This window comes from Stegostoma tigrinum, chromosome 31 (genome assembly GCF_030684315.1).
Source record: "Stegostoma tigrinum isolate sSteTig4 chromosome 31, sSteTig4.hap1, whole genome shotgun sequence".
Classification (NCBI taxonomy): Eukaryota; Metazoa; Chordata; class Chondrichthyes; order Orectolobiformes; family Stegostomatidae; genus Stegostoma; species Stegostoma tigrinum.
In genome coordinates, this window is record NC_081384.1 from 10123269 (window position 1) to 10411626 (window position 288358).

At 42.6% G+C, this 288358-nt stretch overlaps 4 protein-coding genes across 13 annotated transcripts; 2 read left to right on the forward strand and 2 right to left on the reverse strand.

The window, feature by feature from the left end:
• Positions 1-71522: 71522 nt before the first annotated feature.
• tbx21 (T-box transcription factor 21) lies at positions 71523-116946 on the forward strand. The gene is made up of 6 exons (XM_048561002.2): positions 71523-72228; positions 94358-94512; positions 104346-104467; positions 105404-105562; positions 108738-108799; positions 114712-116946. The coding sequence occupies exons 1-6, from the start codon at positions 71699-71701 to the stop codon at positions 115415-115417; spliced, it is 1734 nt and encodes a 577-aa protein (XP_048416959.1). The 5' UTR covers positions 71523-71698; the 3' UTR covers positions 115418-116946.
• Positions 116947-117041: 95 nt separating this feature from the next.
• On the reverse strand, positions 117042-221071 carry osbpl7 (oxysterol binding protein-like 7). Of its 9 annotated transcripts, XM_059638883.1 has the most exons (26): positions 218696-218784; positions 204260-204349; positions 192687-192910; positions 190510-190632; positions 186690-186743; positions 186467-186580; positions 183356-183526; positions 181766-181898; positions 180031-180134; positions 178210-178293; positions 174157-174307; positions 168837-168973; positions 168043-168150; positions 165293-165418; positions 164962-165058; positions 159405-159667; positions 158948-159085; positions 155396-155459; positions 153354-153462; positions 152537-152681; positions 150738-150882; positions 146282-146408; positions 139616-139738; positions 138192-138296; positions 124828-124958; positions 117042-119127 (listed from the first exon to the last, which is right to left on the reverse strand). In XM_059638883.1, the coding sequence occupies exons 3-25, from the start codon at positions 192783-192785 to the stop codon at positions 124901-124903; spliced, it is 2778 nt and encodes a 925-aa protein (XP_059494866.1). In that variant the 5' UTR covers positions 192786-192910; positions 204260-204349; positions 218696-218784; the 3' UTR covers positions 117042-119127; positions 124828-124900. The 9 variants fall into 9 exon arrangements, with proteins under 9 accessions (XP_059494866.1, XP_059494868.1, XP_059494864.1 ...); XM_059638885.1 differs by lacking the exons at positions 204260-204349; positions 218696-218784 and adding an exon at positions 220520-221071 and having other exon boundaries at positions 153384-153462; XM_059638881.1 differs by lacking the exons at positions 204260-204349; positions 218696-218784 and adding an exon at positions 220520-221071.
• A 7399-nt stretch (positions 221072-228470) lies between these two features.
• Positions 228471-240744, reverse strand: mrpl10 (mitochondrial ribosomal protein L10). Its single transcript, XM_048560799.2, has 5 exons — positions 240686-240744; positions 238543-238712; positions 235649-235813; positions 234694-234838; positions 228471-232514 (listed from the first exon to the last, which is right to left on the reverse strand). Exons 1-5 carry the CDS (start codon positions 240720-240722, stop codon positions 232252-232254), a joined length of 780 nt encoding a protein of 259 aa, XP_048416756.1. The 5' UTR covers positions 240723-240744; the 3' UTR covers positions 228471-232251.
• Positions 240745-250334: 9590 nt separating this feature from the next.
• On the forward strand, positions 250335-278006 carry LOC125466128 (interleukin-6-like). Of its 2 annotated transcripts, none has more exons than XM_048560311.1 (5): positions 250335-250454; positions 268605-268777; positions 272623-272730; positions 274296-274448; positions 276103-278006. In XM_048560311.1, the coding sequence occupies exons 2-5, from the start codon at positions 268613-268615 to the stop codon at positions 276268-276270; spliced, it is 594 nt and encodes a 197-aa protein (XP_048416268.1). In that variant the 5' UTR covers positions 250335-250454; positions 268605-268612; the 3' UTR covers positions 276271-278006. The 2 variants fall into 2 exon arrangements, with proteins under 2 accessions (XP_048416268.1, XP_048416267.1); XM_048560310.2 differs by lacking the exon at positions 250335-250454 and adding an exon at positions 266466-268272.
• The last annotated feature ends 10352 nt before the right edge of the window (positions 278007-288358 follow it).

The window sequence follows — 288358 nt, forward strand, 5'->3', positions numbered from 1 at the left end:
ATGTTGATGAATGGATCACAATCTTAGGCAGCAAACAAAACGAAACGGGTGAGAGACCTTCCAGATTAGCACCAATCTTCTTACAGCTATTAGAGCAATGGCTTGGTTACAGGATAGCAAGGCCCAAAGCTTAGGCAGGTCCATAAGCTCAATATGGGAGAATAGCCATTGTAACCAGGCTGAAATGTAAAAGTAGCTCCAATCATTCACCTTACAAGCTGAGGGATGCCCATGGCTTAATCCTTGTGCCTCTCTTGGAGAGGCAATGGCCTAGTGGTATTATCACTGGACTGTTAATCCAGAGAGCCAGATAACGTTCTGAGAACCTGGGTGTGAATCCTGCCGCGGCAGATGGTGGAATTTGAATTCAATAAAATATCTGGAATTAAGAACCTAATGATGACAATAAATCCATTGTCCGTTGTCGGACAAACCCCATTCGGTTCAATAATGTCCTTTGGTGGGCGGGGGAAGAGAAACTGCCATCCTTACCTGGTCTGGTCTACATGTGACTCCAGGCCCGCAGCGATGTGGTTGACTGTGGACAATTAGGGATGGGCAATAAATGCCACCTAGCCAGCAATGCCCTGATTATCCCATTAATGAATAAAGTAAAAGAAACTAAAGGCAGATTCAAATAACTGCACAGAGGCTGGTTACCCATCAAATAACTGCACAGATACCCATCACCAAGCCACCTTTTACTTACATGTGCACAGTACATGGGCTCTGACCAGCCGGCTCAAAGCCAGTGCCTTGATTAAGGAGACCTTCTGAATCTCCTGTGTATGGCTGTCAGCCAGAGCTCCCTGATTGGCTGAGGTTAACAACCCAAATCAAGAATCTCATAGTCAATGAGATCCTGGCCATGGTTCCAAGCAGTACACAGACGTAACAAGAAAAAAAAACTGTAGAATGATGGAAATGGAATCAGGAACAATGGTTTCAGCTTTGCTTTTATTCCCAAACCTGTGTTATAAATATCTGGTACTGAAATCTGGCATATCAACAATCATGCAACCAGTGTCTGATTCACTAATGTCCTTTAAGGAAGGAAATCAGCCATCCTTACGCAGTCTGGCAGACATATAACTCCAGACCCACAACAATGTGCTGACTCAACTGCTGTCTGGGCAAATAGGAATGTACAATAATTGCTGGACCAACCAGCAATGCCCACACTTCCATGAACAAATTTTAAAAAGACGCAAACCTCATCCTGGAGTACCAAGATATGATTGTAGTATAAACAATTAGTGCAATGTTGTATAGAAGAATAATTACATTTCAGAGGCTCAATATCAGCAAAATTTTAGTAGTGAGGTTTCCAATCAAATAAATCAAGATAAATAGCCAAATAATTGAAAGCATGCAGAATGAAATCTTGGTCTGTGATATAAAAATGTTAATATGTTTGCATGAAGATCTTTCATCCACTATTAAATAAACCTGTTAACTCGTTTACATTTAACAGTTTATTGCTCCTATTAAATATAGCAGACTGCAGGAGTGTCATGTGGACATATAAACACATTCACACCACTGCTGCAAGCACAGTCGAGATGTACGCATTAAGAGCGAAAATCCTCAAAGTGGGTCACATATTTTAAAGCAAGCTGAATGAATCTCACTCCAATGAATGAGATCTGACAGGTCCTGATCATGTCTGAGAAATTGTTCAGATTTTACAGCTTTGACAGCAATTGAGCTGGAAATTTGAGAATGTGATTCAGTAACTTCATCCAAGCATGGAGAACAATATCAGTTACTGCATTCAGTGTCCAGCATCATGGCAGGATTTGATATCTTATTTCCAGCCCCGTTCTAGTTATTGAAAAAGCACTGCACTATGAGCTTTAAAACGCACTTTATTTTGAAACATTTTTCTCCTGCCCCGGCACATGTACGTTAACACAAACCTGACTTGTATTCCCTCGAATATTGAAGATGGAATGTGATCTGATCATAGTGTTGAAGAAGTGACAGAGATATGCAATGGAGTAGATGTGGAGAATTATTTCTGTTAAGTGGAGATGTCAAAAGCAAAAAGGCAAAATGTTTAAAGTTGAGCTAGGACACTGAAGAGTGAAACCAAAGAGCACCTTTTCGTTACAAAAATAGGGTAGTAAAAATCAGGGAGGAGGAAATTACTACACATGCTGGAACCTGTTACGAAAACAAAAAATGCGGGAGATTTCAGCAGGCCAGGCAGCATCCATCAGGGCTGATGAAGAGTCATTTAGGCTCAAAACATTAGTTTGTTTTCTCTCGATGGATGCTGCCCGATCCGGTGTGATCCCTGGCATTTTTTGTTTTGTGTAAAAATCAGGACTTCTCTCCCCTAAAAGAACATGGTTGTTGAGAAAATTGGAACCTTCAAGAGTGAGGGAGATGAGATTTTGTCAGGTGCCAAAGGATATGGAGCAAAGGCAGGTAAATGGAGTTGATAGAGTAGGCTCAAGGGGCTGAATGTCCTCCTCCTGTCTGTAATGCTCCTATTACACCCACAAACACACTAGATGTTCCATTCTAGCTGATGAAGTGCCCTGAAAGTAATGCCTATTAAACAAAGACTGTCCTAATCTGTGTGTGTCAAGAGGCCTTCTCTCCACCATCTGCCCAGACAGATTGATTAAGAATTGACGTGATGCGGAAGTGACATTTCACAGCCTCTGGGCAGCGTGCTTGCAACAACAAAAAAATAATGATTCTACTTCATCTGGAGTGACTGGTCTGGAGATAGAATGGTGACAGCTTCGAAACTCTCAAACATCTCAGCATATGACAGGTTACGAACTCAGAGTGCATTGACAGGTCATGGCCCAGACAATTTCAAAAGCAGCGTCCAACCGAAGCATTTACTGTCAATAAAAATTAGAGGAATTTGCTGCTAATTAAGGAACAAAAGAAGGTCAGAAGTGAACAGTTTGGAAAAAGGACATTTTGGATATTTGTAGATGAAGGCTGAGTATTCTTTGGGATGCTTTATATAAAAAATGTTGTGAAGGTCCTTCAATGTGTAAATCGGAGGTGATAAATATTTGGACAATATGTGCAGCAAGCTAATGATTATAAACAGTAAAGGTTCTACAAGGTTAGGTGGCACCTAACACCCTAGGCACAAAAGAGGCAAATTACTTGGCTTTCACATCCTTGACAGTTTAGGGTATATTTTGACTTTATGCAAAATCTTAACCAGCAACTCATGTTATATCTCTCCTGGTTTCTGTCTTCACACTGGCATTACTACAAATTTTCACATTCATTCATTACTCAGAGTTGCTTATACAGGATATAATTTAAGAGGTTGAAGGCAACGGGAAATTTGAAATGTAATTAGCAATGAGAAGATTGTCACAAGCTTCAGAAGGATGATATAGGCACATTGCAAATGGACAGATACATGATACGGAAATGTATTTAATATAGAGAAGTGCTAAATGACTCATTTCCAGAAGAAGAGTGGGGAGAAACAGTACAAACTAAATACCACAATTTCCAAACCTGAACTGGAACAGGGACAGTTAGAATGGCCTAAGCATTTTAAGAAGTTTCAAAGTTCCAGGATAAATTGAAAAGGTTGCTTAATGTTTAACAGAATGTATGTTTAATAATTTTATGCTTAATAGAAACATAAAATGCAAACAAGTTGTGCTAAACCTTCATAAAACACTGGTTAGATGGAATATTGTGTTCAGTTCTGAGCACCGTTCTTTGGAAAGAACATCAAAGCAAAGAGTTCGGGCAAGGGTGGAGGGAAGAGCATTTTAAGGATGACAACCTGTAGGTAGTGAAGTGCCACAAGAACTGTACTGGGAGCAAAATTCCTTACAATGTATGTTTTAATAACTTGGACGAGGAAAGTGAATGTACTACAGTCAAGTTTACAGATGACACAAAAATAAGGGGGAAGGCAAGTGGTAGGGACAGTGCAGAGTCTCAGTAGGGATGAAGACAGGTTGAGTGTGTGGGTAAAGAATTTGACAGATGGAACATAATGTGGGAACATGTGAGGTTATGCACTTTGGCTGGAAGAGTGGAGAAGCTGAATGTTAGTTAAATGGAGAAAAACTGCAGCAATCTGCAACACAGAGGCATTTGGGAGGCCTCATGCATAAATCACAAAAAGTTAGCATCCAAGTTCAACAGGTAATGGGGAAGGTGAAAGGAATGTTTTTATTTCAAAGGGAATGGTATATAAAAATAAAAAAAGTCTTTCCAAATTGATAAAAAGTATTATTTAGATCACACATACAATACTGTAAACTGTTTTGGTCCCGTTCAGTAAGGAAGGTGGCACTGGAGGCTCCTGGGAAGGCTCACAAGATTGATCCTGGTTCTGGAGGATTTTGTTGATGAGCGGTTGTGTAATTTGAGCCTGTGCTTATTGAAGTTTTTTTAAAAAAGGGAGGTGACCTTATTGAAACAAAAGATTCTTGGGCACTTGGCAAGGTAATTGTTGTTTCCCTTTGTGGAAGAGTCTAGAACCAGAGGGCTTCATTTGTTCACACACAGTGAGGGCATAGCTGGCAGAATCAGCATTTAATGCCCACCCCGAAGAATCAATCACATTGTGTGGGTCTGGAGGCACATGTAGGCCAGACCAGGTAAGGATGGTAATTTCCTTCCCTAAAGGATATTTGGTGTTTCCTAACAATTGACTCATTGGTCATCATTAGATTCTTAATTTCAGATTTTTATTGAATTATTGAACATTGCCTAGGTCCCTGAATTAACAGTCTGGCAATAATACCACTAGATATTACCAGTTAGGACACAGATGAGGAGGGATTTTTTTCTCTCAGAGAGTGACAAATCTCAGGAATTCTTTGCCCCATAATTTTTCATTCCCTTACTGATTAAGAAGTTGTCACCCAGGTAACCTTCTAAATCCCAGAGAATAGAATTTGGGGAAGATAAGAAGTCATATATAGGTAAGAATATTAAATTGAAAACATTACCAGCTTCTGTTGCAGCATTTTGAAGACAAGGAAGGAAAAATCAGTAAAAAAAATTTTGTATTTTTATTCACAGAGAAATGAGTATTTTAAAACAATAGTATTTAGAGTTTTGGAAGAAACTGCCTTCATTTTAACTGCCCACTAAAGCTTGTGGTCTGAGGATTAGAAGCTTAAATACTAATAAAACATCACCACTGCAGATGCGATGCAGGCACACTAACAGTCACTCAAGTGTATGTTACAAGTCCAAAGAACTCAAAGACAGAGGTGGTATAAATAGCATACAGTGTACATGTGGTTTTGTTAAAGAGAAAACTTAGAACTAAACAATTGTCCATAGTGTCACTAAATTGTTTCATCCAAATTATCAGTGGTCAAAAAGAAGGCAGCCATATCAATGAACTGCGTCATATTAGAGTAATCAAGGTCTTGAAATCAACTGTTGTATTTTGTTTGAGGATAGAATATCCGATTTCTTTCATGAGCAAGAGAATTAATGTTTAGCCTATTCCTATTTTATGACCAATACACCAGCCCTGACATCAGGAACAACAGCCATGTGGAAGTTAGTGATCATTTGTGAGTAGAGAGTTAGCTGGTTACTGGCCTGTAATTTGCATTTGGGAGAGGGCAGATTCTTGGTCATTTCATTGGATGCAGGACAGTTAGTGGGGGCTCTGAAGGAAGATCTGATTCCCTGCACTTCCCCTCCCTCTGACTTTCTCCCTTCTCTCCTGAAGGAGCAGTAGCTGCAATCATTTGCCTCGGTTCATCTGGCAGCAAACCCCTCCTCTAAGTTTCAGATGCCCCAAGCCTCGACTAGTCCAATGTTTCCGTAATTAGCCTCTCATTTTCCATCCTCCATAAACATAAACTCATTCAAACCTCTGTTACTCAGGTTGCCTGCACTGAATTTCATTCACTCAACATACCAAGTAACCTACATTGGCCTCTAGGAAAACAGTGCCTCAATTCTCACACATTATTGATTTTCATTGTTCTACAAGCCTTCTCAAGAGCAATTAACAATAGGCAATAAATACTGATCCAGCCAGTGAGGCTCACATCCAATGAGTGAAGCTTTTTAACCACAGCTCAGCCATGCACACCCCAATCTCCGTGCTCTAAGTCCCTCTCCTCTCTTTAGAGTCTGACCTACCCTCTTGCTGCTCTATGTGGCTCAGTAGAAAAATTGGTTGATAGAAAGCTTGTGAAATGTCTCAGGGCTTTGAGATTCAGGAGGGTGTAGGTGTTCTTTCAGCCATCAGCCCAAATAGGGCTGAGCAATGGATTTTTTTTCACACAGAGCAGTCCATTCTAAGGAAGTGGGAAAAGTCACTGTTCATCACCATCCCACTACACCTGAGAAGTTAGTGTTGGGCATTCTTCATGAACTGGGGCACTTTGGTGCTGGGGCTCTGACAGTGCCGTCAGATGAGTCGTCCTGGGACGGTACTGCAGCTAAGATGATGGAATGATGATATCTCTCCAAGACAGGGTGTTGTATGGCTTAGAGAGAAACATTTGAAGGTGATTGTTCTTAAAATTAATATTGCTGGGGGATACCATCTCCTCCAGAAAGCAATTGAGGCCAAAATATTGTATAATTTCAAGCGCAATTTGGACACAACACTTGGGGCAGGACAGATCAAACAATATGGGGGTAAAGCAAGAACAAACTATTGGATTGGATGATCAGCCAAGATTGAAACATATAGTGGAGAAAGCACAAAGAGCCAAATCGCCTAATCCTACTATTTTGTCAACGTTTCTAAAGAATTCCAATCTGTACTGAGACTAGCTGGGGCTCAAGAAGGAGGCAGATTAAAATAGATGCCAGGCTGAGAAAGCCAGTGACTGATCAGTCTTTGATTTCTTTTGATCACTCTTATGCTGTTAGCAGAAGAGGGTTAATGCACTGAAGAGCCCAGAACAGAAGATGCCAAGTATTGCATCTCTAGGAGGAGATAAACTTGAGGTAAATGCCAAAAGAAACACAAGTAGATCCTGAGAATAGTGAATTGATATGAAAGGTATGTGTTGCCCAAAAAGGGTGACAGGCACTGACACAAAAAGTAACTTTCAAAGAGGAATTGGATGGCTCATTGAGGAGGGAAAAAAAATTACAGGATAGTGAGGAAAGAGCATGGGAATGGGGCAATTGGATTTTGCATTCAAAGTATGATGGACCAAACAGCTTCCTCTTCCTACACTGGGGTACATTTGAGAAATTGATGTCAGTGCTGTTATTTTAGTGCAGAAATCAGTCTGAATTTGTTGTGTGAATGTAAACAATCAGTCCCAAGATATCACTGATACCAGTGTTCAGTCTCATCAGTACACTGAAAAATCCATAGCTGCAGGTGTTCACTTTTCAGAATAAAATGTGTTAGCCTGACCTATTTTTAACATTTGATCTCCAAGCAGGGATTGAGTTTCTGAGGGGGACTGCACTGTCTATCCTCTACCTTATCAGTCATTGGAAACATGAGAAGGTTCAGCTTCAGCAGTTTATTTTCAGAGCACCTTTAACTCTCACTGCACAGGCTTCTGGAACTCCAGCAGCTAGAGAGCTGTGCTTCTTTACCCCCTCAGGTGATTTCCTCTCTCCCACCTACTGTCCTGTAGACCACAATCTTGTTGTTATTGTGACAGCCTGTGATTTGAAGGCAGGCAGGACTTGCAACCTGTAGGCCTTACAGCTAAATATCTGCTTTATACCACAATACAAGGAAAAAGGCAATCTATTTAGAGGTGGTATATAAAAAAAATGAGGTGCAACAAGCTGAACTGTTGCATCAAATCAATCCTAGTCACATACAACTAAGATTGTCTGAGGAATTACACAGTTGCTCTATTCTGGCTAAGAATGCAACTCATTCTCACTGGGATACCATTCCATGCCCACCCTCAATTACTGCCACAAGTAGCCTGCCATCACATGAGCCCACAAGGCACCTCAGCCTCAGCCTATTCATCAATTAGTTGCTCATATGTTGTGCCAATGGGCACACAAATAGCCACATCTATCTGTCAAAGTAGCTTTTAAAGCCATAGTCCACAATCAGACAGCTCAGAGTCCCTCCCTGAACTGATGGCACTCTGAATCTTCCCTTTATATCTGTCAGCCAGGACTTCCTGATTGGCCCAGGTTAACAACCTCAATCCAGGATCCCATAGTCAATAAAATCCACCTGGTTCCAATCACTACACTGATGAAGCAAGAGTTCTCATTGCAGAAGCAATTTTCCGTTCCCTGGAGATGGTGAAAGAGGTGGCAACAATGGGGTACATTTACTGTGGAGGGAAGATCATTTATTTTCCACCATCTTGGCAATTAGCTGCTGGGCAAGGTCCATGGGGACTTGCTATACTTGCAAATAGTTTACCGACCAAATGGCCAAAGTCTGGCCATTTTAAAGGCTTCAGCTTGTCACCTTCCTGATCACTTGCCTCCCTAGCTGGCAAGAGGGGTAGCTAGTTTCCTAACTGGAAACCATGACGCCAGTGTCGAGGCCTATGATAGGGTGAGAAACTTGGCAACAATCTGCCTATCAGCTCAGAACACAGAAAGTGATGGAGGGCGAGAGGCTGGACGGTAATGGGCATGGGTCAACAAAGGTGATCAGGGTTGAAGTCTGTCTTGTGAATGAAAGCAGGAGATGGGTTGATTGTGAAAGAAATATGGAAACATAGAAAATAGGGACGAGAGTAGGCCATTTTGCCCTATGAGCATGCTCTACCGTTCAATATGGTCATGGCTGATTATTCAACTCAGTCCCCTGTTCCTGCTTTCTCCCTAAACCTTTTGATCTCTTTAACTCTAAAAAGTGTATCTAACATTTTCTTGAAGGCATTTTTGCCCCGAGTGCTTTCCGTGGCAGAGGTCTCCACAGGCTCAGCTCTGTCTGGCTGAAGCGTTCTCCTTATCTCAGTCCTAAATGGCCTACCCTGTATTCTTAGACTGTGATGGAAAGGGAGGAGGCCTGTCTGAGGGAAGAAGGCAGGTAAACCAGGGAAGAAGAGGCAGCATGTTTAACTGCAAGCCAGAGCCCAAGGGAAGTTCCTCTTTGCAGGGAGTGAACTGCTGTTCAATTGCACTAAGTTATCACCCTCCGGTTCACCTTGGCCATTAGATTCCCCACATTGCTCATGCATAGACACATAAGGAGTGGACAACAGTGAAATTGTGATAAAAGCTGAGCCACCCCTGTGTAGGAGGGACACGCACTTCAGTGCCCTGAACATCTCCTATAGAATGGAAGATTCTGTCCAAGGCCTAGTTCTGTTGTAGCCTAACTGATGAAGTTTCATTGCTTCAAACAGGCAATAATTCCATTATCATCGTACTGTGCACCTACCAGGAGGTAGAAGACAAATTTAATAGATTTTGGTCTTCCATCATCTACTAATTCCAGATAGAAGCAAAAAGAATCACAGACGCTGTAAATCAGTAGCGAAAACAAAGTTGCTGGAAAAGCTCAGCAGATCGGGCAGCATCTGCGAAGGGAAAAACAGAGTTAAAGTTTTGGGTTCGGCGACCCTTCTTCACGTTAACCATGTTTTTCCCTTCACAGATGCTGCCAGATCTGCTGAGCTTTTCCAGCAATTTTGTTTTTGCTCGGATCTAGTAATTCCAGTTCCATGTTGAAAGAAAGAAGGGCGTTTTCAAATGAGAGTCTAAAAAGGGATCTGAAAGATGAAGAGGCAATATTTATTTTCAGTGGAATCTGAAGAACTCAACTGAAAATGTTAATTTTTTGACACTACATTTTACAACATTTTCTGATCATGGATGTTACAGTTTTTGCCATTTAAAAAGGAATTGTTCTGTGCTCAATTTGTTTTTAAAGCTATTCCTTATTTATTTAAAATTATTCATTTTAGTTTCTATCTATGTATAAGATCCACCATCAGAGATCCTTTGGATCAAGGAATGGGAAATACAGGGAATCACAGAAAAGTTCCAAGTAACAAACTCCATCTGTCAAATGGGAGGCTTTGACCTACACAGCAAGTGTGATCCTTTCCAAACAGGTTCAGGACAAGCCATAGTTACTGTTGAGCAACCTCTGCAACTGGATTCTCTGTATGAATTTATGCTCTTGTGGAGAGATGCGAACAATATTGCACATTACAGAAGAGTATACCCTCTACAAATTGAGCTTCTTTTATTCATTCAAGACATCTGTCCATGTCTGGATTGGTCAACATTTATTGCCTTTTGCCGGGTGTCCACGTTCTTGAACTGCCACAGTCTATTTGGTGCAGGTACCCCCATAATGCTGTTAGAGTGGAAATGTGAGAATTTTGATCACAGTGACATGAATACTATGGCACGGTGGCTCAGTGGTTAGCACTGCTGCCTCACTGCACCAGGGACCCAGGTTTGATTGCACCCTCCAGTGACTGTGTGGAGTTTGCAAATTCTCCCCATGTCTGTGTGGGTTTCTTTGGGTGCTCTGGTTATCCCCAGCAGTGCAAAGATGTACAGTTTAGGTGGATTGGCCATGGTAAATTGCCCATTGTGTCCAGGGGTGCGCATCTGGATGGATTATGGGAATTACAGGGTAAGGGTAGGGATACATTGAAGTGGGATGCTCTTTGGTGGGTCAGTGTGCACTCGGGCTGAATGGCCTGCTTCCACACTGTAGGGAATTCTATGGAAACAACAGAGGTATGTTTCCAAGTGATGATATTCAATGACTTGCAGGGTATCTTGCAAGAGGTGGTGGGCCCAGCTATCCGCTGCCCTCGTCCTTCTAGATGGTGGGGGTCATTGGTTTGCAAAATGATTCTAAAGAACGTTGGTGAAACTCTGAATTACATCTTGCAGATGGTGTGCACAGCTGCTAGCGCAATGGTGGTGAAGTGATTGGATACTTATTGATGTGCTAAGTGGACTGCTTTATTCTATATGGTGTCAATCTTCTTGAGAGTTGTTGGAACTGCGGTCATCCAGGCAGTGCAGAATATTCTATCACATTCCATGCTTGTAGATGGTGGACAGTATTTTGGGACTCAGGAAGTGAGTTATTGACTGCAGGATTCCTAGCCTGTGACCTGGTCTTGTAGTTGTAATGTTTACATAGCTAGTCCAGTTCAATTTGCTGTCAAAAACACTCACAGATATTGGTGGTAGGGAATTCAGCGATGGTGATACATTTGTTTGTCAAGAGGTGATAGTTAAATTTTCTCCTATTGGAGATGGTTATTTCCGGGCACTTGTGTCACGGATGTTACTTGTCAGCCCAGGTCTTGCTGTGTTTGGACATGGACTGCCTCAGAATCTCAAGAGACGTGAATAGTGCTGACTGTTGTGCGGTCATCAGCAAAATATGTCACAGACAAATCAGCTTAAACTCAGCAAATAAAGAGGAGATCACTTATCTCTGGGAATTTGCATTCATTAAGGAATGATGATGTATATTTTAATTAGTAATTCCAATGGTGACAGATTCTCCCAGTGGTAGCCGACAGAAAATGATTTATGGTTGTTATCCAAATTCCTTATTGTGAGCAAAGGTTTTGAACCTGTCTTTATTGACCACACTCCCGTCATAGAGCCATAGAGTCTTGCAGCATGGAAGCAGATCCAACAGTGCAACTAGTCCATGCCTACTGTAATCCCAAATTAAACCAGTTCCACCTGCCTGCACTTGGCCCACACCTCTCCAAGCTTTTCCCTATCAGGCTGGTAAGATTGTGAATATAAGATTGTATATGCCATTTGCCCTGCTCTCTGACAAAGGCATTTTACTTTGTTAAGTCCCTCCACATTTACAGCACAGGCTCAAGATTCTTTCTTTATTTCCCAAGAATAGCTCCTCGTTTCTCCCCTCTCTACAGAGCACTGTTGTCAGTATCTCCTGCATTGAATGTTCTTCCCAGTATCTTCAAATGCTCCATTGGTGCTTCTACAAATTCCTTCTTTCTCTCTCAACCTAAAAAGTGCTGCTTCTGATTTGCCAGGCTCATAGAGATGTATAGCATGGAAACAAACCCTGTGGTCCAACTCGTCCTTTCCAACCAGATATCCTAAATTAATCTTGTCCCATTTTCTAGCATTTGGCCCCTATCCCTCTAAACCCTTCCTATTTACGTACCCATCCAGATGCCTTTTAAATGTTGTAATTGTACCAGCCTCCACCACTTCCCCTGCCAGTACATTCCACCCTCTGCATGAGAAAGTTGCCCCTTATGTCTTTTTTAAATCCTTCCTCTCTCACCTGTACCCTGTGGCCTCTAGCTTTGAACTTACCAACCCTGGGGAAAAGACCTTGTATACTCACCCAATCCTCTTGACCTGAGATTACTCCTCAGCCTTCGATGCTCCAGGAAAATAGCCGCAGGCTTTTCAGCCTGTCCCTATAGTTCAAACCCTCCAACCCTGGCAACATCCTTCTAAATCTTTTCTGAACCCCTTTCCAGTTTCACACCACCTTTCCTATAGCAGGGAGACCAGAAATGCATGATGCTGTCTGGGCGTGAGTGATTCAGCTATGAAGAGAGACCAGATACGCTGGGGTTGTTTTCCTTAAAGCATAGAAGAGTGAAGGAGGATCTGATGGAAACATACAAAATTGTGGGGGGTATAAACAGATATCCTACAGATAGGAAGTGCTTTTCCCCTTCAATCACCAGGGGACTTAAATTTAAGGTAAGAGGCAGGAGGTTTGGAGGAGTTTTGTGGAAAATGTTTTTTATTTGTGGGGTTTGAGGGTATCCGGAGCTCACTGACTAAAAGAATGGTAGAGGTGGGAACCCTAACAACATTTAAGAAGTATTTTGGATGATCACGTGAAATGATGTAGCAAGCAAGAGTACAGGCCAAGCACTGGAAGAATAGATCAGAGAAGATACATGCATAAGGACTAGTGCAGCCATGATGAATGAAAGGCCTCTTTCCATGCTGTAAACCTCTATGACTCTAAGCTTTGTCAAGTGTGTTGTTGTCTTTCATTCTTCTGACAATCTCTAGTAACCAACCAATTATTCTATCTCATTCCCTGTCAAGTGAATGAGACTGTTCACAAACTAAATGTCGTAGTTGACACTGAGATGAACTGCCAATCATGGAGCTACATGGTCACAATGATCTATTTCCATAATATCTCCTGACATTGTAGCTGCCTCAGCTAATTTGTCACTTGAACCCTCGTCCAGGCTTTTTAAAAATCTTCAAAATTTACTATTCTAATGTCTGGTTGGTCAGCCTTCCATTTTCCACTTCAGTAAGCAGAAGGTCATCCAAAAGAGCTGCCTGATTCTCAACTTGTACCAATTTGAATTTACCTGTCATTTCCTGTGCTCTCTAACCTACATTGACTGTCATTTAAGTAAAGGCTAAATTCCCATCTTTGTTCTCATGCCTGTTCAAGACCTTGCCCTTCTCCAATCTCTGTAATCTTTTTCAGCTCCATAGCCCTCTGAGATACCTGCCTTTGCTTGTTTCTCGATCTTGCTCAATTTTTGTCATTCTACATTGGTGGCTAAAACTAGGTAGTGTGTAATGGTAGACTATGTGCTATGTGCTATTTTCCCTGGAGCGTCGGAGGCTGAGGGATGACCTCAAGTCAGGAGGACTGGGTGAGTATACAAGGTCTTTTTCCCAGGGTTGGTAAGTTCAAATCTAGAGGGCACAGGTTACAGGTGAGAGGGCAAGGATTTAAAAAAGACATTAGGGGCAACTTTTTGACACAGAGTGGAATGTACTGGCAGGGGAAGTGGTGGAGGCTGGTACAATTACAACATTTAAAAGGCATCTGGATGGGTACGTAAATAGGAAGGGTTCAGAGGGATAGGGGCCAAATGCTAGAAAATGGGACTAGTTTAATTTAGGATACCTGGGTGGCATGGATGAGTTGGACCAAAGAGTTTGTTTCTATGCTGTACATCTCTATGAGTAGGGTTGGGGGTTAGGACGTGGGAGAGTCCAGGCCCTAAAATTACTGAACTCGGTATTGCGACTAGAGGGCTGCGAGCCCCTAAGTGGAAAATGAGGTGTTGTTCCCCAGCATTTATCCTAGCTCCCAACCCCACACACCAGGCCTTGTTATCACATAGCCTGCCATTACACACTACCCATTGTTAGCCACTAACTGTCTCCATTAACAAAGATCTCTCCTAACCAGATCATTCTTCACTCCCTTGTCTGTCCCACAGTTCTTTTCTCTCTTTGGGCTCTCTCCCAGCCTATTGTTTCCTCCTTCCCCTTTTCCCCATCTTCTGCATTTCATAGAACTATAGAATCCTTACAGTTTGGAACAAGCCCTTCAGCCCAACAAGTCCGCACTGTCCCACAGAGCATCCTATCTAGACCCTTCCCCCTATAACCCACCTATTCTACACATCCATGAACACTATGCACAATTTTGCCTGGCCAATCCGCCTAGCCTGCAAAGCTTTGGATTGTGGGAGGAAACCAGAGCACCCAGAGGAAACCTACATGAACACAGGGAGAATGTACAAACTCCACACAGACAGACACTCAAGGGTAGAATCGAACCCAGATCCCTGGTGCTGGGAGGTAGCAGTGCTAACCATTGAGCCACCGTGGCGCCCACAACCAACATTTTCCTAGCTATCATCAGTTCTGTGAAAGGGTCACTCGACTCAAAACCTTACCCTGATTTCTCTCCACAGATGCTGCCAGACCTGCTGAGCTTTTCCAGCAACTTCTGTTTTTGATTTACAGCATCCGCTGTTAGTCTGGTTTTTATTTAGTTGACGAGAGCACACTGCTAAACTGGGATAACCGCTGCTCCTTCACCTTGTATTAGAATCTGTTGTCCTAAGGCGATGACCAGCTGTCTCTGTGCCAGTGTGTACCGGCTGGTGGCACCTCTGCACATTACACATGCAAAAATAAATAAGATGACAATATGTCGCATTGACTGGCCTCTCTGAGCTATCACAGAAGCAGCACAGGACCGGACTGTCAGAGAGACAGACAGCCAGCCACCACTCAGTGTTCCTGTGAGACCAGTTATCCTTTGTCAGACCAATTCCAAAACAGCATCGTGACATCGTACAAAACCCTCTGCTCCAAATAATTAATTTGGTGGAACTATGACAAGAAACTGCACAGATTATTTAATCTGAATTTTTCTTTAAGCGATCTGCAATGACTAGGAAGGTGTTGAGGGGGCAGTGAGAATGGGGTTGGAAAAGTCTCGCCAGCCCGGGTGCTTATTTGGCTGCAAAGCACAATGAGGTTGGTAGAAAGCAGTACATAAACATAAATCTTTCATTCTTTGGGCTTTGCCTTTTTCAGTGTTTAGAGATGGTTTCACAGTCTAATCACATTCATCAGTAGTGGTTACTAACTGCAGAAATTTCAGCTTCTTCTGCATGAGCTACATAAAGCTCGGTGCCACTGAAGGGGCAATCTCATTCCTGGCTTGCGGATGGGCTATGTGCTTGAAGTTCCTTGGCACTCCTCTTCCCCGCACTATCATAACATCAAAGCAGATTGAGGAGTGACCTCAGTCGCATTATAGACTTGGGTCCACATAGAAGATATGGAATTGGAGCAGAAGTGGCCCTTTGAGCCTATTCCACCATTCGATAAGATCACGGTCGATCTGTTTGTGTTTCAAATTCCATATTCCCAACTTTCCCACCACCCCCCCCAACCTTTATCCCTTATCTAGTAAGTATCCATCCATTCTGAGGCAGAGTCATAGTGAATTTAAAATGTTAACTCTTGCTTCTCTCTCCATACCTGTTCCCTGCTGAGTTTGTCCAGCATTTTCTATCTGTATTTAAGTATCCATCTATCTCCATCTTAAAAATATTTAATGACCTCTCCCTCCACAGCCTTCTGAGGTAGAGAGTTTAAAAGTTGTGCTACCCTCAGAGAGAAATAGGTTCTCCTCATTTCTGTCTTAAAAGGCTGACCGTTGATTTTAATATGGTGGCTACATTTAAAGCAAAGTACTTCAGATGCTGGAGATCTGAAATGAAAACAGAAAGTTCTGGAGAAACTCAGCAGTTCTGGCAGCATCTGTGAAGAGAGAAACAGTGGTAATATTTTGAGTCTGCTTTGGAATTGAGTCATGTTTGGACTTGAGATGTTAACTCTGTTTCTCTCTCCACAGATGTTGCCAGACCTGCTGAGTTTCTCCAGAACTTTATTTACTTTTGGTTTTGAAACAGTGGCCCCGAGGTCTGGATTGACCCGCATCAACTTTGTAAAGACTTCAGGATCTTATATACTTCAATCAAAAACAATGCCTGAGGAATTTGCCCTCCTTTTAACATGATAGCTTTTGTAAGCACCCCTCTCCTCCACCCTCCTGAAGTTGTCAACTTAGACAGTAGTAAAGCTAGCAGTCCCCCAGGATGGTCCTCAGCAATTCCCCAACTATGCTTTCCAGCCCTTTCCCCAAATCTGTTGGTTCTCCCGCTGATCAAGAATGTATCCCAGCCTTAAACATATACAAGGATTCTGCCCCTACTGCTCTCTATGGTAAGGAGTTTCAAAGACTCATAACCCTCAGAAAGAAGAAATTCCTACTCATCTCATCTTCCATTGCCACCCCTTAATTCTGAGACTCTGCACGCTGGTCCCAGACTTTCTAATGAGGGGGAGCATCCTTTCAGTGTTTAAGAACAGAAGAACAGGAGCAGGAGTAGGCCATCTGGCCCATCAAGCCTGGTCCGCCATTCAATAAGATCATGCTCCTGTCAAGCTCCTTAAGAATCATGTATTTCTCAATGAGATCACCTCTCAATCTCCTAAACCCCAAGGAGAAGAGTCCCAACATATTTAACCTTTAATCATAAGACAATCAATCTACAATGGGGATCATCCTAGTGGACTTCCTCTACACTATCTCCAGTGAAATGATATCTTTCCTTAACTGCCCATAGCACATCAGATGTGGTCTCACCAGCACCTTGTATAGTTGAGCTTTCTCTGTTTCATGCACAAGTTGCCCCAAGCTTCATTTTTCAGCAGTTTATTTTTTGTTCTCCTTTATGAAATGACCAACTTCACATTTTCCCACATTATTGTCCATTTGCCAACTGATTGACTACTTCCTTAAACTGTATCACTCTTCTACCTATTAAGCAGATGTTTGAATTTATTTTCTAAAGTTATGGTCTCTCTAGAGATCAAATCTGGAGATTGAACCCTCTGACTGAGAGATGAGCGTGCTAACACTGAACAAGTGCTGACACCTGTAGCTAAGACAGTGTTGTTCAGGAGAGCGAAATTGAGAGGTTGATGAAATATTTTCAGATTTAATTGTAACAGACAGGGAAGTAATAGCTAAAAGAGCAGCTCCCCATTTCTGAAGAAGGGTCCCAACCCTAAACGTCATCTTTCCTGCTCCTCTGATGCTACCTGGCCTGCTGTGTTCCTCCAACTTCACACTGTGTTATCTCTGACTCCAGCATTGGCAGTTCATATTATCTCCCGAGCTCCCCATCCACTTTTTTGAAGCTTTGTGGTCATCACTGAGGCCTGTAGGATGTTCGCAAGGCTGACATAAAGGCCCTGGGAGACACGAGCTGATAGCAAGGCAAAATGGCAACGTCTCCTATTGGCTAACATGCCCTATCCTGATGGCCAGTGGCTACACCAGTTTATCACCAGGTACCAACACATAACACGCCAGCCCACAGAGCCACTTCAGGTGCAACACTTGAAGTGGAATCTGTTTCTCATTGATTCAGCCAACACTAAGAGTTTTTTTTCTCATCATTTGTGGGCTGTGGGCATCACTGGCTGGCCAGCATTTTTTATTACCAGTCCCTGGTTGCCCCTGAGAAGGCAGTAACGAGCTGCTTTCTTGAATCACCACTGTCCTTGTGCTTAGCTAATTCCAGGATTTTGATCCAGCGATAGTGAAGAAATGGTAGTATATTTCCAAGTCAGGATGGTGAGCGGCACCATCTTCTGGTTCACTATAAGAACCTACCTCAATCCCAGTGGATATGATTTGTCCCATGTCTCATTATCTTACATGCCAGGAAGATGCCAAAGACAACATCATTGATGTACAGTCCTGCAGGTGGCATCGTTTAGCCTGTCCTTCAGCAAAGTGTCCACTGAAAAGCATCAATCATTGCATCACACAAGCTGATTTTTCAGTGGGGTTTCACTGTTATTGTCTTCCAGCCCGTGGGTTTTGTGAGGTTAAGGATAATTCCACGGCCTGAAGAATTGGGGCAGCATGTTGGCTCAGGGGTCAGCACTGCTGCCTCACAGCACCAGGGACCTGGTTCGATTCCACCCTTAGCTGATTGTCTGTGTGGCATTTGTACATTCTCCCCATGTCTGTGTGGGTTTCCTCTGCATACTCCAGTTTCCTCCCACAGTCCAAAGATGTGCAGACTAGGTGGATTGGCCATGCTAAATTGCCCATAGTGTCCGGGAATGTGTAGATTAGGGTGGGTTATAGGTGGATCAGTCTGGATGGGATGTTCTGTGGGTCAGTGTGGACTTGTTGGGCCAAAGGGCCTGTTTCCACACAGTAGAGATTCTCTGAATAGGTCTGGCAGCCACAGTGTCCAACAAAATATGCTTTCATTACCAGATCTCACCATTTGCTCTGAGCATGATGCTCCTTGTTACAGTTCAGGGACAACTTGTTCTGGCAATTTCAAGGCTGCAAGATTTAAGGTTTGTAAAGTGTTCTCACAGTTCCTACATTGAATTATAGAATGGGTACAGCACAGAAAGAAGTCATTTGTCCCTTCATGTTTATGCTAGCTCTCTGTAAGATCAGCTCAGTTACCCCCAATTCCCAATCTTTTCCCCACAGCGCTGCTATTCTTTTCTCTTCTGGTTGTCAATTTCCTTTTGAAGGGGAGGTTTGAATCTGCCTCCACCACGTTCACAGGCAGTGCATTCTGACTCCAACCACTTGCATTTTTTCCTCTCTCTCATCTCATTTGGTTTCTTTGCCATTCCCCTTCGACCAGTTTCCTCTAACCCAACGTCCCCACCATCTGATTTCTTGCTGCCTACTCCATCCAAACCCGCTTGACATTTGGATAAAGAGCAAATACAGATGCTGGAAATCTGAAACAAAGACATACATTTCCAGAAAAATTCAGCACAGTTTGGCAGCATTTGGGGAGACAGAAACAGAGTTAATGTTTCAAGTCCACTGTGACTCTAACTGAGAAATGTTTGTGACTGCTTTTGCCATTATATTGCCCATGAGTGGCATTGTCAACTTGTCAGTGTTTGTTTGGGAATACGGTGGTTTTAGAAAGATGGAGCAGGCTAGGGGGTTGCTGGTAGAATAGCCATGGTTCTGAGGAAGAGTCATACTAGGCTTGAAACATTAACTCTGCTTTCTCTCCACAGGTGCTGCCAGACCTGCTGGGTTTTTCCAACAATTTCTGTTTTTGTATCGCTCAACATCTGAAATAGGTTTATCAAATCTGCTGTATGTCTTCTTTAGTCTCATGCAAACAGACCCAGTTTCTCTAATCTGTCAATTTATATATTTTTTTAAAAGAACAAGAGCCTAAGCGCCTGTTTAACCAATTTCTCAACCTGTCCTGCTGCTTTAATTAATTTGTACAGGTCTGCAGCCACAGGAAACATCTGTCTATTTTGACCATCCATGGGCTTGCTGGATACACTAAGCAGGAGCGAGAATCGACATTTATATTCAAACTTAAGGTTGAAGCATGAAACTTTTAAACATCCTCGCTTGTACAGTTTCAACCACTTATAGACACAGCCACAACCACTAGTGAAACAACGCTGGCCAGTTAAAAATACACAAGGCCATGTGGTTTAACCAGCTGCCACTCAAGAAGCAAGGACTGCAGTTACACTTGACCATGGCAATCAGTTCAATGGTGTGCAGTAACTAAATGTGTACTATTGGAGATAATGTGTCGAGCTAAAAGTGAAGACGAACCGTATTTAACATCAAAGGGGGACCTCTGTATTTGTTCCATTGTACCTAGGGCGTGCAGCTAAGCCCTGGGGACACCGACGACTAAACCAGAACAGTTGTGAATTCCATCAAAGAGTTTACACTTCAGTCTGATATATTTGTTCACTTTTTGCTCTGCAGAAATTATATTCCTGTGAAAAGTTCATTCCTTTGGATCTATTGGATATCTTGGTTATAGATCTATTGTCATATTTTTGATACAAATGGCAATCAGATATTTCAAATGTACAGGGCTAAAAGACTGAATCTTACATTTTTTTGGCTAAACGTGAGTCGTGTCAAGTTTTTTAGTGAAGTCTTTTGCCATGTGGCCCAGAGAATTTTCACAACCATACTTTCCTAAACTCATTCTGTCAACTATCTGCCCCACCTCATGCTGGCCCACTCACCTGATTCTAGCCTCAACTTATCACTCACCATTCCCAAAACAATTCGCCTCTCGGCCAATATTGACATCTCGAGCTCTTTCCGTCCTTAAAAAACCACCATGCACCCAGACAAACATTTACAATTCGGTGTTGCCTCTTGCTGGCAAATTAACAGCACAGCAGCCACGCTGTGCACAGCACATAGCTGACACTCCCTCACGTATACAACCTCGTTCTCTTATCATAGCCGCTGTTTATTCACTAGGCCAAATGTTTTACCATTTTTAGCTCCATTCCATCGAAACACCATCTTTAAATCACTGGTACTCCAATGGAGACCTGCATCTTGTCGTTGTGCAGTAAGGGAACATCACAGACAGGCAAGCAATCAGATAACTCCAACCATGAGCTTTTATTTATAGGCAGCAAAAAGGGAGCATAAATAAAACCAGTAGAGGCTGCAGTTTGCAACCATAATACAAACCAGATACTAGCATCATGACCAATGACTCCTCCATAGTCCATGTTGGTCTGCAGTAGCCAGCTCTCATTGGGACCCTTGGTCAGATGGGCCAATAGGTCAAGGAGTGGCATATGGAGTTTAATTTAGATAAATGTGAGCTGCTGCATTTTGGTAAGGCAAATCAGGACAGGACTTATGTAGTTAATGGTAGGGCCCTGGGGTGTGTGGTCAAAGAAAGAGACCCTGGGGTGCAGGTACATAGTTTCTTGAAAATGGAGTTGCGGGTAGACAGAGAGGTGAAGGCGTTTGGCACACTTGCACTCATTGGTCAGGTGGACATTAAGCATATACTTCGCCAACTTTAGGTACATTTACGTCATTGGATAAGCATATGGACGTACATGGAATAGTATAGGTTAGATGGGCTTGAGATCGGTATGACAGGTCGGCACAACATCGAGGGCTGAAGGGCCTGTACTGTGCTGTAGTGTTCTATGTTCTATGTTCATAGGAGTTGGGAGTCATGTTGCGGCTGTACAGGATATTGGTGAGGCCACTTTTGGAATACTGTATTCAATCTGGCCTCGCTGCTATAGGAAAGATGTTGTCAAACTTGAAAGGGTTCAGAAAAGATTTACATGGGTGTTGCTGGGACTGGACGATTTGAGCTGTAGAGAGAGTTTGAAAAGGCTGGGTTTTTTTTCCTGGCATGTCAGAGGGTGACCTTACAGGTGTTTATAAAGTCATTGAGTGGCATGGGAATAGACAAGGTCTTCTCAACAGGGTGGGGGAGTCCAAAACTAAAGGACATAGGTTTAAGGTGAGAGGGGAAAGATTTAAAAATGACCTAAGGGGCAACTTTTTCACGCAGAGAGGGTGTTGCATGTATAGAGTGAGCTGCCGGAGGAAGTGGTGGAGGCTGGTACAATTACAAAATTTAAAAGGCATCTGGATGGGTACATGAATAGGAAGAGTTTTGAGGAATATGGGAAAAATGCTGGCAAATGGGATCAGATCAGTTTGGGATATCTGGTTGGCGCTGACAAGTTAGGCTAAAGCGTCTGTCTCTGTGCAGAATAACTGTATAGCTCTATGATTCTGTGACTGTAACTGGGTGTCGATCAGCTCCTATTGGTTTGTAGTTCCCAATTCAGCTGAGCTCTGTCAAGGACAAGTAGAGCTCCCTCTTCCTCGTCAATGTCCTCACCCACCTGTTTGGCAGGCTGCTTCCACTCCCCCACTTTCCTAGCATCCATCACATAGCCTTGATGGCTTCTCCAATTGTGTGGAGCTCAGGACACCAGGATGGCGCAGCATACTCTGCCCAGTCTGTACAGGAGGGTCCACTGCCACCTTCCCCCCCATGCCCAGTCTGAGCAGTGGAATCACATCTTCAGCAGCTCTACCATGGCCCTGAGCGAAGTGTGGGCACCAGTCTGATAAAGGCTAAATGGCCAATACATGATTTCAAAAAGGGAGTACCTACTGCACTCCCACCTCCTTCCCAATCCAGGCCAACATCAATTCGCTCAACTTTTCATTGCGTTCAGTGGAGTCCATCATTATATTTTCATGACCGACAATAAACTGATGTTCCCCTCCTTTCACAGCACCCTTGGAAGTTTCACAAATGATGCTCTTGGCCTCTTTTTAAGTCATTGCTGTTAACTTCTGCATCTTTGAGATGCCAATGTGAAACTTGCAAGCGCTAGTGGGATTGGTGCAATTCTCCTTTGACCAGCATTCAAAACGTAAGCCACTCCACAAACTATTGAATAAAATATGACAATTGTAATGGAGGTGGAGTTTATGAATGCTGACTTCAAGTATTTGCACTTCAATGTCCCATCCTTTGGCCCATCATTCTGACACTGACTCCACCCCATCATTTTCCAGTTGCATTTTGCATATAGGAAATGACAAATAATGCCAGGGTACTCAGCTCATGGTGGACACCATCAACACAGCTCTGATCCAAGTGCCCCTTCAGAGCTTCCATGTCCCCTTTTGATGGTCACCCTGGTCTTTTACTGCACCCCTACAAAGTCCACATTGGTGGTCACTCCCACAGCTTACCATGCCCTTTGATGCCGTTCTGCCTACCCCTAAACACCTTGAATTTCCCCTGTCACTATCCTCCTCCTCACTCCTAGAAATGCCTCTGCCATCCTGCCCAGCTTTGAGTCATCCCTTTTTTGGCAGAGATCCCCGCAGTTGCTCCTACAGGCTCCCATCCTCAATGATCCATGGATGGTCATCCCTGACTGTATTCACCTCAGACTTCCAACCAACTTCAATGAACAGCCCCTAGACCAGGCAACAGTTTCCTTTCCTAAAGGACGTGAGCTTTCCCCTAATAATTAACAATGGTTTCACAGTCATCTTAATTTCAGTTCTTTTTTAAATAGAATTCAAATTCCACCTTGGTATCATTCAAACCCAGATCTCCAGAATATTACCCGGGTGTCTGGGTCAATAGTCTATCAATGATACCACTGGGCCATTGTAGCTCTGTCAACTCCTTCAGCATGCCAACATATGAACCTCCTATAGAGGAACATGGAGGTTTAGAAGCTCATCACCATGGGAGCCCTGGGCCTTCACAGGCTCAGTTTCATCCCCACAGTCAGGCCCTAGAAATCCCAAATCAAAAGGGATAGACCCTTCATTTTTTCTTTGGATATAATCCATACTCTTTTGAAGTCTATTCCTTATGGTCCAGTGGATATCTCAATCACACTTTGATCATTATTATTTTGAATAAAATGAATGGCTATTAGGCATTCCAAATGTGCAGAGTGAAGTTTCCAGCCATAAACCAAAAGGGTAACAATTTCCATCTAAAAGTTGTCCACATGGCCATAAAATGTAGGATCGAAAAGGGGCCATTCTGCCCACCAAGTCTGCTCTGTCATTCAGGAAGCTTATGGTTGATCTGATAATCCTTAGCTTCACTTTCCTACCTTTTCCTCATAATTGTTTATTTGCTTTGTAACGATTATGACTTATGACTTGGGAGACTTGCAATTGCCACAATATTCTGGGGCCACAAAATAACTAAAAATGGTTTGTGTCATAGATTCATAGAGTGGTGCAGCATGGAAACAGACCCTTCCGTCCAAGCTAACAAGGTATAGAGTTGGGTGAATGCAGCAGGCCAAGCAGTATCAGAGGAGCAGGAAGGCTGACATTTCAGGTCGAGGCCCGAAACATCAGCTTTCCTGCTCCTCTGATGCTGCTTGGCCAGCTGTGTTCATCCAGCTCTACACCTTGTTATCCCAGATTCTCCAGCATTGGCAGTTCCTACTATCTCCTTCTGTCCAACTTGTCCAAGCTGACCAGTTATCCTAAATTAATCTAGATCTAATTGTCAGCATTTGGCCCATATCCCTCTAAATCCTTCCTACGTGCTATGTGCTCCCTTTCCTCATGGTTATCAGGCCACACCACACCAGAATATATAAATGTGCACAATCATCAAGTGAGAATATATTAGCCTGGCTGGAATCTCATTCACCATTTGATAATCCACTGACACCTAGAGTCTGTGACCCATTGGCAGAATGGATCTGGTAGGGGTAATGACGAAAGATGCTGATGGAAGAGCCTCTGATGAAAAAGGTAGCACCACAACAGGGCAGTTATTTTCTAATAGAAAATTTTAAAAACTTAAAGAATTGTAAATGCTGTAAATCAGAAATAAAAACAAGAGTTGTTGGAAAAGCTCAGCAGATCTGGCAGCATCTGTGAAAAGAAATCAAAGTTAACATTTTGGGTCCGGTGACCCTTCCTTAGAACAGAGGAAGGGTCACCGGAACCAAAATGTTAGCTCTGATTTCTCTTCATAGATGCAGCTACATCTGCTGAGCTTTTCCAGCAACTTCTGTTTTTGTTTCTAATATAAGTTGACAAACTCAAATTCAACACAATATACTACACATTTTTGCCAGTGAAGAATGTCAAGCTTAATAGGGCAATACAATCTGTTGGTCAGTATGTTCTATGTCGCTCATGCAATCAGCCATGGTATCATGGCACCTCCTCACCACCCCTCCCCACTCCAGCCTACACAGATACCACATTGTTCTGGTAAATTACAATGATTGGCAGTTTTCCACTTAGCACAGCTAGAAAACAAAATGAAAATTGGCAAATAAGAATGGATTGGGATTTCTGTGTAAAAATATTCAGCTGGAGAAGCAGAAAATTACCTTGTGTAAATTAATCATCTTTGATTGGCAACAATCACTGTGATTATGAGTGTTAGGAGTATTAGGAGAATGCTGATGTGTACAATGGGATAGTGGAATATGTCAGTAATAATACCACTCAGCAGTAGCTCCACTGTGAGTAGCATTTAATCTCATTGGATTTTAGGAGAAGATTCCCAAATTTAACAGAGTTTATACAAGCCTTTGCATTACTCAATGTTGTTTCAGTTAGGATCCAATTATTCTTTCCATGCCTTCCTCTTTCTGGCAGTGCGTCATGAGGGGATACTAGAAAGTTGCAGGTTCAATCCTCACAGGGTTACTAACACATATTCTTATTTGGCCGAAGTTGAGCAATTGGTTTCAGGATGGTTGTGACGTGTAGTTTGGGAAAAATATTATGAAAACATAGGAGGAATAGGCAGGTTGTATTCTATTTAATCCAGAGACCCTTAAACATGCATGAATTTATTGTAACACATTGTGGAGCTGGATTAACACAGTGTAGAGATGGATGAACACAGCAGGCCAGGCAGCGTCAGGGGAGCAGGAAAGCCGACATTTCGGGTTGGGACCCTTCTTCAGAAATGGGGTTGGGGGTGTGGGGTGGGTGGGGGTAAGGGAGCTCTGAAATAAATAGAGACAGGAGGGGCATTTATTTCAGTGCTCCCTTCCACCTCCTCCATTTCTGAAGAAGAGTCCTGACCCAAAACATCAGTTTTCCTGCTCCTCTGATGCTGCCTGGCCTGCTGTGTTCCTTCAGCTCCACACTGTGTTATGTCTGACTCCAGCATCGGCAGTTCATATGATCTCTAAATTTATTGTAAGATGTAAAAGCGTGATTGTGGGGAAGTTTTTCATCCGGGGAATGTTCACTAGGCTGATCCCAGATGTGGAGGGACTATCTTATGAGGAAAGGTTAACAGGTTAGGTCTGTACTCATTGGAATTTAGCACAATGAGAGGTGAGCCTCAAACGTAAAAAGACCTTTGGCTTACGTAACAGTTTAAATTCTCAGAAATTGCTTCCCCTGGTGGGAGAGTCTGTGTCCAGAGGGGATAGCCTTAAATAAAGGGTCATCATTTAAGACATAGATGAAGACAAATTTCTTCTCTCAGAGGACAGTGTATCCGGAATTCTTTATCACAGAGGGCTGGAACAAAATAAGAAATTCCTGGGGAAAACTCAGCAGCGTTTGTGGAGAGTAAGTAGAGTTAGCATTTTGGATCCAGTGACTCTTCTTCAGAATCAAACCTGCAGAGCATTCCCCAGCAGTTTCTAACTTCATTGCTGTTCTGGCTGAGTAGTTAAATATATTTTAGGTTGAGATGGGTAGATTTTTAATCAAATTGAGCATTACAGGAATAAGGCAGGAAAGTGGAGTAGAGGATTAACAGATCATACGTGATCTTAATTATTGGTGGAGCAGATCAGTGGGCTGAATGGGCTACTTCCACTTCTATGTCTATGATCTTCACCAACCTTGACTTGGAAATATATGGCTGTTCTTTTGTGATCACTGGGTCAAATCCCTGTACATTGCACCTGAACAGTACTTTGCACGTATGTGCACCAAATGGATTGCAACAGTTAAGAAGGTGAGTCACCATTAATTTCTCAAGGACAATTAGGAACAGAAAACAGATGGATGCATTACTATTGATGTTCATGCTTGGATTTCAAATCCCTTCTGAATATCAACGACATCTTCCATGTTTTGCCTCAACATTCCTTTATTTTGGAAGAGTTCAGGTTATTATTTCTAATTTATTCTTACGATCTGTAATGCTGGACTTTTGATTTCTTTATTTTTCTAATCCTTTCCCTAAGGACCTGGACTAAAGAATGTGTACCTAGGTACCTTGTACATAAGATGGCACAATAAGTGGTCACTTGTAAATTTTTCACTGTACTCATGTGAGTACGTGACAATAAAACTAATTCAATTACATTACATTACATTACAAGTTATTTTTGCCAATCTCACAAACCAATTGGGATAAATTCCTTGATAACAAGGTGAGGAGCTGGATGAACACAGCAGACCAAACAGCATCAGAGGAGCAGGAAAGCTAACATTTCAGGTCTGGGCCCTTCTTCAGAAATGAGGCAGGGAGGGTGGTGGGGGGGGGAGGAGGCTCTGAAATAAATAGAGTGGGGGGGGTGGGGCTGAGGAAGGTAGGTGAGATGGTGATAGGTGAGTGCAGGTAAGCATAAGGAATCAAGGGCTATGGGGAGAGTGCATGGAAGTGGAGTTGAAATGCCCATCAGCCATGATTAAATGGTGGAGTGGACTCGATGGGCCGAATGGCCTTACTTCCACTCCTATGCCTTATGGTCTTATAGTGGGGATTGGTCAGTGAGATAGGACAAGTGGATAGCTAAGAGAGAAGACGGAAAGGTCAGGGAGGCAGGGATGAGAGGGGCTTTCCTTTCCTGCTCCTCTGATGCTGCCTGGCCTGCTGTGTCCCTCCAGCTACATGCTGTGTTATCTCAGACTCCAGCATCGGCAGTTCCTTCTACCTCTGGGCTACATTACTTGTTCTCTCAAATGAATTACTGGGCATGGGAAAGCTCATTCCAGTTTGAACTTCACAATTATTAGCAGATTGGGCTTTGCTTGATCCATATGCAGGGCGGCACGGTGGCTCAGTGGTTAGCACTGCAGCCTCACAGCGCCAGGGACCTGGGTTCGATTCCCACCTCGGTGAGTGTCTGTTTGGAATTTGCACATTCTCCCCGTGTCTGCATGGGTTTCCTCCAGTGCTCCAGTTTCCTCCCACAGTCCAAAGATGTGCAGGCTAGGTGGATTGGCCATGCTAAATTGCCCATAGTGTTCAGGGGTGTGTGGGTTATAGGCAGATGGGTCTGGGTGGGATGCTTCAAGGGGCAGTATGGACTTGTTGGGCCAAAGGGCCTGTTTCCACACTGTAGGGAATCTAACTATATAATCGAATGCATCCATTCATTCCCTAGACAATTAAACACATCTTTATAAAAAGAAAAAGTGCTGTAGAAACTCAGCAGGTCTGGTAACATCTGTGGAGAGAGAAATAGAGTTAATATTTTGATGCTAATATGACCCTTCTCTGAGCTCTGAACAATAACACTACTTCACATGTGCTACCAAACTGATTGAGTTTCACCAGTATTTTCAGTTTTTATTTTAGGTTTCCAGCATAGGCAGGATTTTTGTTTTTATTTGGATTCATCTTGCTTATACTTCATAATGCAATCGTTCCTGAAATGTAAAATGTAGTACTGTCACTGCACCATAAATGCCCCAAGTTAAGCATGTGCTAATAGAATTGCTTGTAGCATCCGGACTGCCTCTTGGGGAGACAGAATTATTTATTGACTCATTATACAAGGTTAACAATGTAAGGATCAGGGAAGGGCAGAGGTTACTTTAAGAAAAGCAAACAGAGCCAAAGCAAGCTAATCTTCTCTTGCCAGACAGGCCATGTTTGCAGCTTGTTAACACCTCTCTAAGATGGTAATTAGTTCATTTCACAGTTCGAGCTATGCTGTCTGACTGTGTGGAGCTGCATGATTTGTGTGTGTGTGTGTGTGTGTGTGTGTGTGTGTGTGTGTGTCCCCTTTGAGTGAATGATAAAGAATTTGAGAAACTTGACATTAAATGCAGAAAGGCCCATCAACACAAGGACTCTGTTACTGAGAAGGAAGGAAGAGAAAATTTTTGCTTTGCCTTTTAAAATCAAAGGAGGGGCTTTATGTATCGAGCAGCTGCCTAGACTGAATAGACTGCCCAGTCCTCCCTCTCCTCTGACTACATTCAGTGGTGGGTAGAAGTGGCACAAAAGTTATTATCCACTGGGCAGCGAGGGAGGGTAAATGGGCTCCAGTTGTCCCTCCTGGTCCCCATGCAATAATGGTCCCTCCTCGAGAGGGTAGGATCGGCTTACATTGCCACCTTAGTCAATACAGTTGGTGGCACTTGCTGGCAAGTGTCACACGTGAAGCCTGGTGACTCAGACAATGTAGTGCTGCTTGAAGACTTGAGCATCTATGAAAGAATGAACAAGTAGAGTTGGGCAGGGAGGACGGAGCTCTGAAAGGAACAGCTACTTTAGAAAGCAATAGGCTCAGTAGCTAGCAGATGGATCTTCGCGATGCCAATCTGTGAAGCGCCTTGGGACATGTTTTGTATTTCAGCTGCTACAGAAGAGGAAGCCGCTGTTGTTGGATTTACACAAAGTAACGGAAAGGCAAAGGGACAAACTCAGATTCTAGATCATAGGATCATTGAATCAAAGAATCCCTGCAGTGTGAAGGCTGGCCATTCGGCCCATTAATTCCATAACAACCTCCAAAGAGCACCCACCCAGACCCACTCCCTACCCTATCCATTCCCCATGGCCAATCCACCTAACCTGCACATCATTGGACTGTGGGAGGAAACCAGAGTTCCTGAAGGAAATCCATGCAGACACGGGGAGAATATGCAAGCTCCAGACAGACAGTTGCCCGAGGCTGGAATCAAACCTGAGTCCCTGGCAATGCAAGGCAGCAATGCTAAACCTTAAGGACCCTGTAAAGTCTTGAACTCTTTACCTCCATCCGAAAATCGTGTCCGCATATATTGGATTAGAAGCCATTGAAAGATGGTTACATCTTGAATTTATACCCTTTTGTTATACAGTAATAATGGCACTCATGGATTACATCATCCCTCTTGTTGATACAAACTTCTTTCAAGATCCCTGCGACAGAGGATTGTGAATTAAGGGCAGGATGATGCATTTGTAACAAGTAAAGCTTATTTGAAACATAAATCAAACTGAAGCTATTTTATCTGGTTCATCCAGGAATTCTGTTGAAGATAACGCCCCAAGAATTACCATTAACGACGTTGAGTTTGAAAATATCTTAATTTCATATAGTTCTTTGTAAATACATTGTCAACACACTGCCTGTTCAGGAGACTAGTCACCAGACTGAATACTGATTTGCTTTACACAACAAATTCTCCTTTCAAAACATACGTTTCCATTCAATAATGAGGCCCTTTCCAAGACAATGAGCAGATTTAACGAGCACCCTTTCTATTAAGACCCAAATAGCCCAATCTCATGAAACGAGAAGCCAAATACCAATGCTTACAAGTCTCAGTATAGATACAGAACAATAGATTAGGCTTCTTTGTTGTTAAAACAGGGTGTCAATGTGGCTCAGTGGTTAGCACTGCTGCCTCACTGCACCAGGTAGCCAAGTTTGGTTTCAGCCTGTGTGGAGTTTACACACACTCTCACTGTGTCTACGTGGGTTTCGTTTGGGTGCTCCAGTTTCCTCCCACAATCTAAAGATGTGAAGTTTAGGTGGATAAGCCATGGGAAATGCAGTGTTAGAGGGATGGGGTTGAGTCTGGGTGGGATGCTCTTTGGAGGGGCAGTGTGGACTTGAAAAGCCAAATGGCCCACTTCCACACCGCAGGGATTCTAACTATGAGCTCTTTGTAGACATGCAATGCCTAATTTTGCTGTTTACCCCCAGTTTTTTTCAGCCTGCATCCTGTAATTTACCTGCCATAAAGACCTTTTTAAAAGTTCACTTAATTTACTAGAACTGCTTTTACAGTGGGGATTGGATAGGACAGCATATTGATTATATTTGGGTTGTGTTCAGCTACTTTCAAATTTCACCAATTCTCTCATTCCGCCATGAAGGCCCATTTCTTCAAATGCCCCATTCTTAAATTCTGAGATTTCTTCCACTGAATTCAGCATTTTCGCTCTCCTTCCTCAAAGACATCTTTTCAAACTTGCTCTTTGAACTATCAGTTTGTTGTCCATTCCGCCTTTGTTTCTATATCACATTTTGGCTGTTTTCTGCCCCGGAACGTTTTTACCCTATCAAGGGTGTTGGATAATTGCAGCTTGTCGTTGTTGCATTATCAGCAACCAATCTCTCTGATGAAGGGTCTAGGCCTGAAACGTCAGCTTTTGTGCTCCTGAGATGCTGCTTGGCCTGCTGTGTTCATCCAGCCTCACATTTTATTATCCTAGAGCTGCTGTAAGACTTGACTTCAGCACCCCTGCTTAGTGATGAACCAAGAAAATCTATTGGCATTCTCATAACATTAGCTGTACTGCAGTTCAGACAACCCCTAGAACCAAACAGTCTTCCATCACTCCTCAGGCTCCCACATGTGGAAAGGCCATTTGACTGTGCTTTCGGAAAAACGGCCTGTAATAAAGAGTTGTATTTTTCGGAGACAGGGTGTGAAATTTGGGGAAAGTAACATAAAACAAAGGACTATGGATGCAAGAGATCTGAAACAAAAACAGAAGTTGCTGGTGAAACTCAGCAAGTGAGGCAGCATCTGTGGAGAGAGAAAGAAACTAATGTTTTGTTTCCATTGACTCTGATGAAGTCCCTGGACTTGAAACATTAACTCTAGTTTCTTCCAACAGATGCTGCCAGACCTGCTGAATTTCACCAGCAATTTCTGTTTTTGTTGGGACGAATAACATCTGATTGAAAAAGAAGATTTGCATCAAGAGATTTTGATATTTCGTGACAAGAGTCCATTCACTCACCCCATTTTAACTGCATGAAGAGAGTTGTCTGCCTCTAAGTCAGAATCTTTGGATTCAAGTTCCACCCTAGAAACTGATGGTCAAAGAATGTGTATTAATAACATTGCCAATAAGTTGACAATCAACTTGTAAATTCTTCTACCAAGTTCAATAGTAAGAGTGATAAAGATCCCCAGTCTGCCCTGTCCTTTTCTGATGAAGGGTCTAGGCCCGAAACGTCAGCTTTTGTGCTTCTAAGATGCTGCTTGGCCTGCTGTGTTCATCCAGCCTCACATTTTATTATCTCAGATTCTCCAGCATCAGCAGCTCTTATTAGCCCTGCTGTTTTTTGGTTCACTCATGGGATGTGTGATGTGGGATTTGCTGCCATCCCTTGTGGCCGTTGGATACAACTGAGTGGCTCCCTAGGCCATTTCAGATATAATTAAAAGTCAAGCACTTTGCTATGAGTCTGGAGTCGCATGGAAACCAGACCAGGCAAAGACAGCAGTTTCCTTCCCTCAAAGGCATTCATGAACCAGATGCCGATTTTATGACAGTCAACTATGATTTCATAGTTGTCATCAGTTGATTACTACCACATTTATAAAGAATTCAAATTCCACTTTCTGATATGGTAGGATTCAAGCTCAAAATGTTGCCTGGGTCTCCCAAATTATTAGCCGAATAACATTAACACCAGGCCATCACTTGCCCTATGCAATGGTAAAAGCATTGGAGTTTCCACCATCACTATTCATTACACCAGATTACAACGTGCATGTAAAAGTGCAAGTTGTAACAGTAATGCAGACTGAAGGCAGGCCACTTAACTAAGTCAGCTAGATATCTGACATGGATCTGGTTAATGCTGACAGCATAGCATTGGATCCTCTTCTGGTCAGAGTGTGGATGCATGTGCCTGTCCCAGTGTGTGCATGTGCCTGCCTCTGTGTGTGCATGTGCCTGCCCCTGTGTGTGCATGTGCCTGCCCCTGTGTGTGCATGCACTTGTCCCTGTGCGTGAATGTGCTTGTCCCTGTTTGTGCTTGCGTATGGATGCGCTTGTCCCTGTGTGTGCACGTGCCTGTCCCAGTGTGTGCACATGCTTGTCCCAGTGTGTGCACGTGCTTGTCCCAGTGTGTACACGTGCTTGTCCCAGTGTGTGCATGTGCCTGTCCCAGTGTGTGCACATGCTTGTCCCAGTGTGTGCACGTGCCTGTCCCAGTGTGTGCATGTGCCTGTCCCAGTGTGTGCACATGCTTGTCCCTGTGCGTGAATGCGCTTGTCCCCATGTGTGCATGTGCTTGTGCTTGTGTATGGATGTGCTTGTCACTGTGTGTGCACGTGCTTGTCCCTGTGTGTACATGTGTGCACATGCAGGTTTGTGTTTGTATTATTTATGTGTGCGCACATATGTGCATGCCTTATGTGTGTGTGTGTGTGTGCTTATGCGTTATGTGTGCGCATTATGCGTGTATGTATGTTTGCACATATATGGGTGTGTGCATGTGAGAGTGTGTGTCTGTGTGTGCGTGTGTGTGCATGTGAACGTGTGTGTGTGTGTGTGTGTGTGTGTGTGTGTGTGTGTGTGTACATACAGGTGCAAACCTATCATTTCTTGCTTAAAAGGACTGTCGGGCAAGTGACCACCTACTAAGACTGGTAATTAATAAGTTGCGGGGTACTCACCCTGTGTCAAGTGAGTAGCCCCCACAGGAGGACAGCGAAAACCTGCACAAACTCAAGAGTCAAGTAGTCTGCCTCTTCGTGGTTTATATTTAGACTGTCATAATTCCATTCTGCTGCTTGGCAAGAGAGGCGAGGGGAGCAGCTGCTGAGGATAGGGTTATCGCGCCACATCTGAAATGCCTTGACAGTGCAGACTGTTCGACTGCAGGGGGACGAGGCAGGATCGCACATTTAACACATGATAGAGGAGGCCAGATGGGATGGGAGGCAGATTCCTTTACACATCCTCTCTTGGCTCATTTTCAGAAGTAGCAGCAAACCAGCTACAAAGAATCTCCACAGCCCCCACCCCACACTTCCAGCCAGCCTCCACAATTATTCTCCTTTTCAAAAAAGGAAAGCCTACATCTACATCGCTTGCATATTCAAATACATACACGTAGACACAAAACTGAGAAGTTTTTTTGACCAGGATTAGGGGGATTCATTTAAGGCTTTTTAAACTACTGCATATCTTGTATAGCTCTGACCCACTGCTAGATTTGTCAACTAGCCGAGGAGAATGAACTGTATCCAGGGGCTTGAGACTTTCCACAAGCAAAAGTGACTGGAGGGAGTGGAATGCAATGTCTAACAGTAATAATATTTGATTTGCTTCATAAGGCAATTTTTTGGCTCAGTTGAAAGTAGTGTTTCTTTATTGGTTGCATTTATTCAAAGCAAAACATACAAGTGTCTCAGTTGATGACAATGGAGTAACTCATTTTTGTTGAACAATACAGCACAGAAGGAGCAATAGATATTGGTATTTCTGAAATAAAAGCAGAAAATTCTGGAAAAGCTGACTGGGACTGGCAGCTTTTGTCAGAGAAACAACATAAAATATCATAGGGCATAGGATCATACTCAGACAAAATTTCAGCCTGAGACATTTATTGAGATATTTGGACTCATTACTCATCTGTTTTTCTAACCAGCAGGTTCCACATTTCAAACTTAAAGAAGTTGGGGGCATTGGGAAGATTTAACAAGTGTATTTCTAAGTTTAGAGATAGGCAGCTGAACTCAAGGCTGCCAATGCTAAGGGATATATTTGGAAAATTCCCAAAGAGCAATAATTAAAGGAACACAAAGATCTTGGAATGGGTTGCAGAGATAGGGGTGGGTGGACTATGGTGCATTTAGAAACAAGGATGAGGAAACAATTGAGATTGGGATTGTTGGAGGCTGGGATTGGAGGAAGATGGGATTGGAGATGGTTAGAATTGATGGAGGTTGGGATTGGAGGTGGTTAGAATTGGAGGAGGTTGGAAATGGAGGTGGTTGAGCCACTGATTTGGGACTACTAAACATCGGTGTGCTACAGCAATCCCAACTCTGAGCCAGGTTGGGGCCAGTTCACTGTAAGCAGTCTGTGGACGATTATTAGCAAAGTGATTTCATTAAGGAATACTTTTAGGTTCCAATGTGTGTACTAAGTTTGATTTCTAGCTTCTGTGTAAGCAGATCACTTCTGCCTGATCCCAGGTCAATGTGATAGGCTCAAGGCAGGAAATGCAGAGCAGGAGCAAGGATTGTTCACACATGTGATCCCGCCTTCACCACTGCAGCCATACCTGATCACTGTGCTTGATCTCAAGCCACTATCCACCCCCTGGACATTTTAGAAATGAAAAAGACTCACCTGACCTTCTCCATTACTTTTCCCATTTTCAAAACTTTAGCTTAACCTTGGCCTGTAGGTGAAGTTGCCCAAGTATTTTTGAGTTTTATTTTGTCTCTTTCCTGGGCTGGGTCAGCAGGTGTCATGTATTCATAATTGCCATAACGAAATTTGTGGTGAGCCACCTTTTTGAAAAGCTGTAATTCAATTAGTGTAGGGTCCCAACAGTCTTGCTAGAAATGGAGTTCAATGGTTTTGACCCAGCACCACTGAAGGAATGGCAATGTATATCCAAGATGGTGAGTAGGCCGGAGGGGAACGGGCAAGTGGCGGCATTTCCCTTGAATCAGTTTTCCCCTGTCCTTCTGAGTGGTAGCTGTCACAGGTTTGGAAAGTGTTTTTGAATGAGCCTCAGGGAGTTGCAGTATGTGCATCTTGTAGATGGTGTTCACTGTTGGAAGTCAGAGGGTCACTCATTGGCCCTCCAAAAGATGGAGACTGCCCGCTATCCAGATAGCTAGCCCACTCCCTGCCTTTTAATTATCCCTCCATGTCAGTTCACTGTGCGTGGAGTTGGCACCTGGAACTAAACTCCATGCTGGACTCCTGCCCTACCCCACTGGACAAAAATTGGGCCCAAAGATTCAGATTTGGCTCCCCTCATCATATCTTTCTTTGCCAAAATGTGTTTGATAGCAGCACACTGAAACATCTCGGGACATTTTGTTAATTGGAAATGCTGTTCAAATGAAAGTAGTTGTTGTTGTAATCAGGGTACATTTGTGAAATTGGGCGAAGTGAGGCCTTGTAAAAGCCCAATTGGGTTTCTCTGGTGTTCCTATAACCTCAACGGATTCCTGCCCACTGAAAACTAACATCAGGAAGCCCAACTGAGCCCAATCCCAGCATTTCACCCAGATTTAATTTAACAGCTTCACAAAATGGCATATTAACAGCAAAACATGACAAAATGAAGTGAAAGGACAAAGCAACTCTAAACATGGAGACCACAACATCAGCTTATCTGCCACTTTTGTATATTTGGTTCTCTGCTGCTAGACATTGTATTCAAATGTAAGTGAGTTTCCTGCCTTTGCGTGAAAGATAGGGGGAATAGTCACTTCCCCTTCAAATATCTTTTCTAGATGTTTAATTCAAAACATTTCAAATGTAAAAGATTTGTATCACACCTTTACTTTCACAGTCCCCTCCCCAGTTTCTCCTCTCCTCATGCTCCAACTGGGCAGCCTTTTATGTCTACGAACAGATTCCTGGAGTGAAAAGAGAGAAGGAAGCAATTCGTTGCTAGTTGCATAGACCTTGGGTTTTAAGGTTGTCTACTTATTTAGGTGTCAATCTTGGCTGATTTTTATCTCTGAATTTGCATGTAATTCACTGCACTGTACTATTGGAAGTGATGTATTTGGACAAGACAATAAACTGAGTGCCTTTCCTCCCAGGTCCTAACACTGTTTTGTGAAGCTGGGGAGTTCTGATCCCTCAAGGAACATTAACTGACGTTTTGTTATGTTGCTGCTCTGGTAAATCAATTTTGGCTGATATTTCTCCCACACATGAAAGTTAACCAATTCAAATCTTACAGTGATCTTATAGTGACACCATTGTTTTAACTTCAGATTTAAAAAGAAAACTGAACTCAAGGGAATAGAATTCATACTGAAATTCTCTAGATGAATACTCCAACAACATAACCACTGCTCTACCGCACCCATGTCTCTTTGCTCACTTCCCTTTAAGTTTTAATTTTCTTCTTGCTTTTGCTATCTCTGCTATCTCCTGCAAGCTTGAAAAGTTTCTGAGCTGCTTTAATTCTGGTCTCATGCAGCCCCAATTTTAAGCCTTCCATAACTGGCAGCTGTGCCTTCAGTTATCCAATCCTAAAGCCCTGCCATTCCCTCCTGAAATCCCTCTGCCTCCTCACCCAACCTTTTCCTCTTTAATACACATCCTTAAAACCTATCTCTGACCAAAAGCTTCTTAGTAGTAGCTCGCTCACATGTCTCAACATCTTTTTATTATCTTGGAATTCTCCAGCATCTGCAGTTCCCATTATCTTTATTATCTTGGAATTCTCCAGCATCTGCAGTTCCCATTATCCAACCAGCCCAGCTCTTCCCCCCCACCCACTGCATCCCAAAACCAGTCCAACCTGTCTCTGCCTCCCTAACCTGTTCTTCCTCTCACACATCCCTTCCTCCCACCCCAAGCCGCACCCCCATCTACCTACTAACCTCATCCCACCTCCTTGACCTGTCTGTCTTCCCTGGACTGACCTATCCCCTCCCTACCTCCCCACTTATACTCTCTCCACCTATCTTCTTTACTCTCCATCTTCGGTCCGCCTCCCACTCTCTCCCTATTCATTCCAGTTCCCACTCCCCATCCCCCTCTCTGATGAAGGGTCTAGGCCTGAAACGTCAGCTTTTGTGCTCCTGAGATGCTGCTTGGCCTGCTGTGTTCATCCAGCCTCACATTTTATTATCTTGGAATTCTCCAGCATCTGCAGTTCCCATTATCTCTCAACATCTTTGTTTTGTTTGACAACGCTCAAGTGACTGAAGTGACTTGGGACAATTTATAACATCAAAAACACTATATAAATGAAAGCTGTTGCTAATGCCATTGATATGTGATGTTCAGCAGCACTGGGGCTAACTTCAAATGGGCAACCTTAGTTCACAGAGAAAAGCGATTCATCCTTTGTCAACAAAAGCATCAAGAGATACAGCTTAGAGGGAATGTTACTTCCGACCTCTGGACTTGTTTTCCTCTTCAAGCCACATGCTGACTTGAAACATATCACCTGTCCTTCACTGTCACTAGATCAAAATCCAGGCCCCTGCTCCTGATGGACTGCAGCAGTTCAAGAAGCCAGTTCAATACCATCCTCTCAAGTGCAACTAATGATAAATGCTGACCTGGCTCGAGGTATCCATATCCCATGGAAGAATCAAAAAAAGGAGAAACCTAGCTTTCTAGGAAGATGACAGATGCAGAAGCATTCAAAAACCCTATGGGCTCCTCAGATCCACTTGCAGCACTACAAATTAAATAGTACATTATTAAAATAGGAGTAAATCATACACAGATCGTTGATAGTGGCAGGGCAAGCTGTTCAACATCTTTTGGATCTTTAGTATCATAAATAGAGGTATTGAATGTAATAGCAAGGACATTATAATTAATGTTTTGACACCACTGGTTGGACACCACTGTACTTTAGGAATTGTGAAAGGGCTTTGTAGAGGAGATTTACTACAATGGTACCAAAGTAGGATAGCTTTGAAGTCATCCATATATCCCATGATTAAATAGTCTGTCACAGTCACAGTCAAATTATCTGTGTGATTATTAGCCCACTGAGGACAGTGACATTTGTGTTACTAAAATGCAACAAGAATTTAACATGTTTACACTGATACATGATCAAAACATGACAATATAAAGTGGGGTCAGTTCGCTCAGTTGGCTGGATAGCTGGTTTGTGAGGCTAATGGCATGGGTTCAGTTTCTTCGCTGGCTGAGTTTACCATAAAGGATTCTCCTCCCTAACCTCTCTCCTCACCTAAGGCATAGTGACTCTCAAGTTAAACTACCACTAGTTACCTCTCTTGAGTGGGACTATGGCAACTTTACCTTCACAACAACAGAACAGGCAACTTATGTTTCAACCCAAAATCTTTTGAATTATGTAGAATAAGTCACCATTGAAAATTTATTCCATGCAGTGTGGCAAAAAAGAGATGATTTCGGCCTTTTGGACTAGTTTCAGGGTAGCATTCTCTTAGTAACAGGTGTCAAGTCTTGTTAGTTGACACATTGAATACAAGAGTAGGGAAGCTATGATGGACTTACATATACTCTTATTTAGATCACAGCTGGAGTGCTATTTGCTGTTCTGTTTACCAACTATAGGAAAGAATTGATTGCATGAGACAGAATGCAGAGGAGATTCACCAGGATGTTGTGTGAAGAGAGATTAGATAGACTAGGTTTTTTTTCAGAGCAGCAAAGGCTGAGTGAGAACATTATTGAGGTGTATAAAATTGTGACAGGCTGGGATAAGATTAATAGGCAGAAACCCATTAGTAGAGAGGTCAATAACCAGGGGGCGTAAATTTCATGTAAAGGGCAGGAGGTATGGGAATTCAATTTCTGGGTGTGGGAATTTCTGGAACTCATTGCCTTGAAAGAATGGTAGAGACAGGAACTCTCATGACATTTACAAATATCTTATCCCCAAGGTGGGGGAATCCAAAACTGGAGGGCATAGGTGTAAGGTGAGAGCAGAAAGATTTAAAAGAGAGCAAAGAGGCAACGTTTTCACACAGTGAGAGGGTGGTAATTGTATGGAATGAGCTGCCAGAGGAAATGGTGGAGGCTGTACAATTACAACGTTTAAAAGACATCTGAATAGGTATGTGAAGAAGGAAGGACTGAGAGAGTTATGGGCCAAATGCTGTTAAATTAATTTAGGATATCTGGTCAGCATGGTTGATTTGGACTTAAAGATCTGTTTCTGTGCTGTTTATTCCATGACTCTAAGTATTTAGATGATCACTCAAAGCACCTTGGCTTATGTGGCTATCAATGAAGTGAGAGAAAGTAGGACTAAAGTAGATTGGCACCTGATGACCGGAGTGTAAATGATGGACCAAAGGGCCTTTTTCTATGCTGTAAAACCCTATGGTTGTACAACTGTTTGACTTGTTAGTGATGAGCTCTAACACTTTGGTGAAGTTGCATATCAAAGTGTGAAGAACTGACTTGCTCTGTCCACATAAAATTAATTAGGGTCCAGAACTGGATGCATTGCATCTAAAGATCCTGAGTGAAGTGGAAGGGAAAATTGCAGAGACACTGGCCAGAATTTTCAGTCTTCTTTAGATTCAGTGGTGGTACATGCCAGAGGACTGGACAGATGAAAACGTTACATGGGTTACCCATATTGACAAAAGAGTGTAGCGATACGCTAAGCAAATATAAATCAGCCAGTTTAAACTTAGGAGTGAGGAAGCTTTGAGAAGAAGTCATTCAAGGCAAAACTAATACTCATTTGATGTGATATCCAAGATATCCTGAGCGTCTGTTACTTTATGGAACACGTTGTAGCTTGTATGGGAATGTAAATAGCTCCTTGTAATTATTTAGTAAATATTTCAATGTTGCATTTGGATGGAGACATCTAGGAGTGCAAAGTTCAAACGAAAAATGTAATGTTTCTATTGTACTTTCTAAATGTCTGATCTGAACTGTTTTTTAATGTTTTTGAAAATAAAGTAATTTTTTTCAAAAAGAAAGAAAATCTCTTGGCCAATTGCAAGTTAATTAAGGAAAGCCAACACAAATTTGTTAAAGGCAAGTTATGGTGAACTAACTAGCTGGAGTTTTTAATGAGGTAACATGGTAACGTGAGGTTAATGCTGTTGATGTGTTGTCAGGCACTCGATAAAGTACCACATACAGTAACAAACTTGTTTGCAGAGTTAGAGATCATGAAATAAACGAACAGAAAGGGATAGAAAATTGGTTGAGTGATGGAAAACACAGAGTCGTGGTTAATAGACAGTTTTCAAATTGAGAATGGTTTATAGTGAACTACTCGAGAGTTTGGTGTTAAGCTCTTCCTAAAATATCTTAATGAACTGGACCTTGGTATACAGGTTGGTGGAATGGATAGACAAAGGACAGATGAAATTTATTGAAATAATTGAAAAGTGAGATGTGATTGGTGGAATAAAGCTTTGTAATATTGCAGCTGGCTAAATTAGAATGCGATAAAGTAAAAAATCTAGAAGCAAAACTAGTCTTAATAATAATGACCATGAAACTATTGTCAATTGTTATAAACAGCCATCGTGTTCACCTTTGAAGAAAGTATCTTCCATTCTTACCTAGACTGGCCAACATATTAAAGGAAGGGTATTATTATGCTGGAGAGGAGTCAGAAGAGATTTACCAGGATGTTGCCAGGTCTGGAAGGTTTGCGTTACAAAGAAAGACTGGGACTTTTTTCACTGGAGTGTATGAGGTTGAGAGGCAACTTATAATAGTTTATAAAATAAGGAGGGGTATAGGTAGAGCTAACTGTAGTTGTCTTGTCCTAGGATGAGAGGAGATAGATTTTAAAAAGTCATGAGGGACAAATTTTTTACACAGACAGTGGTTCGTGTGTGAAATGAACTTCCTGAGGATGTGGTGGATGCCGGTAAAAATACAATGTTTAAAACCCATTTGGTTAAGTACAAGAATAGGAAAGGTTTGGAGGGATATGGGCCAGGAGCAGCTAGGTGGGACTAGTTTAGGTTGTGACCATGGTCAGCATGGACTGGTTGGACTGAAGCATCTGCCTCTGTACTGTATGACTCTGTGTGCCTCCGGATCCACTGCAGTGTGATTCATTCTTAACAGCCGTCTGAAATGGCTTAGCACCGAGTCAGTTCAAGGGAATTAGGGATGGGCAACAAATGATAGCTTTTGTGCTCCTGAGATGCTGCTTGGCCTGCTGTGTTCATCCAGCTTCACACTTTGTGATCTTAAATGATACAACTTGCTAGCCTTGTCCACAGTCCATGAAAGATTACATTTTTAAAAAGGGAACAATCTTAAGGGGATGCAAGAGCAGAAGGACCTGGAGTATAAGTACAAAAATCATTGAAGACAGGTTGAGAGTGTATTTAATAAATAACACAGAATCTGAGCCTTTATTAACATGAACATAGAATACAACAACCAGGGAGCAATGTTAAACTTGTATAAAATGCTGGTTCACCTTCATCCAGAGTATCCGATCTTGTTCTGGGTCTGTACTTTAGGAATGTTGCAAATACATTGGCGAGAGAGTAGAAAATATTCAGAAGAATGGCTCCAGGAAAGAGGAATACAATTATGCAGCTAGATTGGAGAAGCTGGGATGGTTTACCATGGAGCAGAGAAGGTTGAGAGATGAATTGATAGAGGAATTGAAAATCAGGATGGGTGATGAAAAGATAGATTATCTTTGAGAATAGGAGGGCACAGATATAAAGCAATGGGCATCAGAAGCAATAGCACCATGCAGAGGAACTTTGTCACACAGGGAGCCATTACGATCTGAGAGTCAGGTGGAAGCAGATTCGAGAAGAAATTGGGCTGTTATCTAAAAAGAAGGAATTGCAGGGCTAGGAGAGGGGACGGAGTGGCATTTTGTGAATTGCTTCTCAAGACAGCCAGGATGAACACAGTGGGCTGAATGGCCTCCATCTGTGCTGTAACCATTTCGTAACTCTGTGCAATGATATTGAAGCTACCCTGTTTGGGTGACTGTCAACATATTTACTGCTGCCATTAAAACAGAACACTCACCAGTTGCATCAGTGCTTTTGTGAGATGCGGTGATTCACGGATCTGCCACTTGACTCAGCTCTTACTCTACAGCAACACATACACCAGGCCAGGTCAAAACAGGAAGTCACCCGCAGGCTGCAAGCCTTCACTGTGAAACCTGGTGTTGCTAAAACATGAGATGCCACTACTCAGCTTTCTAGCAAAATAGATCTGCAAAATGTCAGTAAAAATGCAAACTGTAAGGCAATTATCTACACGTGCAATGAGAAAGGATTTATTTTAGTATCAATCTCGCGAGCATTGGCAAAGTCATTAATAATGGTCACGTGCAGAGGTTATTTGCTGCAGCACTAGTTCTCAACCTGACGTAAAATGAAATAGAGAACAGAAAATCTGCACAGATTACTTAGAGATTCATCAAAGATCCTCCGCAGTTGTAAATAGTCTGTTGTGAATTTTTCACATTTAATTTCATTCATGAATTCTGTAATCACCTCACATCTACATACAGAAAGAACATGCATTTACATATCCACTATCACAGGCTAAGGACATCTGAAAGAGCTTTAGAGCCAACAAAGTTCTTTTAAATTGTAGTTATCAGTGTAACATAGGAAACACAGAGCTAATTTGCACAGCAAACTCCCCCAAACAGCAACATACTTACAACCAATTTAGCTGTTTTAGCAATGTTGATTGAAAGATAATAATAGACTAGGATAATGAAGAGAGTTCTACTGTTTCCCTTAAAACAAAACCTACCATGAATTTTTTTTTAACATCCATTTGGTTTAACATCTCAATCGAAAGGCCACAGCTCCAATTGTGCAGTCTTCTCTTAACACTGCACAGGAGAATCAGCCATAATTTTATCCTTCATGCAGTAGAATGAGGCTCAAACCTAGAACCTTTTGACTTCGAGAAGAAGGGTCCAGGCCCGAAATGTCAGCCTTCCTGCTCCTCTGACGCTACTTGGCCTGCTGTGTTCATCCAACTCTACACCGTGTTATCCCTACTATTCTATCTGTTGTGTCAGTGCCCTGAGCCACAGCCCAACCCCAGAGCCACAGCCCTAGACCAGATTCACACCAACACGGCTGACTCTTAAGTGGCCTGTGAAATGGCCCAACCAAATGACAACTTGCTACCACCTACTCAAGGGCAACTAGGGGGGTGGTGGCCTAGCCAATACCCTCCACAGTCCGTGAATAAGTTCTTAAAACAAATTTAGAAGCAAAACAAACAGCCAAATTGCAGTGATAGTAGGGACTGCCGATGCTGGAGAATCTGAGATAACAAGGTGTAGAGCTCGATGAACACAGCAGGCCATGCAGCATCAGAGGAGCAGGAAAACTGACATTTCGGGCCTAGATCCTTCTTCAGAAATGGGGGAGGGGAAGGGCGTTCTGAAATCAATAGGGAGAGGTGGGAGGCAGTTAGAAGATGGATAAAGGAGAAGATGGGGTGAGACGAGACAGACAGGTCAAAGAGGCAGGGGTGGAGACACTCACCATTACTGGCTCCACCCCCACCACTTTGACCTGTCTGTCTCCTCTCCACCTATCTTCTCCTTTATCCATCTTCTATGTGCCTCCCCCTCTCTTTCTATTAATTTCAGAACCCCCTTCCCCTCCCCCATTTCTGAAGAAGAGTCTAGGCCTGAAACGTCAGCTTTCCTGCTCCCCTGATGTTGCTTGGCCTGTATGTTCATTCAGCTCTACACCTTAACCAAATTGCAGTGGCATTTACAGAGATCTGAGGACAACTAAGTGCAGAAGATACAAAGCTTCTCTTGGAAGGCCGAAAGAGGAAAAGCAACATCGTAGGAATTTAATCAAACAGCTTTTCAAGTAGAAATTTGCAACTAATACCACAGAAATTGGCTTAAATTAGATCTTGAAAGTGTAAGGACTGCTTTACATAGAAAAATCTTCTGCTGTTCTGAGGAGGTCACTAATGCGGTCAGAAAGATATCAGTTTTCACCATCTTAGTTACTAGTGCAAACTGTAACATATATTTTTCTTAAGAAAGTAGAATGCATTTTGCAATAAGTTACTTGAATTTAGCAGGACATTCAGAAACGAAAATCATTTATTTTTAAAGACAGAAACAGGGAGAATCATCCCTTTGATTTCGTTAAGCAGGACTACTACACGTTGAAGCATTTTCCTCTAAAAATATACTTTAATAACATTGTGACATTAATTGAATTTTGCTGAGGGAAGAAAAGAGACAGACTGCTGGATATTTTTGTATGGAGTTCATCAGGACAAATGCACAATTTCCACATTTTGGAATTTGGTTTGAAATTTTGTCCGAAATTTGTCATTCTTGTATTTGTCCTGATGAGTGCAAGATAAAAATCATCAGCAAAATGTCTCTCTTTAGAGCAAAATTTGACTTCACATAAAGTGCAATATTGACCAGTTACTTGAAATGCATTTCATGGGGTGCTTTGGTCTCTACATTATGAAACAACATGTGGAGAAATACTATAGCTAATGACTTTATGAATACAGTTGTCAACTCACTATTACCTCAAGGAATCAGAGTCTCAGGATGACTGCACTTGCACTTTCCAACTCTTAATTAGCCAAGACACTACCATTGCAATAAAGAAAAATTACATTTTAAAAACTGAATAGGTGATTTCTGACTAGCTTTTAACTCCTGTCCAAGAACCAAACCATAAACATAATGCAGTGAATGACTGATCCAGTAAATAGTTCATGAGATAACAAGGTGTAGAGCTGGATGAACACAGCAGGTCAAGCAGCATCAGAGGAGCAGGAAGGCTGACGTTTCGGACCTAGATCCTTCTTCAGAAATGGAGTTTAATAAAAGCTTCTTTTACCCAGAGGGTGGTTTAAAAGCAGAACTCGTTATCACTGGATTAGTATTGATACAATCAAAAGAAAATGTGATGTACACATGAGAGAGAATGACGGCAGGCACATTGATGGGGTTAGATGAATTAGTGTGGGAGGAAGTTCACTTCGAGCATGAATACCACGTGGCCTGAATGGGCCTCTTTCTCTGCGGTAAATGCCACCCAATATGATACAACATTGGGGATGGGCTGTGCCATGGTGAAGATCTCCTGTGCATTTGCTCAATGTGAATGAATCTACCCTGCACTAATTGAAAATTGGCACCAAGGATGAGACTCAAGGTCATTTTATCAGCCACGTGAATGAAGAAGCTAATCATTGGATGCAGAGGTGGAAAAATATGTCAGCGCTTGTTCACTGTAAAAGCCAGAATTAACTAAATCGAACTGTTGTGGCATACTATTCGAGAAAATTTCACCCAGAATTCTTACCCTCAATAGTTCAAATTTTTATGTGTATTGGTCACAGACAAAAGCTAAACAATTGACTCCTATGAGCCATACTGGACTTAAAATTTTACCTGTTCCTCTCCTCACAGATGCTGCCAGACCTGCTGAATTTCTCCAGCTGTTTCTGTTTTTGTTTCAGATTTTCAGCATTCTCTGTATTTTGCCTTAGAATAACACTTAGGCATATGAACAATTGACCAATAAACCTGCTAAAAATTGATTTCCTAGCCTTGCAGTTGAAAATTTTAATTTGGTTGAGGTCATGGAGGACTGCCAGTGCTTGTGTAATGATAGTCCAGTGAGGGGTGGACCCTTTGGGAATGGAGAAGATAGGGTCGGTGAAAGCAATGTTCTTTTAGAATGCATGAGCTGGCAGATTGAGAACCAAAAGGAAGCTCAGAGCTGATAGATAATCACAAGATGAATCTTGCCAATGTATCAGGTGGTAATCATAGAACCCCTACAGTGTGGAAGCAGGCCATTTGGCCCATCAAGTCCACACTGACCCTCTGAACAGCATCCCACCTCGACCCACCCCCCACCTTTCCCCACAACCTCACATTTCTCATGGGTAGTCCACCTAACCTTCACATTCATGGATATTATGGGCAATTTAGCATAGCTAATCCACCTAACCTACACATCTTTGGACTGTGGGAAGAAACCAGAGCACTTGAAGGAAACCCACACAGACACAGGGAGAATGCACAAACTCCACACAGACAGTCACTTGAAGGTGGAATCGAACCCGGGTCCCTGGTGCTGTGAGGCTGCAGTGCTAACCACTGAGCCACCATGCCACCCCGATATTTGTGTGTGAATTAAACAAAAATGTGAGACAGCAGGTGTGAAGATAATTTATATGAGAGGGAGATGGTATATTTCAAATATCGCATGTTAATTCTGAAATTGAAGTTAGACTTTACATGTGTACATCCAACACTAACCTGGCTCACCTCCCATTGCCCAAACTCCTTACCCTTGAACTCATCTGAAACTGATGCCAACATTTTAACCCACGGCAAATCACTTTCCCGCATTCACACTGATTCTCCATCCAGCATCAAATCCTCATTTTTGTGATCAACTTTTTCCATGGCCTGCCTTTCTCTTTCACCATCCTCATCCCTATATCTTTCTTTGGAACATGCCTGTGATGGTCTTTTGGTACATCTCCAATGTTCTTTAGCACTTCCTTGGTGACCATGCTCTCAGCTGTGTCAGCTGTAAACTGTGAATCTTTAAAATATCTGTTCAAGGGATGTGGGTGTCACAAGTAGGCCAGCATTTATTGCCCATTTCTAACTGACCATTGGGAAGTTAAGAGTTAACCATCTTACTGTGGGTCTGGAGTCACATTAGGCCAGACTATGTAAGGATGGCAGATTTACTTCCCAAGAGGACAACAGTGCGCCAGATGGGTTTTTACAACAATGACTATATGGTCATCATTAACGAGCTTTGTACTTCTATTGATTTTGCATTTCACAATCTGCCGTGGTGAGAGTAAAATCCATGAACCCAGAACAATTAACTGTAGTTCTAGATTACCAGCCAATGACATTACCACTTTAACCAAGATTTTGGTAACCTGTCTAATTGTTTCCTAATGTGGCCTGGTTTCAGATCCCATCTACTAAACTCCTCTGAAGGTGCTTGGGGCACTTTATTACCTTAAGTTCGCTATGTAAATACAAATCCTTGTGATCATTGTTGCTGTCTTCCGTTGACCCCAGTCCATCGCGTAAAGTACCTGAATTGTTTATTTCTGGAAACAAACAGCCCTGCAGATCCCAGGAAATATACAGCAGTGAATCTGCAGTTGGTAGAAAGGGACGACTTGTGAGGGTGTGGTGCCCTGCTTCAACTGTTTACATTGATGAAGGAACACACGACAACCAATGGCAGCACAGCTAGGAACTGTAAAAATAAACAGTACAGAAACATTTGCATCTGAAATGAAACATGCCCCACAGAGACTCTACGCAGTGGTTCAAAAACTAGACTGATGCACAGATGGTCTTTTGAATAGTGCCGTTTAGCTGAGTAACTTCCTGACCAGTAGGTTTGATAAACTCTTGATTGACAGTAACAGCAAAGCAGGAAGTAAAGCATTTCTCTTGCAGATGTTTTAAACAGGAGTGCAACTTGCAGCACCTACAGTGGTGTTAATGCTATTTGCAATGAGAAATCTAACCGGAGCCATTTAAAAAAGTTACACTTGCCTTCAGGGCAAAAACATTTCTCTTGAAATTGATTGTACAGTGATGAAGGACCCTTGTGGAAGAATGTAAGGTATTGATGCTGGGGGAGCAAGGTGAATTCATGCTTAGAGATAATGGGAACTGCAGATGCTGGAGAATCCGAGATAACAAAGTGTGGAGCTGGATGAACACAGCAGGCCAAGCAGCATCTCAGGAGCACAAAAGCTGACGTTTCGGGCCTAGACCCTTCAGGGATTTGATGATCTTCAGACTCCCTTTGGTTATTAGCTGCAGGTTCCCATCCATTAGTCAGTTCCCCGCAAAATATATCCATTCTAAATCCAGAACTCTGTGGGCTCATGAAAAGAAGGAAATAGGAAATTTCGAAGAATAAGGGAGGTTTCGAAGAAACCTATAAAATCCTAACAGAACCAATCAGCATAAATGCAGGAATGATGTTCCCAACAACAAAGGTGTCCAGAATCAGGGGTCATCGTCTAAGGTTAACAGGTGGGCCATTTAGAACTGAGATGAGAAAAAGCATTTTCAGTCAGACAGTGGCGAAACTGTGGAATTCTCTGACACAGAAAGCAATTGAGACCAAAATGTTAATCATATTCCTGTGGGTCTGGAGTCACATTAGGTCAGACGCGGTATGGATGGCAGATTTACTGCTGAAAATATTTACTGTTTTAAAGAAGAAATTAGATATAGTTCTTGAGGCTAAAGGGATAAAAGGCTGTGGAAAGAAAGTGGGAACAAGTTGAATAATCAACCATGATTATATTGGATGGTGGACCAGGCTCAAAGGGCTGAATGGCCTACTCCCACATTTTTTTTATGTTTCTATTAATATTGCCTTAAAAATAATGATGAATTCCACATGTCAAAAGAATCCACATGCAAGAAAGAAAACAAAGGCATATTATCATCTATTATTGGGATGGTTTTAACCTGGAAACTCATATTAAAAAAAGGATTGGATGCGATGATAGTTTTGCACTCTGACCAACTTTGATCTCCATTGAAGTAGCACAGGCAATATACAGAATTAACACTGCATCTGATATAATCATCCCACAGCCACAAAGCAAGGTTTCCCCCAAAAAAGTCTAAGTGCACCAGTTCCCCTAGAGAAATAAGGGTGTTGGTCTTCCTTAGCAGCACTCATCCCATGAATTACTCAGAGGCTGGATAGAACGTGCAACTTGCTACTTTAGAATTAGTTAGATGAAGGACATGAATGCAATTAAACAAAAGTGAAGAAAGGAATAGGTGGGTGTGCTGATTGGGTCCCTACTCTTTGCTGCTAATCAGGCCAACGTTTTCAATGAAATGTCTCTTCTTGGATGCCAGCAAACAGTTCTAATTGGAAATTAAGTTGCTGGTCACAGATTAGTACACCCTGAAAGACCTGTATTGTGTTTTTTTCTACTTTGGTTCTTCTAGGCTGTACAAACCAACTCCCTTCCCCTCCCTCAACCCAATCCTCTCTCATCTTAATGTTGGAATTTGTCTTGGGATCAGCTGAGGAATCAGCGTGGACATGACTGTTTGGAATTGCAAATTGAGCGGTAGCATTCCGCAAACTTTGCAGATAATGTAACCTCCAGAATAAACATTTAAGGCTTTCACTTGAGTTCCATGTAGGATGTTGATTTGTTGACCAAAGGAGACACCTTGCTGGGAAAGTTACAATTTTGCCTACAGAAGCAACTCAAAAGAGCACAGCATGCACTCAGAGGCTAAAATTTAGGCGAGGAAAGAATTTCCCTTGGATCTCTTGAATAAAAGAAAAAGTAGTGATGAGTTTCACACGTCAAAGAGCCCATATGCAAGAAGGAGAACAAAGGCATTTGTATTGATGATTCACAGATCCTCCACTATCAGCTGAACAGCCAAAGTGTCAAGTTTAAATGTCCAGAGAGAAACATTTTTTACTTGTGTAAATATAGGCCATGGTAGCTCTCCCAGCATTACAGCCACTCCAGTTCCCAAATTTCCTGCACATCTCCCAGATTTATTCCAGATATGAAGTGAGACTGACTGCCCTTAATATCAAGGTATTTTCTGGCTGAGTTTAGCATCTCAGAGCCCTAGCAAAACTGGCAATCAGGAGGAAATTGCTTCACTTGTTGAAGTTACACTTTGCACAACGGAAGGTGGCTTTGGTTGATAGAGTTCAATCATCTCAGTCCCAGGACATCGCTGCTGGTGTACCTCAGAATAATGATCTAGATCCCAAGCATCTTGAGCTACTTTGTTAATTAACTTCCTACTATCATAAACCAAGAAGTAGGGATTTTTGCAGATGATTGCACAATGTTCGACACCATTTGCAATTGATCAGATACTGAAGGCCTTTGTGTCAAAATACAGTAAGTCCTGGACAACGTTCAGGTTTGGACTGGTTTGTGGTGGGGAATCATAGAATTATAGCATTCCCACAATGCAGAAAGAGGCTTTTTGACAATCAAGTCTATATTGACCCTCTGAACAGCATCCCATTCGCACCAAGCCCCCTATGCTATCCCAGTGTATACCATGTCTAATCCACCTAAGTTGCTTATCTATGGACATTACAGGGCAATTTAGCATGGTCAATCCACATAACCTGCCCATTTTTCAACTACGGGAGGAAACCAGAGCACCCAGAGGCAACCCATCCCGTGCTGGGATCAAACCTGGTACTGTGAGGTTGCAGTGTTAACCACTGCGCCACCATGCACAAAACGTTCAGGTTAAATTAATGCCTGGCAATGGACATATATTTAAGCCCTCCTTTCTTGACAATTGAACCTATTAGTAGTGTGTTAGTGATTTTAAAAAAATCAAACTCCCATAAAAAAATCTTTAGCATTTGAAAAAACCCAGAAGTGTTGGAGTAATGTCTTCATTTTTCTACACAATTCTAACACTTCAGGGTTTTTACAAACATTAAAGTTTTTATGGGAAGTTATCACTAACACACTGCTAATAGGTTCAATTGTCAAGAAAGGAAGGTTTAAATATATTAGATCATAACATCGTGAAAAGAATATGCAAGTGTAAAGTTGTTTGTTCCTTGAAAATACACATTTCTGCTGAAACCAGAAGTCAGGTTATTTATCACAGAATAACAACAGAAATTTCTGGAAGTACTCAGCAGACCAAACATCAATGTGAAGTGAGAGGAGGAGAGTTGACCTCAGCTTAATCTTTAACCTTCTGTTAAAATGATTGGGGTGGAGATGCAATTGCAGCATTGTTACCAAGATAGAAATCCAGCTATGCAGCATATAGTCCTGGCAAAATGGGATTAAATCACATTGTGGCAAATATTGATATTTGAAGTGCACTTTGAAATCTGGAATTAAATGCTAATTAAATAGTGACCATGAAATAATTGTCATAAAAACATATTCCCCTTAGGGAAACTAATCTGGCAATTACTTAGTCTCTCCTATATGCAATTCTAGACTCTGGTCTATAAAGCCATTCAGCTCAAGGGGAATCAGGACTGGGTGGCAAATGCTGGCCTTACCAACAATAGCTACATCGTAAGCAGGAGTAATAAAAGGAACTTAAAAATTATTTAGCAGCTTTCACAGTTTCAGAAGAGCCCCATGAACTTTACAGTCAATTCATTTTTTGAAGATTAGTCACTGTAATACAGAAAATACAATGGCCAATTTGTAAGAGTCTCAAAACAAAGTAATAACCATCAGATAAATTAATTCAATGGTGTTGATTGAGGGATAAGTATGGGCTAAGAGAGTCAAGGAAATCTCCCTTGTTCTTCTGCAAATGGTTTATGGAATCTTTTGCATCCTTCTGCTGAGGAAAATGGGCCTTAGTTTAATGTCTCAGCAAAAGGACAGTGCTGCCGACAGTGCTGTATTGAAGTGTTAACTGTAATGTTACTGTGTAATGTTAACATGTATGTTCAGATCTGAGGAGTAGAGCTAAAGTTCACAAGATTCTGACTCGGTGACAGAAGTACTACAACTGAGTTTTAACACACGCTTGTTTGTACAGGTGTGATCTGCAGCCCAGTAGCCTGAAAAAAGCCATGGCATCGGTCCTGGAAAATGCTACCACTTGAGATCGTATGACAGTGTCATGCGATTGCCAGAATCACAATACTACTGTCAGAATCAAGTGCTTACAAGCTCCAGGAAGCCTGCCAGCAGCCAGGAAAAGCCAGCAAAAAAAAAGACCATCCTGACTGCCAGTCTTATAAACAATCCTGTGCACTTAACTTCATGTTGCTTGTGGCAGCACAAGGCCCCTGAGTTACTATTATGTTAAACCTGGTCGAAACGCAAGTACTGCGTACCTTTGAGAATTCCTGAAATAGATGCCATGTCTGCATGCTGTTTAAACATTCTTTACATTACCCATGCTAACACAACTTGATAAAAGGTGAAGAGAATTTGCAAAATAATATATAACAGTCTCAGAATGTCCAAAGCTTTTGCAGTCAATGGTTTACCTTGTGATGTACTGCATAGGCAGATATGACAGTCAAACACAAACTTTATGTGAATGATGCTTGAGAAAAGGATGTTGGCCCGTGCGACTGAAGATTTCTCTACTGTGCTCCAAATTGTGTTGTGAATTTGTCAATGCTCACACGAAATGGCAGATGGTTCAATGCTTCATCAGCAAGGCAGCACTTTCAGCAGTGCGGCACTTCCTTGGCACTGCCCCGAATTGGCACCTTGTGCTTAAGAATCTAATCTAAGCTAACGATTTGGTGCAGTATTGAAGTGAAGCAGAAGTAAGAGCAATACTACCGAGCCAATTGAGATGTTCAAAAACATCTACACCACAGAACGACAGACGGTGACAGACTGCCACGCATGATTATCTTTACACACATCTCTACAGCTTGCCCCTGCTCTGTTCCAATGCAAACAAATAATCACCCCCTGTACCCTCTCCACCCTTTATAACTAAAGCCCTGTGTAAGGAAACCATAAAACTTTTGTAACTTTCCAGGAAGAACAATTCCTCTGGCTACAATAGCTATATTGCAAAGATGTTTAGAATGGTTTGTTCAGCTTGATGTTTGCAGTCATAAAGTCATAGAGTCCTACAGCACGGCAACCGGCCCTTCGGCCAAATTGATCCATGCTGACCAAAATGTCCATCCGTGTTAATCCCATTTCTCTGCACTTGGCCCATATCCTTCTAAACCTTTCTTATCCATGTATTCGTCTAAATGCCTTTTAAATGCTATTAATATACCTGCCTCAACCACTTCCACTGGACGCTCATTCCAAATGCGTACCATTCACTGTTGCCTCTCAGGTTCCCATTTATTCTTTCCCCTCTTACCTTAAACTTATGCCCTTCAATCTTCAATTTGCCAATCCTGGGAAAAATGACTGTGTGCATTTACCTTATCCATGTCTCTCCTGATCTTATACTCTTCTGTAAGATCCCCTTTCAGTCTCCTACACTCTAAAGAAACAAGTTCTAGCTTGTCCAACCTCTCTCTGTAATTCAGTCCCTTGAGTCCTGGCAACATCTTTGTAAATTTCGAAGGGTCGAATAGCCTCCTCCTACTCCTATCTTCTATGTTTCTACATTATCCATGTTAAACTTCATCTGCCATTTCTTACCCCATTTCCCCAGCTGATCAAGATCCTGCTGCAATTTCTGGTAACCTCCCTCACTGTCCAAAACACCACCTATTTCATTTCAACTGCAAACTTACTAATCATGCCTTGAACATTCTCTTCCAAATCATTGATATAGATATCAAACAGCAATGGGCCCAGCACTGACCCCTGAGGCACACCATGAGTCACAGGCCTCCAGGCTGAAAAGCATCCTTCCGCTATTACTCTCTGCTTCCTATCATCAAGGCAACTGTGTAACCAATCTGCCTGCTTTCCCTGGATCCCATGCGATCTAACCTTCCAGTACAACCTACCATGTGGAACCTTATCAAAGGCCATACTGAAATCCATGTAAACTATGTCCACCACCCTGCCCTCATCAACCTTACTGGTCACATTATCAAAGAACTCTAACAAATTTGTGAGGCATGATCTCCCACACACGAAGCCAGACTGACTATTCCCAATAAAACCCTATTCTCTCTCTAGTTATTATTTCTCCTTTAATATGCCTAAATCTCTTTGGATTCACCCTAATCTCAGCCAAAGCTATTTTGTGCCTCCTTTTCACCCTCCCGATTTCCTTCTTCAGTAAACTCCCATAGACCTTACGTGTCTCCAGGGATTCCCTTGATCTCAGCTGCCTGTACCTGAGTCGTGCCTCCTTTTTTTCTGCTCAAAGCCTCAATATCTTTGTCTTCCAGAGTTCCCTACTCCTGCCAATCATGCCTTCACCCCAACAGGAACATATAGACCTCGAACTCTAAATATCATACTTTTAAAGGCCTCCAATTTGCCTGAGGTTGCATTGCCTGCAAACTACTCCAATCAGCCCCTGTCTAATTCCATCAAAATTCACCTTTGGTCCAATTTCGAACTTGAACCTGGATATTCATAACTCCATCAGAATATTCACAATGTTACAGACATAATGAAACAGAGAAACCTTTCACAAAACATCTCAGTGTTGCAGTATGTGGTGACAAGAGGATTTCTTGCCCCTGACTGTCCCTTCTATCCAGTTTCCAAGGCCTCACTCTCTTACACACACTCTAAGGAATGTCATAGGAGCTACTCTTTGCTCATGTACAGGATATCTTGTTTATTTTGATTCTGTCAGCTCATTAATGTTATCAGGGTCCCTGAAGACTATGCACAATCCTAAGGAAAAACATTTGATTCTGCATTAATTACCAGAGTCATTTTTGTTTTAAAATAATGGGCTTGAAACTAGAGCACTTCAGCTAGAAGCAAAAATGTTGTTTTTTAGAAATGAACAGCATTAATTTTACACTCTCCAAGTATGATCTGATAGTCATATTTATAAGTAATTTCAAACCTGCAATACAATTGCATTCAAAGCAAAGATTAAGGTGAGAATTTTAACTCCCAGGCAGGAAAGAGACCTGGCAAGCATTGACTCATCTGGGACCAGCAATGGGAGGCCCAGCGAATTTTAACAGACAGAGCTTATTAACATGCCGCTGGCCAATTTCCTGACTGAGAATATTGGAAAGCTGTTTAGAATTGGGCAGCCCACAATTGGGAAAACCAGGCCCAAGTTAAATGTGTGGATAGAGAAAGGAATGGGAGATTCAGGGGTGGTCCATGATTCAATCAGGGACAGCTTACACTCCCATTGTGGTGCCTGTGGGAAGACTCTAGGCCTCAGAAGGAAAGTTTTAGACTTAGTTAAGATTATTTTATCAGGATTCTACACAGATGGATGTAATGCCTTAGTTTCCAATATTTATGTTGTACCAAATCTAAATACATTTTGACAAGAAGTTTTGTAAATGTTAATACTGTGGATTATGTTATTCTTTCATGGGATATGGAACTAGCAATTGTTTCCATCTCTATAAAGTCATTTGAGAGGACAATCAAGAGTCAAACACATTGCTTTGGATCTGGAGTCATATGTCGGCCAGACCAGGTAAGGATGGCAGATTTCCTTAAGGAAAAGAATTTAGTGAACCAGGTGATAACATTCTCAACTGAATCAACATTTTTTAAAAATTCCAGATTTTATTGAATTCAAATTTCATCATCTTCAATGGTGGCACACAACCCCCTGTGCCCAGAGGTTTAACCATGGGCTCTAGATTACCACGTCAATTGTATTACCATTACGTTACCACTGCCTCAGTAACCTAGAAGAAGGCCATTCTGCCCCTCAGACTGCCCACCAGTCAATAAGATCATGGCTGATTATTTTGTGCGTCAAACTCCACGTTCCCATCTGTTCACCAATTGCCCTTGATTCCCTAGCCAAACAAGAAATCTATCTACCTCTGTCTAAAAAGTAATCAATAATCCCGTCTCCACTGCCTTCTGAGGCAGAGTGTTCCACTGAACTGCATGAGCAAATTGAAATGAAAAAAATGAGAAGAATCTAGAATCAATTGAATTTAAAGGATAATCATTCTAGAAAATCTAAACACAATATCTTTAAACTGTTTCTATTCATTTTCCGCCTATAGAGGTTGATGTGGTGCTCCATTATTCAATTTGTTCAGTACAGTATGTGCAACAAGCTCTTAAGATACTTAAACTATAGTTTACTGCCAATTTAAAATAGAATGATTTCCCTGTGATTTGTGCATAGGTCTATGTGAACAGCTTGTGTTCCTTTGAGAAATGGCCCCGACAGAACTTTTAAGATAAGAAGAGAAATTGATAGGCTGGTACAAAGAGAATGTCACCATTTGTGGGGATTGACGCCAAACAATGGTTTACTTAAACCTAAAGAGAACACAGGAGAAATCGCTTTGCACGGAGAATGGTCAGAATGTGGGACTCGCTAGCACAAGAAGAAGGCAAAGCAAATAATGTGGTGAAGAGAGTTGAAGAAGATTCATGAGGAGCATCAATATAGGCACGGAGCAGTTGAGCCAAATGGCATTTTATATAATTTTATGTAAATATTTTGAATGGACAAAGATGCTTTCCAACAACTGCAGGACTCAAATAAATACCAGACTGTTCAGTGGAAGCAATTGGGACTTTGACTATCATGTGAAACATTCACACAGGAGTCAAATTCCACTGAAGTGAGTGCAAATGCAAAGTGATGTAGAAGAGACTGAGCCAAGCCTGAATTGTTTGCTCCTTATACTAGTGCTTCTATCAAATTTTATTTTTGCACTGAATTTAATTCCAAAGAATTTTTTTTTACTATCGTTAATTAATCACTTCTTAGCCAACAGATGGGGTGTTTGCTATTCATTAAATCACAACAGTTAGACATAATAGTGATATTTGCATTAATATAGCGCTTTATCAGGTCAAAAAGTTGAAATATCTCAAAACACTTCACACAATGAATTGCTTTTTAGGGTGCTGTATCATTTGTCATCCTTCTGTCATATCAACAATCTCATTTTGTTCAATTGTCCATTCAGTCCCATCAATGTTTTCAGTATTTTAGAATGGGCGTGCAGTAAAGAGTTCAAATGAGATATTCCTGTAAAGCATTTAATATGAAAATTGACATATTCCCATCAACTGGCCTTAAGCATCTGGAAATGGTTCCTTAAATTAAATATTAAGTCTGTATAAAGGAATAATAATTCTTACTGAAATATATGTCATTTGATACATATTTACAGAGAAATGAAGTGCATAAATTCTCTTTGTTTTTCTGCTTTCCAGAGTTCAGTGTACCATCCAGTTAAAATACTTCCAACCTTTAAAGAATTTTCCTGTGTTACATTGGCAAGACCAAATTTATTGTCCAGACCTCGTTGCCCTGAAAAGGTAGCGCTAGTCCCTCTCCCTGATACGTGGGAATTTCATGATCAGTAATCAGCTGAACATTCGCCATTTTGAGTGCTGAAAGTTTACATCTCGATTCTCCCCATTCTTGTCTCTTACCCTTGTCCTCATTATGATGAAAGGACTGGCGTTAATATCCTGCTCCTCTGATGCTGCTTGGCCTGCTGTGTTCATCCAGCTCCACACCTTGTTACCTCGGCATTAATATCCTGCTGCTCAAAACCTTAGGCCATCCCAAGCTGCTTTACAGCTGGTTAAGTGTTTTATTAGTGTTGTAACCATTGTAATGTGGGACACATAGCAGCTAATTTGTAAGTAGTAACACTCTGCAAAAAGAAAGGCTATGAGTAAATTAGTGTTGTTTTTTTTAAAGGGAAGGTCTGCCCAATTAAATGCCACTCGTTTACAGTACCCATCTGAAGATCTAGGATCATTGCCAGATCCCAGGTCATAGATGAGTGATTTTGGGGAGGGGAGCGAGCTAGACCAACAGCAGTACTTTCACTGGATTCCTTTTCTTTTTGATGCCAATCCCTTGATCAAGCAAAGAGTGCCCTTAGAAAAGAGCACTGTACATTTGTTTGGTGAGTTCTTCACCCAACAGCTGGGTGAATACTACTGGCAGTGGGATGAGGCCCTTTAATGAGGCATTATTTATCCAATAAGCACTTTACTTGATAACAGTGTGGGAAGATCGACCATAGGCCTTCTTATCTGAGGCCTAATGAGGATGGAAGTGGGACGGCAGTGCGATTCCTTCCTGTCAATTTCCTGCCTGAATAAATGCCCCCTACCACCGCACTCACTGAGGAGAGAGGGAGGCAATAAAATGCCATCATTGACAGTGATTTATTGATGAGCATTGTCTAGAAATTTCAGGAAGACTCCTTTACTCTTCTTTGAATAATGCCATTTTGAGTTTTTGATGTCCATGTGAGAAGACAGAATAGGTTTCAGTTTGACATCTCATTGAATGACAGCCTCTCTGATAGTACAGCACCACCTCAGCACTACACTGAAGTAACAGCCTAAAGCCTCTGGAATGGAACCTGACAATCTCTGCCACAAGAGGCAAGTGTGCTAGTAGCCAAGAGAAACACCATCGAGTGATAGAGCGATACAGCAAGGAAACAGATCCTCTGGTCTAACTCATCCTTACTGACCAGATATCCTAAACTGATCTAGTCCCATTTGCCGGCATTTGGCCCATATCCCTCTAAATCCTTCCTACTCATGTACCCATCCAGATGCCTTTTGATTGTTGTAATTGATTCGGCCTCCACCACTTCCTCTGACAGTTCATTCCAAACGCTCACCACTCTCTGCATGAAAAAGGTTGCCACTTAGATCTGTTTTAAATCTTTCCTCTCTCACCTTAAACCTCTGCCCTCTAGTTGTGGACTCCCTCATCCCAGGGAAGACCTTGCCTAGTTACCCTATCCATGCCCTCATGATTTTATAAACTTTTTTAAGGTCACCCCTAAGCCTCCGACACACTATGGAAAATATTCTATCCAACCTATTCAACATCTCCCTGTAGCTCAACCCGCCAACACTGGCAACATGCTTGAAATCTCTTCTGAACCCTTTCAAGTTTTACAACATCCTTCCTATAGCAGGGCGCACAGTTTTCCAATAGTGCCCTCACCAATATCCTGTACAGGCACAACTTGATCCCACAACTCCTATGCTGAATGCACTGACTAATAAATGCAAGTATACCAGACATCTTCTTCTCTATCCTATCTACCTGTGTCTCTACTTTTAAGGAACTATGAACCTGCAATCCAAGGTCACTTCGTTCAGCAACACACCCCAGGACCTTATTATAAGTATATAAGTCCTGCCCTGATTTGCATTTCCAAAATGCAACATCTCACATTTTATTTAAATTAAACCCCATCTGCCCATCCTTGGCACATCATCCCCTCTGATCAAGATCCTATTGATCTCTGAGGTAACCTTCTTTGCTGTCCAGTAAACCTCCAATTTTGGTGTCATCTGCAAACTTACTAACCATATCTCCTGTGTTCACATCTAAATCATTTGTATAAATGAAGAAAAGCAGTGATCCTTGTGGCACACTTCTGGTTGCAGGCCTCGAGTCTGAAAAGCATCCCTCCACTACAACCCTCTGTCTTTTACTGTCAAGCCAGTTCTATATCCAAATGACTAGTTTTCCCTGTATTATATGTGATCTAACATTGCCAACCAGTCTACTGTGAGGAACCTTGTTGAAAGCTTTACTGAAGTCCATATAGATCACGTCCATTGCTCTACCCTCATCAATCCTCTTTGTTACTTCTTCAAAAAACTCAATCAAGTTCATGATACATGATTTCCCATTCACAAAGCCATGTTGACTAACCCTAATCAGTCCTTGCCTTTCCAAATACCCGTAAATCCTATCCCACAGGATTCCCTCAAACAACTTGCCCACCACGGATATCAGGTTCACCAAGACTATAGTTCCCTGGCTTTTTCTTACCACCTTTCTTAAATAGTGGTATCATATTGGCCAACATTCAGCCTTCTGGCACCTCACCTGTGGCTATCAATGATAGAAATATATCAGCAAGGGGGCCAGCAATTTTTTTCCGAGCTTCCCACAGAGTTTGTGCAAAGAAGATCTACGAGGATGTTGCCAGGACTAGTAGGCCTGAGTATGTAAGGCAAGGTTGGCCAGGATAGGACTTTATTCCTTCGAGCGTAGGAGAATGAGGGATCACGTTATTGAGGTGTATAAAGTCATGAGGAGTGCAGATATGATGAATGCATATAGTCTTTTTTCCCAAAGAAGGGGAATTGAAAACTAGAGGGCGTAGGTTTAAGGTGAGAGGGGATTTATTTAAGAAGGACCTGAGAGGCAACTTCTTCACACAGAGAGTGATGCGTATCTGGAACGAGCTGCCAGAGAAAATGGTTGAGGCAGGTACAATTGCAACATTAAAAATCATTTGTGTAGGTGCACTGATGGGAATGGTTTAGAGGGATATGGACCAAATGCGGGCAATTGGAATTAGCTTTGTGGGCATTGTGGTCAGCACAGACCAGTTTGGGCCAAAGGGCCTGTATCTATGCTGTATTACTCTATGACAGTATGTTTCTATGACCTGATTAGGTCCCACAGATTTATCCAGCTTTATGCATTTTAGGACATCTAGCACCTTCTCCTCTGTAATATGGACATTTTGATATCACTATTTATTTCCCCATGTTCTCTATTTTCTGTATCCTTCTCCACGGTAAACACTGATGCAAAGTACTCATTTAATATCTCCCCATCTCCTGTGGTTCCACACATAAGTGGTCTTGCTGATCTTTAAGGGGCCCTATTCTCTTCCTAGTTACCCTTTTGTCCTTAGCGTATCTGTACAATCCCTTTGGATTCTCCTCAACCTATTTGCCAAAGCTATCTCATGTCCCCTTTTTGCCCTCCTGATTTCCCTTTTAAGTATACACCTACTGCTTTTATACTCTTCTCAGGAATCACTCGATTTCTGCTCCCCATACCTGACTTATGCTTCCTTCTTATTCTTGACCAAAACCTCAGTTTCTCTAGCCATCCAGCACTCCCTAAACCTACCAGCCTTGCCTTTCACCCTTAGAGGAACATACTGTCTCTGAACTCATTTTTTGAAGCCTTCCCATTTTTCAGCCGTCCCTTTACCTGTGAACATCCACACCCAATCCACTTTTGGAAGCGCTTGCCTAATACTGTTAAAATTGGACTTCCTCCAATTTAGAACTTTAACTTTTAGATCCGGTCTATCCTCTTCCATCACTATTTTAAAACTAATAGAATTATGGTCACAGGCCCCAAAGTGCTCCCCCACTGACACCTCAGTCACCTGCCCTGCCTTATTTCCCAACAGTAGGTCACGTTTTGCACCTTCTCTTGTAGGTACATCCATGTACTGAATCAGAAGGTTTTCTTGTACGCACTTAATAAATTCATCTCCACCCAAGTTAAATTTGCCTACTATAACCACCTTGTTATTCTTATAGATAACTGAAATCTCCTTACAAATTTGTCCCTCAATTCCCCGTTGACTACTGGGGGGTCTGGAGTACAATCCCTATAAGGTGATCATCTCTTTCTAATTTCTCAGCTCCATATAACTTGCCTGGACACATTTCCAGGAATATTCTCCCTATACACAGACATAATGTTCTCCATAATCAAAAACTCCACTCCCCCTCCTCTCTTACCCCGCCCCACCTTCTATCTTTCCTATAGCACCTACACCCTGGCACATTAAGCTATCCATCCCTGAGCCATGTCTTTGCAATTGCTATGATATCTCAGTTCCTTGATCCTAACTTTGCCCCAAGTTCATCTGCCTTACCAGTTAGGCCTCTTGCTTTGAGATAAATGCGGTTTAATTTATCAGTCCTACCTCGTTCTCTACTTTGTCCCTGCATGCCTCGTCTATTTGACTTCCTGCTTTTCCCAATTGTATCGCTCTTAGACAGATCACTTTCCTCACTATCTCCACTTACCAGTTTAAATCTTCCGGAGCAGCTCTAGCTAATCTCCCGGCCAGTACAGTAGTCTCCTTCCAATCTATCTTTCTTATACAGATCATTTTTACCCAGTACAAATTCCAATGATCCAGAAATGTGAATCCTTCTCCCTGTACCAGCTCCTCAGCCATGCATTCATCTGCTCTATGCTCCTACTCCTACCCTCACCAGTTCATGGCACCAGAAGTAATCTAGATATTACTATCCTCAAGGACCTAGTTTTAAAATTCCTGCTTAACCTCCTATATTGTCCCCTTGGAATCTTGTCCTTTTTGCTTCCTATGTCATTAGTTCCAGCATGTACAATGACTTCCTGCTGGCCCTGCTCCCCTTTGAGAATATTCTGCACCCTCCCCTAGATATTTTTGATCCTGGTTCCAGGGAAGCAAGACACCATTCTGATGTCTTACTGACGACTGCAGAATCATCTGTCTGTGCCTCTGACTAGAGAGGTCCCTATCACAAGCGATCGCAAGAAACCTGGCATACCCCTCGTTACATTAGAGCCAGTCTCAGTACCAGAAACCTGGCTGTCAGTGCTACATTCTCCTGGATCCATCACCCCCTACATTTTCCAAAACAGCATACTTGTTTGAGATGGGGATAGCCATTGGAGACTCCTGCACTACCTACTTCCCTCTCTTACCTTTCCTGGAGGTCACTCATCTACCTGACTGTAACATGAGTTTATCTCCCTTCCTGAACTGTATTCCATCGTACCCCCAGATCCTGTAAAATCCTAATTTCCTCTAAATGCCACTCTAACCAATCCATGCAGTCTGATTGAATTAGCAACCATACACACTCCCTGCAGACAGTAACAAGGAAACTCTCCCTAATCTCCCACATCCAAAAGGAAGAACACGTCACTCTACTAAAGGTCAGCTTTGCACCATATGAATCTGCAGACCCAGAAAATGACAGTCTTACCGCTCTAAAAGCACTGCTGTAGGCTAGCTTAGCACCTATGTTTTCATATTATTAAAATTTAATCAAGATCTCATTAACAACATATAATTTTTAAAATGTTCCAAGAAAAACTTACTATATTGTTTCCAGTGCAAATTATTTCCCCAGACATTAATAGCTTGAAACTCCTCCATCCACAGTAAATCCTCCTCATATGAAATACGAATTTTTATCATATCAAATTTGACCTTCCCTATCTACAAAGACAGGAAAATTAATCATATTATCCTCATGAACCTGTGGCTCTGAATTTTCCTCACATTGTGTTGTTCATAAGCACCAAATTTGAGTATCACTCTAAATTTCAAGTGTATTTATAGCCATTATTTTTACATGAAACAGATATACCTCCTTGTAACCTATCCAGGCCCATCCATCAGAATCTTTAAGCAGTATTCAAATTGTTCTATCAAGCCTACTCAAAACAAATCACATTAGTGTTTGTTTTTAAAATGTGATGAAGGTTATTTAAATTGAAGCTATTGTAAACCTTCTGCCATTCTTTAAAACCTGACTAAATGGTGATTGTTTAATAACACTCCATGAAAAAATATAGGATGTTTGTTAAACGTACTTTATAGAAGAACAAGTTGTTGTTGTCATAAACATGGTATCTCCTTTCGATAGATCTAAACAGTACTGAGATTTGTAATAACAGTACAAAAAATGGTATATTAAACTGTGCATAGCATGAAGAGGAAAATTACAACTTATTAGAAATTAAAACACAGAACAACCTGAAAGTGCCTGCTAGGTCTGTCAATATCTGTTAAGGCAGTGAATGTATGTTGGTGGTTAGAAGTGTAGACATAATCAAATGTGGCAAAGACAGTTGGTGAAAACTTTCTCAGGTGCTTCTAGGCCCATTGTGCATTTCTAGCATTTTTTGATCTACTTAAATTACTTTGAATTTAAAGATATCTAGAAACCATATTTCGCTGAATGATACATTCATTGTGAAGAATGCTAATGGAAAATGCATCTTGAATTCATAACATGGCTCTAATATCAACCTAAAACAGACTTGTGTTTTCATCATGTAATTTCAGAAATGCTTTTGGTAATTAATAGAAACATGGAAACTTAGAAGATCGGAACTGGAGAAAATATTCGACCTCTCGAGCTGCTCTAGCATTCAATATTCTTTAAAGTTTACTTGCATGTGTCTCCACATCTCAGCGGCTATAATATTGTATCCTGCACGCTGTTCTGTTACCCTGGTGCACTTGAATAGTATGATTTGCCCGCAAAGCATGTAGAACAACACTTTGCACTGTACTTTGGTACATATGACAGTAACAGGGCAAACCAAAATCAAATCAAGTTAATTCAAAATATGATCATCAAGTTCAATACCATAATTCCGCCTTCCCCATTTCTTTGATTCCTTTAGCCCCCAAGATCTGTATCCACCTTCTACTTGAAAACACATAATGTTTTGGCCTCAACCCCTTTCAGTAATAGTGAATTCCACAGGCTAATCACTCTGTCGGTGAAGAAATTTCTCCTCATCTCATTCCTCTAAAGTTTACACCTTATCTTGAAACAATGGCCCCTGGTTCTGGACTCCCCCACCATCGGGAACATCCTTCCTGTATCTAACTGTCTTAGTCCTGTTAGAGTTTTATAGGTTTTTATGAGATCGCCCTTCATTCTTCTAATCGGTAGCTCTTAAGCTTTTGACAACGGAGACCAGTACAAAATGCCATCAATAGCTGCTGATTTGATTCTGCAGGAATATAGCAAAGTATGTTAAGGGGTTGATTGTATTTATATTATATTTTCTAGCCACTACACTTATGACAGAAAGCAATCATCCTTCAGTTTGAGAGTGCAGTGTTTGTGGGGTTCAGTGCCTGGTGAGTATAAATGCAAATGTCATGATTTAACAGAATTATCTGCCATCGAACTTCTGTGAATGTCAAACCGCTTCAAAGTCATGCAAAGATTGAAATCAAACCGAAGGCATTAACTTTCTGTTTCATTATTGGGGTATTTCAAGACTGTACATACATAACCAATCCAAAGCTTACCCCACCCCTACTTGAAATTTCTGTACAATACCACTTTAACATTTCCCTTCTCTCTGTTTATCTTTTATCACTCTTTACTTTATTCTCTATTTCATTCTTTCTCCTTTACTTTCTCAGCTCATTCCTACACTTTGACAATCTGAACTAGAATTAATCTTTTGAAAATTGACAGACAAATGCCATGTCTTTTACTGTCATGAGGGGAGAGAGAGAACAACAGAAAGGAAGAAAAAAAAACTATTGTTAACCCTTAAATATTCATCTATAACCTTAATTACTGTACAATACAGCAGATTTCAAATCAGCAACTATGAAACAGTTATAAAGACGTGGTAATTGACTAGATGAGATATATATAGAAATGAAAGGAACCACACAACCTTCGCGCCATCTGTACCAGTCTCTGAGTCAACTTCGATTTTTAAAAAATCAGATTGATTCTGCCAATCTGCAGATTACAGTATCAATCTAAACTTGAACTGAAGAGATTCATGTTATTTGAGAGGGAAACTGCAGCAGAATTTGAAGTGAAAGGCACATGTCACAGTTTTCTTTAACATAATAAACACCTCAAAATATTTATGGAACTCACTGTTTCCAATAACTGAAACAATTACACACATTACATGATGAAATAAAATCAAATTATTTGCCATTAAAGCAAAAATTATTTGCAAGTATGCCAGTTTTGATGGGAAACAGATAAAAATTTCAGTTGTGAATTTTCGACGTCTTTAAGAGGTGAAATGTACCCTTTTTGTGGTATAATCGGAGAATCTAACAATGAGAATTATTCCTACACAATTTATTAAAAATGAGACTCTCAGAAGGGTTTGAGTCCAAAACTAAGTGTACAGTTCAGCTCAGTATGAAAATGCCTCTTCAAAAAGAATAAGTTTCCTCTGGGATTAAGTTTCTGCTAGTGGAATATATTATTCAAAAACCTGTACAGCATTATTATCAAACTATGATTTCAATTCAACACTATTAGAGATTTACAGTCATGCAATTTCTATTTAACTGGTGATCCGGGTTGATTAAAAAAATCCATGAACTTCTGTAATCATCACAAAACATACAGTCATGACTAATCACAATAAAACTGATTAACACTTGAAATACTAACGGTCCTGAGATATTGAGTGTAAAATTCTGCCATAAGTTTGCTGTAACACTCAGGTAATAGGCCTTACTTATTGTATATCCTTACTTATTGTAAATAGTTTCTCATATTAGCTTAAAAATAAACAGAAGCTTTACACCTTTAGTTTGGATAAAGAAGAATGCTTTAAAAATGGAATATTCCCTACTTTCTCTTTGGAGATTTTGATTGATTTACTTTTTATTCATTAATTGGATTTGAACATGACCGGTGAAACCTGCAATTATTGTGTAGCCCAAATTGTCCTTGAGTAGATGATGCTCAACTATCCTCTTTATCACTTCTATCCCTGTAATGTATGTACATCCAGAGAATGGTGGGGATAGTAAATCACAGGTTCTGACCCAGGAACTTTGAAGGAGTGGCAAATTAGTTCTCAGACAGAATGCTGTGTCACTTGAAGGGTAACTTAGAGGTGGATATTGCAATGCAACTTCTGCTTAGCTGATAGAAGTTGCAGGTTTAGAGGTGTTGCTGAGTGAGGGTTACACAGTTGCTGCAGAGTACTGTGTAGTGGTGAAAGGAACCTTCTTAAGATGACAAATAAGATCAAGATCAAGCAGACTGCATTGCCCCAGGTAGTGCAGTGCTCCGTTGGTGTTGTTGAAGCTGCACTCATCCAGGCAATTCAAGAGTATCTTATTACATTCCTGACTTGTGCATTGTAGATGGTGGGCAGGATTTGGGAAGTTACAAAGTGAAGTGCTTTTCACAGAGTTCCCAACCCGTAGTCTGTTATTGTAGCCACAGTATTTATGTGGCTGATGCAGCTAGGTTTCTGCTCAATAGTGTGTCCTGGATATTGATAGTGGGTGAGTCTACAATGATTATGTTGTTTAATTCCAAAGGAACGTGGTTAGATTCTCTCCTGCTCAATCTATTCTGCAGCATGTATAGTATTTTATGTTAGTATTATAGATACATTATTTTCAACATGCCTCCACCAGCCTTCCTCTTCTTCTACAGCCTGGAGTTATCAATTTTGTCCTAATAAATAGTTGTTGTAATTCACCTCTTCCTTCCTGCAGTAACATGTGTGTTGATCCTTAGTTTCTCAGTAATGAATATGGATCATAATGTGTGGAGGAGAAAGTCTTTATCTATCGGTGCACTTAGCCACTATGATTAATGGTGATACTTTCCACTATGACTAATGCTCAAGTTTAATATTATCTTGTTTGACAGAAAAGGGAAAGAAGAATTTTAGTTGCAATGGTGGTGGAGAGTCACAGAAAAACGACCCACCCGTACTTTGTAACATAAGAAACGAATTAAAAACTTCAGAGTAACAATGTGGCCATTGAATAATTGGAACTTAAGTAATTGCATGGACTTTTCTTCTTAAGTGGTAGTTATACATACTACCTGCACTGATGAAGTTAAAAAAAAGAACTCTGAAGAATCCAAAGAGTAAGGGGTTAAATACTCCATTTCCAATGGATTGAGGAAGACGATTTACCCAATGGAAACATGGAGATAGTTTGTGTTAAATAAGCATGTAACGTCTTCTAAGTAATACATCCAATGATAGTATATGATAACATGATAATGACATAATACATTTAATTTAAAAAGCAAAAGTGACAATTAAGTAGATTAATGAGGGCATTGCTTTCCCATCAGTTACCTCAGTAGATCTTCTGCGAGATTCAATCATCAGCCAGTTCACAGAGAGATTGCACCCTTTCACAGCTCAGTTCTGTGAGGTTTAACTCACCAAAAACTCCCTGACTCCCATTTGTTCTCCTTTTCTATTCCAGCCCCCTCTTTGTCCATTTCACCCTTTGCTATGTGAACTGCCTTGTCCCACCCATTGGGAGCACTGAAGGTGTTTGATTTCAGTCTCAGGTACTTACCAGTTGCAGGTGTCACCTCTTTTGGTCCTTTTAAGATAGATCCTTGCAAATGCAAGTGGTGCTGGAACAAGTTGCATGATGATAAAAAGCCCCTCTCCCAATCTCAGGACATGATCAAATATTTTACAGCCAATGAAGCACTTCTGAAGTACTGCAGTAAGGGAGGAACCAGCCACTTTGTGTACAGCAAGATTCCACAAACTGCTGTTTTAGCTGGTGGTGGTGGACAAGTTTTTTTTTACAAAGACAGCGAAAGGAACGCTAGGCATTCATCTCTCACATAGGTCCTTTGCACCCGCATGAGAAGGCAGCAGTGCCCACTGCCAGCTTTTCTTGGGGTCATGAAATCAGGGCATGCACTTGCCACCAAATTCAGTTGCCAATTTGTACATAGAAAGCTTTCACCGATAAATAATCAGGTCAGCCTTGGTATGGGGCGTTCGGGGTGGGGGATGTGGAGAATAAGTGTTAGGCAGGACGCAATGCAGTTCTTTCAACAGTCCCACTGATTGCCCACCCCCACCTGAGAGAGCAAACGCTCTGTCTGAAAGTTAGTACTTCCGACGGCGCGACACATTTCTGGAGCGTCAGCCTAAAGTTTGTGTCCCGATTATGAATCCACAGGGTACGGCGATCGAGCTACTAAATTTAATACAATATACTGGAAAGTATCGTCAAGTAATCATCAGCTAAGAAAGCTCCAGAGGTTCAAAAATCGGCGATTACTCGTTGCATTTATCAGTTTTCAAAGATGTGCATCTTCTTCTCTGTCTTGAGGGGAACAGATTAAACACATGGGTAATGCAACCAGCCTGGCATTCAACAAGCAAGCTCTTTATTGTTGAAAATATTGCTTACTACAAACATAATAGGTTGAAGTACGTGTTACAGCAGGCTGTAGTGGTAATATTCTTGATTTGCATAACAACCTTTACTAACTCTGGTCACTTTTAGAACACATTGAATGCATTTGCCAAGGATTTCCGGCGATGCAGAATATACAATAAATTATGCATTTTTGAATAATGAACGGAAAGTGAAGTGGATGTGGAAGTGAATATTTACCTGCGGCCGCTTGTAACGAAGTGTTATATCTCTGATATAGTAAATATACGGAGTCGCCAACTGGTATTTTATACAAAAACAGATGTTGACACATTTAGATGTAGAATGGGTGGGTCTCTTTATTTAAAAAAAACTACACCTATTTAATTGTATCGAATAAATTAACCCACATGTTTACACGGCACCAGTTACTTCTTAGGAGATAGATGGTCATATGAAGCATTCTATTTATCCATGTATTTCAATTTCGCTCCAGTGGTCTTTTATTTAAGTTGTGTTTCAATCACGAATTTGTTCATTCATAAGGTACTCGAAAGCACCACCAATTAACCGAGCTGATTTAGGGTGAACCGAAAGGAACTCGATTGTAAAGATAATGGAGAGAGGGAGGTAGATATCCTAACTGGGAGAGTTCATAAGCAAGGCTTGCATAAACCACCCCTTACACTATTATCGTTATATTTGGTGTGAGGTCCATGGACAATGAAGAGGAAGGATCTTGTATTATCAGATCTTGGAGGTAGAGATGTTCCTGAGGATCATACAGTTTGCTTCGAATTTTTAAAAAAAGTGTCCGATTAAATCTGGCACCTACATCGCAAATCGAACCGTAGCCAATTAGCTTCTTATCAATGTACAAAAATATCATTCGCTTGATAAAAATTACCTTTTTGTACGCCCTGCAAATATTCCAAATCGGCATATTATATCACCCTCATGTTAAAGTAAGAAGGCAGCTTGATAATGTACGTGCAACATCGGAGATGAAAATACATTTTAAAATCTAATCTACAACAATATTTATATTATTGCCCTTTTAGTTATACTAACTAATGTATAACATATCGATAGGGTATGCTGCTGTGAGCTGCATTTTATAAAAAGTCTGTAGCTATTTAGTTAAATTCGCTTTTAATTATTGTCCTTTGCTGTTTTAAACTAAAGGCTAAACGTTATCAACGTGTTTTCTTAATTTCATAGATATGTTCTTTGGCTCAGACCACTAGTTATTTAAATAATGATGTATAAATTTATAACAAAGCAAAGAACTGCGGATGCTGTCATTTATAAATTTAGAAATTGCCCAGCTAATCAGGTCCTCTTCCTAACAACTGCGGCCTGGCAGCATCTTTACAGAGAGAAATCGTCACATCCAGTGCCCCTTCTTCAGAATTCATGTCCGCCACCAAAACACAGCAAGACGGCAGGGACATAACATTCTCGCTGGGAATGTTACTGGATTTTTCGCTTCCCATATTCGCTGCCACCTCTATTTCAAGAGAGCAAGAGAAAAATCATGTCCTTTCTCGCCATCAAAGTGAATTGGAAAGAAAAGCTCGGGTTTCACCTTAAGTTAGTTTTTCTTTCAGGTAGTGCTTTTTAAAGGTTAAGACTTTCGATGGAGACGGCTATTAGTGTATGTTCCACTCCTTATGTGTACAGCGATTATCGTTTAGCTTAAAATTAACATATAGAAGTTTCTTATTCGCATAAACCTGCCCTCCCAGTGTAAGGTAAATGTGGTTATAATAGGATGTCGTTGGTGAGTTGCACTGGACAAAACTGCTGCGAATTGATGTGAAAGAAGTCAAATTCCAAACTGAGTATTTGCGAGCGACCCGATTAACTGTTGTGTGTGCATGTGTGTGTTTGTTTTTCTAAATTCTCTCCCCTTGTCCTGTTCGTCCCCACTCCGAACTCCTGGAAACGGTGAGACTCGGGTCTCTTTTTCGTCTTATTTCTTGCAACGACCCTTTGATAGGGATCTGATTGATTTTTCGTAGTTGAGTTTTTTTTTCATTCCACTGGCTCACGTACGCAACCAAGAGTTGGCATTTTCCAAATTAATTCGACACGTTTCGTGATAGTTGAAATCAGGGAGCGGAGAATGCTGAAGATCAAAGCCAGCGAGAGCAGTAAAATAACCATGCAAATCCAAGTGGATGAAACAATTTCAGCGTTTGGGAAATTACGAATGCCACTGAAAAACCAGCAGAAGACGGAAATGACAAGGGAAGATTCGACCTAAACTAAACAGTGCATATTTCACAGAATACTCAGTTGGCAGTAAAACTATTCACAGGAAATTTCCGGCCTGGTGTGAAAAGTTGCCCGTCTCGAAATTGTATTAGAGATAGTATTTTCTTAACAAGAAATCGTACTTCCAATGCAAAAAAGAGGCCATTCCGTCCGTTTTAACACCACTGGTACCTTCGAGGATTATTAAAAAATAAATCTAATGCAACACAGTATGACACACCTCCGGGGATAGGTGAGACTAGAAGCTGGACTTTCTAGCCCTGCGTCAGCTGGACGCCTCGAAAGGTTTTCGCTTTGATTTTGAAAAGCTGCCCAATTTAATCTTGAACCCCCGCCTTCTTGTCCCCATAACTTTATAACGCAGCCCTTACATCACCCCCCCCCCTTTTTAAGTGAAAACACAGTCCCTAGAAAAGGCAGTAGATGTTGGACGCAGTTCCCCTTCTTCCCGCTCCGCTGTTACTGCGAATATTGCTGTCTGATATATTAATTGAAAGGTTCATTTATAAATTCAGTGTCTACCCCCACCACCAACCAACCCCAACACACCTCCCCCCCACAACATCCTCTCTCTCTCTCTCTCTCCGCTCCTGAGCTTCTCTCACCCCCTCACCCCCATCCTCCTCCTGGGCTCAGGGGAGGGAGTGTTTGGACAAATCAGAGTTCACTATGCAAATACACACCATGAACCAATGAGATGCAGGCTGGTGTTGCCTATTAATAAGAACGGAGCCAATCGGAGTAGAAAGGCCCTGAGGCTACAGACTGTAATATTTAACGACAGCTGGTACCTGGGAGGCTGGTAGACCAGAGATTTAGCACCAGAATGGACATTATTACATTTTAGCAGCAGCCGCCAAGTTTGACCACTATCTGGGTCCTTGTTTAAAACGAAAGTTTACATTTTTTTTTCTTTAATTCTCTCTCTCTGGACAGTCCATGGGAGGATCGACTCCAAACTCCGGCTCCAGTTTCCCCATCAGCATGTTGAACCAGCCAGAGTCCAGCGAGAACTTCAGCAAAGATCCCGAGAGGAATACCAAACCCATGCAAGATTTCCCGGAGCTGAGATATGGGATGCAGGACCGGTTCTACCTCGCGGCTGACCAGTGCCAGAGCAGCCCGGAGTCTGTCCCTCTCCCGTACCCGAGCCAGCACATCTCGGCGGCTGGCATCTCCGTGGGCAATGCCAGCAGATACCTGAGCCCAACATTACCCAACTGCCCTTACCCTGCCACCAGACCGCAGGTCCCCGGAGCGCCGAGCTACTCAGCCCCCGGACCCGAGGTCTATTCAGCGGGAACCGACTCCTTCTCGGCCCCGTACCCTCACTCCTTTCAGCGGACATCCATCTACAGCGTCCCGGGCTTGCAAGCAGCCGGTAAAGTGCAGATTCTCCTCTGCAATTACCAGCTTTGGGCTAAATTTCATAAACACCAGACCGAGATGATCATCACCAAGCAGGGCAGGTGAGTCCTTTAGATGTGAGTTGCTGTTTTTCACTCAACAATGTTGGAAAAAGCAGTGCTGAGTTAGCGAGTCAGAATTCGAAGCGAACTGGTCGAATCCAAACTGTTGGCTTCAGGCGGCAGCACATCAAATCTCGTCCATTTCGTGCAGATTTCACGCTTAAAAAGGGGGAGCACGTCAGGCCAAACCTGAACCACCCTCACTGATATCTCTCTCTCTCTCTCTCTCTCTCTCTCTCAGTCTCTGTCTCCCTCATTCCGAACGCTTGCTTCATTTCATGCCTGAGGTTAACTTCTTCAGACCAAACCTCTGGGTTTCAGGATTACACTGTACGCATGTGGTTTGCAAACTCGAAACGCAGTCTCTCTCTTTTTCTCGCTTGCATATTCAAGATTATAAATTCTGCAACAGATAATAAAACCAACAAATAAAATGGAAGACTTGCTCGCTGGGACCTGTCACCTCCTCCCTCACAGAAACCGGGGTGGGGGGGGGGAGGTGGGCACGCATTGTTTGATTGTTTCCCAAGTCGTTTTATTTTGACGAGCAAATACCGTTTCACTGTCTTTCCTCACTTCCCCATTATTCATAAACTGGGTTCCTTTCAGACGATATCTTTGCCCCATTCACAGATCAGCACGCCCTGTCAATTTCGTGAAGCCCGCGAGAATGGCACTTTCACTCCGGACTGTCCAGCTGTCGGGACATCTCCGGGGAAGGTGAACTCAGGTTGATCCTTTGGGGCAGAACTGACCCTCCCTGGGCTCTCCACACTTGCGCGCACAGCTCATGACTTTTCGACAACAGACCCCTGAGCGTCAGGAGTTTGGCGATGAACTTCCAGGCGGTCTGGGCTCACACGTTTTCCGATTCAGGCTGTTTTGCTTTTGGTGAAGTCAAATAGATTTCAGCAGCAGAGAAATTCCATCGGGACTCTTCAAAAACGGCAGCCCAATCCCTAGGTTAGAAATGGCTAGATGAGACTTTTAGCTAAGAGAGTATTTCACATTTGACATCTAATCTAACCCAGGCTGCGGGGATGTTCCGTGAGATTACAATTTAGCTTCTTGGCCACAGAACAGTGTAACTCTTAAGAATTCAGAAATTTTTAAAACATTCAAACAGCGTTTGAAGTCGCCACCGTCCCTCATAACCCCCAATCCCAGTATTTGCTAACAAAGTGTTTTCTCTGGCTTTTGCCAGTGACGGAAAGGATTAATAAAAACCAAAAGAACTGCGATGCTGTAAATCAGAAACAAAAGCAAAATTGCTGGAAAAGCTCAGCAGGTCTGGCAGCGTCTGTGGAGGAGAAAACAGAGTTAGCGTTCCGGGTCCGGTGACCCTTCCTCAGTTCTAACCCGAAACGTTAAGGCGGAAAGGGTTAATGGCTGGGGAGCGGGAATGGATATATCAAGTTTTAAGATGCGCCCCTTTTCTGTCTCTCCCTGCGGTTGAAATCCACTGAATGATGAGCTCAGAAGATAGACCTGCTCCCTTCGAATTTGAAACACGTTTTTAATGTAAAAACCAAACCGCCCGACGGCGCAGGTGGCTTCTCATTCTGTTTCCTAACGCGATCGGCTTTGATAAAGTGCAGCTTGAATCTAGCTGAGGAGCCGACCTGAAGTCGCACCTGTCACTCAGTTTTTCAGAAACACCCAATTTCCTGTAATCGAGGATGACTCCTTTTAAAGACACAATTTTCAAGTACTGTCCAGAGGAGTCTACTCTTCATGGACTGGGGATGTTCAAAGCTTGTGTAACATTCTCTCAAACCGGGGACAGGTCAAATGGCGCTGTCAATCTCTTGTTTATTTCAGCAACTTGCCTTGATGACTGACTCGGTTTGAGGTTTATACATTTTAATTTGCTCCTTAATCACCCTGAACCTGCTGCTGCTCCTGTGTGTGTGTGTGTGGGTCAGTGTGTGTGTTTGTGTGTGGGTTTGTGTGTGTGTGTTTGTGCGTGCGTGTGGGTAGGTTTGTGTGTGTGTGTTTTTGTGTGTGAGGTTGTGTGTGTGTATGCACATGTTCCTGTACCACAGCCAATCTGTTAGTGTATGCGGTCCGCATAGAGGTTTGAGATTCACTGCTCCACTTCGTTGACACTATTAAACTATTTAACCCATTATGCACTGGACAAAAAATAATTAGGACCATATATCCCTTTTGTTTTTCTTTCTAAGATGTGACAGTTTATGGAAATTTCAAATTCAGGGCGGACTCTGATTATCTTCTTTACCTTTTGCAATCCCAACGATCTGCACAGTACATTGTTAATGGTACCATAAACTAGGATAGATCTATAAGATCATAAAAATAATGCTAACTATATACAAATGCAAATTTACCACACCATTAGTGATTCATTTTCTATCAAACCTCTTTCCCGTTCTGCTTCCCCATCCCTTGATATGTATGCGACTTCCTGCAAACATCTTGAATCAATTCGCCCTGCAAGGGAGGCTGCCTGGACCTAGCACATTGTAACAAGGGAAGGAGATAGATCTCTGTCCACCTCTCGCTTGACAAGCCCACATTACATTCCGAACAATGAGTTGGATTCAGCAGAAGTAGAAGCTCCTCATCCTAACTGGAGGAGTGTCACAATATTTTTAGCTGTTGTGTTTCTCGGCTGGTTTACTCCCATCAGCAAAGCCCAAGGTCTTAGACCCTATTAGCCTGTCTCAGGTCAGTACCTAATCAACTAGAGACCTAGTCCTAGTATGGAATTTGCATGCATTTTTTTTACCAGAAACTAACTGTAAAATTCGACACCAGTATCCTATATCCAATTTTTTTTCGGAGAAGGGCAAAGGTACATTAAAATAAATATTGCTGCGTCTTTAAGAATTCAGATACCAACGCAAATAGGAAAGAACTAGCATTGGTATAACACTCCTCACGCCCTCAGAGCGTCAGCAGAAATGCTTTGCAAGCCCAGGAAGTCCTGTTAAAGTGTGGTAACCGGTGTCATAGGAAATGGGAGCTGAGATCGTTGCAAAAAGAGACAATCATCACAGTTCTGCTCTTTACACAGAGAAAAGAGCACGTCCCTTTTTTTGGAGGGGGTTGGGTTGGGCTTGAATTCGGAATGTGCAGAATGCATAATGTAAAGATTTCAAAGATACCCAACGACATGCTCTTTCTTCAATTCAATTTCAGGGTTTTTTTACAGTTTAATTAACTTGCTGGTTTTTTTAGAATTACAGTCAATTTATGAATCTCAGTTTGAGAGAAAGTGTGCATACATGTGAGTACTTCCGAGTCACTGCATTCGAAGTGAGCACTGTCGTTTATGATGAGGTATTCACTTCTTTCATTTTCTTACATATTTTTTCTTGTAGAATTGACGAGGTCGATTCTGGCGATCTTAATAGCCGAACCAAACGCAAAGAAATTAACAACAAAAAGTACCGCCCTCCCCCTATGTAATTCTGTGCAAAGGTTACACTTAGTAACAACAATTTAAACAGTTTGGGCTTTTCTGCGATATATACATTTTCAGTTCTCGAAAGTTATTTTCTCGACATAATATTTTCTCTCCCTTCTAGATTTTCTGCACTGTACTTTTTTTGTTTCTGCCTCCCCCTCGTCCGCCCCCCCCCCCCATTTTCATTCCATCCCCCCTTTTTGTCTGCGTGGTTTATTCTCTGTTTGAAGGTTATATCTATCCCTATGGCCCACTGTGCCACCGTTTTATATGTATCTGTATTTATATGCTCATATCTGCACATTCTTCCCTTACAAAATTTGTTTCCTCCCCCTCTCTTTCTGGCTCACTACTTCTCCCCTGTTTCCTTTATGTTTTTTTTCTGCCGTGCGTTTTTTTCGTCACGAGTACGATTCTGGCCAACATCTCCCGCACCCGACTCTATTTGACTCTGTGTTGCCCTCCTCCTTAAATTCACCTGCTTGTGCTAAGTTATACAATCCTGGAAGTTCTTGAAGAGCCAGTCTGTGTTTTTAAGATAGTTTCAGCAGGTTCTATTGGCCTTGTGTATTTGTACCTAACCTGCGTAGTCGCTTTTATCTCCATTTTACGGAAATGAATATTAAAAACCACAAGTCAAACTTTGTTTGCATCTTCTTCCCAGTGTTAGAGACTTTTCCGTGCGTAGCACCGTTTTCTAGAGTCTGGCTCTTTGCGGTGACCCATTGACAATAGTACCTCCGGCTGGCGAAAGGACGGGGCCTGAATTTTGGAGAGGCAGCGGGCAGGGCCCCCAGTCAGAGAAGGCATCGAATAATATCTAAAAAGCGACTCCCCTCTCCCCCTTGCACTGTCTTCGTCAGAATAGTTCAATGTGAAATGAGTAACCAGGAGGTGATTCATCAAACTGAAATCTTTTTTTTAAATGTGTAGGAGTTTATTTTAATTCTCTCCTCTTCAAAGAAATGGCCTTCCTTTCTTTCGCCCACTTCATTCATACCCAGGCTAAAGGAAAAAAATACTATTGTACACAGCATTCTATTTCAAAATAAGTCACTCACTACCCTCAAGTGAGATTTCTTCTTTAAAAAAATCATTATTTTCAGGGGATTGCACCCTAGTGCAATTTTGCAAACTTTTAAAAAAAATTTCGAACCTGCAGTGTCTGGTCTTAGTGGATTCAAAACAATTTTTAAAATGGGTCTGGTTCTTGGTTCCTATTTTGATGCCCTTAATGTTGCCTAAAGCCATCGGAACTGATGGAATTATTGTTTATTTCAGCACCAACCCTTAGTACATTGGGCTATACATCTTTCCTTCACGTCTAATAAAGCCTGACAATTTTTAATCAACCTGCGTTGGCATTAGATGCATGGCCAAGACCATCCTATCCTGATGTAGTACCTGAACCTAAGATCTTTTAGCTCAGAGAGAGGGACAATGCCATTATACCAGAAGAGCTCTAATTAATTTAGTATAAACCAACCATTTAAAGTCTAACCTGCTAACTTAGACGTCGATAAATTATTTTATTGCTCCACTGAGAATGTGATGCACTTATACCAAAATACTAAATGAAGGTTGCAATAAAAAACAGAGAAGCTGAACAGGTCTGGCAAACTTGAAATGTTAACTCCATTTCTGTCTCCACAGATGCTGCCAGACCTGTTGAGTTCTCCAGCACCTTGTGTTTATAAATCAGATTTCCAGTATCCCGAGTGTTTTGTTTTTATTTCACTGAAGGCACTTTTGAATGCCTAATGCCATACACCTGGAAACCAATCTTACACTATGTCACTGGAAACTTAACAAATTAAAACTCCATCCATTCAATTATTTTATGTTAACTAGGAAATCCATCCTTCTCCCTGTAACTAGTAGTTAAGCCACAGGCTTGTAAAGAGTCAACCATTGGCAGTAATCTTTGTAAATGAACTTGAAACTATCCTGTATGTTTCATAGATTACTAATTTCTAGTGTTCATATCACTTCAGTGCCTAATGGTAATATTTTAAAGCATTACAAATTCCTCAGCAAACATAGCAAGCCAAATTTTCTATTATAGATAGCCGGCTCTGAAATATCTTTCCATCCTACCTATCCTAGTGAGTGTTGATCCAAACAGCCACAGCCTTCCCTTGAGCAATACAGATATGGCTGGTTATCAATGCTGTTTCTTGAACTTTGCTGTGCACAAAATCGAAATGAGATTCACCAATTTAACAACAGCAATGAAAGCTAAATAAACTAGATGTATGTGAAAGACTTTGGAATGTTTCTGAACAACATCATAGGCCACTGTGTAAATACCAAATACTTTTCAGCCATATCAAAATTAATTGTCAATTAGGATTGCATAGATTTACAGTACAGAAACTGAACATTCAACCCTGAAGATCTATTTCTTAGATGAGTTTCCTTCTATTTTTTTTTAATTTCATGCTTAGAATGGTCTCTTTTTTCCCTTTGATGCCCAGTATTGAAATGGTTCAATTGGAGCTGGCTATCTCCCAGCAAGGTATCCAAACGGCCAACCTTAATACATCATGTCTAGACAGTGGATGTTAACAGGTCCTCAGCCAACAGTCACACATGCACTTTCCAGGTGGGGTCACTGGATGGTGATCAGGAGCTTTGGCCAATTATATTTTTCCCATCCCTATATGAAAGGTACTGAGGTCATGTGTGGCATTACAACCCTTCAGATGATCTGAACAAAGATCAGTAATTAAACCTGAGACAAAGTTTGATGGGCCTTAGATTATAAAACTCATGCAGGAAGGATTGGAATGATAAATTGCAACAATGACTCGGAGACTTAGCAGACTGTATGATCAAATGCGATGGCCCATTATTAAGATCCAGAATGTGTCACTTTTGTATTATCCCATAGGATTCCCTGCAACCTGCATATATATTTTTCAGTAAATAATAGCTGGTGTATGCAAGTTTTTCTTAACTCTGCCCACTTTAACAGTGCAAAATGCAGTAAAACATTTGCCCATAATGCCTTCGGTTTATGTTTAGAGAAATATTTTGTATTACATTAAACCAAAGTGAATTACACTGGTAGGACTGCATCGAAGTAAAAATCTTAGAGTAACAACAGAATCTTTCAGAAAAGCAATCTTTCTGTAGTCTTTCTTGGCTACAGGATGTCCACAAGTAGGCTACCTTGAATTCAAGAGCAGTCATTGTTTCAATTGGAATATGGCTCTCGTAGATAGCAATGTAGCAATCATCAAATAATCTTTCTTTTGTGATATTGGTTGAGGCATTGATCAGGAAACCAGGAAGACCTCTCATTCTGTTCGTTAATTTGACATAAGTACAGAGTAAAACTGTGAGTTTTTAAAAAATTGCATGTATCACCATTTCTGAATGAGTGGAAAATACATTGTGTTTCCAGAACTAGTTTGCCTGCAGGTTACTTGTATACAATCTTAATTTACAGTTAATCTATGAACTTTAAACCAGCATTGTCTTCCACAATTAGAAGGTATTTCCTACCCTACTGTTGATCTATCATGGCCTAGATATGTGCAGCATTCAGGGAAACAATCTTTTGAATCTTTGATAAATTCATTATATTAAAATATTTTGAAGGGGTAGCTAACTATCAGGCCAGCCTATTTAAATATTTCTAAAGTATCATTGAGGTCTTTATATGTTACTTACTTGATGTTACTGAAGGTTTACAGCAAGTTTATCATCATAACCTCTTGGTCTCTCTAATGTTCAAGTATGTTACAGACATTGAGCAGCTTTAATTATTTATCTCTCAATTAATTATACTTTTCATATGAGACTGTTGTACTATCTGGTTTTTTGATAGACCTGTTATTTAGTGTGCTTGATATGGCCATGTGTGTTCCTGCATGTTGAATATACGTAAGGAGTTGTTTACAGTAATTTCTAGATAAGTGCCTACTTAATTTGATCAGAACCTATGTCCCAATATAGCTTAAACAGAACAGATGAATGCAGTGGGAGATTTTGTAATCAAATTAAGTACATTGACAGGAAATACTTAGCATTCAAATAGAACACCTAATAGGGGATTATAACATATCAAACAGTTTTCAATTTCTAAATGTTTAAGCTATCTTTTAGCTGTGTTTGGCTATCATTTGTTTTGTTCTTTCATTTTGATTTCCAGGATGTAGCATTCTCCTCCCCACCCCTGTTTAGCTCTGCTTACCAGGGCTAGACTCTATGTGTTTGTGAATGAGCGTATGTGAATGAGATCATATGCTACTGCGTTTTCCTGAAGTACTGTCTGTTGTTTATTTTTCAGTGCTCGGTGTTAAGAGTTTATCTCCTTTGGCCTGTGCACAGTTCTTGCCAGCTCCGTAGTAGCACGTGTTAGTGTTGTTCTGGGAGTAGCTGAACTCTGCGTTACCCCAGTGCTGTCAGGAGACATGTTTATAAACCTGTTCAATGAGCCAGGGCATTGTCGGCCCTGCAGCTAGATGAGACTTAGCTTCTTAGAAGCAACATTTCCTCCAACCGCATTAAATATGAAATAAAGCCCACTTAGGAGGGCAGGATTTCAAATGGCAATGTCCAAATATTGTATCTCTCAACATCTGGTAATGGTGCTTCTTAAGAACCACAATTTTCACAGTAATTCACAAGAGTCTAGGCAGGAGCAGTGTTCTATATTTATTCACACGGTGTAGAAAAATTGATATGTGCGCTTGTATAATGGAAGGGAATTTCTAAATGTAAATGAGTTCTGCAATCTAATCTGCGTAATTTTACTAATTGTTTTGTAGTTTACCCCAAAGCCAATTAGTGTAACCAACATTAGCAAATATTCCTTATCTGAGCAATACTAGAACAGTTCACAATCTTCAAGAGCATGTTATACAGTCTGTAAAGCTGCATTTCATCAGTTGGCTTTAGAGAATGCCCAGGAGTTAAGCTGCCACCCAGAAACATAACTTCTAAATCTGACCACGTGCCTCAAGCCAAACCTTCTTATGTTAAGTCTGTGAATGATAAATACATTGTACATTGTTGGCCAACGAATATTCCCTTTTTTTATAGAAGGTGCTAATCTGTTGTCCACACTCTCCAAGAATTATGTTCAAATGGTCATTCTTCATGTAGGGTCCTGAATGTCAATTATGCATCAACTAATTGACCGGGACCAGGAAGTGGGGGAATTAAAGATGAGCCTCATCCTTACTTCCCAATTAATTTCCACTGTGTCACAGGAATTAGTGTTGGGGCCTCACTCTTTATAATTTAAAGTGACTTGGGTGGAGGAACAGAAGGTCTTGTTGCTAAATTGACTGATGACTCAAAGATGGGTTGGAAAGTAAGTGGTAAAGAGTCTACAAAAAGGTGTAGAATCGTAGAACCTGTATAATACAGAAGGAGGTCATTTGGACTATCAAGTCCACACCAACCCTCCTAAGAGCATTCCACCTACACCCCTACTGTGTCCTCACATTTACCAGGGCTAATCCACCCAGCCTACACATCCCTGAGTATCACAGACCATCCATCTAACCTGCACACCTTTGGACTGTGGGAGGAAACCCATGCAGACATGAGGAGAACGTGCAAACTCCACACAGACAGTCGCCCAAGGATGGAATCAAATCAAGGTCCCTGGTGCTGTGAGGCAGGAGTGCTAACCACTGGGCTACTGTGCTGGTTAAATGAATGAGCAGAGATGTGGCAAGTAGAGTACAATACGGGAAAATGTGAATTTGTCCATTTTGACGAAGAAAAACAAAGCACATTATCTGAATGGTGAGAAAATGCAGAGCTCTGAGATGCAAAGCAACCTGGGTGTCCTTGCCCTTGAACTGCAAAAATTAATTTGCAGACACATCAGGTAATTAGGAAAGCTGATAGAATGTAATCATTTATTGTGTTAATGTAATATGCCTGGACTTTCAGGAGTCATTTGATAGGCGATACATAAAAGGTTAATTCACAAGGTTAGATCATATGGGATATGGGGTAATTTATTATCTGGGATAGGTGACTGGCGGATGGACAGAATGCAGAGAGTCAGGATAAATGGGTTTCTTTCTGGATGGCAAGGAATAACAAGTGGGGTGCCACAGGGTCCGGTCCTTGGACCCCAGCTATTTACAATCTACACTAATTACTCGGCTAGAAGGTTCTATAACCAAATTTGCGGACAACTCAAAAATAAATGGGACAGTAGATTGCAATGAGGAAATAAGATCCTTACAAATGGATATAGATAGGTTAGGAGAGTGGGCCAAAATGTGACAGATGGAGTTTAACATGGATAAGTGTGAGGTTTGCATTTTAGTCGGAAAATTGGGAAGGCGATCTATAATCTAAATGGGGAGGACTTCAGGCTGCTCCAGTGCAGAGGGAGCTGTGTGTCCTAGTTCATGAGTCACAGAAAATGAACAAGCAGGTACAGCAGGTAACAAAGGAAGTGAATGGAATGTTGGCTTTTATGGCTAAAGGAATGGCATATAAAGTAAGGAAGTATTGTTGCAACCATGCAAAGCATTGGTGAGACTGCACCTAGAATACTGTGCACAGTTTTGGTCCCCTTACTTGAGGAAAGATGTGGTGGAATTGGGGGCAGTCCAGAGGAGGTTCACTAGATTGATCCCAGAGATAAGGCGTTTGTCATATAAAGAGAGATCAAACAGTTTAGGTTTATACTCTCTGTAGTTTAGAAGAATGAGGGGAGATCAAATCGAGGTCTTCAAGAAGATTAAAGATATAGATAAAATAGACATGGAGCAGATGCTTCCTCTTGTGGGGCATTCTTGGATGAGGGGTCATAGTCTTAAGATAAGGGGTAGCAAATTTAAAACAGAATTGAGGAGTCACTACTTCTCCCAAAGTGTTGTGAATCTGTGGAATTCGCAATCCCAAAGTGCAGTGGATTCTAGGACAGTGAGTAAATTTAAGGAAGAGTTAGACTGATTTTTAATTGTAATGGTTGAAAGGTTATGGGGAGAAGGCAAGAAAATGGGTGAGGAGCAGATCAGCCATGATTGAATGGCAGAGTAGACTTTAATGGGCCGAATGGCCCTATTCTGCCCCTATGTCTTGTGAACTTATGAACTCATGAACAAAAGTAGTGAAGTTATTCTTCACTTATGCAGGGTTTTGACGAGATTTCATCTGGAGTACTGCGTACACAGTTGATCACCTTATTTAAGGAAGGTTGTAAATGCATTGGAAGCAATACAGAAAAAAATTACTAATCTAATACCTGGAATGGGTAAGTTGCCTTATGATGAAAGGTTTGACACACTAGGTTTATATCTGCTGGATCTTAGAAAAGTAATAGAACATACAATATCCTGACTTGACTGGGTGAATGGGAGAATCTAGAAATAAGGAATCTAGTGAATTCCACAGATACACAATACTTTGGGAGAAGTAGTGACTCCTCAATTCTGTTTTAAATTTGCTACCCCTTATCTTAAGACTATGACCCCTCATCCTAGAATGCCCCACAAGAGAAAGCATCTGCTCCATGTTTTATCTGTACCTTTAATTATCTTGAAGACCTCAATTTGATCTCCCCTCATTCTTCTAAATTCCAGACAGTATAGGCTTAAACTGTTTAAAAAATAAAACAGCCCCATTTAAAATAATTGAGACAAAAGGCTTTCTTACAAATGGCCTTGAGTCTTTGGAACTCTCTTCCAGAAATTGGAGTGGAAACAGAGTCCTTGAATATTTTTAAGGCAGAAGGGAATAAAATTTTAGTAAGGATAGTGTGAAAGATTATCAGGAGTAGGTGGGAATACCAGATTTGAGGGAACAATTAGATTAAGGATGATCTTAATAAAAAAGCAGTATGGGCTCGAGGGGCTGAATGGCCTATTCCTGCTCCTCATCTGTATGTTCATAAACACAGCAAAACTAATGTAACCCAATGTTACTGACTTGTCCAGATTAAGGGTATTGGGGCCAATATCCACCAAACCTTCCAGAGCATCAGAACAAAGGTAAAAGTTATATCAAATCCACTCTGCCCCTGCTGCACACTATCAATCCAGCCAACAGAGCTAAAGGCCACCTTAGTCCTAAATGACACAGCAGCATTAAGGTACAAATAATAACCCTTGACTTGCTGAAAAATGCAATGTTTACAAATGGATCGAATGGTAAGTGTGCCATCCAGGATGGTAGGGAGCCAAGAAAGACCCATTTTCAATTCCAATCTGAATTGAGTTGACTGATTGCAGGTAAATGTCAACATGAGTGCTTCATCTGGCTTTGACCTAAGATTAAGGAGGTTAATAGTCCACCAGGTTTTCCACCCCTGAATAATCTCTGGTGACCATACCACTGTCCATCCCAAACATGATGTGAAAGTTAAGATTGGATCTGTCCAGTCTTATAGAACATAGAATAATACAGCACAGAACAGGCCCTTCAGCCCTCGATGTTGCACCGACCTGTGAACTAATCTAAGCCCCTCCCCCTACACTATCCCATCATTATCCATGTGCTTGTCCAAGGACTGTTTAAATGCCCCTAGTGTGGCTGAGTTAACTACATCGGCAGGCAGGGCGTTCCATGCCCTTACCACTCTCTGAGTAAAGAACCTGCCTCTGACATCTGTCTTGAATCTATCACCCCTCAATTTTTAGCTATGCCCCCGTGTACAAGCTGAAGTCATCATCCTCATAGCCTTCATTGGCTATCCACTAACAAATAGTTGAAATAGAAGGAGAAATAGTAAGGTTTGCGGTGTTGGAAGAGAGCAGGACAGACCAGTATCATAATACAGTACTGTACTAACCATGTTAACCAGGCCATCCAACCTCAAAACTTCTTATTCCTCCATGCCTGTATTTACACACAGCTCTTTTCAAAACTGCAGACGTCAGCAAATCTACCAAAATCCTAAATACAGATAAGAGATTGAACAACGACTTGCATATTCTGCAAACAAAACTTATAAGTAAGAAGGTGTTACAACGCGAAAAAATTGTCCTGCTAAAGCACTAGGCAGTTAGCATATTTGTACCTAATGGTTGTAGAAAATGCTTCATTATATCAGGACATTTCTTAATTCACTTTGTTTGGGTTATATCATCGTTAAAATAACAAACAAAGGAATATTACACAAATAGTCAAATGCAAATTTCACAAATAGTAATTTCTGTGACACAGATTTCCTACACCAGTCTCAACTAACAAAACTGTTGGGTTCTGAAAAAATGCCATTGATGTGAAATGTCACCCTATGGTAGTTCAAAATTATCACTGATTGTTTGAAACTATCACCATTTCAAAATCCTTCCATAAACTAATCGGTCCCTATCTCTATAAACTGTGCCAACCTGATTAAATCTCTGCACTCCCCCAATTCTGATCTCTTGGTGCATCCCTGATTTTAATCACTTCACCAGTTTCAACCGTGCCTTTAGTCGACTAGTTCCTAAGCTCTGGAATTCCAACACTAAACCACTCCACCCCTCGACATCTCTCCTTACCTTTATGATGCTACTTAAAACCAACCATTTAATTAAACTTTGGTTTCCTGTCTTAGTATCAGAAGCTCAGTATCAGATCTTTTATCATGGTCTTTGTATCAGTTCACTACATAACTGTACAAATACATGTTGTTGTTGCTCCCCCACTTCATACATTGCCTTAAAGGACGATTATGGTACAAGAGTTTTATTCGTATCATTATAGTTTCAGAATTACTTGTAGATTTTTCCAAAAAGTACATCATTCATACATTTGTATGAATACATTATACAGCATTTCAATTTCAATCTTACAGAATTTGCAATAAAATTTAATTTTTACAGGTATTCAAGACACAACAGTATTCATATAAACCTAACTTTCACTCTTGTGATTAATGGAATGACTGTCCAATAATCCAACCCCCAATCAATGTGATAGCACTTTCAGATTTACTTCACAGGCAAAAAAAGTGTGCTTAGATAGTTCTGCAGATTCTAGTTTGGTATGGGAAAAGTTGACCAGTTGTTCTATAGTTGAACCATTAAAACACACAGGATTCATGAGGGGCTTGGCAGGCTAAATGCTAAGAGGATGTTTCCCCTCATGGGAGAGTCTAGGAGAAGACCACACTGTGGTCTATTTTAAAATTGAGATAAGGAGGAATTTCTTCTCTCAGATGATCAAAGATGAATCTTTGGAACACCGTTCCATAGAGCCCTTGTGTATATTTAAAGCTAAGATAGATTCTCGATCAATAGGGGAGTCAAGGGTTGTGGGGAATGGGCAGGAAAGCGGAATGGAAGTGTGTCAGATCAGCCATGATCCTAATGATAACTAAGTAGGCTTATTGGGCCAAATGGCCTGTTTCCACACTGTTGGGATTCTATGAAGAAATAGGCCATTTGGCCCAATAAGTCCACACTGCCCCTGCAAAAAGCATCCCACCCAGACCCAACCCCCTACCCTTCCCCCTGTAATTCCCATGTCTAATCCACCTAATTTACACAGCCCTGGATACAATAGGCAAATTAGCATGGTAACTCCACCTAACCTGCTTATCTTTGGACCGGAGCACCTGGAGGAAGCCCACACAGAAGGGGGAGAATTTGCAAACTCCACACAGGCAGCTGCCCGAGGATGGAATCGAACCTAGGTCCCTGGTACTGTGAGGTAGCAGTGCTAACCACTGAACCACTGTGCCACCATGCCAGCCTTGTGGCCTTATGGTTTAATAGTGGATGGTTCTTTGCACAGTGCTAACAGAGATAACTATTTTGTGACCTCTTTTGCTTAACATCTTCCTAAATGATCTGGTGCTCGAAGTCACAGTTGCAAGGGCTAGACATTTGGATGGTACACATTGAATAAAGCTGGTCAACTGAAATATCCAGTAGGATATGCTGTAAGATTTGAATGTACTAGAGAATTATGGGGACCGCATAGATTAGATTTAGTATAGAGAAATTTAAACTGCTTCACAAAAACACACAAGGGACTGTCATTTAAGTTGAAAGAAAATATAGTGTATGGAAAGTGAATACAGAACTGCCTGTCCTGATAGATAATGAATTGAAACTACTGCAACAATGCTCGCTTGCACTGAGTAAAGAAAATCCTGTTTTTGGGAAAATTTTAAAGATCAACACACACGGTGTAACGAAAATAGTGAAATAATCCTGACACATTCCATATCATTGATACAACTAAACTTTAACCTTTAGAATAATTGACGGTTTTGCCACCCTTAATAATAGTGATTAATCACTAAGATTAGTTAAAAGCTCAGTTATTTCATTTAACTACTGGAAAATAAACTAGACAGACGATGACAACTTTTTGTGTATCAATTCCTATATTACTAACTGCAATTGCTTATGTATGAGGTTGTACTACACAATGTTACAATTAATGGCTAATAAGTCAGAGCATTTGTCCAGAAAATAAAGTTTTTGAGAACATAATGTTTAATTACCTGCAATTTAATGGAGTTAAAAGAAATTCCAGTTGGAAAGTAACATGTATGGCAAGTGTTGAATTCATGAATCTGTGTAGAGAGTTGTGCGCCTGTATTCTTTATCAACAGAATTCAGTTTCACCTTTGCTCCAATAGCTGATACTCATATTTAAACAGAAAATAGAGTCGGTAGATTATTGAACTGTAATGTTTAGTGTTTCTTTGGCTAACCTTTTAATTCATTTCTTTTTGTTTCTTTTTTGGCTTCATCAATTTTCGCCTGAAAGATTTTAATTTATAAATATGTCAGTTATTTTGTAACATTCAGAGGTTAAATTGGTTTAGTCAGCACAATGAATTTTTGACTTGCAGGCCCATGTGCCTCTGTTTCTCATTCGGAGATAAATTTATAAAAAAACTTTCAAAAGCGTTTGATATTTACATTCACAGATGTGCTAATAATCATTGATCTTGTTTGTCTAGTCCCAAAACATAAATATGTTCTCATCAGCAATATCTGGGAAGCCAGTCTAAACTCAATGGCATTCATTTCAGACAGCTTGTTCTAAGCTATATAATTTACACATTCAGCATTTTATGTTCTATGTGTACACTGCAACTGCTGACCTGAACAATGCAGAGGCACTTAACATTTAACTTTCAGTCTCATTTCTACCCAACTTGATATCTGTATATTGCAAATTAGTCATAATTCTCACATCAATAAAATAATTTCACAACCTCCTTTATGCCAGTTTAAATGACTTTTTCTATATGAACACTGTGCATCCACAGTGCCTGATTAAAGTTCTTATTAACGCAGGTTAAATATTTCACAAGAATTGGATAAATACACTCCGTTACAACTACTTCTATTTACTTTCCTCTTTCAACAAGAACAGTGGGCAATAACAAGAGGTGGTGTAGAGCAAAAATTTTCATCAGAGCAAATATCTTCAGTTTCAGTAAACAAAAATATGCAATCTGCTCCCCAGTTTGGCCTTGTGTCAAGTTAGTGCATATAATTTACATACATTCCTATCGTCATGTTCATAACTCAGCCTTGCCTTTTCATATCTCTTTCCCCGAAAATGCCACCGATCTCGAAGGGTGCTTTCCTCTAATGCCATACTCTTGCTTATGTCCATCACTTCTCCCCATCGTAGCACGGTGACTCACTAGGTTTTGGAATCCCCTCTCTAAACCTCTCCACTTCTCCCTCATTCACATTCCTTAAACCCTTTGACCAATTGTTTGGCCGTCCCTTCTAATGTCTCCTCTATTTGAAATCTGGTAAGGCTCCTGTGAATTACACTGGGGAGATATTTTGAAAAAAAGTAAGGTGTTATATGGCTGTAATATTGTTGGAGCACCAGTGAATGGAGACGCAGAGTGCTTTTGGTCATTACAGTGTTCCTTGTTTCAGCATATTCCAACTTGATCATACATTGTCATCATGAGAGGTTGGCTCAGAATCCACGGATCAATTAGTGCCCGCCCTGATGTCAGGAAAGAAACGTTCGTAGAAAGGGAAATGGTTCCAACAGATTTAGTACAATAATATTGTCCTGTGTTCAGAAGGTGCACATATTTTACATGCATGTGTTGTAGCAATGAGAATGTTCTTAGGCACTGGCATCTTTACAAAGTATTCAACAATATATTGCCGGGCAGGCATTCACACACTGTCATTAAACAAGGTGCTTGCATCTGTGTAGCACCTTTCATAAGTTCAGGGCAACCAAAAATGCTTCTCTGTCAATGTTATTTTCTGAAATATAATCATATAATCATGTATTTTTGGGAAATGTGGCAGAAAATTTGTTTATAGCAAGATCCCAGAAGTAGTAACAAGATAATGACTTGATAATCCCTTTAAGTGACAGTGATTTGAAGGATAAATATTGGCTAGACAGTAGGGAAAATTTCTCTGCTATTCTTTGAAATATCATCATGGGATAGAGAGCTGGCAGGGTCACATTTAATTGATAAAAACCAATATAACTGTGGATGTTCGAAATCAGAAACTAAAACAGAAATCGCTGGTAAAGCTCAGCAGGCTTTTTGAGTTCTGAGGTAGGGTCACTGGGCCCAAAAGGATAACTCTGATTTCTCTCCACAGATGCTGCCAGACCTGCTGAGTGTTTCTGTTTTTGTCAGTTTAATAGCTTGTCTGATGGATGGTACTCCCAAAAGTGCAGCACTCCCTCAGTGTATTATATAGAAGACAGAACAGAGTGGTGAGCGTTAACATAGGCAATACAGGATTTTGTTCTGGTGTCTTTAAGTTTGATGATTGGACTTCCTGTTGCTGCAGCAATGATGTTAACCATTTTTTTACTGCATTTCTGAAATTTCATGAGCTCCTGTGCTTTGTTAGATTCATGCACTTTTTTTTCCCTGCAAGGTATCTGGGAATACTGTTAAATATATTTTTCCTGGAATCATTCAGATTGGGAAGGTATAATAGGGAGATGGACTGAGGGGTGTGCAGGTAATAAATGGTATAGAATTTTGACGCAGATACCTCTGTCTGATAGGATATAAACAAATGGAGAGTGAAGATGCCTAGGAAAGGTAGTTTGCTTCTGCCAATAGGTTTAAGTATTGAGTGATAATGGGAACTGGGCTCTCTGATGAAGGGTCTAGGCCCGAAACGTCAGCTTTTGTGCTCCTGAGATGCTGCTTGGCCTGCTGTGTTCATCCAGCTCCGCACTTTGTTATCTTAGGTTTAAGTATTGACTCTGATTAACAGTGTTTAAATATTTAGATGGCATTTAAGATCACAGTTTGGTCAACCAAATCCCATCAACTGAATGACATACCCATCTGTAGTGGCATTTAATCTATTCAGGAGACTGCAGTAGTTTTTCAACGCATTAAAAGCAGCAGAAAATGAAATGCTCCAGCACCATCTGTGTCCACCCTCGAGTGACTGTCCGTGTGGAGTTTGCACATTCTCCTCGTATCTGCGTGGGTTTCCTCCGGATGCTCCAGTTTCCTTCCACAGTCTGAAGATGTGCAGATTAGGTGGATTGGCCAAAATAAAATTGTCCGTGGTGTTCAGGGATGTGTGGATTAGGTGTGGACTTGCTGAGCCAAAGGGCCTGTTTCCAAGGATTCTGTGATTCTATGATTCACCTACTGTACTAATAGGAATAAATGATCACAATTACAGTTGAAAGAGTTCTTCAATGTATGTAACAATGGCCAAAGATGTTTTGACTTCACTGCATGATTTTTAGATTTGGAAACCAAAAGCTTTTTAGCAGTAAACTCATTTTATGTGATTAATCCGTACGCTTATGTACAGTCATATCTTATTACCTTTTCACTATATTTCTGCATCACTGTGAACTGATGGGCACTTTGCTGACTTATAAGGTTAGACACTTCCAAAACTAAAGCAAATTCAGTTTGTGAAGCTGTGTTTAGTAGCAAGTGATCCAATGGGTCTTGGTTTCCTTGGGTAGCTCAGGGACATTGTGACACAAGCTGAAATATTGTGCTCGCCAGCTCTGAAACAGTTGTGGTTGCAAGCAAGTGAGCAGCTTGATGACAGCTTTAACTCCTCATATATCTCTTTCAAACAGTGGCTGCAACCTAAATGACAACATTGAGATTTAGGTCCTGCAGCAGTAAAAATGGCCCACTGATAGAATCAATGACACCTCATCAGAATCCTTGCTATCCCACATTCTTCCTGTCCCTTTCTTTCCCACACTTTCCAGTTTACTCTCTGCCTCTATCCATAAGACCTTATCAATTAGGAACAGGAGTAGGCCATTCGTCCCCTCAAGTCTGTTCTTCCATTCAATAGGATCATGGCAGATCCAACATTCCTCATGTCCACTTTCTTGCATTTTGCCTGTAGCCCTTGATTCTCCTCCTGATCAAGAATGTAATTCAGCCTTAAATATACACTCTGTCCCCACAGCTCTCTGTGGCAAGGAGTTCCAAAACTCACAGCCCTTTGAGAGAAGGAGTTTGTTCTTACCCTGCTTTTAAATTTGTCATCCTCCTACCCACTTCCCCCCTTATTCTGAGATTATGTCTTCTGCTTCTAGATTCTCCCATATGGGGAATCTCAGCATTGAACCTGTCAAGTCCCTTAAGAATTCTAGATGTTTCAATGAGATTGCCTCTCACAGACAGCAAAGTGATTATTAATGTTGAATCATGCAGTTTGTGATAAATATTGGCCGGCAACTGGCCCGAAGTCCCCTGAAATGAAAACAAAGCACCCAAGAGACTAAACCAATCATGCAGCATCTGTGGACAGAGAAACATAGTTAATGCTTTGGAGGCCAAGAAGAGTCATATTGAACTTGAAACATTAACCCTGTTTCTCTCTCCACAGGTGCTACTGGACCTGCTGAGCCTCTCCATCACTTTCTGTTACCGTTTCAGATCTCCAGCCTCCACAACACTTCGCTTTTACAGAATTATCCTGCTGTTTTTCAATTAATTAATACAAAAGGGCCTCAGCCTACTTTCCAACCTCGAATCTTACGCTCAATTTTCTATTGAGGAGCTGGAACCTATGAGATGTACAAGTGTTACTGAGTCATAGAAATCACTCAGGATCTACCAGTTAGTACTCAACTCAAGATAGTTTAATGTTGACAGAGTCCATGCCTATTAGATTGTTGGTGTCTCAAAATTCCACATGATATGCCTGTGACAAATAAGGAAACTGTTTTAATGAATCATTAGGTGTCCATTTTATTACAAGCCTCCCCATATGATTGTTAGTCAACTGTGACAGAACCTCAAAGCCGATCCACACCACCCCCACCACCAACACCACCAACCCCCCCCCCCCCCCCCCAACCCCCCACGCTTGAGATTTTACATCTTTTACATCATCGTACAACTTGGTTTCATTTCAAATCGACACTCTCGTCAGAAACCAGTAATGGAACTTGGCTGTTGTATTTTCTTTCTCCGCTCGAGTGGTTTTTACTGAAAATGTTTCACTCGTGATCCACTTGCTTTCCTGTACATAGCAGAGCGAGTAAGTCAGAAAAAGCCTGGAGTCAATGAACCTTAGCCAGTTTCCTCACTCAGTTTCTTATTCTGATTACTTGGTTTTGTCATTTTCTAAAAATAAGTTTATATTTAGTTTACATTAATTGACAATTGATCCAAATGTCAAAAAGATATCCAATGCATGTCACATGTTTCAAGGAGGAATTTTCAAATTTGTAAAAATTGCTGAAATCAGGCGCAAGACTGGGATATAATGCGTCCCCAGTTATCTGTTGCTGGTCACTGGATAAATGTTAACTGAATCAGATTTGGATGAACCTTTTAAAACTAAAGGCACCTGTTCTCATCTACTATACAGAATCATCCTGGCTCTTAACATGCGTTTTTGCCTAGTTTCTTGCCCATCTCCCCTTATGCCCTCTGCCACCTGCTCATCAATGGCACCCACCCCAGTTCCTTTGCTTCTATTCCCATTAAACTCACTGACCGCTCAACTTCCTCTCCTGCCCTCCCACATTAGCCAAGACTGTAACCCTTTAAGTGTTGTCCCTCTCTCCTTTTAAGTCAGTTGCCATCACCACCCTCCCCATTCCTCAAAAAAAAATTTGTACCCACAATCATTCCAAACTCCCATTCCACCTCCCATTCCTCTCCGAAGTCCTTGATAATGTCATGACCTTTCAAATACCCATCTTTCGCAGAACCCTATGTCTGAATCCGTCCAAACAGGTTTCCACCACAGTACTGAAACATTTCTCACCATGTGATTGTGACCTTTCCTGCTCTACTGTCTTCCGTCCTCCCTCATTGACCAACACCTGAAGACCTGATTCCATGCTTATTAACCTGTTCCTAGCCAAAGCACCATGTGTGATGTCTTTTCCTCATGCCTTCACACTCCAGCGTCTAGTGTTGTCTCCAGATATTGAGTGCCCTTTATTTCTCAGTTCCATATAACTCAATTTAATATCTTAGAATCATACAGGACAGAAGAGGCCCTACACTCCATTGAGTACAAATTGACTAAAAGTTACCTAAATCTACACCTGCCAGCACTTGGCCCATGGCCTTGAATGTTATGACTTTTCAAATACTCACCTTTTTAAGTGGGTATCCAACCCAACTATCCTCCCAGGAATTGCAATCCAGATGCTCAACCCTTTCTGGTTGAAAAAGATTTTTCTCAATTCCCCGCTGAATCACTTGCCTTTCACCTGATAAGCATACCCCTTGCTACTGATCCTCACTCTAAGGGCAACGGCTGTTGTCTATCCTTCCCTCGATCTTATTTCCCTCGATCAGGTTCCTGCTCAGCCTTCCATGCTGTTAAGAAAACAGACTGTGCTTCCCCAGCCTCTCTTCAAAGCTAAAGTACTCCACCCCAGGCACCATCATGGTGAATCTCCTCTGCACCCTCTCCAGCGCAATAATTTCCTTTCTATAGTATGGTGACTGGAACTGCCCACAGTACTGCAGCTGTGACCTAACCAAAGTCCTGTACAGCTCTAACATGATCTCCCTGCTCTTTCAATCTATGCCACAGCTGATAAAGGCACTTCTTAACTACACTATTAACCTGTCCTGCCACCTCAAGGATCTGTAGACATGCAGCCCTAGATCCCTCTGTTCCTCTTATGTAAGTCTGTCATAGTTTAATTCAAAATGCTCTGTAATAATTATGGGAATGTTTATTATATTGATTGTGTGATATAAATATAGACTGGTATTGCTTTATCCAAGGACTGCTACTAGTTTTCCAGTTAATTTTATATAGATTTTATTTTCTTATCAGGCTTACTGTCAATTCAGTTTCATAATAAATTATTGGTTGCAGCATTAAAAAAGAAACAGCTTGACTTTCTTTAGTTTAATGTTTTCCCATTATTGACCCTTTCCTTCGTGAATGAAATGATTTAGTCGACCCTAGAACGTCCCAAATTGCTTTAAGAGAAACAGTATAGCTGTTATTGTAATTTTTGAAACGTAGTAGCCGATCTGCATACAGCTAGATCCAAATAATATATAAATATATGTGTATAATGGACCAGCAATTTATGATATCAGTTGAGGGACTTTCTTTGGTCAGGAAACCAAGCTGTTATGTATCTGATTAGTCATTGCGCCCATCTCTGGCATTGACAATCGCAGTGAGAAGTACAGAGTTAAAAATAGAGGCTATTCCCTCAACAATGTGACTGTAGACTGAGTGGCAGGAAGATCATTATTTTGTTGGACATTATTTTATTCTCTTTTAAATGTGCAGAGTATTGACCTTTCTTGCTCCCCTCTTTTTCCAGGCGGATGTTTCCTTTCCTGAGTTTTAACATCACGGGGCTGGATCCTTCTGCTCATTATAATATTTATGTGGACGTTGTTCTGGCAGATCAGCATCACTGGAGGTACCAGGGAGGAAAGTGGGTGCAGTGTGGCAAAGCAGAAGGCAACATGCAAGGTTAGTGCACCAGAGGCAACAGGCATGAACACCCATGGGTGCTATGCCAGAATAGACAGCACTGTCTTTTTACAAGGAATGGGTGTTATGTATGCTGTGGTCCAAAACATGTAATTTCCTGGCACGCAATACACATTTTGTGCTGGAAACTAATCTCAGGAGGTGATGCAAAATGGGGTGCTTCGGGTCACCCATCATTACATGCAGCCATATAGTTCCAGTGCAGTCAATGGCACTGCACATCAGGCTCTGTATATAACAGGCAGCTGATCAGATATCACTCATTTTGAGGCACTGTCCATGATAATTTGTAGATGACAGAATTTAGACAATACAGCTGCTACTAGATTTTGTGCAGGGACACAGATACATTTATAATTCTGCAGTCTTGCTCAGCAAGGTGGATACAGTTTTGCTTCAGTGGTTTCACTTAATGTTCTTTAAGATATTTGCGTTAATACACTGGGGGATAAAACAAATTCATACCACCACACTTTAATGTTAAGGCCAATGGGCAATGTTGAAAATTAATGTTATCAGATACCTGAGGCGTATGCTGATGATGCAATATTGCTTCACTGAGCACTGGCCAACATTTAGCGATGTCATTGAGAAGCTTGCTTGTTCCAAACAGTTTTGAAAATTAAGCTATATCCTATTACTACAGCCATTTATTGGAGATGCAATACTTTGCGTTTGCGGATGCCTATTGGCAGTGGATGAGTTTTTTTGTTAGAAATAACTGAATGCTTTGAATTGACCTGAAGATATGAAAACCACAACGAAATCCTTTTTTTCACCAAATTGATGGAAAGTCAAAATAATTCTTTGCCCAAGGACTGAATGCTGTTTAATTACGAGAGATATCAGAAACCCAGGTAACTCCCATTTGAATATAGCTGCAAAAAGACTCATGTTGCCAAACCTTGCCATCTTACACTAAAGGACAAACATCATTGTAAATCAGAGGCTGTTGCAATTGACATGAAATTTGGTATTTTTGCATTCGGCCTGATATGTCCAGGTCAAAAGGTTTTGACACTATACCTCTTTCTCCTGACATTGAAGTTCTTGACCACCAAGAGACTGCAGAGGATCTGAAGGAAAAGAAGTTTCAATGGTTAGGGCCTCAGTGGCTGACGTCTTGCCAGTCAATGTTGGAGTGAAGGGAGATATGGGCAAGCAAGAGGCTTCTCCAGCGCTTTAACTCTAAATCAACATCCAGCACCTCTTGGGTTTGTCTATGATGACTTCCACATTCAAACAGCCAATTGGTAATCAGTCCAAGGTTCAATGTCAAGTATAGACATCTGACCAAAGCCATAAAGGAGAGAGAGAAAAAGCGTTCCCACTTTGTGCTAAGGAAAGGGAGAAAATAATTCGAAAGCAAATGGAAACGAAACCCACTGTGGAATAAAAGTTCCCATTGCATTTTCGGCCTTTCATTGTGTTATTCTGTGAAGGAGTCAGAAACTAGCGAAAGCCCCTCACGCAGAACATCCACGTCATCAGGACCGACCTGTCTTTGGCAAATGCATAGATCTATATTCCACATTCCGTCTGATTGCATTTCATTCATATCCACTGTGTGGTATGTCAATTGTTGGGTACAACTTCCCTTGTCAGTTTAAACATTAATTGATGCCAAGTGCATCAATAATTTGGAACTGTTCCAAATAGCACAATATCCACTGACATCAGTTATAATGATTGCATAGAGGAGATGTGTGTTGGAAAGCTGTGATGGTGGATATTTCTTAGTGATTTCTGTTCTCTCTTCTGGGTCTTACTGGGCTGCAGTTTTACATGCTCAGCTTGCTGTATCATAGCAAAGAGCTAGTGCTTACAGCACTGTGAGCCTTGAGAGCACAGGACAACCACTGGGGGTATATTCATTCATGGATGTGGGCATCACTGGCTGTGCCAGCATTCATTGTGCATCCCGAATTGCCCTGGACAAAGTGGTGGTGAGATACTTTCTTGAATCACTTCAGTCCTTGGGAAGCAAATTGCTGGATTTTGACCCAGCGACATCGAAGGGACAGTGATATAGCTCCAGGTGAGAAGGAAACTAGCAGGTGGTGGTGTGCCCCTGTATCCATTACCCTCACCATTCCAGTGGTCATGACTTTGGGATGTGGTGTAAAAGGAGTCTTGGTGAGTTGCTGTGGTTGATCTTGTACTCGGCATACACTGCTACCACTGTGTGACTGTCGTGAAGGGAGTAACTGTTGATGCTATTAAAGCCTAAAGCTTATCAAACAGGCCCCTTCGTCCTAGATGATGTCAAGCTTCCTGAGTATTGTTGGACCTGCACCCAGGCAACTGAAGGCTATTCAATCACACTCCTGACCTGTACTTTGTGGGTGGTGGATAATCATTGAGGAAATAGGAGATCAGTTCCTTGCAGCAGGATTCCTAGCTTCTGACCTGCTGTTGTAGCTAGAGTATTTATATGACTAGTCCAGCTCAGTGCCTAGTCAGTGGTATTCTCAGCATGTTGATAGTGGGGAACACAGTGATGGCAATACTGCTGAATGCCAAGCTGCAGTGTTAGATTCTTGCTCACTGCAGACAGAAGATGTCGTTCTCAAGAGCCAGACAAATACGCCCATTCTAAAAGGGTTGTTATTTGAAGGGTCAGGAATCTTGGACTTTGCTGCGTCATGGCTGAGAGGTGTCTAACCTTTGACCAATCAGAAGCTGAATATTAAAGTTTCCTGATAGGTATGAGGGGTAGAAAACATGTGCATTTACATAGCATGTTACATAATAAAGTGCTTTTGAAGTATGGTCACTGTTGTGGTAGCCAATTTTCACACAGCAAGGTCTCATAGACTGTAATGTGAGAATGTGTGGGTGACCTCAATGATATTGGTTGAGGGATAGATATTAGCCAGGTCATCAGGGATAATCCTCATGTTGTTTTTTGAAACAGTCTCATGGGTTCTGCCAAATCCTGCTGTGTAAATGTGATTAGACATTTTATCCAAAATGTAGTAACTCCAGCTGTGCAGCACTCTGGAGTGTCATTCTAGGGTTTTCTATTTAAGACAAACCTTTTTTGGCTCACAGTGTTACAAAAATACATCGCATGCAACTGTTACTGATGCTGAATTTCCACCCCAGAGCGGAGAGAATGTGGAGGTGAGGTGAACGTGGGAGTTAATAGAAGAAGGTTCCTTCCTGCTCTCCCTAACCCTGCGTCACAAAATCAAAAGAGAACTCTTGCACAGGCCCTTCAGTCTGCCAAGCCTGTGCCGATCGTCATGCCCTGGCTAAACTAGGAAATAAACCTTCTGCCCTTATTTAGTCCATGTCCCTCTATTCGATCCATATTCATGTAGCCATCCAGATGCCTCTTAAGTGACTTCAGTGTGCCTGATTCCACCATCTCCCCTGGCAGTGTAGTCCAGGTTCCTACCACTCTCTGCATGAAAAACTTTCTTTGCGCACCTCCCATAAAGTTTTGCCCTCTCACCTTGAACCTGTTCCCCATTGTATTTGAAACTTCATCCCTGGGAGAAAGCCTCTGAGTATCCACCCTATCTATGCCTCTCATAATTTTGTAAACCTCCAAGAGGTCTCCTCTCAGCCACCTCCTTTCCTGTGAAAACAATCCTAGTCTTTTTAACCTTTTCTCATAGCCATACTTGGGATGGGCACGAAATGCTGGAAAGCCAGCAACGCACACATCTCACAAAATGAATAGGAAAAAAAATGCCCTCGAGACCAGGCAACGTTCTGGTGAACCTTCACTGCATTTTTGCCAGAATTTCCATGTCCTTCTGGTAATGTGGTGACCAAAGCTGCATACAATATTTCAAATACAGCCCAACAGGGGGTTTTATATAGCTGCAATATGTTTTGCCAACTCTTGTACTCCATGCCCAGCCAATGAAGGCAAACATGCCGTATATTAGATAACAAAGTGTGGAGCTGGATGAACACAGCAGGCCAAGCAGCATCACAGGAGCACAAAGGCTGACGTTTCGGTCCTAGACCCCTTTGTGCTCCTAAAATGCTGCTTGGCCTGCTGTGTTCATCCAGCTCCACACTTTGTTATCTCGGATCCTCCAGCATCTGCAGTTTCCATTATCTCCAAACATGCCATAATCCTTCTTAATCACTTTAGCTACCTGTGTTGCCACTTTCAGGGAACTGTGGACCTGCACGCCCAGATCCATCCGTATGTTAATGTTCTGAAGGCTTCTGCCATTTACAGTATAATTCATACCTAAATGTTATCCTCCAAAATGCATCACTTTGCATTTGTCTGGAATAAACTCCATCTGCCATTTCTGTGCCCAAGTTGCCAATCCATCTATATCCTCTTGTATCCTTTCACAATCGTCGGCACTGTCAGCAACTCCACTAATCTTTGTGTTATCTGGAAACCTACCAATAAGACCACCCACATTTCCCCAGATCATTTATATATAAAATAAACAACAGAGGATCCTAGACATATCCCCGTGGAACACCACTAGTTACCGGTCTCCATTCTGAAAAACACCTTCCTACTGCTACTGTCTGTTTTCTATGACCAAGCCAATTTTGTATCTATCTAGCCAGCCCACCATGAATCCCATGTGATTTTAGTTTTTGTACTTTTGATGGCTTGCATTATCCATAACGGGCTTTGCTTCTAAATATCCAATTGGCTACGTGGGTGATTTACTGGTGGCAGATAACTATAAAAAAAAGTCATGGTGATTTGGTGATGGGAAGTATCTGTTCTGTTGTGCGTAAGAGAATTTCTGAATATAAAAAGGGAAAAGAAAGCCCTAAAGCTGACTTCATCTTGTTGTCTTGGCCTCAATATCATGAATGACTTTAGCTAATTAAAACGAAACCTGTCAATCTCCATTTCGAATTGACCGCTCCCTTCCCTCTCTGATGGTGGAGAATTCTGGTTTTCTACCACTATTTACGCAAAGAAGTGTTTTCAGACATCGCCTTTTAAACGGCCCAACTCTAATTACAATTACTTATTATGGAGATAACGGCCTATCATTTTCAATGTTACAATTCAGCCATTGAAACGGCAGAGAGGGGAATTTGTGTAATATCTGTTCCTGGTGATTCTGTTCTCTTCTGAAATCTATTTTATAAAGAGCAGGGAAATGATCAAGACCTTCCTAAATTATACGTTCTGTATAATCTGGCCTCTAAACGTGATGAAGTAGTAGGGGTGCAGTTATAGTACAACTTCTGTATCAACACGAAGCAGTTTTGGGATCAAAGTGGCAGTCATTTTGGGTGGCACCGTTCCAGCCATTGACCACAGCCGCATGACACAGCCATCATCAGCAGTTCACCAATATAAAGAGAGAGATAACTAAATCCAATCTCAAATCATCCTTTCAATTCAATAACAGGAACAGTGGAATAAAAGCGAAATACTGCAAACGCTGGAGATTTAAAATAAAAACAGTGTCGGAAAACTCAGCAGGTCTAACAGCGTCTGTGGGGACAGAAAAGTAGTTAATGCTTTGAGACCAATGCTTCACCTTTGGAATTGGATTGTGGATTGTTTGCTGGATGTGTGACAGAATAACTGTCAGAGAGTCTCCTCTGGACATCAGTGGTGCTTGATTTAAATTATCAGTAGCTCTGCAGCTCAAAATGCAATGCCTTCTGAAACAATGTGCTGAGGCTGGTATCCCATCACGTCACCCTTCATTGACATGTGCACAGTACAAGGTGACTGACCAGCCTGCTCAGAGTCAGTGGACTTTCTGAATCTCTTGTTTACGTCTGTCAGCCAGGGCTCCCTAATTGGCCCAGGTTAACCATCCCAATCAGGGATCTCATAGTCAATGAGATCCACCTGGCACTCATTCCATTCACTACACTAGGCAACAGACACTGTTTCCCGGGATCAGGGACTGTACCAGATAGACTGACAATGGTATAAAGCTGATTGCAGATTCATTATTTCACACAATAGAAGCAAGCCATTTACTCTTCTCTGACCTATTTTCCAAAAGCAGTTTCCAATTAATTTCATTTCCCATGCCCTTGTCCTGGATACTTCTAATATTTTATGACTTCCCTTTCCACATCCCGTAGGTCCTATTGACACTTTCTGTTTCCATTCTGACCAATTTACTGCGCAAAAACAGAAGTTGCTGGAAAAGTTCACCAGGTCTGGCAGCATCTATGCAGACAAATCAGAGTTAACGTTTCAGGTCCGGTGACCCTTCCCTCAGAACTGTGCTGAAGAATTTCTGAAGAAGGGCCCCGACGCAAAATGTCAAGCCTTCCTGCTCCTCTGATGCTGCTTGGCCCACTGTGTTCATACAGCTTCACACCGTGTTATCTTTGATTTTGTTGCAGGTTTACGGCATCTGCAGTTCTTTTGGTTTTTACTTACTGCACAAAATGGTTTTCCTGATTTCTCCATTGATCTATGGTGGTGATAGTCAAATCCTGCTTAGTGAAAACAGCATACTTAATTCACTATTTGTCAAAACTCTTCACTATTTTGAAACTGAAAGAACTGCAGATGCAGTAACTCAGGAAAAAAAGACAGAAGTTGCTGGAAAAGCTCAGCAGGTCTGCAGCATCTGTGAAGAGAAAATCAGAGTTAACATTTCTGGTCGGGTTCCGAAACATTGAGTCTGATTTTATTTCCTCGTAGATGCTCCAGACCAGCTGAGCTTTTCTCGCAACTTCTGTTTTTGTTCTTTGCCATTTTGAATCACTGTCGGATTCCTTTGTTCTGGTGAAACAGCTCCAGTTTTCCCGCATAATCAAAGCCTCCCATTGCTGGTATCATTTCAATGATTTTTTTTCTACATCTTCCCATGACGTTAGCAAGACTCCTAAATTTAGGAGGCTCAAGAAGAAATTGGGCGACTAGTTGAAGGTAGCTCTTTGCAGGGCATCAGAGAAAGGAAAGGAGAGAAGGACCAATCGAAAATCACTATTAAAGACCTGGAACAAACTTGATAGATGGACTGAATTGTCACTTACTGTGCCATGCCATTCTGTGGTTTTGATCAAAAAATGGATTCTTGCAAGAATTTTAATCGTTTTTAATCATCTTCATACTTTGGATTACAACGATTGCGAGGATTTGCAATGTTTTTAATCATCTTCGTACTTTGTTTCTTTTATTTGTAAAACCTTGGATAACGTTAGTGTTTCTTGTCCTATTGCTAGAATCCAATTGAACAGTTTTGCCATAGCTTCATCTACTTAACAATATGCATAAGCCTCCCTATTCATCTTCACAGTCTGGCATCGAGGTTGACTGCTGGCAACAGTAGTGTTATAAAATGCAATTTAAGATCACATTGCCTCATCTTAATGACTTGTTAATGGCTACATTAACAGCCAGTCTTTAAGGCACCCGTTCATCTGTACATTAACAAGCAAGTAGAACATATTAGCTTCAGGACATTTCTTTGAGGGCGTGGGTGGTGTCACGGACATAGGTGGGGAACATATTAGCTAATTGTTTCAGTGAGTAGATATGTCCTGGTTTGATTTACAACTGTTAAGCCATTAAACAAGTTAACAGCACCCATAATTCTGGAAAATTGAGACCAATGGTCTACTCAGACAGTTTGGCAATTTGCTGCTTTTGAATGTGCAAGGCTTTTCCAATTCCCAAACTGAAAGGCTCCCCACCAAAACTCACTACATTTCCAAAATTAGTTTTAAGATACACTGAGGAGGCTAGTATTGCAGAATCATACGGTTCATGCAAGACAAATTGTCCGGCAGCAACGAAATGGTCATACTTCATATACAAGCAGAATTCCAAACTCCATGCCCAGAAAATTTGAAAGAAAACAAACCCATAGATCAGGAATATTACATTGCCAGGACTTCAGCAGCTAGAATGCCAGAGCTTATGGGACTGTGCATTGCCTGGGGCTAGGAGACTTTCTTCCTAACACACAGGCACTTGTTAATGTTGTTCCAATAGAGGACAGAATAAGCCAGTCTGTTAAAAAGTAAATAAATGGATCCACCCCAATTTATTGCAGTGTAACTGGGGTTCTCTGTTCCCGCAGACATTTAGACAAGCAATTTCTATGACTCATGAATTTTCCGACAGTGATCCGCTGTTTCGGTAACCATTGCGCTGTAATATTTTCCAGCCAAACCTTTATATTATATTCATCTAGTATTACAGCAGCTGTTTTCTTACACATTATGCACTAGATTCCTAATGCCTTCATCAGCTGACATTCCTGTGATTTAACACCTTCAGTATTACACTGACCTGATGTGTAGTCTCCAGATACCAAGGCTTTAGGAAACTTACCTATCAGGGGAATGCACAAAACCTGTTTTTTTAATTCCAATCAGAAATGGAATGTCCTTTGGATGGACATTTCTATCCTTAAGCCAGGCGTGCTGTAGAAAATTATTGCGTTTCTGATTTTAGCCCCTACTGAGATACAATACATACCCAGGGAAAGGTAATCAAGAACTTTTTGCCTGCATGGGCGCTCTTCCTAACGGCCTTGGATAGCAGTTAAACCATTGTGGGTAAGTTCCTTTTTCGACAACATCCATTTCGCAAAAAGAAATTATTAGAATATCAGTTGGATTAATCCGTTCTAAATGTCGGGGAAATGCTCAGCAACATTCCAGCCATGCCTTTTTCTGAGGTAAACTTACATATGAGGGTGCGTGACCGACCTGTGCCTGGGTCTCTGAGGAGCCCATTTGGAGGCACTAGAGGGGAACCTCAGACCAGGACTCAACCATTCAATTTGTTCTGTTGCACGTGTCAGAGCATGAAACACTATTTGTTTATTTCCTGGCGCAGCGAGTCCTTAAGCCAAAAAGAAAATGCAAGGATTGTTCTAGTCAGTGTTCTCTCTTGGGCTACATATTCAGCAGAAGCAGATGTCAAGCTGTCAGCTTTAGTTAAGTAGCTAGCACATTTGTTTCTGAGCTTAGAAGCTAAGTGGGCTCAAGGCCCTCATGTAGGCATTAACTCCGAGCCAATACTCCTCCAATGGGAACATTGCATTGTCAGAGGTGTTTGTCACTCAGAAAGAGAGAGTTTCGAACTGATGTCCCCCTTTTGCCCTTTCTGCTTGGTGTAAAAGCTCCAGTGACATATTTGAAGAAGAGCAGGGTGGTTTTGCCTGGTGTAAGAGCTTCCAACCACCACTTGGAACAGAATAGTAGCCTGACGTAGTCATTGTCACTTTGCCGTTTATGTTATGCGCAAGTGGCTGCTGTGTTTTTTTACATTTCAACAGCAACCACACATCACAAATTGTTTATTAGCTTGTGGAATTTAATAAACAAATTTTGAGTGCTTGGTAGCACAGTGTTGCCTCATGATGACTGGTTCAGCTGCAGACCAGAAGTAAATTAGGTGGGACTTTCTAAACCTCAAGAGCATAGTGTCCCTTTTTAAAAAAACAGTTCAGGCTTGTAGCCAACAGTGTGAAAAACCAGACAGGAGCCTCTTAGCAAGATAGAGAGTAACTCATCCTAAAAGGTCAATACACCATTTTTATGTTGCTTCTTTGGGAAACCTAAATTCAGTTTTGCATTAATCAACACCTCATTTACACACGTCCTAATCAAATGACAAGTAAAATTGCAATAACGCATTGCAAAAATTTATCACCAGATGCATTAATTCACCTTTAATGTGAGTAGATGCCCGTTAACTTTTTATCATGCTAAATCCTCTTTCTTAGAAACACTAGTGACTCATTTAAAATTCTGTTAAGTGCAGCATGCAGTTCAGTCATGAGTCATTCATCCCTCATGGAATTAGTTTGAAAATGTCCTTGCATTCGTTAAAAGACTGATTTTGTGATCTGGACACAAACGTTCCATTGCAGGCAATCGGACGTACATCCACCCAGACTCGCCGAACACAGGAGCACACTGGATGCGCCAAGAAATCTCCTTTGGGAAACTCAAGTTGACCAACAATAAAGGAGCATCTAACAATGTAACTCAGGTAAGGAAATCCATTCTAACAATTAACTGCACTTTCATTAAGAGGGGGAGTGTCTGGATCCAAATTCATGTTCTTCCACTTCTACCGACATTTCCCCTGCTGGATGTGGTCTGCCTTGAATTTTTGGATTCGGCTCCTAATGGACCTCAGGAAGAGTTTTTGATCCAAAAGTGTTTATGTTTGTCTAGCATAGACTTGATGATGGGCTGAAGTGTCTTCCTTTTTGTGCCTTAATCTTCTATGGCTATCTCCAGAATCACGATCTCCAATTCCCACTTCACCAGCTCCTAACATTGGATATTTCTCTCCCCTTTTCTCTTTGTGTATGCCCAGATTTGGGAATGGACAATCAGCCAACACCAGAGGCCTGAGAGGGCCTTAGACAGAGGAATGAAATGTTCCCTGACAGCTTGTAAGAAAGGATTTCTTTTAAAAGCTTGGATATAGGCTCACAGAGAGAAATTTCATCTCGTAGCGCCTTATTTTTTGGTCATGTAATGTGGTCAATATCGGGGCTAAAACTCCCACCTGGGTTGTTGAAGTGAATAGGGTCCCAAATGGAAATGGGCAAGAATGTCCCACTTATATTCTTCTTCAACACCCCCACCCTAGCACCTCCCCTCCACAACTCTTTTCCTAGTATGTATCTGTGGGTCATCTCAGTGCCATGCCAGCCAAAATTCACCAGTCCACTCACCAACTGGTACTGTCCTCCAATGAGGGCAGAGGTCAACTTTTGCTTGGAAGTCAGGTGACTGTAGAATGGCCACATGAAGCAATCGCGTCGCTGAGGCGTCATTCTTTTCGAGGCGTGGTTCCATCGGTGCTGGGTGCGATCTAATGAGAATCAGGGGGAGTTCACTGCATTCGGGCTTCAACTTTTACCAGGAGCTTCCAGGTCACCCAGCTTCACTGCCTCCTGCCTTTCTGTTGCAGATGATTGTGTTGCAATCCCTACACAAGTATCAGCCACGGCTGCACATTGTGGAAGTGAAGGAGGATGGCACTGAAGACCCATACCTCACAACGAAAATGCAAGCCTTCACATTCCCTGAAACACAGTTCATTGCAGTCACTGCCTACCAGAATGCAGACGTAAGTTGACCTGGGTAGAAGTTTCAAGTCTGTCGTTTAATACTGTCAGCTAAGATTACTGAGGAGGGTTATAAGAGCTAGGGAGTGGAATGCATTGTTATGTTCCTAATGGCAATTAGGATAATATGTCCAGATCAAAACAAAACACTGTGTACATTAGAATGAAAACAAAAACTGTTGGAGAAACTTAGCAGGTCTTACAGCATCTCTGCAGAGAGAAGCAGAGTTAACATTTTGAGTCCAATACGATTCTTCTTTGCAACTGAAGAAACTCAAAATGTTAACTCTGCGTGGAATTATTTCCAGCTAATGTACGACTCGGGCCTTAGTGAGAATGTTGGGAAGAAGGGTGATATCAGCAGTAAGAAGATTCTCAATACCATGAGCAAAATGTTTGATTCTCCAGCTCAGTGTGGAATGGTGAGAGGAGAATGAGTGGTGAGTGGTGTTATGATAGGGCATAGCTGAATCCCTCTGATACTTAAACTAAAACACAAGCCCCAATCAGCTACGGCAGAATTATGGGTTCCCCTCTAATAATTACACCTGAAACAGAGAAGCTCATAATCCCTTGCCGTTGAAACAATCGTTAAAAGAAAGCAAGTCCCTGATCTCCACTTCACAAGTAACAATTTATTTATTTAACCCAACAATGAACAAACCAACAGAATTACTAACAAAATAAGTAACTTCCCCCTAGACTATTAACTACTTCCTAACTGGTCTAAAATCAATTGGGTGGCACGGTGGCTCAGCGGTTAGCACTGTTGCCTCACAGCGCCAGTGACCCCAGTTCATTGCGTGACTGTCTGTATGGAGTTTGCACATTCTCCCTGTGTCTGTGTGAGTTTCCTCCAGGTGCTCTGCTTTCCTCCCACGTTCCAACGATGTGCAGATTAGGAGGATTGGCCACAATAAGTTGCCCCATAGTGTCCAGGGATATTTAAGTTAGGTGGGTTAGACATGGAAAATGCAGAGGTCTGGGTTGCTCTTCAGAGGGACAGTGTGGACATTATGGGCTGAATGGCCTGTTTCCACATTTAAGGGCCGCTATGGAATGCTGTTTAAATAAAGACAAGAGTCACTAATGTAAACCCAATTAATAAGAAGCAATAAATTATAACATAATCACTCCAAGTTCTCATAGACTGTCTTCTGGAATATTCTGTCATCTCCATTCACTTCACAAACATCTTTCTTCCACTAATTCTGCTGTCAGGGATGTTTTATCTCTATAATTTTTTCAATGAGGACTTTGAGCTAAAATACCGTGGTACCTTTGATTAATTAGACAGGCTTTCTCTGAGAATTGAATGGTGCTACCTCAGGCAGCTAGAAGATGACTCTCTTTCAGATGGCAGTTGGCTCTCCCCAATTTTCCAAATACTCTCAGCTTATATACCTGCAATGACATCACTGAATTCTTATAATATGATTGGTTTCAGGTTGTCAACACCATCAGATTTAAATTCAATTGGCTTTCTGTATCTAGGTGCTTTGTTTAAATTAATTGGCTGATTTCAAACTCATTGCCACAACATCAAAACCAGATTGCTGTTTTGCCTGCTTCCTGTGAGGCTTTTTTGACAGAGACAGCAAGAACTGCCGATGCTGGAGTCAGAGAGAATGCAGTGTAGAGCTGGATGAACACAGCAGGCCAGGCAGCATCAGAGGGGCAGGAAAGTTGATGTTTCGGGTCAGGACCCTTCTTAAGATACACCTGTTTCACTGTTTGAGGCTCTCTGTATGGGAAACTTCAGCTGCTACTCACAGACAATTTTTATTTTTAATTTTTAAGTTACAGTCAAAACACAAATCATTTAAAAGCACCACATATTTAAGCTTCCTGCCTTCCACTTCATAATTACTCTGTTCAACTTCATAACAGTGCCCTCTATGGATTTATTAACATCTCATCATTAACTAATCGCACATCATTTAATCACAGTTTTCCATTTTCCCACTTGCCAAATAGAAGCTGCATGATGACAATTTCTACCACAAAAGGCAAGGCAGTTACCTGGTGACTCCAGTTCACCACAGGATCCTCTTGGCATCCATCTTGGACACCAATCCCCAGCATCTCAGGGCACACTCCATGGGCAATGACCACGCCCATCCCCCATCCATGGAGGTTGGCATTGGACATGGACGAGCCTCAACGCACCCTAATGGCCTATCTCTGAACCAATACAGTTCTCCAATGCTGCGCACTGGAGTGTATCATGACCTTGGAGCATTACTGCCAGCACTCTTTGTGTACAGGCTCAGGCAGCGATCCCATGGATTGGATTTGGCTGCATCTCAGGCCCTCAATTGCTCTTTTCATGCGCATTTAATTTGCAATTACCTGGATGCTCACAGCCTTACCTTGCCTTTTTGCACTTTGCTGTCCCATCCAAAGCTTAAAGACGCACACCTGGCTTCTGTGTTGCCTTTCCTTTTAGCAGAGACACAAAGCCAGGCAGTCTGTCCCGGTTGTTAAGCAGTGTTCAGTCTTTTGTTGGTGGTGGTGGGAATGGGTTTGCAGATGTGTTGCTGTACAGCACCATGCTTCATTAATCTCATACCTATGCCATGTGTCAGCCACATACACACCAAACACACTGGGCATGCACCTGTCAAATGGCCGTGTCTCGAAGTCTAAGGAGATTAGTGCTCTGTAAAGTCAAGGCAAATGCCCTTCAGTGTGGAAGTGCCAGCACATTATAGCAAGGACAGCTTTCAATGTCAGCCCAAGGGCTTGTATACAGTCAGTCAGCCATTTGGGGTGGTCAGTCTCTGGGGTTTCTGTGCCTCTTCTTCAGAGACCAGAATATGAAGGGTCATTTCAGACTTGAAATGTTTACTCTGTTTCTCTGTCCACAAATGCTGCCAGACCTGCTGAGTTTCTCCAGTATTCTCTGTGTTAACTCACTGAGCATTCCTTCACGATGGTGAACTCCATTGAGGCTCAGGCCAAATTGTGCTGAATGGGTTAAGGAGACGTTACAACCTATTTAAGCCTTGGAGTGGAAATTCAACAAATAAGCAAATTATTGAAAAAATATATTTTCCATTACACTGAAGTACTCAGCGAGGTAGCCCCCAGTAAAGCTGGAGCAGACAGGCAATATTTGCAAGTGTAAGGGGAAAGATACCTGTGTGTAACTGTTATGGAATATTTTCTTTCCAGATCACACAACTTAAAATAGACCACAATCCTTTTGCTAAAGGCTTCCGAGACAATTTTGACTCGTAAGTATTTTTATTATTATTAATATCTTCATAAGCTCAAGGTTATCATTTTTCAAGGTTATACTGAGTGGAATTGAAGGGGCAGTTTGTAACCTCTGGCAGAAACAGGGATGGGGACAATTAAAATTGCACTGGTTACTAGTCCACTGGCAGAAAATAGGCAACAACTATTCCCAATATTAACTGGAAGGAACAGGCAGTAACCTGGCTGAGCCTTTCTCATGTATGTATTCGGAGGTCCATTAGAAAATAATTATTTTCAGAGTCACAATGAACGTTGGGCAGACTGAGCCACATTGCATTTCCAGTCCAGCCAAACCCAGCAGATAAGAAGTCTTTCCCCCCAACAACTCCAAAATCGCCAACTGCACCTCTCTGGGTCCTGTAATGCTTCCCAGCCCAGCACTGCCTGTCCCAAACTGCACAAGCAGCTCCTCAACCACACCCTTAGCATATTCCCAATAGCCACTGAGCACCCCATTCCCTTGGGTTTTCCGGTGGCATGGAGCTCTCACTCCCACTATTCTCAGGCAGGAAGTGACACTGCACTGTGCTGTTTTAATGGAAGACTGTGAGTTATACTGCTTAGCTTCCAAACTTTTGCTTAAATCTCCCTCACATCCTGCTCATTCTGAATGCACCTTGAATTAAAACCAAGCGGCATCTCAGGTCATTGAGATTGATAATAGCCTTGGATTCATTCACTAGACGTAGGTAGAGTTACTGCAGGAGGTTAATACCTAAACCAGGAGAACTCACCAATGCAATGCTCCCTGGAGACCAGCCCATCCCAAAGGAATTGTCTTGCTGGGTTATAGAACATAGAAAAGTACAGCACAGTACAGGCCCTTCAGCCCACAATGTTGTGCCGTGGAATAATCCTCATCCAAAATTAAAATAACCTAACCTACACTCACCTCAATTCACTGCTGTCCATGTGCATGTCCAGCAGTCCCTGGAATGTCACTAATGACTCTGCTTTCACGACTACCACTGGCAAATTATTCCATGCGCTCACAACTCTCTGGGTGAAGAACCTCCCTCTGGCGTCTCCTCTATACTTTCCTCCTAACACCTTAAAACTATGACCCCTCGTGGCAGTCATTCCGGCCCTGGGGAAAAGTCTCTGGCTATCGACTCCAACCATGCCTCTCATTACCTTGTACACCTCGATCAGGTCACTTCTCTTCCTCCTTCTCTCCAAAGAGAAAAGTCCAAGCTCAGTCAACCTCTCCAGTCCAGGCAGCATCCTGGTAAACCTCCTTTGCACCCTCTCCAAAGCCTCCACATATTTCCTGTAATAGGGCGACCAGAACTGGACACAATATTTCAAGTGTGGTCTCACCAGGGTTTTGTTGAGCTGCAGCAAAACCTCGCAGCTCTTAAACTCGATCCCCCTGTTAATGAAAGTCAAAACACCATATGCTTTCTGAACAAGCTTATCCACTTGGGCAGCAACTTTGAGGGAGCTATGCACTTGAATACCAAGATCCCGCTGTTCCTCCACACTGCCGAGAACACTGCCTTTAATCCTATATTCAGCATTTAAGTTTGACCTTCCAAAATGCATCACTTCGCATTTATCCAGGTTGAACTCCATCTGCCATTTCTCAGCCCAGCTCTGTATACTGTCAATGACTCGCTGAAGCCTGCAATAGCCCTCGATACTATCAACGGCACCTCCAACCTTTGTGTCATCAGCAAACATACTAACCCACCCCTCAACCTCCTCATCCAAGTCATTTATAAAAACTACAAAGAGCAGAGGCCCTAGAACAGAGCTCTTTGCTTTGCTTCAATTGCACACAACACTGATAAGACCACACCTGGAATATGGTGTGCAGTTCTGGTTCTGCAGGACGATGTACTTGCCTCAGAAGTACTGCAATAGAAATTCATGAAACTGAGTCCTGGGAAAGCGAGACCTTTTGGGAAACAGACATTGTGGAGATGGGACCTGTATTCTTAGTTTATAAGATCAAGTAACTTACAAATTAAGTTAATGGATACAAAGTACAGAAAGAAAGTTTGCCCAAGTGATGGGCCCTAAAGCCACAATGTACAGTCCCAGATTAAAAGGAATAAATGCCAGATTGAGAGGAACATCTTCACTCAGAGGGCAATGCATCTTTGGAATTCTTTATCCCAGAAACTGGGTGGTGTGGTGGCTAGTGCCTCCTTCTGCTCCTATTTTTCTGTGTTATTATGTTCATAAAAGTCACCTGGATGTAACTACATCAGCACTTCTCCTTGCTTTATCATAACGGAGCTTTCTGTAATTTTTGGATTTTAAATAATAAGTGAAAATGTCATTTTGTTTATAAGAAACGCATCACCAATAACATTCTCAACTATTTGTCGTAATATGCACTCAAGTAACTACTGTGAGTAGCGATCATCAATCAGCATTGATCAAGGCAAAGCATTTCCTTTATTTGAAAATTACACTGTGCTCTTAACCAAGCTTACTACATACACTTATCTTTAAAAAAAATTTTGAAAAATCGTAATTTTGGGAATTTGCTTTTTGGGACAATGGAATGTCAGTGGCAAATTTGTAGTCGAGATGGAAATGAGAAGGAATAATTTCAGGGTATCATTATTCTGCATACATTTTGCCAACGAGAGATTGGATATTGGGACATTAAATATATTCAAGACTGAGTTCGACAGATTTTTATTTTAGAAGCAAATCAACAGATATTGAGTCAGGTAGGTATGCAGAGTTAAAGTCACTGCCAGATAGCAATAATCTTTGAAATGTCAGAAAACAATGGAGGGATTGGAAGATCTGCTCCTACTCTTGTTTATCATCATTTTATGGTCATTTACATTGAAATTCCTTACTTACAATAAACTGAGCATTGGTCATAGCCCAATGGCATTTATATCTCCACCAAAAGGATATTGCAAGAGATATGTTAAGCCTGTTGACACTGACGCTGTCAACTGGGAAACAGTTGTCAATAGCCATCCACATTGAAACATGGATAACACAATGTGGAGCTGGAGAAACACAGCAGGCCAGGCACACCAGAGGAACAGGAAAATTGATGTTTCCGGTCAGGACCTTTCTTCAGAAAACCAACAGGAAACAGCAACCTTCCAGTTAATGTGCAGGTACAAAGGAAGAAGTCACGCTCCCAGCAACTGACCTGGTCTTCTGAGCATCTGGAGTGAGTGGCATATGGGAAAGCAGCATCAACTCCATTTCACTTTTCAATTAAGATAATAAAGTGTGAAGCTGGATGAGCACAGCAGGCCAAGCAGCATCTCAGGAGCACAAAAAGCCTCAGAGATAATGGGAACTGCAGATGCTGGAGAATTCCAAGATAATAAAATGTGAGGCTGGATGAACACAGCAGGCCAAGCAGCATCTCAGGAGCACAAAAGCTGACGTTTCGGGCCTAGACCCTCTGATGAAGGGTCTAGGCCCGAAACGTCAGCTTTTGTGCTCCTGAGATGCTGCTTGGCCTGCTGTGTTCATCCAGCCTCACATTTTATTATCTTAGCACAAAAAGCCTGCTGTGTTCATCCAGCTTCACACTTTATTATCTTGGATTCCCCAGCGTCTGCAGTTCCCATTATTCTCTCACTTTTCATTTGTTAGGTATGCCATATTGCAGTAAGACAACAATATTTCCCTCCCAAGGTTGGACATTCCAGAACCTTCTTCTGGAAATTCCTACTTATACCTAAGAATTTAGTAGAATTCTTTCACCATTTGTTTGGAAAGTACTAGCAATGTATTTTCAGAAAATCATTGTCCGATTACCTAATCATTCATTTAGTGGACAGAGTGCACACATTTATGCCTAAAAACCTTTGATCAGTGCTGTGAGAAGTTCTTAGCAAGGATACAGTAACTCTAATGGGAGTGCACAGTAAATTCGTACAATGATATTTTGACTGAGTTAAAGAGATTAAGAAGGAAAGACTGCACAAACTGATATTCCTTACTGTAGAGACGGTTAACAATTGACTTGATTTGATTTTTTTCAAGATATAAGAGGACTAGACAGGCTAGTTGAAGAGAAACTGTTAATGCTGTTGGGTGACTGTATAATGAGAGGCTGTAATCTAAACATTGGAGCTAGGTCTTTGAGGAGTAAAATCAGGAAACTGATCTCCCAGACAAATGGTGATAGATGTCTGGAACCCTGCTAAATGAGAAATTTACACCTGATCAATAGGCCAAGCAGCATCTCAGGAGCGCAAAAGCTGACGTTTCGGGCCTAGACCCTTCATCAGAAAGGGGGATGGGGAGAGGGTTCTGGAATAGGGAGAGAGGGGGAGGCGGACCGAAGATGGAGAGAAAAGAAGATAGGTGGAGAGGAGAGTATAGGTGGGGAGGTAGGGAGGGGATAGGTCAGTCCAGGGAAGACGGACAGGTCAAGGTGGTGGGATGAAGTTAGTAGGTAGCTGGGGGTGCAGCTTGGTGTGGGAGGAAGGGATGGGTGAGAGGAAGAACAGGTTAGGGAGGCAGAGACAGGCTGGGCTGGTTGTGTGATGCAGTGGGGGGAGGGAACGAGCTGGGCTGGTTTTGGGATGCGGTGGGGGAAGGGGATGAGCTGGGCTGGTTGTGTGATGCAGTGGGGGGAGGGGAGATTTTGAAGCTGGTGAAGTCCACATTGATACCATTGGGCTGCAGGGTTCTCAAGCGGAATATGAGTTGCTGTTCCTGCAACCTTCTGTTGTCTCCACCACTCAAGACATTTTTCCATCCCCACCCCTGTCTGCCTTCCAGAGAGACCACACTCTCCATGACTCCCTTGTCCGCTCCACACTCCCCTCCAACCCCACCACACCTGGCACCTTCCCCTGCAACCGCAGGAAGTGCTACACTTGCCCCCACACCTCCTCCCTCACCCCCATCCCAGGCCCCAAGATGACTTTCCACATTAAGCAGATGTTCACCTGCACATCTGCCAATGTGGTATACTGTATCCACTATACCTGGTGTGGCTCCCTCTACATTGGGGAAACCAAGCGGAGGCTTGGGAACCGCTTTGCAGAACACCTCCGCTCAGTTCGCAATAAACAACTGCACTTCCCAGTCGTGAACCATTTTAAACCCCCTCCCATTCATTCGATGACATGTCCATCATGGGCCTCCTGCAGTGCCACAATGATGCCACCCGAAGGTTGCAGGGACAGCAACTCATATTCCGCTTGGGAACCCTGCAGCCCAATGTTATCAATGTGGACTTCACCAGCTTCAAAATCTCCCCTTCCCCCAGCGCATCCCAAAACCAGCCCGGTTCGTCCCCTCCCCCCACTGCAACCCAAAACCAGCCCAGCTCGTCCCCTCCCCCACTACATCCCAAAACCAGCCCAGCTCGTCCCCTCCCCCACTACATCCCAAAACCAGCCCAGCTCGTCCCCGCCTCCCTAACCTGTTCTTCCTCTCACCCATCCCTTCCGCCCACCTCAAGCCGCACCTCCATTTCCTACCTACGAACCTCATCCCACCTCCTCGAACTGTCTGTCTTCCCTGGACTGACCTATCCCCTCCCTACCTCCCCACCTATACTCTCCTCTCCACCTTTCTTCTTTTCCTCTCCCTCTTTGATCTGTCTCCCCCTCTCTCCCTATTTATTCCAGAAATCTCTCCCCAACCCTCTCTCTGATGAAGGGTCTAGGCCTGAAACGTCAGCTTTTGTGCTCCTGAGATGCTGCTTGGCCTGCTGTGTTTATCCAGCTTCACACTTTGTTATCTTGGATTCTCCAGCATCTGCAGTTCCCATTATTTCTGAGATCATTAGGTTTTTGTTATTCAAAGGTATTGTGGGATATAAGGCAAAGATGGGGTTGAATTGGGTTGTGGCTCAGCCATAACTTCATAACTCTGAATGGGTTTCTCCTATTCCTACCCTCCTATGAAACCCTCCCCCTTCAATTGTTTCTTTCAGAATGTATGGTAATTCCGAAGGAGACCGACTAACTCCCTCTCCACCGGACCAGCCCAACTGCCAGCAGCTGGTTCCAGGGACACGCTACCAGCCGTTCCTACATGACCAGTACATGAATGCCTTGCCACAGGGTCGGTACTACAATGGCGATCGGACTGTGTCTCACACATCGAAACATAGAGAAGACATCACAAACCCTCACCGATGGTTTATGTCACCAGTACAACAGCCCACTGCCAACAGACTGGATTTCAGCTCCTATGATCCAGAATACACTGGGAATGCCTTTATGACTTACAGTATGAAAGGTTTTCCTCCTCTTCAAGCAACCCCCCATCCTCTGGGCTACTACCAGGACCATCCGTTTAGCTCAGGAAATGCATGGGGCGCAAGGGGACCCTCGCAATTTCACCACAACAAGCCTGGCTCTACGTTGACCTGGTACAGACCAGTGACCGATGCCCGACCAACGCTGGTTAACATCGAGGACAAAAGCAAAGAAACAGAGGACTCATCTTGGCTGGAGCCTCATTCCGTAAAGTCGGCGGATTCTTCAGATTCAGGATTGTACGAGGCCGATTGCAAACGGAGGAAAGTGTCTCCTTATACCTCGAGCACTGAGAACTCTCCCCCCAATCAGAACGGTGAAAAGTATGAGAAGGAAAACGGAAGTGATACAGGATACTATAGCTTTTATGCCAACTGAGTCACTCCTGGGGCAATGTTGGACAAACCCAGCTTGCACAACATGCCAAATGATACAAACCGACTCTACATCGAGCCCCAGGACTGGTCATCACCCCACAGAGGGAAGGGATGGCAGCCCTTTTACTGATCTTGCTGTTCGAGAAAGTTCCCTTAACAGTGTTGGCCTTCAGAGGGATAGCGAAAATGTTCTAGCCCTGCTGGAGGGTGGGAATTCAATTTTTATCAAATTTGTCTTTTTTACACAGAAGGTATCTGCAATATTTTGAGGTGTATGAAGTGTTTGTACTGAGGGGCAAGTATGTTAGTTAATATGTGACATAAGTGGGGTTATCTGAAAATAAAAACACTTCATTCAAGCACAATTATCAATGACCGATGAACTTTTCACATTCCGGTTGTCTTGCGATGTTCTATCTGCTGCAGGATCCCACCCCTGTTTCTTAGGATTGTAATATACAGAGGGAGAAAATTATAATTTGAAACTGGGGACATTTGAATTCCTTTTGAACCAATTAAGTGGCTGTCAAGAGGCAGCCCAAATATGATTGTTTCTCTTTTTTTTTAACATGTTTCAAGATATGCAGATGTGATTTTATAAGATAAAATTAAATAAAATTTTCATTGCACTGTTAGTCAAAGTTCAACTCATGTTATTGAGGAAAACTGGCTCTCCTAGCATAGCAACACACCATAATGTTGTTGTAAGTTGCCCAGGGCCATAACTAAGCTTTTAATTATTTTTTTAATGAAATGTGTTGATAAGTTAACTGTGCAGAAAATAAATAGCTGTGTTCAAGATCTTCTGCAATACTGGCTTTTAAATGTACTTTAAAACAAATCTGTTAACACTCATCTTTTGCTTTACCTTGATGTTTACTCTTATCCTGCTGGTTTCTTTCTCTGATCTCTCATTCCCTTAATCACCATCTCCCCTTGCGCTATCCTTGCAGGGGTATGGTCCCATGGCTTCAGTGTCTCAGCTAAATCTCCATTCTTTCCAAGTAAATCTGGTTATTAATAATTGTAGTGGGCAGCATTGCCAATGTGTCTTATCTTCACCTAATGCTCATTTTGGCAAAACATCTTGAGTGAGAATCGAGGATATCTTTCACCCTCCAAACCTACAGGAGATCAATGCTGCAGCCCTGACCTGCAGCCTAAACTGAGATTAGTTAACTCAAATTTAATTCCAGCAGTATAATTAGCAACTGAGCCATTGGGAAGGGACAAGCTATTCTGTATTAGCACAATGCCCATATGTAAATATATATATTATGTAATTATTTGAGACCAATTGTAAATTAACTCATTTATATAATCCTGAGAGATCACCCAAATGCCAACATTGAAACTGAATGCAAAAGTGACTTAAAAATCAAACTGTACAACAAATAAATTGTGTATATATTAAAAGAAAACATTTCTGCTATTGTGTCAATGTTAAGTGTAGAATTACTTCTTAACTATGAAGTTTTATTCTTGAAGACTTAATTTATTCAAAAACCATTGGTGTACATTACTGGTTTTGTACAGGTTAATGTATATGTTTAATAAATAGAAAATAAATACACAATGGTTGTAGCTATTTCATTTTGTAATAAAAAAAATAATATCATGTCAAACTTTCCATTGTTGAAATTGATTTTTTAAGTGAAACAGTGGCTGTGACCAGGATTTTTAATGATGTTTGAAGGGTAGATCTATTAATGTGGATTGAAGAGTTTTACCATAAAGTACACCATGTAAGGCTCTACTGTTAAAATGTTACTGTGTGCAATTCATCTTGCCTTTTTAAGGCGATAAAGATTAACTGAATAACTTAAAATGCAAGTAAGGGGTCATCCATTTAAGATGGAGGTGTGCAGAAATGTTTACTCACAGAGGACTGAGAGTCTTTGGAGCTCTTTTTCTCAAAAGACCTGGCAAGCATGTTCACATTACTAGGGCACATATGCTGTATATGGACACACTGGAGATCAATCCCTCACCATTGCCAACTAGCACATTCTGAGGCTGATTGCTGTCATGCAATTTGTAGATTGGCAGCTACTTGTAAAAGCCTGAAATGTACCCAAGATCTGAAATTTAAGGGGGAAATGATTGATAACATTATTTTTCCTAAGTGAAGAACTGTTTAGCATATCTCAACCTTAAAGGTAAATCAATGTTTTATATGAGATGCGTTTTGTGAAAGGAGATATTTATTCCCCTTCAAGTCTTCATTGGAATGTAAGTCTCAGAAATGGTTGCAACGGCAAACATCATTGATTTGTTACCACCTGGTTCACCGATGTTCTTTAGCGAATGAGATCTGCTGTGCCTACATGGCTTGGCCGATATGTGACTCCAGACTGACAGTAGTATGACTGATTCTGAACTGCCTTCTGCAGTGGCCAAGTAAGTCACTGAATTTAAGGGTAATTATGGCTGAAGGGCAATCTTGGCCTTGCCAGTGACATCGACATCCTCTAAAAAAATAAATAAAAACCTTCCCTTCCCTCACCGTATATTTAACTCATGCTTCACACTTTGCTATGTATTCTGTCCCCATACGCCCACAGTGTCCAGGGATGTGCAGGCTGGGTATATTAGCACTCAGTGGGCTGAACGGACTGCTTCCACACTGTTGGGATTCTATGATTTTCTATCGTGAGATATCACCTTTCCCATTTTCAGTACTCAAATCACCAGACCAGTTCATTTTTGCATGTTCCAACAATAATGGTCCACATTACCTTGTTATATAATGGCAAGACCCCGCATCAACAGTACATTGAGGTGCTAATCTGAGCCATCAATACTAGCAGTGCGTTAGCTACCAGAGCAGGAGAAAAAGTTGAGAAGGACTGGATGGAAAGTCTAAAGTTGCATTGTTCCAATGGGATGGGATGTGAAGCATAAACATTAAGGATGCCATCAAATGGCATGGCTCTTGTGGTGCAGTGGTAGGTCCCTATTGCTGAGCCAGGAGGCTTTGGCTCAAGTTCTACCTGCTCCACAGGCGTGAACAGGTTCATTAGAAATATCTAGATAGCTAACATATCAATAGTTAAATTTGTAGAAGAGGTCATTTTTGATTTTTGTTCATTCTCAACAATAAATGTTTCAATTATTGAGAGAAAAAGAAGAAAAAAATCCCCCAAATACATTCGAGATTTATTCAGAACTTAAATTTCACCAAATGCAGTGGCCACAGGATTTCAACACGTCTCTAGAGTATTAGCCAGGACCTTTGGATTATTATGGCACGACCACCGTTTACTCTGAAAGTCACAGGATTAACATTGAGGTTAGTTAACCCAGCATAGACTGAATTTCAGATCTTGCTGGTCTGGCCAACCTTAAACGTTTTCATCCTTGTAATCTGCTGGCAATGTACCTGATGGGCCATTTCAAAAGTTACTACGAAGATTGTGCAACCATGAAAACTGAACGCATCACTGAACACAGAATGCTACGTCATGTAGTTTTAACGTGCATCATCCTTAGAGCCACCTTATCTTTTCCCAGGAGGCCTTTTAGCATCAGTTTTTGTAAAGTACTTCACGTTGGAATTTCTACAAGTGCACGGGTATCGAAACTTCATGGGTAAAGTCAGAACATTGCCTGAGTTCAGCAGAGAGGAGTAGTTAATGTCGCCCTTTTTCTAACCTCGCACCGCAGACATTTCAGGCCAGCAGTTACTCTTCTGTGCAGATGAATCAAAATCTTTCACGACAAAAGAAAAGACTATCAATCAATGTCCATAATGTTGCACATTGCAGCTAAATACAAGTCTGCTGTGAGGAACTATATCATTGGCTTCACTGACTCCTTTTTTTTGCAAAAATACACTTTATTCATAAAAAAAAATTCTTTATGTACACATACGGTTATTTAAAGCAGTTCAGATCTATAAAGTTTTTGCATACAAAGAAGAAAACAAACATTGAGGTTTGACTTTCTCGATAGTTACATCTAATCGAGTGAAGGCATTTCTTCACTATGCTGGGTTTTAGAAACTATTTGCATGTATCTGAGGCTTCGGGAGTGTCTATTAACTGATTCAGAACCCCCACCTTGAACGTTGGCAGAAAGCCCTTAAAGCACGGTGGCTCAGTGATTAACGCTGCTGCCTCACAGAGCCTGGGTTCAATTCCCGTCTCGGGTGACTGTCTGTGTGGAGTTTGCACGTTCTCCCTGTGTCTATGTGGGTTTCCTCCGGGTGCTCCGGTTTCCTCCCACAGCCCAAAGATGTGCAGGTTGGGTGGATTGGCCATGCTAAATTGCCCATAGAGTTCAGGGGTGTGTGGGTTATAGGGGGATGGGTCTGGGTGGGATGCTTCAAGGGGCAGTGTGGACTTGTTGGGCCGATGGGCCTGTTTCTACGCTGTAGGGAATCTAATATCTAATATACTTTCTCCACTAATTGACTCTTTCTGTTACCACTTCTAAAAAATCTCCCAAAAGCTAATTAAACATAATTTTCCCTTTAGAAATCTATGTTGTTTCTTCCCAAACAATTCACCTTTTCCCACTGAGTTCTAATTCCATCGCAAATAATTCTTTCTCGCAGCTTCCCCACCAGTGAAGTTAAACTGACTGGTCAGTGATTGCTGGGAAAATCCTTATCACCTTTATTGACAAATGCACAATGTCAGCAGGTCTTTATTCATCTAGCATCTCCCCTGAGTCTCGGGAAGATTGAATGGTTATGGCCGATGCCCATGTAACCTCCACTCCCATTTTCTTCAATATCTTGTGGTACTTTAAATACTGACAATCTATCCAACACCTTTTCCTTAGCCATAATGAATTCTCAAGTGTTTGAGGTTCTTCCTTTGTATCAAAAGGGTGGGTAGTAGCTGCCACATAGGTAAGACAGATGTAAACTACTAATTTAATACCTCATCCATGCTGCTTGCTTCAGGTGCATATCCACTTTTTGGTGCCTAATCAGCTCTATCCTCGTTTTATCGATCTATTACTATTGCTGTGCTGATAGAAGGTTTTGGGATACCCTTTGTGTTGATTGCCAACCTTTACTCATAATCCCCTTCTGATTCTCTAATGAGGTTTTTCACCTTCCCTCCGAACTTACCACATTCCTCTACGATTTCAACTCTATTTTCCACCTGCCATCTATCTTAAGCATAGCTTCATCTTCATTTTAATTTTATCTCATTTTTCAGCCAAGATGTTCCATTTTCCCTCCTTGCCTGTTTTGTGGGATCATACCTTCATTGTACCGGAACGATCTCCTCTTTGAAAGTAGACCACTTTTTAGCAAAAGTTTTACAAGATGACTTTTTGTTAGAGTCTATCTGGCCTAGCTCCATCTTCCTCCCATTGAAGTCAGCTCGACCTCAGTTATTGTTCTTCCTGTGGATTGTCCACTGGCCTTTTCTCTTATCACCCTAAACCTTACATAGAACATTACAGCACAGTACAGGCCCTTCAGCCCTTGGCGTTGTGCCGACCTGTCATTCCGATTCTGAAGCCCATCTAACCTACACTATTCCATGTACGTCCATATGCTTGTCCAACGACGACTTAAATGTACCTAAAGTTGGCGAATCTACTACCGTTGCAGGCAAAGCATTCCATTCCCTTACTACTCTCTGAGTAAAGAAACTACCTCTGACATCTGTCCTATATCTTTCACCCCTCAATTTAAAGCTATGCCTCCTCCTGCTCCATCCTAGGAAAAAGGCTCTCCCTATCCACCCTATCAAACCCTCTGATTATTTTATATGGCTCAACTAAGTCACCTCTCAACCTTCTTCTTTCTGATGAAAACAGCCTCAAGTCCCTCAGCCTTTCCTCATAAGACCTCCCCTCCATACCAGGCAACATCCTAGTAAATCTCCTCTGCACCCCTTCCAAAGCTTAATAATAAAATGATCCTAAATGTTCCACACTGCTACTTGATCTACTTGGCCCACCTCATTCTCAAGAGTCAAATCTGACAGTGTCTCCTTTCCAGTTGAACTGGAGATGTATTGCTGTAGGAAATTCTCTGAAGCACAATTTAGGAATAGAAACCAAAAGAACTGTGGATGCCGTAATTCAGGAACAAAAACAAAATTGCTGGAGAGGCTCAGCAGGTCTGGCAGCATCTGTGAAGGGAAAAAATCAGAGTTAATGTTTTGGGTCCGGTGACACTTCCTCAGAACAGAGGAAGGGTTACCAGACCCAAAACGTTAACTCTGTTTTCTCCTTCACAGATGCTGCCAGACCTGCTGAGTCTCTCCAGCAATTTTGTTTTTGTTCACAGTTTAGGAACATTTGTCACCTCCATCCTTAATACTGCCAGTATCCCTTCCTTCATCTGGGTAGTTAGAACTGCCAGTTATCTATGTTCTATGATGTTGGCACCTCTCTGTAATTTCTCTGTAGATTTGTTCCTTTTCATCCTTCGTAATAGTTGACAGTCTGTAGATTACACCGAACAATGTCATTGCACAGTGTTTGCTCCTTAGGTCCTGCCAGTTTGATGTTGTCCTTGACCATTCAGCCCATTGAATCTGCTCCACCATTCAACAATGCATAACATGTTTCTCAACCTCAATGTCCTGCTTTCTCCCTGTAACCTTTACATGGCAATCTGTAGCTGTAACTCCACAACCTTATTTAAGGTACTCCGTGTATTCACATATATTCTCAGTAACACTGAATTAGACTGTATTACTTTCTCCCTTACATTGACTTCACCTATTGGGCTTCCTATTCTCTTTACTACTGCTGTCTGCTCCTCCCAAGTGTTTTGTGCACCCTGATGTTCATCTCTTACATTGTCTCTTGGTCCCCACACCTCTACTGAGTTAAAGTTCTCCCAACAGCACAAACTAAATGCCCTCTAAGGAACTCAGTTGCAGCGCTGTTCAGATACAATCTGAAATACAGGTGCTATCTTGCTTAGAGCCAGTCCCAGGAATGTAAGGTTCCCCTCCGAAAAGGTAGATGGTCACCAGTTTCATGGCTACAGAGTCAAGGGAGCAGAAGGTGGTTCCTGGCACAAGAAGAGATTGGGGTGGGCATGAGGGAGTGATAGTCGACTTATTAGAAGAAGATGCAAATTTAGGGTTTGCACACCCCATTGTTTCAGACAAGTCTTGGATTAGCGAGCCAGGAAAGGAGAGAAGGAGCGGTGGCAATTGACTGAGTGGTGTCAGTTTTGGCGTGTAAGAAATTGGCGAATGGAGAGGATATAGGGAAAGGTTAGGGGTTTTGGGGGCCTGGCATTTTAGTTAATTAGCAAGAAGAAGTTGGGAGTTATCTTTGGATTTCAGGTGAACTGGGAAAAGTGAGACGTTTTAGCAGATGAGAGTTGGACCAGTAACATCAAGGTGGTGGTCGGGAGGCTGTGGGGTGTGGTCAAGGCACATCCACCAGTGAATGGCTAGATATATTTTTTACTAATGCTCATCATGACACGTGACTCATTGGAAAGGCCAATATTTATGACTCATCCCTAATTGCCCCCAACTAAAAGCAATGTTGAGCCCTTTCTTGAACAGTTACAGTTTGTGTCACCTGCAGTTCTGTAGCGGAGGCATTTGACCAGCACCAGTGAAAGGGCAGTGAGACAATCCCAAATCAGGATGACGTGTCACTCAGAGGACTCTTGGAGGTGATCTCGTTTCCATGTGTTTCCATTCAAGGCAAGAAAGACCTTGCAGAGATAATGGGAACTGCAGATGCTGGAGAATTCCAAGATAATAAAATGTGAGGCTGGATGAACACAGCAGGCCAAGCAGCATCTCAGGAGCACAAAAGCTGACGTTTCGGGCCTAGACCCTTCATCAGAGAGGGGAATGGGGTGAGGGTTCTGGAATAAATAGGGAGAGAGGGGGAGGCGGACCGAAGATGGAGAGAAAAGAAGATAGGTGGAGAGAGTATAGGTGGGGAGGTAGGGAGGAGATAGGTCAGTCCAGGGAAGACGGACAGGTCAAGGTGGTGGGATGAGGTTAGTAGGTAGATGGGGGTGCCTTGCAGATCAGCTTGTTTGCTGCTTGGAAGGAAGAGAGGACATCGCTGAGCAGCAATGGCTATAATCTCATATCAATAACATAAGAGAGATAATCCAGGGCTAGCGTTACAAATGCAAAATTCATCAAGCAACTGCTCTTCTGCTCCAGGGAGAAACCAGAAGGGTTTTTTCAAATACACAAGCAAGTGTTAATTTGTAGACACAATTAAAGAAAACAATCTTGTTTCTATATCACAGCCTTCATGATCTCAGGACATCCTAAAGTTTTGCAACCAACCAAATAATTGCCATGTAGATGAGACATTTGACACATGCTGTTGTAATACAGGAAGTCTGGCAGCTAAATTTCTTGGGTTCAACACATTTGAGTGCGACTCTTTGATCATGGAAGAAGCAGCTTTAGCAAGGAAATTGGAGAAAGATCAAAAAAGAGCTAATAATGGTAATAGATGAAAGATAAAGTTATTCATAGTTATGTCATGTAGAATACGTTCATAGTTTTTCAGATGACCACAAATGCATATCATTTTCGACCAGGTCTTGCCATGCCCTGGGGTTTGTGAAGTATTTCATCCAGCGTACCAAAACCAGTATTTTACCTTCAACTTTCAAACCACTCAAAAACTTTGTACCCAGCATGCCTCTGTGTGACCGAACTCTCCACTGAGTTCCTGTTCCGAATGAACAGCTTCTCAATGGGAATACAGATCTTGAGATTCGACCAGCCTCAATCAGTTCATTTCCTTTTTATTAGTGAAAAAATACAATGCACATAGCTTCTGCTTTTCTATCTTTGAAGGTCATCTTCACAACACTTCAGAAAAGATTAATGTTAAGCAAGCTGTTCCAGGGAGATTGGCAGAGTTTGCCATTTAATGTTTTGGTTGAAAGACAAACTTGCACTGAACCAACAAGAGACTGCCAAATAAGAGCATGGCAAAGACAGGTTAGAGTCTTGGCTTTCAAAAGAGAATCTTCTGAAGAGGAAACAACTTGCAGGGTAGAGAGAAAAGGCAGATGGCATTAAGAACTTTGTTCTTATGAGAGCTGCCACTTAAACAATAGGTTCAATGACTCCCAGCTGAGCTGTGACTCTCCTCAGAGAAGGAATTGCAAACATTCTGGAATCCTGTCATGAAAGATCTTCACTTATCTCTCCTTCTCTAATTTGGTCCAATATATCAACTTCTTTAACCATCCAGGAGAAGCACATTGCAGATTTTTTTTTCCTTTATTCATTTGTTCACAGGAGGAGGGTGTCACTTGGCTAGGTCAGCATTTATTGCCCATTCTTAAATGCCCAGGGGGCACTTATGAGTCAACCACATTGTTGTGGGTCTGGAGTCATGTGTAGTCACTAGTGAACCAGATGGCTTTTTCCAACAATCAGCCATGGAATCATAGTCATCATTAGATACTTAATTCCAGATACTTACTGAATGCAAATTTCACCATATGCCATGGCAAGATTCGAAACCAGGTGCCCAGAACATTACTTGGATCTCTGGATTAAAAGTCCAGTGATAATACCACTAGGCCATCACCTCCCCCTGTGCTGGAATCTGTACTGAAAACAAAAAATACTAGAAATTACAAGACAGGTAGCATTCACAGAGAGACAGCAAGCCAACATTTCGAGTCTAGACGACTCTTCATCAGAGCTTTATTTATCCCATTGGTTACCTGTCCTGATACATTTTTCAGCTGAGGAGAAATGTTCAACAAAAGTAACAAACGTTGAAAGGTCCCTGTGTTTTTTCTCCAGGATCTCATACAGCAGAATCCTGCAGATTGATCTCCAACTCCTGGAGACTCCAGACAGAAGCGAGGGTTGGAAACACAGCCCCCTGCGCCCATGGTAACTCTTTACAAGAGCAACTCGCCTGGTCCCATTCCTAATGCCTTTTCCCACCGCCCTGGGAATTATCATCCAATTCCCTTTAGAAAGGCTATGCCCATCACCCCTTCCCAAGCCATAAATTCCAGATTAATTTCTGAGAAGGAAAGGGCAAACAAAATGCTGGTGAGGGTCCATCGATGAATAAAGACAGAAAATCTGAAGTGAGGTCTAGAAAGAGATATTAACATTAATTACATTGACAGCCAGGGAGCATATAATAAGAGATAGGAAAGCATTAGTAGAAAAAATAGATAAAGAGGAACAGTGTAATTAAGATTTCAAGGGATATAAAATAAAGGCATAAAATATTTTACAGGCAGACAAATAAGAAAGGAAGATTGTGGCAGAAATAGAAGAACAAAGGGACAAACAGGATAATATCATAGGGAACGATAGAGAGGTGGCAGAAATATAAAGTAATCCTTTCTTTTTGCAATTAGCCAGGAGGTAACAGGTAAACTGACATTGTTTTTCTTATTAATTAAGGAGAAATGTATCCAAAAAGGTGATGTTTTGAGTAAACTAAGCAAATTGAAGGACAATGAAGTTTTTTGTCCAGATGGGTTGCATCCACACATTTTAACAGTGTCTAGTGAAGCGGTGATGTAGTAATGTCCTTACTTCTGAGCCAGGTAACTGGGATTCAGGTCCCAGATGATCCCAAACATGTGTAATAATGTGCCTTAACAGGTTGGTTAAAAATGTGTAGAAATTACACATTTTGATAACCATTCTTATGATCCAATGGAAGAATCTAGAGAACAAAACAACTAAGTCCTTACCACAATCATTTAATTATTTGTTAGAATAGAAATGGACTGACACAGAGCTAATGTAATTCTTGTATTGAAGTAGGGGCACTGAACAGGTTCAGAAGGTTGAAACCAAAGAGTTGAATATCAGACCTAAGAAAAATGACAGGATCTTACGAAATGTGTGGTGACCTCATTGAAACATATCAGATACTTAAAGGGCTTGACAGGAAAATGCTGAGAGGATGTTTCCCCTCATGGGAGAGTCTAGGAGCAGATAGCATGATCTGAGAGGAGGAGGAATTTCTTCTCTCAGAGGGCTCAGAGTCTTTGAAACGCCTTGCCACAGAGAGCTGTTGGGGCATAGTTTTAGGCTAAGGGGCAGGAGATTTAGAGGGGAAAACATTTTTACTCAGCTGGTGGTGAGAATCTGGAATACTCTGCCTGGGAAGGTAATGGAGGCTGGAAACCTTACAAACTTTAAAAATATATTTGGTCAAGTACTTCAAAAATCATAACATTCAGGATATGGGACAAGAGCAGGAAATTGACATGAGCGTCCTTTTAGTGGCAGTTATGTCAGTGCAGACTGGATGGGTTGAAGTGCCTTTTCTGAGCTGAATGACTCTAAGAGTCTATCAGCTGTGGGGGCACAGTCCTTTTGTATATTTAATGCCCAGAGAGATAAACTTTTGATCAGTCTGGGTATCAAGGGTTGCAGGGAAAACCCAAGTAAGTGGAGGAATATCGGATCAGCCATGATCCTACTGAATGGCAGTGCAGTGCTGAGAGGCTAAACAGCCTAGAACTGTTTCTATTTCTAAGATAATAAAGTGTGAAGCTGGATGAACACAGCAGGCCAAGCAGCATCTCAGGAGCACAAAAGCTGACGTTTCAGGCCTAGACCCTTCATCAGAGAGGGGGATGGGGTGAGGGTTCTGGAATAAATAGGGAGAGAGGGGGAGGCGGACCGAAGATGGAGAGAAAAGAAGATAGGTGGGGAGGAGAGTATAAGTGGGGAGGTAGGGAGGGGATAGGTCAGTCCAGGGAAGACGGACAGGTCAAGGAGGCGGGATGAGGTTAGTAGGTAGGAAATGGAGGTGCGGCTTGGGGTGGGAGGAAGGGATGGGTGAGAGGAAGAACAGGTTAGGGAGGCAGAGACAGGCTGGGCTGGTTTTGGGATGCAGTGGGGGGAGGGGAAGAGCTGGGCTGGTTGTGTGATGAAGTGAGGAGAGGGGAGATTTTGAAGCTGGTGAAGTCCACTGATACCATTGGGCTGCAGGGTTCTCAAGCGGAATATAGGTTGCAGGAACAGCAACTCTCGGGTGGCATCATTGTGGCACTGCAGGAGGCCCATGATGGACATGTCGTCTAAAGAATGGGAGGGGGAGTTGAAATGGTTCGCGACTGGGAGGTGCAGTTGTTTATTGCGTGGTTCGCAATAAACAACTGCACCTCCCAGTCGTGAACCATTTCAACTCCTCCTCCCATTCTTTAGACGACATGTCCATCATGGGCCTCCTGCAGTGCCACAATGATGCCACCCGAAGGTTGCAGGAACAGCAACTCATATTCCGCTTGAGAACCCTGCAGCCCAATGGTATCAATGTGGACTTCACCAGCTTCAAAATCTCCCCTTCCCCCAACGCATCCCAAAACCAGCCCAGTTCGTCCCCTCCCGCCACTGCATCTCACAACCAGGCCAGCTCTTCCCCTCCCCCCACTGCATCCCAAAACCAGTCCAACCTGTCTCTGCCTCCCTAACCTGTTCTTCCTCTCACCCATCCCTTCCTCCCACCTCAAGCCGCACCTCCATTTCCTACCTACTAACCTCATCCCGCCTCCTCGACCTGTCCGTCTTCCCTGGACTGACCTATCCCCTCCCCACCTATACTCTCCTCTCCACCTATCTTCTTTTCCCTCCATCTTTGGTCCGCCTCCCCCCCCCTCCCTATTTATTCCAGAACCCTCTCCCCATTCCCCTTCCCGAAGAAGGGTCTAGGCCCGAAACGTCAGCTTTTGTGCTTCTGAGATGCTGCTTGGCCTGCTGTGTTCATCCAGCTTCACACTTTGTTATCTTGGATTCTCCAGCATGTGCAGTTCCCATTATCTCTGTTTCTATTTCTTAGTGCCTTGTGTATAAATTCTGTCCAATAACACTCTTGTGCAGTACCGATGTTAAAAAGCATGATACCAATTCAATCATGAGCGTCACATCTCTGGGGTTTGTCTCTCTACAACTCATTAAAAATTAGATCCAAAACATACAGCTGCTGGGTAGTTCACCCCACGTAATGTATTTTTTAAAGGTTAGTTGGTTAGCATTAAACGAGAAGAATGCAATAAACCCAAGCTCTGAAACACTGGTGTTGTTTAAATGTGTTCTTTGTAGAGCCACAGCACCACCTACTGTTAAAAATTTATCAGATCAACTTACTTTAAAAAAAAGTACTAACGAAACCATTCCATAACGTTGGAACTGCAACTGCTTTGTTCAAAATAGATATATAATTTAAAATATATAATATAATTTAAAATTCCGATACCCAGAGCAATGCTGCGGTACCAGGATGCAAGAAATACGTTAAATGTTGCCCTGCCATTTCCATCTTGCTATCATAAGTTTATCTCTAATACACTGATCACTTCCGGCCTGAAATCCTGGAAGCAGGATTGGATTGCAAGCAACTGACAAAACCTCTCCTCCTTCACTTCTCGTACATCATTACTGCATCAATTTACTCATCGGTCCAGGGAACCCTGCCAAGTCAAGAAACTGATGAGAGGAAAGGGTCATCAATGAAATGGTCACAAAAGATGTTTTTTGAAGATGTGCAATCTATGTTCCCCAACAACACCTTTGTTTTCCAAGAAAGGTGACTACAGCTTTGTAAAAGCGTGCTCTGCATCATGCCTCACAATACAAGATGTGATAGAATGAGCACAAGCACTAGTAATCAGAAGGACGAGGGGGTCAGTTAGCTGGTTTGTGTTACAGAGTGATGCCTACAGTGTGGGTTCAATTCCTTTACTGGATGTGACAACTATGAAGGACTCTCCTTCTCAACCTCTCCCTTCAGCTTAAATCACCACTAATTGACTCACTCTCTCCTGAGACTGCAGTCCAATGGCACTCTTGTGATGCAGTAGGTGGCTGTCGCCAGCTCTCGTAGACCAGGTTTTCTAATTTTTGTTTGAGCTTTTAAGATTCAGAAGCTGCTGGAGTCTTGATGAAATAGAAGCTATTTTTCCCCTTCTCTCGGTTATAGCTAGAAGCTGGGGCCTCTCTTCCCGCCACAGGCACTGCCCGTGAGAAAATCTGTTTTCTGAATTGGACTTTTTGCCAAGGTGTGTGTGTTTATGGGATGTTACTATATTGGAGCAGTTAATTCGTAATAGTTACTATTTATATTGTTGTTACTTGCTAGTAGAGTTGTTATTCCAAGTTCTGCTTTCTTTTGTTGTATCTTAACCCTAGTATTTGAATACATTCAGCACAACACAATGTCAAATGGTTTAACTAGTTTGTATCTGAAAGACACTTGACATTTGGCTTTAAAAAATTAGTAGTAGTTAGAGGCTAGGTTACGTTCTTAAAATATTTTGACATGGTCTGGTCTGGTCTGCTCCCTAACACCAAACATCATCCCAACTTTGAACTGTGTTGGAACTACCCACCCCCTACCCTGGCATTGTGATGTACTTACACCACATGACCTGTAGCTGGTTCTTGGAAGCAGCTCACCACCACCTTCAAGTGCAATTAGGGATGGACAACTAGGGATAAATAATAAATGGTACCCCAGCCAGCAATGCCCACAATGTGAACAAATACTAAGAAAAAATCCAACTGAACAGCAAAACAGGTTGGAGGTACCCAATGGAATTTTCCTGGCTCTGTGTTTTGTAAATCGATTAACAGAGGTGCATTTTGTCTAAAAGCAGATTTAAGGTGCTAAATGATCTACTTTGGTCCCAAGTATTGCCCGTTAGAAATAGGTGCATATTACAACAGCAAGAATCAGCCACAATGAGTAGCTTCCTCAATTATATGCACTTTGTGGGCCCATTATCATCAAGAATCCCAGCATTGAGACAGAAGGTGGCTATTCAGTCTGTTGACTTCGTGCTGGCCCTCCCCAGGGGCAGTGTGGTCACTTCAGGGAGGTCTACCTGTGCCTAAAGATCAAACTGGGAGGTAAACAGTACGATTGATATATTTTTAGAATATAACTTCTTGTAATTTAGGGTTCTTGAAGTGTGAATTAGTGAAAAACATGTTTTTCTAAGTAATTTGTATTTCTGTAGTCTTTTGTTGATTTATTTTAAAACAACTTTTGTACAAGGTTTTACATCCAAAACAAGATAATCCAGCTCCAATTTAGAAAGTTAGGAGCAAATATTTAGGCTTAAGGGAAATGCCCGAGTCTTAGAGAGAGATGCTTTTGTTTGGTTTGACACTGAGTTTTGATTAGTCTTGTGAAATCCTTGGATGAAGATGCTTGTATAGACCAGCGCTCATGAGACAGATACAGTAATGTTAAAGAGTTAGTGTCGGTCACAAAACAAAAGTGTTGGGATAAAACCCTGATGAGGTTACCTAAAAAGTGAGCATGTTTAAGCTCAGCTGTAAAATAGCTCCAAGAAGAAGCAATGTGCAGCTTCAGTTACTACTTTAGTTGCAGGAAGTATTACAAACAGGGACTCTGGCGCAAGTACTGCAAGGAGTAGTGCTTTTGGGTTTGGTTTGAGTATTGTCTCGGCTTGAAATTAATGGGAGTTATATTTTTTCTATGTTGAAAATCCTTGAATTTTTATTTCAAGCGAATAATTTGTTGTTCTGTTTTTCTATTTTACCCTCATGTCAGTAAACTTTGTTTCGGTGTTAAAAGCAAAATCTGCAGCATTATGCACATATATCGCAGTGACAGAAATCCTTGCCAAACCAAAACAAATCAAAACGTGATCTATCAAGCCAGGTTTCTACCTCAGATCCAGGTCAGGTCCAGTAATAACATCAGGTGGGATCATTTCAGAACTAGTTACAGTGTGTGTTCAGAGTAGTAAGCTAAAGAACGGAGAATGAAAGCTTAGCAAACACATCATTGAATTGCTCCCTCCCCCCAAATATTTCACACATCTACAGGGTAAAGGGGAAGAAAAAAACAAACAAGAAAATACTTTTAAATTTGAGGCAGAATCATGTATTTAATAATTTTTTTTTGAAGGTGCCAAGTACATGGTTTCAATAAGTTATTAAACATCTTGTCAGATAATGCTCAAATGAAGATTTGCAATCAATCATCGTTTACCAAACTATACAAAGATTTTCCAAAATTCATAAGTTAGACAGAGTGAATTACATCTCTTTGCCATAAACTCCAGACTTGCTTAAAACATTTCAAAATAAGCTCTACTAGTTGTTTCCATGCCTGGATCAGTCCAGTTATCACATTCTTGAGACTCAACATACTGCATCAGTGAACTTGGTAAAAATGCCAGTCAAAAGTATATTCTAGTGATTCTGTACTTGCTTTTTAAAAAAAAAGCAGAGATTACTGCAAACAGCAAGTGTCTGATTTACACCGCCACCTGTACAAATGGGTTTGGAAAACCAAGAGAAATGCAACAGGAAAACCGTGATGATGTTTTTTGAAATTCTTCGTGATAAAGTCAGAAATCACACGACACCAGGTTATGGTCCAACAGGTTTATTTGAAAGCACAAGCTTTTTAAACATTGCTCCTTTGATACCTGACGAAGGAGCAGTGCTCCAAAAGCTTATGCTTTCAAATAAACTTGGGCCATAATCCAGTATCATGTGACTTTTGTCCGACACTGACACCTACCTTCACATCATTGTCTGGGGTGGGGGGGGTCAGCGGTTTACGGCACAGCAGTGATAACTGAATACTTGCCTCTAAGCAGAACTGCCCCTCAGTCACTATTATTGATCCCCGTTCAGAAAGCGTGTGTGGGGGAGGTAGTGGCTTCTTGAAAATGCTCCTTATAGCAAGCAGTTTTTTTTTTCAGTGATATGGTCACTCTGGAGATTGATTAGAGTGCAGGAGCTATGCTGACTGAGTTAACAAAACCTGTCCATCACATAAATTATACTCCAGTTTATTAATTTATGACACTGTGCAGAATCTGTAGAAGATCCGATTTCACAGAGTCCAATGTTTCTTACACATTCACTGTTTTCTTGCATGAAGATAAAAAAAGTAAATGTAAATTGCTGGAAAAAAAAGACTGCTTCCATAAAGGGAAACACAATTTGAATCTCCTCGCTGGAAAACTAGGAGTTCCCTGAATCAGGGAAATTGATCATCAAATTCCATTCTGTAACTCGCTGTCCCATACAATGAAGTCCCTGACCAGAAAATCAAACAAAAGTTACTCTTCTTTGCAACTGTGACAGGAAATCTCGTTGCAGGGTAACTCTTCGTCCCAGTGATGTTAGAAAATCAAAGCTTTATCACCCCAGTCCCCGCATATATAATATTAAGGTAACAAGTATGAGTTGATAAGGTTGGTAATACAGTGAAATGATAGTGATCCCAGTCCTGCTGGGACCATAGAATGGTCACTTTTGAAAGCTAATATTTTATAATTGAGAAATATAGTTTGTAATGTTAGAGACCCACTGTTTTAGCCTGTTGTCATTAGTGGGTGTGGGTAGGTCTGTGGGCAGAGGTCAGAAAGATCTGGGGGACCTGTGTGTATCGCTATTTGTTTCTTTCAAAAATAACGCGCACAGGGAAGACTTCTGCAGTGCAAAGATTACTCAGTTTATTGGAGTGGTGAACCAACAGGTTCTTTGCATGTCATATTTGACTGAATTTTCACAGCAAATCCACTGAATCTGACATTAAGCCTAAAGAAAAGATTTCTAACTACTGCAGTGAGCAAGGCACAGAAACAAGTCATTTAAATACTTCCCTGCAAAGACATTATTGTGGGAAATGTAGCATTGAAAAACGTGTCCAAAACCAAATCTGCTTTCCATATAAATTTGATAAGTGTCTCAATGGCGAAAGCTTATATCTTCCCCAATCTCTAACATTACAAGCGCTCTGGTTGGAGGGGGTAGATTGCTAATGGCTTTTGTGGAGAAGGGCAACAAAACAAATCCTAATATCTTTGTAGACTAGGAAAAGCAGGACTTTAAAAAAAAAGACATCCTATTTGGCCAGGATGTTAAAGCAGCCTAAAGTTTAGACAAATTTTTCTTCTTTGGTAGTGTATACAGCTTCATTTTAAGTAGTTCTGTGTCATGGTCACCTGATCAGAAGTCTTAGATCCAGCTAAGTTATTATTATTATTCTCATTAACAGGAAAGTCATTAACTTTTGTCAATAGTAGGGGCAAGTATGCAATGATATCAACGGAAATCATCTTAAAGAATGGATATTGAAGATCAAACTATTGAAGAACACAGCAGGCCAAGCAGCGTCAGAGCAACAGGAAAGCTGATGTTTCAGGCCTATTTTCTGAAGAAGGGTCTAGGCCTGAAACGTCAGCCTTCCTGCTCTATAGCGTAGGTGAGATGGGCTTCAGATTGTTGCACCGACCTGTGAAACCATCGAGGACCAAAGGGCCCGTACTGTGCTGTAATGTTCAATGTTCTACGTTCTCTGATGCTGCTTGACCTGCTGTGTTCATCCAGCTCTACACCTCGTTATCTCAGATTCTCCAGCATCTGCAGTTCCTACTATCTCTATTGAAGAACTAAAGAGGTTGTGACCAATGTCAATGGCAGGGGGAAAATAAAAATAAAATTGAGCGATCTGTAAAATTCACTGCTAACTTGGTTCTGCTGGCTTTGTACAACCCCGACTACTATTTACCCCATTAGATTTCTTGGGAGGGAGAAAGCAAACCCAGATCAATGACTGCTAAATGGTAGAGTCAGTGCACATTTAAAAGAGGAGGTGGTAAATTTTCTGTATTCTGAGGGTGCTCACTAGTTGCATTCAGTTTAACCCATTGGAAGACTGATTCAGTTCAGGTAACTAATAGCCTTGATCATTTGTGAAAGGATTAAATCAAATGGATTTCCATCATTCAAACTCAGTCAATGATCTTAGATACCATCCACAAAGAAAGTCAATCTTCAGTGAGGGAGAATTTTTCTCCTGTCAAAAACTGGCAAACAGTCAAGAAATAACAGTGAATGTCTGCTTTTCACCAATGTTAAGGGTTATTTTTTTTTAAACATCCACTTCCATTTTCAAGTCCTGAATGATTATTCGTTTTGGTCTGTACACCACAAATCTCAGTTGACAAAGTGGGCAGATTTGATTTTGGTAACTTTAATGAATCTCACTGGTTTATAAAGCAATTCACGTCTCAAAATATTGCAGATGTTAAGGGAATAGAAAATGGATTTCAATAATTAGTTCAGGAATTATTCATTGATTGACATCGTACCTCAGTAAATAACAAGTGGAAGACCCTGTATTCTGCCTGCCTGCAGACAAAACATCCCACTTTACAGGTATAAATACCAGCTTTATACAGCATTAGAAAGATCAGACAGCAATTAGGCCAACACAATGGTAAAAATGAGTGACAAACATTTCTACACCCTGTTAACAGTTTTGGAAAGACATTCACTGTGCTCAGGCTGGACACTAAAGTCTGCTGATAGGGACAGACAAATTTGCGCAAAAATAAAAAAAACTTTCACAACCATGACCGAAAGGCAATGCAAATCAGCCAATGTTCATTTAGTTTTATCTCCTTTTCTATTCCCCCATTACCCTTGGCTCGCCTGAAAGCAAGAAGAGTGAAGGGACATCAACCTTCACCACTAGCCCCTCAAATAGGTAAAGTGAAATTTTGGGTGGGAGCTTTTTCCTTCTCATTTCAGCTCCTGATCAAAAATTCTGTTAAGTGAGCAGCAAAATGATACTTTCTTCATTCATCTTATGATGCTCAAGGTTGACCAATAAGCACTGATGAAAAAGATAGAGAGAAAGTAGGGAAAAAGATTCTTTCCTTTTTAAGAATTGAGTGGAATGTCTGGGATTATTTGCTGCAATGGCCTGGTATGCTCACGCTTAAAGCCAAGAACAAACTTTGATACCATTGCCAAAACCCTCCCCTCCCATCCTTTTCGTCACACAGGGATAGGATCTTGGAGGCAAAAGGCAGACCTGCAAACCCAGCCAAGTGAACAATGCTCACCTGCAGGCCATAGTCAGTCAGCATCTCCAGAACGAGTTACCATGAGATGGCGCGCACAATGTGCTGAAGAGACAGGCATTCTGCAATGGCACCCGAGAGGATGGATCAAGGAGCAATCCACAGCAGGAATCCAGTCGATTCCATTCCAAGAAGAGAGAGGATGACCAAAGCACCCTGCCAAATATGCTGGCTAAGGGGTAGTATTTTTCTTTTTCCAACAAAACATGAAAGATTAAAACATATTCAAGATAAACAAATTCATAAATTGTAATGCAAGATATTTTTAACGTGCCTAAACTGACTGCAAGAATTGCATGTGCTTAAAGCCACAGAAATGACCCCATGAAAAATAAAATGGTAACTGTTTAAAAGCATCTTCCTGTTCAATAAATGATAGAGATATGAGCACTAGTTTCCAGCAATTAATAGGATATTGATGTATTGTTAACAGTAAATGTTCACTCAATATATTGGGAAGTATTTTAGATGTGGAAGACCTTGATGTAACACACAAGACTGGTTTAGAATAGTCAATTTCACAGGGCCTATTACCATTTACCCTGTGTGTGCTATAAATGCCTTCTACCCTGATCTTGGTGAAGAAAAGCTTAGAGTTTTGCCAATCTAATCAGCAGATTGATGTCCATTGTGGCCTTACCCAATATCCACATTTAATCAGACAGCATCAAGATTGTGAGAGAACTTTCACATGGGTCCTGCTAAATTTCAACCAGGGCGTCCCAGGTAGCACTGATATTTAGATTTTGAGCAAGCTATCTATTCTGGTGATGTTTTGAGAGTGTCTGTCGCTTGCTATCCCTCTCTCTACTGGCCTTTCCTAATGTTAAGGCCAGAAAACTATCATTGCACACCAGAATCTTCATAGCCACACATGAACTTCTCTGTGGAGGAGGAATTCCTGATCATTGGGAGCCAGAGCAAAATGTTAAGCCACTTGGGAATGTTGCCACATCAAAGATTGCAACAATTTAGCAAGCACCTACACTGTAATATACTCATTCATAGGTCTCTAGAAGCTGTGCTGTGCTATAACCTGATTGGAAAACATGTTAGCAGAGTTAGGGGACATTAGACATGTCTTAGAGGATGAAACCACAGAGACTTACAGGTTCCAAACCCTTTCTCAGGAAGTAAACCACGACTAATGGCAGCACCAGTCATGGCTGTGGAGTTACCACTGATTCCAAAAACTGCAGAGTGCCATTAGCCCCACTCGTCTGTACAACTCAGCAATTAAACTTCTTAGGATGGCCACCCAGCCACCAACCAAGTTGGTGCTATGAAAGCCGGGCACAGAGGATGAAACTCGTGCCAACAATTGCACAGGGTTAGCTGAGAAATTCACCGTAACTGAAGCATCCTTCAAGACATACTTTGTTTTAATTATATTCCCTTTACCCTCATTCTTTGCTTTGACGCCTTCCTTGAACGTGGCTCTGCAGTGCTGGCAACATATTGTGGACTGACGAGGGACTATTTTTGTAACTTTGATGTATGCCACATTAGTGCATCACAAGATGTCCAAGTGTGTCAAACACATGCCTAAAGGTTAGCCTAGAAATCAAATCTAGTCAATACACCTTGCTGCTCAGTATCAAACGCTGGTACCCTCTGGAGCCATCATGGTTTATCAGGCAATAGAATTGTATCTATAATTCCCATCCTTTTGAGTTTTCACTGCTTTCCGATTCTTCCCTTTTGCTCAGTATATCCAGATTAAGCACTGCCCCCAAGTGTGCTCTGAGACACCTCTCTATGTAAAAAAAAATGGCTAATGTAAATTGTTGCTGGAATGATCCTTTTTTTAAAAAAAAAAATCAATGAGTGAGAAAGATTGGGAGCCTTCTAAAAAGTGTTATCCCATTTCAATGCTTTCCCTACCTTTTAAAAGGAATTTCAAATAACATTTTCTGTTCAAGTATTTTGAAAAATTGAAAATAATCATTAATAAAGCACACATAATTAACTTTAATAAGTCCCATTTTTGTAATAGAAAACTAGTGCCTTGCAGCTGATGTGACTTTGATTGCTTGACACTTTCCAACGTCTTCATTCACATAAAAGTGCAAACTCCTCTGACAGAAACAAAAAGTGATCCTTTAAAACAGAACGACAACACTGAACAGCCGAAGGCTCACTTTGAAAGTTGTATAGTGCACCATTTGAAATTCACCTGTCTACAGGGATGGGAGATGAATAGGAAGAGGAAGCAGGTTCACTGCCCAAATGTTCAAGTGTATTGTCAGCATTAAGAGAGTGGGGAGACTGTAAAAGCTCCTCTTGTGAGACTAAAAGCTGTTTCCACATTCCAGACTAAACCTCAACCCAATTTAAAAAAATGGGAGAGAGCTGGCTTCAAGCAAAGACCTTTTGAAAGGCAGTGAGTAAACCAGATCTTCCAAAGTAGAGGCATTAATTGCAAAGTGAAAATTTCTCTCTTCCAAGAGCAGCAATAAATATGAAGTCATCTCTTCCAAAAAAAAAGTTTGTGCTTTTCTTAGAAACTAAAATCAGTCATAAAGAGAAGAATTGGTATAACATCAGACTACTTTACATGGAATATGAAAGGTGGAGTTTTCAAAGAAAAAGATGTCACTGTAGTTCAGACAAGGACAGATGTGCACAGGATACAATTGAGACAGGCGTCATGTAGCAATTGCAAGCAAACTTGCATTGTTTCTCTAAATAATGCACTGTTTGAGATAACTGGAGGCGATACACCTACTCTACTTGCTTTGCTATAAGGTGGAAACAGAGCATTTTCCACACCCGGCACATTGTTCTTTGCCTCAGACAGTGTGTCCTGCTCAACTGTGCTCTCTTCATATAAAACTTAAGGCACCTACTGAGAGGTATTTCAGAGAAGCAGGTTCTAGGGCAGAAGCACAAAGAGGCGCAGAAACCTCAGATGTACAGTTTGTAGCCACATTCTCACCACAGCACCGGATTGTCCAGCTTTGAGAATCCAGGATCTTTCCTCAGCTCCCAGTAGGTTCCATTGCTCACCCAGGATTCTTTGCCGCTGCTATCGACTGTTTTTCTGGAAGGGAGACATAGCACCGTTTCTTTAGGATCACCTTAGCACCCAACAGCAACTTGCAAGCTGTTTGACGTGGTTCATGTGGTAGCATGTGCGCCTCGGAGTCAGAAGGCAATGGGTTCAAGCCTGAACAGAGGCGGGTTCAACAATGCTGTAGCCCCCATCACGGGAGGTGAGGGACTGAGGAGGCAATTTGCCCCATATCAAAACCCCATTCTTTTCAGGCCATCCCTGATCCACACAGGCTGCCCAGTCAACTGAATGCCTAAGGGAGTTCCAGTTCTTGTAACAATGACCTCTGACCTGCATGGTGCAATCTGGAGCTTTGAATACAGATGCTGGCACCTCCAACTTTCTACCCATCACATGGTTGGCCAGGAATCTCTCCCACTCCCCATCATTTAGAATCAACAAATGATGGGGTTCCTACAGTGCAAGCAGAGGCCATTCAGCCCATTGAGTCTGCATTGACCCTTGGAAGAGCATACCACCCAGAACTACACTCCATCTTCTCCTGTAACCCTGCATTTACCAATGGCTAAGTCAACCTACTAGAGACTACGGGCAATTTAGCATGGCCAACCCACCCTAACCTGCACATCTTTGGACAATGGGAGAAACCAGAGAATCCGGAGGAAACCCAAGGAGACACAGGCAGTAAGTGCAAATTCCACACAGACAAACAGTCACCCAAGGCTGGAACTGAACCCTGCTCCCTGGTGCTAACCACTGCATCACCATGCCACCCCATTGTCTTGGTTGGTAGGATATACAAGTTGACTGTTAACTTTGTACCCACCTTGGTCACAGAGTCTCGGAGTGGGACTTGACCCCAGATTTTCTGGTTTAGAGGCAGGAATGCCATCCACGTGCAATCCAGGGCCACGAGCATCAAAACCAAGGCCCACGCACACAGTGCAGCATGGAGGGGCTACCTCACAAGTGAGTAGGTAAAAGGAAAGAGGACGGAAGGAGGTGCAGAATGGGTCAGGACAGAGTGCAGAGGGAGCAATTCAATGCTAATACTCGTCAGACTGTTCCTGAAAATGTATTGCAAACTGTGGGAGGTACCCAAGGGAAACAGCTGTAAAACCCACACTTTTGTCTCAGTTTAAAAATCCTGGAAACCTCCCTCAAACAAGAAACAAATTCTCCATTGCAGAAGTAAACACATGCTGACACTGTTGGACTAACTCCCTTCTGCAGTCCCAGTTTCAAAGACCTTCTGCTCCAGTGCTCATGTCTTGGTGCAGCATCAACAGTTTGTGAAGTTGCACACCCTCTGCAAAGACTGACCCCCATAGCTCCTCCCAACTTACGTAAAGAAGCGTGACAAGTAAGTCATGTTGTTCTCCTCCATGATCCTCCTCCTGTCTCTTTGGAGCTGCTCAATTCTTTGCTTGTGAACTTCTGCTGCCTCAGTATTCCCCTCCTCCAGGTACCTGCGCAAATTATGATACAGCATTCAGGAAGTATTTCCAGATGATAACAAAGAGTCGCTGGATAATATAGTATAGAATTTCATTCACAAGAGAGAAATGATACTGAAGCTGCATTGTCTCGTGCTCATCAATAAGAAAAACAAACAATGAGTGGAGTCACCTTGCCAACCATTTGGTTCCCTTTTTTCTTTTGTATAAATTGTCGTCATCATTTGAAAATTTAACACACTTATATTGGTCCTAATGCGTACAAGATAAAAAGATCCAGCCATGTACTTCTTTCAGCAATAATCAAACGCTGAGCTGGGGGCACAGATATTTAAGGCAATTGGCAAAAGAAAGGTCAGGGAGGAGATGAGGAGAACCATATTCCTTACAATGATTAGGAGTGCACTGCCTACAAATGGTGGTGGAATCAGATTCCTGGAGTAGTTTTTTAATAAAAAGAGTAAATTCCTCAAGTGGAAATATTCGTAAAGCCCGAGAGAAGTAGCAGGGAATTTGGTCTTTACACTGAAACGATGGACCAAATGGCTACATCCTATACTCCCATCATTCCAAGGGAAACTGGAGTCAAATCAGGGAGGCGATGGCCTAGTGATATTATTGCTAGACTATTAATTCAGAAACTCTGTTAACGTTCTGGGGCTCTGGGTTCGAATCCCACCAGGGCTAGAATTAAGCACCTCCCATGAAACTATTGTTTATCGTCGGGAGGAGGGAGATGGGGGGGGGGGGGGGGCAAAACAAACAAGGATCTGGCTCACTAATATCTTTCAGGAAACTGCCATCCTTACCTAGCTTGGTACTCCATATCCACAGCAAGGTGGTTGACTCTCAACCACCCTCTGAAACACTCAAGCAAGCTATGAAGTCTCATCAAAAATGAAACCGCTTGACCTAGACAGCGGAGCAAAACAGCCCTGTTGACCTTGCAATATCCTCCACACTAATATCTAGGGGGCTAGTGCCAAAATTGGGAGTTCTATCTCACAGACTAGTCAACTACAGCCTGACAGTCATACTCTCAGAATCAAACCTTACAAACAATGTCCCAGACAACACTACAACCTTCCCTGGATATGTCCTGTCCCACCAGCAGGACAGAGCCAGCAGAGGTGACAGCACAGTGGTAAACTGTTGGGAGGGAGTTGTTCTGCGAGTCTTCAACATTGACTCTTGACAGCCTGAAGTCTCATGGCTTCAGGTTAAGCATGGGCAAGGAAACATCCTGCTAATTACCACGTACCGACCCCGCTCTGCTGATGAATCGGTACTCCTCCACGTCAACCAACACCTGGAGGAAACAAAGACTGTGACAAGAGCACAAAATGTACTCTGGGCAAGGGATTTCAATGTTTACCATCATCAAGTGTGGCTGATAGCACTGCTACTGACTGAACTAGTCAGGTTCAAAAGGACACGGCGGCGAGACTGGGTCTGCAGCTGGTGGTGAGGGAACCAGCAAGTGGGAAAAACATACCTGATCTCATTCTCACTAATCTGCCAACAACGGTATTGCTAAGAGTTGCCATCACATTGAGAATACCCTCCATCATGTTATGTGGCATGCTATCACCATGCAAAATGGGACAGACTTCAGACAGATCTAACAACTCAAGGCGACATCTGTGAGGCATTGTTGGCCCTCAACAGTAGTAGAATTGTACTCCAGCACCACCTGTAACCTCATGGCCTGGCATATACCTTACTCAACCATCACAATTAAGCCAGGGGATCAACCCTAGATCAGTGCACAGGAGGGAATGCCAGGACCAGGACCCAGCACCAGGTATACCTGAAAATGAGGTGTCAACCTAGTGAAGCTACCAAACAGATATAAGCAGTAAGTGATAGACAGAGCTAAGCAATCCCAGAACTAACAGATCAAACCCAAGCCCTGCAGTACTGCCACATCCAGTTATGAATGATGGTAGATAACTAAACAACTCACTGGAGAAGGAGGTTCCACAAATATCCATATCATCAGTGCAGAAGATAAGCTGAAGCACTTACGGTAACCATCAACCAAAAGTGGCGAGTGGATGGTTGATCTCTGCCTCCTCCAGTGGTCCCCAGTCTCTCAGCTGTCAGTCTTCAGTCAATTCCATTCTCTATGTTGGAGGCACTGGACACCTCAAAGGCTTATGGGCCCTGAATGTTCCAGCAATACTAGTGAAGACTTGTGCTCCAGAACTTGCTGCTCCCTTAGCCAAGCTGTACCAGTGCAACACTAGCATCAACCTGACAATGTAGAAGATTGTCTAGGTATGCCCTGTCCATAAAAAGCAGAACAAATCCAACCCGACTAATTACCATCCCATCAATTTACACTCCAACAGCGTGATCCCCGGCTTAATTGTAATGGCTGAGTGAGGTAAATGCCAGACCATGAGGTTACAGATAGTGCTAGAGTACTATTCTACCACTGTTGAGGGCCAACAGTGCCTCATTGATGTCCAAATTGATGGAGGGTGTCATCAAGAGTGTTCTCAAGCAACACCCGCTCAGTGACGCCCAGTTCGGATTCTGCTAGAGCCACTCAGATCCTGACCTCATTACAGCCTTGGTTCAAACATGGACAAAAGAGTTGAATTCCGGAGATGAGGGGAGAGTGACAGCCCTTGACATCAAGGCTGCATTCAACCAAGTGTGGCATCAAGGTGCTCTAACAAAACTGGAATCAATGGGTATCAGGGGGCAAACTCTCCATTGGGTTGCAGACATACCTGACATTTAAGAAGACGGTTGTGGTGATTGGAGGTCAGTCATCTCAGCTCCAGGACATCTCTGCAGCGGTTCCTCTAATCAACCTGTTCAGAGATGTTATTACACCTTTGGGTCAAGTGGGACTTGAACCCAGGCCTTCTGGCTCAGATGTAGGGATACTGCCATTGTGCCAGAAAGGTCTTAGTCCTTCAGGGTAGTGACCTTGGCCTAACCTCTTTCAGCTGCTTCATCAATGACCAGCTTTTCCTCCTAAGTACAGGACTGGGGATGCTGCCTAATGATTACACAATGTCCAGCATTATTTAAGACTCTTTAAACTCTGAAGTAGTCCATGCCAAAACACAGCAAAATCTGGACAGTATCCAGGCTTGGGCTGACAAGTGGCAAGTGCCATTCACATCACACAAATGCCAGGCAATGACCATAGAGAATCTAACCTTAACAATGAATGGTACTACCACGTCTTAATCCCCCACTGTCAACCTGCTCGGGGTCACCAATGACCACAAACTGAACTGCAGCAGTAATATGAGTATAAGTTCCTGCATTTTGTGGGCTCCGGAAGAGTTCCAATGGTCCGAACAGTGGTTAACGTAACCCCAGTCTTTAAAAAAGGAGGGAGAGAGAAACTGGGGAATTACGGGTCAGTTAGCCTGACATTGGTGGTGGGGAAAATGCTGGAGTCAATTACTAAGGATGCAAGAACCGAGCATTTGGAAAGCGGTGACAGACTTGGTCACAGTCAGCAAGGATTCACTAAAGGGAAATCATGGCTGGCAAATCTGCTGGAACTTTGAGGTCGTGACCAGTAAAATCGGGCAAGGGTGAATCAGATGATGTTGCGTATCTGGACTTTCAGAGCGGCATTTGGGGTACGAGAGAGTTCAGTGCTGGGACCCCAGCTGTTCACCACGTACATTAACAATTGGGATGTAGGAACTGAATGCCCTAATTCCAAATGTGCAGATGACACTGTGCCGGGTGGCAGTGTGTGCTGTGAGGAGGATGCTAAGAGGGTGCAGGGCAACTTGGACAGACTGGCTGAGTGGGCAAGCGCTTGGGAAATACAATACAACATGGATAAATGTGAGATTATCCACTTTGGTCACAAAAACAGGCAGGCAGATCATTATCTGAATGGGGACAGTTCAGGAAAAGGTGAGGTGCAACAAGACCGGAATACGATGGTCGAATAGTTACTGAAGGTTGGGACATGCAGGTGCAGCAGGCTGTGAGGAAAGTTAATGGCGTGCTGGCTCTCACAGCGAGAGGGTTTGAGTATTGGAGTAAGGATGTCTTGCTGCAGTTATACACGGTCTCAGTGAGGCCGCCGCTCGAACACTGTGTGTAGTTTTGGTCTCCGAGTCTAAGGAAGGACATTCCTGCTATTGAGGGAGTCCAGCAAAGGTTCATCAGACTGATTCCCAGGAGTGGCAGCACTGACATGTGAGGAAAGACTGAATCGACTGGGCTTGCACTCGCTGGAAATTAGAAGAATGAGGCAGGTGGGGGGAATCTCATAGAAAAATAGAATCTGACAGGACTGAACACACTAGCTGCAGAACGTTCCTAATATTGGGGGAAGTTCAGAAGTAGGGGTCACAGTCTAAGAATAAGGAATAAGCCATTCAGGACTGAGATGAGGAAGAACTTCTTCACTCAGAGTTGTGAACCTGTGGAATTCTCTCCCACAGGAAGCTGCTGGGGACAGTTTATTAGATATATTCAAGAGGGAGCTGGACATGGCCCTTGCAGCTAAAGGGATCAAGGGGTATGGAGAGAAAGCAGGAGTGGGAGACTGAAATTGCATCAGTCATGACCACATTGAATGGTGGTGCAGGCTTGAAGGGCCAAATGGCCTACTCCTGAACGTATTTTCTATGTTTCTATAACAGCAGGTTAGAGGCTCGAGTAACTCTCCTCCCAACGCCAGAGCCTATCTACAACTTGCAAGGCATAAGCCAGCAACGGTTCTGTATTCTCTCCATTTGCCCGGATGACTGCAACTCCAACAATACTCAACAAGCTTAATATCATCCAAGGAAAAGCAGCTTGCTTGAGTGGCAACCCATCCACAAACATTTCACTCTCTCCATCAGCAACTCTCGGTCGTAGCAATGTGTGCCATGCAAAAGACGCATTGCAGAAGTTCTCCAAAGCTCCTTAGACAGCACCTTTCGAACCCGTGACCCACTTCCATCAGAAGAACAAGGGCAGCACGTATACAAGACTACTACCATCTAAGGACATTGACAGTTTAACCCTGTAGACTTTGATGGTTCAAGACGGCAGCTCATTACCTCAAGGACAACTGGAAATGCGCAATAAACAGTGGCCCAGTCAACATGACAATGAATCAACAAGCAAATTCTAGGATTCAGTGGAGAAATCGGAAACCCAAATTCAGCGAGCTCGATTGAAAATGTGGTGTTGAAGTTTCCTTCTGTTGCCAAAGTGCAAAGAAGTGTCTTTCAAAAGTTAAAAAAAAATCAGTGAATCAAAATACTACAGCAAAGAAACACAGCCAATTGTCAAGTGACCGCAAAAATACTGAAAGAATCGATAAAAATAACAGTCATTTTTAGTGAGAAGGCAGCAATACAATCATTTATTTGTAGAAGGCAAGCAGATGGACAAAAGACACCAGGAGAGTTAAATAAAACTGGCCTTACAATAACACAACAGAGATCTTGACACTCCCCACGTCTTACGTTTAACTGCCAACAGTAAGGGTGGGTGCGTTTCCAAGTCAGCCAGAAACAGCTGATAGCTGCAACATTATCGCCTCCCTATCTTAAAGAATCAATGAGCAGGTTCTCACCACGAGCAAGTGTCATCCTCATTCCAAGGGACCATCTCACACAAAGATGATCTGCAATCATGGTCAAGATAAACAAGTGGAGCGAAGAATATACCCAGCAATGCACAATGCAACAGGGATGAAAATTTGTTATTTTGTTTTGCAGAGGCAGATCTTTCAGATAGCCACTTCTACCGAGTCTGCTGAACGGGAGCAGAAGCATGACAACTTATGTTAGAGTCTAGTGGTGTTTGTACTTTTACAGATGGGCTGGCTGTAAAGGGTTTAAACCACTGGCCCCCAAATTGACTTGCAACTTGGAACATATTTAGTGGGGCCCAGAAACCACGCGGTGTGATGTCAGCATGTGAAATTACTGAGGCACGAGCACTCCCATTTTGTGCACATTTTTTGTTTGACCCACAACAGCAACCAACAAGTGCAAACTAATTTTGTGTCTGTGTATCAACATCGTCAGGCAGAAGTATCTAAGATTAAATTTAGATTATCTTTGGAGAGTCAGGATATTACTCAGTTGAACATTTTATGACCAACTAAGATATTAATGGATTTGAAGTTTATATGACAATTTTTTTTTTTTTTTTTAAGTTATTCGCTCTCAGGATGAGCGCAACACTGGCTGGCCAGCATTTATTGCCCTTCCCTAATTGCCCAGAGGGCAGTTAAGAGACAACCACATTGCTGTGGGTCTGGAGTCACATGTAGGCCAGACCAAGTAAGGACGGGATTTTCTTTCCCTAAAGGACATGAGTGACGCAGATGGATTTTTCCAACTATTGACAATGGGTCTCATGGTCATCACTACACTTTAATTTCCCCACCACCAAACAAGATTTTTACTGAATTCAAATTCCACCATCTGCTGCAGCAGGATTCGAACCCAGGTCTCTGGAATATCTGTCCAGCAATATTACCATTAGGCCTTCGTCTCCCCTTAGCAATGACTGTATTCATTCCAGCACTGATGACGGGTTTATTCAAAGCAGCCCTACCTCTGGTCAGGCCGCAGGCGTGTGTCAGTCAAGGGCAGGACGTGCTTAAGATCAGGAGTCAATTCATTAAGTTCTCGAGCAAATGTGGTGAAGCCATAATAACTTTCATGATCTTTAGGTATAGCATCTGAAAGATGGAGAAAAACAAACCCAAAAATTTCCTTTAGAAATATGTCAGGGTACAATACTGCATGCTGCTTGTGAGCAAACTGTTGAAAAGTAACGAAACAACTATGTTGTAAAAATCACAACTGCACCGACACAACCTAAAGCTCGGTAAATCTAAAAAATCTGATGGAATTTATATATATTTATTTCCGAAATCCCAAGCAAGGCACAATGTTTGACTCAAAATAGAAAACGATGGAAATAAACAGCATAATGGAGTTACCCGTAATGAAGAAAAGGCAGTTCAATGTTTAACTGATGTAACGGCAAGATTGGTCAAGGCTGTTTCATTCCATCATTTCACTGCTGTGGGTTGCATCTTCAGTAAAGGTGGTGGCGGTATAGTGGTCAGGACTTGGAATTCCTGAATCAAAAACTACTCTGGGGACACGGCTGGTGGAACTGAAGATGATGTTAGAGGGTAGAAGACTGGAGACCATCGGTGTGTGCAAGGTCCACTGTTCCTCACAGTTTATATAAATGAGATGGATGTGAATAAAGGAGGTAAGTTTGGAGATGACAGTAAAATTGGAGGTGTAGTGGACAGCAAAGACGACTATCTCAGAGTACAACAGGCCCTTGATCAGATGGGCCAACAGGCAAAGGAGTGGCAGACGGGGTTTAATTTAGCTAAATGTGAGGTGTTGCATTTTGGAAAGGTAAATCAAGGGAGGACTTGTACAGTTAATGGTAGGGCCCTGGGGAGTATCGCTGAACAAAGAGACCTCAGGTGCAGGGGCATTAATGCCTTGAAAGTGGAGTTGCAGGTAGACAGACTGGTGAAGGAGGCATTGGCTATGCTTGCCTCCATTGGCCAGTGCATTGAGCATAGGAGTTGGGAGGCCATGTTGCGCTATACAGAACATTGGTACTGAATACAACTCTGGTTGCCCTGATATAGGAAAGATATGGTTAAAGTTGAAAGGGCTCAGAAAAGATAATGCACGGATATTGCCAGGTTCGGAGGGTTTCAGCTAAAGGGACGAGGCTGAAAAGGCTGGGGCGCTGGAGTATAAGGGGTGACATGTAGAGGTTTGTAAACATCATGGGAGCATGGATAAAGTGACTAGCCAAAGTCTTTTTTCTCCAGGATAGGGAAGTTCAAAACTAAAGGGCATAGGTTTAAGGTGAGAGGGGAGAGAATTTTAAAGGGACCAGAGAGGCAATTTTTCACATGGAGATGATGCACATATGGAATGAACTGCCAGAAGCATTGGTGGAGGCTAATATAATTACAACATTTAAAAGGCATCTGGATGGGTACATGAACATGAAGGGCCTAACAGGGATATGGGCCAAATGCTGGCAAATGGGACTAGGTCAGTTTAGAGTACCTGACTAGTGCTGAAAGAGTTGGACCAAAGTGTGTGTTTCTGTACTACATGACATTATGACTCTTAAACATTTTAAAAATATGTCATTGAAAACTAGCGTGGGTTTGTAAGGGGAAGGAAATCTGTCATTCTTGTCTTGTCTGACCTAAATGGATCAGAAAGCCACATCATTCAAGAGCAATGATAATGGGAACTGCAGATGCTGGAGAATCCAAGATAATAAAAGGAGAGGCGGGATGAACACAGCAGGCCAAGCAGCATCTCAGGAGCACAAACGCTCACGTTTCGGGCCTAGACCCTTCATCAGGAAGGGGAGTGGGGTGAGGGCTCTGGAATAAATAGGGAGAGAGGGGGAGGCGGACCGAAGATGGAGAGAAAAGAAGATAGGTGGCGAGGAGAGTATAGGTGGGGAGGTAGGGAGGGGATAGGTCAGTCCAGGGAAGACAGACAGGTCAAGGAGGTGGGATGAGGTTAGTATGTAGGAAATGGAGGTGCGGCTTGGGGTGGGAGGAAGGGATGGGTGAGAGGAAGAACAGGTTAGGGAAGCAGAGACAGGTTGGACTGGTTTTGGGATGCAGTGGGTGGAGGGGAAGAGCTGGGCTGGTTGTGTGGTGCAGTGGGGGGAGGGGACAAACTGGGCTGGTTTAGGGATGCGGTGGGGGAAGGGGAGATTTTGAAGCTGGTGAAGTCCACATTGATACCATTGGGCCCCAAGATGACTTTCCATATTAAGCAGAGTGTGGCTTCCTCTACGTTGGGGAAACCAAGCGGAGGCTTGGGGACCGCTTTGCAGAACACCTCCGCTCGGTTCGCAATAAACAACTGCACATCCCAGTCGCAAACCATTTCAACTCCCCCTCCCATTCTTTAGATGACATGTCCATCATGGACTACCTGCAGTGCCACAATGATGCCACCCGAAGGTTGCAGGAACAGCAACTCATATTCCGCCTGGGAACCCTGCAGCCCAATGGTATCAATGTGGACTTCACCAGCTTCAAAATCTGCCCCACCACCACATCCCAAAACCAGCCCAGTTCGTCCCCTCCCCCCACTGCACCACACAACCAGCCCAGCTCTTCCCCTCCACCCACTGCATCCCAAAACCAGTCCAACCTGTCTCTGCTTCCCTAACCTGTTCTTCCTCTCACCCATCTCTTCCTCCCATCCCAAGCCGCACCTCCATTTCCTACCTACTAACCTCATCCCACCTCCTTGACCTGTCCGTCTTCCCTGGACTGACCTATCCCCTCCCTACCTCCCCCCCGATACTCTCCTCTCCACCTATCTTCTTTTCCCTCCATCTTCGGTCCTCCTCCCCCTCTCTCCCTATTTATTCCAGAACCCTCTCCCCATCCCCCTCTCTGATGAAGGGTCTAGGCCTGAAACGTCAGCTTTTGTGCTCCTGAGATGCTGCTGGGCCTGCTGTGTTCATCCAGCCTCACATTTTATTATCTCATTCAAGAGCAAATTGGGTAACACGTGCTGGCCTTACCAACAACATCTGCATTCTATGCAAGATTACATTTTTTTAAACGTCTCAGTCCGCAAGATCGCCTCTTCTGTCCTTTTAAGATGTGGTTTAAAACCTTCTTGTTTTGGTAAATGTTTATAGACTCTCAGATGTCTACAGAACAGGAGGCCACTCAGCCCTTCATACTCTTAGCAGTCAGTCAAAGACCTGACCAATTCCATTTTCCAGCTCTGGGCCCGTAGCTTTGGCATGGATAGCACAACAGGAGAGTGTCTAAACACTGCTTAAACGAGTTTCTGACCAACCACCATCCCAGGCAGATAGTTCAAGATTCACACCACACAATGGGTGAGAACATTTCTCAACACCCATCTTAGCCCCTACCTTTACCTTAAATCTATACCCACGGGTTGTTGACCCCTCTACTAAATGGGAGAACTGCCTCTAAATCACCTTATCTATGCTCGTCATACTCTTCTCTACCTCTGTCAAGTCCCCTCTCAATCTTTGCTGCTCCAAGGAAAACAATCCCAGCCTATCCAATCATTCCTCATGGATCAGACATGCAACCCAGGCAGCATCCTGGTAAATCTCCTCTCTAGAGCAAACACATTCTTCCTATACCATGGGGACCCGAACTGCAGGTCAGTCGCGGCTTAACCAGTATTTTATTTCATCATTGCCATAGGACTCCTCTCTGACAGGCACAACTGGTGATGGTTTAATTTGAGGGTCAGCACACCTCAGGGTGAGGGGAAGAGGTTGAGAAGGACAGTCTTTCACAGTATCCTCAGCTGCTGCTGGAATTGAACCCACACTGTTAGTATCACTCTGCATCACAAACCAGCCAAATAACTTCCCTACTGTTTCTTGGTTAATAAAGGCAAGTATCCCAAATACCTTCTTAACCACCTCTTCTTCCTGCCTTGTTGCTTTCAGGGATTGTGAGTTCATATAACAAGGTATCGCTGACCTTCAGTATTTTACAAGGTTCTACCACTCAGTATGTAACCTTCTGCTTTGTTAACCCTCTTCAAAGGCTCGCTTTTAAAGATCTGAACAAAAAACGTTGGCCGAGTTAAATCAAATTGCTGTCAGCCCTTTCTAGAAGGTGCACACGATATCATGGTACCAAGTAAAGCAGGAGATTTCCCTTTCATGGTCTGGCTATAGTTTTGGCTCAACTAACACCTAAAACAGCTTACCGGGTCATTACCATGTCGACGTTTGCAGGCATTTGCTGTAAGCGAATTAGCTGCTGCGTTTCCCCTACATCAAAAAAGTGACTGAACTTCTACGTTTCAGCAATGGCTGTCAAGAACTGAGAAACCTTCTGAGATTGTGTCAGGTGCTATACAAATGCAAGACATACTCTCTTTCATTAGCAATCACTCATCAGGACGATTTGCGGAGAACAAGAGTTGCATACAATGCTAGATACGAAACAGCCCAGGGTAGGAGGCAATGTAACATTTCTTACGTGGTTTCCAGATGCATTTCGCCGACTGTGGCCCACCACAGGAAAGCCCCTCATGCCATTTGCCAAACAGTTGATGGATGACCTTTCCACTCTGATCCATCACACAGCCGTGAACCTCATTCACATTCGAATTCCAGTATTTGGTCTGAAAGATTTAAAAAAAAGGAGAGAGAAAGTGTAGCATATGGGGTTGAATCTGTTAAGAGATAATATACGCAATGAAATAACTGACATCCAACATGCTATTGAGGCTGCAAGAGAGGAGTGAAAGAACTGTGCTAGAGGATAGTCGCCACTATTCTGTACAGATGTATATAAATAAAAAATGTTTACTGGAGTTCCATCCAAACAGGGACACACTACCATGTACACTCCCCCAACCGCCGCCCCCCCCCGGCCCGGTTTCTACCCCTCATTTGTATCTATTGTCAAATGCACTGTTCATCCATTTCTCAATCTTCCAGCCCCAATCAACTCCAACCAATCCACAATCAGTATGTTCTACATACTCAATGCCTTCTGTGCAGAGTAGTTTAATCCAAATTGCCGAGCAGACTTTGGCAGAGTTTACATCTTTGCCCTCTGGGTAGAGTTTGGATTGAACAGGAAAGCAAAGGGAGAGGGGACATGAGTTAAACAAGGCTAAGTCGCATTTGGAGGTCTCAGTTCTGTTTCAATACTGCTCCCTTAGCCACCCTAGTCCACACAGTAGCATTACACACATTCTGGCAGCAGTATCATGACAAGACATTTAGCTGTCCCAGTTTAGATATACAGTTTATTTTTCCAAAGGAAAAAGTGGTTCAAATAAATCCACTGTAGAATACAATGCAGTGCGGCTGCTCAGTCCATTATTCTTACGTTGGCTTGAGATAACAGCAAATCAACTTGCCTCAGTCCCTTGTTCTTTGTCCAGAACCCTGAAAATTTTGCCTCTAAGGATTTATGCAACTTCTGCTTGAAAGTCATCATTGAATAGACTTCCATTACATTTATCTTTCTAACTCATTCACAGGATGTGGCATCACTGGCTAGATCAGCATTTATTGCACCTTCCTTAATACCCTAGAGGGTAGGTAAGACTCAACCATATTGCAGTGCCTCTGGAATCACAGGAAGATCTGACTGGGTAAAGGTGGAAGATTTCCCTCCTACATTGAGTGAATCAAATGACAATTCATAGTAGTTACCTGCTCACCATTAAAATAGCTTTTTATTCCACATTTTTGAAAACTAAATTCTAGTTCCACCAAATTTCAAGACTTAAATTCATATCCTGGACAACATTAGCTGGAGTTCTTAATTACTAGTCTGGTGACATTACCACTTTGCCACAATGTTCAGACAGCACATTGCAAATTACAATCTGCTAAGACAGAAAACTCATCCTACCGTCTAATTCATTTGTCAATTACCTTAAATTTTTGTTCTCATAAACTCTGCCATTGGATCTCCTGATTCATTATCAGTATCTGTCAACATACTGAGCACCTCTATTAAATCTCCTCTTAACTTTCTCTCTCCTTAGAGATCAAGCTCAACTTCACGATACAACTGAAGTCCCACATCCCTAGTATTATTCAACGAAGTCTGCACTGTAATCTCGCCCAAGCCTTGATACCCTTCCCAAAGTGTGGTGCCCAGAATTGGATACAATATTTTGCCCCTTCAGCAAATGCTACTAAATTATGAGCAATGGGCGAAAAGAAAGACATTTACATTACATAGGTGGACCTTGCAGATAGCTCCAGCTGAACTGCCCAATGCCAGATGGACAAGGACCTCATGGGCAAACTCACCTTACAAAATGTCAACCTGCAATGACAGACACTGTTCGTTATGCTGGTGATTGTCACTTCTCCATAATGTTCTATCCATCGCTGCCCACTCAGGATGTTGTGGATGCAGGACGTGATCTTATTCCACTGATAGTGATCGCCAAACCTGGGAATATCACAGGAACACATTGGAGTTAAATCAGTTACAAAACATGTCACTTATATTTGACGCCTAAATGGACTAGAAGTGAAAGGTTAATGGTGCAAATGGGAATATGGGGCAATAAGACCTAACATGATTTGGGGTGGCATGGTGGTTCAGTGGTCAGTACTGCAGCCTCACAGCGCCAGGGACCTGGGTTCGATTCCCGCCTCGGGCGACTGTCTGTGTGGAGTTTTGCACATTCTCCCCGTGTCTGCGTGGGTTTCCTCCGGGTGCTCCAGTTTCCTCCCACAGTCCAAAGATGTGCAGGTTAGGTGGATTGGCCATGCTAAAATTGCCCGTGGTGTTCAGGGGTGTGAGTGTTATCGGGAGATGGGTCTCGGTGCGATGCTCCAAGGGACGGCGTGGACTCGTTGGGCCGAAGGGCCTGTTTCCACACTGTAGGGAATATAATCTAACGCAGCGAGGGTCAAGCTCAAAAAGAATCAAGTGGTCTACACCTGTTTCTAATTTTTGTTTGTTTGCAAACATTCCTTGAGGCAATGCATTCCAGATCATAACCACTCTCTGCATACAAAAACATTTCTGGTTTCTGGTTAATTTTCCAATCACTGCCAATTTGTGTCTTCCAATTACTGACCCTTTGGCTTTTAGAAATAGCTTGTCCTCCCTTACCCTGAAACCGCTTCTGAATCAGCTACGTACTTTGGCAGGCTGACATTCACCATTCCAACAGGCACAATCTCCAGGGACTTCCCCCAAAACTTATTCTTCCATCTCACATCTGAAAGCAGAAAGGAAACAAAATCATTTGTTTAACTCATCACCACATTCAGATACAACCCAAAGCTTCTCAGATTACGGATTTAATCTAGATATTCTCTAAATCAATCTGTTCGGACAGATGTTCTTATACACATCTGAAGCAGGTGGGACTTGAACCCAGACCTCCTGGCTCAGAGACACTACAATTGCACCAGAGGTATCCCATGGAATTATTGGCATCAATAAATATCTTGTGAAACTCAGAACACAGAAGGCCAGATAATACCACTGTAATTCATTTGGTCAGCCCCGAATCATGAGCTCAATCTTGGGCAAAAAATCAGTGTTACACTAATTGTGATAAAGTAGATGGTGGATCATGGAACAGAAATGGAGGTCAAAGCAGGAAGAGGGAGAGAGAAAGATTTAAGCCAAAATATCAACAAAAGAAAGGTCCTGCTCAATCATTCAGCTTAACAAGTAACTTCGTACCAGTGGTCTGACCTGGAATACATACATAAGGCATCATTGACCAATCTATTTGTCTTACAGTTGGGGAATTTTTCCCTAATCCAGTTGAAACGTAGCACGAAAGAAATAAAGTTAGTACAGAGACTGCACCGGTTCCCCACTGCTCACTGCTGCCCCACCTCATCCAACATAATTGCAGGAAAAGTCTGTAGCTTCAGAGAGGTTATTGCAGGTGACTCAGGAAAATAGGCATTTTACAATTCATTCAGGTGGTGTGGGTGTTGCTGGCTAGGGGTGGAGGCTGTAGGGTTTGAAGTCACATGTAGGCCAGATGGGTAAGAACAGCAGATCTCCTTTCAAAAAAAGGAGACTTGTGAACCAGATGGGTTTTTACAACAAATCTACAGTGATCACCATTACAGTTGCTTTTAATTCCAGATTTTGATTGTATTCAGATTTTGCCATCGGCCATGGTGAGATTTGAACCCATGACCCTGGATCATTAACCAGGATTACTGGTTCTGGATTACTAGTCCAGTGCCATAACTACACGTCCCTTACAGGGTATGGGCTGCACCTTTGAACAGAAAATATACAGTCAATTCAAAACTGAACTAGGTAAAACTGTCCACTGCTTGTTACCTCCTGGGTCAGGGTTGGACATGACGGAGCAGGAAGTAGACATTAAATTGAACAGTGAACCCTCAACAGTCACAATCCAAGTGGTGACTCATTTATAATTTATATGATATTGAGGAACGGAGAGGTTGAAGGGCCAATGAAAGTACGGGCTATAAATCACCTGATAATCGAATGATAACATGTATCTGTCCAAGACATACTACTGCACAATTATTATTCATTATTTCATATTTGAAGTGTTCTGGGGCACTTGTCTTAAAGGCTTATGCCTGTCCAGCAGAAGAGCAGGTTTGTGCCACATTTACAAGTCTTAGACAAGTACCAGTCCAGAATTAAAGACAGGCCCAGACCGCTCAACTACAATGCCACGTGCAGCCATTAAGTCTATAGCCTGCAGGACAAAACGGAAGAGTGCAGGGGGTAAGTCATTCCATAGCTGAGGATTTGAGAAGAAATAAACTGCAGGAGGCGGCCGCCCCTGGGAATATTCCCATCAGTGACGAGAGCCGTTCTGCAGCTTTGATCAACACACTTTTTCCCCCCTCAGTAAACCTACCCCTATCTCAAGTGAAATAACTTGATCAGTTATACTCAATTTCAGTGTTCTGAATCTCCAGACGTATGCTTTTAACAGACAGCAAAGCTATTTATTTCTGAGCCCCACAGATGCACCAGCAATACACTTGTATATTTCACCACAGTTAGCTCTCCAGCAACACGTAAACAAGTTTCATTGATCTTAAATAGCGACTTGCTTTTTGCCCTTGCAATGTTTTTAGGTTTAACTTCTGTAACTGCCCAGTTAAGTCCGTCACCACCCACTGCCAAAAGAAACTAACCTTGCCAAAAGAGGAAGTTTTCTGATTCAGCATGACAGACAGACACAGGAGGATGGTGGCTTACCTGGAATGAAAAATACAATAAACTGGGACAGACAGCATGATCTGGGTGTCAGCAGACATCACAATTCTTCACCACATGCCCCTGCCTCAATGAACCGTATCTCTGAATCTCAGCTGGCAGTCTTTATGACAGTCTCTCGCCTCAGCATAGATACCTTGAGAGCAAAAGAGCACCCAATTCTATTCTGGGCAGGATTGCAACTCTGTTTGTGCTGAACAGTGACAGTCACTCAGACTCAACCAGGGCGTAACATTCCCCTTGAAAGCAGAGTGTAACTTCCCATATACAGCAACGGCTGACAGCAGTCAGCTGGGTATTAACTGGAAGGAGAGAACCTTCTAAAGCAGGTGAGCAATCTGAAACAGGGAGTCAGTTTTCCACTCCACAGGAGCTGCCTAACCTGCCGAGGGAGTTTCCAGCAGCTGCTGTTCATGTCTTAACACAGCTGTTAAAGTCTCTCAAAGTGTTGTAGAGACTAGGAACATTTCAAATGTAGTGACTGCTATACAAACACACACCATGGCTACTCAGCGGCAACAATTCCCCACAATTAACAACACAGTGCATTACCAGTTATGCTGATGTACCATGCCTTTGAATGAGAACGATATTGCTCTCTCTCATGGGTTTTAAAACATTCACAAACCAGATGTGACCCCGGAAGAATAGGTTCCTGAAAGGCTGCATTTCTAACAATACAACATTACCCCCAGTGCTGTTCAGGAATCTAATCCTCTGGCCCAGAGAGGCGCATGCTACCTGATGCAGTATAAACTGTCACACAAATCGGCAAGGTCAGTAAAGATTGAACATTTACAGTTGGCAGCCTAATATGTGCAGGTGGGCAAATGGCATTTCTTGCCAACCAGAAAGTGATGGGGACCTGGGTGCTTTGCAGGAGCTATATGGAGCCTCGGGTGACATGTAGACTATAACATGGCCAGATGATGAAAACGCAGCATGTTCAAAGTTGCACAACAATAAATTATGAGCCACTGCTGGCCCAAACAAAAAAAAACATTGTGCACCACGTCTGAAGACCTCACAGTACTTTATAGCCAATGAAGTAGCTCTGAATTATTGTCACTGTTCGAAATGTGGAAAGCAGGGCAGCCAATTTGCACACAGCAAATGCGCACAAACTGCAAATGTGATTTGCTTTTCTTAAAAAAAAAGGGTGAAACAGCTCTACATTGTTACAACTGAAGTCAGGCAAATGTTCTGTACTGCAGCTGATTCTAATTCTCAAAACATAGGAAGTAGAAAATGCTGCTGCTCCTGATTGGTATTACTTCCTGAGCAGCACAGTGAGCAAATCCACATCAAAAGCACTGCTGTGATTTAAAAAGGCTGCCTTCTCAATGTCAGAGATGGGGATAAATGCTGGCTTAGCCAGCCATCTAACAAATGAATAAATTATATCAAAACTCCCGTTACTAACTCAAAGAAGTTCATCAATGCCAATAAACACAGCTTTCCAAGCACAGCAAGTGTAGTTACCGCACAAGCCCAGGTACCAAAAACATTAAACAGCTCCCATGAAGTGCATGATCCCACACTGTACAATGTTAAAGACATGATTCGTCTAATGACAACAACAATATCGTACCAAATTGTTCCAAATTAATGGAGAAAATTAAGCTGAGTGGTTGCACCCATTAGGAACTAGCGTTTATTTAAAAGAAAACAATGAAAATAAATTAAAAATTTGACTGAAGTTCATAGTAAAACGACAATGGACAACGTGAAACACCAAATATTTTATCTTTGGACATAACAGATCAAAAATCACACTTCTGCACACTTTTCATCTGTGAAAGCCTTGCTATTTCAAAACATTTGACATCAATATTTCTCCATTAAAAATTCCTATAGTCTAAGCTTTGGTGACGCATATTTGTCAACTTATTGTTAAAAGTCTGATCATTTTCTTTGAATATCTTCAGGATCCAGCGCCCGACAGCTGGAAACAATAGGTTCAATCTAAGGGAGTCTTGGTCTTAGTCTTGAGCTTATTACATTGTTTGGATATGCCAAGAGCAATCACAGTGGGAAGGAGCAGGTATTACTGCGTGCACTGGAGCCAGACAGATTTCAGCAGTCTCTAGTCTGCTGCTGATCAGTGGGTCATCCTCATGGCATAGCAGCCATTGGGAAAAGGGTAAAGGATACGCTGCTCAGCTTGGGAGGAAAGGCAGGCATGGGGAAGGAAAATAAACCAAACAACTCCTACTTGGCTTTGAAATCCTCCCGATGAAAAATCCCAATGCGGGTGTGATCAGCCTTGCATAAAGGTTGTATCATCTTCCAAAGTCAAATTGCTCACGATGGCACACATCCCACCCACTCCCTTCAATGGGGGAGATGGCCCAGTGGTATTTTCTTTGGGCTGTTAATCCAGTGACACGGGTAATGTTCTGGGCACTCGGGTTCGAATCTCACCACAGCAGATAGTGGAATTCAAACTCCACAAAAATTTGGAATTAAGAGTCTGACCAGGACCATGAAACCATTGTCGATTGTCAGAAAAGCCTATCTGGTTCATTAATGCCCTTTACGGAAGGAAGCTGCCATCCTTACCTGGCCTGGACTACACATGGCTCTCAAACCATAGCAGTGTGGTTCACTCTTAACTGCCCTCTTGGCAATTAGGGATGGGCAATAAACACTAGCCTAGACAGTGATGACTTCATCTCTGGAGTGAAGGGGCAGCGCTACATCTCAGCGGTTAGCACTGCTGCCTCACAGTGTCAGGGAGCCGATTCCACCTTCGGGGTGGCTGTCTGTGTGGGGTTTGCACATTCTCCCCATGTCTGCGTGGGTTTCCTCCAGGTGTTCTGATTTCCTCCCATGGTCCGAAGGTGCACAGGTTAGGTGGACTGGCCAGGCTAAATTACCCAGTGTCCAGGGTGGGAATCGTGGGGATGGGGTTAGGGAGTGGGTCGGGGTTGGATGCTCGGAGAGTCGGTGTGACTCAAAAGGGGCCGAGCAGCCTGCATCCACACAGTCGTGATTCAACGAATCTATGATAAATAGCATGTTTGCTCCCCTCACCACTGACACACGCTGGAAGCAGCGTGCTTCATTTCCCAGAAGTACTTAAGCCACTTGGCAAGTCTCCGTTCAACCCTTCAACCTCACACCCAAAAAGGCCGCAGACCGACGGGAAACACTACCGCTGATAAGTTCCACTGACAGCCAAGAAACAACCTGCCTTGGAACCACCTCGCTGTTCCTTCACTGTCATTGGGTCAAAGTCCTCGAACTTCCTCCTCAACTGCACATCTTTCCAAAGGCAATGAGGGAGGGTCAATATACTGGGGCAGCACACAACATCTACTTCAATGAATGAACTTCAAACGAAGAAACGCACACAAAGCAGATGGTCACCCAGCTACAGTGCCTTGAGATTTTAACTGGAGCTGGACCTCATCACCTCAAGGGGGAGGTGAGAAAATTAAGAATGGATCAGTAGAGATAATAAATACCTGTTCTCCAATAAACCGGAAACCCTTATCTTCTCTTATACATTCATACGTTTCACCGAGGACAGGGTTGAATGGCTTGCTCCTCGCTCTGTAATAAGCTGAAGCATAGCCTGACACAGCAAAGGCAGCGATGTAAATCTGCGGGGAAACAACGATGATGACAGTCATTAAACCCATGAGAGCCTGGGAGAGAAAACCCTCAAGATTACCATGAAACCTTGACCATTCCCCATCCGTCCCTCACAGAGGTCAGATTTGCGGTCTGGGCAGCTTAGGCAGTATGGTGACCTCCCGACTGGCTGCAAACCTGGAAATAACTCTCATCCCACGAATGAATGTGTTTTTTTTTTAAAATGGCCACGTCTCTTCTGGGAGTAAGGAGTGGGTTTCTCTCATTTGAAGAAGTACCAGCACTCACTCAGCTAATTAGTATCATGGAACAGGTTGGCCAGCTTACCATACGTTCAAAGGGATCTGATGTCCTGCTAGCTGTGTCCAACAGCTCACTGAATTCAAGCTCCTCACAGAGTCGCTGCAGTGTGTTCAGCGGTTCGTTTAGCTGGACCGGCATGGAGACCTTAGACAAGTCTTTCCCAATGTTGTTCTTCAGGATGTTCCATAGGCTGACGTGGTTCAGATTCGGGCCTGGAGCTGGCAGACACGTCCTGCGCTGTGTCCCATCCACAGACCTGCAGCTTGTAGGGTCTTTTGTTTTATCGTCTTCAACAAGAAACAGTGAGCTTTAATCTGCTTTCTCATGCCTCAGCTTTCAAACTCTCAATTCATTAACAGAGAAAACAAATCAGAAGCTCATAACGTTCAAGGGTTCCCCAATCGGAAATCCTCCATAACAGCTCCTCCCTCCCAGTCACAGTAACATCCCCAGAACTAGAGCTCTGTGCATTCCTCCAGTTCTGGGTCTCTCGCATATCCCCACTGCTTTTGCTCCATGGTTAGTGACCTCAGGCCCTATCGCATTAATTTCATCCCTAAACCTCTCCCTTAAAACGGCTCCTTAAAACCCATCCCTCTGACAGAAATGTTTCAGGACCTGTCCCACAATTACCATATCTGCCAGCGTCAAGTCTAGCTTGAGAAATGCCCTGATGTGGCACCTCGGCATGGCAAAGATTCTGAGGGGACTTGACCATGTTAATGTGGAAAAGATGTTTCCTCTTGTGAGACAGCCTAGAACTGAGGGCCACTGTTTAAAAATAAGGAGGCACCCATTTAAGAAAAAGAGGACTTTTTTTTCCTCCAAGGGTTGAGTGCCTTTGAAATTCCTTCCTCAAAAGGCAGCAAATGCAGAAGTTTTAAAGATTTTTAGCGCAGAGTGGACAGATTTTTGATGCTCACAAGGGGATGAAAGATAATCAGGGTCTGCAGGAACACAGAGTTTGAATTATTACAACGAAACAGAACCTTTGGTCCAACTCGTCCGTGCCAACCAGATATTCTAAATTAAATTAGTCCCATTTGCAGCATTTGGCCTATATCCCCTTAAACCCTTCCTATTCATCTACCTGTCCAGATGTCTTTTAAATGTTGTAATTGTAACGGCCTCCATCATTCCCTCTGGCAGCTCAATCCATTCACGGACCACCCTGTGTTTGAAAATGCTGCCTGTCAGGTCCCTTTTAAATCTTTCCCCTCTCACTTGAAATCTATGCCGTCTAGCTTCAGATTCCACTACTCTCAGGAAAAGACTTTGGCTATTCACTCTATCCATAGTCATTTTTTTTTAAACTAAGTCTCGACAAACGTCACCCCATCAGCCTCCGACACTCCAGGGAAAATAGCCCTAACCTATTCAGCCTCTCGCTGTAGCTCAAACCGTCCGAACCTGGTAACATCCTTGTAAATCTTTTCTGAACCCTTTCAAGTTTCACAACATCCTTCCTATAGCAGGGAGGCCAGAATTGAACGTAGTATTCCATATAGAGGTGAAAATCAGAATTAGTTATGGTCTTATTGAATAGCTAAAGGGAATTGAGAGGCCTTATCTTGTTTGGCTGTGATATGAAATTGCAAGTTGTCGGTGGAAGCTCTCTCTGGTGAGTTGCAGTTTTCTTAGATATTTAGGGAAATAGAATGAGCCAGACTTGGGTGTGTTGGCTTTTCACTTGACTTCATGTTTATCTTATTTATAACCACTCAAAATCAACATGGCAAAAACTCAAGGCCCTGGGTAATTTTCAACCCTCATTCTGTGGGCAACACCCAGTTTCTCATAGATTGGAAATTCATAATTTCCAAAGAATGAAACTGAAATGACAAAACAAAAACTGCATGTAATCAGAGCCACAATTCTAAACTAGAGAGAAGATCTTTAGGAATTCGCATTCCTGGCACAGACTTTCACATTACTGACTTATTAACCTAGAATTATTTCTTCTTTCAAAAAAAATGGGCACCGAAGGATAACTTTAGGGCGAAAAAAATGTCAAATATAGCACCCCTGCTACAGCTGCAAATCAGAAAATAAATTTTGCCAAAAGGTCAAGAGCTTGGACAAAGACGTTGAGTTTTAAAAAGACAGCTGGAGAGAAACACAGCAAATAGGAGCAAGTAGGAGGCCATTCAGCCCTCAAGCCTGCTGTCATTCAACTAGATTGCAGCTGATCTGCTCTCACCATTTTCCAGCACTTTTCTCATATCCTTTGATATATTTACTATCTAGAAATCTCTATCTCTGCCTTGAGATATGCTCCAACAACTGAGCCTACATCTTACTTCATAGTCTCAGGCCGTGCTCCCAGTTCCGGATCTGCCCACTCTCCTGCCTCACACTTCTCATATTTACCTTGTCAATCCCTTTGAGAATATTCTTTAAATGAGATAATCTGTTACTCTTCTAAATTCTGGAGAACATAGGCCCAGTCTTGACAATCTATGCTCAGAATTATCCCTCCGTCCTAGGCATCAGTCTAGAGAACCTGTACCGAATTCCCTCTGTAGCAATGTATCCTTCTTGAGGTAAGGAGATCAACTGTACACAATACTCCAGTTGTGATCTCACCCAAGGCTCAACACAGTTGAAGCTAAAGTTTTTTACGCCTGTATTTATATTCACTTGCAATCATAGCCAATGCACTATTTGCCTTTCCAATTACTCGCTATATCCGCTGTTAACTGTCAAAGACTTACAAACAAGGACACTATGGACCCTGTGCAAAGTGACACTTCCCAATCTCTCAACAAAGAACAGAATGGCAGGAAAATGCAAAAAGTTCATATCTTTCTACCTTACATTTCATCTGCGATGACGTTGCCTGACAGGCTAGCACTTAAAAGCCAGTACATAGATGAAGTCACAGCACTGACGGCGAGGTGAGGGAAGCGGGGTTGTTAAACAAGAGGCCTGAGTTGGAGAAACAGAGTTACGAGGCAGACTGTTGAGCTAATAGATAGCCAGGCTCAACTTGGGCCAGAAATCATCATGGAATCAGTGGGAAGTGAACTGTCAAGCCAGTACCTTCAGCCAACAGAGGGTTGAGGCAGGTGACAGTGAGGCAGAGCCGGGTATATGTTTAAACTCACTTTCTTTTAAAGGGACTTAAACTTGCTTTTCATCCACAAATCAACCATTTGCAGGCACACGACCGGAAAATAGCTTCAGTTTGCACCAAGGATGTAGGGAGCAATCCACAAATTACAGAAGAGTTCAAGTTTGAGAATATCAAATCTCAACATTACCACTAGGGGGCAATGCTCAACAAGGTACAGCTACTTTCCAGCGGAGGAACACATCAGACATGTAAACAATGTGCACACTTACTCTGTGAGGGTCAGAGACGGAACCAAGGTGATGGAATTAGTAAAGGAACAGGCTCTCTTTCCGTACAATGCTAGGCAACCAGCTGGAAATCAGTGAGAAAAACAGAAATTACTGGAAATGCTCAGGTCTGCCAGCACCTGTGGAGAGAAATCAGAATTAATGTATCAGGCCCAGCAAGCCTTCCTCTGAACTGGACCCAAAACATTAACTCTGATTTCTCTCCACAGATGCTGCCACACCTTCACATTCCAGGCACCCAGGCCGGGATTTCCCAAATCCACCTCCCACTTCCCCCTAGGATAAGGGCAGGGCATGCATCAGCTGCCCTAATTTCTTTCATAAGATGAGATGGGACGGTCTCAGTTTCTAACCAGGGTCAACAGCAGAAAACAATGTGCTTTCTCCAGCAAGGCTAGACACCTTGCTCAGGAAACAAATGTTACAAAATGTCAAGAGGACCTATGCCAGGACTGAAAAACTCCGATACCCCACACCTTCATGAGACAATTTTCAGTTTTCTAAAACTCTCGTGCAACGATACTTATCTCAACTCCTCTTATCTTAGCAACGCAGGAGGTTTTAGCTGCTCATTTCTTTCCCCTCCTCAGTTTTACAAGAAGCGTTTTACAGAAAAGCATCAACTTAATTTGCTGCTCTGCCCAGTCTGCTTCAACTTATAGTTTATTTTGCTCCTTTCCAATCCTAGTGTTAAGTCTAGAAAACCTTCTCTATTGCCTTGTGTTCTCTTTAGAGCAGAGAAAGTCAATGGGATTCATCGTAACCATAGGTTTAAGGTGAGAGGGGAAATGATTTAAAAGGGGCCTCAAGGGTAACTTTTTCCACTCAGGGGGTGGTGCATGTATGAAACAAGCTGCCACAGGAAGTGGTGGAACCTGGAACAATGATAAGATTTAAAAGGCAGCTGGATGGGTATATGAATAGGAAGGGTTTACAGAGATACTGGCCAAATGCTGGCAAATGGGACTAGGTAAGGTTCCTATGTCTGGTCAGCATGGACGAGTTGGACTGAAGGGTCTGTTCCTGTGCTGTACATCACTATGACTCTACAAGAAATGCCCACAACTAAGACCATTGATGGGAAGAAAGCATTTTCCACTGGGAAGGGGTCAGTAACCAAAGGACACGGATTTGAGATAAGGGACAGCCTTCTGTAATGCAAGATGATGATTTTGCATTGTGGTGGTCCAGTGGTAAGCATCACCAGATCTGGCTCAGCAACCTCAATCTGGTAAAAGGTGTCTCTGCTGCATAAATGTTGTAAAAGGGAGGGTTGCATGTGCACCACACAGAAGGTATTTATGCAGATAGTCAGCACCCTTCAGATGACATTGACACATCCGTGCACACATCAATGAGTGTATGCCAACGGAATTAGTACATTCCATGGCAATATTGTTGGCACTTCTTCACTAATCATGTCTCAAAGTAGAAAATGAAATAACCTCCCCCCTAATATTTCAACTTCTCACTTTGTTCATGTCATTTTTCCTGCAGGTGCTGGACTGAGAAGTTTGTATCAGCTACAGATCTTCCAGTTCAGACTGGGTTTGGCAGCCTGACTGAAGGCAACATGGGCAAATACTTCTCCCAAGCCCCGACAATTACTGCAATGGCTATGATTTGTGCAGGATCGACTGAGGCTACGAAGATGGAGATCAGAATCCTAAGGACAAATAACGCAGACAGAGAGGTTGGGCTGAGTGAATCAGTAACAAGAGGTCATGGAAGCATTTAAACAAAAAGATGTTTGAAATTCAACAATGGAGGGACAAGTGAAGTCAATCAAGGACAGGCGTGCAGTATTTTGTGCTGGGGAACAAGAGAAAAGGAGAACAAAATAATAGAAAACAAAAGGAAAGAATAGCAGCTTCAGCCTCACATCGAGGCACGTAATTCTGAATGAGTTGAACTAAATGCGGGGCAAGACAGAGTCAAGCAAGCAGAAAACTGAAGTCTTGGGGTAGGGGTGAAGGCGGTATGGGTGAATGTTTTGGAGAGAAGGGGACAGTGGTAACTGCAGAGAATGAGAAGTTTTAAAGGAAGACAGTGTGAAGGCCAAGTTAGAAACAAAATCCAGGAAAGGATTGGGGTCAAGGACATAGCATATCTAGCAGCAGAAAAGAAAGATCTCAGGATATTGTTAATGTGGTTGTATGTAATGACACAAAATGCAAGCTGCAGACAGCTGCTCACGTTACTGATTTAACAAACCAACCGGTCAGTTCCTGAATGGATGCTTCCACAGTGTCTAGATTCTCCTCAGAGTTGCTGTTAGTAATTTCACTGGTAGTGGAGTCATCGTCATCTGACATCTGTAACAAAAGCAAAGTGACTTGGATTTAATGCGCATTTAAAAAGCGAATGGCAATGAACTCATTTTGAGCTTGCTTCTTCCTCACCCCGCTGTCACAGACCCTGGTCAACGTAACCCTGTTTAGACCACACCTACTTCATTCTTGGCAGATGCTACTTCTTGTGCAATCAAAGAACTAGGCTGAAATCTCTTGATCCCTTATGTTACCAAATTAAATCTCCAACTCAGTTACCTCGTTGTCAGAAGAGCACGCTGACAGCAACACATCCTCAGCATCAAAGAACTCAACATGCGACTCAGACAGTGATGCGTTGCTGTCTAAGGACAGCTGTTGAGCCAGCGATCTGTTACAAGGCACCTAAATATAAACATTTTGAAAAAAGAAAAAACATCAGCTTAACACATTCAGAGGCACTCTTAATCCTTACGGTATTTTATAAACAGTTCTCAAGAATCATAGCCTTTCCCACAGCCCTCAATACATTTTTCTTTAAAAAAAATCCATTCATGGGATGTGCGCATCACTGGCCAGGCCAGCATTTATTGCCCAGCCTAATTGCCCAGAGGGCAATTCAGAGTCAACCAGATTGCTGTGGGTCTGGAATCACGTGTAGGCCAGACCAGGTAAGGATGGCAGTTTCATTCCCTAAAGGGCATTAGTGAATCAGATAGATTTTTCTGACAAACAACAATGCTTTCATAGTAATCATTAACAAATTCAAATTTCACCATCTGCTGTGGTAGGATTCATATCCGGGTCCCCGGAGCATCACCTGGGTCCCTGTTAATAGTCCAGTGACAACAGACCGAGACCATCACCTCCCCCGGTCTTGTCAGAGCAACATCAACAAGTTACATGAGGCACTAGAAGAAATTGCAGAGTGGAATTAAGAAGGATGACACCAGAAACGGACAGGCATTGATGGACTGAGGACTAATAGGCTGGGTCTCTTTTCGCTTCAAGAAAGTAAACTGAAGGGTGACCCAACTGAGATATCTAAAATAAGGAAAGATTTTGATCCAGAAAGAATGTTTCCTCTTGTGAGGAGGAGCACAACCAGGAGGTCATCAATATAAAAGATAGTTATCAACAAATCCATCAGGGAAATCAGAAGATAGGTCTTTCTCCAAGTAGTGGAGAGTAAGTGGAACTTGCTACCACAAGGAATTGGTTGTAGAACAGAGTCAAGATACGCATATGGAGCAACTAGACCAAAACAGGAAGCAGGAACAAGGTGGTGATTTTAATGCTTGTGAACCTAAATGAGAAAAGTGGGTGGAAGCTCAGATAGAGTATAAACAAGACCCTGGGCTACCCGGTTCGTTTCTGATCCTCATGTTGTTGCACATCCTTTGAGCAAGTCTTCCAAAGCTAAGATAACATGTTTTTACCACTACTCCAGTTCTGCTGCACAAGATAACAAGCTCAATATTTATTTTTGCTTCAACAGCGTATTCCAGTTTGTACAGAATCATCGAGAACAAAAGCAGCCAATTGTACTTGAGCTGGGTCTGTGGAAGCATTCCAACGCCCATAGTCTCAACAACTTTCCATTTCAAATCAATACCCAACTGCCTTCTGAAGATGACTAAATAACACCTGGGAACGAGGGGAGGATTTTTTTTTAAATGCAGCAAGTTCTGTTGATTTGGCACATGCCAGGATGTGTAAGTACAGATAATTCTAAATAATAACATTCAGAAGAAAGTTGGATGTGCTCTTTGAAATGGAATAAATCTGAAGGGATATGATTAAAGAGCAGGTAAGTTGGAAATGCTGATGATTCTCAGAGCTCCCCAAGCACAGCAAATTGAGTGGCCTCTTCCTGCGCTACGTGGCCCAATCAACTCCTATGCAGAGGGAAATAGGAGAATATCATGGAAACTCCCTATTTTCAGGCAGATATTGCAAGATTCTCAGTCCAGCAACACAAGGGCTCTATGTCAGAATACCCCCTTTGCATGCCAAATACATTGGCACCTTATTTTCAAAACGCATTGTTATTTGACTTAAGCCAAATTGTATTAAACAGGGTAACTTGAGCAAGCATTTCCAAAACACCAGGACATCTAAAAAATCTTACTAACTTCAATTCGATACAGTAAACAATATGAAATCAGCTGAATCTTGATCTGTAGATAAAAGACTGCACCATAACTATCAAAAGCAGCAGCAATTAACAACTTCTTTTGGAAAATGTGTGCTGGACTTGCAAGTAAATTTCCTAGATATCACACAGACTAATCCTTATAACCCAATAGACTGCTTCTCTGCTGGTTATTCACACCTGATGCTGGATATCCACGTATCAGTTGTACCAAGGAGAATCGTGCAGGTCAGTGAATCAGTTAGGAAAGTGAGGAGTGAGAATTCAATCATCAGTTTAAACACAGATTTTTCATTAAACTTGCAGCTCCAGGGGTGCAGCCCTAAGATGGAAATCTCCAATCTCTGTGTAGCGCCTTCCTGTTAATGAAGCCACCTGGTCACAAACTAGCGAATGATGACCAACAACACTGTTTCAATGGCTATACTAGCCTAGAAACCAGCAAGTTTACACAAACAAAAATAAGGACAAATGAATAAAAAGGTCCTTGCCGGTGTGTACATTCCAAACAAGCCTCCTTGCACCTTCTCAATCCAACTCCATCAATATATCCTATTAATAAACTCCCTTTGGGTACCTACCTAGCTGCCTCTTGAAAGCAGCACATGTGGCAGAAAGGAGTGGGATTAATGGGTCAGCACAACATTGTGGGCCGAAGGGCCCGTACTGTGCTGAACTGTTTTATTAACAGGATTAGATGAAAACAGCACCATCGCTAGAGGTGTATGTTGACGATCAATGAACATACCATTGTAAAAATGCTCTAAATCATGCATCCCTATTGATGTAAATGGACCTAGCTGTTTGCCAATGAAATTGATTAGAAACAAACTGAATACAAGATCGAGTGCTCAGTAGGAGGATTCTGGTTTACCTCTTCAGCTTTGACAGGAGTCAGTGGATCAGTCACTACATCTGTAAAGCTGGACAGGCACTGGATTCGGTGCAGACGATTTCGGAGATCAGCATTCTGAGACATGACCTAGAGACATTCCACAGGTTAATCTCACTGAAGTAAATACAGCCTTGCTCAAATAAGATACACCTTGGGTTTGCGGGATAGAGTCAAACTCTAATGCTCATTTCTTCATACACTATTGTCCAGAACTGAACTGCTTCGGTGACTAATCATATTTTTGAAATTTAAAAAAATTTCCAATTAGTCTCAAGAGAGTTTCACTTCAAGACAGAGTTTACAATAGCGTTTTAAATTACCCGAAGCTTATGTTGCAGAGTGGAGTTAGTGCTGGAGGGCTTTCAACCTGTTAGTCAAACTTGCATGGCACAAGTTTCCGAAGAAAACATCAGAAATTGCTGGAAATGCTTCGCAGGGCAGGCAGGCTCTATGGAGCGAGTGACAGGGTTAATGTTTCAGGTTGGAAGATTCATACTCCACCTGAAACATTAAATCCATTTCTCTCTCCATAGATGCTGACAGACATGCCAATTCAGATGCAGATTGAGCAGTAACTTTCAGAAGAGATGAAGTTGGATATGTACCCGAAATGGAGAAATCCGTACAGATGGTAGTCAATGAGGAAGTGAGATGGAAGATTCAGAATCTGCAGGTAATTTGCTTTTATTACAGATAGGAGCATACACGGGTATGCGTAGCATGGTAGTACAGCAGGAAGCTGAGTAAAATGGGCAGAATAAAGATATTCTCACCTCAGATAAGGTGTTCTTTAGGTGTGTAATCTGAATGGTTGGTGCAGTAGTCTCCAGTTCCTTCTCCCGCCAGATCTGCTTCAATTTCTCCCTCTCGATCGCGAGGGTGTTGAAGAGGGACTTCAAACCTGAATGAACTGGAAGAAAAAGGGGAAAAGAAAAGGTGACGCAGTTCACAGGGGCGCTCAGTCTTTTTAAAGCGAGCACATCCTTTTAATTTCTCATTCCTTTCCTCCCCCATGTCACACTCACCAAACAGACTGCACGGTGCAGATGCATAGTGAGGGGTGGGGTCTGGCTATTTCACTGTTGCACTCAATGGTCAAACTGTGTGTGCGTGTGTGTTCAGCATCATATTACAACGGCGACAATTGCGTAAGGCCCTAAGCAGTGTTCAAGACAGCATGACTATCTTCTGTTCTAAGGATTTCCCCCAAGCTGCTCAGTCAAGATGGAGAACTCAATTTAGAGAATGGCTTACAAGGGGAATGCAACAGCAGACGGCAGTATAGTGGTAGCGTCATAAGAGCTCAAGGGCCAGGCTAATCCTCGGAGATTATGGTTCTTGTCCTGCCCACTACAGCTGGTGAGATTGAAATTCTTATGGCCTTTGCTTCACTACATGGTCTGCTGATAGGAGAGACACTGCATTCCATTGCTATTCCTGCCACAAACGGTCAACTCAAACTCAGTGACATAGCCCACACTTTTCAACAGGATAAGAATTAAACCTCATGGGAAAAGTTTAAACCACACATTAAAATAATGCACTGTGAGGCTGGATGAACACAGCAGGCCAAGCAGCATCTCAGGAGCACAAAAGCTGACGTTTCGGGCCTAGACCCTTCATCAGAGAGGGGGATGGGGGGAGGGAACTGGAATAAATAGGGAGAGAGGGGGAGGCGGACCGAAGATGGAGAGCAAAGAAGATAGGTGGAGAGGGTGTAGGTGGGGAGGTAGGGAGGGGATAGGTCAGTCCAGGGAAGACGGACAGGTCAAGGAGGTGGGATGAGGTTAGTAGGTAGCTGGGGGTGCGGCTGGGGGTGGGAGGAAGGGATGGGTGAGAGGAAGAACCGGTTAGGGAGGCAGAGACAGGTTGGACTGGTTTTGGGATGCAGTGGGTGGGGGGGAAGAGCTGGGCTGGTTGTGTGGTGCAGTGGGGGGAGGGGATGAACTGGGCTGGTTTAGGGATGCAGTGGGGGAAGGGGAGATTTTGAAACTGGTGAAGTCCACATTGATACCATATGGCTGCAGGGTTCCCAGGCGGAATATGAGTTGCTGTTCCTGCAACCTTCGGGTGGCATCATTGTGGCAGTGCAGGAGGCCCATGATGGACATGTCATCAAGAGAATGGGAGGGGGAGTGGAAATGGTTTGCGACTGGGAGGTGCAGTTGTTTGTTGCGAACTGAGCGGAGGTGTTCTGCAAAGCGGTCCCCAAGCCTCCGCTTGGTTTCCCCAATGTAGAGAAAGCCGCACCGGGTACAGTGGATGCAGTATACCACATTGGCAGATGCCGGGTGTGGTGGGGTTGGAGGGCAGTGTGGAGCGAACAAGGGAGTCACGGAGAGAGTGGTCTCTCCGGAAAGCAGACAGGGGTGGGGATGGAAAAATGTCTTGGGTGGTGGGGTCGGATTGTAAATGGCGGAAGTGTCGGAGGATAATGCGTTGTATCCGGAGGTTGGTAGGGTGGTGTGTGAGAATGAGGGGGATCCTCTTGGGGCGGTTGTGGCGGGGGCGGGGTGTGAGGGATGTGTCGCGGGAAATGCGGGAGACGCGGTCAAGGGCGTTCTCAATCACCGTGGGGAGGAAGTTGCGGTCCTTAAAGAACTTGGACATCTGGGATGTGCGGGAGTGGAATGTCTTATCGTGGGTTTGCCCCAAGAGGATCCCCCTCGTTCTCACACACCACCCTACCAACCTCCGGATACAACGCATTATCCTCCGACACTTCCGCCATTTACAATCCGACCCCACCACCCAAGACATTTTTCCATCCCCACCCCTGTCTGCTTTCCGGAGAGACCACTCTCTCCGTGACTCCCTTGTTCGCTCCACACTGCCCTCCAACCCCACCACACCCGGCACCTTCCCCTGCAACCGCAGGAAATGCTACACTTGTCCCCACACCTCCTCCCTCACCCCCATCCCAGGCCCCAAGATGACATTCCACATTAAGCAGAGGTTCACCTGCACATCTGCCAATGTGGTATACTGCATCCACTGTACCCGGTGCGGCTTTCTCTACATTGGGGAAACCAAGCGGAGGCTTGGGGACCGCTTTGCAGAACACCTCCGCTCAGTTCGCAACAAACAACTGCACCTCCCAGTCGCAAACCATTTCCACTCCCCCTCCCATTCTCTTGATGACATGTCCATCATGGGCCTCCTGCACTGCCACAATGATGCCACCCGAAGGTTGCAGGAACAGCAACTCATATTCCGCCTGGGAACCCTGCAGCCATATGGTATCAATGTGGACTTCACCAGTTTCAAAATCTCCCCTTCCCCCACTGCATCCCTAAACCAGCCCAGTTCATCCCCTCCCCCCACTGCACCACACAACCAGCCCAGCTCTTCCCCCCCACCCACTGCATCCCAAAACCAGTCCAACCTGTCTCTGCCTCCCTAACCGGTTCTTCCTCTCACCCATCCCTTCCTCCCACCCCCAGCCGCACCCCCAGCTACCTACTAACCTCATCCCACCTCCTTGACCTGTCCGTCTTCCCTGGACTGACCTATCCCCTCCCTACCTCCCCACCTACACCCTCTCCACCTATCTTCTTTGCTCTCCATCTTCGGTCCGCCTCCCCCTCTCTCCCTATTTATTCCAGTTCCCTCCCCCCATCCCCCTCTCTGATGAAGGGTCTAGGCCCGAAACGTCAGCTTTTGTGCTCCTGAGATGCTGCTTGGCCTGCTGTGTTCATCCAGCCTCACATTTTATTATCTTGGAATCTCCAGCATCTGCAGTTCCCATTATCTCTTAAAATAATGCAGTTCTGTTCGCAAAGTCAAATAGAACAGGGAAATGATTTGTGCTTTGCTGTTGTGTCTCCTTTGACTGGCTTTTGGTATTTTTGCCAGTTTCAAAACAATGCTGTTGCTGATTAAAGATTTAAAAGAGAAATCCAAATTCCTCTTTCAAACAATTGAATGTCACAAGATCTCATTCAAAACTGTTGTGTATAAAGGAATTAGACAAAGCAAGCATGATTAACTTTATAATATGCATACAACTTCATTTGTTCTGCACTCTGATTCACTTCTTGCTTGTCCCTCTGACCCCTCCAATAATTCTTCTTTCAGACTTATTCATTTTAGGGCCCACCTTTAAGTATTTCGTCCTGTGGAGAACTGCCTCAGCTCCAACTACTCTGAGGTGAACCTTTCACTTTCTCTCTACTCTGGAGGGGTCAGTTCCTTAATGAAGTTGGTGCTCGATTCTGTTCATACTGCAACTCTAACTTACTGCTATTTACTTGAACCAACTCTCTGAGGTACAAATCAATTTAAACAGCAATGTGAAAAAGAAAACCTATCCCCGCAAACGACTTGATCAATTGAAACCAGACAGCTCCAACCATCTCCATGACGACATAGCCTGCACTGGACTACCCTCAAACTGATCTTATTTGTTATCTCTCATTTGCAATTTCTCCAAATAAAGAAGCCCATTCTTCCACACCTAGCATTCCCCTCAACCCACCAAGTACTTATGTTTCTCTCTTCTATTCTATCTTCTTTACACAGATATGTAAGTTTCTAAACAGTTTTTAAAAAATGCATTCTTACAAACTCTAAAACTGAATGTGTTAATTACCATCACAACAACAACACTCCTAGCTCCCCAGAATTAACTATTATGTCTGAAATATTAACATGGGCCATGAACTCGACATTTGCAGCAACACCCATTTCTCAAGGGGATGTTCATCATTTACTATTACATGGAATTTTCATTTCGTTTCTTAAAGGCAAGATAGCTACACATTTAGGACAGTGTCCTGACTTGGAAAGATATTGCCATGTATTTCCTCGATAGTTGTTGGGTCATTTCCTGGAATTCGCTCCCCAAGGGCATTACAGCACATGGGCTGCAGTGGTTCAAGGCAGCAGCTCACCAACACCTTCTCAAGGGCAACTAGAGACGGGCAATAACCGCTGGCCCAGTCAGTGGCAGCCACATCCCGTAAGTGAATTTAATAAAGGGAAAAATAAAGCACAGAATGCGGAAGAAACTCAAGTTTTTGGGCATCTGTGGAGAAAGTGGGGGGGGGGGGGGGGAGAACGAAAAAAAAACTTGTTTGACAAAGCAGAGTTGCTTTAGCCTGCAAGTGCATTGTGATAACGCCCAGTATGATTGAATGGGCAGTGTTGGTATAACGAGTAAGTGACCAAGAGTAAAGTCAGAACCAGAATTGTGACATCAGGAAGCAAGGCTGTTGAGCCTTGTATATCTATGATGCAAACTGTCATATATTGAAGACTTCAACCAGTTACAACTGCCAGTTGGCATCAACAAGTGTTCCAACAGCCACACTTGGCTGCTAAAAAGACAGTCCTGTGTCCACCCTATTCCTTACTCAACTGAGTTTGCGTTTTGCACCTGTGAAGAGCTATGCTTTGTAACAAAAAGAGCTGTAAGCTCAAACCACCCTCAAGCTTGTTCCACAATTTAGCTGGATCATGGTCCATCTGTACCTCACCTCCATTTACCCACTTTTATTACATCTACCCTTTAATAAAAAATATACCAACGCCAGCCTTGAGCGTTTCAACTGTCTTCCGGGGCAAAGAATTGCAGATAATCTGAGAAGTACAGACAGACCATCCCACAGAGACGTCAGAAAGCATTTTTACACAATGTTTGGGATACGCTTCCAGAAGTAGTGGCGCTGAATCAGTTGTTAATTTTAAAATCGGAGATAGATAATCTTTGTTAATCCAGAGTATTAATGACACAGATCGGTTATGGTCTCAGTGAATGGTTGAGCCAAGCTCAAAAGGGCTGAATGACCTAGTCCTGTTCCTATCTCTTTTTCCACTACTTCGTGTGAACTGGTTCTGCACTTTCCTGTCAATGGTCAAAACGCTGACTTTACAAATACACTACCAAATTCTGGTTGCCTCTAACAAAGCAAATAGTTTATCCGTATCAAAAGCATTCCATTATTTTGATTGCAGAACTTCAATTATCCTTCAACACTTTAAATTGAAGAGAATACTGTATTTCAACCTATTTTCACTGTTTATTAACTTTAATCTCAGCAACAGACTGAGGAATCCTGAGGGCTAAGCAGTACGGCGCTCCCTCAATGTTACCTTTCTGCGATACAGAACAGAAATCCTGCTGTAGCTGAAAATAATCTTCTTTGATGGTCATGGGAACGGAGACACTTTTCCAGTCCAAGCAGTCAGGCAAACTGGGCGTGGAGACATGCAACTTTGCAGAACGCATGACATCAGCGGTGGTCTAGAGTGAAAAAGATTGTTAAAACATAATGTAAACAGCCAGTCATCATTTGGGAAAAATGAAGAAAATCTAACCTGCCAGCCTGGAGAAGAGGCTCACAGACATTAATATTCTTCTCAGGAAATACAGCTGTCCCATGCTGTAATTATGGGCCATGGAATGTACAATGCATGCTTTCCAATGCAGAGGATGGATTTAAAAATAAATTCTTTCCCCCATCACCCCATAATAACAATGTGAATAACATTACAATTGGTTATTAAGTCTGTTGTTTTCTTCATTAAAGATTTCTCTGTTAAACCTGCAAGCATAGTTTCCATCCTCTTGTTAGCATTCATGCCTCATGCTCTGCTTGATAATAGGCACTTACTGCTTTATGAAAATTGCTGGCACATCACACGAAGCAATAGACAACTCTCAATTGCCAACAGCAGTATGCAACAAGTCCAGTCCCAGGCTTCAGTGGCTGTACAAATTTCTATACAAAACATATGGACCTTGACTAGAATCAACAACCTTTTCACAGCTTGGAAATTACTTGTGTTGCTACCTGCTTCCAAGCCCACTCTAATTTTCTCTCCCGAAGATGGTGTCTCTTAGCTACTTGTCTGCCAGAGATTCTCCAGTACCTTTTCCAAGTCACCATTCTTCATGTCACAACCAGGCCAACTGTTGACTTCACCTGATGTACAGGTGAGCGTGCATCCTCAGGAGTCAATGGAAAGCAGTCAGGGCCAGGCATCGTGTCTCATTTCCCCGCATCTCTAATTCAGGAATACTGTGGCAATAAGTTTCTAAATGTTGCAAACCCAGGTTGGCCATCAAGCCTGGCCTTTCGGGTTCGTACAGTTTATGGGAGATGGTGGCAGCATAGCAAAAGTTACCAAAATGAGTAATCCAGAGGTGTAGGTTAATGCTCTGGGAGTAGCGGTTCAAACTTCACCACAGCAGCCAGTGAGACCTGAACTCAAATAATGCAATCTTAAAACAAAAGCTATTGTTTTGTGCTTCACAATCAGCATACCTTTAAGGGACACATTCGTCATATCATCAATGCATCTTGGCACGTGACCCAAGGGTATAAAAGATCTCATACTCCATCTTACCAAGAATCACTTTGAAGCATGTTTGTGACTTGATAATTTAATTTTAGCCCAGACACACGAGTCTCAAGAATATAATGTTTGTATGTAATAGTTAATTGTAATGATTGAAAAATCCAGCAGTCAACACCACGATGTCCACATCCAGTTTCTTATGGTACAGGAGGCAAGATAGAGGACCGATCCATCAGATAAAATACCCTGCTGGAGGCAGGCTTGGTCACGGTGACCACAAGAGTGGCCAATTGTTGTTTAACATTAAACAAAAAAAAAGTCCTTTAGGAAGGACATCTGGTCTATATGTGACTCCTGACCCACAATAATGCAGTTGCTTTTTAACTGCCTCAAAATGGCCAGGCAAGTCACTGCATTCGGGCAATTATGGATAATAAACAAATGCCAATTCTGTCCAGAGCAGCACATTTCCTTCTCTGAAGGACATTAAGCAAATTAGATTTTTCTCTTTACAGCAGTTGATGGTAGTCTCAGCAATAAACCAAACTTTCGACTGCACATTTATTTATTGATTTTACTTTCCACCACCATTCATTACGGTCATTAAACCCACTCCCCGGAGCACGAGGTTGGAATTCTGGATTGGTAGTCCAGTGGCACTGTCCCTATACCACCATCTCCTTCCCCCTAATCCTACATTCTAGCAGTTTAGTTTTCAAAACAGGAATTTTTGCTAACTTTTGTAAGGCAACCTTGAGTCCTCCAACAGTGCTTCACATTCAATGAGTTACTTCTAAAGTCCAGCTGCTCTTATGATGTCGGTAACAAAAAGGGGCCAGTTTTGCCAGAAGCAAGGTTCTGCAAACAGCTGGTTGCCAGATAATCTGTTCAAATGGCATGATTAATGCCAGCAACATCAATAAGAAGAATTTCCCTATTTTCCATCAAAATACCTCCCTAACATAGCTTGTGCACACCTACCCTGAGTAGACTTGGCCTTGCTGTAATACCTCATCAGAAAGATGTCTCCCTCCATCAATGCTGGTCTCCCTCTGTACTGCACTCAAGTGTTAGCGTACATTATGTGCTCAAGTTATGGGGTGGGGGGGGGGGGGGGGGGGCGGTGAGCCTGTAGCTCTGATTTGGAGCTTAAGCATCAGCACTTTGGTCATGTTGGCTGACATCCTGTTGCTGAATTCCTTATTTAAAAAGAAGGTTTCACTAAAGAGTGATTCTACAGGTTTACCCTCATGGGAGTTGCACATTACTGCAATCAGCATAAAGCAGCCATTGAGAGACCACATTCAGATGACCATTCCCCCCTTCAAGATTAAACATGTGGGTTGCAGTCAAGCCAAGAGTCATTGTCCCATATTGTCTGCATAAAAGACTTTTGCATAGTATTTTAATAAAGGCCATTTAAGAAAAGACAAAATAAACAGATTAATTCCAGCAACAGCTGAGAAATCTCAAAAAGGACATGTTCATAATTCTGTTCTTAATAACACACAGGGTGAATTCATGCCTACATTCCTTGGAAACAATGCGATATTCTGAACTTAATTTATTCAAAATGCAATAATACATGAATCAAACAGTTGAGTCAGGATAGATTTACAATGATTTTAAGTTAGGCATTGATGTGAAAAAACCCTTTTCAGCTATCAATTTCAAACGCCCCTTCTGTTTTGAACTGCGTAGTTTTTAAATCGAACCGCACTCAAGATCAATGGCCAAAGAAAACAAGTGAATCTCCCTAATTTTCCTCCTCTTTCTGAAGTCAGAGCTTCAACTGGAATGATTCCAAATACTGAGTGCATATTGGTTCTGGTAACCTCCAGTGTAATGCCGAGGAAGTGCTGATAGTCAAAAGATCCTTCAGATGTGAAGTGCCCTGTAAAGCTCTGGGCCAGTATTTAAAGTTTGTTAGTCCTGATTTGGTGCATAGTCGCACTCATATTCAATTCAAAGCGTTTTCGGTTCAAGTGCCACACGACACTGGAACACAAAACCCACATAAGTGCAACAGTGTGGTACTGAGGGAGTGCTACACTGACAGGAGGTGTTGCCTTTCAAATAAGGCAATAAATTACGGCCTGGATGTACTTTTAAAAACATTAATGCAAAGACCTGGTGGAAGTTTTTGAAGACAGTTAGGGCATCTCTCAACGTCCTGGTCAATATTTAAGCTTGAGTCAAGTCTCGATCCGACTTGGAAAAGATCGAAGAGCCGAGTAACCCGGGCCGATATTCCTCTGGAGGTTAACAGAATGAAACGTGATCTCACTGAAACATAGGCCATTCTGAAGAGGTTTGACAGGTCCAGCAGAAAGGTAATTTCCCCTTGCTGGGGAATTGGGAACATGCAGCGGGATGGAGGGGTGGCAGTAGGTGGGGAGGGGGCGAGTACTGGAAGTACAACCTCAGGGTAAAGAAGGGCATAAGATCACTTTGGGCCAAGATGAGGAGTAATTTCTTCACTGAAAAAGAGAGATTGGACCTCACCAAATATGAGCTTCTACTGATTTGGGGCAAGATTGTTTTCACTTATTCCTCTACTCCCAAGCCCCAGGATCATGAAACTGAAGGATACTGATAACTGAAAATGCTGTGAGAACTAGGGCTCTTATGCTGGGGCAATACAGTGTCCCAATCTCTGGACCAGAAAACCTGGGCTCAAGTCACAGCTGCTCCAGCACAGATTCAGTAATTCTGCATTAACTTAGAGCCTGGAGAGAAAACTGCCACTAAAATGAGGGAACACCAGACTTAAAGTTTAGACGACTTTCTAAACAGAGTGGAATTGTCTTTACTTTGAGTAGAAATGCTAAACAAATATGTTACCTTGGTCTCATCTTTTGCAAAACTTTGGGTGCACCATATTTTGGAGGACCGTTTTTCCTTTTTTGGCTTGTCAGTGAGGAAACCCTGTAGCAATTCAAAAGGCAAAAATACATTTTAAAAAATGGCAAATGCAGCAGATCTACATCAAGTAGAACAACAGCCTTAAATTCAAAAAGACACTCAGTTTGGGAATTCCATTACACACTAACTTTAGGAGCTGCGGCTAAAATTAACAATTTGTGTCCCAAATTAATTTGTAACACGATGTCAGCCATTGCAACTCGTCAGAGAAAAAAAAAACAAGGAGTGGTATCTAACACACCCTATCACAGATGGGATTCCTGGAATATGCTGTCTTCTTAGAAATAAAGAGATAACAAGGTGTAGAGCCGGAAGAACGCAGCAGGCCAAGCAGCAGGGGAGCAGGAAGGCTGGCGTTTTGGGCCTAGACCCTTCTTTTTTTTGAAGGGGCTAGGCCCGAAATGTCAGCCTTCCTGCTCCTGTGATGCTGTGTTCATCCAGCTCTACACCTTGTTATCTCAGATTCTTCAGCATCTGCAGTTCCTGCCATTCTTAGAAATAAAGTTTTTTTTTATTCCCTCCTCCCCCTCACTCTCTCCCATTTCCTTAAATCAATGCTGTTGCTTTATAGGCAAGAGACACACTCTGGTATTTAGTTGTTATTGATCAGTGAATGCAAATACTTCCAGGAAAGGAGCAGTTTTGCAGTGTTCAGGAGCCAGTCATCTTACTGATTGCTCTTGGACTCCAAGACAGGGCCAACAGACCTTACTAGTCTAAAAGACTCAAAAGCTGGTGGGAACAAGGGGTTTCGGAATCTCAAAGTTACAAAAACCTTGCAAAGTTGCAACCTCCCTCCAAAGTAGCTGCCACTTTTCTGCTCAAGTTACAAGAGATCGGAATCTTCTGGGCAACAATTCACTGTAAACTTCCATCATCGGTGTCTATCCCCACCTTTTATTGCATGTAAACAGCACAGGCATGGCTATACATGGCTTCAGATCTTTTCTGTGCTATATCATTCCTTAAAAAACCATCCAATTCAATCTACTTAAAATTTAAGTTTTCTTTACATTGATTATTCAGAAGAGCGTGTAGCAAATTTCCCAGATTTGCAATCAAACTGTAGGCACACTAACAAAAGGAAGTACTGTCTTTCACTCAGAGAAACAGAAACAAGTAATAATTCTGAGAGATAAGTGCTCCCTTGATGATCGATTATAATTGGAGCAGTGGATTACAAAACAAGCTGTCTGCTTTTAATTTCAATGCAATTAATCCCAACTCTCTTTCATTCAGTAGCCAATTTAAAATCCCTCATTTCTGATTTACGTAACTTACAGTCATAACTAACCTGAATTTAAGACTGAAGTGAGTTGCTGCGTCTTCAGCCTTAACATCTACCGCCTTCTCCTGATGCACACAAAATGAGAATAGCTGGTTTTTCAAATGTCATGTCGCCCACATTTTGCAGGGCAACTGGGAATGGCCAATAAACGCTGGCCCAGCAAGAGATGCCCACATCTCACAAACAAATCATTAAAATAAATTGCTCTGGTTCCTTTCTATCAACACCTGTTTTATGGTGACCTACGGTCCTCCATTCTTCCTGCACCCAACTCTTCCTGTGGTGCTCATTCACAGCTGCCAGATTTTTGCTACCAAACGAACACTCCTCTTTAAACAGTTTCAGCAAGCCAACTGTGGTAGGCATCACAGTTCCAGTCCTGCCCTCGTCTGTGAATATACCCTCCGCAAACTGGAGGAGCTCATGGCTGTGCAATATCATTTGTCTCATACCTGAGCGTCTCCGAAGACGGGGGCTGAGTGAACTCTGTCCACCAACTCCAGCCTCTGCAGCAGTTTATTCAACTCTCCCAGGTTCGACTGACATTCACTGAGATCTAAAAGATTCGAGAATACACAAGATTTGTAAACTAGGTGGAAATGCTGTGAATGAGAACTTATCTCCAAGGCTCGCATTGAAAGCCCAAGGAATCAAAATGCTTTTCTTCGCAGAACATTGGTTCCTGTTTTGAGATCTGATATCAGTCAGACAAATGCTTTCCTTTTGCTTTTCCTTTCAGCTCAGACTTCTCTCCCTTTCCCGAAGGCACTAAACGATGGTCAAGTAGGTTTGAGGGGGCTAGCATTCATTTGGAAGTGGTTTAATTCTCATTTTCAAATCCTTCCATGTCCTCACACCTTGTTATCACTAACCCACTCCAGCACCAGGACTCAGGTGTCCTGAACTCATTTAATTCTGTTCCTATGAATATTCCCAATCACTGGTAGCTAGCCCAGGAAACAGGCTCCAAGGTTCTGGAATTCCCACTTAAGACACTGCCTCTCTGTCTGTCTGTCTCCCTCTTTCTCTCTCTCTCTTCAAGGTCACCCCTAGTTCTTCTGGTCATCAGCTCCAAATAATGCATCATACAGCTCACTGAATTTTGCCTCCTAACATTCGTGTTAAGAACCTGCTAATGTTTTATTCCATGTAAGTTGTGATGCACAAATACTGTCAATTTTCTCAAGCGAGTCCAAATGAAATCAGGTTATTTGGTAACATCAAAATAGGTACGTTTCTGCACTCACCATGAGTACACTTTCTAATAAGGAAACAGGGACAGAGATGAGGAGCAGGGAACTGAACCCATTTTGCTTCTACAAGAGACTGAGGCTGGGGCCAGCTCATACTTAATGCACTCAGTTAGAGCTGAGAGCTTAATCCTGTGATTGAGGGGCACTGAAGGAGGAAGAAGCATTTCTCTGAGCTTATGAACCAATTGCTGGTCTTCTTTGGGAATCAATGCCAAAAGAGGTGCAGAATTTATTTAGACAGAAAAGATATTCAGAGGTATCTGCTGCCAATTACAATGTAGATCGTCTACAAAGAACACTGGGCATGTGAACAGGTTGATATCAACGAAGAGAACTGGAGGCCTTGTGGGCCAGAAACTCCAGGTTCTTAACTCGGTGCTGGATGGCCACAGTAAGCTCATTATTTTTCTTAATTCATTCACAGGGTGAGGGCGTTGCTGGCTGTGCAGCATTTATTGCCCTTCTCTAATTGCCCAGAGGGCAGTTAAGAGTCAACCATATTGCTGTGGGTCTGGAGTTACATGTAAGCCAGGCCAAGGAAGGATGGCAGTTTCCTTCCCCAAAAGAATATTACTGAACCAGATGGGTTTTTACAACAATCTACAATGGTTTCACGGTCATCATTAGACTCCAAATTCAAATTCCACCATCTGCTGAGGCAGGATTCAAATCCAGGTCCTCAAAACGTTATCTGGGTCTCTGGATTTACAGTCCAGCGATAATACCACGAGGCCATCGCCTCCCTTAGCAGCAATCGTGTTGATTATTAAGCTGGCAATCATTCCAATAAACCCACAGAGACTGGGACAGTCTCCTGGTCAGCCAGCTTGTGCTAGCTGAAGTACAATGGCTTCCCACATTAAACAATGCCATACACGTTATTGCCATGGGCAAACATCATCATTGGCAGACACACTTACACTCTCAAAATTACCTTTAACACAGTGATCCCATTCTTCAGACTGCTGTAACCATGGTAACGACATTGTCTGTCCACTTACAGGCACCGAAGGAAGCTGATCATTGTCTTTGATGATATCCTCGCTGAAGGGGTCTCTTTTCTGTGCCTAAACAATTAAGATGATATTGGCTCCACAGAAACACAGCACTAACAACAGGCAAGACTTCAATATTTTTAACAAGTGGGTTGCATCACTGGCCCAGATTCTGACACAATCGCACGGCTCTGAATCATTGGACCAGCAGTTGTTGTTAGCTGTTACCTCACCTAGTTCAAGGTCTGAGGTTCGGTGTAGATTTGTTGGGTCGACCGGCCTGTTTTCACACTGTAGGGAACCTATGGTTCTATGGTGATCTAAGTGCGATAGTGGAATTCTGGCAGTGACGGGTGAAAGCCAATAGAATACACATTATCCAAACCCAATCGTCTCATGGAGGACGCATTGAGATGAGATTTTGACCAGCTGCAGTGTGTCAAGTCATTACAGAACTATCAGGAAGAGATTTCTAGGATTTGTACCCAGCAACAGCGAAGGAAGAACAGTCCAGTTCAAGTCAGCATGGTGTGAGACCTGGAGATCTCTCAGGTGGCGATGCTCCCATTTATCTGTTGTCCTTGCCCCTCAAAGTGGTAAAGATTGGGGGCAGAAACATGTCACCGTAGTGCCTTGTGGATGGCACACATTCCTGCCACTTAGTGCCAACAATTGAGGGAGTGACTACTTAAATGGAGGTAGGGGTATAGTTGCATGTTCTATAAAGCGTTTTCACAACCTTAAGAAGTTCCAATGCTCCTTTAAAACTTCAACTACAACAGCGATTTCTCTGCTTCCTATTTTACAACCAATTGGTGCACAGCAAGCAGTCACAAATTGTACTCGAATAACATTGATTTTTCTTTTAAATCAAGTTGCTTAACTACTGTATCTATCACAGCAAAGGCGATTCATATCTTTATTGGCAGATTTACTGAACAGTAAACAAGCTTAGCTGGGGGTAGAGTTCAAATCCAGTAGAAACAGCCAAAGTTTTTCTCAATATTGAGTTCAAATAGAAATGAATACTAAACATGAATTTACGGGTCCAGGGATGGGGGGAAACATATAAAAGGCTTAGTCACAATATGGGTTTTAAGGAATCTTTTAAGGGTACAGAGATTATTTTTGTTGAATGAAGGGACAGGTGGCTCAAATGGCCTGCTCTTGCTCCTGTTTCTTAAGAAACAAGCAGCTTACAACAAAGTCTGTTTGTTAATTTGTGCATACAACGTGTGGATTTAAAGCTGGTCTTGCCAGAGCAGCAGTGAAGAAAGGAGAGGGTGGAGTTTCTTGGTCCCTCAGACTGATCTCTCTCCTCCGTGGAAAACATTTCTCCCACCCCACTCCCCAAAACCAGCACAAGCCAATCCGGGTGCCTTTAGCCTACACACAGATAAAGGAAAGCACGTTCCACAGTAGGATTTCCACATTGGGCTATGATTGTGGTCTTGTTCCTAGAACTCAATGAGAAACGAAGATGAACATTCCTGTGGAGGTGGATGCACGGATACACTACAGTGACTTACCTTGGTGCAGAGAGGTAAAACAGTACTGGCTGACAGGAATTCTGCTGTCGGAGGGATGGAAAAGTTAAATCCGTTGGCTCCATATGGAACTTTAATGGGGTCACCTTTCTGGAACAGTCGGTGATAGCAGAGTTTGGATACCCAGGTGCTGAAGACCTCCTGAGATTTCACCTGCAACAACACAAACAATATCATGTCTTGTAGTTTCCAGAATGCAAACACAAAAGTCTTCATCCAACACACCCATTCGAAAGATGGTGTTGAAAGATTGGAGCAACTGGGCTTGTATACACTTGAGTTGAGAAGGATGAATTGGGATCTGATTGAGACGTGTAAGATTATTCAGGGATTGGACACTCTGGAGGCAGGAAGTATGTTTCCACTGATGGGGGAGTCCAGAACCAGAGGACACAGTTTAAAAATAAGAGGTAGGCCATTTAGAAGAGAGTTGAGGAGAAACCTCTTCACCCAGAGAGTGGTGGATATATGGAATGCTCTGCCCCAGAAGGCAGCGGAGGCCAAGTCTCTGGATAGTTTTAAGAAAGAGATAGATAGAGCTCTTAAAGAGAGTGGAATCAAGGGTTATGGGGATAAGGCAGGAACAGGATACTGATGGTGGATGATCAGCCTCGATCATAATGAATGGTGGTGCTGACTCGAAGGGCCGAATGGCCTGCTCCTGCACCTATTCTCTATTGAGAGTTCATTAGTGACACCATGTTCACTGGAGTGGTTTAAACACAAAAGCTAAACAAAGCCAATTGCTTTGCCTCTTTGCAGCCATTTCTTTTCTTTTTTTTGCGATTCCTCAAGGAAATTCCATGACTGTAACTGGACAAATACAACAATACTACAGCAAAGCAAGCTGCAATGCAGAGCAATGTGGCTGTTTCAGTGTTATCTTTACTTCCACTCATAGGTAACAGAATATACAGCTCAGATCGTTGTATTGACGCTTTTTGTTTCATTTTTGTGCTTTTAAAGACTGTGGGCAAAAATGAGAAACATCCATTCTTTGTAAAAAAAAAGTGTTTGAACGAGTGGCTGCAGTTTTGAAAGCAAGCAACCTGACACCTCAGTCAAACATTGGGTCAACAACTGTCTGAACACGTAAGAATTGAAGGTTACTTGTGGATGATTTGGAGCAGACAGGTTGTACTGATGCAGTTTTCATTGGAAACAAGGTGACTGGCCTATGGACTAGTGACCAGTAATCTTTTTGCCTGCCAGTAACTACATGATTGTTCAGTTACCTGAGAACCAGTCTGGAGCTGGGAACAAGTTACAGAAAGAAGTGTTCAGTTCTTCCCCAGCTTGTGTGTGGTCTTTCTGTTCTCTGCAGTCAAAATTCACTTTAAACGCTGAAGGAAAGCCCCTTATCTTTCATGTAAGAGCTGCTATTAACAGATTTTCACTGACAAGTCAGAAATATTTTATAAGAGAACCACCCACAGGGCATCTCTTAATAATATGCAGAAGCATCTGGGGAAAGATGATTGAAACTACATGCTGGTAGGCAGAAACTTCGAAGGCTATCTCAAACAGTAGAACTGGGGAACAAAGATTACTGAACTGTCTTTCCAGTTCTGTCCTCTTTGTCCATAATCTATTTTATGTTGTTTGCCTATGGAGGGAGAGAATATAAGATTGTCTCTTGTACTTCTGCCAATTACCTCAAATCTCAATCCTTCAGACACTGACCATCTATCACTGGAAATACTTTCTCCTTGTTAACACTATCAAAATCCTTAACAATTCTGAGCATTTCCACAGACCCTCCTTGCAACCTCTCTTGCTCAGGACGACAGTCCAAACTTCTCTAGTCTCTTCACATAATCAAAGTCTCCCATTATTGGTCGCACCATTCCAAGGCTTTGGTATTCTTCTTGAAACTTGGCATCCAGAAATGAACTCAATGTCCAAGGTGGACCTTTTGGTTTTCTATGTATTCCTCTAGTTATAATGCCAAGCATATGAAGGAAAATATCGCATTGGAGGCACTTTTATTTCTTATTTCATTTGTACTTTCAAATTTCATATTTTTCATTTGACTTTCCTCTTAGCTTACTTACTCGGTACCCAATCTCTATTTTCTCCAGTTTCAGGCTGGATGACAAGCAACTTTCAAGTATCTTTGATACAACAGGTAAGGAGAAGCTGTTCCCAATGAAAGTGGACTCACGTAGTCAGTGGGACAGATTTAAAGTCATTGGAGAAGATAAAGAAAATTTACAAAAAACAAACAAACAAACAAACAAACAAACAGCAAATTGCTAAGGCCCGTATTTGTGTGTCCTGAAAAGGGTTGTAGAAACCATATTCAAAATTAATTGAGTGTATATCTGAATAAGGAAAGATTTGCGGGTCTACAGGGAAAAGCAGGAGAGTGGAACATATTGGCTCTATCAAAGAGCCAGCAATCACAGTGGGTTGAATAGTCTCTTGTGCTGTGTAGACCCAGGGCTTCAATGACAGAAAACAATACGCACAGAACTGGGGAACCGATCAGAGGCTGTACTGTAGTAATAAAATTCTTATCTCAAAATCAGATCAAGCAATTGGATAAGTCAAACTAAATGATCAAAGGGAAAGCAATAATCCCAAGCTAATGTCTGAGAGCCATGATTTGAATCCCACTACAGCAATTCAACAAAAACCTAGAATAAAGTTGGTCTAATGGCAAATGTGTAACCATTTTCAATTGTTGCAAAATCCCAAGGTTATGGCCTTCGGGGAAGGAAATGTACCATCTTTACCCTGTCCGACTTACATATGACTCAAGATCAAGTACAATGTCATTTGCTCTTTACTGCCGTGAACAATTATGGATAAGCAACAAGTTCTGGCCAACCCAGCAATGTCAACATTTCAGCAACAAATAATAAAAATGTCACAGCTTACACAGCCTTATGAAAAGTCTACGCAGGAGGGTCAAAGTCAATGTTAACTTGAATATCAGGAAAGTCTTTACAGAAGGTGAGTGAGATGAATGTTAACCTTGCCAGCAATGCTCACAGTCCATGTATACATGCTGGAAGGACACACTCCTCAAGCTCCAACAAGTTTATGTATATGCGGAGCCCTAGCAGGTTTAAGACAAACATTATTTACCTTTAGATGATAGAGGTTCTCTTCTGCGTCTAAGTCAATGCGTTGGGATTTCTTGTTGATGGACATTACCGAGAGGCCAATGTTGATTGAGCCACGGAGCTTCCCTCTCAGTATCTGTGACATTGACAAAAGTTATGGTTATTAGATGCCAACGCAGTTCTAAGTTATTTCAGATGAATGCTGTTGTAGCAATCATATAAACAACAAACAAAGGGCTACTTACATCTTGCTGAGTCTTGGCGTACTTCAGAACGCCTTTTTCCAAAATAAAATACCTCTGAAAAAGGCAAGAAAACAAAACAGCTAATATACACTCTTCGAAAGCTTCATTTTTGTTTTAAATTTCCTTGACCAAAGATGGCAACTGTTGCCAGAGTACAGCCCTACTGGTAACTTCAGCCATATTAGATTTAAAATGGATGTCTGACCAACAGCTTAAAGTGCAGGTACATACAGTGAATCCGAATGGAAACGTTTTGTATCTAACTGCCAAGCAACATTCACCCTGGAGACCAGTTACTAGTGGTGTACCGCAAGGGTCGGTGTTGGGTCCACTGCAGTTTGTCATTTTTATAAATGACCTGGATGAGGGCGTAGAAGGATGGGTTAGTAAATTTGCAGACGACACTAAGGTTGGTAGAGTTGTGGATAGTGACGAAGGATGCTGTAGGTTGCAGAGAGACATAGATAAGCTGCAGAGCTGGGCTGAGAGGTGGTAAATGGAGTTTAATGCAGACAAGTGTGAGGTGATGCACTTTGGTAGGAGTAACCGGAAGGCAAAGTACTGGACTAATGGTAAGATTCTTAGTAGTGTAGATGAGCAGAGAGATCTCGGTGTCCATGTACACAGATCCTTGAAAGTTGCCACCCAGGTTGACAGGGCTGTTAAGGCGGCGTACAGTGTTTTAGCTTTTATTAATAGATGGATCGAGTTCCGGAGCCAAGAGGTTATGGTGAAGCTGTACAAAACTCTGGTGAGGCTGCACTTGGAGTATTGCATACAGTTCTGGTCACCGGAGTATAAGAAGGATGTGGAAGCTTTGGAAAGGGTGCAGAGGAGATTTTCTAGGATGTTGCCTGGTATGGAGGGAAGGTCTTACGAGGCTGAGGGGCTTGAGGCTGTTTTCATTAGAGAGAAGAAGGTTGAGAGGTGACTTAATTGAAACATATAAAATAATCAGAGGGTTAGATAGGGTAGATAGGGAGAGCCTTTTTCCTAGGATGGTGATGGCGAGCACGAGGGGGCATAGCTTTAAATTGAGGGGTGAAAGATATAGGACAGACGTCAGAGGTAGTTTCTTTACTCAGAGTAGTAACGGAATGGAATGCTTTGCCTGCAGTCGCCAACTTTAGGTACATTTAAGTCGTCATTGGATAAGCATATGGACGTACATGGAATAGTGTAGGTTAGGTGGGCTTCAGATCGGTATGACAGGTCGGCACAACATCGAGGGCCGAAGGGCCTGTACTGTGCTGTAATGTTCTATGTTCTATGCCTCACCCACTTGTGTATTTTCTGAAAGTGAAACCAGACAGTCGATGATGAGCTACTGCATGGTGGGATGCACCACAGCAAAACCCAACCAGAGTCTCACTCATGGCAAGTCCAGCAGAATTTGTAAATTAATTTCTCCTGCACATCCCCCTTCTTCACTCCACACCAGCCCCACACAGGAGCTGAGAGGCTATTTATAGCAATGCTCAGGATTCTGAAGAATCTCGATAACGTGGATGCTGAGAAATTGACACATTGTTCGGAAAAATCAGAAACATTTGGGCACAGACTCAGGATACGTGATCAATCTACGAGTGAGGTTTTACTTCAAAGGACTGTGAATTTATGGATATGGATTTTTGCTATAACGCGTGTTTCATTAACGTGAATTGGCTGAAATGCAATTGATGAATTGTGAATGCTGTTTGGATAACTTTCTGCGGTGCAGGTATAGTGATTTTCTACAGCAATTATCCTATAAACACGATTTTCCATAGTGTAAGGGCACACAAGAAAGAAACTATCGTGTTATAGGAGAAATAGCTGTCCCTACAGCTCCAGAGGATTGCAGATGCTCCCTTGAATATATTTAAGGAATGCAGATCTTTTGGGAATCAAGTGATATGTGGAAAGGACAGAAAAGGAGTTGAACCCCAAGATGAACAATGAGCATCCTGAATAGTGGAGCAGGCTCAACAGCTTGAATGACCACACTCATGCTCCTAATTATTCACATTCAACTCTGGCTCCTGGCCCTGCTGAAGGCAGTCAACTCATCCAGGATAGAAGCTGGACATTTCCTGAGGTGTATCCCACTACACTATGTGGTTGCTGCATTCCACCTATCTGCCCAGGTGGCCTTCAATTGGCGTATGTGGGATACAGGCTGAAGGAAGATCCACTTCAGTACAGTTCACAACATCCCAAAAGAGAGAACAGAGGTAGACTGGACCCGAAATGTTAACTCCGTTTTCTCCTTCACAGATGCTGCCAGACCTGCAGAGCTTTTCCAGCAACTTTGCTTTGGTTCCTGATTTACGGCATCCGCAGTGCTTTTGGGCTTTTTTCTTAGCCCAAAAGTGAGTGAGTTATAAAGGAGAGGCTGGATAGGCTGGGACTTTTTCCACTAGAGCATGGGAGGGTGACAGTTTACCTTAGAGAGGAGGTTTTATAAAATTGTGAGGGGTACAGATAAGGTGAATGGCAGATGTTTTTCGCCCCCCCTAGTGTGGGGGATTTCAAGAATGGGGGCATATTTTTAAGGAGACAGCAAAAAGATTAGAAAAGACCCAAGAAGCACCTTTTTTTTTTTAAAAACACTAAGAGGTTTACGCGTGAAATGAACTTCCAGAGGAAGTAGTGGAAACAGGTACAGTTACAAAGTTTAAAAGACACTTAGATAAATAAGAAAGGTTTGGAGGGATATGGGCCAAGTGCAGGCAGGTGGGACTGGTTTAATTTGGGATTATGTTCAGCATTGACTGGTTGAATAAAGGGTCTGTTTCTCTGCTGTATGACTGTATGAATTTCTTTGTCCATCGCGAAAGATACCCTGAGGTTCTCTGTGCTGAACAGCATTTTGAGTTAACATTCAATAGAAAATTAAAAATATTTTAAAATAACAGTGCACTGGAGAAGGGGGAAAGGGACTGCTCATTGGCTAAAGTGATGCAAGTCTAATTCCCATTTGGAAGATTCAAAGAAAAACCCATTACTGATGTTCACGAGTAATTAGTCTCCCAGGACCTCGGCAAGTTGCCATCTGCAATAATAAAGAGCCACACAGAGATGAGCTGAAGAAAGGGAAATGCCGGAAGAGAAATTCCACCAGAAGATAATCCCTCCAGCATTGCTTTGCTACAAATAGCATTAGAGAAACCTCTAGCCCATGCTACTATTGTCACTGCATGTACCTATAGAAATTTTAACATTATAAAACACTCCCAAGGTGTTTTGCAGGAGAGACGTTAAAATTTGACACCAGATCACGTAAGAAAATATTGGAGATGAAAATCCAAAGCTGGGTCAAACAGTTAGATTCTAAGGAAGGTCTTGAAACGAGGGGTAGACATGTGGAGGGAGGGAATTTCAGTCTTTGGGGATTTGGCCACTAAAGGGCATGGTGATCAATGGTGTAACAGTTAAAACCAAACTCAAACAATTAAAATGTTCAAGATGTCAGAGTTAGAAGAATGCAAATATCTGAGTGTTGTGGAGGTGAAAGATTACAGGGAGGGAGGCATAAAAGCACAATGTGAGCTTTAAAATGGACACTGATTAACTGGCTATTAGTGGTGGTCATGAGCTCAGGGTGATGTAGACTTACTGTGAGTAAGGATATGGACAGAGTTTCGGACGATCTCAAGTGTATGGAGATACGACACTAGAGACTAGCCAGAAATCATAACTCTTACTGATGAGAGCAAGAACCCTATTAACCAAGCACTTAGAGAGAGGACAGCTTGATTCTAAAAACTGGAAGCACTAGGTAGAGGAGGGCTAAAGAGTTTAACAGAAAATCCTTCGGAAGAAACATCGAGACTCTGACCTTGTGCCAGCCTTTCAGAGGCCATTTCCTCTTCTTCAGCAGGTATCCCTCTTGTCTCTCCAGATCCAGGGATGCGTGGCTGTTGCCAAGTGGCTCCTCCATCACTTCCCAGTTCTCGGAATTCTAAACCAAAAGAGAAAATACTGAGAAACATTTGTTGGTGCGTGTGACTTTCGGTATATTTTCCTAACCCGCCCAAAAGCCTCAGCTGCTTCATTTATCTTGAACTAGGAGGAAATGAAGAGAAGATCAATCAAAATTGGTAGCATTTACTGAGCTGCAGTTTAAACCAACAAAATATCTTCAGGGAATGTTTCAATGACACTGCAATTGAAACAAGCAGCAAAAGTATCTGCTAGATAAACAACACTGCGGAAAGCAAACACTGCAACAAGTGCAGGCAGGCTCTCCTGATGGCCCTGCAGTGCTCCCCTGGCTGAACAGCTATTGACATCCTTCACCTGCTGCTCACTTATTCAAACATTGGTATTATCTCAAGCCCAAGAGTAAAGCCCTCCCATTGGGCCAGTTATCTACCATTCAGTCCTATGCTAACAATGGAGATAAACAAAAAGCAAGTCCCATAGAATCATCACTGAATCCCAATAGTGCGGAAGCAGGCCATTCAGCCCATCAAGTCCACACCACCCTACAAAGAACATTCCACCCAGATCACCCCTATCCCATCCCTGTAACACCATTTCTCATGGCTAATCCACCCAGCCTGCACATCCCTGAACAGTGTGGGCAATTTTGCATGACTAATCCACCTAAACTGCACACCTTTGGGCTGTGGGAAGAAGCTACAGCACCCGAAGGAAACCCACGCAGACAGAGGGAGAATGCTGCAAAATCTGTACAGAAAGTTATCCAGAGTGAAACTGAACCGAGGTCCTTGGCACTGTGAGGCAGCAGGGCTAAGCACTGAGCCACTACGGCACAACCAATGAACCACACTTCCATTAAGAGAAATTGAGGCCTCTACAAACCAATCGAATTCTAACTATTTTTTAAATCAATTTGTTAAGAGTTGTTATTACACACCTGTGAAGCAGGTGGTACCTGAGCCCAGACCTCCTGGCTCAGATGTAGGTTCACTGCCACTGCAAGGCAATAGACCTTCTAGACCTCATCCTATATTTGTATTTGAGAAAGAGAAATTGTTGTGCAGGAGCCCATTAGTTACTACATAAGCAGCAAAGCCCCATTTTTGCAAAACAATTCTTTCATGGCATATGGGTGCCACTATTGAGGCCAACATTTTCTGCCCACCCCGAGTGCCCTTGTCCTGATTGGCTCAGCAGGCCATTTCAGAGGGCAGTTAAGTGTCCATCACATTGCTGTTGGTGTAAATTCACATGTAGGCCAGCTCAGGTAAGGACAGCCAATTTCCTTCTCCAAAAAAGCATGACTGAACCAGCCGGTGATTTTGTAAAAAAAGTTGATGTTTTTGAGGTCACCATGACCCAGAACGGCTTTAAATTCCATATTTTATGAATTGAATTCAACACTTCAGCAGCTGCTGTGCTGGGATTTGAAGCAATGACCCTAGGGGTCAGCCAGGTCCTTTGGTTTGCAGGTCCAGAGATCTTACCACTATGCTACCATCTCTCCTTCAGAGAACAAGCAATGGATTCAATTCTAATGATACTTCCAATCCATGAAGGCAATATACTGCATTAAAAAGGTGTATGTATCCACCAGCACCCAACACTTGCATGTCCTCCCTGAAACCCAATAACACCATTAAGAGCCTGTGAATGAAACTGACATAATCCTCCACACTGTGATCACAGGCAATGAGATGGAAGTCAGCACTATTACAATCATTTTCATTTCTTTTCATAGGTTAAAAGAATCAGGAATATTTGCCGAAAATGCTACAGATACGGTGTAAGGTTGTCATGAACTGGAGAAATCAGTTAGCACCTCAAGTAGAAAAACTTTGCTGGAAATAAATTCAGACATAAAGCTTCTCACTCAACTTGTTAATCTCACTTCTTTTCAGATTTTGTAGCTCAAGCATTTTCAGTTTTTATTTCCAGCACCTAAGTTTTTGTTTGTCTGAAAAGTCAAAAATGCACATTTGGTCGACAGCACTGAGAAAGGTCCTTCGGCCCATCAAGTCTGCTACCTAGAAGCATAAGGAGTACAGAAAGGTTGAGAGACTATCTCACCTGACGTGTGTTGGTGGGTCTTGATGAGGCATTGCTGCTGCTTCTTGTCAAAGTGGATGCTTTTTGAGGAGGAGGAAACACCTTCTCATCACCATTCATGGCTGCCTGACATTCAATTACCCACACAATCTAGCATCCACAGACTGGAGACACTTCTAGAGGTTGCACGAGGCTTGGTCTTTTGAAAAGTCCATGTTCGCACATTTGGATGCGGTCAAAAATTCCTAAAAAAAAAAAGAGTAAAAATGAAAACAAAAACAATTTTAAAAAATCAGTCAAGAATTATTCCAACATCCGTGTGGGAGGCGAAAGGCAACGAACTGTATTTCGCTGGGGTAATGTCCTCAGTTTGTGTTCATAATTGAAAGTACTTACACAGAAAACAGAACATTCAACACTGTGTTTACGGACTACATGACACTACTCACATTCCCTTCACAGTCCTATTCCTTTCTCCATTGACTCTCTCATAATTACATCTGCGCTATTGACCCAATCACTTCATACAACAGCATTCTGGGGGAAGGTGGGGGCTACAGAGAACAGACAGACACTATCCCACCTTCACACTCCCCTGTTTGGATGCCCCCCACTATTGGAAACATCTTCATGGGTTCCATCTATCCCATTATCCATCAGCCTCTCCTCTTCTATAGAAAAAAAGACCCACACACGTTCAAACCAAACTAATTACTGAATGCTGGATGTTCAAACAAAATATTTCCATGACAATCTCTAACGCTGATGCAGTACTATTGCTCTCATTGGTTTCGTACAAGGTGGTTTATGTTGAATTCAAAGCAAGTCAACAGCTAAAAGTTCTGGATAATGCAGAAGATTAGACATTTACTTCCTAGAATAGGTTGCAAAGAGGCCCACATTGACAGCTGTAGCTATTGGCTGCACCAGTCTAGCGTGATATGGCTTCAGATGTTTTCAAAGCAATTGTGAAGGATGCACAGCACATTACAGTACAGTTCAGTGACATTTACCCAGGCAGCACAATGTACAGTAGTAAGGCACTCAGAATGCAGCTCAGGCATTTTAGTGTCAGTGCCAAATTCAGTGAGCTTCACTCTACACCAGGCTGCTCCAGACTGGACTGGACCCAATAGCCACTGCTGTAGAATACAAGCCTTTGCTCTGCAGCAGCACACTCCCATCAAAATCAGATGATCGTGGAATCAGAAGTCAGAGTCCCAGTCACATAACCCAGAATGGTTCAAAGTAGGGTCTTCCTGGTCAGGTTAGGCTGCAATATTAAAATGAAGCCTGTTCTCTCCTTGAAGAGGGAAACAAGGCCCAGGGCATTACTTCATAAAGCCAGAGAGATTCCCCAGCATCCTCAACTATCTACCCCACAAACAATATCACTAAAATAAATCTTTTGGTATGACCCCCATCATCATTTGTGGAACATCCAATGTTCTGCCAACACAGACAGCCACTGATTGGAGATATAGAGGTACAGAAGCAGGAACAAACTGCTTCAGGAGGGGCAAGCAGAGAACTTACGGAAGGAAACTACAGGGGAGAGAGAGGGAAAAAAAAAATCAGGCTGGTTTCCATCCCAGCATACTCTCTGGGCTGACTCTGCTCTTATACAGCACGGTCAGGAGAAGGGCAGGTTAAAATGTACCCCCATAAATCTGGCTCTGTCGAGAGCTGACTTGATCCTTTATATAGCATTGAACAAGTCGAAATCAATGGGAAGCCCATTTCTTCTCATTACAACTGGATCATTTAAAGTTTGAGAGAAGTATCATGTGGTGAGCTAGCTGATTTGTATCTCAAGGACACATTCCTTCTCAGGAAGTCATGGTAACTGGCAGTATGACTAAACTAGGGATGGCTGGACTCATCTAACCCACGAGCTCAGCTAAGTTCATAAATCAAAAAGATCACACGTTTGACAGAATACCTTCCCCACCAACCTCTTGTAGTGTATTTTCGCCTTCACCTTGATATTCAAGACGATTGCCAACTCACTGAGCTGGCGCAATCATACAACGCCACATGCTTTTATGGAATTTAAGGTAAATTCCAAGCTCATTAAAAAAACAGCTCCCAAGAAAAGAAACCTTGGATTCTCCTTTAGCTTTCACACTGCATTCCCTGGTAGGGGTGGGTACTCCACAGAAATTCCTACCAGACTATTTGCTTTCTAATGCTTTCTCTTTCTGTTAACAATTCAGGCAGTTTTAGGAAACTGTCTCAGAAATCATTGTCACAAGATGTCAGTGCCCTTGTACTCCAGTACATTAAAACTATCTACACACTTTGTGCACAATGTAGTCAACTTACAAGGGGCTGGTTTTGTCGTTTTTGAAGTTGCAGCCAAGTCTGTAATCAAGCCAAGCTGCACAGAACGACCTCCTGTGAGATTACTCTGTGTAACTGAATGTAAATAGTCAGTGTGCAACAGAGCACAGCGTACCTGCGCTGTGAAGGATCATGAACTGTTTTGATCTCTCGCTCAACTGGATGCAGAACGGTCAGTTTCCACTTTCTCTCCACCCTGCACTCCCTAAACCCCCTCTCCCTCCACACCCCTGACCCCACCGAACTAGGGAATTCTCAAAGTATTTCAAGCAGTCCCTCCTATGCCAGTTCACCATCAGTACCTGTGACCTTCCCACTCTCAGAGACATTCCTTCCCAACATCTCAGGACTGTTGGATGCACACACCTTTCCTGAAATGACATCCCTTTAAAAAAAAAAGTGCGCAGCAGGACCAGTCAGACCAAGTTTACAGCTGAAACAAAAAAAGAACATGCAACAAGGTGGGAAAGATTGGGGGGGTATGTGCGTGAATGAGCGCGAGCGGGAAAGAATGTACGTGCTCCGTAGAGCAGGAAGTCATATTGCTCAAGTTGCGCACTGCATGGAATCTACTGAGGTTTCATACTGACCATACGAAGTGCCCAAAATGTTCCAGAAAATGGTCTCAACTCCACCCTCCAGCACTCATTAAGCCTGCAGGTAATTGACATGTTCAGCACAATTGTTCTTCCCCTCTCTCTAAATATTTTATTAACCCAGCGGTTACAGCAGAAATAACCTTTTGTATTTCAGTGCCTTATTTGCAGAGATCAGGCCTGCACCGGTGGCTGATTAAACTAACTGCTGTGCAAGTGAGCGACAAGCAGCCCCGGATCATCACAATATCAGCAACCGGCCGAAACATAAAACCTTGTCACTGTCAAGAACTTCTCTTGTCTTTTGAAAGCACATCGCAGTCTGCCAGGGCTGCCACTCAATTGCCACATCCTAGTTAAGGAAAGCTAGCAACCTGTTCAACAACTGTGAACAACATAACGAACCTTATCACTAAAGACCTAACTAAGTGCATTTCTCAGCAGAAAGCATGGATCAAGAACAGGCAGCTGACACCAACCTCAGTCAAACTAAGGAGAGTGATTATGTAGCTTTAGGCTGCGAAGATAAACAGAAACCCAGAGTAGCACAAGTTCTAATAATCAAATTCAGTAACAAAAGCATAAATTGCTGGAAAAGCTCAGTAAGACAGGCGGTATCTCAGAATCCCTACAGTAAAATAAAGGCCATTCAGTCCATACCAATCCTCCAAGGAGCATCCCATGCAGACCCACCCCCCCCCATCCTATCCCTGCACTTCCCACTGTAGACACCACGGGCAATTTAACATGGCCAATCCACCCACCCTGCACATCTTTGGACTGTGGGAGGAAACCCACGCAGACACATGGAGAACATGCAAACTGCACGCAGTTGCCCGAGGCTGGAATCAAACCCAGGTCCCTGGCACTGCGAAGCAGCGGTGCTAACCACTGAGCCACTGCGCTGCCCGTCATCGGTGCAGAGAAATCAGAGTAAGCGTTTCAGGTCCAGTGACCCTTCCTCAGAACATTAGGACTGCATGCTATGGGTACTGACCACCCATTTTGCCAAAACTGCACCATTAAAACACTTGTAGGTCTCTCCCAAACTATAGCAGCTCAAAGCACAATTACACCTTCCTGGAAGCACCATCTGTAGGGACTGTAATCAGGTCAGCCAAGTAGATCTCACAGAATATGAGTTCCCTGATCCAATCAGGGAGCCCTGGCTGACAGATACAAACAGGAGTGTCAGAGTTCTGTTCACTCTGAAAGCTGGCTCAGTGTCAAGTACAATGTATGTGTAAATAAAGGGTAACTAGGTGAAGGGACACTGGCCTCTGCAAAGTTATTTCACCATTCAGACTGGAACTTGGTCTGTCATGATTAACTACCAGAATGTCTGATGCCTTTGTAGTTTTATAGGTTCCAAAATAAAGTCACACTGACTTGAGTCAGCTGGTAGCAAGCTTATCAAAACAGGCAGAAGTGGGGAGGAGGGAAGAATTGAGAATTCCCCTGAACTGTCCCCCCACCACACACCCACCCAAACCAAGTGAATACACAATTTGGTCAAGATTCCAGTACAAGCCTGAGCATCTGTTGTTCTGTAAGAAATGCAGTCTCTCTGGTAACAATCATTCTCGAGACACTTGCTTGTTCAGCAGAAGGATAAGATCACATGACATTATTTTAAGAGCAAGGGATGGTTCCAGACTCTATTCAACATAGTTTTCACAGATGTTTCTTCGTCATATGCTTTATCCATGCTTATAAGCAAATCCCTCTTTCTCTTCCCTATCTCTGCAATATCTGCCAGAACCCTCCCAGGATATTTGCTTCTCCTCGAGTTCCACTCTCTCTTGTACCATCAATATTAATTATTCCAACACTGCTTGCCACAACTTGGAAAATGGCTATGTATCTTTAAGATGCTACTTAAAACCTCCTTCCTTGCCCAAGTTTTTGGCTACACCTCTACATACTTTGTTTTATAATGTCCCTGTGAGCAGACTTTTGAAGTTTCATTACATTAAAAAGGCACTGTACAATTGTTGGTATTGTTTTAAATACACAAAGTTTTTACCCTTGCTATCAAATCCATTCATTGCGCCCCATCTGAGTAATGGCCCACATTCAAATTCTAGCCTCTTGTGCATCCCTAACTTTCCACTCTCCATCATTAACAGTCAAATCTAGGCCTTAAGCTTTGCAAGTGCATCATTAGCTTCTATTTCCTTTTCTTGTTTTCAGGCTTTCCTGAAAGCCAATCTCTATGATCGCATGGTCAGTACAACTCAGCACCGAACCCTTCTCTGACAACTTTCATTCTCACGAAATGGTTTGGGACACAATAACTGCGATAGGTACAGGAGTAAAAGTAGGCCATTCAACCCACAGAGTCAGCTCCACCATTTGATGAGATTGTGGTTGTTGACGTCCTTGGCAACGTCACGGTAAACTTTGCTGGATGAGCGACCCAGAGGCCTCTGGTCTAAAGCTCTGGTGAGACAAATTCAAATCCTGTGGCAACAGGTAGCAGATTTTAAATTCAATTACTAAATCTGAAGTGCAAAGCTGGTCTCGGTGACAGTGACTATGAAGTGATCAAATCACTGCTTATAAACCCATCTGGTTCACTAATGCCCTTTTGGGAAGTCAATCTCTGCTAGCCTTACCTGGCCTGGACAACATGTGACCCTGAGCAATGTGCTTTACTCTTCCGCCCCCACTTAATGAGCCACTGAGGCCTCCAGGACAATTCAGGATGAGCAAGAGCCAGCTTCACCAGTGACACCTACATACCCAAAATCAAAATTTCCCATTGATGTATTTTTCAGTCAGTGATGGCGTAGACAATGTGCCTCAGGCAGCAAAGACCAACACCTGGCAGCCCTTCGCAGAACTTAGATCCATCTCTGGAAAAGGAGAAGACACCAACAAACCGCTGTGAAAGAAAACTACTCTGCAAAGTAGGGGGACTTGATTTGAGGTCTACAAAATCATGAGGGGGAGAGGCAAGGCGGATAGCAAGAAGCTTCTTCCCCAAAGCGGGGGACTCAATTACTAGGGGTCATGAGTTCAAAGTGAGAGGAGGAAAGTTTATGGGAGACACGTGCAGAAAGTTCTTTACGCAGAGGGTGGTGGGTGCCTGGAACACGTTGCCAGCGGAGGTGGTAGACGCAGACACAATAGCGTCTTTTACAATGTATCTGGACAGGTACATAGATGGGCAGGGAGCAAAGGGACAAAGACCCTTAGAAAATAGATGACAGGTTTAGACAGAGGATCTCGATCGGCGCAGACTTGGAGGGCTGAAGGGCCTGTTCCTGTGCTGTAATTTCTTTTGTTCTTTGTTCTAATACATGGATCTGGGACCTCCCAGAGCTCATTCAGCCTCGCGTAGTGAGGACAGGGATGTTTAAAACAAAAAGGATTCATGAAATTATTCCAGATTCTCATTTCTACTTTAGGGTGGGAATATTAGAAGAGGCAGAGTTGTGCTGGGGTTGGCAGAAAGAGAAAAGAGAGTTGAGGGTACACAGTGAAGTAGACTTTCTACTATGCCAAGCGATGCTTGAATAAAAAAAATTGAATTGCTTAAAACAGGTTCATGAAAGAATGAACTAGGAGCAGGAACAGTCAAGTCAGCCCTTCGAGCCATCTATTACCATCATTGCTGATATCACTTCGGTGTCAACTTCACTTTCCTACCCATACCTCAGAACCCTTTAACCCACTATTAATTATGTCTATTTCCTCCTTAAATTTATCAATGTCTCAACATCTTCCACACTCTGAGGTAGTGAGTTCCCCTGATTCATGATCCTTTGAGAGAAGTCGTTTCTCATTCGCTTTAAACATGCCGCCCCTTTGCCTACAACTATGACCCCTCATTCTAGATTGCTCCATAAGGGGGAATATCTGCTCTACTATCACACGGTCAATACACTTTAGCATGTTGTATAGCCAAATTAGATCTCTGCTCATTCTTCTAAACTCTCGCGAGCATAGGCCTGAACTGCTTAATCTCGCCTCATAAGAAAAGCCTTTCATCTCTGGAACCGAATTAGAACTAGTGAACTAAATCTTATCAAGTCAGGTTTGTAAGTCTTTCAAGTTACATTCATTGCAAAAGTACACCTGCACAAAACATATTACGGCAGTTCAATCATTTCTCCTGTGTTTCTCTATTTTAATTAATCTTTTATTGGATGTACAATAAATTAATGATAACAGAGGAGGAAAAAAACTTCCTCCAATGACATTATTGCTTGCAGTTTATAGCCAGATGAACAGCTTTTTAATAAAACCACAACATAGTTTCTGTTTGGGTGTGGGACAAGAATGCAACAGCAACGAATGCCAGCGGTTTAAGGTATCAGTTGAAGAGGCTTTACGTGAGGAAGCTGAGAGTGGGGGGTGGGTCTACCACAAGCTCAAAAAAGGTCATTTATCAATTTAAAAATGGTGTTGAATCGAAATTCTACAGGTCGACTGCATTTAACCCAGTCAAAACCAAGGAAGATTCAAAGAAACTTAGATTGAGACTAAAATCAACGGCACCACTCAGCCTTGGCCTATCTGCAGAAAGAGGGGTGCAAGTTGTAGTGAGAGAGCGCATCTGGAGGAGGTAGGGAGTAGAGCACTGTGGATGATAGTTCAGTGCTTTATTGCAACTAGGGCACCACTGGCCTGTAGCAGATTTCTGAGGCAATTTCCCAAAACTGTTTAGCACAACAAAGAAATATTAGATAGCAGTTAACCCTGAGCTTTCCTTAGAAATTTCTAATGGCTAGTTTGATGGAGTACATCCCACTTTCCCCTCAGCAAAAAAAAAATGCAGAGTGAAACCGAAAGAGAGGAACAGAAGTTTCTCTTCTTGCAAATAATTGCCTGAGAGTTTGGAACTTTCACCGAATTCAGTGAATGTTCCTTTGTGCTGTACTTTTCTATGTTCTCTATCATATCGTGTGGCCAGACGCTGCTACAAGAGAGAAAGGTAATGTCTAGTTCTAGGTGGATAGGAAAGTGGAGATGAAGGCACAATCAGCTACACTCTTACCAAACAATAGAGCAGGTTTGAGGTTGCAAGGGCTTATTTTGTCCCCTAATTGTTGTGTTCTTGCACCATTGACCTCCTAATTCATGTGTTCTCCTTTCCAAGTTAAGCTATTCAAAAGCACTCTCAGCCAGCATGCTACCCTTCTTACGCAGAAGATTTAAACTTATCCAAAATATTGTTCAACCATTCTACGGATTTTCTAACTCAACATCACAGATGTGCTTGCCGACTATTTAACCACAGTCCCTCACCACCTTCATTCTCTGTCTCATCACAAATCATCCACTCTTCCAGTGCATTCCTCCTGTTTTCTCCCTGCATCATGGAGAACATACATTTGGCCATCTGCGCACAACGTTCAGCAAGTTCCCTCCATCCCCTTCCACTTTCAAAACCCCTCAACTGACTATGTCACTTTTAAAGGTCATGGAACATTTCCCCCACCTCAAAGAACTATTTCACTGTGTGTTGTTAAAAAGAAAACTTAAGAACAACAGCGCGGTTTTTCAAGTGAAGGCTGATCGCTTAGTGGAACGAGCTCAACATAAGAGATTAAAAACAAATATTAACAGATGTAATTCCCACCCCAACTGTCTAAGAAGCAAACCTCACTGTCCAGCTAAGACCAACTTATTCGGCATCGACCAAGAATTGAAGCTGGGATCTTCTCATGCTGCATCATGGCTTATTCTATCTCAGCAGTCAGGCCTGTTTATAGTTTATCATCTGTAATTCCGCAGAAATATTTATCATTGACAGTCATAAAAGGGTGTCAATGTCATGATTAATCTGCCTCTAGGGTTTCTCTTCTATTTAAGCTTTTAGAACCATGAATAGGGTGTACTGTCTACATCAGCAGCAATGTGGTAGCTTGGTTTGTTTAATGAGTTTATTGGACTCATTGGAACAAAAGGAGTACACCATAAACTTGTCATATTGTAAATAAGAGAAAGAGCACTTACCAAGGGAGTCACACAAGCAACATTTGATAACAAACATTTACAATGGAAGGTTTATAGTCATCTGACTCAAATCATGAGAATACATTAGACATAATACTATTCTGCCCATCTATGCTGTCTCAGAGTCAGCAGGTATGCCAAGATTTGTCTCACTACTGCTATATAGTACCATGCTTCAGTGAGTAGAATTCTTGTTTGTGCATTGACAAGGAGTGGTAGCAAGGGAAGATTATCAGCATAATTTAACCAAAATATCAAACAATCACATGCATTACAGCACTGCCCCAAGAAGAGGGCTAAAGATGGCACAGAGATAGCACAATACAATTAAATACATGATGGAAACAGGTGCTCCATCAACTGAAACAGCTGATCAAGAGATTCTAAAAATCTCAAAAAAAGGTACAATAAACCCATCCCAGCTTGCAAATCATTCCGATAACACTAACGTTACTGGGGATTGAACCTTACGTATAGAAGTGACCACCAGATACATTAAGGATGCCATATCTTGGCTGCCATTCTGAAAGTGGGCATTTCGGATTTTATACAGTACACTTACAAATCATCACCACCTCTTGTATTTACTGTCACATCTGACACGGAGGGAAACAGGGTAATAAACATCTTGGGGTTCAGTGGGGTAGGTGTGGGAAAGCTGTGCTTGTAAGATAGGTGTCCAAGTTTACAGCCCAAAGATACAAGATTGTTAATAAATCCAATAGGGAATTCAAGAGAAACTGGTTTACCCAGACATATTAAACCAAAATACACTAGTGCTATTGTGGCACAGTGGTAGAGTCCCTCCCTCTCAGCCAGAAGATTCAGGTCCAAGTCCTGCCTGCTCTGGAGGTACATCATAAGACATTAAAACAAGTCGATTAAAAATTTCTAGAAAACACAGTGCAACCGGGATCAGCTGTTGTAAATAGAGGAATTCGTTTATTTTCTGACTGTTTTTTTTCTACCAAGACTGTACCAATGGGTTAGACCAATCACACTTCTACAATGTGCTAAATTGGGCAAGTGAAATAATTCTTCTCATAAGTCGTTCACAGAATCTGGGCATTCCTGACCAGGATTTATCACCGCTTCTCTTGAACTGCCTTTTGCCTGGGCAACAGTTCTCCAGCCACACCAGCCAGGCAGGACTAGGTTGGCAGATTTCCTTCCTTAAAAGGCAAAGAGCCGAACAGATTTGGCCAGTCACCTACATTCCAGAATGAACCAAAAAGTTAACTTCCCGAGCTGCCGAGGTGGGAACCATAGAATCCCTATGGCACAGGTAGAGGCCGCTCAGCCCCTAGAACCTCCTAACAGCATCCCACCCAGGCACACACTATCATAACTCTGCATTTACCATGGCTAATCCACTTACTCTGCACATCTCTAGTCATGACAGGGCAATTTAGCATGGCCACTGCATCCAACCTGCATGTCTTTGGACTGTGGGAGGAAACTGGAGCCCCCAGCAACAAACCACTCAGACACAGAAAGAAGGTGCAGACTCCACACAGACAGACAGTTGCCCAATGCCGGAATTGAACTCAGGTCCCCAGCACTGTGAGGCAGCAGTGTTAGCCATTGAGTCACTGTGCTGTCCACTGCAATTGTGAACTCATGACTCCCAACCACTGGTTCAAGTCTCTAGAAGGCTAACCCAGCAAGACTCCAACACTACAGAGTACTGTAAACTGCAACAGTGTACTTCACTCAAAACACAAGCTATAAATAGGGCAGATGGTGCAGCATGCAAGGTGGAAAGGGATAGTATACGTTAGTAGGACAAAATGACGTAAGATGGGAGAAGATTACATCGGAACAAACACCAGGGTAGATCATTTCAGGCGTATGGCCACATATCCTTTTTTTTTCCCCAAAGCAAGTGGAAGATTCTGCAAACATCAATCCAGAGATCTTACAGGAACCTTGTCAGTTAATAACACTGGTTCAAAATTACATAGCCTAACTGGAAACTGCAGAATGAAAAACCTGAATCACTGAAGAGAGGTAATGACTGCCCACTGAAAGGCATCTGGCACCCAGTTCCGCCAGGGAGTTTATAAATAGACTTTATACACATTCTCCCTCTCTTCATCCGTGAAAGCAGACATGAAAAACTCCCACTCCATCACCCCAAGGTATTTGTTTAGTTCACCAAAATATTCTTCACGTAAATTACTGCTGTGCACAGCACTAAACTAGTATTTCAGGCTTCACTTAATATCATCCCAGGCTTTATCCCACTCCCATGCTCCCTCAGTGTTCCCGAAGGTTCCAATTCCTGTTGGGACACAGTTCCTAAGGCAGCATTATCCCCTCCAACAGCACATCCCACGTGCTCGGTATCATCTCGTGGCAATGTCTTAAAGAGAAAGGCCAGCTGGCCAGAGTCAACCTCAGGAGCATTTCGGAACTAATCAAGGAGGGCTTGTGGCATATGGGTAATGTCCCTACCTCTAAGGCAGGAGGCCTGGGTTCAAGTCCCACCTGCTCCAGGGAGATGTGTAATAACATTCTGAACAGGATGGTTAGGAAATACTGTAAGGAGCTATTCAGTTGTTAATACCATCACAGTTAAGCTTGATAAGTTCCAGTTATCTCACAACTGCATTACTTATTCGTCATAGTTCGAGACCAATTGTAGAACCCAGAAAATAAAAAATGATCAGTTAACATAACACATACCAGGGATTGGATAATAGGAATCTTTAGTTCTTGTATAGGCGTTGGACTACAACATGCTGTGCCTTTGAGCACTAAGTCACTGGGGGCAAACTGAAAAACCAAAAAAAAACTTGTAAGATCAAAGATACACGGACAGAATAAGCACATATTTCAGAACGTCAATAAGCTGTGTTTAAAATAAGAAAATCTGTGAGAGCCACTAGACAGAGGTTTCTCTGAAATCTCAATAAAACAACTAACATGGCCTGCCTAACAAAGAAAATCATTTCACTGTATTTTACATTCACCAACATTTAGAAAAATGACAGGATCTGATTAAAATGTATAAAATTCCAACAGGGCTGGACAGGCAAACTCCCCCTGGTTGGAGAAGTCTAGGACCAGGGGTCAACTTCAAGGGATAAGGTAGGCCATTTAAGACTGAGATGAGGAAACATTTCTTCACTCAGTGGTGAATGTATAAAATGCTGCATAAAAGCAAGCTGTGGAGATTGGGTCAGAGTATCTCCAAGAAAGAGAGTGATAATTTTTCTAGATATTAAAGGCGTCAAGGGATATCGAGAGAAAGCAGGGATACAGCATTGAGAAACATTATCAGTCAAGATCATATTAAAATGACCAAGAAGGATCAAGGTACATAAAACCCTATTTCTGTTCCTACTTGTACGTTTACACAAAACGATGGATCAGATACAAAGTACAACAAGAACGGTCAGGAGCTAAATCAAAGAAATACCGAATGTGGAGAGGTGCAAGAGGAGCACAGCTCCAGAAAACAGCTGCAAGGAAAAATTCTTGGATGGAGCTGGTGGGGCTAGTATACACAAAGGAGCTTAATTTAATTCCACAGAATGGAAGATGATTCTTCTGGAGAATTCTATGGATAGAAGTTTCTACTTCTGGGGATAGACTGGCCACTAACGTCCACTATAAACGCAGTGACTCCCACAGTTATGTAGACTATACATCCTCACTCCCCTGCTGCCTGTAAAGACTCTATTCCATTCTCCGAGTTCGTCTGTTACCGTCACATATGTTTAGATGATACCAACTTCAACGAGACAGCCTCCAAAATGGCCACCTTCTTCCTCAACTGAGGATTCCCTCACACCATCATTGACATGGCCCTCAGAGTCTAACCCCTCTGCAGCATTTTGTCCCTCATCTCCTCTCTTCCCTCCAGCAATAGCGATAGGGTTACCTACCATCGCACTAGCATCCAAATCCAGATGATCAAACACCATTTCTGCCACGTCCAGTGAGATTCCACCACCAGACACATATTTCCCCTCCCCTCTCTTGTTCGCCTTCAACAAGGCCCATTCCCTCCTGGAACCCCAGTCCACTCTTCCTTCATTTCTGACAACCCTTATGACACCTTTCCTGCAATCACTGAAGGTGTAACACCTGCCCATTTATCTCCTCCCTCCTCTGTATCCAAGGGCCTAAACTTACCTTCCAGGTGAAGCAACAGTTCAGCCACACTTCCCACCATCTAGTCTTAACTGCAGGTCGCTGCTCACAATGTGGTCTCCTCTACATTGGGGAAATGAAGCATAGACTGGGGGACCACTTTACAGAATACCAATGTTCTGCCTGCAAAAATTAAAAAAAAAGGACCCTGAGCTTCCAGTTGCCTGCCACTTGAACACACCACCCCATTCCCTGGTCAATATCTGTGTCTCAGGCTTGTTGCAGTGTTCCAGCAAAGCTCAGCACAAGCACCTCATTTTCCTCTTGAGGACTCAATAACTTTAGGGCTTGAACTCTACATCCCAGTCCCCAACCCCACACACCAGGCCTTGTTATCGTAGTCAGCAATCACACGCAACCTATTGTTAGCCACAAACAGTCCCCATTAATAGCTAATCACCCTCCTAGCCGGATTGTTATAAAGAAACAAACAAAGAAACCTACAGCACAGGAACAGGACCTTCAGCCCTGCGCCGATCAGGATCCTCTGTCTAACCGGTCATCTATTCTCTCACGGTCTGTGTCCATTTGCTCCCTGCCCATCCATATACCTGTCCAAATATATCTTAAAAGACGCTAACGTGTCTGCGTGTACCACCTCCGCTGGCAACGCGTTCCAGGCACCCACCACCCTCTGTGTAAAGAGCTTTCCAAGCATATCTCCCTTAAACTTTCCTCCTCTCACTTTGAACTCATGACCCCTAGTAATTGAGTCCCCCACTCTGGGGAAAAAAAGCTTTTTGCTATCCACCCTGTCTATACCCCTCATGATTTTGTAGACCTCAAATCAGGTCCCCCCTCAATCTCCGCCTTTCTAATGAAAATAATCCTAATCTACTCAGCCTCTCTTCATAGCTAGCACCATCCATACCAGGCAACATCCTGGTGAACCTCCTCTGCACCCTCTCCAAAGCATCCACATCCTTTTGGTAATGTGGCGACCAGAACTGTACACAGTACTCCAAATGTGGCCGAACCAAAGTCCTATACAACTGCAACATGACCTGCCAACTCTTGTACTCAATACCCTGCCCAACAAAGGAAAGCATGCCATATGCCTTCTTGATCACCCTATTGACCTGTGTTGTCATCTTCAGGGAACAATGGACCTGAACACCCAGATCTCTCTGTTCATCAATTTTCCCTAGGACTTTTCCATTTACAGTTTAGTTTGCCCTTGAATTTGATCTTCCAAAATGCATCACCTCGCATTTGCCCGGATTGAACTCCATCTGCCATTTATCTGCCCAACTCTCCAGTCTATCTATATTCTGCTGTAATTTCTGACAGTCCCCATCGCTATCAGCTACTCCACCAATCTTAGTGTCATCAGCTAACTTGCTGATCAGACCACCTACACCTTCCTCCAGATCAGTTACATATATCACAAACAACAGTGGTCCCAGCACAGATCCCTGTGGAACACCACTGGTTACAGGTCTCCAATTTGAGAAACTCCCTTCTACTACCCAGCCAGTTTTTTATCCATCTAGCTAACACACCCTGGACCCCATGTGACTTCACTTTCTCCATCAGCCTGCCATGGGGAACCTTATCAAACGCCTTACTGAAGTCCATGTATATGACATCTACAGCCTTTCCCTCATCGATCAACTTTGTCACGTCCTCAAAGAATTCTATTAAGTTGGTAGGACATATCTACTATTTTGTCTGTCCAACTGTTTTTCTCTCTCTCTTTGAGCTCTATCCTCACCTATAATCTACTTCTTACCCCTTTTCCCGGCCCTAATCTCTGCATTTAAAGTGACATTTCCCTAACTACCATCAGTTCTGAGAAAGGGTCACCAGATCCGAAACGTTAAATCTGACTTCTCTTCACAGATGCTGCCAGGCCTGCTGAGTTTTTCCAGGAATTTCTGTTTTTGTTTGGTTTACAGCATCTGCAGTTCTTTTGTTTCATTTAAAAAAAGAATGGAATAGGATGCTGAGTATAATACAGCAAAACTACAGAGCCATTAGCAATTAGTCAAATGGTGACAGAGGCTGACAAGAAACTTGCGTCATACTAAGTGCCCCAGGCATGAAACAATGTCAGGAGGCCTGACATGTTCCAGCTTCTCATTCCTGCTCTGCCATTTAAATGAGACTGTGACTGATTTATGTCCACCTTGGCTCCGTAACCTTGCGGAATGAAAATATGTCAGGGATGCTGACACTGCTCATTGCTGGATCCATTTCCAGCAGGAAGGGAGCTCTTTTTGCAAACTGTTGGCTTTTGGAACACGTGCAACGTTGGCAAGGTCAGTAGCTACTGCCCAATCCTAAGAGCTTTAAGGTGGTCATGAGTCACCTGCAATTGAAAGGGCAGTTCAGAGTCAACCAGGCTGGGTGTGGGTCTGCATTCACACATGGTTGTGACCAGGCAATGGTTTCCAGATGTTCTGTTCTGAAGAACACTGGTGGGTCCATCTGGGCTTTTTAAACCCCCAACAAATCTGATAGTTTGTCCTAGTCCTAATACCACAGATTGCAGTGTATATGTTGACCGTCAATGCTTCTGACAATTGTTCTAAAAACAAGAAACAACTTGTACAAATGCCAACGTGGGTGGGTTGTGGTTTTGAAAAGTGAGAACAACATAACCAGTAATTCATGTTAATATGGCATAGTAAATTGAATAAATTATCCATCAATATGTTACTACACACAATGGAGTTTTTAAAAAAAAAACAAATTTGTTATCATCAGCATCTGAAGCAAGTTCAAATTCATTCTGAGTCACGTTAGCAACAGCATTGTTGTAGGATCTCGCTCTCGATCAGATGCGGTGCTTTTGGTTTCAGAATCATCTCCCACACAAATCATCATCCCTCCATTCAGTCCATTGTGTATTCTGCACTTATGGAAATAATCTGATGACTGTTTGTGTATTAATAACGTCTAGCTGATGACAAAACCACACCAGAGGTGGTCTGTAGCAGCACACTTATTTTCATACTTTATGAAAGTTTTCTCATTCATCAACTATTCACTTATTCCGCCCAGCATTCACCCTTGAATTGGTTGCACCGATGGGTGAACCACAAACATTAGGCCCCTGGTATAACAGCAGTTTGGAGATTATTTCTCATTGGTACCTCTGTTTCATCTGCTGGATGGGGGCCTGAACATTCCCCACAATAATAAAACGGAGTTGTTTCCCCTCGAACACTGGGACGCCTAGCCCACACGTCATAAATCCATTACTTCTTAGCATTCTCTTTCATTCGATCACTGTCCCGAGTGTCGACAAAGCTGCTGCAAGAGACTTGCTTTTTGGCATGGTTTGCCATTTAGAAATCACCACGTGCTTTAACTTCATTCTTGCAGCCACCCAGGCCTGTATTGGCCTGCTCATCTTGTGAGTCACACCCTACTCTCCAACCAGTCATTGGACATATTGAACTGCATGAGAATTTCATCATTATCCATGTACTTGTAAAGGTACTCCAGCTTTTGCCACAGTTAGTGAAGGATCACTAGAAACTGGCCATTTTGAAAGTGAGATATTGGTTGCCTCTGAACAATTTTAATGTTGTATTGTAAAACCAGACATTTCTGTACCCGCCCCACCTCCCCCCACCTTAAAGTGACTGAACAAACCCAGCTGCTGCTCTAAACTCATGGTTCAATTCGCCCCACTTAAAATGAAAATAATGCACTTCATATCTGGTAACGATGAAAAAATTCCGACAATTCGAGGACTAGTTCTGATTCATGCTTCAAGGTTTGGCCAATTGCTGGTTCCCATCCTCTTTGGACAAAGGGCTCCCCATGTTCTCATATCAGTTTGTCCACAAACATCAAATTCCCTCCCTGCAGCACAGCAATTTAATGAGTTAATAAATGTTACGACTGTTAGATTGAAGCCAGCTCTGTGCTTCATATATTGTTGGAAGTTTGTCATTTCGCAGGCAAGGTTTGTTTACATGGAGTTGTCTTAAGTTCCTGAGAACCTTCCCATATCACTGGCTTGATTGTAGGCAGCCAGTCACAAAGATCCAGTGACCCTTCTTCAGAAGGGTTAACTCTGCTTTCTCTCTCCAGATGCTACCAGACATAGTAATTTCAGCTTTTGTTTCCGATTTCCAGCATCCATAGTGCTTTGGTTTTGTTTTAAATTTACAAATAAACGTGTATTTACAGAGTGGAAAATCAGAGTTGGTAATTAACAAGAACATAATATGTTGTGATTGAAGGGAGATTTGACCTAAGTGTCAAATATATGCATGACAATTTCACAACCTGAAAAATGGGGGTTTAAGATTAGATTAGATTCCCTACAGTGTGGAAACAGGCCCTTCGGCCCAACAAGTCCACACCACCCCTTGAAGCATCCCACCCAGACCAATCCCTCTATAACCCACACACCCCTGAACACTATGGGCAATTTAGCATGGCCGATCCACCTAATCTGCACATCTTTGGACTGTGGGAGGAAACCGGAGCACCCGGAGGAAACCCACGCAGACACGGGGAGAATGTGCAAACTCCACACGGTCGCCCGAGGCAGGAATCGAACCCAGGTCCCTGGCGCTGCGAGACTGCAGTGCTAACCACTGAGCCACCGTGCCGCCGGGGTTGTCTTGTACTCTGGATTGACTTGTACATTTAAAAACCCCATTGCGGTGACAATGTGCTGAATTCATCTCTGCCACGTCTGGATTACTAGTCCAGTAAAACTACTTCCATGATCAACCCCTTCTTATCCAAGAAGGTTAAGAAACAGCATTAGTATCAGAAGGTACTTTTTGTTTTGTAAGCAGCAAAAGAAAAAGGATAATCGGAGCTCATTTCATCCACAAATAATTTTGAAGACAGAGCTAGAGTAACAACCAAGGTCAGTAGCTGAAACCGAGCAGTGACTTGAAAAAAGGAGTCAGTCAGTTTCAGGTTTCTCTTCCTCAGATCTGAGGAAGGGTCAACGGACCCGAAACATGAACTCTGTTTTTTCCTCCACAGATGCTGCCAGACCTGCCGAGCTCTTCCAGCAATTTTGTTTTCGTTCAGGTTTCTCTGCTGTTCACCGACACAGACGACAGTGGAGAAGTAGTCCCACAGTCACTGACGGCATTCCTTTGCTTTCTCACACAACGCCACAGGAGGAGTTGTTTATCCTCGATCTTTCAGTACAATATCATATGACGTTCATAACATTCTAACATCCTGAGCAGTTTAAGGTGGCAGCTCACCACTTTCTTCAGCAATTAGGGATGGGTAATAAAAGCTAGCTGAATCAACAATGCCCTTATGCCATAAACAAATTTTAAAAAGTGAAAAGATTACCTATTGATACTAATAACATGCTTCCACCAACATGTTCTCCAATGTACCGCTGTGCTATATTCAGACTTGATTGATAACAGTTGAAATTTCACCTGAACGATTTCCTCTCCCTTTGACGAGACATGGCATGACAATTATGCAAGTGTTAACCCACTCAACTGCACACACTGCTGATACAGCCTGAATGTAGTTAAGCAGTGTATCATGGGAAATGGCAGGGAGAGACTTGTAGAGAGAAGGAAAGAAGAGGATGTAAAGAGACAGAGTCAGAGGCAGAGGGTGAAGCACAGAGACAGAGGCACTGAATGTTAACAAGAATGTAAAACACTGGAAATGACAACTAGATCTCTCATAAGAAATAAAAAGGTGTAGAGCTGGATGAACACAGCTGGCCAAATAACAAGGCTGATGTTTCAGGCCTGGATCCTTCTTCAGAAAATTTTCTGAAGAAGGGTCTCGACCCGAAACGTCAGCCTTCCTGCTCCTCTGCTGCTGCTTGGCCTGTTTTGTTCATCCAGCTCAACACCTTGTTATCTCATATTCTCCAGCATCTGCAGTTCCTACTATCTCTCATAAGAAATGTCAGTCTTAGAATCAAATTATCAGCTCTGGAGTTCTAGCAAAAATAAATCAGGCAACAATTTTGGTTTTGTTTCATGTGAGTCAAAAGGAGAATGAACAGAAATGCACAAAAGGTCACTGAAGGTTCACTCTAAACTCAAATCTCTCTAGGTCTATCCAGGGCTCTGCTTTAAGTAAAATACACCACCATGCTGTAAGAGAGACTAGACATTGGCAAATTAACTTTGAGGAGTGAGTGGGTATTGTGTGACAGCCACACAATGGGAAGCTCTGGGGCAGGTTGACAAACAGAGTTGCAACTGAAGAGCAACCCCATCACTGATCTTTCACGATATCCAGCTCTTTGTATAGATCAGTCATTAACAGACAGCATGGAAGACAAGTAATGGTGAAATAAAAATCCCCAGCAGTTATACAGCTCAGATAAAGCCAGCAGCTAATCAGCTCTCACTCACCCTCCTAACATACTAGGGTAACTACTAAGATGGCATCCTCTCATGTCCTTTCTCTCACCCACCTCTAAATTTTCAATGAGGCAGCAATTTTCAAATATCTCCAATTGAAAATTCTCATCACAATGGTCTCAATTCTTCCACGGTGTAAGCCCTCTCCATCTATGGAACTATCCCCAACACCAAAACCTACCTGTCCCATACTTTCTTGTTGCAGCATGTCATGAATCCCACTCTGGTTGTGTTAGCGACTGTGCCTGAGGCACACTAGAATCCCAGTTCCAGCCTAACCTTTATAACCCTTTCAAGATCTTAATTACATCCACCATCCTTGACGGAGAGTTCTTTTTAAGCCTTCCCTTCTCTTGGTTCCATCTTTGGCTTGGCATCTAGTTCTCATACTTATGTTAAAAGTCACAGATGTTCAATCACTTTGGAAGATGGACTGAGTGACTGACACACACACACACACACACACACATACACATACACACACACACAGTAAATGCTATCTATGCTACTGCATATAAACTCAATCCTGCCTTTACCAGTAGTGAATCATAGAAAATCATAGAATCATACAACACTGGAAAAGGCTATTCAGCCCATCCATGCCTGTTCCAGCCTTTTGAGAGTGGTACCCAATTAGTTCTAATTCCATTCACTTTTTTCACTTTTTGCCTTGGAGAAGGTAGTAGTGGTGTTTTCTTGAATGGCTTCAGTCATGCCCTTTCACATATCCCCACAGTCCTTAAGACAAAACAAAAACTCTCAGCTTCCTTTTGATAATCCACTGTTGCATCTGCCATCCCTTCAAGTAGCACACTCCACATCACAGCAAATCTCACATTTCCCCTCTGCTTCTTTCATTCATTATCTTAACTCTGTGCTGTCTGGATACAGAGCTACCTGTCACTCAGAATGGTTTCTTAATTCTGACTGTCATTCTTTCAACTGGGAGATAAATGTTCCTCTAATCTTCAAAGTTCTTCAGTTCTGAACAAAAGTCATACCAGACTCAAAATGATGATTCTGTTTGTTTCAGCACAGAGGTCGCACAAATCTGATGAGATTATCCAGCATTTTCTGTTTTTGCTTTAAATTCCCAGTATCCATGACACTGTATTTATACCTGACCAAGCTTTTAGGACAATAATAACGCAGGGAAAGCTATGGGTCTACCGTTCTGGTAAAGTCTAACATAGTGCAAGACAGATAGAACACAAATCCCACTCACACATTGCCCTGTGCTTACTGATCTCGACTCTGAAACAAAAACAGAAATTGCTGGACAGAACGATCACTGGCCTCAAACTGCTAACTCCACAAATGCTGCCTGATCTGCCGAGTTCCTCCAGCAATTTCTGTTTTTGTTTCAGACTTCCAGCATCTGCAGTTCTTTGTTTCATTTTAAATTCTAGTCTGCCAATAATTCTCTCAAAAATACTTATCCACGGCTTAAAATTCTTCAACTGCCTTTTCCCATCCCCATTGAGGTAACCTGCTCCACCCCTAAAATTAAGATCTGTGTTTGTTCAGTTTGGTCTCTCGTGTATCCCTGATTAACGTCGCTCCTCCATCAGTAGCTATTCCTTCACTAACCTCAGCCTCAAGTTCTCTCTGGAAATCTCTTTGTTCCTTTAAAATGCTCTGTAAAACCGAAGTCACTTCCAGCATTTTGTTAATATAAAATCTCTTAACGTGCCTCAGTTTCCAATATTGTTTGCTTATATTCCAGCAAAGCACCTCAAGTGGTTTTACAACATCAGTTGCAGTACTGAGCTAGTGTTGCTATAGGGAACTTTCACTGCAAGATTAGATTGGCATTCAGATTGTCCCACGTTACATGCTCCAATGAGTAGCTCCGACCTTCTCTGTCCCAGTTTCTTACAAACAGATGGCACAGAGGATGCTACAGGTTCTGCAGAACTGGGACTTTCAGGGAAATTACTAATAACAGATGTTCTGTTGTGCTCAAATCAATTAACAAACAAAACACAAGGTCTTCACTTACTCATAATTGCAACCCTCACACCGCCCATACACATGTACAACATTCCCAGGAAGCAACAGGGGTTGGCAAAATACTCTTGAAGCACCTGCCCTATGTGTAACTGAGCCGGTGATAGCCACATTGGTCTGGAGAGCTACCTATGGTGGAAGAGAGTTACCCTCGTCTGCAAGGGACTGCTGATGACTGATGGACTATCAATCATTTACAAGAATCAAATGGAACTGGATTCACCAGGTTTTGTAGCTGGTGAGTCCTTTGGTGTGGTGACAGAGAGAAAGCAGACACTTTACACTGGCCTAAGCTGCATGCAAAATGCGACTGCTTCCCCAGGAGAACATGTGACATCATGCAAAGGTGAAGAGAACAAAGAAGATCTCATAAGTAGGCGGGAACAGCCTACAAGACAAAACCATGAATGACGTTTTAATAATTCTTTAAGAATTCAGTACTGGTGTAACACAGAAGCACAATCATATTTTGCACAGTAAGATCCCATACACAGAAAAGTGAATACAGGCATAATCTGCATTCAGCATTAGTTAAAGGATGACTATTGATCTGGACATTAGGAAGCAATCCCCGCACTCTTAGGAACAGTGCTTTTAGGCCCATCCTAATGCAGACTGGGGTAATGGGAACTGCAGATGCTGGAGATTCCAAGATAATAAAATGTGAGGCTGGATGAACACAGCAGGCCAAGCAGCATCTCAGGAGCACAAAAGCTGACGTTTCGGGCCTAGACCCTTCATCAGAGAGGGGGATGGGGGGAGGGAACTGGAATAAATAGGGAGAGAGGGGGAGGCGGACCGAAGATGGAGAGTAAAGAAGATAGGTGGAGAGGGTGTAGGTGGGGAGGTAGGGAGGGGATAGGTCAGTCCAGGGAAGACGGACAGGTCAAGGAGGTGGGATGAGGTTAGTAGGTAGCTGGGGGTGCGGCTTGGGGTGGGAGGAAGGGATGGGTGAGAGGAAGAACCGGTTAGGGAGGCAGAGACAGGTTGGACTGGTTTTGGGATGCAGTGGGTAGAGGGGAAGAGCTGGGCTGGTTGTGTGGTGCAGTGGGGGGAGGGGATGAACTGGGCTGGTTGAGGGATGCAGTGGGGGAAGGGGAGATTTTGAAACTGGTGAAGTCCACATTGATACCATATGGCTGCAGGGTTCCCAGGCGGAATATGAGTTGCTGTTCCTGCAACCTTCGGGTGGCATCATTGTGGCAGTGCAGGAGGCCCATGATGGACATGTCATCAAGAGAATGGGAGGGGGAGTGGAAATGGTTTGCGACTGGGAGGTGCAGTTGTTTGTTGCGAACTGAGCGGAGGTGTTCTGCAAAGCGGTCCCCAAGCCTCCGCTTGGTTTCCCCAATGTAGAGAAAGCCGCACCGGGTACAGTGGATGCAGTATACCACATTGGCAGATGTGCAGGTGAACCTCTGCTTAATGTGGAATGTCATCTTGGGGCCTGGGATGGGGGTGAGGGAGGAGGTGTGGGGACAAGTGTAGCATTTCCTGCGGTTGCAGGGGAAGGTGCCGGGTGTGGTGGGGTTGGAGGGCAGTGTGGAGCGAACAAGGGAGTCACGGAGAGAGTGGTCTCTCCGGAAAGCAGACAGGGGTGGGGATGGAAAAATGTCTTGGGTGGTGGGGTCGGATTGTAAATGGCGGAAGTGTCGGAGGATAATGCGTTGTATCCGGAGGTTGGTAGGGTGGTGTGTGAGAACGAGGGGGATCCTCTTGGGGCGGTTGTGGCGGGGGCGGGGTGTGAGGGATGTGTCGCGGGAAATGCGGGAGACACGGTCAAGGGCGTTCTCAATCACCGTGGGGGGGAAGTTGCGGTCCTTAAAGAACTTGGACATCTGGGATGTGCGGGAGTGGAATGTCTTATCGTGGGAGCAGATGCGGCGGAGGCGGAGGAATTGGGAATAGGGGATGGAATTTTTGCAGGAGGGTGGGTGGGAGGAGGTGTATTCTAGGTAGCTGTGGGAGTCGGTGGGCTTGTAATGGACATCAGTTACAAGCTGATTGCCTGAGATGGAGACTGAGAGGTCCAGGAAGGTGAGGGATGTGCTGGAGATGGCCCAGGTGAACTGAAGGTTGGGGTGGAAGGTGTTGGTGAAGTGGATGAACTGTTCGAGCTCCTCTGGGGAGCAAGAGGCGGCGCCGATACAGTCATCAATGTACCGGAGGAAGAGGTGGGGTTTGGGGCCTGTGTAGGTGCGGAAGATGGACTGTTCCACGTAACCTACAAAGAGGCAGGCATAGCTGGGGCCCATGCGGGTGCCCATGGCCACCCCCTTAGTCTGTAGGAAGTGGGAGGAGTCAAAAGAGAAGTTGTTGAGTGTGAGGACGAGTTCCGCTAGGCGGATGAGAGTGTCGGTGGAGGGGGCCTGGTCGGGCCTGCGGGACAGGAAGAAGCGGAGGGCCTTGAGGCCATCTCCATGCGGAATGCAGGTGTACAGGGACTGGACGTCCATGGTGAATATGAGGTGTTGGGGGCCAGGGAAAGGCTTTCTCTACATTGGGGAAACCAAGCGGAGGCTTGGGGACCGCTTTGCAGAACACCTCCGCTCAGTTCGCAACAAACAACTGCACCTCCCAGTCGCAAACCATTTCCACTCCCCCTCCCATTCTCTTGATGACATGTCCATCATGGGCCTCCTGCACTGCCACAATGATGCCACCCGAAGGTTGCAGGAACAGCAACTCATATTCCGCCTGGGAACCCTGCAGCCATATGGTATCAATGTGGACTTCACCAGTTTCAAAATCTCCCCTTCCCCCACTGCATCCCTCAACCAGCCCAGTTCATCCCCTCCCCCCACTGCACCACACAACCAGCCCAGCTCTTCCCCTCTACCCACTGCATCCCAAAACCAGTCCAACCTGTCTCTGCCTCCCTAACCGGTTCTTCCTCTCACCCATCCCTTCCTCCCACCCCAAGCCGCACCCCCAGCTACCTACTAACCTCATCCCACCTCCTTGACCTGTCCGTCTTCCCTGGACTGACCTATCCCCTCCCTACCTCCCCACCTACACCCTCTCCACCTATCTTCTTTACTCTCCATCTTCGGTCCGCCTCCCCCTCTCTCCCTATTTATTCCAGTTCCCTCCCCCCATCCCCCTCTCTGATGAAGGGTCTAGGCCCGAAACGTCAGCTTTTGTGCTCCTGAGATGCTGCTTGGCCTGCTGTGTTCATCCAGCCTCACATTTTATTATAATGCAGACTGGGCCTTGGTTTAACATCTTGTCAGTAGTGCTGTCTTTCAGACAGGACTGAGAGGCGGTTGCATTACAATGGAGGAGTGTCGACTTGAATTACATGCCCATATCTTCTGCTTCATTGGGTCTAATTCCCATTTCTGATATTATTCTTTCACAAGAAGGTATTTACTGTAAACTCTGCTGCAGAATGTAGGCTGCACTGCAAACCCCTGTTGGATAACCAACCTACAAGAATTAGTCATTTATTGGGAATTAATTATAGACTATCTAGGACACTGACCCACAGCTCGACTCCAGACAGGTAGAGAGCTGATCTGAAACGGAAACTGCTGCAAAGAATTTGAGATACAGTTATGGGAACAAACAAAAATAAAGATTATCCGTTAGAATTCTTCCTAAAGATGTTTAGGAGAAATTAGCATTTCACATTTGATTCAAGTAAAATAAATGACATATTCAGTAAACACTCCTCTGCCGAGATACACAGAATTAAGTTATTTGGAGTTAGAAGCCACAGAGTATTACCTTTGACGAGGAGTTTGAGAAAGTTGCAGATTGGCATTTCATAAAAGCATTTTAAGCTCAATAAGCATATACTTAAAAACAAAAAGCGGCCTTGAAGCAAAAGCTGACAGATCTTTAGCTCCTTCCTGAGACATTTCTGCACCTTGTATACTACAAAGTCTGCTGAACTAGAAAGTATTCTTCTTGATAATCTATGAATGTGGATCACACTGTTTGAAAATTCAGCTTTATGAATTTATGAGCTGTATTGTCTGAGACTGAACAAGCAGGAAGATTAACATTACTCGCATCAGAAGTTCTTTGTGATTTACCAAATGAACCGAAAATTGCTGCCTAACATGAATCCTCCCAATCAAGGGCCAAGTCCAATCACTAATGCTTTTTAAATTAAACATAGAAGTTAATCATTGCGAGCCTATTTTAGAGAAGGTTTTATCTCAGAAGCATACATGCCTCTCACAAATGGTCCGGGCAGTAAAAGGATTCCTGATGTGCAGACTACTCCTCCCATTGACATTAAAATGTATTTGCACGCAGTTTCATCACACATCTTACCAGGTTCTTAAGGAAACGGTCCAAGACCAAACCACAAGACAGAATGCACCTGAAGATTCTACACCACAATTAGCTGATGATTACTCTCTCCTGCTACATTGAATATAGTCCCTGCCTAACATCACTGTCCAGCAAAAGCAACTAGGACTGTAGTGATTCAAAGCGGCAACCTCCAGCCACCTCAACATTAAACAGTTGGAAAAACAAATGCAGCCTTCCCTGACCTCGTGAACAAGTGAGGCGGGTGAAGAAGAAGGATTCAGCATGCCTACCATGTTACTGTTTAAAATGCAACAGAACTGGCTCAAGTGATGCTTTGAGATAGTAAGTTGCTGACCCGATTTCTGAAGAAGGGTCCAGACCCGAAACGTCAGCATTTCTGCTCCTCTGATGCTGCCTGGTGCTCCACACTGCATTGTCAAGTGATGCTTCTTCCAGTTAAGTAGGCCACTGTTCCATCAAAGGAAAGGACAGAGGCTTTGACTACAGACACTGCACCAACACAGCAGGCATACTTATTCCAGTGTGACAAATGCCTGCACACGACTCCATGCGTGGATTTGCAACTGCTGCAAGATCACTTCTCCAAATAAAAAGTAAAATACTGTAGATACTGGGAATCTGAAATTAAAAACAAAGTGCTGGAGACATTTAGAAGATCTGGCAGCATCTGTACAGACAGAAATAGAGTTAATATCAAGTCCAGTAAGACAACACTTCTTCAACTCCACATCCTGCCGGTGGGCTGCCCCTGATGTCCAGGGAAGAATCATGCACATCAGTGATGTAAAATCTATTTCGGTCAGTTTGCATCATACAAACAACTCAGCCTGAATGTTGCCACATGTACTGCTGCAAAACCAAGTCAAGAGCAGGACTTCAGCAGGCAAGTCTCCTTTCAAAAAACTTAAGGAAGAGATGTGATCTCCCACAGTGTCCAAAATGAATAGTGGACTCGAAATACTTAAAAGATCCAACTCGGTTAAACCAATGCCATGATCACCTCCGTCAAGGTGAACTTCAGCAGAACTATAGAGGACTGCAACCAGATAATTTCACATTACACAAAGGCACGTGTACTTTCTGTGAATCTGATACCTACATCAGGCAGCTACAGCAGAAGCAGCACAGACAAGCTGGGAATGGTCAAGACTGGAAGTAAGTGAACTCAAATGATACAAGCAAATCCTGATAACTAAACAACCATTAAAAAAAACCAAGATAATTAAGCACAATCCACTCTTGATCCAATTTCCACATATGCCCCAAGTATCCAATGCAAAGTACCTGCATGGGAAACCTGACCATTCTTTCTTACTGGGATGTTTCAGCTAAACACAACACCAGCACTGCTGGTTCCAACATGGGATGCAGTGGCAGAGTGGTAATGTCGTGGGACTAGTAATCCAACACCCCGGCCTAATGTCCTGGAGACACAAGTTCAAATCTGACCACAGCAAGTGGTGAAATGTGGACTCGATGAAAATCTAGAATTATAATTGTAATCAAATTGTCACAGTCGCCCATATGGCTCACCATTCAGGGAAGGAAATCTGCCATCTTTACCAGGGCAGACCTACACATGACCTCACGCTCCTTACATTGTCTTTTAGCTGCCTTCAGAAATAACGTAGCAAGCTCAGTTGAAGTGTAATTAAGAATGAGCAAATTTAACACTGGTCTTGCCAGCAACGGTCATTTTACGATTAGGCAGCACCATACAGATCAGGAACTGAATGGAGGACCAGTCTATAAAGGTAGATACATCCATCTGGCAGTCAATGTGGAGTGGGGTGGGTGGGGATCAGACCTGAAGTCGCACTGCATTTGTTACACATAGGGAGGGCAGTCAATCTACCGCGCCTAGGCAACCTTACCAATGCTTCCCAGTACATATCAGGGGAAGGGGAAAAGGGAAGGGCGGCTGATGGGCGAGTGAAGCGAGGAACAGAAGCACCACCCTGATGTGGCACGGAATACAACCTCAGCTCTGCACGTGTGGCCACAAACACCTCTCCCAAACCCCTGACCCACTTCCTCGGATGCCACTCCGTTCATCCCGCACAAAGCTCACCATGACAAAGCCTCACCGTTGTACAGGCCAACAACTGCATCCATCCACCCATCCAGCCCGTCCCCAACTCGCAGGCACAACACTCACTGTCCCACAGCTTGTGTTCAGTCCCATCCAAGCCTCGTTACTCCGAGGGTCAGCGGCTCCCCATTGCCGTCCTCTTCCAACTTGAGGAAGCCGGGTCCCGTGGACCAATGTGTTCCGACCCTGTGCCAGCCGAGTTGCCGAAGCTCTGACTCAGGTTATGGCCAAGCCCGCTAACAATGTCCTTTCTATCGCAGCAGCCCTCTCAAACAACCCCACAGGCGCTGCTGCTTCAGGCTCCAGGGAAATCCTGCAGCCGTGGGGGCGGGGAGGGGGTGGGCAGCAGAAATTTTGGAAACCACTCCCAGCAGCAATGAGAGAATCTCGAAGCTAGGTCAAAACTGCAAACTCCTGTCCCTGTCCTTGCCACCCCCTTGGGTGGGGTACGTGTGGAGCTGGAGGTTTCTGACTACCCCAGTCCCGGGGTTGGAAAATTCCACAGAAGCTCCAATAAGTGGAAAGCTCTCCGTCCTTTCTTTTGGCACAATCTCCAACAGATACTTTTTGCCTCTTCCGTGTCCGCTCGGTCCTCAGGGTTTCTACCCCCACCTTCTCGACCTCGCCTCGTTATGTCAATCAAACCGAAACCCCGTCCACGGATGCAACAGCCAATGGGGCAAGGGAGATAATGTTTCAGCCAATGGGAAAGAACTATAGTTTGTCAGCCAATGGTAAAAGAGTTAACATGTTTCAACCAATGGAGCGAGGTTTACCACATTTCATCCAATGGGGAGAAAACTACGATGCTTTTAGCCAATGGAGTGAGGGTAACAAGATTTCAACCAATGGGGAGAAGACTTCAATGATTTCAGCCAATGGAGTGAGGATTACAGAAACAGAAAATTACTCGAAAAACTCAACAGGTCTGGCAACATCGGTGGAAAGAAAGCAAAGTTAATGTTTTGACTCCAATAGAACTTGTCTATTCACCTTATCCATGCATCCCATGAGTTTATAAACTTCTCGAAGGTCACTCTTCAGCCGCCAACAGTCCACGGAGAAAAACCCAGCCTATTCAAACTTTCCGACGAGCACAAACCTTCTAAACATGGCAACGTCGTTCTAAGTTAACAAAGTGTGGGGCTGGATGAACACAGCAGGCCAAGCAGCATCTTAGGAGCACAAAAGCTGACGTTTCAGGCCTAGACCCTTCACTGTGTTCATCCAGCCCCGCACTTTGTTATCTTGGATTCTCCAGCATCTGCAGTTCCCATTATCTCTGATCACAACATCCTTGTAAGTGTCTTCCAAACCCTTTCAAGTTTAACAACATTTTTCCTACAGTGGGGAAACCAGAATTGAACACAGTATTCTAGAAGTGGCCTCACCAATGTCAGATATTGCCACAACATGACATCCTAACTCATATACTTAACTAGGCTGGAGACAAAAAAAACTGCAGATGCTGAAATCCCAGGTAGACAAACAAGAGGCTGGAAGAACACAGCAAGCCAGGCAGCATCTGGAGAAAAGGAGCAGTCAACATTTTGGATATTAGTCTTTTTCAGTCCATCAACCTTCATTGGTAAGTGCATTGAGTCTAGGATTGTCCTGAAGAAGGATTATACCTGAAACATTGAATGCTCCTTTCCTCCAGATGCTGTCAGGCCTCCTATGTTCTTCTAGCATCCTGTTTGTCTATCCTATACTCAATGCACTTACCAATTAAGGTGAGAATGCCAAATGCCTTCTTCACTATCCTGCCGACCTGTTACTCCATTTTCAAGGAACTATGCAGCTGCACTTCTAGTCTCTTTGTTTGGCAACGTTCTCCAGGGCCCTACCGTTAACTGCATAAGTCGTGCCCTAACTTGCCTTACCAAAATGCAGCACCTCACATTTGTCTAAATTAAACTCCATATGCCACACCTCGGCCCATAAGATCAAGATCCCATTGTACTTCTTCACTATCCACTGCACTGCCAATTTCAGTGTCATCTGCAAACTTACTAATCATGCCTCCTATATTCACATCCAAATCATTCATATAAATAACAAAAAGCAGTAGACCCAGCACCAATTCTCACGGCACACTGCTGATCATAGGCCTCCAGTCCAAAAAACAATCCTCTACCACCGCTCTCTATCTCCTACTTTCAAGACAATTTTATATCCAACTGGCTAGCTTCCCTGGGATTCCATGTGATGAAACCTTGCCAACCAGTCTACCATGTGGAACATTGTAAAATGCCTTGCTAAAATCCATACTGACAATATTTATTTCTCTGCCTTTATCAATCTTCTCTGTCACTGCTTCAGAAAAAACTCAGGTTAGTGAGACATGATTTCCCATGCACATAGCCATGTGGACTATCGCTAATCTGTATTAGGCTTTGTAAATGCATGTAAATCTTGTCCCCAAAAATCCCCTTCAACAACTTTCCCACTACCGATATCAGGCTCACCAGCTTATAGTTTGCTGGATTTTCCCTACCACCCTTCTCAAATAATGCAATGACACAAAAAACTTAGCAAGAGGCCCAGTAATCTCTTCCCTAGCTTCCCACAAAGTTGTGGAATACACTAGACCAGTGTCCAGGGATTTACCTACCTTTACGTTTTTTAAGATATCAAACACCTCCTCTTCAGTGACATGGGCACTTTTCAAAGATATCACTGTTAATTTCACTAAGTTCCCTAACTTCCATGTCCTTCTCCACAGTAAATGCTATTGTGAAACACTCACTTAGTATCTCATCCATCTCCTGTGGTTCCACGCATAGACGGCCGTGCTGATTTTTACCCTGTTCTCTCCCTAGGCACTCTTTTGCCCTTAATATATTTGTAGAATCTCTTTGGATTCTCCTTAACCCTAATTGCCAAAGCTATCTTATATCCCTCTTTACTCCTCTGATTTCCCTCTTATATAGACTCCAACTGCCCTTAAACTCCTCTAGAAATTCATTCGATCCCAACTGTCTATACTTGACACGTGCTTCCTTCTTTTTCTCGACCAGAGCCTCAAAGTCCCTAGTCCATCCAGCATTCCCTATACTCCCAAACCTTGCCCTTCACATTGACAGGAACATGCCATCTCTAGACTTTCGTTATTTCATTTTTGAAGGCCTCCCATTTTCCAACCATCCCTCTACCTGTGAATAGCCTCTCCCAATCTACTTTTGAAAGTTCTTGCCTGATATCAGCAAAATTGATCTGATACCAATTTAGAACTTTACCTTTTAGATCTGACCTACTTTCCCAGCACTATTTTAAAACCAAAATAATTATGATCACTGGTCCCAATGTTCTCCTCCACTGACCTCTTAGTTATTTTCCCTGCTTTATTTCCCAAGAGTAGGTCAAGTTTTGTCCTTTTCTGGTAGGTACATCCATATACTGAACAAGAAACTATCCTTGTATATACTTAAATTCCTTTATATTTGCCCTTAACACTATGGCAGACCCAGTTTGAGTTGGGCAAGTTAAAATCCCCTGCCATTATACCCTATTATTCTTACATATATCTGAGATCTTCTTACAAATTTTCTTTTTAATTTCTATCAGTCTATTGGGGGTATATAGTACAATCCCAAAAAGGTGATCATACCTCCCTTATTTCTCACTTCTACCCATATAATTTCATGAGATGTTCTCCTAGGAATATCCTCCCTAAGTACAGCCATAATGTTGTCCTTAACCAAAATTGCCACCTCCACCCCCCATGCCACCCTCCCTCCCACTCATCCTTTCTATAGCATCTACACCTTGGAACAATAGGCTGGAAATCCTGCCCTTTCATAGAACATAGAACAAAAACATAGAATATAGAACAGCACAGCACAGTACAGACCCTTCGGTCCATGATGTTGTGCCGACCTATTATCCTACTAAGAACTTTAAGCCACATTTCTGTAATAGATCCCAGTCCAATGATCCCAACCATGCCCTGAGTTCATTTTACTTGTCAGGCCTCTTGCATTGAAGTAAATGCAGTTTATCAGTCCTACCACATTCTCTGCTTTGCTCTCACCTGCCTTAGTTATTAGACTTTCTTCTCTCTACTGCACCAGCCTCTGACTTACCTCTTTTCTCCCTGTCTCTTTCTGACCCACTAAACCCCCTACCTTTACTAGTTTACAACCTTCTGAGTAGCACCAGCAAATCTCCCTCCAGGATATTTCTCCCATTTCCAATTTAAATGAATAGGCCCTTGGCCCTCCAAGCCTGTGCTGACCATCGTGCCCTACTTAATATAAAAACAAATCTGACATTTTTCAATCCGTATCCCTCTATTCTCTCTCAATTCATGTACCCATCTAGGTGCCTCTTAAAAGTCTTCAATGTACCCACTTCCACCATCTCTTCTGGTAGTGCATTCCAGGCTGTTACCGCTCTGCATGAAAAACTTCCCTCGCACATCTCCCTTAAACTTTCCCCTTTGACCTTGAACCTGTGTCCCCTCGAAATTGAAACTTCAACCCTGGGAAAAAGCCTCTGACTGCCCACCCTGCCTATGGCTCTCATAATTTTATAGTCTTCAATTATGTCTCCTCTCAACTGCCGTCTTTCCAGTGAAAACAACCCTAGTCTTTTTAACCTTTCCTCGTAGTGAATGCTCTGTAGATCAGGCAATATCCTGGTGAACATTCTCTGCATTCTCTCCAAAGCTTCCACATCATTCTGATGGTGTGGTGACCAAAACCGCACACAATACTCCAAATGCAGCCTAACAAGGGCATTATGCAGCTGCAACATGTTTTACGATTCTTGTACCCCACACCCTATACCTTCTTAATCACTTTGGCTATCTGTGTTGCCACTTTCAGGGAACTGTGGACCTGCACGCCCAGATCCATCTGAAAGCTAGTGTTCCTAAGGGTTCTACCATTTACTATATAATTCACACCTAAATTTGATCCTCCAAAATATATCACCTCACATTTCTCTGGATGGAACTCCATCTGCCATTTCTGTGCCCAAGTTGCCAATCTATCTTTATCCTGTTGTATACTTTCACAATCGTTGGAACTACCAGCAACTCCACCAAACTTTGTGTCATCAGCAAACTTGCTCATCAGACCACCCACATTTTCCTCCAGATCATTTATATATACTACAAATAACAGAGGACCTAAGACTGACCCCTACGGAACACCACTAGTTACTGGCCTCCATTCTGACAAACATCCTACCACCACTACCCTCTCTGGCTTCTATGACCAAGCCAGTTTTCTATCCATCTAGCCAGGCCACCCTGAGTCCCTTGTGATTTTAGTTTTTGTGCCAACTTGCCATGTGGACTTTATCAAATGCCTTACTAAAGTCTGTATAAACTACACCCCTCATCAATTATCCTCATTACCTCTTCAAACAATTCAATCAGGTTCGTGAGACATGACCTTCCCGGGATAAAACCATGCTGCCTGTCACTAACTAGTCCATTTTCCTCCAAATGGACTATTTTGTCCTTCAGTATCTTCTCCAAGAGCTTCCCCACCACAGACATCAAGCTCACCAGCCTATAGTTTCCTGCCTTATCCCTGCATTCTTTCTTAAACAAGGGAACAACATTGGCTAATCTTCAGTCCTCTGGAACTTCACCCATGGTCAACATGAATGTGAAGACTTCTGCCAATGCCCCAGCTATATCCTCCTTTGCCACTCTGAGTAAACGAGGGTCGATCCCATCTTGTACTGGGGACTTGTTTATCTTAATGCAATTTACGATTCACCCTCCTGAAACCTCCTCTTTCAAAACGTTCTCTAGTGTGTTCACACACTCATCCCTGACCTCAACATTAGTCACGTCCTTCTCCTCGGTGAAAACCAAAGTAGGCATTCAGGATCTCCCCCATTTCCTGTGGCTCTATGTATAACTTCCCTCCTTTGCCCTTGAGTGGCCCTACTCTTTCCCCAACATATACATAAAAAGCTTTGGGATTCTCTTTAACCTTGTTTGCTAAAGTCCTTTCATGGCCCTTTTTCACCTTCTAATTGTGCATTTAAAATCCTTCCTAATTTCTCTGTACTCCTCCAAAGCATTGGCAGTTTGTAGCTGCCTAGACTTTTTGTATGCTACTCATTTTCTTTTGGCTAACCTTACAATTTCCCTTCTCATCTATGGTTGCTGAATCCTGCCATTCCTATCCTTTAGTTTTGCAGGGACATGCATGTCCTGTACTTTGGTCAATTGGTCTTTAAAAGCCTCCCACATGTCAGAAGTAGATTTGCCCTCAAATAACTGCTTCTAATCCACATTCTCCAGTTCCTGTCTAATTGGGGTGTAACTGGCTCTTGCCCAATTAAGCACCCTCACCCAAGGGCCACTTGTGACCTTTTCCATGACTACTTGAAATCTTATGGAGTTATGGTCACTAAGCCCAAAATGCTCTCCTACTGAAACGTTGATCTCCCGACTCATTCCCTAATACCAATTCTAGTATGGCCTCCTCTCTGATTGGATTGTCAGCAATCCAATCTCAAAAAATCCTCCTGGACACAACTAACAAATTGCTCTCCATCTGAGCCCCGGTTCGAAGGAATTCCCAGTCAAGAAAAGGAAAGTTGAATTCACCCACCACAACTACCCTGCTCTTTTCACGCGTTTCCAGTATCTGACTGCGGATCTGCTCCTTCATCTCCCATGCGACATTGGGAGGAGTTAAGAGAAGTTGTTCACAGTGAGGACGAGCTCGGCCAGGTGGAGGAGGGTGATGGAAGATGGGGATTGTGCAGGGCTATATTTCAGGAAGAAGCGGAGAGCCCCGAGACCATTGTGATGGGGGAATGGGTGTGTGAAGAGATTGCATGTCCATGGTAAGGTGGTGGTGGCTGGAGCCCAGGACCATGAAATTCTGAAACTAACATTAAGCATCAGAAGAATCACGGGTGGAAGTGAGAAGGGACTGAACAAAGGAAGAAAAGTAAAGTCAAGCTGATGTGGGAAGAATTTTGTGGGGCAGAAGGTAGAAACAATGAGTCTGCCCAGGCAGGGATTTTGGGAAGGTGGTGGTAGCGGGCTGTGCGGAGTTGGGTGACTATGAGCTTGGAGGCTGCGGGCAGGCAGAAATCACCAGATGAAATGAGGTTGGTGACCACCATTGTGTTCTTTCGTTCTTTGTTTGGAATGAGGGTTACAACGTTTCAGCCAATGGAGAGAGGGTTACAATGTTTCAGCCAATGGAGAGAGGGTTACAATGTTTCAGCCAATTGGGGGGGGGGGGGGTGGGATGTACGGTTCTCACCAATGGGAGAAGACCTGTGTTTCAGCCCAAGGACAGGCTTACAATCTTTCAACTAATGAGGAGAAAGGTATAATGTTGTTGGCAGCGAGCAACTTTACTACAAAGTCCAAAAGCAAAAACTGCTGGAAAAACTCAGCAGTCAGGCAGCATCAGTGGAGAGAAAACAGATTTACTGTTTCGGGTCCAGTGCCTCTTCTTCAGAAGAGCTGTACCTCCACCATATTCTTAGGCAGTGCATTCCAGACTCCACTTGCTGTAAAAGGTTTTCCCTCATGACATTAAAAATAAGAACTGCAGGTGCTGGAAATCTGAAACGAAAATAAATTGTTGGAGAAACTCGGCAGGTCTGGGAGAGACAGTAGAGTCAGCCTTTCAAGTCAAGTGAGCCTTCTTCAGAAATATTCTCTGGTCACTGACCCAAAACATTAACTGTCTCTCTCCGTAAATGCTGCCAGACCTGCCGAGTTTCTCCAGCAATTTCTGTGTTTCTTCCCTCATGTTTCATTGGATGATCAATTTAAAAACGTACTCTGATTCTTGGCTCTTCACCACAAGAACAGGTTCTCTGCATCTGCTTCCCTCATGATTTAAAAGTCTTCTATATTGTATCACTTCTCAATCTTCTAACAACATTCCCAGCTTCTCCAATCTCTCCGAGGAATTTAAAATCTGGTGATGAATTTTGGATTATTGTTTCATATTTACATGATTTATTAAAATGTTGCAATTCATATAAACTATCTTTCTAATGACACGCACTGAGAAAAATCTTGATGTCATCTCATTCATGTTTTAATATTCAATTGTGGCGGTTAACATCTGTCTTTATATACTCAAATACTCTAGCTTTAGTAAAGGTGAAAGGAAAAGGAAAGATCTAATCGGAAGCCTTTCACTAGGAAGAAAAATTCAACCAGAAAGACATCATAAGAGATGTACAAAGATAGCATTTTAGATCGATAAAACATAAAGCCTAAATAGAGGTTACCAATTGCAATGACAGCAAAATAACGCAGATGCTGGAAATTTGATATAAAAACAGCAAATGTTGAAAGCAATCAGCAGGTATGGCAGCATCTATGGAAAAGCAGAGTTTACATCATGACGACCTGTCATATGTGGGAACCAAAGTTGAGTATCTATAATTTCTCCTAACCCATCACTCCTTAGTATGGGGCCTTACTTGTGAACTTCTCCCTGATAATCAGAAGTGCTGCCACTTTAGTAAAAATAGATATTTACAATGACCAGTTCACATTTCTGAAGCCTCTCAAAAACTAGACTTCCTGGACCAAAATATTATATGACTTCACTGTCGATTACACCAAAAGCCAACCTAGACATTACATCTATATTTAGAAGTCTCGTTGCCTTGTGACATGAACTATGAAAGACACATTAGACTCATTCATTTATACAAGTCACAAACCAATTTTGCTGTGTTCAGTTTCTCCAACTCTTGACATTTTCCCATTAATGAGAATCAATTCCATTATATTCTTTTTCTTAGTTTGATTTCTTTGACATTTTACATCACATTACAAAATGAATAAATTAGTTAACTCATTCAGTTTACTAATTTGCAAATTTCATCGTAAATGTTAAAAGATAATCCACCTTTTAAAATAATTACCCATCACATTAATTTAATTCGCCACTGAATTTGATGTGAAAGTCAACATATAACATCAACAAGAATTTTTTTTTTAAAACTTAAGAGTTTAAATTCTACTGTAAGGTTTTTAAACCTGATACCACTTGTTTGCATATAATTTTTACTGAGTTGCACTCAAAATCTTGAGCAGTAATGATAACAGAAAGCAAGCTATATCACCCGTCTTTGCATTAGCTACAGAACAAAACCTTCATCAATTGTTTTTTTTCTACCAATACGGAAAGCTTAAGATCTCTGCAGGGCTCCAGAAACATAATACACTTTGATAAGTTTTCTTCCATTTCCTAACTTAACTGTTGTTTATCCATTTGATTTTCTTTTTCAATATAGCCCACCCTCTTGTCTGGAAGAATGTCTCATCCCTTGTACATCCTTGTTTTACTAACAATATCAGCAAGGGGGCTAAAGGTTATTTGTACTAAATGCCAACAGTAGTCTGAAGAATTCTATGAATAGCAAGCATGATTATTTTATTATTTCTTGCCACAGTACACATTCACATTCTATTTGTAAGAGAAAATCAAGCAAAAACCTTAACCATGACCTTACACCAAATCTTAATCTTGGATGTATTTAATGACAAATGGGGGATCTTGCATTAAACAGTTTGCTCTTAATTGCAAAGCCATTCAGTTGAAAGTGGGAACGAGCCTCAAACACCAAGATTTAAGCACATTGGTAGGCAAAACAGTAGGGGGTTTGTTTTGTAGTCATTTTAGTCTAGCTTCATTATGGGAAGGTTAATGCAAACACTGGATCAGAAAGTTGAGAAATATTCGGTGTTATGGCCTGCCTCAACACGTGCACAAAGTTCACCAATGAAATTCTGGAGCATTGTGTGCAGTAACTGTATTTGGAAAACTCCCTTCTTTAAAAGGCAGTGGAAACAGAGTCTTCAAATATTTTTAAGGCAGCTATGGATCGATTCTTGGCAAAGGGTAGACGTTTATCAGGGGTATGCAAGAATGCAGATTTGAGGTTATAATCAGATCAACATGATCTTACTGAATGGTAGTGCTGGCTTTCAGAGCCAAATGGCATACCCCATCTGCTCCTTGGTTAATCTATCTTCCCAAAAGGACAGTTAAAGGTGAAGTGTATCTCATGTATTGTCCAGTAATGAATACACTAAGCATTATTACAGGCTCATTGCCAAAACCGATCATAGCCATTATTATACAGGTTTGACCTCTTTGCTCAAGGAACAGATAGTCTCGGACATGACATCAAGAAATGCCCAAGGTGTGCAGAAAACTCATTCCCCTTTAGCTGTAGGTTGTCCACCCATTGAAAAACGTCACTTAAACAATTCAACTTCCTGGAAAATAACGTGAGGCTACTATTTACAGGCTAAAAATATTCTATCATATTTATTCATTGATTAGGTAATTATAGAGGGTCAACACAGCAAATATAAATACATAAATAAATGCTACATTTCTATAGCATTTAAAAAAACTTTTTTGGCGAATCAGATCATCTCCCAGTAAATCTTCAAGATTTCGAATTTTGTGACGACTGAAATTCCAATCCACATACAGAATTCAAGTCCCAAGCTACCTCTAAATGCGAGCAATTCCAGCTACCCTGCATAGTCAGTCCCTTTTCCTCAAATGAATAAAAGCAAAATAGTGTGGAAACTGGAAATCTGAAACAATCTAAGAATTCTGGGAGAAATTTAGCAGGTCTGGCAGCATCTTTGGAAAGAGAAACAGAGAACTCTGTTCAAGTCCACTATGACTCTTCTTCAGAACTGTCCTGAAATAAACCCATTTACATCCATCCTTAAATAAAGAAACCAGTACTCCAGAGGTGGTCTCACCAACACCCTTTGCAACTGAAGCATAACCTCCTTACTTTTGTATTCAATTCCCTTGTAATTAGAAATAACATTCTAAGAGCCTTTGTAATTACTTGCTGTACCCACTTTCTAACCTTTTGCAATTCATACATTAAGTCATCCAGATCCCTCTTCATCTCTGAGCTCTGCAATCCCTCACTATTTAGAGACTATTGTTCATTTTCATATTTTCTACCAAATGGACAATTTTTACATTTCCGACAATTCACTCCATTTGCTAGATCTTTGCCCAATCGCTTAACCCAATGATATTCTTTCATAATCTCGTGTCCTTCTCAAAACTCACTTTTCTTTATTTACCTTTCGTTATGTCATCTGCAAATTTAGCAACCAAACCTTCAGTCCATTCATCTAAGTTATTGATATTAATCGTGAAAACTTGAGATCTCAGCACTGATCCCTGTGGCAAACTGCTCATTACATCTTCTCAACCAAAAAATTTACTCATTTATGCCAAATCTCTGTTTCCCATTAACTGGATAATCTTCTGTCATGCTACTACGTTATCCCCTACTTCATGAGTTTTTATTTTCTGTCAGAGTTAACAGTTTTGTAAAATGGAAATATCGTTTTAGCAGTTTATTGGAGTTCTTTGATGTCTAAAATTGCTGTGATAAAGAGGAAACAGTAGATTTACTGTCCAGAAACCATTTGGTAAGGCGCCATATCATAAGCAAAAGCAATATATTTTGGGACATTTAAGGCCGAGATATATTCACGAACAGTCAGGAATGAAGGGCATGGGGAAAGCGTAGGAAAAAAGACGTGCGGAATGTCAGATCAGCTGTGATCCTACTGAATGGTGGCGCAGGCTCGAGAGGCCAAACAGCCTACTGCTGCTCCCACATTTTACAATGTTATTAAAAGATACGAGCTAGCTTCCAATAATTAAACAGTCCTTTACATTTCTACACATGAATAGTCACGTGGCTTTATTTCCTCCAGAATCCATGTAATTCCTCAAGCAGAGAGATATTTTGTCACCCAGAAAAAAAAATCCCAAATTCCAAAAGTATTAAGATCCTGGACTCCCTTGTATTTCCTTCTGCTCTAGATTCTCAGGCTCTTTTAGTCCAGTGGCAGCTTCACTCTGCTGTTTCACGTACTGTTCCAACAAGGCAGTAAGGTGCGCAGGGCCAGACTGTAGAAGCTGGCATGTCTGAGACGTCATAAGGGTCAGGCCACTGACAATCTCCCCACGGATGATCTGCATTCCTGGGAGTCTGGAATAGTTAACCACGCCCTGTCTGCTGAACAGTACATCTTCAATACAAGCACCTGCACAGGAAAAGAAAGCACAATCAACAGGAGCACCTTCTGCGTTCTGACAACTGTGTACTGCTGGAAACATCAGTGATCAATGTTAGTCATTAGTCTACTATAGTCACAAAAACAACAGAAGAAAAATAACATTCATGTAGTAAGCATATTGTATATGATATAGTAAGATAGAATATATACTTGACACAGTAATGAGCACTATCAGTCAAAAAGAAATGCATGCATTTAATGCTGAAATGGAGAGATTTTGAACTTCAGAGGAATCAACGGTTATGGGGAAAAGACAGGAAAGTGTAGTTGAAACTAAGCAAACTCAAGGTCCTGTACGGCTAACCTGTTCATAATTCTTATGTCTTTCAGTAAAACTTAACACCAAGCACATCAGGAGAAATTAAGGCAGATCACCAAAGGTTTGGTCAAGTGTTACAGTTTAGTTTCCAGCTTAAAAGGAGAAAGAAAGGGAGGAATAGGTATTGGAGGTGGAGGGGGTGGGGAGTAAGGTTTAGGAAGACATAGCAGAAACTGCAGATGCTGGAGAATCTGAGATAACAAGGTGTAGAGCTGGATGAACACAGCAGGCAAAGCAGCATCAGAGGAGCAGGAAGACTGACGTTTCGAGTCTGGAAAATCTTCAGAAAAATCTTTTTCCGAGGAAGGGTCCAGACTCGAAATGTCAGCTTTCCTGCTCCTCTGATGCTGCTTGGCCTGCTAAGGTTAACTAGGAAGGCCATTCCAAAGCTTAGAAGCAAGACAACCGAAGATATGGCCAGCAATGGTACAGTTGGTAAAGCTAGTGATGAACAACAGGCCAGAATTAGAGAAGTGCAGAGGTCACCACACTACCAGAAGGATGCGGATGCTTTGGAGAGGTTACAAAAAGGGTTTACCAGGACATTGCCTGGTCTGGGGATTTTACCTGTGAAGAAAGGTCGGATAGACTGGGTGTTTTTTCACTGGAGTGTGGGAGGTTGAGGGGCAACTTGATAGAAGTTTAAAAGACTGTGGATGGCATGGATAGAGTGGGAAGTATAAGGCTTTTTCCCCAGGTTAGAGGGGTCAAAAGATAGGGGAGACAGGCTCAAGGTGCAACAGAGGAAGTTTAAAAGAAATGTGCAAGGCAGGTTTTTCACATGAAGGATGGTCAGTGCCTGGAACGTGCTGCCAGAAGAGTGGTGGAAGCAGACACAATAGCAGCAGTCCAGAAACACTTGGATGAATACATGAATAGAAAGGGAATAGAGGGACACACATCCTGTAAGTGAAGACATATGAAAATGGAAGGGCAAAATGCATTGGCGCAGGCTTGGAGGGCCAAAGGCCCTGTTCTCGTGCTGTACTGTTCTTTACTCTATCCAAAAGGATAGTAAGATTTGAGGACATTACAGATAGAAGCAACACCATGGAAAGATTTAAAGCCAAGGAAGAGAAAACTGAAAAACTGCTGGACCAGGAGTCAACGAAGCTCAATAACCACGATTGGTGAATGTAGTTTAGTGAGAAAATCCCAAATGGTGGACCACTTCAAGAACTGCAGGTCAGAATCAAGCTACACTCATCACCCACCACATCTCAAATGAATTCTATGCTTTATCCAACAGTGTTTATTTTTTAAAAAATGAAACCTATGTGATTTACATCTAAATGCATCTATACAAATCCCTTCCACCTTGAAACAAATTGCTTCTTGAGTGACTGACCATTCGCACAGTTGGTTTAAAAAAAATTAAATCCAATAAAGAGAATTAACAGCAAGCCAGTTATAAAATCAGAATAAATGTTTAAGTGTATTTTATTCACTAATGTCAGCATTCCCCTTTACTACCTGAGATGGCGTGACCAGAAAGTAAAGTTATGACAATCAGTAGCTGTCAATGCTCAAGCATAAAGCAAGACCTGAAATCCTCTATAATTAATCAAGTTCTAGTGGGAATCTGTGTTTCATATTATAACGATGTAAGCATGAAATGTATGATTGATTTTCTTGAATAAAATTTCTTCAGTCTCAAAATGAAAAGCAGTTGTTATACTAAAGCTTATGGTTCTGTGAAGGATAGCATATAATCTAATGCAATGTGTGAAATCAAGTTTAGGAATGTTTAGATGCAAGTGGAGACTGTCAATAACTATGGTTTTAAATTTAAACCCAGCTCTGCCATTGCTGGAGAGTAGGTCTTACCCAGTAAACTGATCTGAGTTGTATTGCGCACGGTTTGAAGAAGCTCTTTTGCTTTGGGCTCCTTACTCACAATAACGATATTGTGGCCAATAAACAGAGGCAGCAGGTTCCTGTACTTGGTAGTTTCTAAACACGAACGCAGAATCTGAGACAGAAATAATCGATGCTGTTACAAGATGTTGACTTGAAAGAGGTCTCTAAACAGACTTGCTCTTATGTAATACCAGTGACTAAACTGAAACAGGCATTATTCAGACAGCAATTATGATGCATGACACGCTTTACTGACCAGTGTTAAGCTTAGCTCAGTGGTAACCCTTATGCCTCTAAAACTCAAGGTCTTGGATTCAAGTTCCTATCCAGACACCAATGCATAACTTGGTCATAATTCGCAATGCTATGGGAGATCAACTGGAAGGTGTTAACCTTTGAGCTGCTTATTTATTAACGGAACATGGGCATCATCTCTAAATGCCCTCGAAACAACTAAATGACTTGTTAAGCCATTTCAGAAAACAGTGAGGAGTCAATTGCAGTGGCATGGGTCTGGAGTCACAGGTAGGCCAGATCATGTGAAACAGCTCAGTTTTTACAAAACTGTGTCACTGATTTTATTTATTGTCAATTTTATTTAGTTGGCATAACTTAAACCGCTGCCATGATGAGGTTTGAACACTGGTCTTCAGATCATCTGCTTAGACCTCTGGATTACGAGTCCTGTAACATCCCCACCACACTAACATAACTAGTATCTTTAAATGGGAACTAATTTGTTTTGTTGACTCCCCACATCTTCCAAAGCGTACAATGAGGAGGGAGAAAAGGGGAGTAGGACAAATATCCAACAGTTAAACAGAGGACCAGCTATGAAGCAAACACCATTTATTCGGCAGCAGTAATTCTTGAAATGATATCAGTTACAGAATGACATATAGGATGCAAGGTTAACAGAAACCTGGTTAGGGAAGAATTTCATGCGAATATCATGTTTCAGTAATCGATGGCGAAGTAATTTCAGGTCATCTGATTTGATGGAGTTGTTCTGGAAAACGGTAATCATTTTATTCTCCCTGAATGTTACTTCAACCTCTCGCCGGAGGAGCTTTTCAAAACCGAATGGCTAAAGGAGAGATTTACACACAAAGGTTATCTACAGCATTACAGCCACATGTGGAAAACTGTGAAATATTGTTCAATGCACAGGAAATGGCAGATGCCTTGGCTAACAGCCAGCGCTGGTTACCTTTGTGTTCAACCATCAAAACAATTGCTCATCATCCCACTCTCTTTAAATTGTCAGAGCCCAGTTTCCCAGGTATTTCGCAGACAACTTATTCTGGGCTTTTGCACCCTCAGCAGAATTACAGCCAAACCCAGAAATTTTCTACTGCGAAATCCACAGTGGTGCCTCTCTCACCAGCATTACTAGGTAGGGAATTGTAATGAAAAACCCTGTTGACGTTTCCTCTCTCTAACCCAAAGGCACAGTATTCCAACCAGCTGTCCCAATACAGACACGCTTACTCAATGTACACCCAGAAATTATTTCAGCATCCTCCTCATTCCTATTTCTGAATTCCACACTGGAAAGATGATTTATTAATTGCATCCACAAGTTAGGACTTGATTTTTTGCATGGAATAATCAAAACCCAACAGTTTTCGCTACTGGAGATCTCAAACATTTCTGTGGCTCACAAGGGACCTCTTGTGGTCAAAATAATGTACCGCAACAGCATTCACACTATTCCACATTATTTTTCTCTTTCCAGTGCTAAAGGGAAACATTCCCAAAAAGATCGTTTTCAAAGGAAGACAGATGACAAGGTGTACAGCTGGGTGAACACAGCAGGCCAAGCAGCAGAGGAGCAGGAAGGCTGACGTTTCGGGCCTAGACCCTTCTTCAGAAAAAGGGTCTAGGCCCGAAACATCAGGCTTCCTGCTCCTCTGATGCTTCTTGACCTGCTGTGTTCATGAAACGCTACACCTTGTTATCTCAGATTCTCCAGCATCTGCAGTTCACACTCTCTCTTTCGAAGGAAGTTTTTTTTTCAGGTCTCAAAGAAAATTCATACTTCCTCAAGATCAAAGTATAACAGAGCTTCTGTCAGCCTTGTTTAAAACCCTGCTATAACCCATTCCCCAGCTTCACTGTATCTGTTTCATCCTCCTCCAGCCACACAAACCTCAGGTCCTCTGCATTGTGCTAATTCTGGGCTCTTGACCATTTCTGATTTTAACTCCTTCACCTTTGGAAACAGCGCCTTCAGTTGCCAGGTACATAAAATGTCTTCTTGAACTTTTCTGCTTCTTTATTCTCCTTTAAGGACACTATTTAAAAGCTATTTCTTTGACCAAGATTTGATCATCTGCTCTAATACCTCTATATGGCTCGGCATCAAGTTTTGTCTGCAAACTACGGTCTGTAGGAAGTTTCATAATTGTTTATGCTCTACAGCTGGATAGGCTAGGACCTTTTTCACTGGAGCATAGGAGGTTGAGAGTTACCTTATATAGGTTTAAAAAATCATTAATAGGGTATTGATAAGGTGAATAGCAGGCGTCTTTTCCCTAAGCAGGAATATTTTTAAGGCAAGAGGAAAAAGATTTAAAAAGGGCATGAGTGACAACTTCATTTTTACATAGAGAGTGGGTCATGTGTGGAATGAACTCCCAGAGGAAGTGGTGGATACGGGTGCAGTTACAATGTTTAAGAGATATCTGGATAAGCACATGAATACGAATTGTTTGGAGGAATGTGGGCCACTGGGAAGGCAGGTGGGACTAGTCTAGTTTGGGATTATGGTTGGCACGGACGGGTTAGACCGAAAGATCCATTTCCGTGCTGTATGACTCTAGTGATCTGAATGAGACATGAGCGTGGATTGTATAACATAAAAAAGAATTTATTGGACCAACAGCCTATCCTTAAACCCCATTTTCTCAAAAGACTGAGTCTGTATGAATGAAAGCTCAAAAGCAACAATTCCTGCCTTCTCTATCTGGATTGTGTTTTGCTACAGAGAAGCTTTGCAAGTATTAGTGCCCCAGCATCTGGAGCAATAGTATAGTGCTGATTGCCTCCCAGTCAGTCTCCTTGGCAACCGTTGTCTGGGAAAATGCATGAGTTAACAATGGCTTACAGTTACCTGACACACTTGTTTAAATCTTAAAAACCAGAAAACAGTTGTCACCTATTTTGTTGAAGTGAAACAAGGCAGCATGTAAGCTCCTTCTGTTGTGAAGAGCAAGTCATATATATTTATATATATGGAGTTTCTACTGGACACAAATGCAGCACATTAAGACAGAGGGACCTGCTCTTTGCAACTGCAAAATCAGGTTCACAAATTTGACCGATTTCTCTATCTATGAGGGTATTACCTTAACCAGAGATAAATTGCCGCATTAAAAGTTTAAAGCCCAGTTGTTAATTATGTCATTTGTAATGTAGGCATTATCTATAACAACATTTCTATGAAGTAAAAGTCAACCAGTCAATTGATCACCACTCTCTTCACACACAGTTTACATTGTTTTGGAACTTCTTGTGAATTGTTCTAATCAATGCAAGACAAAAATCTTGAACAGATTAAGTCTTTTTATTCAGCAATGCTTTAATACCGTACTACTGAATAATTATTTAAATAGCAGTAATGCCCAATTCACCTTTTGTCTAAAAAGATGTGGAACTGTGCAAATTTGCACTGCTTTTGGTAAATTCCTGAATCAAAATCCATGTCAAATAAATAAATTTTTATCTCAAACAATTTCCTGACTCTTTCTCCTACACAGTGGGGTGAAAAAATGTCAATGTAATCCCAAAGCAATGTTCATCAATTGTCCTCACCTCTTTCACCTCCTGCTTCGGAGCTCTAATGCATCTTTCTGGGATGGCAGGCTTGGGAGGGATATATTCAGTGACAGCCAGCAGCTTCTGACGTAGAATATGCAAGGGCTTGCGGTGCCGAGTGACAGCCTTGGATCCATGACGCACGATTTGATGGGGTGGAAGATACCCTTAAAAAAAACCCAAAGATATTGGTGTTAGTGAACACTTTAGCCTTTTAAGAAATAAAGCAGTTTCAATTCAAAAGATAACATGGTGTGGAGCTGGATGAACACTGCAGGCCAAGCAGCATCAGAGGAGCAAGAAAGTTGACGTTTCGGGTTGAGACCCATCTTCTGAACAAGGGTCTCGACCCGAAACGTTAGCTTTCCTGCTCCTCTGATGCTGCTTGGCCTGTGTTCGTCCAGCTTCACACTGTGTTAGCTCAGATTCTCCAGCATCGGCAGTTCCTACTATCTCTGCAACAGTTTCAATTCAAATCGGTTTCCTTCAAGACCTTCAATGTGAATGCTCAAAGTCATCCAATTATGCAACTGGTCTTAAGATGATAATGAGAAATTTCTCAATAGAACAGGAAGATAGTGAAGGTAGAAGTATTTTCTTCAGCCCTCTTTTTAAATGATTTCTGAGCAGCATTTTTGCAGGATGTAATCTTGGCCGCAGAAGACGAAGAAAAAGATAAGATAACGTCCAGAATCATCGTTAAGCAGTTGTTGAGTCATCATACACTCGTACTGGGCAGTCATTTTTTAAAATCCTTTCATGGGATATCAACGACAATGAGAAAACTTGTTACCCATCCCTATTTATCTCTTAAACTGAGTGTTCATTTCAGACAATAAGTCACACGACAGCCAGACCAGGTAAGGACAGCAGATATCTTCCTGTGAGGACATCAGTGAACCAGAACTTGGAATATGGATTACAAAATCTGGAATTAAAAATCTAGTCTAATGGCAATCACTGTTGAATATCAAAAACACTCATTTACATCACTAATGTCCTCTAAGGAAAGTAATCTCCTGTACATTCAGCCCCAAAGTAACACATAATTGCCCCCTGGGGAATTAGGGATGGGCAATAACTGCTCACCTAGCCAGGAACACCCACATCCCATGAATGAATTAAATCATATGGAGTGAATCAAAGTGGCTAAAGGCCAATATCTATGGTGCTGAACAGACGAAGCAGAGATGAATCATACATGTCGTGCTCCTGGCTAAAAGTCATTTGAACACTTCAGCCTTGTCATCTGGGGAGGCAATAGCCTAGTGGTATTATCACTTCGCTATTAATGCAAATACTCAGCTAATGGCCTGGGAACCTGGGTTCAAATCCCAACACAGCAGATGATGGCATTTGAATTCAATATAAAAATAAATCCAGGATTAAAGAGTTTAAAATAAAAACTCAACATTGGTTGGATCACATATAGATTACAGCAGAGTTCTGGCCCTCCACTTAAATTGGTATAGCCACTCTCAAAGTTTTGGGCTCAGTTACAAGCACCATATTTACCCAAATTGTCCAGGAATACTGAATGAGGCACGAGACAAAAATAAAAGTTGCGAGTTTTTTTTCCCCCCAGGATGGAAATCTCAAATACTCAGGGACAAAGGTTTAAAGTAAGTGGGGAAAATGTTTAAAGGAGGTGTGCAAAGCCAGTTTTCTGCAGAGGGTGGTAGGTGCCTGGAACACGCTGCCAGGGGAAGTGATAGAAGCAGATAAATTAGTAATGTTTTAGAGGCATTCAGATAGACCAAATAGATACAGGCTGGGAATAGAGGGATATACAGCAGGCAGATGGGATTAGTTTAGAAAGCCACCTTGATCAGTGGGCCAAAGGGCCTGTTGTTGGGATATACTGTTCTAAGCTCTGCTAACGTCATGAGATGGGTTTTGAACCCACGTTCCCTTAGACCTGGCCTGGATCAAAACAATTCTAACCCTCAGCCACTACTCCATGAGAAGTCATACAGTCGTGATAGGCGCTATAGCAATGAAAGTCCACCTTGCTCGTCGTCTTTATACGCGGCAAGGATGAACACAACCGGGAAATTATCCTCACTGGGAGGAGCAGTAAACATATCGGTGACGACGCTGCTTCTTCTGGACTGACACGTTCTGCACCGCTTTGTCTCACCTCCACATCTCAGGAGCCACCCGCACACCGCCGCCATCTTCACCAGCACGCACCGGCACCTGATTCGTCCCAGCAATCACCAATCAGAGCGGGCAACAGAATTAACCAATCAGAAGACCTTCCACCGCCCCAAAGGGCGTGCTGTAGCCAATCAGGCCAACCAAGCGCTGCAGCCAATCAGAGGGGTTGCTAGCGCCCTCGCCTGGATCGGAGGACCACTATGCAAGTTAATAAAATGTGAGGCTGGATGAACACAGGAGGCCAAGCAGCATCTCAGGAGCACAAAAGCTGACGTTTCGGGCCTAGACCCTTCATCAGAGAGAGAGATGGGGAGAGGGAACTGGAATAAATAGGGAGAGAGGGGGAGGCGGACCGAAGATGGAGAGTAAAGAAGATAGGTGGAGAAGGTGTGGGTGGGGAGGTAGGGAGGGGATAGGTCAGTCCAGGGAAGACGGACAGGTCAAGGAGGTGTGATGAGGTTAGTAGGTAGCTGGGGGTGCGGCTTGGGGTGGGAGGAAGGGATGGGTGAGAGGAAGGACCGGTTAGGGAGGCAGAGACAGGTTGGACTGGTTTTGGGATGCAGTGGGTGGGGGGGGAAGAGCTGGGCTGGTTGTGTGGTGCAGTGGGGGGAGGGGATGAACTGGGCTGGTTGAGGGATGCAGTGGGGGAAGGGGAGATTTTGAAACTGGTGAAGTCCACATTGATACCATATGGCTGCAGGGTTCCCAGGCGGAATATGAGTTGCTGTTCCTGCAACCTTCGGGTGGCATCATTGTGGCAGTGCAGGAGGCCCATGATGGACATGTCATCAAGAGAATGGGAGGGGGAGTGGAAATGGTTTGCGACTGGGAGGTGCAGTTGTTTGTTGCGAACTGAGCGGAGGTGTTCTGCAAAGCGGTCCCCAAGCCTCCGCTTGGTTTCCCCAATGTAGAGGAAGCCGCACCGGGTACAGTGGATGCAGTATATCACATTGGCAGATGTGCAGGTGAACCTCTGCTTAATGTGGAATGTCATCTTGGGGCCTGGGATGGGGGTGAGGGAGGAGGTGTGGGGACAAGTGTAGCATTTCCTGCGGTTGCAGGGGAAGGTGCTGGGTGTGGTGGGGTTGGAGGGCAGTGTGGAGCGAACAAGGGAGTCACGGAGAGAGTGGTCTCTCCGGAAAGCAGACAGGGGAGGGGATGGAAAAATGTCTTGGGTGGTGGGGTCGGATTGTAAATGGCGGAAGTGTCGGAGGATAATGCGTTGTATCCGGAGGTTGGTAGGGTGGTGTGTGAGAACGAGGGGGATCCTCTTGGGGCGGTTGTGGCGGGGGCGGGGTGTGAGGGATGTGTCGCGGGAAATGCGGGAGACGCGGTCAAGGGCGTTCTCAATCACCGTGGGGGGAAAGTTGCGGTCCTTAAAGAACTTGGACATCTGGGATGTGCGGGAGTGGAATGTCTTATCGTGGGAGCAGATGCGGCGGAGGCGGAGGAATTGGGAATAGGGGATGGAATTTTTGCAGGAGGGTGGGTGGGAGGAGGTGTATTCTAGGTAGCTGTGGGAGTCGGTGGGCTTGAAATGGACATCAGTTACAAGCTGGTTGCCTGAGATGGAGACTGAGAGGTCCAGGAAGGTGAGGGATGTGCTGGAGATGGCCCAGGTGAACTGAAGGTTGGGGTGGAAGGTGTTGGTGAAGTAAGTTACCTATTTTAGGACAGAAAAAACCTGCAGATGCTGGGATCCCAGGTAGACAAGTAGGAGGCTGGAAAAACACAGCAAGCCAGGCAGCATCTGAAGGAAAGCAGCAGTTAACGTTCTGGGTGCTGCAAGTTGCTGGAAAAGCTCAGCAGGTCTGGCAGCATCTGTGGAGGAGAAAACAGAATTAATGTTTTGGGTCTGGTGACCCTTCCTCAGAATGTTTTGGGTGTAAGCCTTCTTCAGGACTCAAGTAGGGTAATACCTAAAATGTTGACTGCTCCTTTCCTCCAGATGTTGCCTGGCTTGCTGTGTTCTTCCAGCATCCCGATTGTCTGCTGTGCAAGCTACTCGTCACCAGCTCTCCAGGCCAACCCCGGACCCTTCAGCAGTTAATTTCCTGGACCTTTTCCCCGGGTTATTCAAAGAAAATGTGTTTACTTTTCATGGAACGTTGAAACAGGAATAGGCTATTCAGCCCCTGGGGCCTGTCCTTCCATTTTCAGCATAGGAATTTAAACTAAATTGTTGGGGGCAGGTTCAATTGCATGGAAAATTATGCAAAAAAGTTTAGTGGGGGGAGGTCTCAGCAAAGGTTATTGAAGTTTGCAGAATAAGTCACAGGACAGAGATTATGAAGGGTTAGGAATCTAGGTACTGCAGATAAGGGGCCAACAATGAGAGGGAGGCAATCAGCGCAAAAGTAAGGGTGTTGGACTTAAATCCGCGCAGTGTTCAGAATAATGTAAATGAGCTTGGAGCACAGATGGAAATTGACAAGAGACATGGTTATCACAGAGATGTAGCTGCAAGGAGATCGGGGCTGGAACCTAGATAACCAACGATATACAGCGTATGAAAAGGACCGGCAGAGGGGTTGAGTTGCCTTGTTAGCAAGAAATGAAATTAAATCAATAGCAAGACGTGATGTAGAATTGGCAGGTGTAGAATCTGTGTGGATAGAGTTGAAGGACCTCAAAGGAAAAAAGACTCTGATGGGCATTATAACAGGCCTCCTAGCAGTTGTCAGGGTGTAGGGTAGAAATTAGAACATGAGATAGAAAAGGCATGTAAGCAAGGAATTAATGCAGCAATCATAGGGGATTTCAATATGCAGGTGGACTGGGCAAATCAGCTTGGTAGCAGATTTTAAAAAAAGGAATTTGTGCAATGTCTACACGATGTTTTTTGGAGCAGCTTGTGGTAAAGCTCACTGGGGAACAGGCAGTTAAAGATTTGGTAATATGTAATGAAGCAGACTTGCATAAGGAACTTAAGGTGAAGAAACCCCTAGGGGGCAGTGACCATAATATGATAGAATTCATGCTAGAGTTTGAGCGAGAGAAGCTGGAAATAGATGTAACGGTGTTACAATTGAGTAAAGGTAATTAAAAGACATGAGGCAGGAGCTGGCCAGAATTGATTAGAAGGGGAGCCTTGAAGGGAAAATGGTAGAGCAGCAATCACAGGAGTTTCTGGGTTAATTTGGGAAGCATGGGAGAAATTCATCCCAAGGAAGAAGAAACATACTAAGAAGAGAATGAGGTAACCATGGGTGACAAGGGAAGTCAGGGACAGCATAAAAGCAAAAGAAAAAGCATACAATATGATGAAGATTAGTGGGAAGCAAGAGGATTGGGAAATCTTTAAAAACAGCAGTGGATAACTGAAGAAAAGGGAAAAAAAGCATTAGATATCAGGGTTAGCTAGCTAATAATATAAAATAAGAATTGCAAGGGATTTTTCTGATATATCAAAGGTAAGAGAGAGACAAGAGTGGACATTGAATGGCTGAAAAATGAGACTGAGGAAGTAGTAATGGGGAACAAAGAAATGGCAGAGGACCTGAAGGTGCTGTGTATCACTTCACAATAGAAGACAGAGCAGCAGATCAGAACTTCAAGAGAGTCAGGGGCAGAGGTGAGTGTAGTAGAGATCACCATGGAGAATGTGCTGGGAAAGCTGAAAATTCTGAAGGCGGATAGGACACCTGGATCAGGTGGACTACACCCCAGAGCTCAGAAGGAGATAGCTGAGAAGATTAGCATCAGTGATGAACTCACCAGGACGGTACCAGAGCACTGGAAAATAACTAATGTAATACCTCTGCTTGAGAAGGGAGGGAGGCAGAAGACAGGAAACTATAGGTTGATAAGACTAGCCTTGATCATTGGTAAGATTTTAGAGTCTATTATTAAGGATGATGTATAGAATCATAGAATCCCTACAGTGTGGAAGCAGCCATTTGGCCCATCAGTCCCGGCCAGTTATTGTGGAGTGCTTCAAAGTGCATGGTAAAATAGAGCTGAGTCAGCACAGCTCCATCAAGCGGGGGGTCCATGTCTGACAGATCCGTTAGAATGCTTTGAGGAGACTATGGCTGATCTGTCCCCTAACTCCATATACTTTATTCTGGCTCATGCCACTGAACCATTACAGTGCAGAAATAGGCCATTAGTCCCATTGAGTCTTTGAAGACCCTCCCACTCAGACTCAGCCCATCACCCTGCTATACACCCACATTTACTAACATAGCTGACCCACTGAAGCGGCAAAGCACAGGCAATTTAGCATGGCCAACCCACCTAGCCTGCTCATCTTTGGACTGTGCAAAGAAACCGGAGCACCTGGAGGAAACCTACGTAGACACTGGGAGAATGTGCAAAGTCCACACAGATGGTCGCCTGAGGTTGGAATCGAATCCAGGCCAAAGCGCTGTGAGGCTGCAGTGCTAACCACTGAGCCACTTTAATATATCTGCTTAACCAAAATTTGTCTATTCTGGATTGAACAGGTTTAGGATCCACCGCCATTTGTGGAAGAGGGTTCTGGACCTGTACCACCCTTTGTGTGAAGAAGTACTTCCTAACATCTCTCCTGAGTGATCTGGGTCTAACTTTCAAACTAGAATCTCCAACCAGTGGAAATAGTTTATCTTTATCTACCTAGCCTTTCCCTGGTAATATGTTGAAGACATGTGGAAGATAAGACTGGCTGAGGTTGCTTAGAGGATAAAAACATCAGATAGTGCTCAGACCTTTGACCACAGGAGCTGGAAAGTCATGTTAAGGTTGTACAGGGTGTGAAGCCTGTCCTGGAATACTGTGTCCGGTTCTGTTCTAGGAAGAATATCGTTCGGCTGGATTGGGTTGTGCAGAGATTTACCAGGACGTTGCCAGGAATGCGGCTTTTGAATGATAAGTAGAGGCTGGGTCACCTGGGACCTTTTCTCACTGGAGTACAGGAAGTTGATGGATGGCCCTATCAAATAATTAGGGGTATAGTAAGGTGAATGGCAGGTATATTTTCCTAGGGTGGGGGATTTCAAGACCAGGGTGCATACTTTTAAGATCAAGGAGAGAGATTTGAAAAAGGCATGAGGGCCAATCTTTTTTTACACAGGGAGTATTTGGTGTGTGGAATGAACTTCCAGAGGAAGTGCTGATGCAGGTACAGTTACAACGTTTAAAAAGCATTTAGGTAATACATGAATATGAAATGTTTGGAGGCTTACGGGCTAAGAGAAGGCAAGTGGGACAAGTCTAGTTTGGGATTAGGGTCGGCATGGACTGGTTGGATTTGTTTCCGCGCTGACTCTATGGTTACTTGTTCCAATCAGCCAGTAGGTGGCACTATTAACTGCAAAAGGCTGCAGCCAGCCTCCAGCATCAATCCCAAACAAAAACCACGAGAACTGCGGACGCTGTAAATCAGGGACAGAAGTTGCTGGGAAAGCTCAGCAGGGCTGGCAGCGTCTGTGAAGGAAGAAACAGAGTTAACGTTTCGGGTCCAGTGACCCTTCTTCAGAACTATGTTCTGCCAGATGCTGCCAGGCCTGCTGAGATTTTCCAGCACTTTTGGGTTTGTTCCTGGCTTTAACGTTCAACGGGAACTGAACGGCCTGCTGTAAAAATCCATCAAAACGGCTTCCAATTGCTTCTTAAATGATCAAAGCTTTCCCTTCAAAAACCTCCTATCCGTTCCAAATACTGAACTGTCTTTGTGCAGAGCATCCCCTGGTATTAACTGTGTGCTGATTGCAATTTAAAACCCATGACCCAGTATTTTATTCAGTTAATTTCATTCTCCAGACTCCCCCTTGCTCCAAACACTTTGTTTTTAAAATATTTACAGGATGTGGGCTTCACCAGCTGGACCAACAGATATTGCCCACCGTTAACTGCCTGGAAGAAGTAGGGATACATTGCCTTCTTGATCCATTGCAATGACTCTTTAAGATCACTTCTTAAATGATCCTCTCAAAGGATGTGACGATACCAAGTTCCTTCAGCATTTTAACATTTCTGACATCTCTGATCGTTGAGTCATGGAATCCCTACAGTGTGGCAGCCGGCCATTCAGCACCAACCCTCCAAAGACCATCTCACTCAGAACCACGGACCCCACCCCCAACCTTATCCCTATAACCTGTATTTCCCATGGCTTCCTGGCACCTCTCCTCACTGCTGCCGTGCTGAATGTCTTGCTGTGTCTCAGTGAGAATGAGGTGCTGTTGTACAGAACTGTACAACCTGATCACAACTTCTTGAATCACTGCAATCCATGGGCTGTAGATTACCTCACAATGCCATTAGGGAGGAAATTCCAGGATTTTGACCCAGCGGCAGTGACAATATATTTACAAGCCAGAGTAGAGACTGGCTTAGAGCGCAACTAATAGGTGGTGGTTTTTTCTCCATGTACCTGCTGCCCTTGTCCTTCTAGATTATGGGTTTGGAAGGTGCTGTCTGAGAATCTTGGGAGAATTTCTGCAGTGCATCTTGTAGATGGTACACACTGCTGCTACTGAGCATCGATGGTGGAGGGAGTGGATGCTTGCAGATGCAGTGTCAATCAAGTGGATTTGTTCTGGATGGTGCCAAGCTTCCTCAGCGTTGTTAGAGCTGCACTCATCCAGGCAGCTGGGGAGTATTCCATCACACTCCTGACTTGTGCCTTGTAGATGGTGGACAGGCTTTGGGGTTTCAGGAGATGAGTTACACCATGCAGGATTCCTAGCCTCTGACCTACTCTTGTAGCCACAGTATTTTTATAGTGAGTCCAGTTGAGTTTCTGTTCAATGGTAACCTCCAGGATGTTTGTAGTGGGAGATCCAGTGATGGTAATGCTATTGAAAGTCAAACAATAATTATTAGTTTGTCTTTTATTGGAGATGGCCATTGCCTGACATTTGTGTGACATGGATGTTATTTGTCACTTGTCATCTCAAGCCTGGATATTGTCCAAATCTTGTTGCATTTGAACCTGGACTGCTTCAGTATCTGTGGAGACATGACTGGTGCTGAACATTATGCAATCATTGGTGAACATCCCCACTCCTGACCTAATAATGGAGGGAAAGTCATTGAAGAAGCAGCTGAAAATGATATGTGTCATTCAAAGTTTTACTGGTTTTTTCCTTCTGGGGAAACGTTGCAGTTTCAATCTTAGTCTTCTTTCCCCTTGCCAACTTCTACCTTCCATTGTTAACGCCGGTCTCTGTTCTAAGATTCAATCTGACAATCACAGCTCACATCCTATCCTGGGGTGTTCAGGCCTGGCAGGGGAAAGTACCAGAACTAGAACAGTGGGATGGCGAGTGGACCCAGAACTAACCGCACTGGAAATGCAAAAAACCCCACCGTAGGCTTGATCTCCCTTGGATGACAATAACCACTAAGAGATGATTAATGATCATCTGCTACTTTGTACGCTACAATAGGCAGTACCCACTAAGTTCCTGAAGGGGGCGTGGGTGGGTGAGTTTAATCTACACTGAAAGCTGCCTCAAATAGAGACGTCAAAAATTAATTATTCAGCATCTGACAGATTTTGGATATGCTTTTCAAAAACTCAGAGGTAGCAGCTTCAATCATTGGTGAATGCAGATTAAACCAGTCTGACATAAACACTGAAAGCCCTGGAAGTTCATAGCAAAAGAGTAGGCGATCGTAAAGAGAAAAGGTAGATTGGCTGTTTCTCATCCTTCATCATTGTCAAAGGATTGGGAGGTAAAGCTCAGCATTGAGCTTCTAGTGAGAGGGCTCCTTTGGAGTAGTGGTAGTGTCCCTACCTCAGAGCCAAGGGGTCCAGGTTGAGGTTCCATCTGCTGAAAAGCATATGATAAAATCTCTGAAAACACAGGTTTTGGGCAATATTTCCAACTTTTAGAAAGTGAGGGGGAGTTTGTGTCTTCCACTCTGATGATCGAGCTCAGGGCTCCTTTCATTAATGATGAATTTTTACAGTTTTGCAGCAACAGGGGAAAGAGTTGAGGATTCGGTGTTGCACTGTTGTAGATTTATATTCAGCCTCCAGTTTCTACTATGAAAGCTACAAGCTGAGAATACAAGATTGCCGAATCATGCCCATGACTCTCTTTTCTGCTAACTGTATCTATCTACCTGCAAGTCCTACCAATCTCTTTCTCATTCAGAATAAAATTCTCCTTTTACACTGACATTCTTGTGGACATCATGAGAACTGTGGGACAAAAAGCTTCAACACAATATGTCTCTTTACAACAATACCCCATTCTATACTACCAAACAGCTATGTCCATTTATATACTGGTCAAATTTCTTACACTTAGTTTTATGATGTATTCGGTTTTAGTCAGGAGCTTTACACATTATTTAAGAGGAATTGTAGTGGTCAGTGTATAAAAGGAAGATCTGCTGCTACTTGGTTTGCATTAAGAACTGTTGACTTGCTGTTTTCAAATCCCATTTGACTGGATTGAAACCCAAATTCCCTGGCAGTTAAATTAGAATGAAAAAGCAGAATAATACTCGAGGAAGTAAGTCAGAGAATCTTGAGAGAGTTTACACACCCGCACGGAACGGGGAACGCAGAGGCTTTATGGTTGTCAGTTTCACTATGAGGAGCCAGGGTGAGTGGGCACAGCTGACTTGGCATGTACATACCAGTGGGGAGCCAAGAAGGGGACTGTGGCATTAGGGCTTTATGGTTGGTGTTTTATGCTCTGCAGGGAGTTGGATACCAGGTGATGGGAGCATGAGGAGGGTGAGGCTGACAATGGAAAAAATTTGCCATATCGGATACTTTCCCTCATCCTCCCTTCCCAGAGGTTTTTGACAGGTATAGGGACATTCTAAGTAGGAGGAGAAGGTCCACTGTTTGATAAGATGAAGGTTCATCATTCCTGCCTACCCTGGGAAACCTTTAACTCCCTTGTTAGCCCAGAATCAGTCTACCCCTGCCTTAAAACATCTAATGAAAATGAAACAAAAACAAGAATTGCTACAAAATCTCAGCAGATCTGGCAGCATCTGTGGAGAGAAATCAGAATTAAACATTTTGGCTTCAAACATTCCTCCTTCAGAATTCCAACATCCACAGTTCTCTCAGTTCCTTTGTCCAGTAGAAATGCCGTGTGGAGCTGAATTGCTCAACTAAGGAGTGAACTGAGGACATCTTGTGGCAACTAATGGCCAATTAAGAGTTTCTAGGATTTTGCTCACCTCAGGGAAGGCTGACACCAATTTAGCATCGTGGCCAAGTCAAGAAATCTGTTTCCTGTTTGCCCTCTGTACCCATTGGCAGCTCCCCTCCTTCCAGGTCCCCTCCCTTCCCTGGTTTTCTCCCTCCCACCCAGTATTTCCTGACCATGGATCCATCCTTGTCTAATCCTGTCAGCCACCTTAAGTTCTGAGAGACCCCGTCCCCATCCCCATCCCCATCCCCATCCCCATCCCCATCCCCATCCCTTTCCCTTTCCCCTTCCGCTTCTGCTTCCCCGTCTTTGCAGATTATTTGCAATTTGAGTTGTGACCACTTCTCCTGGTGGCACTGCAGGCACAGATCATAATTCCAGTCAATTGATTAGCTGATAATTCTGATTGGCTGATAATTCTGATTCGCTGATAATTCTGATTGGCTGATAATTCTGATTGGCTGATAATTCTGATTGGCTGATAATTCTGATTGGTTGGTAATTCTCCGGGCACCACTTCTTCCCTGAAGACAGCGAGCGACCTGCTTCAAGACAAATAGCGTCTCCAATGGCTGCGCGACAAGACAGTATCGTGGTGGTGGGCTCACCAACCCCCGCCCCTAAGACATTAAAGTCAAGGTGAGAGGGTTGTGCTTATGTTGCCCCGTCCCTAACATACAGCCCCGTGACTTAACAAGGTCACTCCAGGCTGCAACAGTTGGCATTATCAACAAAAGGATATTTATGATGCAAGTGTAGAAGTTGTTGTTTAAAAGTAAGGGTGGCCATTTGAGACAAAGAGATAAGGAAAATTTTGTCTCCTCAGAGGGCTCTGCGTCTTTGGAATTCTCTTCCTCAGAATGCGATGGAAGTAGATGTCCTGTATTTTTAAGGCAGAGATTGGAGATTCTTGCTAAGCAATGTTATCAGTAGTGTGGAGAAATGAGGTGTAGTCAGATCAACAATGTCTGTATTGAAGATGGAGCAAGCTCAAATTGGCCAAGAGGCCTACATAGACTCCCCAATGTGTATGTGCTTTGTTGTACCTGAATCAAGCAGCCGGATGACCAACGTACCCCATAGCTCAGTGGTAGAGCATTAGATTGTAGATCAAGCGGCTCCAGGTTTAAATCTGGGTGCCCTCTTTCAGGTCATGTTTTGAGGGCAGCATGTGGCTCGATGGTTAGCACTGCTGCTTCACAGCACCAGTGACTAGGGTTCAATTGCACCCTGGGGTGACTGCCTCTGTGGAGTTTACACATTCTCCCCGTGTCTGTCTGGGTTTCTCCCATAGACCAGAGGTGTGTAGTTTAGGTGGATTGGTCATGGTAAATTGTTTATAGTGTGCAGAGATCTGTAGGTGGATTAGCCATAGGAAATAAAGATGGATACGGGTGGGATGCTTTTTGGAGAGTCAAGTTGCCTCTCTCTGCACTCTCAAGGGAAGCAGTAAGATAGGGGACTGGAACTGATAAAAATATGGACTTCTCTTCATGTAGGGATTTTAAGAAGTATATGTCTAGAATATCCTGGTATTCCAATTTAATAGCTTGTTCGATAATATAAAGATAGGGGCTCATGTGATATGGTAGTCACCATCAACAGCCACAATGGACCTGGAGAAGCCCCAAGGCCAGTAAGTCCATTTTTGTGTCTGGGAGGCAAGATAATCAGTGTACGCGATTACGTGAAATTTGTATTAGGAAACCCTCCAGCCATTTGGAGATCTGTATTGAGATCTACGACAATGTCCTGATTGGTCTGCAGCCTCGGCTGAATACCCATTTGTAATTTGTTCAATCCCCAACATTGAAGTTTTAATGAATGATTTATAAGATTAACTGCCTATACAACAATGAATTGCTCTTTTATTATCTTCATGCAGCATTTATGTCTTTAAATCACCTGTTACTTTATTATAAATGGACATTACAGCAAACCAACCGATAGTCATGTGTCCAACTTGCAAACCCACAGAGAATGAACTGGCAGGCACAGTCACAACATTGTGCACACACACCACATCAAATCCTTGAAGGTCAACTCTCTTAAAGCAGAAGGAAGCAGTGAGGGAAGATATAGGCGTGACACAACAACACATTAGTTGGCACCTTGTTACACCTTCAGAATCTTGAGCCAACTTTACTGAAACTTTCAGGATTCGGAGAGGGTTTGACAGGGTAAATGTTGAGAAGATGCTTCCACTCGTGGGGGAATCTCAAACCAGGGACATAATCACAGAATAGGGGGAAACTCATTTAAAACTGATATGTTCTTCACCTAGAGGGGAGTAAATGTTGGGAATTCTCCATTGCTGAGGGCTGTGGAGGTTAGATCACTGCGAGTATTTAAACATGAGATAGATTTTTGAAGTTTCAGGGTGTTGAGGGCTATGCTGAGCTAGTGTGATCTTATTGGATGGCAGAGCAGGTTTGAGAGGTTGGATGGTCTACTCCTCATTTTTCTCATTTTCTTGAAGGAGAGTGAAGAGCAATGAAGCAGGGTATCCTCAACAGTAAAGGGGTAGTTAGTGGCTCCACTATTACAAGAGGTAGAAATAGGTGTCTTACCATAGCACCTCTAGCAAAGTCAATATTTTCTGAGGTGTTTTTGCCAGATCCTTCATTCAGTGTTATGAGCAATCCCCCTGCTTAGCTGCCTCTCCTCAACGTTGCCAGGCATGGTGATTTTTTACAGACTGCACAGTGTATCTTTCTTCTCTTAACTTCCTGAGTTAAAATGGCAATAAGTTGTCCTTCCAGCAGCATCACAAACTTTCAGTCCAACTGCATCAACAATGAGGCAGAGCAATGGTGGTGAAGGAAGGCAGAGGAAGCAGATCTTGCAGCTGGGTGCCCTCCTTGTGGGACATGCTGTCCTATGTTCCCAAAGAACTGCTAGTTGAGATTAAGTTTGTTCAGTCTCTTCAGAAAACCATGACTCTGAGTAAGTCTCAAATGAAAGGACAGCCAATGACAAGAGGAATAGAGATCCACAGCACAAATAACAGGATGGCACGGTGGCTCAGTGGTTAGCACTGATGCCTCACAACCCCAGGGGCCTGGGTTTGATTTTACCCTTGGGCAACTGACTGTGTGGAGTTTGTACATTCTCCCTGTGTCTGTGTGAGTTTCCTTCAGGTGCTCCAGTTTCCTCCCTCAGTCCAAAGATGTGCAGGCTAGGTGGATCGGCCATGCTAAATTGCCCATAGTGTTCAGGGGTGTGTGGGTTAGGTGGGTTATAGGAGGATGGGTCTGGGTGAGATGCTCTGAGGGTCAGTGTGGTCTTGTTGGGCCAAAGGACATGGTTCCACTCTGTAGGGAGTCTATGAAATAGTGATTTATTGTACATATATTTATGAAAAATACGCTAAAATGTGTATAAGTCGCCATAAGCCAATGCCATTTTAACTACATAAATTAGAAAAAGAAATAAATCATACAAAGTTAGGACAAATTGCATTTTTTTTTGTTTCTATCCCCAGCTTCTTGATACCAGAAGTGGCTCTGGGATGCCTCCACAGTCTGCAGCTGCCAAACCATTCCCTGAGGCCACATTGCTGAGGAGGAAACACATTGAATTAGGCCCATCACTGCTGACTGGACCCAGAACGTCGCCTCTGCCAAATTCAACCCATTGAGCCTGCACCAGCTTTTTGAAGAGTGGTCCCATTCTGCTCCCCTTTACCCAAATCCTAGCAGCTTTCTTGTCTTTTCCTATTTACACAATTCTCTTCTGAAGGCTACTATTGAAGTCATATCCACTAACTTCCTAGTTGGACACTCCAAATCCTAGCCATTTGTCACATTGAAAAACGTTTGCCATGTTTTTGGCCTTTTTCTCAACCTGTTTAGAGTTCTGTCCTTTCATTATTGTCCAGACAGCCACTGAGAACACTTTCTCTTGATTCCCTCCATCTAAAATCCTTTGTGAATGTTATGGCATTTGTCTGAAGATAGCAGGCTCAATGGGGCTGAAGGGCTTTGCTGTATGAGTCAAGGTGACATGGTGGCTCAGTGGTTAGCACTGCTGCTTCACAGAGCCAGGGACCTGAGTTGGATTCCACCATCGGGGACTGTCTGTGTGGATTTTACACATTCTCCCCGTGTCTATGCATGTTTCCACTCACCGTCCACAGATGTGAAGGTTCGGTGGATTGGCTGTGCTAAATTGCCCATGGTGCTTAGGGATGTGCAGGACAGGTGCGTTAGCAATGGGAAATACAGAGTTACAGGGATAGGGCAGAGGTGTGGGTATGGATGGGCTGTTCTTTGGAGGTGTGGTGTAGACTTGATGGGCCACATGGCCTGCTTCCACACTGTAGGGATTCATGACTCTATAGCAGGGCCCACATGAACCAGAGGCGAAGTGCACCTTCCATTCAGAGAAGGAGCTACCTTTCACCGACTTCACCGCTCCTCCCCTCGTCCCATTATCTTCACCAAAGGGTGAACTTCCAAATTCCAGTGTGTGGAGTAATGCCAGTTCACCCATCAGGCAAACATTAGGCTTCTCGCTTACGTCATCCCGTGGGTGAAGTGATTCTGTCACAAACAACAGAGCATTCAACCAAGATCATTGGGTCAGGGCATTCCTTCCTCAGGAAAACCTCAATTGCATAACATCAAAAAGATTGTCTGTGACTAATAGAATTTATAACAGCCTGTACATCCCATACTACCACAAGCGACAGATTCACAAGTGAAACAAAATTCTGCCTCTCTCCCCCCCCCCCCCCCCGCCCACTGCCACCAACTCCAATTTGTAGTTTTTCCCGCTTTTGTTATTATGAATGAGGAAAATATCATCTGACTTTCATTTTGACCACAAGACACTTTGATTCCATATAAGGAGCAGCTTGAAGTTAATGTTTATTTTGAAATATGACAACTGCAACCTCAATTCGACTGGGGATTCCTTCTCATTCTTTTAAAATTATCTTATTTTTACTTAATTAAACAATTGTTGCAGGCTATTTTTCCTGGCTGAAGAACTAGGGACTGTAGTTTCAGTTTAAGCCCTTGAATAAAATGAAAGTTGCTAAAGTCCCCAGACAACTGCTGGCTGCTGTCTCATTAGAAAGAGAGATCGTAGATTTCGCTTGAAGGTCACCACATCTCAGATGAAACTTTCATAGTGATTCCAGCCAGTACAGAAGTTGAACCCAAGCTGCTGGGATGACTCTATATTTCAATCAGCTGGCATGTCAACAGAACAAACCAGCCCTCTCGGACTGAGGTGTGAAGAAATGTCTCCACTCAGAGAGTTGTGAATCTTTTGGAATTCACTTCCCTAGAGAGCTGTGGATCTTTTGTCATTGACCTTACTCAAGACTAAGACCAATGGATTTTTGGATTCTGAAGGAATTGACGGATAATGGGGATAGTGTGGCAGTTCAAGTTAAGATACAGGATCAACCCTCAGGGCAACGCTGGCGAGGTCAACATTTATTGCCCATCCCTAATTGGCCAAAATGCACTTAAGAGTCAACCACATCATTACAGGTCTGGAGTTATATGTAGGCCAGACCAAGCAAGGGTACTAGTGAACCAGATGGGTTTTCCCAACAATTGACAATAATTTCATGGTCATCATTAGACACTTAATTCCAGATTTGTTTTATTGAATTCAAATTTCACCATCTACTATGGCAGGATTCAAATCCATGACCCGAGAACATTACCTGAGTCTCTGGATTAACAGTCCAGCAATAATACCAGTAGGAAATTGCCTCCATTGAAAGCCCAAATGGCACGGTCCTGCTCCAATGTCCTAGGATTTTGTTTTGTATTGGTTTAACCCCAAGCCATTCCAAGCCAAATGCATCCAGATCTATTTAGTTTTCACAGTAATGATGCCAGTTTTGTTTTATCATTATGGATTGGTTAGCTCTCTTGGCTGGCCCTAGTTTGCAATGCAGTTTGATGGTAACATGGAACATAGAACAATACAGTGCAGAACAGGCCTTTCGGCCCTCAATGTTGCACCGACCTGTGAACTAATCTAAGCCCATCCCCCTACACTATCCCATCATCACCCATATGCTTATCCAAGGGTTGTTTAAATGCCCTAATGTGGCTGAGTTAACTACATTGGCAGGCAGGGCGTTCCACGCCCTTACCACTCTCTGAGTAACAATGCAGGTTCAATTCCCACGTTAGTTGAGATTATTATGAAGGTCTCACTTCACCTGAGGTATATGGCCTTCAGATTAAACCACCAGCAGTCATCTATCTGTATTGTGAGGGCATCTCTATGGTCTTCTGGGACAAAGGCAACTTTATTTTACCTGGGAAACTAGTCAAACTAGAGTTCCAACCACACATCCTGGGCATAATGATCAGATCTAGAGGGTTTATGCACTTGTATCATAGGGTATTTGAAGTAGCAATTAAAGCTTAATTAGAACACACTGACATACTTTGTGTTCACAAGTAAGCATGGTGAAAAACTGTATGTATGCAACTTGGTGGATTGACATTGGAGAGTGGCAGTGATGTTACTGCATAGGCCCTGCTGTTGAGTGAAACATGGGCACAATACCAGGACTTCAATGTATATCTTATTCAAGTTGAATGCTGAGAGACATTTAGATAATGAATTAGTGAGTGCTAATGTACCATTGGAAATGATATTGAATTTAGGGATCTTGACTTAAAAATACAAATTTCTGTTTCTATAAAAGATGACTTTTTTTTCAAACTTTGCTCTTGTGCAGCACAGGTTGGTTGGTAGGTCTTTCACAGGTCAAAACGTCATGGGATCCTACCCTCCAGAGACTTGAGCATGAAATCTAGGCTGACATTCTATAGTGAAGTACTGAGTGAGTGCAGCACTTTTGGAGGAGCTAACCTCAGATAAGGCAATAAACTGTGAGCCAGCCTACTCTAGAAGGTGCAGCAGATTCCTTGTGGATTTATTTTGTTTATCTTTGTTTCTATTATGTTCTAGTTCAGCATATGGTGGACGAGAGTAGATCCTGAGAATGGATGACCCGGAGGGTGATGTTCTGTCTTGGAAAGAAACAGCACCTTATAGTACCCTTTGCCTCCTTCTTTTATGGCCCCTCTTTCCTTGCAATTATGTCAGTGCCATGTTTTTTAAAATTATTTTATGGGATGTGGGCATTGGTGGAAAAATTAGTCATCTCCAAGAAGTTAGTTTGGCACAGCTAAGTTAGTTGGAAGGCCTATATAAGATGGCAGTTAATTATTGAAGGTCTGGAGTTACTTGATGGCCAGACTGGGTAAAGATAGTAGATTTCCTTCCCCAAATGGCATGAGTGAACCAGATGGGTTTTTACAACAACAGATGATTATTCCATGTCACGATTATTAAGATTAGCTTTCAATTCCTGACTTTTATTTATAAGTTAAATTACTTGAATACCAGCTGCTTTTTTGGGATTTGATTTCTTTGCCTCACAGCTGTAGCTAGGGCCTCTAGACCTGAAGACAAGACCAGTATTGTCTCCTTGTGACATATGGTTAAAATGGCAACTTCTGTGGAGATCTGTGGGATGGTCCTTTCCATGTAATGGTAATGCATCAGTGACCCACTGTGGCATCACTTGGAATTAGAATAGCTGTTTTCAACTGTTATGGCATTATAAGTGTTATAACCATCTGATTTTCTGATGGTGTATACTCAGCCTGAAATGACAGACACATTGTTTAGTATTTCTGTTTTACAGTATCTCCATCTGCTCTTTTACCTCGTCCTCCCAACTGCTAAACAAAAGACAAACTTAAGTAGAATGTAGTTGACAATTAATTCTGATTTGCATCTCTGATCTGTCCTTAAAGTATGATGGGAATTGGCAAACTTCTCTTTGTGCCTCATATCTAATATTTTTAATACCGTACTGTTTACTAAGTCTGCTTTCCCCTTGGGTGGATCAAGAATGTTAATTGTCCTTGATAATTCAACAGCAGAAAGATCTCCACTGTCAGAACTGCCCAAATTTTTGTCTCTGCTCACAGTCTTACTTTGCCAATTAATGTAGTATATTCTTTATCAATTATCGAGTCCCCAGATTCTCCAGCTGAGTGTTTTTCTGACCCCATCGTTGACACATGTGTTTTTGCTCAATATTCTTCATGATCATCAATGACCACCCAGTTATAAATTGGCATCTGGACAAGGGCATTCCCTATCTTTGTGCAAAACCCATACTTTGAGACAGCTTATCACAACATGTGTGAAAAAGAAAGTAAATCCTAACAAGCCTAACAGAAAATTCCAAGCTTTCTAAAATAATTGTTACGTTTCAGATGAAAAGGTCATTTGTGTCATCAGAGGCTCTAGTTGCTCTTGGGCACTGTTCTTCACACAGTCCCCTCACCCACATTGCAAAGATTGCTATTTTTCTCTTTTCGTTTGACATTGCAAAAAGAGAAGCAATCAAGTTGGCGTTGCGACTGTGGCTTTCTACCACATTATTGTAAATCCCCAAAACAATTTAGAGAATGTCAGTTTTTATCATTCTTAATTGCTCCTTCTCCTTCTATCTATTAGTAATCAAGCAAAGAGAATGCAGCAAATTAAAGTTTTATGTAAATCTTTCCAAAGCTACTAATTCAAAACTCCTCCAATTATCGATAATGTTGTGAGCTTCTCATTTATACAGCTGCTTTTCATGTCAAAATACTTTATAAGTGCTTTGTACATGACACAGGTGATGGCCTAGTGCTTTTATCATCAAACTATTAGTCCAGCAACCTGGGTAATGTTCTGGGTATCAAGGTATGAATCCCATCCAGGTGGAATGTGAATTCACTGTAAATTGAATTCAGTCTAATGATTATCATTGCCAGTTAATGGGGGAAAACCCATCTAGTTTCCTAATATTGTTCAGCGAAGGAAATTTACCATCCTTACCTGATTCAATTTACCATGTGTGACTCCAGACCTATAACAGCGTGGTTGACTCTCAGCTGGGCAATAAATACTGTCCCCTAGCTGGCAAAGCCCACATCTTGTGAATGAATTTTTAAAAAGCAATGTTAGGGGAAAAGGGGTTTAGTTTGATGTTCATCCTTCACTCTATAATGTAAAATTGTTGTATAGTGTGTTTGTCCCCACAACTACATTTCAAGAGAGTTGTAATTTTAAATGATGATGTGAAAAGAAATGTAGTGAGGAGGTGATGAATAAAGAGCCATTAGATAAGTGGAGTTGAGATGTAGATCAGCCACAATCCAATTGTAAAACAGAACAGTCAGGAGCTGAACAGCATTTTACTGTCCTTCTAATTCAACATTTTGTTTGATGATTTTGAATCATAAATTCTGGACATCCTTTATGGATACCAGCTGTTGGTGATAATTCTACTTCCACTTACACTTCTTCTAAAAACAAATATCTTTTGCTTCTTTGATAATAAAATGTGAGGCTGGATGAACACAGCAGGCCAAGCAGCATCTCAGGAGCACAAAAGCTGACGTTTCGGGCCTAGACCCTTCATCAGAGAGGGGGATGGGGGGAGGGAACTGGAATAAATAGGGAGAGAGGGGGAGGCGGACCGAAGATGGAGAGTAAAGAAGATAGGTGGAGAGAGTGTAGGTGGGGAGGTAGGGAGGGGATAGGTCAGTCCAGGGAAGACGGACAGGTCAAGGAGGTGGGATGAGGTTAGTAGGTAGCTGGGGGTGCGGCTTGGGGTGGGAGGAAGGGATGGGTGAGAGGAAGAACCGGTTAGGGAGGCAGAGACAGGTTGGACTGGTTTTGGGATGCAGTGGGTGGGGGGGAAGAGCTGGGCTGGTTGTGTGGTGCAGTGGGGGGAGGGGATGAACTGGGCTGGTTTAGGGATGCAGTAGGGGAAGGGGAGATTTTGAAACTGGTGAAGTCCACATTGATACCATATGGCTGCAGGGTTAATAAGACATTCCACTCCCGCACATCCCAGATGTCCAAGTTCTTTAAGGACCGCAACTTTCCCCCCACGGTGATCGAGAATGCCCTTGACCGCGTCTCCCGCATTTCCCGCGACACATCTCTCACACCCCGCCCCCGCCACAACCGCCCCAAGAGGATCCCCCTCGTTCTCACACACCACCCTACCAACCTCCGGATACAACGCATTATCCTCCGACACTTCCGCCATTTACAATCCGACCCCACCACCCAAGACATTTTTCCATCCCCTCCCCTGTCTGCTTTCCGGAGAGACCACTCTCTCCGTGACTCCCTTGTTCGCTCCACACTGCCCTCCAACCCCACCACACCCGGCACCTTCCCCTGCAACCGCAGGAAATGCTACACTTGTCCCCACACCTCCTCCCTCACCCCCATCCCAGGCCCCAAGATGACATTCCACATTAAGCAGAGGTTCACCCGCACATCTGCCAATGTGGTATACTGCATCCACTGTACCCGGTGCGGCTTCCTCCTCATTGGGGAAACCAAGCGGAGGCTTGGGGACCGCTTTGCAGAACACCTCCGCTCAGTTCGCAACAAACAACTGCACCTCCCAGTCGCAAACCATTTCCACTCCCCCTCCCATTCTCTTGATGACATGTCCATCATGGGCCTCCTGCACTGCCACAATGATGCCACCCGAAGGTTGCAGGAACAGCAACTCATATTCCGCCTGGGAACCCTGCAGCCATATGGTATCAATGTGGACTTCACCAGTTTCAAAATCTCCCCTTCCCCCTACTGCATCCCTAAACCAGCCCAGTTCATCCCCTCCCCCCACTGCACCACACAACCAGCCCAGCTCTTCCCCCCCACCCACTGCATCCCAAAACCAGTCCAACCTGTCTCTGCCTCCCTAACCGGTTCTTCCTCTCACCCATCCCTTCCTCCCACCCCAAGCCGCACCCCCAGCTACCTACTAACCTCATCCCACCTCCTTGACCTGTCCGTCTTCCCTGGACTGACCTATCCCCTCCCTACCTCCCCACCTACACTCTCTCCACCTATCTTCTTTACTCTCCATCTTCGGTCCGCCTCCCCCTCTCTCCCTATTTATTCCAGTTCCCTCCCCCCATCCCCCTCTCTGATGAAGGGTCTAGGCCCGAAACGTCAGCTTTTGTGCTCCTGAGATGCTGCTTGGCCTGCTGTGTTCATCCAGCCTCACATTTTATTATCTTGGAATCTCCAGCATCTGCAGTTCCCATTATCTCTAATCTTTTGCTTCTTTATTTGTTTCATTACCATCCCTTTTTGCCTTATACCTTCATCCCTTCCTATCTAACCTTTCCTGCCTTGCACCCCACTTGCCTGCCCTCTACACTTTTCCTGACTCTGTATTTGCTTAAGACCTGTTACATCTCCAGCTGGCATTCTAATTCAAAGCAATTGATTTGAACAATTAACATTACCTCTATTTCTCTCAGACCGCAGATGCTGCATCACCTACTGAATATTGTGATAACAAGGTGTAGAGCTGGATGAACACAGCAGGCCAGGCAGCATCAGAGATGCAGGAAAGCTGACGTTTTGGGTCTAGACCCTTCTGCTCCTCTGATGCTGCTTGGCCTGCTGTGTTCATCCAGCTCTACACCTTGTTATCTCAGATTCTCCAACATCAGCAATCCCCTATCTACTGAGTATTTCTGTTTTTACTTAAACCTACTCCTGTTCTTATGAAATCTTATTTTGTTTGCTGGTTAGAAATGAGCCCCGTTTTGATTTTGATAAGCAGGCTTGACTAATTAACAGAGAGATAACAAGAATTGCAGATGCTGGAACCAGAGAAAACAAAGTGTGGAGCTGGAGGAACACAGCAGGCTGGGCAGCATCAGAAGAGCAGGAAAGTTGAAGAAGAGTCCCGACCTGAAATGTCAGCTTTCCTGTTCCTCTGACGCTGCCTGGCCTGCTGTGTTCCTCCAACTCCACACTTGACTAAATAATATCTGTTTTTCCTTCTCCACTCCCACAGATAACAACTCAGTGTGGGGCTGTGATCCCACAAGTCTCACTATTTCTTCAGTTCTATATCTAAGTGACCAATCTTCACTAATAAGTCTAAAGCTATCAACCCCTTGTTTGACCAGGAATCAAAGTTAAGTGCTCTTTTCCTCACCTAACATCCACTTGTACACATCTATACACTCACACCCCCACACATACACATCTATACACTCACACCCCCACACATACACATCTATATACTCACACCCTCACGCATACATATCTATATACTCACACCCCCACACATACGCAGATACACACTCACACCCTCACACATACGCAGATACACACTCACACCCTCACACATACGCAGATACACACTCACACCCCCACACATACACAGATACACACTCACAGACCCACACAAGGACAGATACACACTCACACCCCAACACATATACAGATACACACTCACAACCCCACACATACGCAGATACACACTCACAGACCCACACAAGGACAGATACACACTCACACCCCAACACATATACAGATACACACTCACAACCCCACACATACGCAGATACACACTCACACCCCCACACATACGTGCATACACATTCACAGACCCACAAACACAGATAAACACACGCACACCCCCACATTTACACAGATACACACTCACAACCCCACTAAAAACACAGATTCATACCCACACATACACAGATACACACTCACAGCTCCACACATACACACACTCACACCGCCACACGTACACAGATACATACTCACACCCCTACACATACACAGATACATACCCACACATACACGGATACACCCTCACAACCCCTCACATACACAGATACATACTCACGCCACACATACACAGATACACACTCACAACCCCACTAAAAACACACATTCATGCCCACACATACACACTCACAGCTCCACACATACACACACTCACACCCCCACACATACACAGATGCATACTCACACCCCTACACACACACAGATACATACCCACACATACACGGATACACACTCACAACCCCTCACACACACAGATACATACGCACACCCCTACACTTACACAGATACATACACGGATACACACTCTCAACCCCTCACATACACAGATACATACTCACACCCTCACTCATACACAGATACATACTCACACCCCACACATACACTGATACACACTCACACCTCTACAGGCACATACACATACACATGCATACCCAACACACCCACACACAGGTGCATCTCTGTCTCTCACACACGCACACAGCTTACACCAATTCAGAAACAATATGTGCCCCTCACTAACTCAGGACACACAGTTAAGTTCGGTCATCTCAGCATAGACTAGAAACGGACCTTGAAACAGTTTGAATCTTAGTTTGTCATCAGTCGTGGCACCTATAACACCTATCACACCTATCGTTATCTGTGTTACCATATGTGTCACTCTTGCCGATCACAAAAGTTACTCGAACTATTTCCCTGGTGTTAACAGCTCTAACTTTGGAGAATCACATCTAAACCACATCCTTCCATTCATACTAATTTAACAAGTTAGCAATAAAAAAATACTGAAAATGACATCTATTCTGAAAATGCAAAACCGTTATCTTGTAAAGGAGAGATGGATCTAAGACACATGGACCTGCAAGGCCATAAGATCATTTAATAATTTGTACTGAGTTAACTGAGAACATATACCTCATAATGGATTGTATCTACAGAGGAGTTAGTCCCTTTTTAGCAGGAGGGAACTTACTAACAAAGTTAAGATGATAAATAACATCAGTATACTTTTTTGTTAAAAAGGTAACTTTTGTGATCTCAATGATATCTTGTTTTAGATCCCATTCTTGTACATTTCATCAGTGAACTAAATATTCACATGGACTAATGTGGACATTTAAAAAAAAATCAATGGCAGTCATCATTTCTAACATAAAAAATAGTCAGGTTTTCTCCCATTGAATGGATTCAATTTCCCAGCTGCATTCATAAAACCTCTCAAGCTCATAAAATTTCCTCTCTAGGGAGTTTATCAGTGAAGGAACTAATTCACTAACTTCGTCCAAATGAAAAAACTTATAAAATCTTAAAATATAATTCCTGATGAAATTTGTACTGCCTGGGTCAATTAGAAATAGGTTTTACAATTCAGTTATTTGTTAACATCTGTGAAAAGAGCAAGAAAATGTGTCTTGATATTGCTGATGGATACTCAAAATAAAATCAATCATAAGGACCATTGGAACCAGCTGAGAACAAGCTCAGAAAAGCTTCCCACAGTAAATTCATCAAACAAATTGGGAAGGATGTTTAATTGAAAGCCAAGCAACTCCAAACATCACTTCTTTTCATTTAACAAGCTTTCATGGAAAATGATCAAAAGCATTCATTAGAAACTTCTCAGATGTTTGTTAATCTGCAGTGAGTGAAAACTTTCTGAGAAAATTCTGAGGAAGGGTCACTGAACCCAAAAGGTTAATTCTGATTTTATTCTTCACAGATGCTGCCTGACCTGCTGAGTTTTTCCAACAACTTCTGTTTTTGTCGGGTGAAAACTATGTTGAGATTAAAATGATCTCACTTTTTCAACTTCAACAGAAACATCCATTGTATATCAGCAATAACAGATTAGAAAATGTGGACTTCCAGCTTCTCCTCTGACTGTTTTTTAGAATACATATATATTTGTTAAAGCCCAGTTTATTTTCCCATTTGGCTCTCTTTTACCATCTCTTCTCTATGATGACTATTCCCAATATTTTGATTCCTCCCTGTTCACTAATGTGACAAATTGTGTTACTTGCCCCATTCAAACTCCTACAGGGTTAGCATAACTCTCATCTTGCTCTCTTTCCTTTATCGTTCTGCCAATATATCATCTTACATCTTCTTGTACAAGTCATAAGACCATAAGAAATAGAAATAGGAGAAGGCTGTTCAGCCCCTTTAGCCTGCTGTGCCATACAATTGGATCATGGCTGATCTGACATTCCTCCTGTCCACTTTCCTGCATTTTGCCAATAATTTTTGATTTCCCTACTGATCCCAGAATCTATTCTTCTCAGCCTTAAATATACACATGGAGTCTGCCCCATAGCTCTCTGTGGAGAGGAATTCCAAATCCTTCATGATACCACCTTCAAAAGCTACATGCTGATTGAACCTACTGTCCTCTCTCTTTCTTTATTCTCTCTTGATTACAATCTCCTCATCATCATGCCTTCATTCTCTGCTCAGGCTCTCCTTGACACTTCACCTTCAATTCTCCTTTCTGCTCACGATCACTACCTTCATATTTACAGTCTACTCTCAGCAATAACCATCTTTTCAATCTTATCGTGTCTGAAATCATCACCGTTCCAGGGCTTGATCACCAACAAGGATAGTATCACTCATTATTTCTGTGTTTCTTCTGCCCATTTCCATTAAACCTTCCACAACTCATCATCAGTTCACGGAATGAAGCCCTCTGACCAGCTCTCTTGCTAAGTTACTCTTGAACTCTTTCAATTCCATGGACCCTTTGCTGATCATGATATTTGATTTGCCTAATTATTCCCCTGCTTCCACCTTTAACACCATCTCAGGAAATGCAAGAACATTATGGATTTTTTTTGACTAAACGATTAGGTAGTCCATGCTGAGCAGTCTCAGCTCTTTCTTCTTCTACCCTTATCTCCCAGTCAATCATGCCCTGATACTCAGCAGTTTCTAACCAATTACCACACACTTTCCCCAACTTAGCTTTCCCAAAATCAATGTCCTGTTCCCTTGATCCTCAACCTATTCAAGTCCACAACATCCAACCCATCCTCATGACCCCCATACTAACTGTATTTGATGTTTGATCCATTTTTTCAGGGATCTTCTCTCTCCCTCTTAACAGTATTCTCATTATCTCCTTTTTAAATTTCCACCTTCAAGTCACCCATCTTGTCCAACAACTATCTCTAGTCCAAACAACTCTTCCCCCTCCAGCACCTTTAACTCTTCCCATCCTCAGAGTTCCATATCCATGACAAAGTCCTTGCAATTTGGATTCTGTGCTTCTCAATATATCCAGACCATTTTCGTTAATATCTTCATTTCTCACTATGATGCTTAGTGCTTATATATCCGAATAAAGCTCTCCACAGTATTTGACAAGGTCAAACTTATCACAAGAAAAAGCCTTTCACACCATGAGTGACTACTATCTGGGATGAACTGTCTCAGAGTGTGATGGAGATTGGTTCAATAATGCCATTCAAAAGCAAATTGGATCATTGCCTGAACGGAAGGATTTGCATGGTTACAGGGATAGGGCAATGGATTGAGGGTGGCTACATTGGTCTTGTCAAGAGCTATCACAGTTGTGACAGGTTGAATGGTCTCTCCTTCTGTGCTACAACAATTATATGATTCCTCCTCCATTACTTCATGTTGTTCAGTCTCCAGAATATTATCTTATGAAAAGATGGGTTCTCCCTACATTGTAACAATAACATTCTGAGTGCCTCCTTCCTCTCTTCAGCAAAATGCTGCCCTGAGTGATACCATGTATGGGAAAAGGTTTGTCTTCTATATGTATGCTTAGCAAACATGGCTGCATCACCACCAGATCCCCTGCTGATCACAACCAATCCTAAATCCCTGTTCAATCAACTTATTGTGACACATTAGGAGAAGATGGGGCTTGAACCCAGGCCCACTACATCAGAGGTAGGGACACTACTATTATACCACAAGAGCTCTCTATATAGAGCACTTCCAGGAAATCATTCAACTCATCACACTTGTGATGATTGTCTGATGGACTTATCTACCTATCCTTTGCAATTTTCATTTTTTATTCAAGTATTTATCCCCTTCCTTGTTAAAATCATCCCCGTTGCTTGCTGTTTCCAATACCAAATTTCATTCCTTTACAAATACCTGCCTGAATAAATATTCCCATTTCTTCTTTTGATGATGATCTTAACACACTTTTCAAAACTGGAAATAAAGAATTCATGTTGGTATCTCCACCAAACCTTGATCACAAGTTTTCCTTCCTTCATCTCTGCCTTTAAATTAATATTTTACCTATGGTTTTAAAAAGATACCATATCTATTTACATTACACATCTTGATACATCATCTTTACTAACTCTTTTGCAGTCTCATTGAATTTCCCATTGATGGTTCCTTTGTTATGTGTATTTATTGTCATGTTCTGCTTTTTAAAATCTTCTTTTAATTTCCTGCCCTTTGCTTATCCAAATAATTCCAATTTGTCTTACACCAATTTTATTCCACATAACAGGATATCCAGTTATCCTAAGTGCTGTGAGGAAAGGAAAGTTTGGCACTTTTTTTGATGAATGTTGATGAAAGAATCAATATCAGCCAAGACACTGGAGGAATCCGCTCCTGCTCTTCTTCTAAATAGCACCATGGGATCATTTCTGTCATTTTATGGCCTTTATTTCAAAGAGAATGGAGTATGAAAAAGTGGAGGTCTTACTAAAATTATATAAAACTCCTATACAAGGCACTAATCGGACTACAGCTGGAATACTGTCAACAATTTGGTCTTCTGTTGAAGGGAGGATATACTGGCAGTGGTAACAGTCCAGAGAAGGTTCACTAGGTTGATCTTGGGTATAAAATGTTTACCTTATGAGGAGAGCTTGTACTCATTGGAGCCTAGAAGAATGAGAGGTCAGCTTACTGAAACATTAAAAAAATTCTTCGGGGGTTTGGCAAGGTAGACGTGGAGAGGTTGTTTCTTTCCTTGGGAAAGTCAAGGACCAGCCAACATCATCTCAAAGTAAAGGGTCACATATTTAACACTGAGATGAGGAGGAATTTCTTCTCTCAGCGGGGAATGAATCTGTACAATTCTTCACTAAGGGGACTGTTGAGGAGAGGTTGTTAAGTATGTTCAAGATTGAGATAGGCATTTTTAATCCGAAAGAGAATCATGGCTTAGAGGAAAAAAGCAGGAATGTGAAGTTGAAAATTATCAAATCAGTCATGATCTCAGTGGATGGGAGTGGACTTGATGGGCTGAATGGCCCAGTTCTCCTCCTATATTTTATGGTACTATGTCCACCTGAGAGACCAGAGTTAATGTGTCAGGTCAAGTGACCTTCAGAACATGCTTTCTCTCTATAGATGCTGCCAGACCTGTTGAGTTTCTCCAGCAGTTTCTGTTTTTGTTATAGTTTCCACATGTTTGTTCACCATTCTGTTTTCCAATGACCCAAGTGAATTTTATGTGGGCAAATTCCATGATTTTTTTTAAAAAATCCTATTTAGAATTGGCTTTTTCTTCTTTTCTATGGTTTTGATCCTTTATAGAGTTTACATTGAATTTGTATTCCATCATTCCTTTAGTTTCCAGTTAATTTTCTTACAATTTGCTGAAAATTGGAAATAAACAGGATTGAGAAATAGCTGAGTAATCAGGATGAACCTAAGACAATGCTCTATATAAAGTGCTGCTGTATGTGTTTATCATCATTAGGACGAACCTCCTCCACTCCCACAAGTTAATCTACCACAGCACAGCAGATCCCTTTCAACATGCATGCTGTTCTTGGTAAGTATTTAATCGACCAGAGAGGGCTGGTTTATTAATAATTCGCTTCACTTAGTCCAAAGATAGAGAAAACTTCGTTAAAGTTATATTACCTGCTTCCTCATTGCCCTGCCTTGTGATGACGTGAAGAGGAGACGGGAATAGAGGTATCCAATTCGAGCCAAAGCTGGAGGAATGTGGCAGAGAGATTGTAAAGTTAAAGAAAGAGAAATCAGCCAGGAAAGAGAGAGGGGGTTAGACTCAGCACCAGGCTTTATTGCTGAAGGATGTCTGCTCCATGTGGCCCCGTTAGATTTCTAACCTTATCCTTTCTGTCCTCCCTCACCCCCCAGCTCTCTGGATGCTGCACTCCGTGCTGACAGCTGGTACTGTCTCGGCTACACCGACCTGGCCTCTAGAGATTTCGGGGGAGCAGACACCGCCGGAGTTCCGAGAGGGACTGCTGCGAAACAAGAACTTTGTGCTTCAGATCTGGACGAACGTTCAAACTCTGCTGGATACCCACGTGAGTAAAACAACAGCGCGGCGATTCCACGCTTTTTGGGCTCCCGTCATTTTCCGCCTCTCAGTCCCAGCTTGTCACAATGATTCAGTCAGATATGTGGCTACACCGGTAAGGGATACTATGTAGCCAGGGTGAAATCATTTTGGGAAGGGGTCAGCATTAGAAGCAAGAGAAGGAACAACTTGTGAAATGCTTGCGATCTGTATCGACTTGGGTCGTAAATATTTGGGCAGACTTCTCCAGAATGTTGATTCCGGTGTTTTCCCTCACGACTAACCCCCATCCCGGACAAGCGCTCCCTAAATGACAGCGTGTTTCGGAACTGAACTTCAAATGGTTAGCGTTGAGTCAAAACTGCTCCAGAATACTAGACTTGAGATTCATCAGAGCAACGATTATCGATTCAGTTTCGTTTGAACTATAAACTGGCCAAAGTTGCTGCTGGATTGCAGACAAGAGACTCGTGATCCAAGATAATGGGAACTATCCGTTTGGAGTGAGTTTACTTCACAGCCGTAGAGTAACCAAGATTTAGTTTGGATAACAAAGTGTGGAGCTGGATGAACACAGCAGGCCAAGCAGCATCTCAGGAGCACAAAAGCTGACGTTTCGGGCCTAGACCCTTCACACACTTTATTATCTTGGATTCTCCAGCATCTGCAGTTCCCGTTATCTCCGATTAAGAGATAATGGGAACTGCAGATGCTGGAGAATCCAAGACAATAAAGTGTGAAGCTGGATGAACACAGCAGGCCAAGCAGCATCTCAGGAGCCCTGTCTGATGAAGGGTCTAGGCCCGAAACGTCAGCTTTTGTGCTGCTTGGCCTGCTGTGTTCATCCAGCTCCACACTTTGTTATCGCTGATAAAGATTTAGTTTGGTGTCGGTTAGCTTTGCATTAGTTGATCTCAGTACAGCTTTATTGTAAAATATGCTGAAAGCTGCTGATGGCCAGGAGAGCAAGGAGCTCTGAAGGAAGGTTACTGAACCAGAAGCGGTGACTCTGTTAACTCTCCACAGATGCTTTCAGACCCAGCTGAGTTTCTCCAGCATTTTCCACTTCAGTTTGTAATCCCTCAGGTTCCAGCTGTATACCTACTAGTAGCTAGGTAGCTAGATAGGAAATAGGTTGCTAAGGGCAGCATCAGTGAGAATCCTCGCAGTTAAACTGTCACCCACCACCCCCCAACTCAATAAAAGACCTCCTGTGGAGTAACACCCCAGTGATAAGGGGTTCTGTGAAATCTTATGGCTGCTGCTGCAGTAATATTGAATGAAAGTGAAGAAGATACACAGTCAGCTGCAGTAAGTCATAGGTCCTCTGCAGTCGTTTTACAACGTGAAGGGGATTTTGGCAAATAAGGAATCTTGATTTTGAGTGGATGGTGAAGGAATAAAGGAAATTTTCATGTACTTGTCTTTTTGGTACATTTATGGCCCATTTTTTAACTTATTCATTCGCTGTATGAGGGTGTTGCAGGCCAGGCCAGTGTTCATTGTCCATCCCTCATTGCCCAGAGAGTTGTCAACTATATTACTGTGGGTCTGGAGTCACATGTAGGCCAGACCAGGCAAGGACAGCAGTTACCCTCCATAAAGGACATTAGTGAACCGGATGGTGTTTTCCACCAATCGACTATGGATTCATGGTCATCATTAGATTATTATTCACAGTTTTTTTAATTGAATTCAAATTACACCATCTGCTAGTCCTGCAATAATATCACCAGACCACTACCTCCCCAAGTCACTCACATAAAATTGCCTGCTTGGAAAATGTCTCAAGTTTTCAACCAAACAGCTAGTGAGAATATGTGAGTAAACTGTAGGTTGTGTCTTAACCAAAGAGAGTGAATTTGATAAAAGTCAACTGAGGTGATTCATTGAGACATATAAGATTCTTAAGGGACTTGACAGGTTAAATGCTGATCAGAGATAATGGGAACTGCAGATGCTGGAGAATCCAAGATAACAAAATGTGGAGCTGGATGAACACAGCAGGCCAAGCAGCATCTCAGGAAGACAAAAGGTCCTTTTGGTTAAATGCTGATGTTTCTCCCCATGGGAGAGTCTAGGATCAGAGGGCATCCTCTCAGAGTAAAGGAGCACCAATTTAAGACTGATATGAGAAGGGATTTCTTCTCGCAGAGGGTTGTGAATCTTTGAACTCTTTGTCGCAGAAAGCTGTTGGCGTAGAGTTCTTCTGTATACCTGAGGCTGAGATAGATTGATTCTTGATTATAGGGGAATCAAGGGTTACAGGGAAAAGTCAGGAAAGTGGACATAGCAGAGCAGGGTTGAGGGACCTAATGACCTACTCCAGTTCCTAACTGTTGTTATGGTATTAATTATGCTGTTTGCTGAACTCTACTGACACTAAAGTAACTGGGAGTATTGGAATACAATCTCCTCCATCTTCAGTGTCAAGATTCCCTTCACACACAGGCACCTTCACAGCAGAGTCCTAAGAATCCCTCTTGCATGGTTTGTTGAAACATTGCACCTTCTCTGTAGTAAGCACTGTAATAGTAATGGCTCAAGGTTTCCAGGAATCATCTTGAGGCAAACCATTCATGGGAGCATGGATCATGAGTGCTGGCAACCCACCAGTGGGGCACAGGATAGGGTGGTACATCAGGATCCAATAACTAGAGAGTCCAGTACTGTTTGAGTTGGGAGCAAGGCTCGGTGCCCAGGCACAGAGTAGTAGCTAGTTCCTTGATTTCTGTCCCTGGCCCTGCCAATTGTACATCCACATGGCCATTATAGTGCAGGCTTGGACTAATTTCTTGAAGCATCACAGCCCAGTTGATGCTGGTAGCAGTCAGTGGTGACACACAATAATGAGCAGTGGTTGGCAAATTAACACAGGGTGATTTCCCCTCCTTGCATCTTAGGAAACTGGGGGGCAGTTGTATCATTCCACTTCTGCTCAGATACTGTGTCTCCAGATCACCGAGAGAAACCAAGACCATTGTGGTCTTTATATGTCAGTTTCACCCATATGTTGCATCTACAGAACAATAAAAACTCATGGTAATAGTGTAATATTAGTGTAATAATAGTGTAATATGGTAGTGTAACATTATAAACTCTGATGGAGCAGAAACCATGCTGACAATTACATAACCCTGTGGATCCAAATCACAAATGATTACAGAAGCTGCAGCTTAAGATGTGAATAGGCAAAACTGAGCTGCCATGGTGGCTCAGTGGTTAGTGCTGCTGCCTCACACAGTTAGGGACCTGGATTCAATTCCACCCTTAGGTGACGTTCTGTGTAGAGTTTTTACATTCTCCCTGTGTCTGTCTGGGTTTGCCCTGGTTTGCTCCACAGCCCAAAGATGTGCAGGGTAGGTGAATTGGCCAGGCTAAATTGCCCATGATGTTTAGCGGTGTGTAAATTAGGTGGGTTATAGGGGGAAGCTCTGAGTGTCAGTGTTGACTTGTTGGACTGAAGGCCTGTTTCCACACTGTAGGGATTCTTTGAAACTTTGGCACTAAGAATTTAGCTAAATTGGGTTAATTGATGCTTTGTAGGCAGTGAGTTCTACTCCAGGCAGTTCTGGTGAGTGGAGGGGAAAACTCTGGTCACAAAATACTAGGCTGCAATGTAATATTGTAGGGAGGCAACACACTTTCCCCTCCCAAGTCATATCCACCTGGTTCCCCTGGCTATAAGTCACGCTAGCAACCCGTTTGTATTTTAAGAAGAAGGACCCAATTAGAGAAACACTCGAGCAGAAATTTGTTGGCTGTGAAACCAATAAAGAAATAGTTTTGCCTAATGTGGAAGACATAACATTCAATTTTTGCAGCTAACTTGGCTTTTCTGTTTTGTCACAGAGATTGGAGTATCCATATTTGTATGAAGATCAACTGGGCTTGTTGGCAGAATCCCAACACCTAATGTCGGTTCAAATCAACAGATGTACCCAGACTGGATTCCATTTGGTGAGTAGTACTTGAATGTTATATTTGTAGGGTTGGACAGGTCAAGTTATCCATGTACACACCAATGAATTGGATGGATACAAATTATCAGAGTTGTGTTCACATGGTTGAACCCACTCAAAGTTTTGGTGTACAAATGGTGAAATGTAACTTTTTGAACGGCTGAGCTATATATATCTCTAATGCAAAAAAAGGTAAATTCCAAGACAGGATGAACAAGGTAAAAGGAAATTCAACAGTTTTAGTGACAAAATTCTGCTAGATGGCTGTGCTCATACTTTTGTTCACTGTTTTTACACTGCAAATGAAAAATCCAAATGCTGATCACTTACCTTGTAGACTCTGTGTCTTCATGACTCAGTATGTTTCTTTTATTTGAAATAATACAGACTTCTCTAGCAAAGAGGTAGCATGGACATAATGTGCTAAATTATTTTTTAAAATTCATTCTTTCTGGATATGGGCGTCACCGCAAAGACAGAATTTATTGCCCATTGACAATTGCTGTTGAGAAACTGGTGGTGAGCCACTTTCTCAAATGCACCTGAGTAACTTGTCAAGCCATTCATTATTGCTGTGGTCAGATGTCATGTGTAGGCCCGATTGGGTGAGGATGGCAGATTTCCTTCACTGAATGTCAGAACAGAGGTGGGCGTTTCAACTTCTTGAGCTTCGCCGACCACTCAATGAGACCATAGCCGGTAACTTAATGTACCTGTTTTTGCTCCTGATCCTGCAATATTTTTAATTAACAAAAATCCATGCATCTCAGTTTAATAATTGATCAATCAATTGCTATTTTCAGAGAGCACTTCAAACTTTTGCGTCAAAGTATTCTTCATTTTACTCCTAAAATATCTGGCTTTAAGTTTAGACTATGGTTCCTCAACCCGTACAATTCTATCTAAACTATTCCCTTTGCTATCTAAAAAAAAAAAAAACACTCTGCACAAACCTGTCCTAAATTTGAGCAAATACAACCCCAGTTGGTTTAATTTCTCTACCCCAGGTACCATTTTGAGAAATCCAGGCTGTGCATCCTCTAGAGGCCAGTGGGGGGGCCCATTGTATTCCAAAGTCTAGTCTAATCAGGGCTTTGTATAGCTTAAGCCTGACTTGCTACCTCCCTGTATTCTGAGAGTGGTGAACCAGATGGGTTTATTTGAGCACTATTAAATATCCCAGATTTTATTTTAGGTATATGTAATTGAACTTAAATTCCTCAACCACCATTGATTAGAGCATGGACACAATGGGCTGAAGGGCCTCCTTCTGTGCTGTAATACTTTGTGATTATTACTCCACTTACACAAGAACAGAACCCCAGTTCTATTATACCCATCAGTGGTTCAACATTAGCTTCATAATGGAACATGTACAGTATTGAAAAAATTTCTAAATTAAAATATAATTAGACTGCCATTAGAAGATGAAAGGCAGTTTTCTGTAAAGTTGTTTATAAAATTACACAGCAGGATTGTGAGCCCAGTACATTAAGGTGATACATGAGAGCTCTAAAACATTTCTGTGCAAAATTAATAACTCTTGCTATCCTTTTCCTCCAGGAAATGTGCCTATTTAACTTGACTACAGTGCTGCAACAGTACCACAGCTACTTAACAGCACACATCGAGAGGAACCATTTGGGGAAAATGCTGCAGAAAGTCGAAGATTTGCGCCTGGATCTCAATAATCTCAGACTGAACATTGAGGAACTGGTGAGTGTATCTTCTCTTTTGTGTGCCCTTTTATTTCCATCCTTTAGATCAAACGTATTTCAGGACCCCTACCTTATTCCAGGTGTTATACAAGCCATTACATACAATATCGTTTAAACCAGAAACCTCATTTTGCAACATGTAGTGACAGGTTGGTACTCTGTCATGAACACCAAGAAAGAAAGCTTATTGCAGTTTGGCATTCTCAGAAGCTGGGGATATGTTACCACCTACACATACACTATTGCATATCCTACTTGACATAATCATTGAAAAATACTCAGAAGTATCTCGTAAAGTTCAACAGGAAACTGATCAACAACACCCATGATTCCTCATCAGGTGATTCAGACCAGTAATGCTTTGCATGTCAAGTGACTTGTTGTAAAGTTGCTGTACTCTCGTGACTATTACATTTCATTGTTTTTGTTTCTTTTTATATAATGGTCAATATTGGAAAAAGAGAGCAAGTTACTCTGCATCCAAAGTGAATGAGTCACTGATACAAAATCTTAACATGATTTCTGTTCTAATGTTGATTAAAGTTTCCCTGCCATTAATAAATAAAGGCTGAGATAGAAAAATTCTTTGTCTTTCCTTGGATATGGGGAGTGAATGGAGCTGTGATTGAATTGAACTGCAAAGCCAGTTCAAAGCACCACCTGGTTTATTCTTCCCTCCATATCTAGTGTTGCCATTCACCAAAATTTATGTCATTAATATGGGGCAAAAATAATTATTAGTAAGCTGAGGATAACTCCCTTGCTCCACTTAAAATGCTACCAGGGAATATTTTACCAGAGAGGGCTGGTTGAGCCACGGCATAACATTCTATCTGGTATATGGCATTTCTGACATTGCAGCACTCCTACAGTTCTGCAGTGGAGTGACCACCTAGATTTTAGTGTTAACTTCTGTAAGCTGCGCTTGAAATCATTACCTTTTGACTTGGATGACAGCATTATCTATTGAGCCAAAACTAATACTCAAGGAATTATCCCCTGGTTTTCTGGCCAATATTTGTCCCTCAATCAATGCTGTGAAAATCAAATTATCTGATAATTATCAAATTGCTGTTTGTGGGATTTTCTGTTGCAAATTCACTGACATGTTTCATTAAAGCATAATGGTATTTGAAATACAGTGCAAGTCCATTGCAAAGTGTTTCAGTATACCACAAATTCATTTATAGCACAGTGATCTCATGAGTCCCAAAAGAGCGAAATCTTCATTCAAAACTTAATTTTGCAAGTTTAAAATAGAGAAAATTTGAATTTTCTTATTAAGGCAGTGCAGCTACAAAGCAGTATGTTTTGATCATTTGTATTATAATGGACTTCCACTAAGGTAGATTTTAAAGTTCTAAAATAAAAGCAAAATACTGTGAATGCTGGATATCTGAAGTAAAGACAAAGTGCTGGAGAAACTGCAGATCTGGCAGCATTTGTGGAGAGAAAGCAGAGTAAATATTTTGTGTCAAATATGTTTCTTGAGATTCACTTTCTGGTTTGTTTTTCAAAGTTATTTTTAAAATCAGACATGTGCTTAATCTAAAATCATATTGTTTAAACATGAAGATGTGTGCTGCCTGGATCTGCACTGCAATTCTGTAACAATTGAAAAGAACTGACCTGACTTATTTTTTATGTAACAGATGCACTTTTTAGATGTCACCCCAGAACCCACTGGAATTGAAGTGCAAGAGTTGAACTTTGCAAACGACTTTCTTGAACAAGTGGCTGTGCGCCGTTTACTGAAAAAACTTAAAAAGTTCATGGAAAATATTTCCCGTGTTTTTAATTTTGTTTTAGGCAGAATGTAATGTGTTTAAGCACTGACATCAAGTGAGGCAAGTGCACATCATTCTGTGTAAAAGCCTATGCTTGATGTGAGACAAGGAAATAAGGATACGTACTTTGAAATTCGTTCTATCAGAAAGGACACTTAGTATTTGTTTTAAAAATGCTGTATTTTATTTATAATTTATACAAATGAAAAATTTATTTCCTCATATTTTAAATTATACAAACAGAAAATGATGCAACAAATATTTGTGCAATAGGAAATGACTCAGGGACAACTTGGGATGTATGTTTTTTTTAAAAAGAGTGCAGGGCTAGGAATGAGAAAATCAAAAGATCTGAGAGCGTGGGTGGAACTTTTTTTTAATCCATTAAAGGATTATATGCATCACTGGCAAGACCAGCACTTGTTGCCTATTCCTTTGAGAAGGCATTGGTGAAGAACCTTCTTGAAACCCCAGCAATCCATAGGGAAGAGATGTGTGGAGCATGTAGGAATTGATTAGAACTGCCAGTCTGATAGGTAATATTAAAAATTGTTACCGCAGAAAGTTAAAGGATCAAAGGTAATCTCAGATTCAAAGTTGATGTTATTCTGACCATGCTGATTTCCCCAAGTAAGTGCCAACTTAGATTTGCACACTTACCTCCTGGAGTGGAACTTTAAACCTTCAAACTTAGCTGTCAGAGCATACCATTTTATCTGAAACTGAAAGCAAATTTTTAAAACATTTACTGCCCAGTTTTCAAACTTGAAAATATTTCCAAGTATTCTCCACTTCTACTTGAAAGGGAAATTTAACATGACCTTTGGCACTAGTGGAAATCTGAGCCAACTGTCAAAAATGGAAATTAAAAGAATGCTTTTGACCCTTTGCAGAGTTTTGTAATCTTTGATTCTACTCATGAGGGGTCAGAAGCAGGAAGACAACTCGACCTGGACTTCCTCATTGTTGCAAGAGATGTGTTCCACCCATTGCTTTGGCAATGTTTTTATCCTGCCCCAACTCCCTGTGTCAGGGAGGCTAGCACAAGGGGATGTAGCTTTAAATTGAGGGGTGATAGATATAGGCCAGAGGTCAGAAGTAGGTTCTTTACTCAGAGAGTAGTAAGGGCATGGAGTGCCCTGCCTGCAACAGTAGTAGCCTCGCTAACTTTAAGGGCAATTAAATGGCCATTGGATAAACATATGGATAATAATGGAATAGTGTAGGTTAAATGGGCTTCAGATTGGTTTCACAGGTCGGCGTGACATTGAGGGCCAAAGGGCTTGTACTGTGCTGTAATGTTCTATGATCTATGTTCTAGGGTTTATCATAGAGATACCACACAGTTTCCAAGAACTGAAAGTTCTGGAGTGAGGTAGTGAGACAGCAGTTGTAGGAGTTCATTTGGCAGAGGGGTGTCAGGATGGAGGTAAAGTTGCATTGCAGGATTGAACCCAGGCTTTGGCTGAGCTCAAGGTCCAAAAGATTAGTGTTTAGAGCTTATCTTATGAAAGGAGCTCAACGCTCATATTTTGGACTCTAATGCTGAGTGAGTCAGCAAAAGAAAATCTGACCCATTTCCTTTGGTCACTCTGTGCTCCATAATTTTGATAAAATGACCGTTATTTAAGAGAGTGAGACATCAATGCAGCCAAACCCAATGTAAAGCTCAATCGTTTCTAATAACGAGATCTGGGAATACTGTGACTTTCAAGTTGTTGAAAAAAACATACACATTCCAAGATATTTATTTCTGTTCTTAATTTATATTGGAGATAATTTTATTGCTATTTATTTGATATTTTTGTAACAGATGGATTTAGTTTTTTATAAAAATTTTCTAAATAAATTCCTATATTTTTCACAGCACTTGTGGTTATTTCGTTTGTACTATTAATATTATTTGATATTTTTGTAACAGATGGATTTAGTTTTTTATAAAAATTTTCTAAATAAATTCCTATATTTTTCACAGCACTTGTGGTTATTTCGTTTGTACTATTAATATTATTTGATATTTTTGTAACAGATGGATTTAGTTTTTTATAAAGTTTTCTAAATAAATTCCTATATTTTTCACAGCACTTGTGGTTATTTCGTTTGTACTATTAATATTATTTGATATTTTTGTAACAGATGGATTTAGTTTTTTATAAAGTTTTCTAAATAAATTCCTATATTTTTCACAGCACTTGTGGTTATTTCGTTTGTACTATTAATATTATTTGATATTTTTGTAACACAGATGGATTTAGTTTTTTATGAAAAAGTTTTCTAAATAAATTCCTATATTTTTCACAGCACTTGTGGTTATTTCGTTTGTACTATTAATATTAAGGTCAGAAGGTCTAGGAGCAGATGAAGGCCATTTTGTCTGCTCTGCCGTTCGATGAGTTCATGGCTGTTCTGATAATCTTTAAATGCACTTTCTTGTCTTTTCTCTAAACCTCTTGATTCCCTTACTGATTAAAAATATATTTTTCAGCAATTGCCAACATCCTGCAAGAGAACTGGGAACCATCATTTGCAAAGATGCTTAGTAAGTTGAGGGATAAGAAAGATGAAATGTCATTCCTCTCGTCACCCACCAACTGTGGCAGAGAATCAAAGCCAGCTTCATAGTGCTGCTAGTCTGAGTTCCAGAGTTAAACCTTACAGATTTCTCAAGACTACAGAGAAACAGCAATGAGGGAAAATGAAGCTTGAATTGAGGGCAAAGTGTAATAGGCTGTAGAATTATTGTATAGTAAAAATTAACAGTATTTTCAAGTCTTAAAATATATTTGAGAACAAATGCTAACATATATACAGCACATGATATGACTTGAGGATGCCACAAAAGCGTGTTATTCCGTTAACCAAGCATTTTGTCATAGAAGTTAGCAATTAATACCACATTGGAAACTACATCAATAGTTATTAATCCAGAGACTCAGGTAGTACTGTACGGACCTGAGTTCAAATCCTACCTTAGCAGATGATAGAATCTGAATTTGGTAAAAACAGCGAGTTTTGAGAAGATTTGTAGCTCAGGTTGAGGTTCTGGATATGAGTTTGCTCGCTGAGCTGGAAGGTTAGTTTTCAGACGTTTCGTCACCATTCTAGGTAACATCATCAGTGAGCCTCCGACGAAGCGCTGGTGTTATGTCCCGCTTCCTATTTATCTGGTTAGGTTTCCTTGGGTTGGTGATGTCATTTCCTGTTCTTTTTCTCAGGGGATGGTAGATTGGCTCCAAGTCTATGTGTTTGTTGATGGAATTCCAGTTGGAATGCCATGCTTCTAGGAATTCTCGTGCATGTCTGTTTGGCTTGTCCTAGGATGGATGTGTTGTCCCAATCAAAGTGGTGTCCTTCCTTATCTGTATGTAAGGATACGAGTGATAGTGGGTCATGTCGTTTTGTGGCTAGTTGACGTTCATTGGTAAAAACAATCAGGAATTGAGTCTAATGGTGATCATCTGACCACAGTTAATTGTTGTTGTGATAACCCCTAGAAGGCCAATGCAGGTAACTAATTAATCTCCTTATGGACCCCGTTGAGTATGAGTTCCCTTGGTAACAACTAATGTCCTGCTGAACTGGATCTCATTACCAGAGCCCTTGATAAAGCAGGCTCAGGGATGTGTTTGCAGATCTGTCTGTCCCAGGCTGAGATCAACTTATGTATGCTATAAGTGGTGACTCTATTTGGAGTGCTCAACAATAAATGTTGTTCTGTTCCTTTCCAGTTGGGCTTCCTAAGGTATTACAATTGTAAAAACCTATCTGGTTCATAATGTCCTTAAGGAAAGAAATCTGCTGTCCTTACTAGATCTGGCCTACATGTGTCTCTAGGCCAAGAATAATGTCATTGCCTCTTAATTGGCCTATGCACAATTAAAAATGGATAATAAATGCTATCCTATCAAAATATCATTAATTAACACTATAGATGTCCTATTAGGCATTTAAATCACACACTTTCTTAGTAATAATGTCTTCAGTTCACTGTTCCAAATATCTTCTTGACTCTCTTAAAAAGAAATACCTTCACAGAATTGTACCACACTTGAATTTTACCTGTGTTTTAAAATCCAAATGAGAATGTTGTTTACTGATATTGCAACTTCTAAAGTGGAATTACTATTGTAATACCAGAATCACAGCTGCACGTTTTAACCCATTTCAAAATAGCGCTCTGATACCTATTATCTTTGTGATTGCATTGACCGTGACAGTGAGAAGACTTCCCTTGGTTTTCTTCAAGTTATGCTATTGGATCTTTTTTCTTCAAGGTATGTTATGGGATCTTTGGGCCTATTTGTGAGGGTGGGCTGGACCCTTGGTTAGCATTGATCTGAGGGACAGCACCTCTGACCATGTAGCATTTCTGTCGTAGCATAGTAAAGAATGCATCAAGGGACCTCATGAAGATTTGGTCAGCTGGAGCTGGGGTAGAGTGAAGATTTCAGATTGGTGGGTAAAGATGCAATCAAACGTATGTGTTTTGAGGAGTGGAGTTACCACTGTTGGACTGGGATGGACAAAGCCAGAAGTCACACGACACTAGGTTATAGTCCAACAGGTTTATTCAAAACCACAAGCTTTCGGAGTGCTGCTCCTTTGTCAGGTGAGGTGTCCACTTTGTTTCAAGGATATTTGAGAAGATAGGAGAATGATGAAGATTTGGGAAGAAGATAAGATAGGGTTGTCATGTCATAAGTTGCTGTCAAGGGAGCTGAGGGGTGGGAACATGTAGTGGTGGAGTCAGGAATGCAGAGGATGCAAGTGGTGGCAAATGATTATGAAAATAGGGTGCATCAAGGTGGCTGAAGGATTCTGAAATCACTTCAGTAGGGATGTGACTAAATGGTAAATGGGAAGTAGAAAGTTACATGTGGAACTCTGGATAAATTGGAATCTGTGGATTTAAATTTAGGACAGCAGGGAGGAAAACACAGCTGGGAGCCTGGGAAATTGACAACCGAAACTTGCAAGAGGGTTTAAACTGCCACATGGAGTGAGGTAGGAACTCTCCTTTAAAGCTGATGTCAACAATCCTGGCTTTGCTAGAACTGTAGGATCCACCTGGATGAGGAACTGAGGAGGCAGATGCCAAACTGCAAAAATATCTGGTGAACACCAAAAAGGGCAGCTTCAGTCTTGCCAACATGGAGCCACAGAAAGGTCTGTCTCTGCCAGGAACTGGGCATTACATGTTCATTCTTAATGAGAATAAATTGGATTTAAACATCAGTTGTGGGCCTGGAGCTTCATCTCACCAAACCAGCAACATTCAAGGGATGGATGCAGAAGCAAGATACAAGTGTGGGTGTGTTAAAGTTTCTGTCTTAATTCTATAGTGTACTGTTCAACCTTTGAGATATCTGCATGACTAACAATTTAAAATAAATAATTAATCCAGTTCAGCATTTAATTATTTTGTATAAAGGCTGCTTAGTCTTCAAAATTCAGTTGTGTATAATTACCTTATGAAAATAATTTCACACGTATCATTAAGATTAAGCTGAGTTTTGGTCTTTTTTCACTTCTCAATTTAAAAAAAGTCCCCTTCAAACTAGCAGCAGGCAATCAAAATAGATGATGTCCTCTGTCAGCAGGACAATTAATTCTGTTGAGCAATTAAACTTGCTCACGAATATGATTAAAATGTGATTCCAGTGGGAAGTTTTGGAAGCGTGATCTTTGGGGTGGTTTCAGCACAGTCACCAACTCCAAAAAGAGTAGTGTTTGCATGGCGAATCACATTTGATCAAGCAATACATCATCCTCATTACGACTGCATCACATGCATATGGTCCAGTGATAATTTTGACACAATTTGCATCATGTGTTCTTAAAAAAAAAGACAAGAAAAACACTTCATCAATCATGGTCTTTCCCTAAATCAGAACCAGATGTCATTCTATTTATCTTTGCTTTCTAAGTTTCATCTTCACAAATATACACTGGGTTGCATTGGTCATTCTCTGCTTACTAACCTGAAAGGCTAATTGACAACATAAGATAAACTCCACTCTACGGAGTAATTGTTCCAGTACAAAAGCTGAAATCTGTTTCTTCAAAGAGGAAGAGTCATGAACATTAACTCTGCTTTCTCTCTACAAATGCTACCAGACCTGTTGAATTTCTCTGGCAATTTCTGCTTTTGTTTCGAATCTTCAGCATCAGCAGTTCTTTGTTTTATTTGTATAATTGCTTTAGTAGTTATTTTCAGAGGCTTTTGTATGATGAGCTCTTGTGGCATAGTGGTAGTGTCCATACCTCTAAGCTAAGAGAACCAAGTTTAAATCCCACTTGCTCCAAAGGAATGCTGCAATATCTCTGGACAGGTTGATTTGAACATATTCATAAAAGATTGCTCCAGGAAGGAGTTATTCAGTTTTGTTTGATGTCTAACTGTAATGTGTACCTTCAAGCTAAAGCTGATGTCTCATAAGAGACAATCATGTATTGCAGAGATAATGTAAGTATCTAAGGGGCACCATGCAATAAATATATACTGTTTTTCATGATTGAGCCTAACCTGTGCTGAAGACAATATGTGAAATGAATAACATAGGCTAATACCAATGAGAAGGATGGGTGTTAGCACAACTACTTAAGGCTTCTCAGTCACGCCATTACAATACGCTGACAGCTCAGGCACCCAACACTATTAAACGGTCACAGCAGTGAGGGATTATAAGAGATATCAACAGGTACTTGTTCCTTAATTTATCTGGATTGTCCAATTGTTGCCAGAGTTAGTTTTATCTTGCACTATGGGTGTTGGTTCCTCAAGAATTGAAAACACATTTGAAAAGACCAAATGATGATGAACACTTATCTAGCAGCGATTTAGATCATTTATTGAGATCAACGAGCTCTTAGAGGTCAGGCAGGAGATAAGGTTACTTAACATGAATAACTGCAGTTCAGGCCACTCCCAATACCTAAGGGCCCTAGCAATCACAGAACAGACTTATATAATGTTTTTACATTGAAGAGTGTTTTGCTGCGCATTTATAAACTCTACCTCGATTAGGCAACACATAATGAAGTGGGCTGTAGAATGAACAGGAATCACCGGGAAAGTGAGGACAAATTTTACACCAACTGGATGGGATCTGGAGGTAGATTTGATTGTAGCTTTCAAAAGAGAATTGGCTAAGCACCTGAAAAGAAACAAATCACAAATATATGAGGAATGGGTGAGCAGTTGGACGTGTTTTTATTCCTTCATGGGATACAGATATGGCTGGCAAGGTGAGCATTCATTGTCCACTCCAAATTGACATTAAACCAAGTGGCTTCCTACATCATTGCACGGGGTAGTTAAGAATCAGCCACACTGCTATGGGTCTGGCGTCACATATAGTCCAAATGTGGCAAGGATGACAGACTTCCTTCCCTAAAGTATACGATTAAACCTGATGGGTTTTTATAACAATTGATAATTGATGGTCACCATGACTGAACCTAGCTTTCAATTCTAGATTTACTTATCAATGGAGTTAAAACTCTGCCAGCTACCGTGGTGGGATTTGAACCTGTGACTCCTAAACATTAAGCTGGGCGTGCGGGTTACTGGTCCAGCAACAGTAACACTACATCACCACCTCAGCATAAGCATGACAGACTGAATGGCCTATTCCATACCATGATAGTTCTATAATTCTATGAATACTGAGCTAGGGTTCCTGAGGTTTACTTTTCCATACTATCTACTATGATCATGACATCGATGACGCATTATAAATGACAAAAGTCCAATGGTTATTTTTAGTCTTTATCATTGCCCATTTGGGTTCCATTTCTTCATTTTGAGGGAATTAAATTGGTGACGCTTTGTATCACTGCTAATAAAATATCCTAATTGCCTCCTCCAACAATATAACCTTGTCCATCTTGTACTTTAATTGAACCGATGAACTTCACCAATTTTGAATTTCAGTTTATCTGCTGCACTCGACAGATTGCTGTGCAATGAAATGTTCAGATGTAGCTTATGGTTTTTCATCTAGGTCCAAGTTATGTCATATTTTTTGGACGGTTTCTTACTGTGAAGCCTGGTGAGTTCTCTTATTCTACCTTGCCAAATGTTTTGCATAATTACTTACCATATCCTTATGGGATGGCTCACATCTGATTCTGGCTTCGTCTGACCACGTGCCAGTCACAGAAAACTTGTCACTCCATGGATATCCCAGAATCCCTTGCATTGGCACTATCTTTAACAGCCCATTGTACATCTGGACAAGACAGCCAGTCAGCAGCTGCCCTGCACAGTGCCTGATATTTGCTCTGAGCTTGGTAGACAGGGGTAACTTAGTGCCCATTGTGTGGGCAATGATTGGGAGGTTCTGCTGGTTGGGGTGGTGGAAAAGCAGTGCTCCCTTCTCCCTCAGGATCAGTTGTGGATGCCACGACATCACACTGTTGCAACTTGATCCGAGATTGGCACCTAGGCTAAAGCAGTCTGCCAATACTTCACACTTTATCTCTGCTACTGCACCTCACCTTTACCAATTTATTGCCTGCAACATCTTCCCTCAATATCTGCAACACTGCCCAACCACCAACACCACTAACCCTGCATGCCCTCTGCACTGCCTACTCACTGACCCAGGACATCTCTCCAGCTGCATAGAAGGTAACAGCCCTACCACCCAATTTTGCTCCCTTAATATCTAACTCTCCCTCATTTCAGGAGGAAAACAACCTCAATAGGACAGAATAACTTTGTTAGCACTCACCTCTGCTGATGGAGAGACTCACAACACCATTCGTGAAAAGCCTAGGAGATGGACTTAATGTTGAGTTGTCAGGCAGTGAAGAAAGCTAATGGCATGCTGGACTTCATAGCAAGAGGAATTGAGCATAGGAGGAAAGAGGTCCTTCTGCAGCTGTACAGGGCCCTGGTGAGACCGCACCTGGAGTATCGTGTGCAGTTTTGGTCTCCAAAGTTGAGGAAGGACATTCTTGCTATTGAGGGAGTGCAGCATAGGTTCATGAGGCCAATTCCCAGAATGGTGGGACTATCATGTGTTGAAAGATTGGAGCAACTGGGCTTGTTTACACTTGAGTTTAGAAGGATGAGAGGGGATCTGAGGCGTATAAGATTATTAAGGGATTGGACACTCTGGAGGCAGGAAGCGTGTTTCCACCGGTGGGTGAGTCCAGAACCAGAGGACACAGTTTAAAAATAAGGGGTAGGCCATTTAGAACAGAGTTGAGGAAAAACTTCTTCACCCAGAGAGTGGTGGATATATGGAATGCTCTGCCCAAGAAGGCAGAGGAGGCCAACTCCCTGGATACTTCCAAGAAAGAGATGGATAGAGCTCTTAAAGATAGGGGAATCAAGGTTATGAGGATAAGGCAGGAACAGGATACTGATTGTGGTTGATCAGCCATGATCATAATGAATGGTGGTGCTGGCTTGAAGGGCCGAATGGCCTACTCCAGCACCTATTGTCTATTGAGTTGGGTCTCACTGGATTTCTCTGATTCTGCCACAAATCTCACCATTGCCCACTTTGTTCACTGCTTTTTGTTTGGTTCATCTAAAAGTATACATCTTGAAGGAGGCCATTCTGTCCATCGTGTTTGTGTTAGCTAGCAACTAGCTTCATCCCACATTTGCATAGTTGGTCTCCAGATTTGTAGGTTTACAGCACTTCAAGCACATTATAAATGTCTTGAGGGTTTCTGCCTTTCAGTCAGAGAGTTTCAAATCCTGTCCAGCTTTAGATGGAAAAATTGCCCCTAGATTCCACTCTCAATCTCCGACTTACCTCAAAGCTTTTTGTTCTGGTTATCAACACATCAATCAAGGGGAATCAGAACTTCCTGGCCTCTCTATCTCGAACCCTCGTGATTTTATGCCTTTCAATTAGGTCTTTGCTCAGTGTTGCCTTTTTGAAACCAACACAATCCTATCCAAGATAACAAAGTGTGGAGCTGGATGAACACAGTAGGCCAAGCAGCATCTTAGGAGCACAAAAGCTGACGTTTTGGGCCGAGACCCTGAAACTTCAGCTTTTATGCTCCTAAGATGCTGCTTGGCCTGCTGTGTTCATCCAGCTCCGCACTCTGTTATCTCGGGTTCTCCAGCATCTGCAGTTCCCATGATCTCTGATACACTATCCTATCCAATTTGTCCTCATAACAAGATTTTCCAGTTCTGACATTATCCTTCTAGCTTAAGCATATCTTTGCGACAGTCCAATGACCTAAAGTACATGAAGCATTCTCACTCTGCTCTAGCCAGTGTTTTACACAGTTTCAACATCTGTGCATCAGCTAATAAAGGCAAGTGCGCTGGTTGCCTTGATGACCACTTTATCTAGCTCTCTGGCTGCACATTAACATGGTGAGAGTCCCTCTGACCCTCATCCCAGTATTTTATCATTCATGCCTTGCCTTTTAGGCATCCCCAAATCCATTTGCTCACATTTCTCCAGACTGAACTCCACGTGCCACTCTTCAGCCGTCAAACCAGCCTCTTGACACCTTCCTGCATTCTTCTGTTTTTGTTCTATCAACTTCCTGTTGTCTTCGGCAGTTTTTAAAATTTGATCATGGAATGTGGGCATTACCGGTTAGATCAGGATTATTAGCCATCACTAGTCGGCCTTGAGAAGATGGTAGTGAGTTGCTATTTTTGACCGCATGGATTAACTCCACCTCCATGTTCTTCCTGCACCACAGCTTTCTTTCGATGTAATTACTACAGCCACACTCAGCTTCTCTGACAGTTTTGTTTTTATTACATGGCTCTATTCTAATGTATTTTGAATGATGGCCTTCATACAGATTTCTTTATATCTTAATAAATTAATTCTACCTTATCAAAAATTTGATAAGCAGAATTTTAGAACATAGAACAGTACAGGTCCTTCAGCCCATGATGTTATGCTGACCTATTATCTTACTAAGATCAATATACCCTGCATACCCTACATTTTACTATCCTCCATGTGCCTATCCAAGAGTCGCTTAAATGTCCCTAATGTATCTGGCTCTACTACCACTGCTGGCAGGGCATTCCACACGCCTACCACTCTCTGTGTAAGGAACCTACCTCTGACATCTACCCAATACCTTCCTCCAATCACCTTAAAATTATGCCCCCTCGTGATAGTCATTTCCACCCTGGGAACAAGTCTCTGAATATCCACTCTATTTACGCCTCTCATCATCTTGTACACCTCTTTCAATCGCCTCTCACCCTTCTTCGCTCCAATGAGAAGAGCCCTACCTTCCTCAATCTTTCCTCATAAGATCTGCTTTCCAGTCCAGGCAGCATCCTGGTAAATCTTCTCTGCACCTTCTCTAATGCTTCCACATCCTTCCTATAAGAGACAATCAGAACTGAATACAATATTCCAAGTGTGGTCTATCCAGCGTTTTATAGAGCTACAGCATAACCTCGTGGCTCTTAAACTCAATTCCCCCACCAATGAAAGCTAACACACCATTCGCATTCTTTATAACCCTCCCACTTGGGTGGCAACTTTGAGGGATTTATGGACATGGACCCCAAGATCCTTCTGTTCTTCCACAGCGCCATGAATCCTGTCATTAACCCTGTATTCTGCATTCAGATTCAACCTTCCAAAATGAATCACTTCACACTTTTCTAGGTTGAATTCCATCTGTCACTTCTTTGCTCAGGCCTGAGTTCTGTCAATGTCCCATTGCAACCTACAACAGCCCTCCTTACTATGCACAACTTCACTAACCTTCGTGTCATCGGCAAACTTACTAACCCACCCTTCCAGCTCTTCATCCAAGTTACTTATAACAATCACAAAGAGCAGAGATCCCAGAACAGATCCCTGTGCAACACCACTGATCACTGAGCTCCAGGCTGAATACTTTCCATCTACTAGCACCTTCTGTCTTCTATTGGACAACCAATTCTGTATCCAGGCAGCCAAATTTCCCTGAATCCCATGCCTCCTTACTTTCTGAATGAGCCTACCATGGAAAACCTTATCAAATGCCTCGCTAAAATCCATATACATCCCATCCACTGTTCTGCCTTCATCAGTGTGTTTTGTTGCATCCTCAAAGAATTCAATGAGGCTTGTGAGGCATGACCTTCCCCTCGCAAGGTGATGCTGGCTATTTCTAA

Excerpts from the sequence above, each read along its gene's own strand:
- tbx21 (XM_048561002.2), top strand. The coding sequence starts at position 71,699 with ATGGGAGGATCGACTCCAAACTCCGGCTCCAGTTTCCCCATCAGCATG. Across the intron at positions 104,468-105,403 it reads CATCTAACAATGTAACTCAG|ATGATTGTGTTGCAATCCCT; the intron begins GTAAGGAAATCC and ends TTTCTGTTGCAG. Across the intron at positions 105,563-108,737 it reads CTGCCTACCAGAATGCAGAC|ATCACACAACTTAAAATAGA; the intron begins GTAAGTTGACCT and ends TTTTCTTTCCAG.
- osbpl7 (XM_059638881.1), bottom strand. The coding sequence starts at position 192,785 with ATGAATGGTGATGAGAAGGTGTTTCCTCCTCCTCAAAAAGCATCCACT. Across the intron at positions 168,974-174,156 it reads CTGTTCTGTATCGCAGAAAG|TTCATTCAGGTTTGAAGTCC; the intron begins GTAACATTGAGG and ends TTTTTCTTCCAG. Across the intron at positions 124,959-138,191 it reads CTGGACAATCCGGTGCTGTG|TACAGATTCCAGCACAGGGG; the intron begins GTGAGAATGTGG and ends TTTTGTTTTCAG.
- mrpl10 (XM_048560799.2), bottom strand. The coding sequence starts at position 240,722 with ATGGCGGCGGTGTGCGGGTGGCTCCTGAGATGTGGAG. Across the intron at positions 238,713-240,685 it reads GTGGCTCCTGAGATGTGGAG|GGTATCTTCCACCCCATCAA; the intron begins GTGAGACAAAGC and ends GTTTTTTTTAAG. Across the intron at positions 232,515-234,693 it reads AACTCAGATCAGTTTACTGG|GTGCTTGTATTGAAGATGTA; the intron begins GTAAGACCTACT and ends TTTCCTGTGCAG.
- LOC125466128 (XM_048560310.2), top strand. Across the intron at positions 272,731-274,295 it reads CCCAGACTGGATTCCATTTG|GAAATGTGCCTATTTAACTT; the intron begins GTGAGTAGTACT and ends CTTTTCCTCCAG. Across the intron at positions 274,449-276,102 it reads GACTGAACATTGAGGAACTG|ATGCACTTTTTAGATGTCAC; the intron begins GTGAGTGTATCT and ends TTTATGTAACAG.